This window comes from Amblyraja radiata, chromosome X (assembly GCF_010909765.2).
Source record: "Amblyraja radiata isolate CabotCenter1 chromosome X, sAmbRad1.1.pri, whole genome shotgun sequence".
Lineage (NCBI taxonomy): Eukaryota > Metazoa > Chordata > Chondrichthyes > Rajiformes > Rajidae > Amblyraja > Amblyraja radiata.
The window spans coordinates 8,590,908-8,871,173 of NC_045999.1; the positions used below are offsets into that span (position 1 = coordinate 8,590,908).

A 280,266-nucleotide genomic window follows, 5' to 3' on the forward strand; every position below is an offset into this window, starting at 1 on the left:
CAGCATCTTAATAGAAGAGATTATTTTGAAAATGCTTCAAATTCAGAAATGCCAGCAGAATCTGAAGAACTGCTAATGGCGTCATGAGAAAGGTTACATTTTGATATGCCTGCCTTTCTTCCGAATATGGTTTAAGATGACATAACAATACTTTCCTTTTATTCATCTCCAATTAAATTTTATCAGTATCTGCCTCATGGTACCAGTGGAGATAGCTCATGCTACTGCCGAAGAGAGTGAACCGACGAGCCTGTTCCTAACCTGTACTGAAAAGGTCAGCTGATAGTATGAATTAATGTGAGTATAATGAAAGAATGTAAATTTATGTTTGACAATGACATTTTAAAAAAATGATGCTCGAAACTTTGAGACTATTAGCATTCGAAGCCTAGAGAAAAACAATGTTCATTAACTTGCTGTTATCCAACAAGAGATATCAGTTAGCATTCAGTGACAACACTGTTGCTTTTAAGATGAAAGGTTGAGGATTCAAGTACCACCATGAGAATTGCAGGCATAATTTAGCTGCGAGGATACTTTATCTTGGACGAGATAGTAAATCAGCCGTGTATCTTTCTTTACCACAAATGTCTCTGATTCACTACAGCAATGCTGGTTTGCTTCATCCTATCAGAGATATTCTCATTATCCATCCCTCCACCCTCTCTGCCAACTTAAAACTAACTTGTTTTCTCACTTTGCAAGTTCTGAGTGTGGACCTCTGACGAAATAGTAACCCATTTTCTCTTTGCATAGATGTTGCCCGACTTCCTGAGTCTTTCCTGCATCTTGTATTTTTAATACCATAATTCAGGCTCCATCCATCTTTTCTGGCGGACTCCACACGATGCCATTTATAGAATTAGTCTGGACAAAATGCATACTTCCATTAATCCACCTGCAATATTTGATCATTTGACTCCTTAAGGGCCTGTCCCACTTATGCGACCTTTACAGGCAACTGCTCGCACACGGGATACGTCGCTGAAATTTTCAACGTTGAAAATTCAGCGGCGACCAGAAAGACGCTACGACTCTTTGGAGACCGCTCACGTCCATACAGGCGACCCCTGGCGACATGTCACGGGTAACCTCTCACGACCATAGGAGACCTCTCACGACCATACAGCCTGTACAGCAAAGTACAGAGCCCTTTGCCACAATTTGGATGGATTGAGAAGCAGCAAGTTACCATTGGAATCATAGAGTTGTACAACAAAGAAATAGGTTATTTGGCCCACCAACTCCATGCCATCTTGCCCTTTTTTACTAATGCCACTTGTCTGCATTAAGTGGCTATTTAAGTGCCTGTCAAAATGACTCTGAAACATGGTGATTGTATCTGACTTCACTTTACTAACAAGTTTCAGAAATCAACCATTCTCTGTATTTGTATGGACATTGAATGAAATAAAAGAGCATGGCCTTTAGTGGCCTAATCGTCCAGTTAGGCTTGTTTCTGACACCCATTGCACACGACAGATCAAATACAGCCTCTATTGTACATTCTCTACTACAAAGCTTTCTCAGGCAACCTTTTTTTAAGTCAAGTGAAGTCAAGTCAAATGTATTATTGTATGCATAGGTACAGTGACGTACAGTAGTATGAAAATCTTCCGTACAGCAAAATTATTGGTGCCTAAACCAAGACAGCAGACAAAAATAAAATGACACCTACATTTCAAAAGACAGAGAAAAGAAAAAGAATTTGCAATTGCATGACATCATTGCAAAGTACAGATAAACGTTACTCCCTGTACACCCACGACTGTGCAGACATGTACAAATCTTATTCAATTTTCAAATTCGCTGACGGCACCACCGTTGTGGGCCGGATATCAAATAATGATGAGACGGAGTACAGGATGGAGATCGAGAACCTCGTGTCCTGATGTGGAGACTACAACCTTTCTCTCAACGTCAGCAAGACAAAGGAGATAGTGATCAACTTCAGGAAGCCGAGCGGTGCACACACCCCAGTTTGCAATGATGGTGCCAAAGTAGATATGGTTGAAAACTTCTAATGCCTCTGAGTCAATATCGCCAGCAACTTCTCCTGGACCAGCAATGACCAAGAACGCTCACCAATGCCTCTACTTTCTTAGAAGGTTTAAGAAGTTTGACAACTACAACTCTCACCAACTTCTACAGATTCACCGTAGAAAGCATTTCATTAGGATGCATCCATCCAGCTCCATCCAGGACCGCAAGAAATTGCAGCGAATTGTGGCCGCAGCCCCCGACCATCACACAAACCAACCTCCCTTCTATCGATTCCATTTATACTTCACGCTGCCTCGGCAAGGCCAGCAGCATAATCCAGGAAGAGTCGCACCCTGGCCACTCCCTCTTCTCCCCTCTCCCATCAGGCAAAAGGTATAGAAGTGTGAAAACACACACCACCAGATTCAGGGACAGTTTCTTCCCAGCTGTTATCAGGCAACTGAATCATCCTACCACAACCAGTGAACAGTGCTGAACTAGTTTCTAACTCTTTGATGTCCCTCAGACTATCGTTGCCCAGACTTTGCTGGTTTTACCTTGCACGGAATGTTATTCCCTTATCATGTATCTATACACTGTAAATTGATTGATTGTAATCATGTGTTGTCTTTCCGCTGACTGGTTAGCACGCAACAAAAAGCTTTTCACTGTACCTTGGTACACGTGACAATAAACTAAACTGAAACTGAAACAAGTTCATGGTAGTGCAAGCAATGGCCCGTAGTGTCCTGTTGCTAAGATAGGATTAGAGTTGTGCAAAAGTAGACACAAATGCTGGAGAAACTCAGCAGGTGAGGCAGCATCTATGGAGCGAAGGAATAGGTGATGTTTCGGGTCGAGACCCTTCTTCAAATAAAGAGTCAATTCTAGTAAATTAAGGTGGCATTTCTGTCAAATGTGTACCTGTGGAAAAGGCAAAGTATAAAAACCAGTTAACGCAAGAGATGTTTATGCGTCATGTGCATGAATGGATTGTGTCGTTGATGTAAAATCGAAAATAGAACAGCGTAGCTATTTAACGTACAATTAACCTTGTTATCAGTCAGACTTGTAACTGACATTTCAGGCTGCTTCCTGCCACGTTGCATCAGTAAACTTTGTAAATTACCTTAATTAACCTTAATCGATCAGAAGCATGACTGCTTTATTAATGGCACTTGTTTTCTTCTTGCCTCATCTAATACCACCATGTACCACTGTCTAAAGACCCTGTCCCACTTTCCCGAGTTACTCACAAACTCTCCCGAGTATTTATTGCCTATCCCTAACTATGCTCGAGATGGTATTGATGAGCTATTTCTTGGACCATCACAATATTCTGCTTAAGGTATACCTAAAATCCTGTTTAAGAAGGAACTGCAGATGCTGGAAAATCGAAGGTACACAATAAAGCTGGAGAAACTCAGCGGGTGCAGCAGCATCTATGGAGCGAAGGAAATAGGCAATGTTTCAGGCCAAAACCCTTATACCTAAAATCCTGTTGGGTGTGGGACTACAGGATTTATCCACTGTAAGGATACAAGAATAGTATCCTTACATTTTTTTCTGGTCAGGATGATGTGCAACTTAGAAACATAGAAACATAGAAATTAGGTGCAGGAGTAGGCCATTCGGCCCTTCGAGCCTGCACCGCCATTCAATATGATCATGGCTGATCATCCAACTCAGTATCCCGTACCTGCCTTCTCTCCATACCCTCTGATCCCCTTAGCCACAAGGGCCACATCTAACTCCCTCTTAAATATAGCCAATGAACTGGCCTCGACTACCCTCTGTGGCAGAGAGTTCCAGAGATTCACCACTCTCTGTGTGAAAAAAGTTCTTCTCATCTCGGTTTTAAAGGATTTCCCCCTTATCCTTAAGCTGTGACCCCTTGTCCTGGACTTCCCCAACATCGGGAGCAATCTTCCTGCATCTAGCCTGTCCAACCCCTTAAGAATTTTGTAAGTTTCTATAAGATCCCCTCTCAATCTCCTAAATTCTAGAGAGTATAAACCAAGTCTATCCAGTCTTTCTTCATAAGACAGTCCTGACATCCCAGGAATCAGTCTGGTGAACCTTCTCTGCACTCCCTCTATGGCAATAATGTCCTTCCTCAGATTTGGAGACCAAAACTGTACGCAATACTCCAGGTGTGGTCTCACCAAGACCCTGTACAACTGCAGTAGAACCTCCCTGCTCCTATACTCAAATCCTTTTGCTATGAACTTGGAGAAGGATTTACTGTCAACGGCTTTCCCATATTCCTGTGGCCTTGCCCGTGGTTGTAGAGGTTACTGAGTTGAGAGATTGGGACGAAGTAGGCTTGGCAGTGTGGATTGAAGGTGGTATATTCCACAGGCATGAAGTGCAAGAGATGGCCAGGGTGTCGATCGAGCAGGGTCCTTCGTCTCGGACGGTGATTAGCTTTGTAACTGCTGCAGGAGCTGCAAATGGAGAGTATTCTATCATGCTTCTGACTGACCCCTCCCTGCCTCTTGGAGAGGTGTCAGGTGGATTCAGTTGTGTTTCTGTCAAAGATGATCTCTATGATGCTCATGGTGGGATACTTGGGGATGACAAGTCCATTGAATGTAAAGAGTGGGTGGTTAGTTTCCCGTTTGAGCTAATCTTAGCATGACATTGTGGCAAGAATGCTACTTGCCTCATCCCAACCAATGCCCAGTATTGTCCACGTCCTGCTGCATGCTGGCATGAAATGCTTCATTTTCGTAGGTGTTGCAAATAATGTGAGCACTGTGCAATCAGGAGTAAGCATTCCCATCTCGGACTTAATGCTTGGATAAATGTCATTGATCTTGCATCTAAAGATGATTGATCTCAAGAAACATTCCCGAAATATCCCAAAGCTGGAACAATTAATAAAAGAAATACAAGTAGGAAAAGGCTAATTAACCCGTGTACATGTTCCACCATTCAAAACAAGATGTGGTTACCTTAACATTATTTATTTCGTGATTCCTCTTATATACAGAGATCTATCTAACTCAGTGTTGAATGCAACCAATAACTGATATTCCACAACCATCGGGAGTACTGAATCCCAAACATTCACCACCCTCTCAATGTAGCCATTTTGCCGCATTTCAGTCCTAAATAGCCTTTCTCATAACAGCCTTATCTGCAACACAGATTATAGCGCCTGTCCCACTTGGGTCGCATTTGCGCGTAATTTATGTGTCATCATTACGCATCACGACGCACGACGCGCGCATGGTGCTTGGTGACGTAGGCAATGACGCGCGGTCGCGTGCGGCGCCCCAGGATTTTGGTAAGTAAATAACACCCAGTGGGACAGGCCCTATAATCTGTGTTGCAGATTCCTTAGCTGGCAAGACATGCTCCCAACATCTAACCTGTCAAGTACCTTTCAATGAGGTTGCCTCTCAGTCTTCTAAACTCTGGAGAGTAGAGGCCTGGCCCACACGATCTCTCCATACAGCCGGGGGAAACCAACCTAATGAATCTCCATTTCAGTCCTCGATTACAAGTATGACCTCTTTGCAGGCAAGAAACCAAAATTATAAATAAGACTCCAACTGTGGCCTCACTATAATGAATTGTAATAAAACATCTTGCTTTCATTAATAAATTCCATTTTCTTTAGTAATTGCTAACTGCACCCGCATATTAGAATCAAGTGACTTGTGGATAAGGATAGTTCCAAATCTCTCACCATTTAAACCTACTTGGCATTTCAATATTTTCCACCAAAACGGATAACCTCACATTTTCAGCTCAGCTTCTTTATATCCCCCTCTTGAAGCCTCTTTGCATTCACAGACTCACTTGGAAACTCCATCTGCTTACTTCAGACAAGTTCTTAATGTGGATTATGGATAGTTGGGCACTGATCCCCGTGGAGCCCCACCAGTCACGGTCTACCAAGGTGAGATGGACTCTTTGTTTTTATCTGTAACCAACTCCATACGCTATAACCTGAGCCAATTTGGGATTCAACTCACCACTTACCCTTAGAGCTCATGAGCTGCAAATTTTTGGTTAGGTTAATAGACAATAGACAAAAGGTGCAGGAGTGGGCCATTCGGCCCTTCGAGCCAGCAGCGCCATTCACTGTGATCATGGTGAATCATCCACAATCAGTACCCCGTTCCTGCATTCTCCCCATGGCCCTTGACTCCGCTATCTTTAAGTGCTCGATCTAAATCTCTCTTGAAAGCTTCCAGTGAATCGGCTTCCACTGCCTTCTAAGGCTGAGATTTCCATAGATTCACAACTCTCTGTGTGAAAAAGTGCTTCCTCTAAATATTATTCCCTTACCATGTATCTGTACACTGTGAATGGCTCGATTGTAACGGGTTTCCGCTGACTGATTAACACGTGACAAAACCTTTCCACTGTACCTCGGTACACGTGACAATAAACTAAACTGAACCAAACTAAAGAAAAAATTAAGTAATGTTAAAGTTAAGTTCAAGATGAATGTGCAAATCTTCCTTTCTGACCTAGTTTTCATTTCCAGCATCCTCTGCTATTTGGAGGAAGGAACTGCAGATGCTGGTAAAACCGAAGATAGACACAAAATGCCGGAGTAACTCAGCGGGACAAGCTGAAGAAGGGTCTCGACCCGAAACCTCACCCATTCCTTCTGTCCAGAGATGCTGCCTGACCCGTTGAGTTACTCCGGCATTTGTGTCTATCCTTTGCTATTTATTTTATTGCTTCGGTTTTGACACTGAGGGTCCTGATACTGGGCACTGGGAAACATTGGTATCTAAATGGCTCCGACAGGTGATTATAGAATGTAGTTAGCACATATATCTTTTGTTTGTCACTGGCTTATTTGTCTTTTAATAGGATCACTGCATCAAATGGAGTCAGAGAGAGAATCTTATTGAGTTTGTAGTGTGAGGGTGACCTCCAGGGTTCAATTCTCAAGCAATTACTTATCTAATCAGTTTCAGCGAATGGATAGTAATAGGTAGAATTAGTCTGGGCAGGAAGGAGAGGGGAGGGGGAACAGGAAGAGACAGCAAGGTTAAGGGCAATGTAAGTACTTTGTGCAGATCTGCCAATGTGAATCAATGCAACCTTCCAATAAAAGAATGTCTTCTAAATGTCATTCATAATCACGGACCTTTATCACGCGGTAACAGGGTTACAAATGCACACATCCCTTCAGGGACCCAGCTACCACAAGTCAACAACTAATGCAATAACATCAAGCAACCACCTCAAGTAAAGAAGATGAGAAAGGAGGAAATGCTAAAAATAATGTCCATGTCAATAATGGCAAAAAAAAAATATTTCCTTGGAACCAACATTTATTTGACAAATGTTTAATAATCAATGCTGGTGCACTCTTGGTGTTTTTTTTGTCAATACCTGAACATAGTTGTCTAAAGAGTAAATGCAGTGACCTTTTCACCCAGCCCGATAAATCAATGCTTGCTGCAAACCATATCACAACAATGTCATGAGTGGGCACGTTATATCCTGATAAAAGCTTCAAGATGTTTTTGGAAGAGGGACAAAAAGGAAATCCCTCTATTGCCTGAAGGGCAAGAAGCTGTTGAGAAGGGCAATGAAGCAACAGTGGAAGAATGTGTTGAAAGAATACCAGGAACTAGGCACCCAGAACATCAAGTAAAAAAGCCTCAGAACATACAATATGTTATCATTCAGAAGATAGACACAAAATGCTGGAGTAACTCAGCGGGACAGGCAGCATCGCTGGAGTGAAGGAATGGATGGCGTTTCAGGTCGAGACCCTTCTTTAGGCCCAAAACGTCTCCCATTCCTTCTCTCCAGAGATGCTGCCTGTCCCGTTGAGTTACTCCAGCATTTTGTGTCCATCTCCGGTCTAAACCAGCATCTGCAGTTCCTTCCTACACATATGTAATCATTCACATCCAGTCAAGATTGGCAAAAACCTTACCCACACACAACAGTGCTTTGTTCTAAACAGATCCATCACTCATCCAACAACAATATTATCCAGTCAAATCTGTCAAAGCATTAATTTGCTGCACCACACCTACACACAGTCATAATCATACCTTATTAGCCAAGTATGTTTTGCAACATACGAGGAATTTGATTTGCCATTCAGTCGTACTAACAAAAAGCAACAGAATGCACAAAATACATTTTAACATAAACATCCACCACAGTGACTCCTCCACATTCCTCACTGTGATGGAAGGCGAAAAAAAGTTCAATCTCTTCCCTTCTTTGCCCTCCAGCAGTCGGGGGCCTCGAACCTTCCGTTGACGGGACGATTTTACTCCCGTAGCCAGTGGTGGGCCGCCTCGTCGGGGCGATCAAGCTCCTGCATCGAGGGGGGGGGGGGGAGAATCTCAGCTCCCCCATGCCGGGCGATCTGGCCCCAGGCCGGGGCAAGTCGAACGTCGTGCGGTTTTGGAGCTTCCCGACTGTCTCTCCCGAGACTGCGACGTCCTTGATGTTAAACTCCGCAGGCCGCGGTTGGAGCGTGGATTCCAGGCAACGAATCGGCTCCGATGGTAAGTCCACACTCCGCAGTGGGGCTCCAAGTCAGTCGTGAGCAGGGCCTCCAGCTCCACGATGTTAGGCCGCGGAGCGATCGGAGTTACAACCCGCAAAACAATTGCATCTCTGGCAAGGTAAGATATTGAAAAAAGTTTCCACTGCCCCCCCCCCCCCACACAAAACAAACCAGGGAACATTAACACAAACTTTTTAAACACACTAAAAATAACAAAAAAAAGACAAAAAGGATAGACAGACTGTAGGCGAGGCTGCCATCGAAGCGCTACCCGGTGGAAGTACTTATCACTGTACAAAACTCCTATCTGCATTCTCATTGTCGAACCTGTTTGGGTCTCTTTGTGTCACCAGCCAGTTTATCAATCATCTCTCAGATTTTTATATATCAGAAGAGACTACGGAATGCAAGGAGGTGGATTAGGTATTTTAGTGGTCTGATAAACGACTCCTGGAGTTTTCAACAAAACTTTATTCGAAAGTTCAAATTGCAGCATACAGGTTTAACAGACACGTCTGGCCACATCGGTGGTCAGCACTGAATTAACTCGCACAGGGAAAAAAGCGCCCGAAAACAACAGCCCCTCCCGAGTCACGTGACCGCGGCTTCCGAATGCCGGGTTCGATATCTGCGTGCGCTAGCAGGCGCCGCTATAGTATCATCATTAGCTACCTCAATAATCTTTGCACTGCTGTTTACCATTGAGTCTGTGGCATCTGCTTCAGTAATAGGCAGCATCCTTTCTCTCTAGTGAGTGAACTGATGGGCACTGGCATGCCTGGCCATTCTGTGGCTACTGGTGAATGTGTACCATCTGGTCTTGCAGGAGGCTCCTTTGATGCCCCAACCAAAACCAAAAATCATAAACCATAATTATTTTCAAACCAATGCCATCTAAGACGAGCACACATAGTCATGTCTGTTACATTCATGTTGGGTAGCCAAGCTCTAAATAAAATACTGAACGTGGGTGCTGTTCTTCATAATTGTTAGCCAGATGTAGTCAACTCTGACTTGAATCCCAGTACTTACAATTTTTTGATATCGAACACAAATTCAATAGATATAGTCAAGGTCTGTTAGATTTGGGTCAGGCAGCTGGGCTCTAAGTAATGTACACATCAATGCCGTTAATTTACTGCTGCCAAACCCAAATCTAACAGGACTTGACTATATCTATGGAGTGCTGACGGTCTAATCTAAAATGCATGCAGGAACCCAACACATATCCAATAGGTGTAGGAAGGAACTGCAGATACTGGTTTAAACCAAAGATAGACACATAATGCTGGAGTAACTCAGTGGGACAAGCAGCATCTCTGGAGTGAAGGAATGGGTGAAGTTTCGGGTCGAGACCCTTCTTCAGTCTGAAGTCAGGGGAGAGGGAGATGAGGAAATGTAAGATGTGAAAACAGGACAAGGGGGATGGAGATCAAGGAAGATGTAGAATAGATCATTGTTAGCTGGGAGAAGGTAACAACAAAGCAAACAGAGATAAAATGTCGTCGGAGACAGTCGGACTGGTCAGAGAACTGGGAAGGGGGAAGGATGGAGAGAGAGGGAAAGCAAGGGTTACTTGAAGTTAAAGAAGTCAATGTTAATACCGCTGAGGTGTAAGCGGCCCAAACGAAATATGAGGTGCTGTTCCTCCAATTTGCACTGGGCCTCACTCTGACAATGGAGGAGGCCCAGGACAGGAAGGTCAGTGTGGGAATGGGAGGAGGAGTTAAAGTGTTTAGCAACCGGGAGATTAGGTAGGTTTAGGCGGACTGAGCGGAGGTGTTCAGCGAAATGGTCTCGCCGATATATTGGAGTCTACACTTGGAGCAGCAGATTTAGTAGATGAGGTTGGAGGAGCTGTAAGTGAATCTCTGCCTCACCTGAAAAGACTGAGGGGGTCTTTGGACGGAGTTGAGGGGGGAGGTGTAGGGACCTACAGTATATCCAATAGGGCTTGGTGATGAAACATAATCATATACGATACTCACTCTTCCAGTTATTGAATGATAACAGAGCGATGTCCTGAGCGGGCACCATTAATTTCTGATGAAACTACAGTAGCTGTAACACTACATTGTGAATTCTGATTATTTTACTCGTTACACTACCTGTTGTACTTGTATATGGCTTGATAATACTGAATTATAACATTGTGAATCCACGGCCTGCGGAGCTTCTAACTGCGGGCGTTAATCGAGGGGCGCTTTCCATCGCGGAGCCTGGGATCCCTTGCCCGCGATCGCCAGAGGAAGTGCTCCAATCGCCATCCTGCTGCCTGTACCATCGTGAAGCCGCGGTCTCCGGTTAGAAAGTGGCCGATTCGGAAACTCCAAGTCGTGGAGTGCGTGCTCCGATCCATCCCAACGTCAGAGTTTCAATCATCCCCACGAGAGGGCTTGTACATCGGGCCGTCCGCAGCAGTGACTACAGAGGGTTCATGGCCCCGACTACGGGTGAACAAAGGAGGAAGATTAACTGAACGTTATTGCCTTCCATCACGGTGAAGAGTGTTGATTCCACTGTGGTGGATGTTTACATTAAATTCTATCGTGTATTGTGTTCTCTTTGATTGTATGGCTGGCTGGTAACTCATCTCACTGTACCTTAATTGGTGCATGTGATAATCAATGTGAACTTGAACTTGAAACCTGAACTTGAATGAACTGAATAGCATCCAAAGTTTTTCACTGTATCGTGGTCCAATGACAATAATAAATCAATACCAATTTGAGCTATAATACAGTGCTGCAAAAATGAGGAAACACTTATAAACAGATATTACTGAATTGGTACTGATTATTATTGGTAATTATATTCCGAGGCATATAGATGTTAAGGAAAGTTGAATGGGGAAATTTAAAATCAGAAGAATTACAAGTGGTTTCATAATTAGAGAATATTGATTTAAGGCAATTGTCAAAAGAACCAGCAGATAGATGATGATGATGAAAAAAGTCATGCAAAAAGTTAGAACTGGAATGAACTGCCTGAATGAATATTGATAGCAAATTTAGTGAAAACTTTAACAAAAATTTAAGGTACACACTTAAAAAGAAACAAAAATACAGAGCTATGTAGAAAGAATAGGGGTCAAAAGGCTGTACAAACTGCCAGCAAATAGTTTGATAAGTCAAGTGAGCTTTTCCATGCCAAATTATTTTATGTGAGCAATTCCTAAGCAATTAATCTGTTGGAAAGCTGACAGAATCTGATGCAACAAAGATTTTAGCTAATTTGTTGATGTCAACCAAGAATAAAATTGGACGCGATAATGAATGTGTCCATAGTTTTTAATTCCATCAAGTTAAGGCTCAAATCCTCCACTGCAGAATCACAACCTCCTGTAATCAGAGTCATTGCTGAACTGATGGTACCTTCATCTTAATGGTGCATCGATGATAGACATTTATAAACAAGGAGATTTTCATTGTGATTTTACATACAGGCACTGTGGAGCAAAATGTCAGTGAGTAATCTTCGCATCTGTCTGTGGTAACTTTGGCAAAGGATAGCCTGGGGAGAAGGCTCGGAGAAAAATACTCCAGTCATCATGCTCGAACAGATAATGACTTAGACATTATGTAAACGGCTAAAGGGCTTGTCCCACTGTACGAGCTAATTCAAGAGTTCTGCCGAGTTTCCCCGATTCGAACTTGGAGAATTACGGTAATAGCCGCTTGTAGGTACTCGGGGCTCTCGTGGACATTTTTCAACATGTTGAAAAATCTTCACAAGTCTTCACGAGCTTACCGCGTATCCTGAGTACCTGCCGTTAGCGTTACGAGCCGCTAAGAGACGTCCCGAGCTCAGACGCACCCGCGACGTACATTCTACGTGCTTACCACGAGTTTGATTTTTTTTTTAACTTGGGAGAGCTCTTGAATTACCTCGTACAGTAGGACAGGCCCTTTAAGCTATAAAGTGGCAATCTGCAGGGAATGCACTCTATAAGACAATCTGCACTTGCCCAGATGAGTACAACTCCAACAACTGTTGACAAGATCAACTCAATTCAGTACAAAACAGCCGACTCGATTAGCACATGCATCCCTCAACTTAAATGTTCATTCACTTCACCATGAATACACAGTGGCTGCAATGTGTACCAGCATATGAATGGTACAGCAGTCACTTGGCCAGGTATTCAACCTAGAAGGAAAGGAACAAGAGGCACGTTGAAGAACCACCACGTAAAGGACATACCTTTAGAAAGTTGAGGAGGAATTTCTTTACCAGAGGGTGGTGAATCTGTGGAATTCATTGCCATGGACAGCGGTGGAGGCCAAGTCATTGGGTATTTTTAAAATGGAGATTGACATGTTCTTGATTTAGTAAGGGTGTCAAAGGTTACAGGGAGAAGGCAGGAGAATGGGATGGATTGGGATAGGCAGATCATCCATGATTGAATGGCAGAGTAGATGCGATGGGCTGAATGGTCTAATTCTGCTCCTATGACCTATGAACCCTCCAAATCGCACATTCCTGACCAGGAAATATAACAATGACCCTTCATCATCTGTGCATCTAAATCGTGTAACTGGCCCAACCTAAGAGCACAGTGTGTGTGACTTCACCAGAAGGAGTGCAGTGAACCCTGCCAGCGCAGCAGCAATTAGGAATAGGCATTTAAGGGTGGTCAATAAATGCTGGACATGCCAGAAATGCCCACATCCCTACAAATGAACAGATAAAAAAATAACCCCAAATCAATCAAAAAAATCGGTTAATTTTGTTATGTCTTAAGTTCCTTTAGATTGTCCACTGACTGACTCACCAAACCCTATGGAGGACAGATCTTGTAAAATATTTAATAGCTCTTTGGCAACTCATTTTATATCCCAACCAGTTTTTAGTTCCATAAAAGTCAGCAGGGAGTGATGTAAAACCAGTTGGCAATTTGCCATCACCTGCTTTACATCACTGTCCAAAGTCAACATTTACCCGATGGTTTCGGGAAACAGCTAGAAATGAATGTGTTTCTTTCTCTTTCAGATTTTTTATAAATTGCCAATTTTATATAGATCACAATATTAAGAGAGTAACTTAATAGTGAAATGTTTGAAATGTTCACATAAATAGACTTTAAGGCATAGGTAATGTTAGATCTATGTATTAAAAAAAAATGAAGAAGACGGCAGATTCAGGTTACTGGATGAGATGTGGTTCAATAACAAATAAACATCTGCACAAAATGTTAGCCTTTAGAATTGGCACAGTGGTGCAGTAGTAGAGTAGCTGCCTTACAGCACCGAAGGCCCTGGTTTGATCTTGACTACGGGTGCTGTCTGTGTGGAGTTTGCAGGTTCTCCCCGTGACCACGTGGGTTTTCTCCAGGTGCTCTAGTTTCCTCCACATTCCAAAGATGTGCAGGTTTGTTGGTTAATTGGTTTCTGTAAATTGTCCCTAGTGTGTAGAACTGGTATAGGGGTGATTGTGGTTGGCGTGGATTAAGTGGATGAAAGGGCCTGTTCCCACGTTGTATCTGTAAACTAAACTAAATCTTAATGGGGACCGTTTTTCTTCTGATGAAAGAATCTGAACTTGAACTTGGAAACCTTCTTCATGGATGCAGCCCAGCCCGACCTACTGAGTGTTTGGACAAAATTATGTTTTTTTCAGTTTTGCTTCTTCGTGATTCCAAACAGTTACAGGTAAATTAGTTTGCGGTTACACAAACGAGTATCATAATAATAATAATAATAATAATAATAATAAACTTTATTACGTACTCGAGGTCCAGACAAGGCCAACATTACATAAAAATGCATTGCATATTAAAAAATATCATAAAGTACATATAAAATCTTAGTATATCACATAAAAGCATCATGAATTATATATTTTAAAAAAACACAATACAGCAATTAAAATCCAGATTAAAAGAATGATCAATGTCCTACAATGAGACAACGATACCAGTGTCTCCACAGCTGGGATTCGTAGCGTGTAGTGCTAACCCTTATGTTTGACAAGGCCACAATAATTACATTTTTAGTCATTTATCCTGCAAATGAATTTATACATATGATTTCTTAGGATAGCTTCTAAAGTACTGACTCCTGCAGCCACAAACATGTTACTAGCACTACACCATCTAGGTTGCCTTACCAGTGTTCTCATGGCATCGTTATATGCCACCTTTAGTCTCTGCATACTTGTCTTTCCATAGTTCGACCACAGGTGCGCAGTGTAGAGTGGTGCGGTGTTTCATCTTAGCTTGCCAAAGATTATTAAACTTTATAGCTCTTCAATAGCTCATTAACGAAGAAAGATGAACGAATGGGTCGACTGGGCTTGTATTCATTGGAATTTAGGATGAGAGGGGATCTTATAGAAACATATATAATTCTTAAAGGATTGGACAGGCTAGAAGCAGGAAAAATGGTCCCGATGTTGGGGGAGTCCAGAATCATCGTCTATATCTCTCGTTTCCCTTATCCCTAACCAGTCTGAAGAAGGGGCTCGACCCAAAACCTCACCCATTCCTTCTCTCCAGAGATGCTGCCTGAGTTACTCCAGCTCTTTGTGTCTATCTTCGTCTTAAAGTGATGATGTTAACATTATAACGTGTTCCAAATTACCAAATCCCTGTACATTCAGAATATTCAAATAATGTGAATAGTGAAAGTCAAAGTACATTGTGCCTTTTCAATAAAAAATACTTGTTGAGGGTGGATTTTTGATGGTGCTTTTCTTGTTTGGATTTTCAAAGCTGGAAATCTGAATTCATTTTTTCTATGCCTGTTCATTTGAACACTTTCACAGGTAATTAGTGACGTTGATACATCCATTTGTCGTTCGCTGAAACTAAAATAAATCTTTCTCATGACACTTCTTGCCATTAGCAACAGTAGCTGTGTTTGTACATCAAACGTATTCATTTTACTGTATAGGAAGGAACTGCAGATGCTGGTTTAAACCAAAGATAGACACAAAAAGCTGGAGTAGGTAAGGTCACCTATTCCTTTTCTCCAAAGATGCTGTCTGACCCGCTCAGTTACTCCAGTTTTTTGTGTCTGTCTTTTGTATTAATTTTACTTTTGCCTTCCTTTTGTTATTTCCAGGAAACCTTTCACTTTTGTTTAGTTTAATTTAATATATAAATGCACATGTACCCAGGTGCAGTGAAAATCTTTTATGTTGCGTGCTACCTGATCAGCGAAGAGGCTGTACATGATTCCAGTCAAGTCGTCCACAGTGTAGGTACAGGATAAAGGAATAATGTTTAATGCAAGATAAAGTGCAGTAAAGTCAGATTAAATATAGTCCAACAGTGTCCAATGAGGTAGATGGTAGGTCAGGACTGCTCTCTAGTTGGTGATAGGATGGTTCAGTTGTCCGATGACAGTTGGAACAAAACTGTCCCTGAATCTGGAGGTGTGCGTTTTCACATTTCTGTACCTCTAGACTGATGGGAGAGGGGAGAAGACCAGAGTGAGACTCATTCTTGATTATGCTGGAGCCCTTGCCACGGCAGTATGAAGTGTACATGGAGGAGGTGGAAGGGAGGTTGGTCTGCATGATGGTCTGGGCTACGTCCATAACTCTGCAATTTCTTGTGGTTTTGGATGGAACTGTTCCCAAACCATGCTGTGAAGCATCGCTATAAAATGCTTTCTACGGCGCATCTGTAGAAGTTGGTGAGAGTTGTTGAACTTCCCAAGCCTTCTGCAGAAATAGGGGTGTTGTTATGCTTTCTTGGCCATTGCTTTGATATGGTAGGTCCAGGACAAGTTGCTGATGATATTTACTCCTAAGAACCTGAAGCTTTCAACCACCATCATCAAAAATGGCTTGGATGCACAAAATGGGCTGGGCAATCCTGAAGCACTAAGTCTGCGAGTGAGCCAGTGTTAGGGATACAACATTATCCTCACCAACCTATCCGTGGGAAAAGCATAGGATTGGTAAAAATGTGCTTCTGTAGATAAAAGAATCACATCACGGATACCTCAATAATATGTAGCACAATGTACAATAATGTTTTATTATTAATGTTTAATGTTTTATGTATCATTCCTAACTGTCACTGTATGTCATGTTGTCACTTGTGGGCGGAGCACCAAGATATATTCCTTGTATGTGAATACTTGGCCAATAAACGTTGTGCATTCATTCAAATAGACTCAGAATAAATCTCGTAGCTCAGAACTGGGTGTGTCTACCGTCAGAAGCATCAATAGTGTAATTCACCACAGTCTGTAACCTCAGGCCCAGCATATCTCTCACTCTGCTATTACCATCTAACAAGGGTATCAACACTGCTTCAATAATGAGAAAGGTCTCCAAGAACAGCACCACAATGATGTAATGTTAACCCAGTGATGCTGCCACACAAGACTACTTGTATGCCAAGTAAAAACAGCAGTCAATAGATAAAGCAAGGGCGATTTCACAAGGTAGACAAAAGTGCTGGAGAAACTCAGCGGGTGCAGCAGCATCTATGGAGCGAAGGAAATAGGCAACGTTTTGGGCCGAAATCCTTCTTAAGATTTTTCAGAAGATTTCACAAGCACTGGTTCAAATCGTACCTCTGTAGTTTTCCAAATATCATGAAACGTGAACAATTAAATAGTTAATAAGTGAAAGAGACTGCCAAGAGCAACTAATACATTTAATTGTCATTGTGCCCAGAATGTGATCACTAAAGAATTTGTAGTATGTTCAGTGAAATGAAGAATAAATAATCCTTCTTGACTTCCACAAGATCTTGACCGTCATAGAAACCATTCTCCAACCAAATGAGATCATGAAATGGCTGACAGCACCATATATAACACAGCTATGGGACCAGACAACATCCCAGCTGTGGTACTGAAAATCTGTGCTCCAAAACGAGTTGCATGTCTGGCAAAGCTGTTCCAGTGCAGTTACAATGCTGGAGCCCACACAAGAATGTAGAACATTGTGCAGGAATTGTTCTGTTCACTAAAAACACAACAAATCCAACCATGCCAATTGTCCCATACCAGCCCATTCCTATTCATCAGCAAAGTGGTGAAACCTCCGGTCCCCAGTGCTATCAAACAATATACATTGTCAACAAAATCCTGTGCATTCCGAATGACCGGGCTCATCTGGACTAACCTGGATAAGTGTCTCAAAAACACCTCAACATTCATTCAGGACAAAGCAGCCCACGTAATTGGCACCACATCCACTTAGCTAAGTTTAGTTTGGAGATACAGTGGGCAAAAAGGTCATTCGCCCCACCGAGTCCACGCTGACCAACGACCTCCGTACACTAGCACTATCCTATACACTACAGACAATTTTCAACATTTACGTCATAAGGGCCTGTCCCACTGTACGAGCTAATTCAAGAGCTGTCCCGAGTTTATTAAAAAAATTAAACTCGTGGTAAGCACGTAGAATGTCGTCTCTTAGTGGTTCGTAACGCTAACGGCAGGTACTCGGGAAACGCGGTAAGCTCGTGAAGACTCGTGAAGATTTTTCAACATGTTGAAAAATGTCCACCAGAGCCCCGTGTACCTATGAGCAGCTATTATCATAATTCTCTGAGTTCGAATCAGGGGAAACTCAGGAGAACTCTTGAATTAGCTCTTACAGTGGGACAGGCCCTTGAGGAGTGTGGTAGGAAACCTGAATACCCAGGGAATACCCACTAAAACTAAACTAAAGGTTCAGCAAGCCGTTCAGACGTCAGACATATGTTGGTTTAAATCACAACCAAATTTGAGTATAAAATTGCGTTATTTAGTCAATGTTTGAACAAGATTTTTTGAAATTATGCCCGACGTATTCTGTGGGGCTTTGGTCTAATAGAAAGAATGCAATTGGCTTTTTACCCAAGGAAGAATTCAATTGATTTGGAAGTAATAAAATATAGGTTAATGTGTCCAAAGGCTGCCAATGAGGAGTAAGATTGGTATTTAAAAATATGCAAAGTGACCTCTGAAAGAAAAATAAGATTCAGAAGGATGTTGAAAGAATAAGTACTATTTCCAGCCACATTCGTTCTGGAATAAAGAGAAATGTCCTTATCAGATATTTATAATCTTTAGAATTTGTGCTGGAGGGCTGGCATTGAATATACACAGGGCACAGATCAATAAATCTATGGACATCAACTTATAATGGGGAAGTGTATAAAAAGTGGATGAAGCACAGAATCAGCCATAACAGTGGCTCCTGCCTCTACTTCTTGTGATTCAAGAACTCGAGATGGAACTTCTGGAGGCTTAGCTTTAATTGCTCTGATAGTAATTAATCCAAAATATATCAAATGGATCTTTCCCCCTGAGTTTACATCAGGATATTGCATTTCTTAGTGGAGGTCCCTTGACCAACTCGGCCAACCATTGCTGCACTTTCAAAATGGTGCAAGGGAAACACTTATTCAAATATGTGGAAGAAGTCAGCTGCCAAGAGAAAATAATGCTTTTCATGTTATTTCAGTATTGATATTTATTTTTAAGTGTATGTGTGCATTTCAATTGTTTAACTTCAAAGCAAAATAGTTTAATGCTTTTAACGTTACTTTTTAAATAGCACCCCAATGAATTGTGAATGTCAGCTTATGACCCCCCTTTTTCAGTCAATATATCAAAACATGAATTGAGATGGGGATGTCTCTTGTTTTCAAAGCCTTTCTGTGAATATAGCCAGCTCCCAAAACACAACCCACATCCAGGGACCACAATGGAAGAAACAGCATGGCTCCTGGGCATGCCAGCAGTGATCTTGGGTCAATGGCCTATTTGGTATAAATAAAACAGGTCGGAATTCACTTAAAAATTAAATTGATGTTATCTTACAGTAGAAGTAAACCAATGACAGGATTATTTACATGTTTCATCCATTATAAAATGTAACCTTTATTATAGTGACAGGTTTAATACATTTATTTAATAATTAGCCTGTGTATGGAATTAGGCTTCTTCAATCATTTGTACTCAGGGCTTGTTTGGGCGAAGGAAAATTGAGCACCATTCTCTCAGCAGTCAGATTAAGATAAAGTGACTTTCCAAATATTAATGTGATTCATCCCTTTAACCCTTTCTCTGCTGAGAAAACGCCTCCTCTTCTAGATTTATAAAGTTTGTTTCTAATTCTGAATGGATGGAGCGAGAGGCTGATTCTAAAATGTAAATGCAAAAGGGTTTGTATTGCAATAAACCCTTAAAGAGTTGTGTCTCAAAATGGCCCACCAGCAAATTAAAAATGGAGACACGGTATAGATGAAGGGCCCCAACTGCAACTGGCCAGGGTGTCAGCTTGGCCCGATGGCAAGTGGGCCCCTGATGAAGTGTGCCCCCTATATTAAGTGGGCCCCTGATGAAGGGGGACCCTATATCAAGTGGGCCCCTGATGAAGTGGGCCCCCTTTGTCTCCTGGCAACCAATATTTTTAGACCCAGTTCGCTACTGACCGCAAACATCAACTATTTCCCTCCGTAGTTGCCGCCTGACCCGCTGAGTTCACCAGCAGCTTGTTTATTGCATGCAGTCAATGAAAATGATACTGAACATTGAAACTTTAAAAAAAAATAAGAGCTTTAATGAATTCAGATTTATAGTGCTGTTGGGGTTTAGTATATTCAAATTATATAGTGCATGAAAAACATGATTGAAGGGCGAAGGAGAAATGATTTGATATATTTCAACTGCATATTGAATGGGAAAGTATTTAATATATTGAAGCCAGATGGAAAATATAAATTGATTTGAAATGCTGTGATTAAACAATGAAGGTGATCATTTGACGCTCTAATATGATTTGTGAATTCGAACATTTAATAGTGATATATATACTCTGCTGATTTATGTCAAATATCTACGGGAGAGTTGATAGGGTGAATGCACTATGTCTTTTATCCAGAGTAAGGGAATCAAGAGGACATGGGTTTAAGATGAGATTGGAAAGATTTAGTAGGAATCTGAGCGGCATCTTTCTCACACAGAGGGTGGAGGGTATTTTGAACAAGCTGCCAGAGGAGGTAGTTGAGGTAAGTACTATAACATTAAAAAGACATTTGGACAGGTACAAAAATAGAAAAGTTTTAGCGAGGTAAGGGCCAAGCACGGGATGGTGGTCCTAGCATATATAGGGCTGGCATGGGCAAGTTGGGCTGAGGGGCCTGTTTCCATTCTGTATGACTCAATGGGGCCTGCCTGGTGTGTGGAGGATAGAACATCCAACAGGCCCGTCAACAATGCAACAATAGAAATGAGAAAGAATATTCAGCTTACATTATACATAGAAAACATAATTGGGACCCACAGAGAGCACCAAACAAACAGTTTAAGTGTATTATTTATACATTTCAAAACAGATACCTCACCCACATCCCTGTTTAGAGTTTGCTAGACAATTCAAGAATCACAAAATGGCACATGAAATAGAATTTCGTTAATTTAATCAAAGCTGTCAGAACCAGAAAAATCTGATTTTGTCCTTACTTCATTTGAAATAAAGCCAGCAAGGTTACTTGTCTTTGGAAGTGTCAGTATAGAAGTTAATCGCAAGCATGAAGGCACAGAAGTTTTTTGCAACTTGGACCAGCTGCACAAATTCATTAGTTGAAAAACTCATGCCATAAAATCAAAGTTGACACAAAATAAATACACAGAGAAATTACCTTTGCTCTTATCCAAAGAGGTAGAACTAAAGCAAAGGACATGTGGAACTAGTCAGTGCATTATTGTGTCCTTTGCAGCATTAATGAAACATGTCACCTCTTCATCCACCATATTACAAGACCAAATTAGCATCTGTCCACACAGATTATGCAAGCCTTTGGAGCTTTCAGTTCACCACCATGAAGAATCGACGTACTTTTTAAATAACCTAATTGACTGAGATGTCAGGGAGATAACAGTCATCCATGGAGCCTAGGTCTCAGCCAATGCACAACAGACAGGAAGACTTAATTTGGTCATACAATCTTCAACGGTCAGGTAAAAGGCTGACAATAGGTTCATTCATTCAATGCTGCTAAGCATTTCTGGTGTCTCATAGATGTTCTTCAGTAAGCATGCCAGGTGGATTCACCATGGCCTTCAATGCAACAACACAGCCTTTGAGAAAATTGACAATAAGGGTCAATTGAGGAAAAAGCAATTTGCAGATCAAGACCTCAGCCCGGCACTAACTCATGATCTATTTACAACAATAAGGTGTCTATGTACAACATAAACACACTGAGGTGAGAAAAAACTTTTTCACCCAGAGAGTTGTGAATTTGTGGAATTCCCTGCCACAGAGGGCAGTGGAGGCCAAGTCACTGGATGGATTTAAGAGAGAGTTAGATAGAGCTCTAGGGGCTAGTGGAATCAATGGATATGGGGAGAAGACAGGCACGGGTTATGATAGGGGACGATCAGCCATGATCACAATGAATGGCGGTGCTGGCTCGAAGGGCCGAATGGCCTCCTCCTGCACCTATTCTCTATGTTTCTATGTTTCTATAATCCCTGAGACATATGCTTCTGAGACCTGGACTACCTAGAACAGGCATTTCAAGGCACTGGAATGATATTAGTAACATGGTCTCCACAAAACTCTCCAAATTCACTGGATGGGTAGGTGAACTAACATCTGTGTCCTCTCAAAGCCCAACTTCCCCAACACTGAGGCATTATTATTAATAATAAATTTTATTTATGGGCGCCTTTCAAGAGTCTCAAGGACACCTTACAAAAATTTAGCAAGTAGAGGAAAAACATGCAAGCGGAATGAAATAAATAGTAGAGACATGACTAGTACACAAATTAAAGACAGAATTAAATTCAAAACACAATATGAGGCAATTCAAGCACAGATGAAAAGGGAGGGGGACGTGGGGCTAAGGATAGGCAGAGGTGAAGAGATGGGTCTTGAGGCTGGACTGGAAGATGGTGAGGGACACGGAATTGCGGATCAGTTGGGGGAGGGAGTTCCAGAGCCTGGGAGCTGCCCTGGAGAAGGCTCTGTCCCCAAAACTGCGGAGGTTGGATTTGTGAAATTATTGGCATCAGTCAGCTATATAGGCAGGCCGCATTCTTTGCACATCCAACACCAGATCCCTAACTAGCCCCTTTATTTCAACCTCTGTTTTGGAAAGAGATTTACAAACACACAAAGTCAAAAGTCAAGTCAAGAGAGTTTTATTGTCATGTGTCCCAGATAGGACAATGAAATTCTTGCTTGCTGCAGCACAAAATAATATGTAAACGTAATACAGAACAGGAGATAAAAGTTCAGTGTGTCTATATACCATAGATATACACAATAAATAAACAGGTAAAGTGCAATAGCAATAATAGACTGTTATAGTTCAGAGCTTGTTTGATGTTGTATTTAGTAGCCTGATGACTGTGGGGAAGTAGCTGTTTCTGAACCTGGATGTTCCAGATTTCAAGCTCCTGTACCTTCTTCCCAATGGCAACGGAGAGATGAGTGTGTGGCCAGGCTGGTGTGGGTCTTTGATGATGTTGGCAGCCTTTTTGAGGCAGTGACTGTGATAGATCCCTTCGATGAAATGCAACATCTTTATTGACATCAGGGAACTTGGGCCCATAGCGATTCAAGATGACATCAAGGATTTCAAGACCATACATCAGGAATGTGTTTAAGAAGGAACTGCAGAAGCTGGAAAATCGAAGGTACACAAAAATGCTGGAGAAACTCAGCGGGTGCAGCAGCATCTATGGAGCGAAGGAAATAGGCAATGTTTCGGGCCGAAACGTTGCCTATTCCCTTCGCTCCATAGATGCTGCTGCACCCGCTGAGTTTCTCCAGCATTTTTGTGTACCATACATCAGGAACACATACAAACCCTGTATAAACGTTTTTAAAAAAAGAACACACTACTGACAAACTTCATCCACATGCCTGCCCCATCAGGCATTGCCCACCCCATCTGTGGAAGGATCTGCAGATCTCATTTTGGCCTCATTAGCTACCTCAGATAACATAAACTCTAACGGAAAACAAGTCATCCATCATCCCAAAGGTCAAGACCAACGGAACTGTCTCCACGAGAAGGTAAGTGAGTAAGTAAGTTTATTGGCCAAGTATTCACATACAATGAATTTGCCTTGGTGCTCCGCCCGCAAGTAACAACATGACATACAGTGACAGTTACGAATGACTCAGAAGACACTAAGCATTAATAATAATAAAACATTAATGATAAAACACCATTGATCAAGCATGTGAACCAACAAAATTAGAGTAAGAGAATTAGACTACTGTCGCATGGAGTCAACAAGCTTTTATCTCTGTCAATGCCTAGCATCTTTTTAATAGGAACAAATTGCATTTATATAATGCCTTCAATGTAGTAAAACATCTTAACAGGAGAATAGCAGACAGATAAGAATTGACCTAACTATATAAGATCTCAAAGGAGCTGACCAAAAGATTGGTCAAATTGGTTTTATGTACAGAGGTAATAGATGCAAGAGAGGTAAATTAATAAGGATATTGAGGAAGGAAATTCCAGGGGATGGCACTGTTGCCAATGGTGGGTGATAACAATTAGTGTTGCACAGGAAGGTGGGTCTGCAGGAACACAGAGATCCTCGAGGCTTGGGATAAATACAACAAAAGTAACTTCACACAAAAGTTTGCAATGCCAAAACTGAAAAGGCTCGATGACAGCTTTTCAGTGAAAATTACTTACAACTGAAGACTTGCAGCACATCCATTATAATGCTCTTTATTTCTCATTCTTGTTTTTAATTCATTTACATTTTACAAAAGATTTACGTACGTAGTTTCTGCAAAGTTTGGTTGTAATTTAATATAGTTATAAGGGATTCAATTTCTCTGAAGTGTCTGACGCATGCATGATATACTACAGCTATTTTTAAATTGATGTTACGGGTTTTCACCTATTGTTAAAAGTGAAGCATTCTCACGATCTGTGGTCACGACTATGAAGTAATAGCTGCAAGGAATTAAATGGTAATAAACGTAGTGGGAAGCATCAGGGCAGCACTCAATTCTGAAGTCGTAAAAGCATCTGTGAGACCATTTGCTAATACTTTAATGTAACAGAGAGTTACATTAATAAAGCATCTTAAGGATATCCCAAACTACTCCGAAGCAAATGAAGTACTTCTTGAAAGAAGGTAGACAAAAATGCTGGATAAACACAGTGGGTGCGGCAGCATCTATGGAGCGAAGGAATAGGTGACGTCACCATTGTATTCAAAGACCTGTGGTAACTAATTTGCACACGGCAAGGCTACACCAACCATAATGTGACAAAAGCCTGTTGATCTAATTTGGTGTAGGAAGGAACTGTAGATGCTGGTTTACACTGAAGGTGGACACAAAATGCTGGAATAACTCAGCGGGGCAGGCAGCATCTTTGGAAAAAAGGAATAAATAGGTGACTTTTCAGGTCAAGACCCTTCTTCAGATGAAGAGTCAGGGGATAGGGTAACTAGAGGTATGAAAAGATACAGAACAGATCAGAGGTGGCACCGATGACTAAAGAGCCCACAATGGTTGTGGTTAAGGCGTAAATGTTGGTAAACATTGCAAGTGTTTTAATATTTAGTTTGAGAAGGAAAAGAGTTCTTGATTTAAATAGTCAATCTCTTCAGATTCAGATTCAGATCCAACTTTAATTGTCATTGTCAGTGTACAGTACAGAGACAACGAAATGCAGTTAGCATCTCCCTGGAAGAGCGACATAGAATATGATTTCAATAAATAAATCTAGTTACATGTATACAGACATAGTGTTTTTCCTGTGGGAGGAGTGTCCGGGGGGGGGGGGGGGGGGGGGGATTGGCAGTCACCGAGGTACATTGTTGAGTAGTGTGACAGCCGCAGGGAAGAAACTGTTCCTGGACCTGCTGGTCCGGCAACGGAGAGACCTGTAGCGCCTCCCGGATGGTAGGAGGGTAAACAGTCCATGGTTGGGGTGAGAGCAGTCCTTGGCGATGCTGAGCGCCTTCCGCAGACAACGCTTGCTTTGGACAGACTCAATGGAGGGGAGCGAGGAACTGGTGATGCGTTGGGCAATTTTCACCACCCTCTGCAGTGCTTTCCGGTCGGAGACAGAGCAGTTGCCATACCATACTGTGATACAGTTGGTAACGATGCTCTCGATGGTGCAGCGGTAGAAGTTCACCAGGATCTGAGGAGACAGATGGACCTTCTTCAGTCTCCTCAGGAAGAAGAGACGCTGGTGAGCCTTCTTGACCAGAGTTGAGGTATTGTGGGTCCAAGAGAGGTCATCGGAGATGTTGACCCCCAGGAACCTGAAGCTGGAAACACGTTCCACCTCTGTCCCGTTGATGTGGATGGGGGTGTGCGTGCCGCCCCTAGACTTCCTGAAGTCTACAATGAGCTCCTTGGTCTTCTTGGTCTTCTTCTTCATGCATATGGCGTGCATGTTGTATGACAGCCTAAAGTTGTATGACAACTTGATCTTTTTGATCTTATTTGATTGTGCACGCCGGGTTGATTGTATTCGTCGAAACAGGCTGAAGGTTGCAATCTCCCACCCCAGTCAATCTCTAAGTGAGTAATACAGTAACTTCTGATTTTGTGTCCAGATTTTGGATGTACAAACTTAAAAGACATTCGGATTTAGGGCAGACAAAAGTGCTGGAGAAACTCAGAGGGTGCAGCAGCATCTATGGAGCGAAGAAAATAGGCAACGTTTCGGGCCGAAACCCTTCTTCAGACTGAATTTAGATTTAGATTTATAATTCAGATTTAGGGCCATCAGTGCCGTAAAGTGAGTTGCATCTGCTCAATATTAAACAAAGGCTGGCTTCAGGTAGCATACAACCAATGTGAATGCTACATAACTCATTCATCATGAATGTGTATGTGTAGAACTCCAAATGTTGATTTCCAAATACAAGGAACATTTTCTAAATTAGCAACGGACAAAACATCCTTTCAGCATGAAATGTCGTCGTTCATTTTCATTAACCACAGTATAAACATAATATCTTCAAACAGGTTTTCAAAATGCATTCACAGAGGTGATGTTTATGAGATATTCTGTAGCTGTACTGTGGCGACATTTTGCAAGCAGTAGAACAGGTCAGGGTCAAATATAGCAGCTTACTCCGAGCGGACAGGACATCAGACTCCGGTAAGACCAGAGGTGGGGGTCTGTGCATTTATGTAAATAAAGCATGGTGCACGGACTCCACCATCATCGAGAGTCACTGCTCAGCTAACCTTGAGTTCCTCTTGGTTAGATGCAGACCGTTCTATCTGCCCAGAGAGTTCACCTCCACTGTTGTGACTGCAGCCTATATCCCTCCTGATGCTAATGCCAAGCTTGCAATGAAAGAGCTGCATACTTCCATTAGCAAACAACAGACGCACAACCCCGAGGCAGCCTTCATTGTTGCGGGTGACTTCAATCACTCTAACCTGAAGACTGTACTCCCCAAATTCCACCAACATGTCTCCTTCCCCACTAGAGTAGACAAGACACTGGACAAAGTCTACACCAACATGGCTGAAGCTTACAAAGCCATCCCCCTCCCCCACCTTGGTCAGTCTGATCACGTCTCATTGTTCCTGCTCCCTAAGTACTCCCCACTCATCAGACGGGTTAAACCAACTGTGAGGACAGTTAAAGTCTGGTCAGAGGAAGCGGACTTCACACTTCAGCAGTGTTTTGGAAACACTGACTGGAAGGCGTTTGCAGCCCAGGCCACCCTTGACTCCCACACGGACATTGATTCCTACACATCCTCTGTTCTGGACTTTATAAACTCCACCATCAATAGTGTCACCTCCCTCAAACAGGTGACCATATTCCCGAATCAGAAGCCATGGATGAACAGCGAGGTCAGGCTACTGCTGAAAGCACGGGACACCGCTTTCAGGTCAGGCGATGCTCGAGCCTACAGTTCAGCCAGGGCTAACCTGAAGAGGGGCATCAAGAAGGCCAAGCACTGCCATAAGCTCAGGATTGAGGAGCACTTCAACAACAACTCCGACCCCCGACGCATGTGGCAAGGCATCCAGGCCATCACGGACTACAGACCCTCCAACACCACCCCCACATCCAGCGACGCCTCCTTCCTTGAGGAGCTTAACCACTTCTATGGCCGCTTCGACAGGGACAATCTAGAGACAGCCATCAAGGCTGTGCTACCTGCCGATCACCAACCCCTCACACTCACCCCCTACGACGTATTTGTGGCACTGAGTAGGACTAATGCACGTAAAGCTGCTGGCCCTGACGGCATCCCCGGGCGCGTGCTCAGGGCCTGTGCTGCGCAGCTGACAGACGTCTGGACTGACATCTTCAACCTGTCACTTGCCCAAGCAGTTGTCCCCACGTGCCTTAAAACCACCTCCATCGTGCCAGTGCCAAAACACTCCACTGCGGCAAGCCTCAACGACTTCCGCCCAGTTGCACTTACCCCCATCATCACCAAGTGCTTCGAGAGGCTGGTCATGGCACACCTCAAAAGCTGCCTACCCCCCACACTGGATCCCTATCAGTTTGCCTACCGCAAGAACAGGAGTACGGAGGATGCCATCTCAACGGCACTTCACTCCGCCCTCTCCCACCTCGACAACAGAGACACTTACGTAAGAATGCTGTTCATCGATTACAGCTCAGCATTCAACACCATTATACCATCAAAACTGATCACCAAACTCGGTAACCTGGGCATCGACCCCTCCCTCTGCAACTGGATACTGGACTTTCTAACCAACAGACCCCAGTCTGTTAGGTTAGACAAGCACACCTCTTCAACCCTCACCCTGAACACCGGCGTTCCACAGGGCTGTGTGCTGAGCCCCCTCCTCTACTCCCTCTTCACCTATGACTGCACACCTGTACATGGTACTAACACCATCATCAAGTATGCAGATGATACAACGGTGATTGGCCTCATCAGCAACAACGATGAGTCGGCCTACAGGGAGGAGGTCCAGCACTTAGCAGCATGGTGCGCTGACAACAACCTGGCCCTTAACTCCAAGAAGACCAAGGAGCTCATTGTAGACTTCAGGAAGTCCAGGGGCGGCACGCACACCCCCATCCACATTAACGGGACGGAGGTGGAACGTGTTTCTAGCTTCAGGTTCCTGGGAGTCAACATCTCCGATGACCTCTCTTGGACCCACAATACCTCAACTCTGATCAAGAAGGCTCACCAGCGTCTCTTCTTCCTGAGGAGACTGAAGAAGGTCCATCTGTCTCCTCAGATCCTGGTGAACTTCTACCGCTGCACCATCGAGAGCATCCTTACCAACTGCATCACAGTATGGTATGGCAACTGCTCTGTCTCCGACCGGAAGGCATTGCAGAGGGTGGTGAAAATTGCCCAACGCATCACCGGTTCCTCGCTCCCCTCCATTGAGTCTGTCCAAAGCAAGCGTTATCTGCGGAGGGCGCTCAGCATCGCCAAGGACTGCTCTCACCCCAACCATGGACTGTTTACCCTCCTACCATCCGGGAGGCGCTACAGGTCTCTCCGTTGCCGAACCAGCAGGTCCAGGAACAGCTTCTTCCCGGCGGCTGTCACTCTACTCAACAACGTACCTCGGTGACTGCCCATCGCCCCCCCACCCCCCGGACACTTATTATCACTTATTATTATTTATTTAAATCATTTGCTATGTCGCTCTTCCAGGGAGATGCTAAATGCATTTCGTTGTCTCTGTATTGTACACTGACAATGACAATTAAAATTGAATCTGAATCTGAATCTGAATCTGATTTGTACTTCTACAGTTAAAAGAAACAGCACAAATCAGTAGCAGACTGATTGTCCATTTAAATGGATTAGGGCTATTGTGATCTACCGACGGCAACAGAGTTACTGATGGCAAGGGAAACAACATCCTCAACCTTGTGGTAGATCACACATACGGTGATTACAGTGCCTGAAAATGCCGGGAGTGGCCTCCATTGTCCCCGGAAATGTGGTTAGCGGGACAGCCTACAAGTAAGATTGTTATATTTTCAAAGACCTTACATAAATATGCCAAAGATGATTTCCCTTTCATAAAAACAGGCTGACTATAGTTTAAAAAAAAGACACAAAGCGCTGGAGTAACTCAACGAGTCAAGCTACCCTAGAGAACATGGATAGGCGATGTTTCAAGTCGTCATCCAGAGAATTTGTCATCCTTAAATCTCAACAGCTTACCTTGTACCATATCTATAATAACGTTAGGTACACAAAAATGCTGGAGAAACTCAGCGGGTGCAGCAGCATCTATGGAGCGAAGGAAATAGGCAACGTTTCGGGACGAAATGTTGCCTATTTCCTTCGCTCCATAGATGCTGCTGCACCCGCTGAGTTTCTCCAGCATTTTTGTCTACCTTCGATTTTCCAGCATCTGCAGTTCCTTCTTAAACACTATAAAATGTTAACTGATTCCTCCCTTCATTTTTGCTTCTTCATTTCCTGTTAATTGTGGGATGCTTCCAATGTCTTCCATTTTGAATGCAGACACAAAGGTTTGTCAGTCTAAACCTTTTGACTGGTTCACTTTCCTTACTTTCTTTATCAAGTTGAGTTTATTGTCATAAGCACAAATGCAGTGAGGTACAGGTGCAATGAATATTGTGCTTGAGCAACTTCACAGGCACATAGATTCAGACAAACTTGTAGTAGGCCTACAAACTTGTAGTAGCCCCCTCGGTCATGACTGACCATGGGTGATACATCCTAATTTGCAGGTGATGCGTGGTCGGATGCAAGCCTGGGTGATCGATGTCATATGGAGGACAGGCTGTTGCCCATGCAGCACGTCCCCCCTCTCCACGTCGCTGATCGATCCAAAGGAACAGCACGGCCGTTACAGTTTGACACCAGTGCCATCGCAGGAGCTGCCAGAGCGAGGTTGTAGACAACGACGAACTGCCTTAAAGCCTCCAACTCCGGATTTTCTTGAGGTTTACTCCTGGAGCCTTTTCCATGACTGGATATGGTCACAAGGCAGTAGAGGTTTTAAATCAGAGTTTTCCCTCTCCTAGGTACACAAAAATGCTGGAGAAACTCAGCGGGTGCAGCAGCATCTATGGAGCAAAGGAAATAGGCAATGTTTCGGCCCGAAACCCTTCTTCCCTCTCCTAGATGGACTGCCTTCCCAGGCTGACGAGCCCCATCTGCCCGAGACTCGTGGGGGCGGGAGCGTCTACCTTCCCATGCAGGTCTACAACACCTGCCCACTGCCCAAACACACATATTCAAATTATATATAAATTATACAAAGTTTCTAAAAGAAAGACAGTGCAAAAAAAATATTGGCGCAAAACAAAATGACAAAACAGTAGCTATCCCCTAAGAAAGATACTTCTACAAAGTACAAGTAATATTACAATTCTAATGTTTACAGGATAAACTTTGTGACAACCTTTCATTGGGACAAGACATTCCACGTTTACCATTGAGGTACATAGTATGGATGCATTTAAAGTTAGCAAAATGAGTACATTAGAGGGAATATAATATATTGATGTGGTGGAAGGAAACAAACAGGGCAAGTGAAAACAGGGTTCTGCAGAGGGTAAACATATGAATGTTCTATGCTATACAATCTATATAAAAAAAGAACAAAGTACTCCTAAAGTCTCTCCTCAGCATATTAATAACTGAGTACATATCACTTCATGCAAAATCTGGGCTGACATGTCACTGTAGTACTGGGGATGCTGCATTATCGTAAGTGCCACTTAGATTAGATTTTAAATGCATCTTTGGAAATGAACAGCATATTCCTCCTTTATGTCTTGGATAATAGAATTTATACAAAAACAGTAATTTCTTTCACACATGGCTGTTAACTCAGTGGTGTAAACAGGCTCATTTGATCCTCACGATCTTTAACTGACATTTAGCAAATCCTAACACAGGATGAACTTCAGAAAATAGCAGCTGAGTTGCAGAGAAAAGAAAAGTGGAATATTTACTTTCATTCATTGAGTTACTTTGCAGAAGTCATTTTTTATTATCTTCATTCCTGCAAAAACTAAGCAAGCACTTCTCATATTTGTTTAACATATTTAAAGCATGCCTATGAGGAATTTTATCTTAGCTTCTATGTTTTCCTTCTCGGTGCACATTCCTTCGTGCTAGGTAGTTCATTGCTCCAATCCAAGGTTTGGTTTGGTTTACTCAGTTTTGGTTGGGTCTCGGATTGGGTGCGTAGACTCCAAACCCAAGAGTAGCCAGAAGGTGGGAGAGGCCAAGATGGAGGCCAGTGAACTTTGAAATGGCCGAGACCAGACACCCCAAAAGTGAAAGCAGTTTGGATGACCTAGCACATTACAATAAATATTGTAGAATCTGTTATATGACATGAAGTTTCAGTTTAAATTTTATTACAGGATTATTTACACATAGACAAGCCATGAGAGAACATTTTCATATATTATCAAAGTCTGTTGATGGTAACTAAGATAGTACAAGACACAGCAATAGATGATATTTCAAACAATATCGTGGTCTTTCCTTTGTATTAAATTCCATCTCTTCTACTTCTTGCATATGGCGTGCACAGCCTAAAGTTGGAGGACAACTTGTTCTATTTGATCTTGATTGTGCACGCCGGGTTGATTGCATTCGTCGAAACAGGGCGGACCACGTGAAGGTTGCAATCTCCCACCCCATTAAATTACATGATACCCCAATTTAATAAAAATCTATCCATCTCGGTCTTAATGCTGTCTTTAGAGGAAGTTGTGGTGTTTAAAATTCCAGCCTTATTTAAAGAAAATAATATTCAGGTTTGGAACAATCATATAAATTAGATACCAGAGGATGATCGATGAGTTACAAATGCAAAATAATGAATTGCCAGCATTTGTGCACCAGATGAATAGATTATGATAGCACAATTTGTAGGAGAGAGTGAGATATCACTTGACATGTGGCTTTTTTTTCCCCCAAGCAAGAGAAATAATGACCCGTCAAATTGCTGTTACAATCATAAAATTTACAAACTCTGAGTAACCCTTGTGGACAAATTATGTCACCTTAAAGTAATCATCAGCTGATTTCCAAACACCGAGGGCGGCCTCTGTCAAGTCTTAATCGCTCGGCATAAAGTTCACACTATTGGATTTTTTTTTAAATGACCGAGTCACATCTCTCAACAAACAAGATGTTGTAATGTTTTCTGTTTTGTTTTCAGTTTTGTTTTCAGTTTTGTATTCTTATAAATTTCACTTTTGAGGAAATTATTGCATCTTTTCACTAACTATATGCACTTTTATATGCAGCTACAAAAAGCACTCATTGCAATTAACAATAAGCTTTGAACTATCATTATAAACTTTTTATATGTACATAGTGTATTTATAAAACTATCGTATTTACTTTATATTCTTCCTAGGAAGAGGCGAGGCAGGAGCTAGCATGCAACAGATGAATCCAGGGGTTGATGAGTGATGGCCACCCATCCCTTTCTCTCTCTGTCTCTGCTGCATCTGCTCCCAAGATGAAGCTTTCCACTCCGGGACATCTGTAATGTCCTCCTGGTTCAGGAAGCATGGCCTTCCCACCAGTGTGGTTGGTGGAGCCCTGTAGATTGATGGATCCAGTCCCAGAAATTGGCTGGTTCAGAAGGTCAAGAGACCTGGACTTTGAAGCATGTTGGCAAGCTGGATCTAAAATTAGCTTGGTGTAGGAGGCAGAGGGTAAAGGTGCATGGAATATTTTCTGACTGGAAGTCTATAACAAGTGGCGTACTACAGGGATCAGTGCTCAGACCATTGTTGTTTGTCAAATATATATAAATGACTTGGACGAAATATATGCAGATGACACTAAAATTGGGGGAAGTCATAAACAGATCGCCTGAAAATACTGCAGAACAAAGATCAGTGGAAAAGTTGGGCAGAGGGATAGCAAATAGAATTTAATCCAGAAAAGTCTGTGGTAATACATTTGGGCAAGTTGAATTGCAGAACACATAAAGTAAATAGCAGGGAACTTGGGAGCATCAATGTACCTGTCGACAAGTCCATAGATCCCAGAAAATGGCAACTCAGATGCATTGGGGCATACGGATAAGATAAATAAATCTCTCAGGGCAGGGAAGTCTAGAACTAGAGGACACACATTTAAGGTGAGAGGGGAAAAAACTTAATCTATATGGAACAAACTGCCAGAGGAAGTTGGTAGAGCCGGATACAATTAAAGATTTAAAAGACATTTGGACAGGTACTTGGATAGGAGAGATATAGAGGGATTTGTGCCAAATACAGACAAATAGGATTAGTGAAGATAGATATCACAGTCACCATCGATGAAGAGTGTCCAGAGGAATTAAATAAGGTGTTTGGTTCATAAACAGGTCATCATGTCCAGCTATTCCATGTGGCTGGGCAGAATGCTCCTTGAATGGATATACATGCTCCATTTATGCTCCATTCAAACTCCGTTCTCTCTTTCACCAGCCAACCCTATTAACAAACAAGGAATGGGAAAGGTGAATGCACAGGAGAAGCTATGTGAATGCTGGACCTGAAAGCAACTTTCAACCACTTTTATATATTAAAAGAAAACATTGGTTTTAATTTGAATTATTGAATTGAATTGGGAAAGGTGAATGCACAGGAGAAACCTAAACAGTCAGTACAGTAATGTAAATCTAGGGCACATCAGAAGATATCAAAAACTATATATTATGTATTGATATACTCCAACTATGCTAAACTAGCAAGGTATTACAGACAAAAAGTTCAGAATTGAAATTGAATTCAAAATTGCTGACTAATTTACACTAAAAGCCATTTAAAAAAATCCAACTACATGAATAGTTAATTTACAGATGATGAATACACTCAATTTAATCAATTTTACATTGTTTGCTGAATGACATTTGAGTTAATGTCAAAAATAATGGTGCGATTATTCATTACCTTAAAAGTTTGCTATCAGAATATTTGCATTCCTGTGACCTTCCAAATATAAAGATTATTTTATTTCTGTGCATTATTTGCATTGTTACAATTTAATATGATTAATTTCAGCTCCGAAACAAACGCCCCAAAGATATGTGGTTCAAATAAAACATAATATCCAAATTCTACATTGGATCTTCTATTAGGTAAGTGACAAGACTGGAAAATGAATACCAAAAGATGCAACTTTAATTAGATTTCTATAACCAGTGCAACACGCAAGAACTGTACTTACAAAGGCAATGTTAGTGGTCAAATGCAAATTGAATCCATATTCTACTGTCCTCATGGTAATAACTGAAATATTCCAGAGCATTTCTGAGCTTTTCTCTTATCATTCTCACATCTGAATGGATGACTTAGTAGAATGGATGACTTAATAGCATTTCTGATACGCGGCACGATGACTCCGCGGTAGAGTTGCTGCCTTCCAGAGCTTGCAGCACCGGAGACCTGAGTTCAATCCCGACTATGGGTGCTGTCTGCACGGAGTTTGTACGTTCTCCCCGTGACCTGTGTGGGTTTTCTCCGAGATCTTCGGTTTCTTCCCACACTCCAAAGACGTACACGTTTGTAGGTTGACACAAAATGCTGTCGTAACTCAGCGGGTGAGGCAGCGTCTCTGGAGAGAAGTAATGGGCGACGTTTCGGGTCGAGACCCTTCTTCACATTGCCTATTCCTTCTATCCAGAGATGCTGCCTCACCCGCTGAGTTACGCCTGCATTTTGTGTCTAGCTTTGATTATAACCAGCATCTGCAGTTCTTTCTTACACAGGTTTGTAGGTTAATTGGCTGGGTGTGCGTGTAAAATTGTCCCTGGTGTGTGTAGGACAGTTTTAGCGTGCGGGGATCGCTGGTCGGCGCGGAGTCGGTGGGCTGACGGGCCTGTTTCCGCGCTGTATCTTTAAAATAAAAACTAAAGTTCCACTCTGATCAATGACAAATTCTTTTTATTTTGCATTGTAAAAAAATATTTGTGTTGTTTCCGGAGTCAGCAGGTTTTGGGTTTGAGTCCCATTCCAGAGATTGATTGATTGATACAGCGTTGAAACAGGCCCAAGCCAAAACCAACCATCGATCATCCGTTAATACTAGTCGTATCTTATCCCACTTTCTCATCCACTCCCTTCACGCTAGGGGGAATTTACAGATGTCAATTAACCTACTATTGTACTGTCAAATGAAAAATATCAACAATGAGCTACCTGAAATTGTTTTTTTTTAAATTTTAGATAAGAATCAACAGTATATCAATCCAAAGAAATTAACGAGAACACTTACCATGTTTTAATGTTTGGGGTTTTTTCAAATGAATTAAAGGTTATACGAATGCCATATTGTGGATAACGTGCAAATAGAGAATGGTTTCTGAGAGATTCATGTATAAACATAACCTCTAATAATACTGTGTATAGCTTCCTACATTAAAAAGTACTTGATTGAACAGAAAATATTTGAGTGTCCTAAAAGGGATGTGAATGCTACTTAATAAATTTCAGCCTTTTTCTTCAGCGTCTTCTTATGGGTCCTTCATCAACACGAGAAACATTGTCAGGAATATATTTTATTCATTGTAGGATGAAGCAAACACCAGAGAAGTGTTGCTCGATTTAAGGTCTTGGATAAAGTGAACATTCATAAAATAGAAGAAATGTTATCTGAACCCTAGTAAATTATAGCCGTATGTTGGCCGTTGATGGGCATTTAGCCCAATGATCATTCAAATCTACACTCTGCCATCATATCATCCACATGGAAATATGTAATGTAACGCTGACAAGTGAAAGTTGTTACATTTTCAAAAGTTAAACCACAAAGGGCTTACACAGTAAATGGTAGAGTCCTGGAGAGTGTTGTAAAACCGGATCCTAACCGGAGGAGGCGCTGTCCTGAACGGCTGCCTGTCCTGCAGCTGTCCGTTTTCTTCCCTTCTTTTTTATTATTTTTAGTTTGTTAAGTGTACAGTCAGGGGGTCTAAATCTTCTATGTGTGGGGGGTGGTGGGGGGGAAGGGGGAAACTGTTTTTCTAAGTCCCTACCTGGTCGGAGGGGTTGCCTTCCTCCGAGCAGCGGGTCCTGGAGCGACGTTTCCCTGAGGGGACCTGGCCAGAACATCGGCGTTGGCGGCAGCGCAGAACATCGGCTTTGGCGGCGGCGCAGCGCTGGAGCGCTGTCATGGAGCGGGCGGTTCCTGGGTCGCCGCGCTGGGACTCCAGTATGCTTGGTACCGCCGAGGAAAACATCGTGGAGCCGCGGTTCTGCGGAGCGGCCAGCTGCGACGTTGAACTTACATCTCGCCGAGATCACCAGTGTGCGGAGCTCCGTCTGGCGTGGTCTGATGGCTTGGAAGCCGCAGGCTCCGGTGGGAAGGCGGCCGTTCCTGGCACCCCAAGCCGCTGGGGGTTCTCCCGACGCCGGAGTACCATCATCCGGCGAGAACATCGGGCACCGTGGCGGCGACTGTGGAGGTCTCAATAGGCCCGACTTCCGACTTTGGGTGGACAAGAGGATGGGGACTGGACTTTGTGCCTTCCCCCACAGTGGGAATCACTGTGGGGGGATGTTTTTATGTTTTGGTGTTGAATTTCTTCATGAATACTGTGTTGTATTTTTATTAGTGTGCTGCAAGGACATCAGAATTTCCCCTGAATAAGGGGATTAATAAAGTCTATCAATCAATCAATCAAAACAGATCCATGGGTGCTGGGTAAATAGTTCCCTGAAAGTGGTAACACAGATAGACAGGTTAGTTAAGAAGGCATTTGGCATACTTGTCAGTCAGGGCACTGAGTACAGGAGTTGATACATCATGTTACAACCAAACTCCAGCACCAGAGGACAGGATCGATCCTGGGTCCCTGTCACTGTGAGGCAGTAGCTCTACCAGCTGCATCACTGTGCCACTAGTTTTTTTAAATATATGTTTCAATGATTTAGATGAAGAGAGCAAATCTATACAGGTTGAAGGATAATATAAAAATAGATGGCAATATGAGCTCTGTGGAGAAATTTGAAAGGGATAGACACGTTGTCACTGTACAAGGACATGACAGATGGAATATAATGTTGATGTGAAATGATCCACTTTTGTAGAAATATAGAAGAGCTGAGTGTTTCTTTAACTGATGAAAGCTTGAAAGATGTTGGTGTGTAGAGGAACTTCTGTGTTCAGCACATGCATATTAACAGAATCAAGATTTGTAGAGTTGGTGTTGGTACGTGTGGCTGAGTGAAAGATCCATCAATTATCTCTTTGAAGGTAGAACAGATACAAGGGGGTGAATAGTTATGCCCCTGTCCCACTTAGGAAACCTGAACAGGAACCTCTGGAGACTTTGCGCCCCACCCAAGGTTTCCGTGTGGTTCCCGGAGGTTGCAGGTGGTTGCCGGAGGTTGCAGGTAGTGGAAGCAGGTAGGGAGACTGACAAAAACCTCCGGGAACCGCACGGAAACCTTGGGTGGGGCGCAAAGTCTCCAGAGGTTTCCGTTCAGGTTTCCTAAGTGGAACAGGGGCATCACTCCTGCTTCTAGTTTTTAAGTTCTTTTATTTATTTATTTTTTTATTTATATTTATTAGAAGTAAGTACAGTAATGTGGCACCAAGGTGCCTAATATATATTGGCATGTTACATTTTATGTACAGCTTCATTTTTTTTTTATAAGAGAGAAAGAGAGAATAGATAATAAAAAATAGAAAAACGTGTGATGTATGGTGTGTGAAAAGGAAACGGGAAAGAGAGAAAGTGAGAAAAAAAAAAGAAGGAAAAAAACAAGGAGCGAGAAAGAGAAAGAGTAGAAAGTAGGAGATTATAGGAGATAGGTATTTATATTCTTGACCATCCTTCACCCAGTCCTGAAACAATTGGTTTTTACGATTTTGTTGCACCATATGCTTCCGAGAAGTCGATAAATGGAGACCAACTTGTTAAGAATTGGTCTGGTTTATCTGTTAGGACTAGTTCTAAGTAATTAGTTTTTAAGTTCTAAGTAAATATCTCTGACTCCAGAACTAATTTCAGGAACCAAAAACTGAAATGCAGCATATCTGACTAACGCTGCCAGCTAAGCTCAGCGAGAATGCTACAAATGATTCAGCTTACATTAGAACAGGAAAACGAAACAAGTCTTTCTTATATTTTTGGCAATAGATTGCAAATTGTGTTAAAGTACGGGACCGCACTTGTCCCTTATTTGACTGCTACTACTTCGGTCGAGGAAACTGTCGGGTCGGAGCCCCGCCTCACCCGTCCCGACGTAGTGCAGCCTATGGAGTGCAGCAGCAGCAGCGCCTCGACCGTGGCCCCATCTGTCCGACCTTCGGATCTTCGCTTACCGCCGACACCACCACCCCTCCTTCTCATGGCCGATCATCGGTTCTTGAGTTGGATGGGGTGGCAGACTTTGCGGGCAACATTGCGTGGGCCAAATCTCCTCAGCTGGCCTACCGGCTGGGCTTTGTGTGCAGTCCAGCACCCGGGCCAACTCATCATTCACCCAGCCACGGCCGAGTCGGTCACCGAATTGCCTTCTGGAATTTGTCCCTTATTTTGACCTTTTGCCCTTATTTGGGAATGAGAAAGTTGGCAACCCTATCTACCATCACCCCAATCAGCATGTGACAGGTACCTACCACACTCTATGTAAAAATACATGCCCTGTGCATCTCTTTTAAACCTACCCCCTCTCATCTTAAAGCTATGATCTTCAGTATTTGACATTTCCATCCCGGGAAAAAAGCTTTAAATGTCTACCCTATCTATGCCTCGTATAATTTTGTAAACTTCCACTAGATCTTCTTTCATCCTCTGATGTTCCAGAGCAAACTATTTAAGTTTGTCCAACTTCTCCTTATAGCCAACAAATCTAATCCAGATATCATTCTGGTAAACCTCGTCTGCACCCTCCCCAACGCCTCCATATCCTTCTTGTAATACAGAGACCAGCCCTACGCACAACACTCCAACTGTTGTCACTCCACTGGATCCTCGACTTCCTGACCAACAGACCCCAATCAGTGGGATGGGAGATTGCAACCTTCACGTGGTCCGCCCTGTTTCGACAAATGCAATCAACCCGGCGTGCACAATCAAATAAGCTCAAATAAAACAAGTTGTCCTACAACTTTAGGCTGTGCACGCCATATGCAAGAAGAAGAAGACCTCAATCAGTGAGTATCGGTGACAAATCATCCTCCACGATAATCCTCAACATGGGGCTCCACAAGGATACGTTCTCAGCCCCCTTCTTCACTCCTTGCACACCCAAGACTGAGCAGCCATGTACAAACCTAATTCAATTTCCAAATTCGCTGACAACACCACCATTGGCGGACAGATGTCAAATAATGAGGAGACGGAGTACAGGAAGGAGATTGAGTAACTCGTGTCTTAATGTCAGCAAGACAAAGGAAATAGTGATCGACTTCAGAAAGCAAAGTGGTACACATACCCCAGTTTGCATTGATGGTGCCAAAGTAGAGATGGTCGAAAACTTAAAATCCTAGGAGTCAATATCACCAACACCTTCTCCTGGACCACTCATATTGAAGCAACGACCAACACGGCACACTAATGCCTCTACTTCCTTAGAAGGCTTAGGAAGTTTGGCATGTCCTCTACAACTCTCACCTACTTCTACAGATTCACCATAGAAAGCATTTCATCAGGATGCATCACAGCTTGGTTTGGGAACAGCTCCATCCAAGAAATTGCAGCGAATTGTGGACGCAGCCCCGGCCATTACACAAACCAATCTCCCTTTTATTGACTCATTTTTATACCTCATGCTGCCTCGGCAAGGCCAGCAGCATAATCATAACGAGTCACACCCTCTTCTCCTCCATCCCATCAGGAAAAAGGTATAGAAGTGTGAAAACGCACACCACCAGATTCAGGGACAGTTTCGTCCCAGCTGTTATCAGGCAACTGAATCATCCCACCACCACCAGAGAGCAGTGCTGAACTACTATCTCTTTGATGACCCTCAGACTATCATTGATCAGACTTTGCTGGCTTTACCTTGCACTAAACGTTATTCCCTTATCATGTATCTGTACACTGTAACTAGATCGATTGTAATCATGTTACATGATGTAATGGTGGCGGCACAGTGGCTCCGCGATATAGTTGGTAGAGGGTTGCTGGTTGGTGCAGACTCGGTGGGCCAAAGGGCCTGTTTCCGCGCTGGATCTCTAAACTAAAATGTATTGTCTTTCTGCTGACTGGTTAGTTTGCAACAAAAGCTTTTCACTGTACCTTGGTACACGTTTATCTTTATCTACTGTGTGACCACTTTCAGAGAGTTAAGGGCTAGGACTTCAAGATTTCTCTGTATATAAACGCTGCTCACAGTCATGCCATCAATTGTATACTTTCCTCTTGCATTCAAAGTGCAACACCTCAAATTTACCTAGATTAAACTCCATCTGCTACTTCTCCGCCCATATCGGCAACTGGCTCTATCTTTTGACAGTTGACTTTTTCGTTGAATTTTAGGGGAAAGTACTAAACTGGTGTAGGGTAAATTACAACATTATTAAACATGAGCTACGGAGAGTTAATTTGAAGCAGCTGTTATGGGATAAGTCCACATCTTACATATGTGAATCATTTAAAGGCAAGCAGATCAAAGTTCAAGACCAGCATGTTCCAATAAAGGAGAAGGAATGTTTGCTTTGTTTTCAAACTTACTAATCAACTCATCTACATTTTAATCTGGAGAAGGGTCTTGACCCGAAACGTCACCCATCCCTTCTCTCCAAAGATGCTGCCTGTCCCGCTGAGTTACTCCAGCATTTTGTGTCTACCTTCGATTTAAACCAACATCTGCAGTTCTTTCTTTTACATTTTAATCCTAATCATTTATGTATATCACAAACAACAGATATCCCAGCAGCAATCCCTGCAGAACACCAGTGGTCACAGATCTCCAGCCAGAATATCATCCTTCCACAACTACCATCTATGGGTAAAGCAGTTCAGAATCCAACCCATCATTATCCAAGGTTCCCTTACTGTGCTCTCCTTGTCCCTGGTCCTTACTAGAACTACCGGTCCTGAAATCAAATTAGCTTATTAAAACGATTCACACGTCTGATGTGGACTTACCCAATAACAGCTGCTGCAAATTAACTCTCTCTAGCAGCTGCCCAATAATGTTGCAATTTACTCTACCCCATTTTAGTACTATCCCCAAGGTCCAAACTTATTCTTAATTATCTTACAACTTTGAGGCATTGTGATTACTGTCCCCAAAACGTTCTCCCACTGAAATGCCGGTCACATGGCCAAGCTCTTTCCATAAGACCATATAATTTCCCAATAAAGTATGACCCCTCCTCTGGTTGGACTATTCACATACTATTTCAAGAAGCCCTCTTGGATATACCTAACAAATTCTGCCCTGTCTAAGCCACTTGCACTCAGCAAGTCCTATTCAATATTAGGAAAGTTAAAGTCACCTACTACGACAACTCTGTTGCTTTTACATTTGTTTCATAATCTGAGTACATATCTGTTCCTCTATCTGGCTATTGGGAGACCTATAGTACAATCCCATCAAAGTGATTGCATCCATCTTATTTTTAAGCTCTGCCCATATTGGCTTAGTGGGTGATCCTGCCAGTAAAGCTGTGACATTCTCCTTGAATTGGAATGTAACTCCTCCAACTCTTTTACCTCCCTCTCTATCACACCTGAAACACAAAACACAGGAACATTGAGCCTCCACTCCTGCTCCTCTCATAACCAAGTCGCTGTAAAGCTCGTATTCGATATAAACCTGGGTGTGTGTTTAAACAGTCGTGATGAAAGATGTCATAAATCAATGAAGTATCATTGTCATTAATTCTAATCAGTAGAAACTCCTACTCTCGTTATCCTTCAATCTATATTCTCTTTCATGAAGCTCAATAAACAATTAGTCTGTTTTGGCACCCAGCTCCTGTTTATAATCTCAAGATCCAATTATAATGAACTGAATCTGTATTGCAATAAAAGCACTGTATCAAGTTGTGCAATAGCAACCCATAACTATTATAACCAGAACAAGTATTGCCATTGTTCAGCCACATATATTAGTGCAATTAGTAATAGCATAGTAACCAATAAAATTACTGAGATTAGCAACTATATTGCAACAAGGAAAAAACAAGGGTCAATAATTGCACTGTGACCAGTGCCACCACAATCAACCAATAATAGTACTGCAACAATATAGTCGCCAATACCTGTTTTGCAAAAATAGTAAAGCAACTAGTAACCGATCTTTGCTAGTAACAGCACTGCAATGGCCCACCTACTGACTTGCGGCGGAGAGGCATGCACTGCGGACGGTCTCCACAGAGGCACAGATGTGGCACTGGCCGTGGCAAAGCGATGGCAGGATGACGTTTGACACACGAGCGAGTGAACGAACTGCAACAAGTAAAAACATTGCAGATAGTCATTCTAATGCAACATAAAAATGCTGCAAACATCTGTAACAACACTGCAACCAGTAACAATGTATCATCCCAGTACCACATTTGCAACTAGTAATTGGCTTGCACCTAATAATGTAGGTTAATTGCTCGCTGTAAATTACCCCTAGTGTGTAGGGAGTGGATGGAAAAGTGGGATAATAGAACGAGCATGGTGGTCGATGGTGTGGACTCGTTGGGCCAAAGGGCCTGTTTCCATGCTGTATCTCAGATTAACAAAACTAAACTAATAAGATATTGCTGAGGAAAACCACAAGGCATATTATTGGGCAGTACTGTGTGGCAAAAACATTTGGAAGAATGCCACTTATTGTAGTATTTTATAAAATACTCCCTCAAGAAATGCAGGTGAATTATTCATGAATTGATTTGTAAAATTCTGCCAAGCCCCAAGTGGCTGATGCATTTACCCAAACACTAATTTAGTTGGTGGCAGATTAATCATTGCCCATGAAGCACTTTGATAGAAGTTTGGAGACTATGACAACATGGTAACAAGACCAGCTTTTTGTAAAACATTTATTAAATAAGTGGCTGCAATACCATGAAGTGCCTGTTAGGAGTGACATTGAGCTTCCAATCACTCAAAGAAATAAGGCTGGAATACAGTTGATCTCAAACTTCATATCAATGGATCAATATTAATTTTGTTGTCCTATATTTCATTTCCTTTCTGACACTAGGTTCTTTTCCAATATATGTACCATGATCTATTCCTGTTATAATAAATAAAGGAGCGGTTTGCGGTGAATTATGGACGCAGTCCAGACCAAAGATCCTATAGCGGATGACCACTCCTGCTAAATGCAATGGGCTGACGTGTAGTACGCAACGGAACGGAACGTGGGCCTTTTTTTCATCCATTTCCGTAACCGGACCCGACCCAACTCGCAGTGTAATCAACGTTGCGGGGGAACAGTTTGTGTTAATAAATTTAAATTCAGAAAATGAGGAGTAGATTTTTACCAAATAACTTTTATTTTTACAAGGATGTTTCCGTAACCGGCTTCCGTCTCCGCACTATTATCCAATGGGATCTTTGGTGCGGAGACGGAAGCCGGTTACGGAAATGGGGCCTTAAATTGCCCACGAATCTGCCCATGACCGTACTACTTCTTTTTCGTCGAGTGGACCATCTTGCTCGCTATAGGATCTATGGTCCAGACCACCACACAAAGCACCTCCCTTCTATTGACTCCATTTACACCTCACGCTGCCTCTGCAAAGCCAGCAGCATCATCGAGGACGAGTCACACCCTGGCCACTCCCTCTTCTCTATTCTCCCATCAGGGAAAGGGTATAGAAGTGTGAAAACGCACACCTCCAGATTCAGGGACAGTTTCTTCCCAGTTGTTATCAGACAAAGCGCAGTGCTGAACTGCTATCTACCTTTTTGGTGACCCTCGGTCTATCCTTGATCGGACTTTGCTGGCTTCACCTTGCACGAAACCTATTCCCTTATCATGTATTTATACACTGCAATGGCTCGACTGCAATCATGTATTGTGTTCCACTGTCTGGATAGCACGCAACAAAAGCTTTTCACTGTACCTCGGTACACGTGACAATAAACTAAACTGAACTGAAAGTAAGTATGGTATGTGATTTATTATAAGTCAATGTGTGATCTAATTTCTTCCCATCCTTTAGAATGACCCTGACCCTGTACTTTACTGGCAACTCATAAGTTACTCAGAATTTGTTGCACACGGCATTATACAAGCAGCATGATGCACAATGCCATTACATGATTACGCCAGATCACTGGACTTCTGATTCAATTGATTTTATTCTGTTAGTCCAAGATAATCAAGTGTACAATTGTTGGTCTCATTGTGACTTGCTGCAACTTGTAACGACTTGCTGGTGCATTATCGTCAGCAGCTGTGATCATCATCATCTTCATCATCCCACTTAGGAAACCTGAACGGAAACCTTTGGAGACTTTGCACCCCACCCAAGGTTTCCGTGCGCTTCCCGGAGGTTCCTGGAGGTTTTTGTCAGTCTCCCTAATGGTTGAAAGTGGTTTCCACTTCTTCTATGTTCTGGCGATTATTTCAAAAAATTCAAAACTGGCCGCGACTAAAAATAGGTTGCTGTTTTAAAAATCGGTAATTATTTAGTCGAAGCCGGTTGCGATGCTAGTTGAAGGTGGTTGCCGGAGGTTGCAGGCAGTGGAAAGTAATGACCCTGTCCCACTTAGGAAACCTGAACGGAAACCTCTGGAGACTTTGCGCCCCACGCAAGGTTTCCGTGCGGTTCCCGGAGGTTCCCGGAGGTTTTTGTCAATCTCCCTAATGGTCAAAGGTGGTTTCTGCTTCTTCTATGTTCCGGCGATTATTACAAAAAATTCAAAACCGGCCGTGACTAAAAATAGGTTGCCGTTTTAAAAATCGGTAATTATTTAGTCAAAGCCCGTTGCGATGCTAGTTGAAGGTGGTTGCCGGAGGTTGCAGGTGGTTGCTGGAGGTTGCAGGCAGTGGAAGGTAAGACAAAAACCTCCGGGAACCGCACGGAAACCTTGGGTGGGGTGCAAAGTCTCCAGAGGTTTCCGTTCAGGTTTCCTAAGTGGGACAGGGGCATTACAATGCTATGTACGATGTGATCGCAACTTCTACTGAAGTGTGGATGGCCGTTGGCTCGCTAGGAGGGGTATGCACAATCAAACAAGATCAAATAGAACAAGTTGTCCTACAACATTATGCTGTGCACGCCCCACGCAAGAAGAAGAAGGCTCACTAGGAGCTCATCCGCCCTTTGACAGGTCTTGTTTTTGGTCCTGCTGAGGGTCCACAGCCCCCTCCTCACCTGGCAAACCAGGTGGGGGAGACGGTTTAGGTGCCGACTATCTGACCATGGAGCAGGTAGCACGGGATTATTACCCCCGACCTGACAATGAGGTGTGATCATATAACCTCTGATCATATAACACTTTTTCCACACTTGGATTTAACTACAAAAGAAACAGGAATTATTTTTAGTGTCACTTAGGGAACTGTAGAAAGATTTAAAAAAAAAGATGATGATTTATATTTATGGACAGCTTTCTCTTCCAGGAAATGTATAACAATATGATATTTTTTATGGCATACAGACACTAGTTTTTATTTCCAAAATAGGCTGAAGGGCCTATTTCCCTGTTGCATGACTCTACAACGCTGTTGCAGGCTTTTAATGTGCATGTCTCTGAGTTATTATTGTTAGCCTCTGAATCTATAGTACAATAATATAAACATGTTGATATGTCTTGGAAATGTAGAGAAAATAGCCTTGTTACAACTTGGCGCTGACCAAACTCCAAAGAATGCCAACAATAGATCTTATTTAACAAGCTTTACTGTGACAGATGGAATGTTGGGTGAAAGGCTGGGAGCTCATAAGGACCAAAGCAATGAATTTATTTATAGGAAGAAAGTGCATAATGGCAAATGTATTCATCTGCTTTATATGTAATATAAAGTAGAAAATGCTGGAAATATTTCAGGAGATTAGGCAGTAACTGGAAAAAGAAATAGAGTTAACCTTTTCAGATCGATCATTCCAAGTTCAATAATGTCCACTAGATCAACTGGGACCCATTGGGTCCCTGTCACACGGGAGGCCTGGTCCCCCAACGCAGGCCGTTCCCCTTATTCCAGCACTCACCCACAGCCAACAGCTGATAACTGCGCAGGGGCTGCTCATTTTGCCTGATTCAGCCTCCCTCATTTTTAAACTTTAAAAAAAAACTAGACCAAGGGGGACCCGTTGGGTCCCATCCCCACAACGCGCAGTTGCGGAAGGGGGGGGGGGGCTGAGCGTCACACACACACTGTGGAGGGGGATGAGAGAGGGGGGAAGGGGGTGGAGGAGAGGGGGAGACGGGGGAGAGGGAGGGGAGAAGAGGAGGGGGGGAGGGAAGTGGGGGAGGGGGAGAGTGGGAGGGGGAGGGGAGCAGGGGGGAGGTGAGAGAGAGGAGGGAAGGGGGAAAGAGTGGGGAGTGGGGAGAGGCGGGAGTGGGGGGGAAGGGAGGGGCAGGGAGGTGGAGGGGGAGACGGGGTGTGAGGCAGGGAAGGGGGTGAGAGGCGTGGAGGGGGATAGGGGAGGGAGGGTGAGTGTGGAGGGGAAGAGGGGGGAGTGCGGGAGGGCTGGAGGGGGGAGGAGTAGAGAGAGGAGGGGAGAGAGAGGGGGAAGGGGGAGAGAGTGGGGAGTGGGGAGAAAGGGGAGTGGGGGGGAAGCAAGAGTAGAGGGGAGAGAGGAGGGGGGAGAGAGGAGGGGGGAGAGAGGAGGTGTGGAGAGAGGAGGTGGGGAGAGAGCACTTGCTAGGGTGAGCGGAATTCATTGTACTTGGATAGCAACAATGTTGCGACCAGGGCTATGCACAGTGAAAAAGCTGGGGGGTTTTCCAAGTTTCTGCACATTTGTGAACATTTTCATAAATAACTCGGGAAATAATGCATCAAATTTTCAGATGAGATGATTTTTGACATCATGGCGTAAATCTCTATCGGAATATGTAAACATGTCACCGTTAGCGCGTGTTTTTGAGGCGATATGAAACGCAGACGAACATACAAATACACAAATAAATACACACACATCCAAGATCAGAATTTTATAAGTATACTAGACCCAGTGCAGACCCGTTGGGTCTGTTCCCCCAACGTGCGGTTGTGGGGGGGATGCGGCATGCAACGTCACACACACTAACTATCCCCCCCCCCCCCCGCACTAACGCTAATTACCCCCCTTGATATGTTAATATTATTTATTTGCTCCTTTTACCCCATAACCACCCTATCTACTGACGCATAGCCCCCAACTTGCAGTCACATCTAGAGAGGGGGGGGGGGCGGTTAGAGATTGAGGGCAGAGAGAGAAGGGGCAGAGACAGAGAGAGACACAGAGACACAGGGAGAGGGGCAAGAGGGATAGGGGGGTGGAGAGGAGGAGAAGAGGGAGGGTGGGTGAGGGGGGAAAGGTGGGGGAGGAGAGAGAGAGTGAGAGAGTGAGGGGGAGAGAGAGGGGGTGCTGAGAGGGGGGTGAGAGGGAGAGGTGGGGAGCAGGGAGGGGGAGGGAGGGGGGAGGGTGGAGGGAAGAGGGTAGGGGGTGTGGAAGGGAGGGGGTTTAGGGCAGAGAGGGAGGGAGAAAAAGAGAGAGAGAGAGAGAGAGGGGGGAGAGGGGGAGGGGGGAAGGAGAGAGGGGGGAGGAGAGAGGGGGGAGAGAGAGGGTGTGCTGAGAAGGGGGTGAGGGGAGGGGAGGGGGAGAGGTGGGGAGCAGGGAGGGGGAGGGAAGGGGTAGGGGTGTGTGGAGGGGAGGGGTTTAGGGGAGGGACGGTGGGGGAGGGGATGGAGGGGAGGAGTGGGAGAAAAAGAGGGGAGAGGAGAGGAGGGGAGGAGAGGGGGGAGAGGAGAGGGGTGCAGAGGAGAGGGGGAGAGGAGAGGGGTTGGAGAGGAGAGGGGGGGAGAGGAGAGGGGGGGAGAGGAGAGGAGAGGGGGGAGAGGAGAGGGGGGGAGAGAGGAGAGAGGAGAGGGGGGGAGAGAGGAGAGGGGGGAGAGAGAGGAGAGGGGGAGAGAGAGGGGGGGGAGAGGGGGGGAGGGGGGAGGAGAGGGGGGGTGGGAGAGGGTGGGAGAGGAGAGGGAGAGGAGAGGGAGAGGAGAGGGAGAGGAGAGGAGAGGGAGGAGAGGGGGGGGTGATTGAGGCACACCACTTCCTGGTTTTATAGTCCCTCCCCCTCCCTCCAGCAGGGGCAGCAGAGAGAATGGGGAATTTTGTAAAAACATTAATATCTCTGTCATTTTTCATCGACGGGAAAAATCCTCGGCACACATGTGGCGGTGGGGGGCTCTGAGCGAGGTGGCCAAAAATGACGGCCATAGGTGGCGGCGTTCTCTCGGAAATCGCAGCACAGAAGGCCAAAACTGGTCAAGAACAGACTTTTAGTAATATAGATAGACTAGACTAAGTGGGACCCGTTGGGCCCCATGTTCACAGGGGAGAGCTGGTCCCCCGATGCAATATTCCACCTCTCCACCAATTCCAATATTGGTGGCCAGTGGGGGGGCTTTCTGGAGCGCTGGTATGGGTTCTTGGGGTGGCAGCTCAGTCCCTCAAGCCTGATTTGCTGGAAGCTCACTCACGGCTGGTAGGCTGGCAGTTGACTCATGGCTATTCCTTCAAATTCCATTTCAAGCAGGGTGCAAGGCCAGCAAATTCAAATCCATTTCCCTACCATTTCAAGCAGGGTGCAAGGCCACCAAATTCAAGTGCAGTTTCTTACCACTTTGAGCAGGGTGCAAGGCCACCAAATTCAAGTGCAGTTTCCTACCACTTCAAGCTGGATCCAAGGCCACTAAATTCAAATGCAGCTTCATGCAGTTTCATGCAGGGTGAAAACATCAGAAAACCACACAAAACACCAAACTCACAGTTCAGTAGCCATTCAGTGTGTTCAGTTGATTCACAGCTCAGATAGAGTTGTGACCTCTCCCTCCCCCTTCATGCAGAGACTGAGCCACACCCACATTTCCGGGTTTTATAACCCCTATCCCTCCGGAAAAGGTGTGGCCTGCATGGCGTGATTGATAGGAGAGAGATTCTCAACATTTTTTAAACACTACTAACACTTTTATTTTTCATTGATGGGAAGAATTATTTGCACCTGCTGAGCAGAGGGGGACTGAGTAAGGTGGCCAAAAATCACAGCCGTAAGTGGTAGCGTTTTATCTAAAATCAATATACAGTGCAAACAGGAAGTAAGTGCATTTGCAGTAGTGCCTTTTAACATCAAGCCAAAGCATCCAAGCCACCATTTGCAGAAAGTAGTGCCTTTCAACTTCAAGCCAAAGCACCCAAGCCGCAATTTGCAGTAAGTAGTGCCTTTCAACTTCAAGCCAAAGCACCCAAGCCACCATTTTCAGTAAGTAGTGCCTTTCAACTTCAAGCCAAAGCACCCAAGCCACCATTTGCAGTAAGTAGTGCCTTTGAACTTTGCCAAAGCACCCAAACAACCATTTGCTGCCAGTGCCTTTTTACTTCAAACAAACCATATTTTCATTTCCAAACTACATTAAGGGGATTCACAGTTGAGTAGACATGTGTTCAGTGTTATTCAGAGCTCAGAGAGACGTGCCCCTTTGGTTTCATCCATCTTGCAGAGACTGAGTGAGGCACACCACATTGTGGTGTTATAGTCCCCCCCCCTCCCTCCAACAGGAAGTAGTGCCTTTCAACTTCAAGCCAAAGCATCCAAGCCACCATTTACAGTAAGTAGTGCCTTTCAACGACAATCCAAAGCACCTGCCACCATTTGCAGTAAGTAGTGCCTTTTAACTTCAAGCCAAAACACCCAAGCCATCATTTGCAGTAAGTAGTGCCTTTCAACGTCAAGCCAAAGCTCCCAAGCCACCATTTGCAGTAAGAAGTGCCCTTCAACTTCAAGCCAAATCACCCAAGTCGTCATTTGCAGTAAATAGTGTCTTTCAACTTCAAGCCAAAGCACCCAAACCACCATTTGAGATAAGCAGTGCCTTTTAACTTCAAGCCAAATCACCCAAGCCACCATTTGCAGTAAGTAGTGCCTTTCAACTTTGAGCCAAAGCTCCCAAGCCACCATTTGCAGTAAGTAGTGCCTTTCAACTTCAAGCCAAGGCTCCCAAGCCACCATTTGCAGTAAGTAGTGCATTTCAACTTCAAGCCAAAGCACCCGCCTCCATTTTCAGTAATTATTGCATTTCACCTTCAAGCCAAAGCACCCAAGCCAACATTTGCAGTCAGTAGTGCCTTTCAGCTTCAAGCCAAAGCGCCCAAGCCTCCATTTGCAGTAAGAAGTGCCTTTCAACTTCAAGCCAAAGCACCCTAGCCACCATTTGCAGTAAGTAGTGCCTTTCAACTTCAAGCCAAAGCACCAGCCACCATTTGCAATAAGTAGTGCCTTTTAACTTCAAGCCAAGGCACCCAAGCCACCATTTGCAGTAAGTAGTGCCTTTTAACATCAAGCCAAAGTATCCAAGCCACCATTTGCAGTAAGTAGTGCCTTTCAACTTAAAGCCAAAGCTCCCTAGCCACCATTTGCAGTAAGTAGTGCCTTTCAACTACATGCCACCATTTGCAGTAAGTAGTGTCTTTCAACCTAAAGCCAAAGCACCCAAGCCACCAGTTGCAGTAAGTAGTTGCAGTAAGTAGTTCCTTTCAACTTCAAGCCAAAGCACCCAAGCCACCATTTACAGTAAGTAGTGCCTTTCAACTTCAAGCCAAGGCACCCAAGCCACCATTTGCAGTAAGTAGTGCCTTTCAACCTAAAGCCAAATCACCCGTCCTCATTTGCAATAAGTAGTGCCTTTCAACTGCAAGCCAAATCACCCGTCCTCATTTGCAATAAGTAGTGCCTTTCAACTTCAAGCCAAAGCACCCAAGCCACCATTTGCAGTAAGTAGTGCCTTTCAACTTCATGCCACCATTTGCAGTAAGTAGTGCCTTTCAACCTAAAGCCAAAGCACCCAAGCCACCATTTGCAGTAAGTAGTGCCTTTCAACTTCAAGCCAAAGCACCCAAGCCACCCTTTGCAGTAAGTAGTGCCTTTCAACTTCAAACCAAAGCACCCAAGCCACCATTTGCAGTAAGTAGTGCCTTTCAACCTAAATCCAAAGCACCCAAGCCACCATTTGCAGTAAGTAGTGCTTTCAACTTCAAGCCAAAGCACCCAAGCCACCATTTGCAGTAAGTAGCGCCTTTCAACTTGAGCCAAATCACCCAAGCCACCATTTGCAGTAAGTAGTGCCTTTCAACTTCAAGCCAAAGCACCCAAGCCACCATTTGCAGTATGTAGTGCCTTTCAACTTCAAGCCAAAACACCCAAGACACTATGTGCAGTAAGTAGTTCCTTTCAACTTCAAGCAAAGCACTCAAGCCACCATTTGCAGTAAGTAGTGCCTTTCAACTTCAAGCCAAAGCACCCAAACAACCATTTGCAGACAGTGCCTTTTTACTTCAAACAAACCATATTTTCATTTTCAAACCACATTAAGGGGACTCACAGTTGTGTAGACATTTGTTCAGTGTTATTCAGAGCTCAGAGAGACTTGACCCTTGGCTTCATCCATCTTGCATAGACTGAATGAGGCACACCACTTCTTGGTTTTATAGACTCTCCCCCTACCTCCAGCAGGGGCAGCAGAGAGAATGGTGAATTTTTTTTAAAACATTAATATCTCTCTGATTTGTCATAGATGGGAAAAATCCTCTGCACCCGTAAGGCGGAGGGGGGCTCTGAGCGAGGTGGCCAAAAATGACGGCCGTAGGTGGCGGCGTTCTGTCGGAAATCGCAGCACAGTGGGCCAAAAGCGGTTAAGATCAGAGTTTTTGTAATATTTACATTTTCAAACCACATTAAGAGGACTCACAGTTGTGTAGACATTTGTTCAGTGTTATTCAGAGCTCAGAGAGACGTGGCCCTTGGCTTCATCCATCTTGCATAGACTGAATGAGGCACAGCACTTCCTGGTTTTATAGACTCTCCCCCTCCCTCCAGCAGGGGCAGCATAGAGAATAGTGAAATTTTTTAAAACATTAATATCTCTCTGATTTGTCATCGATGGGGAAAATCCTCCGCACCCGTAAGGCGGAGGGGGGCTCTGAGCGAGGTGGCCAAAAATGACGGCCGTAGGTGGCGGCGTTCTGTCGGAAATCGCAGCACAGTGGGCCAAAAGTGGTCAAGATCAAAGTTTTAGTAATATAGATAGATAGATAGATTGGAACTTTCTCCAGATGTTGCCTGATCCGCTGAATGTTTCCAGCATTTTCTGTTTTATTTCAGACTTCAAAAATCTGCAGAATTTAGATATTGCCCAGATAGACACAAAATGCTGGAGTAACTCAGCGGGACAGGCAGCACCTCTGGAGAGAAGGAATGGTTGACATTTCGGGTCGAGACCCTTCTCTAGACTGATATCAGGGGAGTAGGCGGTACAGAGATAAAATGTAGTCGGAGACAGTAAGACTGGTCGGAGAACTGGGAAGGGGAAGCGGATGGAGAGAGAGGGAAAGTAAGGGCTACTTGAAGTGAGATAAGTCAATGTTCATACCACTGTGGTATAAGCTGCCCAAGCCTGGAACAGTGAATGTTCGACGTACCCTACAAAGAGGCAGACAGACATACCTGGGGCCCATGCGAATACCCATAGCCACGCCTTGGATTTGGAGGAAGTGGGAGGAGTCGAAGGAGGGTTTTCCAAACTACTTTGAGTGGCACTGTGGTATAGCGGTAGAGCTACTGCCTTACAGCGTATGAGCCCCGGATTCGATCCTGATTACAGGTGCTTGCCTATATGGCATTTGTACATTCTCCCCGTAACCGCGTGGGTTTTCTCCGAGATCTTCGGTTTCCTCCCACACTCCAAAGACGTCCAGGTTTGTCGGTTAATTGGCTTTGTACAAATGTAATTTGCCCCTAGTGTGTGTAGGATTGTGCTAGTGTGCAAGGATTGCTGGTTTGATGCGGACTTGGTGGGCCTGTTTTGTGCTGTATCTCTAATCTAAAGAAAAAAACTCTACAGCAGTAGATTGTTCGCATTTTTCAATCTGGGTATTCATAGAAACATAGAAACATAGAAAATAGGTGCAGGAGTAGGTCATTCGGCCCTTCGAGCCTGCACCGCCATTCGATATGATCATGGCTGATCATCCAACTCATTATCCCATCCCTGCCTTCTCTCCATACCCCCTGATCCCTTTAGCCACAAGGGCCACATCTAACTCCCTCTTAAATATAGCCAATGAACTGGCCTCAACTACCTTCTGTGGCAGAGAATTCCACAGATTCACCACTCTCTGTGTAAAAAATGATTTTCTCATCTCGGCCCTAAAAGACTTCCCTCTTATCCTTAAACTGTGACCCCAAGTTCTGGACTTCCCCAACATCGGGAATAATCTTCCTGCATCTAGCCTGCCCAACCCCTTAAGAATTTTGTAAGTTTCTATATTCAGAAGCTTCACAACAAGCATTTGAAATGAATCAACAAAGCAACGTCTGTCACGTGATATGCATACTTTGTAACCAGTCACTAAACCAATTGCTGGACCTCAAGGCAGATATTTCCATAGATCTTTGGTATAAATCCAGACTGAATCAATACTTTAAAATCTGTATTCCATATTGAGAAATTAGTTGATAACAAATCTAGGGCAAGAAAACACCACAATGCTTATGTGTAGACACAATGAAATCCACAGTGTCACATGTCTCATGTTATAAAAATTTTTTTTTTTAAATATTTAAAACACACACATTTGCGATGCAACTATTTTAAAAATAAACTTTAGTGTTTATTTGCCAAATTCCCATCACACTGCAAACCCAAGGGTAGCATTTATATTTCTGTGAGTGTTTATTTTGTTTCATGTATAAGGTACTGTTTCACTGTGTAACCCAGAAGCAGCAGAAGGCATAATGCTGCCAACACAAACTAAAAACTGAACAGCGAGCTCGGAATTTGTGTACATAATCAGTCTGGCACTACAGTGCAGTTGTGAGACGATTCTGCATCATCAAAGATACTGTCTTTTAGTTGAGAGTTTAAACAGAGGCTCAATAGCGCCCAGCAAGTAAAAACATTTCCCAGGAAAACCTGCGAAGAAAAATAAGATATATCTTCCAGGTGTTTTGGTGAAATTTAGCCCTTAATTAAAAGCACAAATCTGGTACTTATCCCATTGCTGTTTGAAAGCCCTAGCTGTCCAGAAATTAACTAACATGTTTCATTAACTAACATCTAACTCCATCTTGCTATATTTAAGAGGGAGTTAGATGTGGTCCTTGTGGCTAAAGGGATCAGGGGGTATGGAGAGAAGGCAGGTACAGGATACTGAGTTGGATGATCAGCCATGATCATATTGAATGGCGGTGCAGGCTCGAAGGGCCGAATGGCCTACTCCTGCACCTATTTTCTATGTTCCATGTTTCTATGTTTCCTGATGTTTCCTGAGTACATATATGAACAAGCAAATTATCTATTTTCTTCGTCATATGAATTATAAATATTGGCCTGGATGCCAGCAATAACCTTTCTACACTCCATGAGATCTTTACACTTTCCTGCAAGAACAGGGGGTGCCTGGGGTGAACTGCACGCAACAAACGTGAACATTTAATAGTCACATTGTAAATCCCCAGGAGCAGATAAGCACAAACTAATCCATAAAATTAATAGATTAAAACAGAAATTTTGGAGTGCTCTACTGACATGTTTACTTTTAAATAGTATGAGGTGAATATGCCTTGACATAAGATTATAATGTTGCCTAATTAGACAGGATGGATAAAACAACTGAAAGATAAACAAAATATGCACTTGTGTATTCATTCTCTCCAGGTGAATTTCCCAATGTTGATTAAAGTCATTTGCAAATGTCTAACTTTTCCGGTCGTGATATTAATACAATTTGTCCAACACGTAATTCTGTTTCCATCACAGGACCTCAGTATATGTGACGATAATAAACCTACACCTATCCTTCACACTCAAGGTTAGGATTGAACCTGCAGTAGGTCTCTGGAGCGATCAGGTAGTGTATGCACATTCTGTCTGTGATCCTGTGATTTTCTGGCTGGTCTAAATTTTTCCCACATCCTAAAGACAAGTAGACAGGTTAACTGACCACTTCATGTTAATACTTGTTACAAGATAATGGCAAAAAGAATCAAAGAAACATTGTGAGAGCGAACAAATTGCAGGGGTTCAAGGGGAAAAAAGGGGGGGGGGCTAGGGTTGACTAATGGGACTGCTCCCCTACTTAAAGCCTTTTATTGCAATTTATCAGCCTGCATCACTATAATTTAGCAAAACTAACCTACCCACCTTATTTTACCCTACTAATTCAGAGCTCATTCAAGTAATAAGTTGTCTTATTCCTCATCCATATCAGTTAAGGATGAAGTTAAAGTGAACACAGAACAAATTAATTACATTTCTATATCCAGACTTACTTCATTCTTACTTCGTATCGCTGACTTTGCCTTGCTATTTTATTTTAAGTAGTAAGTTATACTCAAAACTGAATTTCAAAGACAGTAAACAGAGGATACTAGGTCTCAGTGTGTTAAATTATGAAAACAGTTTGCCAAGTATATGTTCCTTGTACTGGAAGCAACTTACACCAAACTCTATTGTGCTTATAACAAATATACCTGTTCAAATATGTTTATGCAGTCATGAACATGTTTCCAGAGTTGGGTCACATAAAAACTTTCAATAAAAACAAAATTATAACTTGGCAACTGTTACAAGCTTCCTGCTATGGGTCACCTTTGAATGCATGGTTTCTGTGTCAGCCATTCAGATGAATTGTGAGAACAATTATACCGTGTTGTCCCTTATATAAAAATTGCCGGATTGGAAGCATGAATGGCAATTCCCTAGTTTACAATATGTCCCCAGCTCCCAGCTGACATATTGTAATTGTAATTGTAATTGTTTTTTTATTAGCCAAGAATGAAAACAAAACAAGTGTGGCCCCATCTGGTGGTTAGGCCAGTGATAGATCAAACCCTCGTTAGTAGAACTGGATCGGGCACGTGACTGTGTTTGGCGGGAAGATGACGTCATGAGTCACTGGTGTGCCCAACTGCAACTGCAGGGACTCTGAGTGCTCACTCTCAGCGCGCGAGTGTCTGACTCTGTATCTACCAATAAAGATCACTTTGTTCTCAAACGTGTGTCTCGCTATACAAGTATGTAAATCATACGAGGAATTTGATCTGCCATACATTCATACCAAAGCAACAAAACATGCAACCACATAAATATTTAACATAAACATCCATCACAGTGGCTCCTCCACATTCCTCACTGTGATGGAAGGCAATAAAGTCTTATTTAATTTCCTCCTTTTTCTTCCGCGGTCGGGGGAGTCGAACCATCCGCATAGTCGGCGATCAAAGCTCCCACGTCGGGGTGATCGAAGCTCCTGCAGCTTGGAGCTCCCGAAGCCGGTCCCAAACAAGGGAACGCAAGCTCCATGATGTTAAAGTCCGCAGGCTTCCGTGGTTTGAGTTTCTGAGGTCGATCTCTAGCAAAGGAACCGCCAGCTCCGAGATGTTAAACCTGCATGCTCCCGTGGTTGGAGCTCCCAAGGTCGATCCGCAGCAAGAGGCCGCCAGCGCCACGATGTTAGGCCGCAGTGCAGACGATAAGGAAAAAGTCTCATCCCCATCGAGGAAATAGATAATAAATGTTTCCCCCACCCTCCCTCCACCTCCCACATAATACAAAACTAAAGAAACACTAAAACAACATTTACTGTAACTACAGAAGAGAGAAAGGGATGAGACAGACTGTTGGCGAGGCAGCCATTGTATAATGCCACCCGGCCTCCAAACCACTCTGTCCGGTGACTCCAAAGGACCCAAATTGTTTTTCTTTCCCCCTCCAGCATAACATCCATGACCATCACAGCACAACTCCCAACCATTCTTTCCACCGTACCTCCCTACACCCCACATCCATGCTGGTTCTATCTCCTACCCAACCACTAAACAAGCTCAGTTCATTCTATAAAGTAGAAACAGCGGCACAGTGGCGCAGCAGTAGAGTTGCTGCCTTGCAGCGCTAAATACCCGGGTTTGATCCTGACTATGGGTGCCAATTTTGGGCGGTCAAGGTGGCGCAGCGGTAGAGTTGCTGCCTTACAGCGAATATAGCACCGGCGACCCGGGTTCGGTCACGACTACGGGTGCTGTCTGTACGGAGTTTGTACGCTCTCCCCGTGACCGCATGGGTTTTCTCCGAGATCTTCAGTTTCCTCCCACACTCCAAAGACGTACAGGTTTGTAGGTTAATTGGCTTGGTAAATGTAAAAATTGTCCCCAGTGGGTGTAGGATGGTGGTCTTGTGCGTGGATCGCTGGTTGGCGCGGACCTGGTGGGCTGAAGGGCCTGTTTCTCTAAACTAATCTAAACTAAACGTGCAGGTTTGTAGGTTAATTGGCTTCTGAAGATGGGTGTATAGGATGGAACTTGTGTACGGGGATGCTAGTTGTCAAGGACTCAGTGGATCAAAGGGCCTGTTTCCATGCTGTATCTCTAATCTAAACTAAAAAAAACTGCAGATGCTGGTTTACTAAGGAAAGACACAAAATCCTGTAGTAACTCAGTAGGCCGGGCAGGATCCCTGGAGAACATGTATAGGTGAGGTTTGGGGGGGAACAAAAGGGGAAGCCGGCGTGCTTTGTAACTTTGTCAGCGCTGTAGGTGACTGCTATGTGTATACATTGTATATACAAGCAAAGAATCTCACAGTGCCTAGTCACATGTGACATTAAAGTATTCCTATTCCTCAGACTGATCTCTGAGGAAAGGTCCTGACCCACAAAACTGTCACTTCTCCATGTTCTCCAGGGATCCTGTCTGGCTCGCTGAGTTACTGCAGCAGTTTGTGTTTCTCCATGTTCATTTTACCAACTTTGCCCGATCATCTACCATGACCATTCAACAACACCCACTTGGGTAACACGTGAAAAACAAGGAAATGGAGGATAAATCATCAGAGTGATTTTCATAATATTCTTGTGTAAAAATGTTATCTGTGTAGTTCCCAGTAGCAAAAGCTAGGAAAGTTCACTGCTGCTCGTCACTGTTGCTATGAAGCACGAGAAGGCAATTAAAGCAACTCTCCCTAAAAGGCAGCCACAGAATGACTAGAGTAAAGACTGCATGGAGGTGACTGAAAAAGTAGAGAAGGGTCGAGACATGTTTCCTGAATTTCACCTCCCACATCCAATCCTCCACAATGCCATAGATGCCATGGAGTCCTGTGTGGATGCCATAGAGTCAAACCACACAGGAAAAGGCCCTGTGGTTCAGCCTTCAAATTGATTATCATGTACCCATCTATGCTAATCCTATTCTAACCACATTTTATTTTCCCCCACATCCCCATCAACTTCTTCAGATTCTACCACTCGCCTGTTCACTCGGGACATTTTACAGAGGCGATTTAGCTTTCCAGCCTGTACATTTATGAGATGTGGAAGAAACTGGAACATCCAGAGAAATTTATCCATCGCAAGGAGAACATGCAAACTCCGCACAGGGTTAACTGAGGTCATGAATTGAAAATGGAGCACAGGAGATATGTGACAGCAGCTGTACTAGCCTGGCCACAGTGTCATCCTTTTCTGTCTATACAGATCTTAGTTCTGTGATGTATGGCCACACACCACTGTAAAGCACTTACTTATCATTCTGACAGAGATAACAGCCTGCATCAATGCTGGACATTACATATAACAGCACACCAAGCAATGCTGTTTGAAATGTACCAAGTGATTAGAAATGAAGACTGACAGAAACTGTGGGGCCAATATGTCGCAGCGCCTGTTTTAGTGAATGAAATGCACTAAAATCTAATTTCTATCGGTCCTCATGGAAAAGGGCCCTGTGCACCACAAGACATCATTAGATGAATGCCTGATGAGCGGCAAATGTTAGATGCGCTGCAATGAATCTTGATGGTTGCTTATCAACCTGAAAATACTGCACAATCAAACATATGCAAAATGGCTTTTATGCACAAATCGTGCATAGAAAAGTGCATAAATAGGTCTGATCTCTAGATAACGGCAGATGCAAAGTGTTGGAGTAACTCAGCGGGACAGGTAGCATCTCTGGAGAGATTCCTTCTCTCCAGTGATGGTGTCTGTCCCACTGAATTACTCCAGCTTTTTGTGTCTACCTTCGATTCAAACCAGCATCTGCAGTTATTTCCTACACTCTAGATAATGAATGGTTTCAGGTACAGATTAATAACGACTTATTGAAGCAGATTCAGGGGCTGAATAATAAACTCCTATTTGCTTTGTTAAAGTTAATTCTTAGCCTTGACGTGGGTTTGTCTACATTATTCACTTTTATAAGATATGCTGTCAAGGCCATGGAATCACAAAACATTCTGTTATGTCTCTCATATAATCACCAAGGATGGATGTTATCTTTGCATACTTTAATACGTGTTTAATCACGTGCCAAATAATTTTAAAAGCTCTTAACTATTAACATTAATGGAATTGGAGAGGACAAACCAGCTTTCGTTCACTGAGCTTAAGGATTCATCGCCTTCGGGATGAAGACATTTCTCTTCATCTCTAGCTTGATGGTTGACCCACTATTTTGGGACAGTAACACTTGGTTGCAAACCCAGAGGGTCTTCATCAATGGGATAGTGGTGGAGAGAGTCAAGAACTTCAAATTCCTGGGTGTGCATATCTCTAATGAACTGTCCGGGACTCAGCAGACTGATGCAATCATAAAAAAGGCCCATCAACGCCTCTAGCTCCTCAGAAAATTGAGGAGAATGAATACTTCTATAGGTGTACAGTAGAGAGCATATTGACCGGTTACATCAAGGTCTGGTTCGACAATTCGAGTGACCAGGAACGAAGGAGATGAACACTACCCTGTCCATCACTGGCCTCCCCATCATCGAAGGGATCTACAGGAGTCGCTCAAAAAGGCAGCCAGCATCATCAAAGACCCACACCACCCCAGTCATGCTCTCATTTCATGCCTCCCATCGGGAAAAAGGTATAGGAGCCTGAAAACTGTAACATCCATGTTTAGGGCATGCTTCTTCCCAACAAACCATCACGTTATTAAACACAACAACCTATAAAATAAGCTCCAAACTACATAGACTCGGAGTGGCATTGTTTTTGTCTTTGTACTATTAGTCATCACATCATAGAGCACCGAAACAGGCCCTTTGGTCGAGCCTGCCCATGGCGACCAAGGTGCCCCATCTACACTTGTCCTACTTGCCCTAGTTTGGTGTTTATAGAGTACTATGTTTACATATCTGTTGTCCTGCTGCAAGTAATAATTTCATTATTCCATTTCAGGACACCTTTGATTTTGTATAAATAGACAATACCGCAGACACGCAGGCAGAATCTGTCGAAAGAGAAACAGAAGTAATGGTTCTGTTCAATGACCTGTCAACTAAAAATTTCTATGTTTCAGTGACATCACCTCTCCTAAACTCATAAGAATATAGACTTTATCTGCTTAACCTCTCCTCACAGAATTGACTTCGAAATCAAATCGGTAAACTGTTGCTACACTCCCTCAATTGCAGGCGTATCTTCACTGGATGGAGGAGATCTTAACTTGAACACAATGTTCCAAAAGCAAACTCATCAACATCCTCTTTAATTTAAACAAGACACATTTACTCAAATCCTCTTGCAGTAAAAGTTATCATATTATTTGGCTTCCCTTTTGTTTGCTGCAGCTGCATGTTAACTTCTAATGATGCCCTTAAATAAAACCCTAGGTCCCTCTGAACACCAACATCGTTCAAATTCCCAACATCTAAAAAAAGTTCCACCCTTCCATTCTTTATAGAAAGGTTGCAGCCCTCACATTTTCCCATTTTGCCCATTCATACAATGTTTCTATCTTTCCGAGAAGCCTCTGCATCATTCTCACAGCTTACTGTGCCACCCAATTTTATATTGTCGGAAATACTTTGAGAGATTAAGCAGATAATGATTTACTCCCCTCAACAAAATCATTGATGTTGATTCTGAAGAACTGGAGCCTTGACACTGATACTTATGGCAACATAAATCACAGCCTCCCAGTCTGAAAATTAATTTATTCGAAAGGCAATTTAGAATGGACAATAAAAGCCAGTCTTTTCAGTGGCACCCACAATCTGTAAATGAATACGTTAAAATAAATTCTATCTGAAAATAGCTGCTGAAAACAGATGTTAGGGTAACTGGTTAATAATACTTATTTGCAAGTTGTGGTCAATTATACAAAAGGTAGGATAGAAGTCATTTTGTTTTTTTTAATTAATTTATGGAATATGAATATTGTTGGTTGGGTAAGATATACAATAGTGCCCACCCCTAATTGTTCTTCAGAAGCCAATGGAATGCCACCTTCTTGATCGGCGGCAGTGGTAGTGATGAAGATGTTCCCATGTCACCATTAACTAGGTAGAAGCTGCAAGAAAGGATAGGGGCAGTTTGTTGCCATTCTAGAATGGCGAGTTGTAGATGATAATGTACCAATGCAATTGGTGCCCTTAAGAAAGATAACAAACCTCAGTGAAAATATTCCAGGCGAGATTCAGAGGTTACAACTCTGCCTGCAAAAGTGTCACATCTCATTGACATTTTCAGAGAATCTCAGACTCGGAAGGCATTGGTCCTTGAAAATATATAACTAAAATCTGTGCTCCCAAATATCTTTGGTAATATAATGCCTCCTTAAAATGTTATAAAGGATATAGGGAGATGAAAGAAAAAACATTTTAATGAAGGGCATTATGATAATCAAGAAGTCACTGCCTGTAAGGAAAGTGAATACAGTTAATTGGGCTTTTAAAACAGAATTTAATAGGTTCATGAAAATAATTTGCAGGATTATGCAGGGGTATGAAATAGGTGGATTACTATTCTCGGAACTTAATTACACTCAATGGCCTCCTTCTGTGTCATTACAATTATATTCTTACTGCATAGAGCTCTTCTCCCTGTCTTTTGGTAGCTTAATCTAACTTTTTGTGCCATCCTATATTTCATGTTATAGATTCAGTGGAACTACCAACAAGATGCCCTCCTACCCAAGATAAAGTCATCCCTGTGCACTGAGATATCTTTGCCAAAAAATTTTTAATCACCATAGTTCTCTCCAATCACCTCTAAACCCCAGCAGCTCTCCACAAATCTGCACATTATTGTATTATTTTAAATTTCAAAGACGGTTGGTTCTTTCTGCTCCAAAACACACAGAATTATGTAATTTACTACAAACCGTGTTTTTCAGTTCTAACAGTCAATCGTTTTTACATTGGGATAAGCACCATCAAATACCTATTCTATATTCTTCCCAAATGTACAATTCAAATATTCTGAGTAGTGTGTGGTCCTATCAATGTGCACATTCATGATCAGTAAGAGATCAAATCAGCAACAGCAGTATCAAAACAATAGTGCTACTTGGTACAACATTGAGATCGATACCCTTTATGCCTACCATTTAAACACACGTTGAAATGTCAAATGCTCAGTACTTGCTTTCAGGTTGAAAATAAACCATATAGTCCGTAAATCAGTTTATACAAATAATTTAATTTTGCTCAGCTAAAGGCGATTGAAGAAGCTCAAAAGGGAAAAAAATGGTCCTGGCTACAAATTTTGTTCTTCAGCTGAATTCCGGTTCACTGGCTTAGAAGTTATGTTCTTCTGGTCTTTTGCAAATAATGCAAAGATTAATTCTTATTCAGCAGCATTGTTTTGCATAATTGGCAGAGTTGCATAATTTGGATTTGTGTACTTCAAAAACAGCTGGATATTTACTTTTTTAATTTGTACTGAACTGGTAGATTTTATGATGCCGAACATTATTATTATTTTTTTTAATGTGTTTGTACTCGTTTTTATTCCTTCATTTATCCACCTCATGCAGTTTATTGGCTAAATTGAGAAATGACAATTTCAAGTGACACCTGCAGCTGAATCTTACTTCAGATCAGAACGTCGAAGATTTGACCACACTAGTCCACAAAATGTAGGTTAATGGTGAAAGAGTGCTTCACTAATGGAGATGCTATTTTTAGGTGAGACATTGGATGAAAGTCTCAGCAGATTTTCATTTTAAATTTTAAAGATGCGTTAGCTCAGTTTTGGAAAAAAACAGAGATCTTCTTGCAACACTTGATAATTTTTGTCCTTTAGTCAATATCACTAAAAATATCCAATCATCACTACATTAGATGCGATAGATTTACACAGATTCAATGCACGTTCTGAATGTAGTGAGTGGCAGGTGCCAACTTTTTCGCTGGAGAGTCCAGCAGCAGAACTGAATAATAGTTTGATTATTTGTCTTATTACCATTTTCTTACCGGGTTCATGCTTTTGTACATGCATCTCTTTAGTACATGCTTTTGTTTGTATTCTCATGTCACCATCCTACACAATCACTTCCCTGGACTACATCCAGTCTTTTTTCCTGTATTCCATATTTCTCTCCACTGAAGCCCTTCACCGGACACTACTTAGTTTAATGCACTATTTGTCTCCCCCGTTATTTAATTTATCAGAACTCTAGTTCATAGCATGGTTCATTTGTAATCCATTTCAATGAAACTGTTCCACCTATCTCCAGTAATGATGCCAGTGTCTCATGAATTGAAACTCACCATCTATTCATCTTATTTACCAAGTACCAATTTACAGAGCTTGGGTAACATTGAAAGATTTTCTTTGTGGTTCTGCTTTTTAATTTAATCTTAAACACCTCAAATTCTCTTAGCAGAACCTCTTTCTTAGTCTCGTCTATGTCATTAGTATTTAAGAGCACCAACAACACCTAGATCCTCTTTGTACCACTCCAAGTTTCTCATCAAACTAGAGGAAATGTCCCTTACACATCAAACAGGCATTGAAACATTTATTTTATTGGTACTTCTTTCAAATTAATAAACTGCATTGTTGTTCAAAATGTGGCATCCTCAACTTTAAGGAAACCAAATACAGATTGGATGACCACTTTGCAGAACGGCACTGTTTAATTCATAAGGGTGACCCTAAGTTTCTTTCACTGTATTTTTCCATTCCATATGGCAACTAAGTTCAACGTAAGCTCAAGAAACAGCATTGCAGCTTATGATATATTACATAATTTAGTACTCATCATCAAATTCAATAATTACAGACATTTCAGACCCGTCTCAAATATTCCTCACGTTTGTTCTTTATTTCTCATCTCCCGCTACTACATGTCCTACAGGCATAAATTTACCATTCCTTTTCAACGGGCCACTTGTGGTCTCCATGCTATTGCATTTTCCCTTCTGCTTTTTCTATCCATCTGCCCTATTTCTGCAACTTAAAATATGTTCATCTCTAACTTTTCCTAGTTCTGGTGTAATGCCTGCAACCTGAAACATACATTTTCCATCCAACTCAGTCCATGAATACCCTCTCACATTCCTCCTTTGTTAACCATTTGCCCAATTTTTCTATCATTAGAAAACTTTTTCATCATGCTCTTTACACTCGTCTAAATTATTAACATATTCTACAACAACCAGGTTTTAGGCCTGTGGCAACCCATTGGAAATAGCCTTCAGGTCACAAGAACGCCTGTTGATCATTACCATTTTTTATGCTACAACCAGACCAATTTTGGACCCAATTAGCCAACCTTCTGTGAAGATCATATAATTTTACTTTATTGAGGGTCTATTATATAAAAGGCCTTGCTAAAATGCACATAAACATACTGCCCATATAGGATTTAAGAAGGAACTGCAGATGCTGGAAAATCGAAGGTATACAAAAATGCTGGAGAAACTCAGCGGGTGCAGCAGCATCTATGGAGCGAAGGAAATGGGCAATGTTTCGAGCCGAAACGTTGCCTATTTCCTTCGCTCCATAGATGCTGCTGCACCCGCTGAGTTTCTCCAGCATTTTTATGTACCTGCCCATATAGGAACCACCCTGCTCTCCATTTTATTATCTCCTCAAAAATTTCAGTGAATAGTCAGACAAACGTTCCATAACACATCCCGGTCATTCGTGTACTTTATGTCTTTCAACATGAAGATTTATACTGCCACTTACAATTAAGTTCAATAAACTGCCCACCATCATAGTTGAACCACAGTTGAGGCTGGAGTTAATCAACTGATTATTTTCTCTCTTTTGCAATAATCCAATTGTCTGGTACCACTCTTGTAGCCAGACTGAATTGGAAATGATATTCAGAGCCTCTGCAAGATCTTCCTTACTTTGCCTCCCAACTGCAACACAAAAGGCCTTTTGGCCCATCAGACCCATACAGGCTTCCCACAGGGCAATCCCATCTGTCCCATTCCCTTTATTCCCCTATAACATGCATCTCAATCTCTCTCACATGCCAATCAACCTGTGTCCACCCACCACCCCCACCCCCATCCCCAGATTTTGATTATCTACCCTATCCATACCTCTCAGAATCTTATATATTATTAAGTTATCTCCCAGCCTCCATTGTTTTAAGGGAAAAAGGCCCAACCTTTATAATCTTTCCCCATAATTAAAGTCCTCCAATGCAGGCAACATTCTGGTGAATGTCCTCTACACTCTTTCCCACACAACCACATTCCTCTTATAGTGTGGTGACCAGAATTCCACACAAAAATCCACATGTGCCCTGACAAATGTTTGCAAAGTTGGAAAATAACATCCAAACTCTTATCTACTGTGCCACAACCCATGAAGACACACCCGCCAAATGCCTTCTATGTAATCTTTATTAACCTGTGCTGCCACTTTTGGGAAACTATGGACTTTGACCCCTCAATCTTTCTGTTCATCAACACTCCTTGGTGTCCTACCTTTTAATATATACTAGACCAAGTACGGACCCGTTAGGTCCGATTCCTCCAATGCAAAATTCCACCAAACTGCGCATGAGCGGCTGACGGGCCCGCACTGCGCAGGTGCGACTGCCACATTCAAACTTGTACCGTTGACGGCAGAAATTAAGTTAAAGTTAATAAAGTGAACAAAGGACCCGTGCAGCCGTTTGTAAAATAGAACAAAACTTACCCGTGTACCCGTCGTGTGCCCGTTGTGAGGCCAGGGGAGGCAAATACACGCCAAAAAAATGCCGATCTGGAAATCGGCAAAGGCAACCAAGGTGGGCCAAAAATGGTAGCGCTATCGTGTACCATTTTGGCTGTATTTCGGGCATATATATATTTATATACATACAAGCAAACTAATATACATACATACAAGATGAGAGTTTTAGTTATTTACTAGACCAAGTGCAGACTCGTTGGGTCTGTTTCCCCAACGGCGTTTGCGGGGGGGGGGGGGGGGGTGAGAAGAGGGGAGGGAGGGGAGAGGAGGAGGAGGAAACTGGATAGATTTGGGAGGGAAAGGAGAGCGGGATAGGGGGTGGGAGATGGGGAGAGAGATGTGGGGGAGGGGGGATGGGGAAGATTGGGAGGAGGGAGGGAGGGGGAGAGGGGTGGGGGAGAGAGGGGAAAGAGTGGGGAGGGAGAGTGGAGGGGAAGGGGAGAGAAGTGGAAGAGTGGGGAGGGAGGAGGAGAGGGGTAGGGGGAGTGATGGAAGAGGGACAGAGGGATAGGGGGAAGGGGGTGGGGGGGAGAGGGAAGGGGGTGGGGTAGAGAGGGAAGGGGGGTGGGGGAGAGAGGGATTGGAGAGGGAGAGGGGTGAGGAGAGGGAGAGGGGGAGGAGAGAAGGGGGAGCGAAGTGGAAGAGTGGGGAGGGAGGGAGGGGTAGAGGGGTAGCGGGAGTGGAGGAAGAGAGACGGGGGAGTGGTGGAAGAGGGACAGAGGGGTAGGGGAAGGGGTGGGGGAGAGAGGGGAAGGGAGGGGAAGAGAGAGGGGTGGGGTGGGAGAGGCGTGGGGTAAGGGGATAGAAGTGGAAGAGTGGGGAGGGAGGGGTAGGGGGAGTGGTGAAAGAGGGACAGAGGGGTAGGGGGAAGGGGGTGGTGGTAGAGAGGGAAGGGGGTGGGGGAGAGAGGGATGGGTGGGAGAGGGAGAGGGGTGAGGAGAGGGAAACATAGAAGCATAGAAATTAAGTGCAGGAGTAGGCCATTCGGCCCTTCGAGCCTGCACCACCATTCAATATGATCATGGCTGATCATCCAACTCAGTATCCTGTACCTGCCTTCCCTCCATACCCCCTGATCCCTTTAGCCACAAGGGCCACATCTAACTCCCTCTTAAATATAGCCAATGAACTGGCCTCAACTACCTTCTGTGGCAGAGAGTTCCAGAGACTCACCACTATCTGTGTGAAAAATGTTTTCCTCATCTCAGTACTAAAGGATTTCCCCTTTATCCTTAAACTGTGACCCGCTTGTCCTGGACTTCCCCAACATCGGGAACAATCTTCCTGCATCAGACAAATGCAATTCAGGACTTTTCTCTTCACAAGCAAAGTCAGAATGACGGTTAGTGAAGAATCCGAATAATCGCTGTGCATTCAGATGCTGCGCGCGCCTCCTGCACCAAAGGGGGGGGGGGGGGGGGGAGCGTGTGTCGTCACACACAAAGATCTTGTAGCAGAGAGCTCCGCAAAAAGATCTTTGGTCACATACTAAGCACGCGCCTCCACAAACAGATGAGCGTCTTCTTGAATGGAGAGCGCGTGGCCGCCTCCACAAACATTCACACACACTGAGGACCCGCCCCCACAAAAAATATTTTGTGAGGAAGGGGAGGAGGAGGGTGGAGAGGGAGAGGGGGAGGGGGGGGGAGAAGAGGATGGGGGAGAGAGGTGAAGGGGGGGGGAGAGGGGTTTGGAGCAGGCGTGCATGAGTCGTGAGAAGAGAAAAGGGCAGAGAGAGAGAGAGGCTGGTACAACATCAAAAAAGCTGGATAAACTCAGCGGGTGCAGCAGCATCTATGGACTGAAGGAAAAGGGCAACGTTTTTGGCCGAAACCCTTCTTCCGGGTTTCGGCCAAAAACGTTGACCATTCAATTCGCTCCATAGATGCTGCCGCACCCGCTGAGTTTATCCAGCTTTTTTTATGTCTACCTTCGATTTTCCAGCATCTGTAGTTCCTTCTTAAAGACAGAGACTGTGCACGTTAAGGGAATGAGGAGGGAGAGGGGGAAGAGTGTGGAGGGAGGGGGAGAATGGGATGGGAGGGGGAGAGGTGTGGGGGGAGAGAGGGGAAAGAGTGTGGGGGGGGAGGGGGGGAGAGAAATGGAAGAGTAGGGAGGAAGGGAGGGAGGGGGAGAGGGGTAGCAGGAGTGGTGGAAGAGGGACAGGGGGAGTGGTGGAAGAGGGACAGAGGGGTAGGAGAAGAGGTGGGGGAGAGAGGGGAAGGGAGGGGGAGACAGGGGTGGAGGAGGGAGAGGGGTGGGGTAAGGGGAGAGAAGTGGGAGAGGGAGGGGTAGGGGGAATGGTGGAAGAGGGACAGAGGGGTAGGGGAAGGGGGCGGAGGGAGAGAGGGAAGGGGGTGGGGTAGAGAGGGAAGGGGTGGGGGGGAGAGGGATGGAAGAGGGGTGAGGAGAGGAGAGGGGGAGGAGAGAAGGGGGAGAGAAGTGGAGAGTGGGGAGGGTGGGAGGGGTAGCGGGAGTGGTGGAAGAGGGACGGGGGAGTGGTGGAAGAGGGACAGAGGGGTAGGGGAAGGGGTGGGACAGGGAGGGGAAGAGAGAGGGGTGAGGGAGGGAGAGGAGAGAGTGGGGTAAGGGGAGAGAAGTGGAAGAGTGGCGAGGGAGGGGTAGAGGGACTGGTGGAAGAGGGACAGAGGGGTAGGGGAAGGGGGCGGGGGGAGAGAGGGAAGGGGGTGGGGTTAGAGCGGGAAGGGGGGTGGGGGAGAGAGTGATGGGTGGGAGAGGGAGAGGGGTGAGGAGAGGGAAACATAGAAACATAGAAATTAAGTGCAGGAGTAGGCTATTTGTCCCTTCGAGCCTGCACCACCATTCAATATGATCATGGCTGATCATCCAACTCAGTATCATGTACCTGCCTTCTCTCCATACCCCCTGATCCCTTTAGCCACAGGGGCCACATCTAACTCCTTCTTAAATACAGCCAGTGAACAGGCCTCAACTACCTTCTGTGCCAGTGAATTCCAGAGATTCACCACTCTCTGTGTGAAAAATGTTTTTCTCATCTCGGTCCTAAAAGATTTACCCCTTATCCTTAAACTGTGACCCCTTGTTCTGGACTTCCCCAACATCTGGAACAATCTTCCTGCATCTAGCCGGTCCAACCCCTTAAGAATTTTGTAAGTTTCTATAAGATACCCCCGCAATCTTCTAAAATCTTGCGAGTACAAACCGAGTCTGGGGCTGATTCTATGGGTGTGATGCCAGTTTTTTTTTTAATATTTGGTGGGGGTGGGGGGGGAGGATTTGATTTAAAATGTGTACATAAACACGACGAAATGTAATCAGGAGTTTCTATAAGATCCCCCCCCCAACCTTCTAAAATCTAGCGAGTACAAGCCGAGTCTATCCAGTCTTTATTCATATGAAAGTCCTGACATCCCAGGAATAAGTCTGGTGAACCTTCTCTGTACTCCCTCTATGGCAAAAATGTATTTGAGCATTGGGCATTGTGACATCACACAATGGAATGTTCACCATTGGCTCGGGCTCCTGCAAAGGCATATGTAAATGGATCCACTCCGATTGGACATATGTGAGCATTGGGCATTGTGACATCACACAATGGAACGTTCACCAGGGGCTGGGGCTGCTTCTATGGGTGAGAAGCCAGTTTATTTTTGAAATATTGGGGGGGGGGGGGGGGGGTGAAGGATTTGATTAAAAACGTGTACTTAAACACGACGAAATGTAATGAGGAGCGGATACTTAGAAAGAAAAGTGAAATCTCTACCGAAATGGAAAAGATGTCGGCGATTCTGCGTCTGGTTTCGGAGTTGCAGTTGAATCAAAGGAAGAAATGCAGCCGGCAGCCGTCCATGTAAATGGATCCATTCCGATTGGACATCTGCGGGCATTGGGCATTGTGATTGGACATCTGCGAGCATCGGACATTGTGACATCAAACGATGGGAACTAATCGAAAGGCAGAAAGGCAGCCGGACGGACGGCAGGCACAGACTTTTATAAGATAGATAGATAGATAGATAGATAGATAGATAGATAGATAGATAGATAGATAGATAGATAGATAGATAGATAGATAGATAGATAGATAGATAGATAGATAGATAGAGGTAGATGTCCTACCTTGATGTTGCAAAATCCAACACCACACTTATCAAGATTAAATTCTATCTGCCAATGCTCTGCCAAACTTTCATTTGATTAATATCCTACTGCAGCCTCAGGCAAGCCTTCATTACCCTGCTGACCTTCTTCTTCTTCTTGCGTTTGGCGTGCACAGGAAAGTTGTAGGACAACTTGTTCTATTTGATCTTATTTGATTGTGCACGCCAGGTTGATTGCATTCGTCAAAACAGGGCGGACCACGTGAAGGTTGCAATCTCCTACCCTGCTGACCTTCTTAAATAAAGGAACAACATTAGGTATATTCCCAGTGTTCTGGAATCTCATATTGTGGCTAACGAAGATGCAGAAATCTCTTCCAGGCCCCAAGCACTCTCCTTCCTCTTTTCCCATAACATCATGGGATAGAATACTTTCAAAGATGCTAAACATCTTATAGTTTCCTTTCTTACTGTGCTTATCCCATCAAATATTTTTCACACTTCCTGCTGAACCACAATGTCATCATTGTCCTCTTACTTTGTGAAGGCAGGTGCAATATATTCATTAAAAATATATTCTTACCCTTATCCTCTGTCTACACATAGAGATTACCTTTGTGGTCCCTAATAGGCTGTGCTCTGTCTGCATTTATCCCCTTGTACTCTATATAGTTATGCAACATTTTTGAATGATTGCTTTGATATTCCCTCCCTTATATTATCATGCCTTCTCCTTGCTCTTTGAATTTTAATCATTTTAATTTTAAATTCTTAATTTTACCATAGCACTTCCTTTACTAATTAATCTATTTTCTTTCTGCAGTCTCTCAGTCTGATACAATCTATTATTTTTGCTTTTTCTTACACACTATACAGCTTGTCATCCAGGGGCTCGAGGTGTGACAGATCCACTCTTTATGTTTAGGGCAGCATATTACTCTGGATCTTCTTTCTGAATGCGCTCTACTGCACTGATATTGATATTTGTACATGTCACAAAATATAATAGACTCAGCAAATATAGGCTTAACTGTTCTCACATCCCCTAAAGCTTGAATGTTGTCAGTCTGGGAGAATCTGTAATTTGAAAAGTATCAACTTCCATGAAATCATTGGTATCACAGTATTCTGAAAAACTGATTCCAAACAGTTATGACAGTGATCATATCTCTCATGTACCAGAAAACCACAAAAATATCTGATTGGTGTTTCTCAATATTGTTGTGAAGTGCATGATTTTTAACCTCAAGTAGCTACAAAGCATTTTTACTAACTTTGTTACTTGATCTAATGGTATTTTGACATAATATTTTATAATAGCCTACAAAATTAGTTTCAACCAAAGTTAATATCAGAGATTCAGTATATTCCATCTCTTCTATCATTATTATAGTTTGCTTCATGCTGGGAAGAATATGTATTTTCTGCGGAGCAGATATCTGCTATGGTTGGAGTTGCAGTCATTGTTGCATCTGTTTTGAAGGTCAACTCAGCCACATTTGTGCGTTTTTGTTCTTCCTTTAGGCTCTACTGCCCCTACATGCAGTCTTCGTTTTCCCCAGATTTTTAGGATTTCTTTGTAAAATTTGTGGTTCCATTGCATTCCTATTGTCCTTGTTGATTTTAAGCCACTAATGATTTTACCTTACAGATGTCATTGAAGACACCCAATTGACCCTTCCCCTGAGGTTAATTCCCCATGGAGAACGTCTATGGGAATTATTTTATAATTTACTTGGTGCATACGATCAAGCCATCATGCATTAAAGGCTGAGTGGTGTGAATACGTTGGGACATCATACTTTTTGATTCTCTTTTTCATCGCTTTCGATGTTTCCCTATCATAGAATATCAACAACACAGACTTTGTACACACAGATTTTTGAAAGCTCAGTATGGTGAGGGCTCAGCAACTACTTTCTCCATTACAATAATCTTCTACCAAATAAATGCAAGCCTCAAATCAGTCCAAGAGGTGTATAAGAAAGAACTGCAGATGCTGGTTTACACAAAATGCTGGAGTAACTCAGCGGATCAGGCAGCATCTCTGGAGAAAATAAATAGGTGAAGTTTCAGGTCGAGACCCTTCTTCAAACTTCAGGGAGTGATGAAGGGTCTCGACCTGAAACATCACCTATTCCTTTCCTCCAGAGATGCTGCCTGCCACGCTGAGCTACTCCAACATTTTGTGTCTATCTTCAGTCCATAAGCTGCTGGGGATGTTCTTCTGCATGTGTCATCACATCATTAAAAAGAGAAATCTCTGATGAGGACTATAATTACTTTTGGTTTTACTCTGAATCTGGACAGTTGTGTCTATTTCCATTTTTAATCTGCATGCTGTGACTAAAATGGAACAACTGCATCTATTTTCTAGACTTTTGTTTGCATCTACTGGGCATTTTAGAAATAAGAATTATCCAATAAGAATTAAATTCCCTTATAATCGCATAATACAATGGTATGGAGCTGCTATTTTGCGATTTGTATAGCATCTGTAACCTCTATATTCAACTGATGACTAATTATGGCAATCACACGCCACCAGTGCTTCTTAAATTTTGAGGCACAAAGTAAAGAAACCCCCAGTGGGGGACCAGAACCACCTGATCTTTCAAGTCTGCTACATTTCCTATATGTCTTATTTTAAATTACATAATCACTTCTATATTGTATTTCAAAATATTAGCTTCTGACATAATTCACCAATACTTCCTTCCACAATTTCCCCTGGGGAACTGGTTTCATAGATTTACTATTCATTCATTGAAATAATGTTCCAACAGGTTGGTTTTAAATTTAACCCTTTACAAGGAAGGCTGCAGGAAATTGGGTCATGCCTTATGTTATCTTATGTTATCTTAACACAAGGCATAACCCAATCTCCTGCTACCTGGAACTGCCTATTAGATTACAAAACACTAAAGTCCTGCAGCATGAATGTAGAGAGTTATCTAGCAAACTAAAGAGAAGGATGTCTAAGATTGTATTCTCTTGATCACTTCCAGTGCTATTTGCTAGTAGGTATAGAAATAGGAAGATAAGTTAGATAAATGAGTGGCAAAAGGCTATTGTAGGAGGGAGACCGAAAAGATGTATAGAGCTACAATGAAATATAGAAGGAAATATGTCAGTCCAATGGGCAGGCCCGGCATTGGCATGCAAAATTCGTGTGTGGTTTGGAAGGCTAAATTGCATCCATTTTAATGCAAGAAGGCTGACTGTAAGGCAGAATAACTTAGACCACATGGGGATTGATATTGTTGCGTTGCAGAAGCATGGTTGAAAGAAAGGCCAGATTGGTGTCTCAGTGTTCCAAGGCATAGACGTTTTGGTTGTGATAGGGTGGGAAATAAAACTGTTGGCATTGCAATACTACAATACTGATTAACGGGACCATTACCTGTAGTAATGCCATATACTGAAACTAAAGATGCTGAAGCCAACTTGACATTCACAAAATGCTTCAACATGTGTCAGCTTGTCTTCTCTTTGGCACATCAGATTTTTATGGAGCAAACCCATTGTATTAAAGACACACAGAATTACAGGAGAAATAGATACAGGATCAAATTGGACTCAGTGTTAAACATTTGCCTGCAATGTCTGAAGGAATAAGATCTGTATTTCAAAACTATTTTCAAACTGACATGCAAATTCTCAATTTTCTCATTTTAGCACATTCCTACAAAGGCAAATTAAACTCTCAAAATTTGCAAACTGAGGAATTTAAAGGTCAATTATCACTCTTACTTGAAAAACAGCATTAAATAATTTGTTCTGAACCTGACTGCCCTCCCAAGTTAAATTAAAGATTAACATAGATTTGCTTTTATGGGGCTGAAATGTAACTCAGTGCTGGTTTGCCTTACAATGGGTATAATAGTCCACTAGAAGAACTTTGACGAGCTAAGCATGTTTTTTTGTCATCTCTTATATCTTTAAATTTTCTGTCTTATTGTTAATCTGCAAAATATAATTTTGAGGGATAAAATTTGGCTAATGCAGCTCACAATAACATGTAATCCGACTACTTTACTTTTATTTTCAGTGTTTCTCTTCTTAAGCATGGTAATAAGAACATAAGGAAAAGGAATGGGAGTAAACCACATGGCCCCTCAAGGCTTCTTTACCATTCACTAAGTTCGTGACTGATCGGATCTTTGGTCCAAAGTTCATTTTCTTCTTCAATTACCCTGCAGTCCAAACATCTATCCCAGTCTTGAATACACACAAAGATGGTCACAACGCTGGCCAAGAGAATCCCAAAGTTCCAAAGGCCTATATAGGAAGAAATTCATTCTCATCTCAGTCATAAATAGGTGACTTTATCCTGAAACTATTTCCTCTAGTTCAAGACTCTCCCCCACAGAAAACATATTTACATCAGCTTTAAGACGTAGAGAGGAGGTTTGGGCCCCGCATTTGAGGAAGAATGTGCTAACATTGAGGAGGGTCCAGAGGAGGTTTACGAGAATGACCCGGAGTTGATTGGGTAAACGTATGAGGAACATTTGATGGCTTTGGGCCAATAATTGCTGTGGTTTAGAAGGATGAGGAGGAATCTCATTGAAACCTACCAAATAATGAAAGACCTAGATAGAGTCGATGTCGAGACAATGTTTCCAGTAGTGGACCTGAGGGCATAGTCTCAGAATAAAAGGTGGTACCTTTAGAATGGAGATGAGGAGAAATTTCTGTTGCCAGAGGATGGTTAATTTGTGGAATTCATTGCCACCGATGGCAGTGGAGGACAGGTCATTGGGTATTTTTAAAGCAGAGATGGTAGGTTCTTGGTTAGTAAGGGTGTTAAAGGTTACAGGGAGAAGGCATGAAAATGGGGTTGAGAGGGGATAATAGATCACCCATTATCAAATAGCAGAGTAGACTTGATGGGCGGAATGGCCTAATTCTGCTACAATATCTTAGGATTTGATGGCTTAAAATAATAGGATGCATTAAAAGAAGCAAAATAGCTTTGAGAGGTCCGGAACTCATTGCCTGAAATGGTAGCACAGCCAGAAACCAACATCGCATTAAAAGCTATTTAGATTTGTACCTAAGGAGCAATGACTTAGAACCATGGACCTGGTGCTGAAATCTGGAAATTTTTCTCAAAGTGGGATTTTGTAAAGTTAAAAATGTGAATAACTTAAAATATAAAATCAATCTGAACGAAACTTGATACCCCTCACGACAGGAAAATTGTGAGTAAGGTGGTGCAAAATATGTAGCGCTATCGTGCACCGTTATTGCTGCCAGGACCACGACTAAGTGTTCTATGATGGCAACATGTTGGGTGGAGGACTGTGAGATCCCATTGTGATGTCATAGCTGCAACTGCCAGCACTGAAGTGTTGAAGTGATTATCAAAGCGGATTTAGTAAACTTAAAAATGTGATAATGTGAAATATTACATCAATCTGAACAAAACTTGATACAAATAACCACAGGTCATAGAAACATAGAAACATAGAAATTAGGTGCAGGAGTAGGCCATTCGGCCCTTCGAGCCTGCACCGCCATTCAATATGATCATGGCTGATCATCCAACTCAGTATCCCGTACCTGCCTTCTCTCCATACCCTCTGATCCCCTTAGCCACAAGGGCCACATCTAACTCCCTCTTAAATATAGCCAATGAACTGGCCTCGACTACCCTCTGTGGCAGGGAGTTCCAGAGATTCACCACTCTCTGTGTGAAAAAAGTTCTTCTCATCTCGGTTTTAAAGGATTTCCCCCTTATCCTTAAGCTGTGACCCCTTGTCCTGGACTTCCCCAACATCGGGAGCAATCTTCCTGCATCTAGCCTGTCCAACCCCTTAAGAATTTTGTAAGTTTCTATAAGATCCCCTCTCAATCTCCTAAATTCTAGAGAGTATAAACCAAGTCTATCCAGTCTTTCTTCATAAGACAGTCCTGACATCCCAGGAATCAGTCTGGTGAACCTTCTCTGCACTGCCTCTATGGCAATAATGTCCTTCCTCAGATTTGGAGACCAAAACTGTACGCAATACTCCAGGTGTGGTCTCACCAAGACCCTGTACAACTGCAGTAGAACCTCCCTGCTCCTATACTCAAATCCTTTTGCTATGAAAGCTAACATACCATTCGCTTTCTTCACTGCCTGCTGCACCTGCATGCCCACTTTCAATGACTGGTGTACCATGACACCCAGGTCTCGCTGGATCTCCCCTTTTCCTAGTCGGCCACCATTTAGATAATAGTCTGCTTTCCTGTTTTTGCCACCAAAATGGATAACCTCACATTTATCCACATTATACTGCATCTGCCAAACATTTGCCCACTCACCCAGCCTATCTAAGTCACCTTGCAGTCTCCTAGCATCCTCCTCACAGCTAACACTGCCCCCCAGCTTAGTGTCATCCGCAAACTTGGAGATATTGCCTTCAATTCCCTCATCCAGATCATTAATATATATTGTAAATAGCTGGGGTCCCAGCACTGAGCCTTGCGGTACCCCACTAGTCACTGCCTGCCATTGTGAAAAGGACCCGTTTACTCCTACTCTTTGCTTCCTGTTTGCCAGCCAGTTCTCTATCCACATCAATACTGAACCCCCAATGCCGTGTGCTTTAAGTTTGGAAACTAATCTCTTATGTGGGACCTTGTCGAAAGCCTTCTGGAAGTCCAGATACACCACATCCACTGGTTCTCCCCTATCCACGCTACTAGTTACATCCTCGAAAAATTCTATAAGATTCGTCAGACATGATTTACCTTTTGTAAATCCATGCTGACTTTGTCCAATGATTTCGCCACTTTCCAAATGTGCTGCTATCCCATCTTTAATAACTGACTCTAGTAGTTTCCCCACTACCGATGTTAGACTAACTGGTCTGTAATTCCCCGTTTTCTCTCTCCCTCCCTTCTTAAAAAGTGGGGTTACGTTTGCTACCCACCAATCCTCAGGAACTACTCCAGAATCCAAAGAGTTTTGAAAGATTATTACTAATGCATCCACTATTTCTGGAGCTACTTCCTTAAGTACTCTGGGATGCAGCCTATCTGGCCCTGGGGATTTATCGGCCTTTAATCCATTCAATTTACCCAACACCACTTCCCGGCTAACCTGGATTTCACTCAATTCCTCCAACTCCTTTGACCCGCGGTCCCCTGCTATTTCCGGCAGATTATTTATGTCTTCCTTAGTGAAGACGGAACCAAAGTAGTTATTCAATTGGTCCGCCATATCCTTGTTCCCCATGATCAACTCACCTGTTTCTGACTGCAAGGGACCTACATTTGTTTTAACTAATCTTTCTTTTCACATATCTATAAAAACTTTTGCAGTCAGTTTTTATGTTCCCTGCCAGTTTTCTTTCATAATCTATTTTTCCTTTCCTAATTAAGCCCTTTGTCCTCCTCTGCTGGTCTCTGAATTTCTCCCAGTATGCTGCTTTTTCTGGCTAATTTGTACACATCATCCTTCGCTTTGATACTATCCCTGATTTCCCTTGTTATCCACGGATGCACTACCTTCCCTGATTTATTCTTTTGCCAAACTGGGATGAACAATTTTTGTAGTTCATCCATGCAGTCTTTAAATGTCTTCCATTGCATATCCACCGTCAACCCTTTTAGAATTAATTGCCAGTCAATCTTGGCCAATTCACGTCTCATACCCTCAAAGTTACCTTTCTTTAAGTTCAGAACCATTGTTTCTGAATTAACAATGTCACTCTCCATCCTAATGAAGAACTCAACCATATTATGGTCACTCTTGCCCAAGGGGGCACGTACAACAAGACTGCTAACTAACCCTTCCTCATTACTCAATACCCAGTCTAAAATAGCCTGCTCTCTCGTTGGTTCCTCTACATTTTGATTTAGATAACTATCCCGCATACATTCCAAAAAATCCTCTTCCTCAGCACCCCTGCCAATTTGATTCACCCAATCTATATGTCGATTGAAGTCACCCATTATAACGGTTTTGCCTTTCTCGCACGCATTTCTAATTTCCTGTTTGATACCATCTCCAACTTCACTACTACTGTTAGGTGGCCTGTACACAACACCCACCAGCGTTTTCTGCCCCTTAGTGTTTCGCAGCTCTACCCATACCGATTCCACATCCTGCAAACTAATGTCCTTCCTTTCCATTGCGTTAATCTCCTCTCTAATCAGCAATGCTACCCCACCTCCTTTTCCTTTCTCTCTATCCCTCCTGAATATTGAATATCCCTGGATGTTCAGCTCCCAGCCTTGGTCACCCTGGAGCCATGTCTCCATGATCCCAACTATATCATAGTCATTAATAGCTATCTGCACATTCAACTCATCCACCTTATTACGAATGCTCCTTGCATTGAGACACAAAGCCTTCAGGCTTGTTTTTACAACACTCTTACCCCTTATACAATTTTGTTGAAAAGTGGCCCTTTTTGATTTTTGCCCTGGATTTTCCGGCCTGCCACTTTTACTTTTCACCTTGCTACCTATTGCTTCTACCCTCATTTTACACCCCTCTGTCTCTACGTTCACACATTTAAGAAACCCTTTCCCTTTAACTCCATCCTCCACTAGCCCATTCGACACCCCACCCCCCTTATTCAGTTTAAAACCACCCGTGTAGCAGTGGCAAACCTGCCTGCCAGAATGCTGGTCCCACACCTGTTAAGATGCAATCCGTCCCTTTTGTACAGTTCCCCCTTACCCCAAAACAGATCCCAGTGATCTAAGAATCTAAATCCCTGCCCCGTGCACCAGTTCCTCAGCCACACGTTCAGGTCCCGTATCTCCCTGTTCCTGCTCTCGCCAGCACGAGGAACTGGAAGCAAACCGGAGATAACAACCCTGGAGGTCCTGGAGCTCTCTAAAGTCACGCTGCAGAATATTCATCCCCTTCTTTCCGACATCGTTTGTGCCGACATGCACTACCACTTCCGGATGTTCACCTTCGCCCTTGAGGATTTTCTGCACTCTGTCCGTGACATCCTGGATCCTGGCACCAGGAAGGCAGCACACCATCCTCGCATCCCGTCTGTTGCCACAGAAACCCCTGTCCGTACCTCTCACAATGGAGTCTCCCACTACAATGGCGTTGCCTGCCTTAGGCCTTTTTGGTTTGGGCTCAATAGCCCTATTCGCATCACAAGCCAGTCCGCCGCCCAGTGTAAACACCTCTTCTGTCCCGACAGCTTCTAAGTGGGTGAACCTGTTCACAAGAGGTACAACACCCGGGGACGTTGGCATTCCATGCTTCCCTCCCGTTCTCACTGTCTCCCACCTTCTCTCTTCCAGTACCTTAGGTGTAACAATCGTACTGTAGGACTTGTCGAGGAACGACTCCGTTTCTCGGACGATCCGGAGGTCATCCACTTGCTTCTCCAGTTCCCCAACACGGCCCTTCAGGAGCTCTACCTGGATGCACCTCTCGCATTTGTAGCAGCCAGAGGCACCGGCGGTGTCCTTGACCTCCCACATACTGCAAGCATCGCACTGAATCAGCTTGCCTGACATCTCCTTCTTTCGTCTCCTCTCCGAAGACTCTCGAGCCAAAGGCTCACACTTTTCTCACAGGGCACTTCCCTCACAAGGCCGCTCCCTCACTGCCGCTCGCTAAGAGCAGTCTTGCTTAAATTGACTTATAAATTGCCTGATTTACCAATTTACAAACCAAATTCCTCAGTTTTCAACTGTTTTCCCAGCACTGACTCACTTCTCTCCTCCCACTTGGGCTGGAGCCAATCAGTCGTATCTCTTGCTAAGCTCCTGCTGCTGTTGTTGCTCCCAAAACTACAGCAGTTCTGAGTCAATGGTGAGTAAGGTGATGCAAAAATGTTTGCGCTATTGTGTACCGTTTTGGCGTATATCCTTGAGCTCACCCTATCACAGACATACACGCAAACAAGACAAGACTTTTAGAGATGGATGGATGGATGGATGGATGGATGGATGGATGGATGGATGGATGGATGGATGGATGGATGGATGGATGGATGGATAGATGATTTTGTGCTGACCTATCAAGCCTCTTCAGAATCTTATATGTTTCAATGGGGTCAGTCCTTACTCCAGAGATTATAGACTAACTCTACTCAGTCATTCTCATAAGACTATCTCCTCATCTCTGGAATCAGTACAGTGAACATACAACAAAAATATATCCTTCCTTAAGTTAAGAGATCAAAACTGTACAGGGTACTCAGGGTCTGTACGGTTTCAGTGTATTCTTATCTCATATACTTCACTTGTTGCAGAAGCCAACATTCTATTTGTCCTCTGATTCATTTGTGGTGCCTGCATAATCTCTCTGAACACAGGCATTCATTGGTCTACAACCTTTTAAATAATAACATGCTTTTCAATTTTCTCTACTAAGGTGGGCAACCTCAAGAATCACTTCGTAATATATCACCCCACCAAAACATGGCACCGCTAATCATTTTTGTCATTGGCCCACTACATAAAATCTGTAGTGAGTTTGAAGAGTGACGTTGGATCCAGGAGTTGGATATGCAGGAGAAAAATTAAAATTGGGACAATGTTGGGCAATTGGGTGAGTCTCAGACTGAAAGAAGATTGAAGGATGAAGGCATGATGGATTATTAATAGTTCAATGGTGGGGTGGAGATCTGGCAGACATTTGGGAGCCTGGCAAACAACTGGGGGACTGGGAGAGCATGGACGCCTACAGACTGCTGAGAAACAAGATGCATAAGGGGAGGAACCAACAAGATTGAGTTATATAATATGTCAACATCAGGAAACTATTCCCAATATCAGGGGTAGGTAAAGCTAGAGGGCATTGATTGTAGTAAGAGATTTTGAGTGGATCTGAGGGGGACCTTATTCACCAGAGTGGTAGGTACCTCAAATGCACTACCTGTGAGAATTGTGGAAGCAGAGTTCCCAACAGCATTTAAGAATGGTTAGATGAGTGCTGGAATCATCTAGTCATAAGACTATAGGCCAGGTGCTGAAAGGTGAGACTTGTAATGGAAAGATCCCCACTGGTCGGCATGGACATGATGGGCCAAATGGATTTTTTCCATGCTATATAACTACATGAGGTTTGAAATGCAAATTAAATAATCTTTTCTATGTTATGAATAGCAGTGTCAATGGATGAAAAGTGAATTAAGAACAGAAAAAAAGAGATATGACTCTGACAAGGGTCAATGCAGAGGCCATTTGACAATATTGAAATATGGTGAAAATTTTCCAAGTTTGCCAGAGATAACAAACCTAAAGGTATGACAACGAGGATGATAGCAATCAACTGCAACAGGATATAGACAGACAAGCAAAATAGGTACACAATGTCAGACAGAATTTAATATCAGAGAATTATGAAGTAATGCACTTTAGCAATAGCGATGGGGAGAGATGATATAGATTTAATGACACAGGTCTAAAGAGTATAGTGAAACAGGACAATCTGGCAGTTCAGCTACATAGGTTTATAAAGCAGACAAAACATATTGAAGGATATTGCAAAACATATGGGTTCTTGAGCTGTATAAATCTCATATTTCTTAGGAAAAAATGAAAGGCAATATAGCGCTTCAAATCAATGCCAGTTCTCAGAGTAACCATCAATCCACTTATTACCCCGCAACACATTCTTTCCTAGATGGCCTTCAAGTCCACAATTATTCTCCTACCACTCACATGTTAGCATTCATAGCAAAAGGATTTGAGTATAAGAGCAGGGAGGTTCTACTGCAGTTGTACAGGGTCTTGGTGAGACCACACCTGGAGTATTGCATACAGTTTTGGTCTCCAAATCTGAGGAAGGACATTATTGCCATAGACGGAGTGCAGAGAAGGTTCACCAGACTGATTCCTGGGATGTCAGGACTTTCATATGAGGAAAGACTGGATAGATTCGGCTTGTACTCACTAGAAATTAGGAGATTGAGGGGGGATCTTATAGAAACTTACAAAATTCTTAAGGGGTTGGACAGGCTAGATGCAGGAAGATTGTTCCCGATGTTGGGGAAGTCCAGGACAAGGGGTCACAGCTTAAGGATAGAGGGGAAATCCTTTAGGACCGAGATGATAAAAACATTTTTCACACACAGAGTGGTGAATCTCTGGAACTCTCTGCCACAGAAGGAAGTTGAGGCCAGTTCATTGGCTATATTTAAGAGGAGATGTGGCCCTTGTGGCTAAAGGGATCAGAGGGTATGGAGAGAAGGCAGGTACGGGATACTGAGTTGGATGATCAGCCATGATCATATTGAATGGCGGTGCAGGCTCGAAGGGCCGAATGGCCTACTCCTGCACCTATGTTCTATGTTTCTATACATCGGGCTGATTTACAGAAATCAATTTTGCCATGAGTAGAAAAACAGGTAATTTATGCGCAAGTTTTATAAAACTCTGTTTTAAAAAATATATATAAATACTCGACAGGTCAAGCAGCACCTGCGGAAAGGGAAACAGGGTTAATGTCCCTTCACCAGAACCACTTTAAAAAAATATATATTTAGCTCTGGATTGGTTATAGCAATATATTTTCAGTTCTAAGAGGAATGTTAAAGTCTTTGAGATGGTTCAAAGAGGATTTATCAAAATGTCACATGGATGAAAAAAAGAATTGGAGAACCAGAGCTCTCTGAACAAAAATAAATTGGTGAGATTCAATTGAATTATCTCACCATGACAGTGTGGGTGTCCATTTTCGGGAACTCAAGTTACCTCCCACATCCAACCCAAAAATGACCCATATTTTCCTATGATTTCTGTCCATCAACCAATTCTCAACCACTGCATCGTATAATCTCGGTGTCATGTAAAGTGATTTTAATTAATAGCTTTTTAAATGGCAACCTATTGTGGTCTCAATAAAAAATCAATTAAACAACTGCAGCTTATCCAAAATGCCGCTGCCAGAGTCTTGACCAACACCAAGAAAATGGACCACATTACACCTGTCCTTAAATCTTTGCACTGGCTCCCTGTGTGTAAGAGGATAGATTTTAAAATTCTGTTACTGACCTACAAGGCACTGAATGGTCTAGGTCCAAAATACATCTCTGACCTACTTGTTGTATATGAGGCGCCTAGACGCCTCAGGTCTTCAGGGACAGGTTTACTCTGTGTTCCCAGGGTCAGAACTAAAAAGGCTGAAGCAGCATTCGGTTTTTATGCTCCACACCTGTGGAACAAGCTCCCTGAACACCTGAGGTGTGCACAGACTGTAAGCGCATTTAAATCAGGCCTAAAAACACTGTTGTTTACTATAGCTTTTCCATAACCCGACATGCAGGTAATCTTAACCGTCTAATTTTAACCCTTTTATGTGCTTTTTAAAATCGTTTTATTGTTTCATTGACGTTGTTTTATTATTCATACATTTGTCGTATTGCTTATTTTGCAATTTTTAATTATTGACTATTTTATTTTTTCTTTCCTGTAAAGCACCTTGAATTGCTGTTTGCACGAATGGTGCTATACAAATAAATTTGCCTTTGCCTTTGCCTTTGTGGCCATTGCCACAAACGGCTGTGGAGGCCAAGTTATTGGGTATTGACAGATTCTTGATTAATAAGGGTGTAGAGGGTTATGGGGAGAAGGCAGGAGAACGGTGTTGAAAGGGAAAAATAGATCAGCAAAGATCAAAAGGTGGAGTAGACTCGATGGTGTGAATGGCCTAATCCAGCTCCAACATCTTATGAACATATCACAAGGACATGTTGGAGATGGGAGACAGAGAATGAATAGTAGAAGTGCAGTGAAATAAGGAGTGAGCGAATGGGACTGATGGGATTACTTCCAAGGGAGTCTCACGGACTCAGTGGGCTGAGCAGCCTCCTTTTGTGTCAATGTATCTGATCTTTTATCACAACACCATCTTCCTGTCCCTTCAATCCTTCTTTATTCCTTTATGGGCCTGTCCCACTTAGGCGACTTTTTAGGCGATTGAAGGAGACTATGCAGTCGCCACATGGTTGCCACAAGTTCGCGTTTGGTTTCCGGGGAGTCGCCTTCATGGTCGTGAGGAGTTCCCGCATTCTGGGAACTAGTTTAGGCCTCATTATGGTCGCCACGAATTGTTCAACAAATTAGCGGCGACTAGAATGAAGCCGCCATGGAAAGTAGCGAGAATTCTCGTGCCGTAGATGGGTCGCCAGGAGGTCCTAGTGGGTTGCCAAGGGGTCGAAGGTTCTAGTAGGTTCTCATAGGTTGTAGCCGGTGCCGACCGGTGAATTTCGTTAGCTCATTGGGGAAAAAAACGTAAGCAATAATTTTCAGAACCAAGGATAACCGGCCGGTAATGTTAAATGTCCGCCGAGCTTCACAGCCGTGTATCTCTGGCTCCTTAAAAGTTGGCTCCACCTCTTCTCCCCCCTTCATCCCCCCCTCTCCCCCCCCCCCCGTCCCCTTTGCCGTACACTGTGCTTTAGCCGTCTTAATTACAGCAGCAACCTTCCTGTTCATCGCGGTGTGTGTTTGTATCACCTTGGCTTTGCACCGTATGAATTTCACTCAGACAGCGCTCCCCCCGCTTGCCCTGTCCCCCGCCTGCGTAACGGCCTGGTGAAGGAAGCGATGTGTGTTCCACTCTGACAGTCGCCGTTCCAGTTGCCGGTTTTTCAGGCGACTTCCGGCAACTTGACAGTCGCCGGCAGTCGCCTGAAAACTCGCCTGAGTGGGACAGGCCCATTAGTCTCCAAATATTGACCAACCTCTGTTTTGAATGTGATCATTGACTGAATCTCCAAACAATTCAGTAGATGAGAATTCCATAAATTCACCACCCAGACTGAAGATTCTCATTTCAATCCTAAATGACCTACCACTAATTTTGAGACGGTAACCCCTATGTTTGGAAGAAAACATCGTCCCAGCATCTCCCCTATCTTATGAACTTGGTACATTTCATTAAGATTACATCTCATTCATTTAAACTCTAAACAATGCAGGCATACCCTACATGATCTTTCCTCATGTGGATGACTGGCCACCCTAGGATCAATCAGGCAAATCTTTACTGCATTCCATCTAAAACAAGTATATATGGCATTAGGAAAGACAACATTTGGAGTATGCAATACTGCAGAAGTGGTCTCACTCATGCCCTATATAAGTTTAGCACTCAAATCATCTTACAATAAAGGTCAACGTAACATTTACTTTCCTAATTATCTATTTCATAAGCATATTAGCTTTCAGTGACCTAATTTTGGGCAAGAGCTTTTTGAGATGTGAGGAAAAACATTTTAAGAAAGCAGATGGTAATAAACCAAAGTTCACTACACTTTGGGTTTTGGAAGCAAGAATACTCAATGGTTTCAAAATAAAACTGTATCAGCATTTAATGGAAATTAATTTTCAGACCTTCAAAGCTAGAAATGGTTAATGGAACTGACAATTACTCCATAATGAGACTAGCTGGAGCTTGGATGGGCTGGATGGTCTTCTGAGTCAATTATAATTCAATGCAGCAAAAGTTGGATGATTTCTGGCTTGGGCTTTAAAGCAATAAGTACAATTCATATCATCTACTGCCATCCAACTCTCATTAGCACTTCCCAGAAGGATTTCTTGTTGTTAGTTGGACCCTCAGGATTGAGGATGGCTCGATTCCCCTGCAGTTGTGTGGGTTTTGAGGTGACTAATGAGGTAATTGTGGAATCTGCAGATTCTGACATAGGTGGGTCAGGAGGAGATGCCTGAATAGATGGGTGGGCATTGATGGTGTCTCTTTTTTTTTTTTTTTTTAGATGTTTTTATTAAGGACAGTGCATATTTATAAACATTTGCATGCAATACGCAAGATTATAGCTATAGGCTAATTTCCATCTGTAGTCCCTCTGGTAAACCAGGTTAACACATCACAACACATTCAATCCATAAGAAAAGAATCAAAACAAAACAAAAGACAAACAAAAAACATAACAAAACAGACAATAAAGTTAAAAAGTAACAATAAAAGACTGCCAGATGATTATATTACGGTTGATTATGAATACAGGTTTGATTTTCCAGTAACCATTTTTTGAGTTGTTTTGTAAATGTGGTGATGGTTGGCAGATCCCGTATGAAGCAGGGGATCGCGTTCCAGGTATGCGACGCTCTATAGGAAAATACTGTCTGGCCAAATACACTTTTCTTAAACGGGACAACACAATCACCCCTGGATGCTGCTCTTGTCGACCTATTTATGTTCTTCTTTATAAATTCTTTTAACGGAGGTGGGGCTAGTCCATGGATGATTTTATAAACTAAAATTGAGTCTGAATAATTTATTACATTAATAGTCCATGGAGAGCGGGGAAGTAAATTAACTAAGAACACACCCCTTTCAGTAAACTTCCACAACTGCCATGGCCATAGTATTCTTTTGTGCTATAAAATTACATAAATATGTGGAAAATGGTAAATTTACATGAGTATAGTAGGAGGCACAATGTTACAATAGTGGTAAAATTGAATTTATTGACTGGATCAGCTAGACTTAATTTGCAATACCATGAGTTAATGCACATTTTCAAATATGGAAACGCATTTAACATCCTGGTTTGGATGGTAATAAACAAAAAAGTCAAGTTGCTACAAAGTTACGAACTATTCCCCAATTAACTGGAAGCACATAAGTAGGGAAAGAGTAGGCCATTCAGTCTCTCAATCCTGTTTTGCCATTCATAAGTGTCATAGCTTTGACATTCCTCAAATTCATTTTCCTGCTCATTCCCCATAATACATGATTCCCCTCCTGATTAGAAATATTATCTAACTCAGCCTTAAATAACTTAACTACTCACAATGATGCTTCCCTCTGCCTGCCCACCCCCACCTCACCTAATAGCTCTGCATGAATTACTGAAATCTAGCAGACAGGTGCAGCAGGTGACAGGGCTATGAAATATTATCCCTTATTTCAAGGGAGTTGAAATATAAAAGAATGTAAGCATTTCTACAATGGTACAAGGCACTTGTAAGCCCACTCGATAAAACACAAATGTACTGTTAATTCATTTACGTTATTCTCAAAAGTTTCACAGGAGCGAATTTGTATTCCGTATCCCAAATTTCTTGGTAGTGTTTTGTGAATTCTGTCAGTGCAAATTTCTGTTACATGAACTACTGTAATACAGCTATCACCTGAAACAGTTTGTCCCTAGGGCAACACTCATTTCAGGCTCCCACACTTCAGCATGGGAGTGAAGGCTAGACAAAAAAACTGTAGGATTCTTGAGAAAGGCTCGAGAGGGAATACAGTTTAATGCAAAAAACTGGTAAATTCAAGGTTGACATTACAATACAGAAATCTAAGATTCCGCAAGTGTTTTACGCTCACTAAACAAATTAGGAACTATTTACAAATAATTAAGATTAATCGTACTGTTATTGGTTTTCCAGCACATGTATCAAGAGACAGTGAAACACTTTGTTTTGCGTGTTATCCAGGCAAATCATACCGTGGCAAATCGTAATGGTGGCGGAGCATAGGTTTAAGATCAATGTCCAGAGACCACGAGAGGAAAGAAAACTGCAGGGAAATTGAACCATGGATTAGTCGGATGAAGCTGCAAAATAGAGGCAACCTTCACATTACTGCAGGGGTTGATTGCCGAGAAAAAGGTCCATAATTCCCATTTTCCATGGTGAAGCACATCATCCATCAAGATATACAGCGGAATAGAAAATTGTGCATATTTAGGCTTTTAGGTAGGCACATGAATATGCAAGGATTGGAGGGACATGAATCAGTTGCAGGCAGAGATTTGTTTTATTTGGCATTATAATCGGCACAGATATTGTGGGCCGAAGGGCCTGTTCCTGCCCTGTACCATGTTAAGTTCTGTGTCACATAAATGTTGTGAGAGTGAATTTTATTCCATATCCAAAATATCTGGGTAGTGATGTGTCATCATCGACATGGAATCGCCAGCCCGCAAATTATGATTGATTTCCATTGTCAGAGCACGAAGTTGAGGTGTGTGTGTGTGTGAGTGTGTCTGTCTTTCTGTCTCTATGTCTGTGTATGTATGTCTGAGTGAGACACGAAAAGTTGGAGTAACTCAGCAGGTCAAGCAACATCTCTGGAGAAAAGGAATAGTTGACGTTTTGGGTCGAGACCCTTCTTCAGTCTCAGAGTCAGGGGAAAGGGAAACAAGGTATATTACGGGAAAAAATGAAAAAAGTTTAGTATATATATGTGTATATATATATGTGTGTGTGGGGATATATATGAAATTATATATATATACACACACACATATATATCTATATTACTAAAAGTCTGATCTTGATCACTTACTGTTGTTCTGTATATTGATTTTAGAAAAAACGCTGCCACTTACGGCTGTGATTTTTGGCCATCTTACTCAGTCCCCCTCCGCTGCGCAGGACAAGAGGATTTTTCCCATCGATGAAAAATAAAAGCGTTATTAGTGTTTAACAAATGTTGAGATTCTCTCTCCTGAAGGCCACGCCCCTTCCGGAGGGACTGTAAAACCCGGAAGTGTGGAGATACCTCAGTTCTTTGCAAGATGGGGGAGCGAGAGGTCGCAATTCTCAGTCTGAGCTGTGAATAACACTGAACACATGTCTACTAAACAGTGAGTGGTTTTACTGACCTGTCAGTGCCTTAATGTGGTTTGAAAATGTAGTTTGATAATGCAAAAGTGTGTTTTGGTTTGAAAGTGCTAAAGCTGTGTTGCCTTTGGTTTTGAAAGTGCTAAAGCAAGCTGCGTTGCCTTTGGTTTTGAAAGTGCTAAAGCGAGCTGCCTTGCCTTTGGTTTTGAAAGTGCTAAAACGAGCTGCCTTGCCTTTGGTTTTGAAAGTGCTAAAGCGAGCTGCCTTGCATTTGGTTTTGAAAGTGCTAAAGCGAGCTGCCTTGCCTTTGGTTTTGAAAGTGCTAAAGCGAGCTGCCTTGCCAAATTAGAGCTGCCTGGCCTAATTAGAGCTGCCTTGCCTTCTATATAATTAAACGTCTAATCTTGACCACTTCCTATTTGCGCTTTATATTGATTTTAGAAAAAACACTACCACGTATGGCTGTGATTTTTGGCAATCTTACTCAGTCCCCCTCCGCTCATCAGGTGCCGAGGATTTTTCCCATCGAGGAAGAATAAAAGTTATTAGTGTTTAAAAAATGTTGAGATTCTCTCTCCTGTCAATCACGCCATGAAGGCCACGCCCCTTCTGGTGGGAGGGGGGAGGGACGATAAAACCCGGAAGTGTGGACTTGACTCAGTCTCTGCAAGATGGGCAAGGAAGAGGTCACGACTCACTGTCTTTAGTGGCCTTGCACCCTGCTTGACATGGTATGAAACTACACTTGAATTCGGTGGCCTTGCACCCTGCTTGAAATGGAATTTCAAGGAATAGCCGTGAGTCAACTGCCAGCCCACCGGCCGTGAGTGAGTGAGCTGCCAGCACAACAGGCTTGAGTGACTGAGCCGCCAGCCCAAGAATCCATTCAGCCCACAATGTCCATACTAGCCCATTGGAAACCAGTCCCTTCAGCGCACAACACCCAGGCTAGCGCTCCAGAAAGCCCCCACTGGCCACCAATATTGGAATTGGTGGAGAGGTGGAATATTGCGTTGGGGGACCAGCCCTCCCGTGTGATTCTGGGACCCAACGGGTCCCACTTAATCTAGTATATATTTTTGTGTGTGTGTGTGTGTGTGTGTGTGTGTGTGTGTGTGTGTGTGTGTGTGTGTGTGTGTGTGTGTGTGTGTGTGTGTGTGTGTGTGTGTGTACATATACACACTGAGCTTTTTTTTCTCTCTCATTTATCATATTGTTCACAGTGTACTATGTTTACATATTATGTTGTGAAGCAGCAAGTAAGAATTTCATTGTTCTATCTGGGATATCTCTATAATAATAAAAGTCTTCCTATTGTTTGTGTTTTTGCCCACGATGTGCCTCTGTGTCATTGAAACATTGAAACATTGAAAATAGGTGCAGGAGTAGGCCATTCGGCCCTTCGAGCCTGCACCGCCATTCAATATGATCATGGCTGATCATCCAACTCAGTATCCTGTACCTGCTTTCTCTCCATACCCCCTGATCCCTTTAGCCACAAGGGCCACATCTAACTCCCTCTAACTCTAACTCCCTCCCTCAGATGGCACAATGGGCTAAGTGTTCGGCTGGCAACCGGAAGGTAGCTGGTTCAAATCCCGCTTGGAGTGCATACTGTCGTTGTGTCCTTGGGCAAGACACTTCACCCACCTTTGCCTGTGTGTGTCCTTGGGCAAGACACTTCACCCACCTTTGCCTGTGTGTGTGGATGTAATTATGTGAAGCACTTTGGGGTCAATGCAAGTTGACTAAAAATGTGCTATATAAATAAAGAAATTTAATTTAATTTAAAATTCTTAAATATTGCCAATGAACTGGCCTCAACTACATTCTGTGGCAGAGAATTCCAGAGATTCACCACTCTCTGTGTAAAAAATGATTTTCTCATCTCAGTCCTAAAAGATTTCCCCTTTATCCTTAAACTGTGACCCCTTGTCCTGGACTTCCCCGACATCGGGAACAATCTTCCTGCATTTAGCCTGTCCAACCCCTTAAGAATTTTGTAAGTTTCTATAAGATCCCCCCTCAATCTTCTAAATTCTAGCGAGTACAAGCCGAGTCTATCCAGTCTTTCTTCATATGAAAGTCCTGACATCCCAGGAATCAGTCTGGTGAACCTTCTCTGTACTCCCTCTATGGCAAGAATGAAAACAGTGTGACAGGTGGCAAGATTCAAGATTCAAGAGAGTTTATTGTCACGTGTCCCAGATAGGACAATTAAATTCCTGTGTTGCTCCAGCACAACAGAATATGGCAGGCATGAATGCATCATTCATAACAGATCAGTGTGTCCATATACCATTGTATAAATATATACACACACATGCATAGAAGGAACGACCCTTCTTATCGACCTGAAACGTCACCCATTCCTTATCTCCAGAGATGCTGCCCGCCCCGCCGAGCCACTCCAGCACTTTGCGTCCACACTCGGTGCAAACAAGGAATGTCAATTTGGTTTTCCTATCTTATTCCAAACGAGAGGCCACAGCCTTCCCATTCTCACACATCCTACTCACATTTTTCCCCATGGTGGCGATAAACATCTTCCCGTCACATTGCCACCTATATTTCCAAAGTTATTAATCCTTGAAAATTTAAAAACAGCCCCAAAAACTCACCCAATATGGAAAAAACGATCCAAATGACATCACAATGCACTCACAAGGCAGGACGGGACACTCCGGGAGGGAGTGGCACTCCAGCTTTCGTGATGAATGAGGAGTGGCGGCAGCTACGGATACCCTACGGCCACCCGGTACCAGGTGGGGAGGGGGTGCCGCGGGCCAAGCCCGGGGACTGGGCCTGGGATGGAGCCAAGCCTGGTGCTGGAGCTGGAGTGAGAGCCGAGCCCGGGCTTGGGATGGGGCCATGACCGGGGCCATGAAAGAAGCTGCCGCTGGAACCAAGGACGAGCCTGGGTCCGGGGTCAGGGACGAGTCCAGAGATGAAGTTGGGGCCTGGACTGGAGCCCAGGCGGTGGCCATGCTGATGGTTGGAGTTTGCAGCCAGGGTCGGAACGAGTACGAGAACCTGGCTGTTCCTGACACTGCTCTACGACCAGGGTAGGTGTTGGGGTAGGTAATGGGAGGAGGATGAGTGAAATGAGGAGGAGGAGGGAGATGGGGTTGTAGCTGGAGACGGTGGTCTGTGGAGGAGGGAGATGGGGTGGGGAGTGGGGTGGAGGAGGGAGATGGGGTAGGGAAAGATCCTGGGGAGGTGAGGAGGGAGGATTGAGGGAGAGGAGGGTAGTTGCCATGTCTACACTCCCTCTCTCGCCTCCTCCCTCTTAATCCTCCCTCCCGCTCTCTAACCATCTACCCTCACTCCCACCCTCTCTTCCCCCCTCCATTGCCCTCTCCACCCTCCCTCCCCCCACTCTACCCCTCTCCCTCTCTACCCTCCCTCTCTACTCCCCTCCCTCTCTACACCTCCCCCTCCCTCTCTACACCTCCCCCTCCCTCTCTACCCCCTCCCCATCCCTCTCTACCGCCCTCCCTCTCTGCCGCCCTCCCTCACTGCCGCCCTCCCTCTCTGCCCCCCTCCCTCTCTACACCTCCCCCTCCCTCTCTACCCCCTCCCCATCCCTCTCTACCGCCCTCCCTCTCTGCCGCCCTCCCTCACTGCCGCCCTCCCTCTCTGCCCCCCTCCCTCTCTACCTGCCCTCGCTCTCTATCACCCCTCCCTCTCTCGGGATTAAAGAAGGTGAAGAGGAGGGACTGCTGGGGGATGAGAAGAAATGAGCCGCGCCTGTGCAGTTGGGGGCTATGCGTGAGTGGTGCAATATTGCGTTGGGGAACGGATTGCGTTGGGGGAACGGGTGAGTGGTGGAATCTTGCGTTGGCGGAGCAGACCCAACGGGTCTGCACTTGGTCAAGTATGACAATAAAACTCTTGACCCTTATATAAGTGTATGTATGTGTGTGTGTGTGTATATATATATATATATATATATATGTGTGTGTGTGTGTGTGTGTATATATATACACATATACACACACACATATGTATATATATGCTTTATATATTATACATATATTTTATATATATATATATATATAAGTACTCTGTAACCAATATAATAAACGAAAATGAGTTCTATATGTTTTGTTTTCGTTTATTACATTTTTTAGAGAGTTAGTGAACCATATTATGTATGCAGATGATCTTGTGGTCTTTAGTCCATCTAGCGCTGGTCTCCAGCAGATCCTTACTATATGTTCTGTGTATGGTGTGGAACATGACATTAAATATAATGCGAGTAAGAGTGCTGTTATGATCTGTAGAACCAAAGAGGATAAATGTCTAAAATATCCTGATTTTAAATTGTCTGACAATAATCTTAGTGTCTGTAATAAGGTAAAATATCTAGGGCATATTATTACAGAACAAATGACGGATGATGAGGATATTTATAGGCAACGACACATGCTGTATGTACAGGCGAATATTCTCTTGCGTAAATTTGGTGCGTGTGCAGATGTGGTGAAGGTGTCGCTATTTAGAGCATACTGCACACCACTCTACACTACGCACCTGTGGTCGAACTATGGAAAGACAAGTATGCAGAGACTAAAGGTGGCATATAACAATGCCATGAGAACACTGCTAAGGCAACCTAGATGGTGTAGTGCCAGTAATATATTTGTGGCTGCAGGAGTCAGTACTTTAGAAGCTATCCTAAGACATCACATGCATAAATTCATTTGCAGGATAAATGACTCTAAAAATGTGCTTATTGTGGCCTTGTCAAACATAAGGGTTAGCACTACACGCTACGAATCCCAGCTGTGGAGACACTGGTATCGTTGACTCGTTGTAGGACATTGATCATTCTTTAAATCTTTTTAGCTTATGTATTGTGTTTTTAAAAAATATATAAATTATGATTTTTATAAGTGATATACCAAGATTTTATATGTATTTTATGATATTTAATATGCAATGCATTTTTAATGTAATGTTGCCCCTTGTCTGGACCTTGAGTCCGTAATAAAGTTTATTATTATTATTATTATTACTAAGTTAGCATATTCTGTTGTGCAGCTGCAAGTATGTCATTGTTCTGTTTGGAATCTATGTCAATAAAACACTCTGTCTGTTAACAACTCTCTGCAGCGCTTTGGGGCTTTAAAACCACGTCAAATGCAGGTCAGTGAGGAAAAGATAGACTGTAGGGGGAAAAGACATCCAGCCGCGACTCAGATGATCTATATACAAATGGATATATTTGTGTGTGTGTGTGTGTGTAATATCTATATATACACACACATATCGTGCGAGGTGCGCTTTCTATCAACGGACGAACCTGGTCAGCTGTCGCTGTCGCCATCGGGCGTCGAGGCGCCGGGCGAGCTCCCCCTCTTCCCCCCCCCTTCCTCCTACTTCATGGTGCCGCGCAGGCGCAGGTTGGGGTCTGGCGCCGACAAACCGCCGTTGAGCCGCGCGAGACGGCCCCGCCCCCCACGCCAGGGACGCCAGGACGCGCGCGCGGTGGGGGCGGGGGGCGTGTGCGAATGCGCGTGCCCGTGCCCGAGCCCCGAGTCCGCGTGCCCGAGCGCGGCCGTTCGGCGCTGGAAGGCAGAGGCTTTGGGAATGCTGGTTCGGACGGAGCCACGTGACCCGCTGCTGCCACGGTCGAGAGACGGGATGTAAATGGTAACTTGTGAGCGAGCGAGTGTGCGTGCGTGTGTGGTGGAGTGGAGGGCAGGGCACAGTGAGTGTGAGCTGGTGTGTCAGCAGTGGTAGGAGGCCCCGAGTGAGGTTGAGGAGGTTGCGGCTACACAGCGGCAAACAATGGGCCTTGCTCTCGGCTCGGGTCACAACCCCTATGTGTGTGTATGTATGTCTCAGTCTATCTGTCTCCCTTCACAGGCCTCTTGTTTAAATCTTGTTTTTCTCTGGGAGATCGGGCATATCTTTCTGTGGTGTGCAAGTTTCAGAGTGCCTGCTTGACAGTTTCATGGCTGCCTCTTTACTTTATCATAGTGACTCCATGATTAATTTCTGAAGCTTCCAGATTATTTGCATTCGTATTTTGTGCCTTTTAATTTTCCTTCTGCACGCCTTAGTCATTGAAGGGGAAGATTTTAATTTAGTCGTTATATGTATCCCTAAAACCGAAGAATTGTAATTTGTCTCATTTTTCTGTGTTAAAAAAAAGGCGAGTTACACCTATAATTTTCACTTTACAGGAATTGATGACTTATTATATTATATTTACCTATTGTTTACATCAGTGATTCTATTTTGTCATTAGATATAAAAGGTTAATTCTTAACCTGAATTATAAGTACATGTCTATAGTGTACTTATGATTTGTTGCATATCATTTTCAATATATAGTGATTGTCAAAATATTTTTGTCGTGGATGGTTTGAAAGTTTGTTGTTACATGTCATTGTGCAAGAACGCAAGATAACTAAACAGTGGGAATGTTCTGCTGGATTTGCATTTTCAAATAAATCAAATAATGAGAATCATTAAAAAATATGGCCAAAAAGGGAGTTAAATACAATGGGTTTCGGCCCGAAACGTCGCCTATTTCCTTCGCTCCATAGATGCTGCTGCACCCGCTGAGTTTCCCCAGCAATTGTGTGTACCTTCGATATTCCAGCATCTGCAGTTCCCTTTTGAACAGTTAAATACAATGCCTCTTCATCCACAATGAAATGGGTGGGGGGGGGGGGGGGGGGGGGGGAGAAGAAGAGCGTGCTGGAAACTCTTAATAGTTGTCAGATTATGTGGAAAGAGCATGCAATTCTTGGTCAGAACTGTCAATGTGTAATGGGCCTAATTGAGCACATTTTAAAGTGTGGACTTTTGAATGTCAACATATATGGATTCATAGCTGAACTGAGAACAAGGTGGTGGATAGTTTATTTAACCAGGATTTTTCATTCCTAATCACAGTGACTTTGTAATTATAGTTGCTAATGTCCTAAAGGCTGGAGAACTTTAGTTAACTTTGTTGTGTTTTGGACAAATGCCAGCTATCATAGCTGTGCCTGGTCCTAATTGTATCCATTCCATGTAAAACATTTCCATCTTATTATTTCATGTTATTCTGTCTTGATTTCTATCTGCTTATTTTGCTAACATTATTTTATTGCCTATGCTTAATCTCCTAGGTTTTCACTTTTGTTTCCATGTTAGCCAGTCATACCCAGACTGTGCATTTAGCATGTTGAAGTGAGGCGTGGTTTGATTGTAACAAAACCAAATCTGTTGTAGTAGCTACTATCTACTTGGCACTTTAAGAAACCTTTGCTCACATCTGTTGATTTTTCCCTTCACCTCATCACTCTTTCCCTCCCCCCCCCCCCCCCCCCAAGGATGTCCACATCCTTATATTGTTGCAGTAAAAAAGCTGAGTGGTATAATCCAGACACAAGAGACTGCAGATGATAGAATCTAGAGTTTCAAAAAAAAAAAACTACTGGAGGAACACAGCAGGTCAGGTTTAGGTTTATCGTTGTCACGTACAGTGAAAGGTACAGTGAAAATCTTTGTTTTGCATGCTATCAAATCAAAGTCAGATAATAATTTACATAAATACAATCAAGGCAAATTCAAGTATAATAGGGAAGGGAAAGACGCTGAGTGCAGAATATAGTTCTAGAATTTACAGATAGAAAAGGTTTTAAAAGTGTTGGCCGATTGTATCAGATAATACTAGATCATCCTCTGGGACCAGCATGCAAAAAGCAAATGTGTGTGTGGTGGGGGGGGGGGGGGGGAATGAATATTTTGTGTCAGGACTGAAGAACGATTCTGACCCAAAACATTTTCTGCGACATTCCCTCACAGAAGCTGCCTGACCCACTGAGTTTCTCCAGGCGTATAATTCAGAGCTAATTTTAAGGTTCGTTTCTGCAGTTCAGCAAGAAAAATATGTGCATTAAGGCTGTAAATCTCACATCACCTGAATGTGCCAAAGTGTATGGCAATCATTAAATTTATGTTGCCTCAGTTTGAAAATCATGTATACAAGACCCATTGAGGAGGCACATAATTTGAGCTACAATTCCACTGCATTGATGGAGCACAGGATTTCAGTTGAAATGCGAGGTGATAAACTGCATTAGAGATTTAAGCAACCCCATGGCACTATTTAAGAAAAGAGAGGGATATTTTCCTGGTCTTCTGGCCAACACTTATCCCTTAACAAACATTAAATCAGATTTATTCCATTTCTTTGTGGAACCTTACTGTACCCAAAAGATAGGAACTCAGCAGGACAGGCAGCATCTCTGGAGAGAAGGAATGGGTGACGTTTCGGGTTGAGACCAGTCTGAAGCAGGGTCTCGACCCGAAACGTCACTCATTCCTCAACTCCAGATATGCTGCCTGTCCCGCTGAGTTACTCCAGCTTTTTGTGTCTATCTTTGGCTTAAACCAGCATCTGCAGTTCCTTCTTAAACACTTACTGTGCCCAAAATTGTCTGCAGCATTCCCTCAGAATACAGCTTTGAATGCCCTTCCAGATCACTCTATTAGTGTTGAAAAAAACTTTAAGGTACCTTGATGCTTTAACCTTTTGAAACATGGTCTTGTATTTAGTTTGTAACCAAACAGTAATTTGGATAATTGATCAAATAATTTATTTTGACTGTTGATTGAAAGGGAAATTGTGGTTAGGATAGTATGAAAATCATGCTCTGATAAATCTACAGTTAAAACGTTATGCAAAGGTTGTGGCCTTCGACTTAGTGAGTAGTTCTCTAACAAATTGAATAGCATTCGATTTAGTCACTGAATATCAGACAAGTTGTTAGTCACTCACTCAATGAGAGAGGTTTTGCAGTTATCATCAAGTGTTCTCGCTCATGGCATACAGGAAGTTTGTGGGTTGAAAGTTCAATTTTTAACTGTTTACTTTGTATTGATGTAGAAATGATTCTAAAAAGCTATTATCCACACAGTACAAAGTAACAAAGATATGAGATTAAGAAGTTCAGTTTAGTACCACATAAACTTGATGTTCATGAGGCACCAAGATGTGATTTGTAAATTAAGGTAAAGTTAGCAAGATAACTATTTTAATGTTGTTAAATGGGATATAATGTGGTGATGTAATATTTATAATCCCTCAACATGCTGAAGTGATTTTTGTTTGTTGGAAGTTTTTATTACAGCATCATTCTTCGTTACCTTCTTCCCAAGTGGCTTTGTCCGTTAATGAAGTGAGTAACTGAATTGTACAGGCCAGGCAAATCCTAAATTTTATCCTTGTAGATTGACTAGAGCAGCAAATTGATAGGGAAAAATCAAATTGGCCAGGGTTCATTACCCACTGACATTATCGGAAGGATGTGGACATAGGCAAGAAAAATATTAGCCCTATTTTTGAGTGATCTGCTAATACTCATCAAACCTTGTGCTTAAATTATACTTTGCTGAGGGGGCAAGATAGTAACTAATTACTATGGAATTAATGCGGCAAGCAATCAATACATTTAGTCGAAATTGGAGGGGGAAAAATGTCCTCCTCTGGTTTTGTCACCTCAATGTATCACAAGAGTGTTTTATTCTGTAATTCTCAACTCGCCAGTTGAACATCACTTACCAGACAGCATTTGGTCTGCCTGTGGAAGTTTGAAGTGTTCAGTCATATGGGTTTTTGTAGCAGAGAGCTGTGATGATGCTCAGCTCTTAGCTTTTCTAGTGATTGTTAGATGGTGAACAAGGTGGGAACCTTCACAAATCTTTTTCCTCTTTGCCCTATGTCAGTGTATGTTAGAAATAAAACCAATCTCTGTGGACAATTTATAAAATATATATTACCTATTGATTTCTTGCAAAAGCAAAATGTTGATCGGCTGATTATTTTTTGAGATGTTTTGAAATGTTGGGTTATCTGCATGCCAAGAGGCACTTCTGAAGGGAAGAGATGGCCCATAATGCCAATGCTGAGAAGGGTCTCGATCCAAAACGTCACCCATTTCTTCTCTCCAGGGATGCTGCCTGTCCCACTGAGTTACTCCGGCATTTTGTGTCTGCCAAGGCTGAGAGTTGTTTAGAGCAAAGCAGACGTGTGAAAATTTGTGTGTCATGATCCAGGATAGATAAAATTTGAATGTAGAAGGAACAATTGACCGAGTTAAAGGAAACGAAAGTGCTAGCAGCTTTCATATAACTGGGCGATTCAATAAGCCAATGAAAACACGAGAAGAAAGTGCAGAACAAGCCTTTTCTAAGATAAAATGTGCCTTGGGCGCTGCAAGTGGGCGTGTAAGCATTTTAAAGCAGCCAGTTGATGTCTCAAAATTGTTATGGTAAACCCATACGTGAAGCAGTAATGAAAAATGAAGCATTCATTTTTGGGGGAACCCATTTTATTAATGTGAAACAAAACTGCAAAATTTCTGTTAAATATTGTTTAAAATTGCAATGGCAGTACAACTTGCATTATAGCAATTATGGCAGAAACTATTCTTGAAAAATTGAATCATAAATGGAGAGTCCACAGGGTCACATATGAATACTGGACATTTGTTAAAAAAAAAGTTTTGTAGTAGAATTGGATTCTTTATAGAATTTATTCCAGCTTTTTATTTTTATTTCCAAATGCAAGCTTGTTCTTTGCACATGCAGTTCATCTTCTTCATGCAGAAATGTGAACTTGTCAAACTCAAATGATCAGCTGCTACTGTTCTTCTAACCCATCTTCTAGAAACATTATAGATGTTATCAATCTACCTTCAACTCCTTCCAATTTTATTTTTGCTCTGCAGGAAGCACAGGCTGCAGCATTGTATTTGCAGACGATTCACAAATGTGGTGAATCTCATAAATCGTTATGCAGATTATGGGCAGCAATTAGGATGGTAATTCCTTTCCTGAGCTAGTTATTTATTTATACAGCTTCCATCCGAAGATAAGTTGAGGGAGAAAAGATACGTTTTCTATCCATCTGACGTACCTAAATATTCCGCCATTGAAAAATTATATATGAATGCATCTTTTGGCTTTTCTGGGAGATTTTTCTGATGTAGAAATGGACATGAGAACATGGAAAGCAGGTGTTTTCCATTTTACTGTAACTTGGATGTGCATGTGTCTTGTTTATTTATTCCAATCTAATGGCTGAAGGAGTAGACAACATTAGAAGATTTTGTTTAAAGAATATTGTGCAAAAGAATTGGGGCGGCACAATGATATTCTTAAAAAAAATGTAATTCTGAAACATTTTTCCAGTCACAAGAGCAGTTAGTCTTTTACCATGGTTTTCATGTGTTTCAGGAAATGGTGGTGGATCAAAAATTCGTATATCTGACCAATTGTGTCAAAACACACTGTTAGTGGAGTCTATTCTACCTTTCCTGTTATGTGATTCTGGAGAATTTTACTTCATGGTAGAGCTGTATTTTTTTTCTCCTGTTAATCTATGTGCTCATTGTTTTCAAGTTTCTCCATGACATTGTGCCACTCTATGTCTATAAGGTCCTGCAAACGTTCGACACTACGGACCACCTCTTGCACTACCATGGACTTGTTTTCTAATTGTGTTTTTGTACTAATGTTGTTTCGCACTGTCTATGGGATAATATATTTTATGTGTGACTATATAATGCTGCTGCAAATGAGACTTTCAATGTACCTGAACCTCACTATACTTGTGCGTATGACGATAAATCCAACTTGACTTGACTTGCTGAATTTAAGGACCCTCATAGCTTGGGATCATGTCCTCAAAGGTACAACCCTCAGTGGCACAAAAATTACCCACATAAACCCCTCAGATTTTTCTTCCCATTTGCCTTTCTTAAACTCCTAAAAATATCACTTTTGGTCATATGACCTAATGCCGTTGTGTGCCTTTAATTTAACAAAATCCTGAGATTTTCCTTTGCTGAAGGTGCTATACAATGCAAGTCAATGGGCGCAGCTGGTAGACCTGCTGCCTTACAACGTCAGAAACCTGGGTTTGATCTTGACCTTGGGTGCTGCCAGTGTGGAGTTTGCATGTTCTCTCTGTGACTGCATGGGGTTCCCCGGGGCGCTGCACTCTCCTACCACATCACAAAGATGTAGGGGTTTGTAGGTTTATTGGCATCTGTAAAATTGCCCCTAGTATGTAGGGAGTGGATGAGAAAGTAGGATAATATATAACTAGTGTGATGGTCTGAGTGGTGGGCCCCCGCCCATGTTGTATCTCTAAACAAAATTGATTCTGGGATTAATTTCAATAAATAGGGATTTGTACAATGACCAAAAAAAAATCAAAAGCAAAAACCTGCAATTGCTGGAAATCTAAAATAAAAATAGAAAATGATGGAAATACTCAGTGGGTCAGACAACATATGTGGAAAAAGAAGCATTAAATGTTTCAGGTCTAGGATCTTCATCAGCTTTGTACAGTATATTTTTGTTATGACTGTGTGTCGTGGGGAAGAGATGCATTAGTAACATCTTCTGAAGGTGCCAGTTTAATGCAACTCATTGGAACCACAGTGCCAGTCCCATGCGTAAGCTACCAATTTCGCAATCGATGCTTCGTTGTGGTAATAGAATCACAGCTGGTTATTGAAGGATGTGTAATAAGGATATAGTTATATTTTCAAAAGGATGATGAGAAAAATTGTCTGGGGCTTCATTAAATAAAGCGAGGCAGAATTTCAAATGTGTTCCGATAATATTAATTTGTGCACTACAGAAGAAATAACCTTCCTATTGCAAGTTATTCTAGAACTGTATACAGTAGAATAACTGTTCTAGTTGACAAATTTGTGGGATTGCTAATCTAACCAATTAAAAGTCATGTAGTAATAGCATCCGAATAAGACTATTGGCGAGGAGAAATGTGTAGAAAGGAACTGCAGATGCTGGTTTAAACCGAAGATAGACGCAAAAAGCTGGAGCAACTCAGTGGGTCAGGCAGCATCTCTGGAGAAAAGCAATAGGTGACGTTTCGGATTGAGACCCTTCAGTCTGAAGAAGGGTCTCAAACATCACCTATTCCTTTTCCCCCGAGATGCTGTCTGACCAGTTGAGTTACTCCAGCTTTTTGTCTATTGGTTAGGAGAGCTGAGCTAGCATTAGCCTTTATTGACCTTTGTACCTCTGGAGATTAATTGTTACCAATAATTCGTGGGTGAAAATAAATGGTTGGGGAGATTTGTTTGTGATTTTCTTTAACGCAACTGCCTTACGGTGTCAAGGAAGAAATAACATGAAGAAAAAATGAACGGCAAATGCTGATTTACAAAAAAAATCACAAGTGTTGGAGTAACTCCACAGGTCAGGCAGCATCTCTGGAGAACATGAATAGGAGATATTTTAGGTCGGAACCCTTTTGCAGAAATAATATGGAGTATATGAGAGAATTAATTTGAAATGTGTTGCTATTTTGTTGAATACAATTGAGCGGTAGTGGGGGGAGATACATTATAACCACATTGATGTCTATAGATATTTAATGGGATGAAAGTTAATTGGGTTTTATCCCATTTCTGATGAATATGAAAATGCAGCCATTGCTATTTAAGCTGAAAATTTGTTATTTTCTAGGATTATTCTGTGCCCAATAATTAATGTTTGGCTTGAAGAAAATTGAGAAAATTTTGCAAAAGAGAATCTTTGAAAATAAGTTATTTCCCATAGGAAAGGCACAACTGGGTCACACTGCTACCTTCGGTGTCAAAATATCTAGGTTTGATTCTTAATGGGAAAAGCTTACAAAGTGTATACACACAGCTGTATTTAGAATCGGGACATTCTGGGCATCTGGTGTAGGAGAGTACACAATGAATTAGCTGTTCTTTGAGTATCTCATGTGAAGTATGGGGATCCAGTTGTATGGTTTATGGGTGAGGCACAGTCCCAGACTACTTTTGCAGGTAGCCTAAATTTTGCTTCCAACATATTTATAAATGAAAAACCATCTTCAGTATTCCTAAATGAGGAAAATCATTTTATATTGATTGAAAGTGACCTAATGTGACATTTGTCATTTTGAATACTGCCTGCTGCCAGTTATCTGTCTGTGCCTGAATTTCTGAGGGGAAAAAAAGAAGAAAGCTTTTCTATTAACAACGAGTTATGTCAAATATTGGTAAGCACATTAGATGTATAAGACTAGGTGGAGCAGTCATCAATGCATGTAGCAAAATAACACAACTTAGCCAGTTTAGGATTTATTTGCCGGCATGCATACCATGTGGGGTGCTCTGGTTTTTTTCCCATACCCCAAATACATATGTGTTGATAGTTAATTAGTCACTATAAATTGCCCCCAGTGTGCAGATGAGTGGTAGAATCTGGAGTTTATTGATAAGAAAGTGGAGGAATATAAAGTGGGATCAATGTAGGATTTGTGTAAACAGATAATTGATGGTCAACAACGATTTGGTCAGTTGAAGGGCTTGTTTCCATCATGTATGCCTCTATAAACCATAGATTGAAGCAAATTAGTCAAATAGAATTGGCAATCCTTCCCAGGCATGTGTGCTGCAGAGGAGGAACTTAAGTACTGAATGATGCACATACATTATTTCTACTGATCTTTGTGTCATTTGAGGTAGACTAATCCTATTTAGTTTAGCAATGCAGCATGGAAATAGGCCCTTCGGCCCATAGTGTCCACACCACCCATCAATCACCCATTTATGCTAGTTTTATGTTATCCCACTTTCACTTCCACTCATTGCATATCAGGGGCAATTTACAGTAGCCAACTAACCTACAATCTTTAGGATGTGGGAGGAAATCAGAGCAGCTGGTGGAAAGCCAAGCGGTAACAGAGAACATGCATGTAGAAATGGCAAAGAGGCAGGAAGACTTGCATTTATGTAGCACGTTTCACATTCCTTTCAGGTAATTTACAGTCAACATTATTTTTGAAGTTATGTCACTTCTGTAGTGTAACTTTACAAAAAGGTCGATAACTGGGTAACCTGTTTGTAGTGTTAATCATTGTCATAAATGGGGTTATGGATCTTCTGCATCTACCTGCAAATGCAGGTGAGGTGCTATTTTAATTACTCATACAAAAGAGTGCACTTCAGTCGGCATTAATTACACAACTTCCTCAATATAATGTGTAGGAAAGAACTGCAGATGCTGGTTTAAATTGAAGGTAGACACAAAATGCTGGAGGAACTCAGCGGAACAGGCAGCATCGCCGGAGAGTCGAGTGTTTTATTGTCATATGTCCCAGATAGAACAGTGAAATTCTTACTTGCTACAGCACAACAGAATATGTAAACATAGTACACTGTAAACAATATGATAAAAGAGAGAGAAAAAAAAAGTTCAGTGTGTATATGTACAGATACTCTCACACACACGGACACGTATGTGCGCGGACACGCATGTGCGCACACACACACACACATATATATATATATAAAAAACAATAGTAGTGCAATAATAATAATAGTCTATTGTAGTTCAGAGCTTATTTGAGGTTGTAGTGTTTAATAGCCTGATGGCAGTAGGGAAGAAGCTGTTCCTGAACCTGTGGTGCAGGCTCGAAGGGCCGAATGGCCTACTCCTGCACCTATTTTCTATTTTCTATGTATTTTCTATGGACGTTACAGTTTTCAGGCTCCTGTACCTTCATCCTGATGGCGAGGGCAGAAGGAACGGCGATGTTTCAGTCTGCTGAAGGGTCTCGACCCAAAACATCGCCTGTTCCTTCTCTCTTAAGATGCTGCCTATCCCGTTGAGTTGCTCCAGCTTTTTGTGTCTACCTTCCTCAATATCATTTTCAGTTGAACCTTTGGTTGTTGGAGAGAAGCAGGCACATGTTTACCAGTGCCCTGAGGTTGATATTTGTTCCTTGACCAGGACTACCAAGGCAGTGACATTTTCATTGTTGCTTTATGGGAGCTTGCGCTACATATATGAGACTGTATTGCAACAATGAATATACTCTGTGATATCTGAAGGGTAAAAGTGGTTAAGCAGTCATGCATGTGTCTGCAGCACTCCTGATCTCCATTTGACTTGTGTTCTCTTGCCATTCAACTAAGCTATAGTCTGTCAAGCTCATGTTGTGTTCAATTGCCCAATACAAACAAGTTGTGTTCAATGCCCATAACCAAGTTAATTTTTGTACTGGCCATTAGCACTTCTCAGTACTGGAGTGGAAGTAGGTCATGGAAAGTTCACAAAATGCTGGAGTAACGTAGCAGGTTCAGCAGCATGCACATGGATGGCTGACGTTTCAGGTCGGGACTCTTCTTCCTGACTCAAAGTCACCCATCCACGTTCTCCAGGGATGCTGCCTGACATGCTGAGTTACTCCAGCATTTTATGTCTTTCCTTGGTAAACCAGCATCTTCGGTTCCTTGTTTCTAGAAGTAAGTCATAATTGAAAATGCAGGTCTGTCAAAGAAGAGGAATTTACATCTGCAGGCTGTGTTCCAATGTTTTCTGAAAGATTCTAAAGCCCTAATATGACTCTAGGCATGGGGGGGTGAGGGATCCTTCCATCTTCATCATGAGTTAGGGATTGCCAAGATGACTGATTTATTGAGAAGCTAAGCTAACGATCTGCAAATGGCAATGGATTTTTGAGGCAGTTTCCATGTCAACCAGCACTACAGTTACTGCAATTATCGGGATGTTTCTTTGTGGAGAGGCATGATATTTACTGTTTTTTATGGCAAAACTCAATGCTACAGTGAATAAAAATACATGAACCATAAAGGAACTATACCACTGATTTAGATCCAAGCTGCAAGGAAGGGGAAAGAACGGGATTCGAACCTTGTTCCTTGTTATGCCCCTGTCCCACTTAGGAAACCTGAACGGAAACCTCTAGAGACTTTACGCCCCACGCAAGGTTTCCGTGTGGTTCCCAGAGGTTGCAGGTGGTTGCCAGAGTTTGCAGGTAGTGGAAGCGGGTAGGGAGACTGACAAAAAACTTCCGGGAACCGCACGGAAACCTTGGGTGGGGCACAAAGTCTCCAGAGGTTTCCGTTCAGGTTTCCTAAGTGGGACGGGGCATTATTGAACTATAATGTGATCCATCTATTTATTTATTTATTTATTCTTTCTTTCTTCACATTAATTAAAGCATTACATTTGAACTTCTGATACCTGACTGAATTTTAAAATACCTCTGCATAAAATAGTGTGTGTGTGTGTGTGTGTGTGTGTGTGTTACATTCATGGCTTTTGCACAGCGTAGTTGTATGTATGAACAGAAAAGGAGAGCTGGTCTATATCTGCTTGACAAGGTCACAGATTTTGTTCTGTTGTCCCCTGAGGCAGGTTTTCCAAGACTACTGTGCAGGCAGCACCAGCAGAGTCAAATTAAACTGTCTTTTGTTTAGTCATACTGAGAGGTCTATTCTATATGTTACCTTTATTTTTAAAAGTGCACATTCACATCTGTGTCATAAGAATAAATTTTTTTTTTCATTTGCATGTTATGAATTTCTTGGTATTTTTAGGTGTGATCAGCTACTTTACCATATCAATTCAAATTCATAGTGGTATCACTGGGAAGTTGGTGTTTAATTAGAAAGATGTGGTTTGTAGATTGCTTTATGGTCCAGAGCAACAGGACATTATATAGGTGTATCACCTCTTCATAACCAATGCTTGTGTAACACTCTTAACTGAACAAGCCTTGAGAAAGAACTAAAGTTTGCGTTTTGGAAACATTTGTGAAATAAATGATTATGATTTAGCTTGGGGCATGAGCTATGTGTCACCTATGTTATAACAGAGACAAATTAATGTCAAATGATGCTAGTTGATGATCCAGATGGCTGTTTTTTACTCCAAATCAAGAGAACGTACATCTCGAGCTAATAGATTTCTGGTGTAATGTCAGACTGTGCAAATGGTATCTCTCAAATTATTTTAAAAGTCTAACTATTGTAAGTCAATAGATGCATGAAGTGATTAGGAATTGGAGGTTACCATACACACCATCATACCTGTCCCACCCTTTTAGTGAAACTTTGATAGAGTAAAATAAATGTAAAATGGTAGGGGGAAGAGAATAGAGAAAGAATGAAAATGGGGAGCCAACGATAACAAAAAATGAAAGGGGCTCAGAAAGGTTTGATAATGTGCATTGGGTTTATTGCATTGCATTAGGATTTTTTTGCATTAGGGACAAATGTCCGCAATATAACTCATTAAACACATTTTGGTAATAATCAGTCATTTCTAGACATATGAAACATTTTAAGCTTTAAAATGTAACTGGTAATGGGGAAGATGTCTACCAATATGTTGATAAATCTTTATTCCTGTTTTTAATCCTGTATTAAGTAAGTCTATGTAAGCAGCTTTAATGATTATCTAGATGGCTCTTGAGGTTTGATGCTGATTGTATTTTCACTGTTTCCTGGGACTGGGCACCCAAGCATGTTATAGCATGAGATGTAGAAACATTGGTAAGACCTGTTCTCTCATCGGGTTTAAAACTCTGATATTGTTTTCACACAATAGAAATGCGGACTTTGTCTCTTACTGTGTGTAGATTTACTCAGTGAAGCTTTATTTCTGAGAACTTCATTATTCAACAACTCTTGGAACCTTTCTATGCAACCCACAATATACCACAAATAGAGATTTGAAGACTTTAAAACATCGCTGCGGGTAATTTGATCAGAGAATTTGGAACCTGTACTAATATGTGCGAAAGTATGTCATACAGTTTATTATAATTTTTAGAGCAACTAACGCAAGTAGCTGAAATGTGCAGTGTTTTGCATTTTGGAGCAGTTACTCAATGATTCTGTGTTCTTTTGTGTAAGCATATATGTAACAGGAATTTCTTTGTTTTTGGCATGTATGAGCAATGAAACATTCTACTTTAAGGCTTTGTTCAGCCTGTTGGGTATTCAGCAACAGATTTGGGCTTCTAAAAATTATTTTTGCTTTTTTCTGTTCCCATTTTGGAGTCATCTTTTCCCGAGGGTTTTTCTTCTTGCCTTGCTTGGTGCCACAGTAAACAGGAACTTGAGGTCTACCTGGCCCACATCAACCATCTTGGGAGTGAAGTAACCTCTTTAGGGACTGTCAGTAATCTGGTGTTCTCAGGAGAATACAGAGAGCACAAATTGGCTTTCTTTCTCCCCTCTGAGCATGCCAAACAAAATTTGAGCATTTGTGCTCAAATATGAGTGTGTAAATGGTCAAATTACATTCAAAATATATACTGAAATTACTACCTGAATTATCTTTTCAAATTCCATGTCATTACTCTTTTGAAAAATTCTACTTGGTGCCCATTAAATTATGGATTTTCTTATTGCTGCAATTGAATAAAAAGTGCAAGATGAGTGCTCATTGATTATCACAAGAAATTCAGGCTCCAAAACAGAATGTTTCAGTTCCTCAGTCTTACTGGATGTGTTATTAAATTGTTTCCTGTAACCTGTTATAGATTGGTTACCGTGGTGTTGCAGCTTTCTACTATTGTGATTTGAAGGGAAACTGGGAGAACATGAACCTAATTTTGTTGTTCTTATTAGTACACAGATGTTATCAATGGTAGCAATAGAGGTCTAATGGAGGCAGCGTTTCAGAATTGTACAAAATCTCACAAATATCTGGTTACCCAGGTGTAACCAACATGCAAAGTATAATTGAAGGGTGCATATGGTTATTATAGACATTTTTAATTCCAGTTATTACAGCTGTGCTTCCCCATAACACATGTTCAGTGAAACCTTTCCAAGGTAATTTCATTATTGACAGAATAAATTCCAATTAATTATGCATTTTAAATTTGGCCATTTGACTAACTTGAAGAGTAAGGCTAGGGAATCCTAGCTCTGTGATTTACCAGTATTATTCAAAGAATAAAGACACGAGACTGCAGATACTAGACTCTTGAGCAAAAAAAACCCAAATTGCTGTAGGAACTTGGTGTTCCAGGCAGCATCTGTGCAGGCAAATGGACTGACAACGCTTTGGTTCAGCATCTTTATTTGGACTGATGGAGTAGAGGGAAGAAAGCTGGTCTAGAGAGGTGAGGGGAAGGGGTGGGCAAGAACTGGCAAGTAATAGGAAAGAACTGCAGATGTTGGTTTAAATCGAAGATGGACACAAAATGCTGGAGTAAGTCAGCGGGACAGGAGCATCTCTGGAGAGAAGGAATAGGTGACGTTTCGGATCTAGACCCTTCAGACTGAAGAAGTGTCTCTACCCGAAACGTCACCCATTCCTTCTCTCCAGAGATGCTGTCTGTCCTGCTGACTTATTCCAGCATTTTGTGTCTATCTTACTGGTAGGTGATAGATGAATTCAGGTGTTTGGTAGATTAGTCAAGTGGGGGAAAGATGAGTGTAGAGGCTCGAGGTGAAGTGGAGACAAGGGTGCAAATGTGGAATCTGATAAGGGACTTCCCCTCAACTCTATCAGTCTGGAGAGGATCCCAATCTGAAATGTGTCTGTCCATGTCCCTCCTTTTAAGCACTTGATTCGTTCTTTCATTTCAACATTGCATTACATTTTAGGGATTAACTGATTACATAAATGCAGGATGTTGCTATGTTATTATGGGATCGGTACTGGCAATCGCACACATAGCTGACTGTATCAAAGGATGTAGCTAACTTAAATGTCACTTCAAGGTTGCTCAAAGATTGATTGTCACATTATCTTCAGTTTAGGGTATACATTATGTTTTGCAACCTCTGATCTCTAAGATGTCATTTTCAGCTTTTAGTTTGTTAGGCAAATGTATCTAAGCTAAGAGAAGTTGCCGTAATTATTTCCCCAATGGAGTTACTTTTGCCAAAATGTGCCATTGCTCTCTATTGCATGATTCTTGCACGATATAATATTTGATTATAGTTCTATTTCAAAACATGAGGAAACCTTGCATCACAGTGTTCAGATACCATTGAATCGCTGCAATTCATGATAAGTAGTAGGTGAGTCTCTTCATCTTAAAGTTATCAGCTGAGAGGTAAAAATGAGCTCTTCTTGACATGGCATTTCTGATTAAGTGTTTATGTTACGAAAGATCTTTGAGAATGGGAAAATTGCTTGCTGAATGTTTGTTTTTTAAATCTCAAATCAAATTTTCAAACTTAATTTCAACAAATATTACTATAATAATCTCCACTGGGATATTGATCTCTCCCAAGTAGGCCTGCTCTAATGACATCACAACAGTTTGCCTCCATTGTAGATAGAGAATGTTGATTCTGTGGAATCATGCAATGAAGACAGCACAATGGTAAACCCCACTAAGGCTCAGTGAAAATAATAGAGTAAGATAGCAGTCAACATCTGCAGGGATGCTGTGGAAAGACATTTAATCCGTTAAATTAGGGACGTATTTTTGATGAGTAATTAAAATACCATAAACATTATGGAAGTAAAAAATATAGTTGTGCAAGTAACGTACAATAACATAATTCTCATTACTTGCATAATTTATTCTACTCTGAACTGCATGACCAATTAATTTATATGCTTGTATTCACTCTCAAACATTCATTATTTGCTATATAACCATCTGCATCCTTCAGTTATCTGTTGCTTTGTGTTTACACCTGGGTATTCGCTGTCTTGTGAGTAAACCAGATAAATCATTCATTTCGATCACAACTTGGAAGTAACTCCCAAATATCCATACTTATACAGTTTGAGTTGATGGTGTTTTTTTTCTTTCTCTTTAATGGGCAAGAGATTCCATTGTGAAGGAACAGGAAAATAACATGTTGATAATTTCACAACCAGACGAGACTGAGGATAAAAAAATCTTCCCAGACTAACATTTGGAGTCCTCCCCGAAGTATATTTCGATGAACGTAATCCCAAATTGTTAGTTTAATGGGCATGGATTATAATTAAAAAATGAAAGTTCTAGAACATTTTATTCGGAGCGGTTAAAATCAAGAATTCTAGTAGATGATAGAAACACCAATGTTTCATTTCAGTTGTATTTCAAATATTTTTTGGTTAAATGCAAGGGAATGACATTGAGCACACATGGAAATGCCTCATGCTGACTAAATGCCTAAAATAATACAGGCTTTATTTACCAGAGTTTCCTCAGTGGCAGATGCCCATAAAAAGTAAATCAAAAATATTAATTTATTCAAATAATGTGAATGGACTATTCATCATTGTTTTGACATGACTAGTGTAGGCACTGCCAAATAAAGCTTAATGACCTTCAGAGGCTGGGTGTTCTGGAGCAAGTGATTTGTTTCCACTCACTAATGCCTGTTTGCCATGCACAAGCCACTAAATTAGAAGTGTAATGGAATACTTTTTACTACCTGGATGAATGCAACTCCAACAATATACAAGGAACATAACTCCATCCAGGGCACAAGCAGTCTTTCATCATCCACCAAAGTAAACGTTCATTCCTAGGATACTCAGACTGCATTTACAGAACCCACACCAAGAAGGACTTAGATAGCAGGTGCATGGGAGTACCACCACCTGCGGTCTCCCCTCCAAGTCATTTTTTTTTTCTTGATGTGGAAATATCACTGTTCCTTCATCACTGAAATCCAGGGTTAAAATCCGGGAAAGGCCACAAAGTGGGTCAGGCAGCATGTCTGAAGAACATGGATAGGTGACATTTCAGATTGGCACCCTCAATCCAGGAATACCCTACCTAACAACCTTGTGGAAATATCTTCAGAAGGACTGTAAGGGTTCACCACCAGTCAGAGATGATCAATAAATCTGAGTTTTATTAGTAACACCATATTGTTGTAAAATGAATAACTAAAATTGTGAACTTGTGGCCAATAGTTACACTCATCATTTAACACATAATTTTATATATATATATATATATTAATGTTTTTATTTTCAATTTACTTGGAGAAAAGCATTTTGCAAAATAATTCCAAGAGTAACATTGAAATTGAAGCTGAGGCAAAGACTCCCATCTCTAACTGGGTTGTCTTTCTCATTCATCGGGTGATGCAAACACTGCAACAACAGAGCTACACTGCCATTGTTCCCAACACATCTGCAAATTAATCACATGTGAAAGTTATAACTAGCCAAGAACAAAAGATTGAGCTTGCAATCACTCTGTGGTTTTTTTCCAGTCATCTGTTGTAGTATTTTCCAAGTAGCCTAATTTGCAAGTAAAAAACAATTTCTCTGAAATGAATGCCCCCAAGGTGAAAGTGATTTTTCTGCAACCCCACCTTTTCTTCTCTGCCGTTTATGGAACTGAAAGAGATCTTTGTCTTTCATGTTTGAATACTGCACATGCAGCAACCAGCTACACCAAGGAAGCATAAAGCAACAGTATTTTTACTGCGATATAATATCCCCCCCCATCGTGCTGGATAGCAGTGAAGTAGTGGATATAGCAAACTGAGAGGAAACTATGGTAACTTTGGTTACTGTGGTAACTTTAGTTGCAGGCTTGTGCCATATTTCTGGAGATGATTTCTTATGGTCTGGCGTAAAGTAGGGTAAAGCATTCCTATCAGATATTTTGGACAAATTTACAATAGTTTTGTCAATTTGGGTGAAGCTGAGTTTTTAAAACTATAAACTTAAGGTAAACTTGTGAATTTACACAAGACATGTTTTGTTTTGTGTGATGCAGGATTAATGTATCCTAAATTAACTATTTAATGAATGGATTTGAAATATATTGATTGAGATCTTAAATCATGTTGAATTGTGAGCTGTAAGTTGCTGAATCACTTGCACATCTTTTTTTTTTTTCTTTGCTCCCAATACATGTTCCATTTATGTTTGGATTTAGGTGCAGGGAGAACGTGCAAACTCTATGTAGACAGCAGTAGAGGTCAAGATTGAACCCCAATGATTGGAGCTGAGTGTCAAAAAAAAGAAATTCATTCGTTTAGAGATACAGCACAGAAACAGGCCCTTCGGCCCACTGAGTTCGTGCCAACCAGTGACCCCGCACCCTAACACTATCCTACACACACACACACATTATGGACAATTTACAATTATACCAAGCCAATTAACCTACAAACCGGTATGTCTTTAGAATGTGGAAGGAAACTGGAGCTCCCGGAGCAAACCCATGCAGGTCATGCAGAGAACGTATTAACACCATATAGACAGTACCCGTAGTCAGGATCGAACCCGGGTCTCTGGCGCGGCAAGGCAGCAACTCTACCGCTGTGCCACCCAAATTTGGGCCAACAAAAATGTATTCATAATTCATGGCAATCGTTAACAATGTGTAATCATGAATATCTATGAAAATTGGAATTGTATGGAAAGACATCCTTGCAACGCATGGTGAGTCGCATCAAAGTATGGAGCTAAATCGCTGGCAAATAAGTTGACATACTAAATTCATTGTAAAAAATTTGACACTTCCCACACATTTTCTTACTACAATTGGTACTCTATTGATGCATAAAATACATAAGCAGGTATTGCACCATGGTCTTAAACATTTAAGAAAGAACTACAGATGCTGGAAAAATTGAAGGTAGACAAAAATGCTGGAGAAAATCAGCGGGTGAGGCAGCATCTGTGGAGCGAAGGAAAAGATGGCGTTTCGGGTTGAGACCCTTGGAGTGTAAACCACCCAAGCGAAATTTGGGTAGATTACACCCCAGCGGCATGAACATTGACTTCTCCAATTTCAGATAGTCCTTGCTTTCTCCCTCTTTCCCCTCCCATTCCCAGCTGTCTCCGCCTCTTCCTTCCTTTTTCCCGCCCTCCCCCACATCGGTCTGAAGAAGGGTCTCGACCCGAAACGTCACCTATTCCTTCGCTCCATAGATGCTGCCTCATCCGCTGAGTTTCTCCAGAATTTTTATCTACCTATGGTCTTAAACATGATTACTCGTGACCTAGTTGCAAAAAAGTGATGTTCATTTTAAGCACTTTGCTAACTGGCTCATTTAGTTGTAATTTAAAAAAAAAAAGAAGACTGCTCATTTACTGGTTTGTTTGGGAGCTGGGAATCCCATCTGTTTTCTTAGTACTGTCTAGGGAGTAAATACACCACATAGTTCAAACAGAGGTTCTGTGGTGGGCATGGATTTCACCTGCAGGCAAACAGCACGCCCCCACTGTAACCAAATGTGGCAGTCAGCTTGCATAAAACAAGCTGTCGACAACAGTGGAGAGATAATTACTTGTTAGTCTGTTTTGACAATGTCAGCTTGGAAATTTAAAAAATTGGTCAGAGCAAATGAATGCTGCTCCCTTTGAAGAGTCGCGTGGATTTTTGTGATACGAGCCTCAATTTAGGATTGAAGCTCAGAAACAGCAGTAATGACAATCGAACACTCACTACTCCACAGAAGCACCAACAAGAGATTATCTGTGCATCGCTGGGCTGGAACTAAGAGGCCTCAGATCTGACAAGTCAAGTTGAGACTTGCGGAGAAAATCATGAGTGCTATTCCCTGCCACTCAAATCATGACTTTCTGAATATGTGATAAAATAGGAGTAAACCCTTTAAATAGAAAATAAAAGATTAAACTGAATTTGCTGTACCACTAATTAGAATAGAGAGTACTAAAGTGAAATAATGATAATTTAATTCTTATAATCAGTGCACATTGATTTGGTGGTAAGTTAGGAATTGAAATAAAGGTGTAAAGTATTTAGGAGGGAACCAGATCATGGGTACAGTTTTTTTTTTTATGAATCTTTGGAAAAGAGTCCTAATTAACTTTTGTGTGCTTTGGGCTATTTTTGTTAGCACCAGATTACAGTGGTCATGTTACTGACAAAAATAATTCTCATGCATTTCAAATTCGATAATAGCTCAGCGTATCACCTGTCCAGCGCATCTGCCCTATTTTCTATATATGATTTATCGACCAATGTGTCACTGACGTTTATTCAACCTTTTTCAACCTTTTTGTCAATTCTTGCCAGTACACTACAGGTGCACAACCTTTTATCCGAAAGCCTTGTGACCAGACACTTTTCGTAATTCGGAATTTGTCGGTCTTCGGAATGGAATTTTTTTAGCGTAGATTTTAATGGCTGGCTCAGTGGTAGAGTGCTCGGCTCATATCCGCAAGGTCGCGAGTTTGCGCCTTGATCCCGGCAGTAAACTCGGTCGCGAGTTTGAGTCTTCAATGTAGTTTTTTCTTGCAGAATAAATGTTTGTATGAAATGCAGTGTAGGAGAGGTGTATTTTTTTAATAGTTTTTAGTGAGTCCTGTTTTTTGTTTGTTGGGGATATGGACTTTTTAATGTGGGGGGGTAGGTCTCAACTTTATTTCTAGGTCCCTACCTGGTCGGTGAGGCAGCTTCTTCTCCGGGCTGCCCGTCGATCCGTCCTCGTGGCCTACCTGCGGGCTTGGAGCGCCGTTTCCTGGCGGGAACCGCCCAGCACCTCGGCCTCGGCGGCGGCACAGCATCGGAGCGCTGGAGCAGAGCGGAGTGGAGCGGGCGATCCCTTGCCTGGGGCGACGCGCTGGAGCTCTGGCGAGCTGGACCGCCGAGAGCAACAACTCCGGGCTGCGGGTTTGCGGAGCGTAGAGGCGGCGCCGACTTCAACAACGGGAGCCTGGGAGCTCCAAACCGGCGCGGCCTTGTCGGCTTCGGCAGCCGCGGGCTCCAACCAGGAAGCGGCCGTTCCAAGTGGCCCAGCCGCCGAGAGGACTCTCCGGACGCCGGGGCAAGACCATCCGGTGAGAACGGCCAGGAACATCGGGCCTCCGTAGAGGCAACTGCGGTGGCCTCAATAGGCCTGACTTTGGGGTGAACATGGGGTGGGGACTGGACATTGTGCCTTCCTCCACAGTGCTATCCACTGTGGGGGGATGATTTTTTTTGTCTAATTGTAGTCTTGTAGGTCTGTGTCCAAGATGGCTGCCGTGAAGAGAGAGTGAACGCTGGCGCGCTTTGGCTGCCGCTGCTCCCTCTTCACACTGTGTTTTTGATTTTCTGTTTTTGGATTGAATCCTGTTTTTAATTTGTGTCTCTGTGATGTCCTTATTGTTATATTCCGATTATATGTTTACTATGTAAGGTGTCCTTGAGATTTTGTATGAAAGGCGCCCATTAAATATAAAATTTATTATTATTATTATTACTGACTGTGTGGGCAGTACTTTGGAAGTGATTGCCCACCAGTCTAAAAAGCCGCTGTGTCTCCCTGTCCCTGGGATAGCAGGGGGCGATCAAACAGCACAATACCCCCCTCCCCCTCCAGAGGATACCGCTCCCCGATGGGCCGCTACGGTGACAAGTGGCAGTTTGCCCACAGCCCGAGCTGCGCCCCCTCATCCGCCACCCCAAGAACAAGACGTACCTTGCACACCATCAGCTTCTGCCCCTATGTGTTCCTCTGGAGTTGGAGCGGGGCTGGGCTGGAGTTGCTGCTGGCTGTGGGTCTCTGGGATCTCCGTGCTTGCAGTGGGCCTGGGGGTCGATGTCCCGTTGGTCCTGACGTCTCCGGCCACCCCCCTGGACTGGAGCTGAGACTGGAAACTGTACCGCCCTTGCCCCCTCCCTCTGCAACAACAAACAACCCCACTCTCCTGCAAGGGCGGTACAGTTCCCGGAGGATGGCAGGTGGCCGGAGACGTCAAGACCAACAGGAACCCGCTCCCCGATGGGCCCCTACGACGCCCCGAGCTGCGCCCCGTCATCCGCAACCCAGGTTCCTCTGTAGTTGGAGCTGGGCTGGGCTGCTGTTGGCTGTGGGTCTCTGGGATCTCCGTGCTTGCAGTGGGCCTGGGGGTCGGTGTCCCGATGAGGGGGCGCAGCTCGGGGAACGGCTTCTGGTGGTCCTGACGTCTCCGGCCAGTTTACAGTTTTCCTCTGAAGTTGGAACGGGGCTGGGCTGCTGCTGGCTGTGGGTCTCTGGGATCTCCGTGCTTGCAGTGGGCCTGGGGGTCGGTGTCCCGATGGTCCTGACGTCTCCGGTGACTGGCACGGTCCTGCTGCAATCGCCGACTTGAAGACAGTGCAAAGCCCCCGCGCCGGTGCAGAGGGGAGGGAAGGGGTCACACACATGGCCGGGAAGCAGAAGGGTGTAGGTGGGGTGAAACTGAAGCGAGCGACAATCTGCTGCTGCCTGCCCCGCTGAGTTAAAAAGTTCCCACGCAAGACTCACGAAACACTGTATCGTGAGTCTACCGTGGGAACTTTTTAACTCAGCGGGCAGGCAGCAGCATATTGTCAATTATTAACCCTCCCGCGCAATATACCCTCACCTTCTCTTTTATGAATGGGGATTTAGTTCCCCTTTCTTCGAGGACCGACCGGAGGTTCCGCTGTCACCTCTGCGGGCCGTCCTCGGTGAACGTTTTCAAGGACCTTTCTTCAAGGACCGAAAAAATGGCCGCTATTCGGAGGTTTTCGTTATTTGGATCTTCGGATAAAAGGTTGTGCACCTGTATAAGCAAATTCAGATAAGGTAATAAAAAGGAAAAATTAACAACTCGCCATAATTCTAAATATTACAGAAATAGTGAGAACATTAGTCCGAACCTTGCAATTATAATGAATGAAGCAGGGGAACTGAATTAATTGAAAGAACTTCCAGGACAAGCAATTGAATGGGGCTGAATTAGCAAGATAGCTCAATATTGGAATCATTGTCAGCAGGTTCACTGTCTGTTGTTTTAGGTGTTTCCACATTTAGAGTATTGTTTTCAGTTCTGGGCACTATGTTATAGGAAATGTTGTCAAGCTGCAACGGGTACAGAGAAGATTTACGAGGATGTTGCCAGGACTAGAGGGTCTGAGTTGTAGGGAGAGGTTGAGTAGGCTGGGACTCTATTCCCTGGAGCACAGGAGGATGAGGGGTGATCTTATAGAGGTGTATAACATCATGAGAGGAATAGATCAAGTAGATGCACAGAGTCTCTTGCCCAGAGTAGGGGGATTGAGGACCAGATGACATAGGTTTAAGGTGAAGGGGAAAAGATTTAAGAGGAATCTGAGGGGTAACCTTTTCACACAAAGGGTGGTTGGTGTATGGAACAAGCTGCCCGAGGAGATAGTTGAGGCTGGGACTATCCCAACTTTTAAGAAGCAGTTAGACAGGTGCTTGGATAGGACAGGTTTGGAAGGATTTGGACAAGACGCAGACAGGTGGGACTAGTGTAGCTGCGACATGTTGGCCAGTGTGGGCAAGTGGGGCCGAAGGGCCTGTTTCCAAACTATCACTATGACTAAGTAAGAAACAAGTTAGTTTTAGGTGGCAAAGAGAATGGGAGTGGGATGCACAAAAGTAATATTTTTGAACGGGTGAGGCCAAGCTTGTCTTGGGGTAAACTGTTGATGAACGGAACTCAGAGAAAAAGAACACAAACAAAGGGAAAAGTAAAAGCTGTGAAATTCAGAGCTGCCAGAAATGCCAAGCAGGTCTGGCTGATTTTGCTGTAGATCATCCATCTTTAAAACTGACTCTGCTTTGTCTACTCTGCTATTGCTTTTGTCCTTCCCTTCCTGCCCACATCACCTCTGCTGCTTATATGCAACTTTTCTCTGAGACTGTGGGCCGAGCATCAAAAATGTGTCTAGAAATCAACTTTCGTGACCCATATCACCCATATATATATATATATATAAAATAATATAATGAATATAATTGTGAGGGTTTTTTTTTTTAATGAGAATGCTGCAGAGGTCCGGCTCCTGAACCAGCCTAATTAATGGGTGAGTGCAGTTCCTGTGGGTTCCCCCGTTTACTGAACCCCACTGACTACCAGTATGCAGAGTGGGGATTATTACGGCCATAGTGGGACTGGGGCAGTGCCAGGCTGGGGGAAGGCGAAGGCATCTTCCACTGACAGATAAATGCCTAACCCTAACGCCCCCCTTCCAGAGCTGCCCATGACTAGAGCTGGAGCCGCTTTGGGACCGGCTGCGGGCTCCGTATGTGTGGCCCTGCAGCGCATCCACCTCGGCCAGCGTGCCCTTCTGGCGGTGATGATGGTGATGAAGCAGCACTGGCCCAACTATGGTGGCCGCCTTCAGCACCACCATAGCGCCAGCTCCGTCAGACCTCCTAGTCGCTTGCTGCAACATCGGCCTACCGACAGCCCGACCGACCACTCGCAGCACCCACCGGAGGCCCAGCCCAACGCTCACCACCCACTGGAGACCCAGCCCGACAAATCGCTCTCACCACCCACCGGAGGCCCGACAGCCCCGACCGATCCACCAGAGCATCCATCGGCCTACCGACAAGCCCGACCGACACTGACCTTGACATTGACCGACTGACTGACCTACTGACTGACCCTAATCCTAACCCTAGCTCTACATTTGTTATTTGTCATTTTTATTTAACAGTTCACATCATAACTTTATAAAGATAAATCAATTGTAAAACAAAATGATCAGCAAGGTTACCTTTATTCCTTGGAAACCTTGCTATTGTTTTGATGTAATGAGGAGGCAGCCATGATCCCAGGGTTCTTGCTGCCTAGCGACCATAAAACAAAGCGCGGGATTGGTCAATTACTACTCAGAAAATTTGAGGTTTTTCTCATATTTCTTAAAAATGTGCAGGTTTTGGTCTTGACGAGTTTCAGGCATGATTTATATAATATTTTTACACAATATGTTAAAAATTCAGGTAGTTCCGTGAGTTGGGTCACGACCTGAACGAAAAAGCTCCTCGGCCCACAACCTATCTTCTTTACAGATCTGTTGAAGTGTTGTTGACTTAAACATGATCTTTTCTTGCCACTGATACTGAGAGACTAATGCCCCTGTCCCACTTAGTAAACCTGAACGGAAATCTCTGGAGACTTTGCGCCCCACCCAAGGTTTCCGTGCGGTTCCTGGAGGTTTTTGTCAGTCTCCCTACCTGCTTCCACTACCTGCAACCTCCTGCAACCTCCGGGAACCGCACGGAAACCTTGGGTGGGGCACAAAGTCTCCAGAGGTTTCCGTTCAGGATTCCTAAGTGGGACAAGGGCATTAGGTTCCAACAATTTTTATTCTTATTTCAGATTTCTGGCACCCGCATTGTTGTGATTTTCATTAACTTGCATAAGGACGTAAACTTCTTGAAAACAGAAATACTTCACTACAATGGTCTCTAATTGAGCTTTGAATGAGTGGCCCATAGAACGTTAAACAGAGCTTTAATTTGGGAGGAATGTCAACTACATTCCAAGCCATAGATTCTTATATGAGAAATAAAACAGGAATTCAGCTATTTTTTAACTACCTGAGGAAGCAGCCAGGACAAGAAAAGGGAAGCGTTATGAGGGACCTTTAGAGCTGATCCTTTATTTTTAAATCACTGGAGATTGATATTATTGTTAGTTTGCATTAGTTGTTGGATTTCAGGCTTTACAGGTCTGTATTATCATTTCTAACATTGACATTTTCAACTGGGCAAAATCAGACTGGATTACTTGGAAGTGATTATCATCTTAAACAGTGGACTCTGACCCAGTTTATTTTTCTTAAGAAGATTTGTGTTTTCATATGATAAACTTATTTGTAGAAACATGGAATTTTCCATTAGACAGGCCAAGTCAGCTTTGAACTGGTGAGTAGAAAATCAATGGTACATATTCTGAGGACAAGAAAAAGGTTCTAAAACCTTTAAAAGTATTACTTGTTAGGATAGATTCTCAACAGGACTGTTTCCGTGCAGACTTTAATGGCATGTCTGACTTATACTCTGGTACATTCCAAAGTTGTGTAATATTTTTAAAAGGTTAATGGTTCACGTGGTGTGTAATTTAAAGGCTGAAAATGTGGGAGTGACCTGTACAAAAATGTAGGGTGTAATTTGGATTCTTCTCCTAAAGAACAAATCTTTCCTAAGAAAAAAAATATCCCCGCAGGCAATCCCACAAGCTTGGCTATGAATGTGGTCTTAGTTTTGGGAAATGCAGACAACAGAATTGCCAACTTGAAAACCACTACTCAATGTATTGGAAAGTGTGCTCTCGTTATATTTGTTTTATTAAAGTACCACTGTATATAAGCTGGATTGGTCTTTTATTGGCCATTAAGTGCTTTACTTCATAGTCTTAAAGTGTATCACTTTCTGCTGGGCATATTAGAGGATGATTGCAGAAATCTCATGTCAAGTTATTTAAAGCAACCTTCTTTGTATTCAGTTGCAAAAGGTCAGCAATTTTATTATTACATCTAAAATCTGACTCTTAGTTCTGTGAATTGAGTCACTTTCATAGTCTGGAATTAACAAGGAGGGTTCGAACCATAGTCCAATCTTCTTGCAGTGTTTTCACTTCTCATTGTGAAATGTATAGGAAGTGTTTCTTCCTGCTCAATTTAACATCCACGAGCAGCTCTCATGTTAGTTTGCATTAAGATATATCTTATTGTTTCTGTTTCCATTTAAATGTCATGGGATCGTTGACTCTGTTTGTGTGTGTTCCTGGAGATTTTCTCATTTAATTGCCTCTCTCGAATCTCTTGAATCACCTTGGCCCTTCCAGGTGCAGTACCTCTCCAGGTGTGGAGTGAGCAGGCTTTGTGCTTGATTGTGGCAGTTAAGTGGTGTTGACCCAATCTCCCTTTTTTTTGGCTGGACGAATAAATAAATAAATAAATAAATAGATAGATAATTGGGTGATGATAAATGTTCATTTACTGTTTGTTTTGTTTCCAGGTTGTTAACACCAGTTACCCAGCAATTAATCCCCAATTACTGGAGTTTCCAGTAATTGGGGACTAATTGCCAGGTTATTTCCAGTCTCAGCTGATAGAATCCTTGTTGTGTCCCAAACTAGGCAATTGAGTCAATGTGGATTCCCAGCCTGAAAGTATATTTAGGGTTTATATATAAGTACTGATGAGGGATGGAGTAGGATGAAGGGCTTTTGATTTCTGGCATTGTGGCTATTTCCAGGGACCTTTCTACAAATCGGAAAGGTTGCACCCCAGCAGCACAGGAACATTATCCCCACAGAGGTTTGCCAGTGCTGTTGGGAGAATTTAAACTAGCTTGGCAGGGGGATGGGAATAAAAGGAAATTTAAGAAGGAAAGTTGGAAAATAAAGATTAGAAAACTGGAAAGCAAAATAAATAGGCAGTGGAAACAAAAACAAGTAGTAAATTAGGTTGGAGTATATAAAAATGAGGAAAAATAAGGCAATGTACTTAATTGTGTACGGCATTGCAATAAGGTAGATAAATTAACAGCACAAATAAAATGTAAATGCAATAGTAAAACACAAAGTGCTGGAGTAACTCAACGGGCCAGGCAGCATCTGTGGAGGGAATCGATAGAGGATTTGGATCTACTTTTCTCTAATAGAAATTGTGTAAGGAAAAATTAAATAAAGGCAAAAGAATCAACAAATTTTGTCAAGGGTTTGGCAGTACATTAAATCTCTTTGTGGACATTTTGTTGGGAATTCATCCCCTCTGCAATGTGGAGATGTAGTGTATTCATTAAGTACAACATAATTAAAAAATAGATGCAGATATGGATAAATAGAAAAAGCATGAAGTACTATCATCTACATATATAGGATCGACAAAATAAATGATCAGTTATAGGTGAAGGACAAATTTGTAGAATATAGTTCTGAAAACCATTGTGTATATGATGTTGAGGATCCAGCTAAGGAAAAGCTTATTGTTGAATTGAGTATTGTACACTAAGGGGATTGATTAATAGTCTTGTTTTAAAGACACTTTTAGGGAAAATTCCACATAGGATGGTGGAATTTTACATTGAGTTTGATGTGGTTTAATACAAAACTGGGCTCTCAAATCGAAATAAAGGGATTTATGAAGTTATGAGCAGTGGGATGGCTGACAAGCCACATTAGAAAGCTTGATGATGGATATGCAATGGCTATCATTCAAATAAATGATTTATATAATTCCTCTAAAGCATCAAAACCCAAGAAATGTGATTTGTTTTTGAATGCCAGGAGAAAATAAAGGAAGAGGCTTATAGTATTGCTAGGAATAGCAGTAGGCCTAAAATTGTGTGTTTTAGAACTATCAAATGAGAACTAAGAAATTAAAAAAAAAGAAAGATGGAATGGGATGGTAAGCTGTCAAAGTACAAAGCAGATTATAGTCAAGTCAAGTCACATTTATTTATATAGCACATTTAAAAAACAACTCTTGTTGGCCAAAGTGCTTTACATTTGTTACAAGAATAGTACAAACAAACTACATACACATATACATATAGCCCTCGCTCAGTGGACGTCAGGAAAGGCTTGGGAGTATAGATAAATTATTAGTCTTGACTTAAAGGAGTCGATGGAGGGGGCAGTTCTGATGGGAAGGACTTTCTATAGGTGTAAATGTAGATCATAAATCATCACCAAGGGCATCAACAAAGATTTTTTTTTTAAACCCCAAGAAACCAAGAATTTGGCAAGATTGAGGAACTGAAGTAATTTGTTAGAATTGAAAAGCAAGTATCGGAGAAGTTAGTGACATTTGATAAGCATTGCATTCCAAGGACTAATTATCTAGATCTCAGAGGCAACCACAGAGATAGTGAATATATTTCTTATCTCTTACAAAATGTTTACATTTTCTGGAATGGTCATTCTATATTAGATAATAGCAAATGCGACCCTACCTTTGAAGGAAGAAGAGAGAAATGGGTTCTACCTCCCAGTTCATTGAATATGTTGGCCTTCATTCTGAAAGCATTTCACCATATAAGTCGTCTTCTGTTTTACAGGGCCGTGGTGAGACTGGAGCTAGAGTATGGTGTGGAGTTTTGGTATATTTGAGAAAGAAAATATAGAGGAAGTAAAATGAAGATTTACTGGGACTGGTTAGAAACATAGGAAATAGGTGCAGGAGGAGGCCAATTGGTCCTTCGATCCAGCGCCACCATTCATTGTGATCATGGCTGATCATTCACAATCGGTAACTCGTGCTTGCCTTCTCCCCGTATCCCTTGATTCCACTAGCCCCTAGAGCTCTATCTAACTCTCTTTTAAATTCATCCAGTGAATTGGCCTCTACTGCCTACTGTGGCAGAGAATTCCACAAATTCACAGCTCTCTGGGTGAAAATGTTTTTTCTCATCTCAATTTTAAATGGCCTCCCCTTTATTCTTAGACTGTGGCCCCTGGTTCCAGACTCCCCCAACATTGGGAACATTTGTCCTGCATCTAGCTTGTCCAGTCCTTTTATAATTTTATATGGTTCAATAAGATCTCCTCTCATCCTTCTGAATTCCAGTGAATACAAGCCCAGTCTTTCCAATCTTTCCTCATATGACAGTCCCGCCATCCCAGGGATTAATCTCGGGGGTTAACCTACGCTGCACTGCCTCAATAGCAAGGATGTCCTTCCTAAAATTAGGAGACTAAAACTGCACACAATACTCCAGATGTGGTCTCACCAGGGCCCTGTACAACTGCAGAAGGACCTCTTTACTCCTTTACTCAAATCCTCTCGTTGTGATTAGCTTTCTCCACTGCCTGCATGTTTACTTTCAGTAGGTACACAAAAATGCTGGAGAAACTCAGCGGGTGCAGTAGCATCTATGGAGTGAAGGAAATAGGTGACGTTTCGGGCCGAAACCCTTCTTCAGACTGATGGGGGGTGGGGGGGAGAAAGAAGGAAAAAGGGAGGAGGAGGAGCCCGAGGGCGGGGGGATGGGAGGGGACAGCTCGAGGGTTAAGGAAGGGGAGGAGACAGCAAGGGCTAGCAAAATTGGGAGAATTCAATGTTTATGCCATCCAGACGCAAGCAACCTAGGCGGAATATGAGGTGCTGTTCCTCAGAGGAACAGCACCTCATATTCCACCTGGGTTGCTTGCGTCCGGATGGCATGAACATTGAATTCTCCCAAATTTGCTGAGGAACAGCACCTCATATTCCGCCTGGGTTGCTTGCGTCTGAATAGCATGAACATTGAATTCTCCCAATTTTGCTAGCCCTTGCTGTCTCCTCCCCTTCCTTAACCCTCGAGCTGTCTTCTCCCATCCTCCCGCCCTCGGGCTCCTCCTCCTCCCTTTTTCCTTCTTTCTCCCCCCCACTCCCCATCAGTCTGAAGAAGGGTTTCGGCCCGAAACGTCACCTATTTCCTTCGCTCCATAGATGCTGCTGCACCCGCTGAGTTTCTCCAGCATTTTTGTGTACCTTCGATCTTCCAGCATCTGCAGTTCCTTCTTGAACACAACAACTGTTTACTTTCAGTGACTGGTGTACAAGGACAACCAGGTCTTGTTGCACTTCCCTTTTTCCTAATCTGACACCATTGAGATAATAATCTGCCTCCTTGTTCTTGCTGCCAAAGGGGATAACCTCACATTTATCTACATTATACTGCATCTGCCCATTCACTCAACCTGTCCAAGTCACCCTGTAACCTCCGAGCATCCCCTTTGCAGTTCACACTGCCACCCCGCTTTGTGTCATCTGCAAATTTGCGAGTGTTACTTTTAATCCCATCATCTAAATCATTGCGGCCCCAGCACCGAGCCTTGCGGCACTTCACTCGCTATTGCCTGCCATTCTGACACTGACCCGTTTGTGCCTACTCTTCGTTTTCTGACTGCCAACCAATTCTCTATCCATGTCAATACCCTACCCCCAATACTATGTGCTCTCATTTTGCCCACTAATCTCCTTGGGACCTTATCAAAGGCTTTCTGGGTCCAGATACACTACATCCACTCGCTCTCCTTCATCCATTTTACTTGCCACATCCTCAAAAAATTCCAGTAGATTATTCAAGCAGGATTTCCCCATCATAAATCCATGCTGACTAGGATCAATCATTTTACTGCTATCCAAATGCACCATTATAACTTCTTTAATAATTGACTCCAGCATCTTCCCCACCACCGATGTCAGGCTAACTGCTCTATAATTCCCCATTTTCTCTTTCGCTCTTTTCTTGAAAAATGGGATAACATTAGCTACCCTCCAATCCACAGACTAATCCTGAATCTATAGAACATTGGCAAATGATCACCAATGCGTCCACAATTTCTAGAGCCACCTCCTTGAGTACCCTGGGATGCAGACCATCAGGCACTGGGGATATATCAGCCTTCAGTCCCATCAGTCTACCCAATACTATTTCTCGTCTAATGCAAATTTATTTCAGTTCCTCTGTCTCCCTAGATCCTCTGTCCTCTAGTGCATCTAGGAGATTGTTTGTGTCTTCCTCAGTGAAGACAGAACCAAAGTACCTGTTCAACTCTTCTGCCATTTCCTTGTTCCCCATAATAATTTCACCTGTTTCTGCCTTCACGGGACCCACATATGCCTTTACTGATCTTTTTCTCTTAACATACCTAAAGAAGCTTTTACTATCCTTCTTTACATTCTTGGCCAGCTTACCCTCGTACATGATCTGTTCACCCTGTATTGCCCTTTTCGTTACCTTCTGTTGTCCTTTGAACGTTTCCCAATCCTCAGGCTTCCTGCTACTCTTTGCTGTGTTATACACCTTTTCTTTTAGATTTATTCAATCCTTAACTTCCCTTGTCAGCCATGGTTGCCTCTTAATCCCCTTAGAATCGTTCTTCCTCGTTGGAATGAAGTAATCCTGCATCTTCTGGGTTATGCCCAGAAATTCCTGCCATTGCTGTTCCACCGTCATTCCTGCTAGGATCCTTTTCCAGTCGACCTTGGCCAGCTCCTCTCTCATGCCTTCATAGTCCCCTTTGTTCAATTGCAACACTGACACTTCTGATTTAAGCTTCTCCCTCTCAAATTGCAGATTAAAACTTATCATATTATGGTCACTACTTACTAGTGGTTCCTTTACCTTGAGTTCTTGGAATGCAACTTTGCGTTTTGTAAGATATTGAGTAAGCTAGGTCTGTGTTCTCTAGAATTTAGAAGGGATGACCTAATTGAATTTTTTACAGAATAGGTGCAGGAAGGATTTTCCCCTGGTTGAAGAGTCTAGAGCTAAAGCCCTCAAGATCAGAATAAAGGACAGAACATTTGGGTAGGAAGGAGCTTCAAATGCTGGTTTACACCAATGATAGACACACAATGCTGGTGTAGCTCAGCGGGACAGGCAGCATCTCGTTTGAAAACATTTCGGACCCAGTTGAGAAATTGAGATTTCTGTATACTATTGGATATAGGCTAGTGTGGGAAAATGGACCTTGGGTAAAGGACCATCCCTGATCTTCTGAATGATTCGATGGTCTATTCCAGCTCTGAATAAATTCTGAATAACATAAACTCACTCACCTCAGTAAATTATTGTATCTTATAAGTTCCATGTGTTTTGGCTTGGGACATGTTTCACATTTTATATTTTCAATGAAGTGCTGGGTGGCCTTGTAAAAGCAGCATCTTTCTGGATGTTTTTGAAACTGCGCAGCTACTCCCTATTAACAGATGTTGGGAGGCATATTTGGCAGTCCAGACATCCTCACTCACAATGTTAGGATGTTTTGCTCACTGCTTTTTCTCAGTAAGATATGATAAATATGCCCTTCGATAAGTAGGTCTCCATGGAGTCTCCATGTTCCTTTGTTTCATGTCTTAGATATTCTGCATAAGGCATCATTTGGCACAAACTTAAGGATATATTTGGGTTTAAAAGAGAGAGCATGCTCTGACTATAGTAGCCTGTTATTCAAATATTGTGGAGTGCTAATCAATTTTGTGGAGAGCTAATCAATTTTGTGGGGATTATCCCAAAATTCATTCAACAAGATGTAAATGAAACATTTTATGTTTTTAGTTTAGAGATACAGCAGAGAAACAGGCCCTTCAGCCCACCGAGTCCGCGCCGACCAATGACCACCCATTCACTAAAGATAGACTCTGGAGTAACAGTGGGACAAGCGGCATCTTTGGAGAGAAGATATGGGTGATGTTTCGGGCACCCATACACTAGTTCTATCCTGCACACCAGGGTCAATTTGCAGATGCCAATTAACCTACAAACCTACACGCCTTTGGAATGTGAGAGGAAGCCGAAGCACCCGGAGGTTAATTGGCTTGGTAAATGTAAAAATTGTCCCTAGTGTGTGTAGGACAGTGTTAATATGTGGGGGTCGGTGCGGACCCGGTGGGCCGAAGGGCCTGTTTCCGCGCTGTATCACTGAACTAAACTAAACGCTACCGCTGTGCCACCATGCCACTAATATTGCTCATGTTACTACTATCCAGACAGCACCTGCGCTCGTAATTTATCAAATTAATGGCTGTTTTAGTTGAGATGACTCCATGGTAGGGTGACGACCTTAAAAAAAATTGCTTTCTAACCCAATACTTGAAAGTGTTAAATGAACATTAATTCAAGCCAACATTGGCTAACTAGCCCTTGTGTAACAACAGTTGAACTATGCCTGCACTTGGTATATGCTTCATATCTCCTATGGCTGTGGTTACGTTTTCTCAATCTATTTAATTCAAGACTGTGCCCTGGGGAAGAAAGTGTACGCTCCATAGGGAACAAGAAGGAATTCTCCATGTGGATTTGCCTGTAATTTGTTTTTAACATTAAAATAGGATGGGTGGCACTTGTCTGACCAACTGCAATGTTGTGTCGCTTTCATCCTTATTTGCCAGTTGGGAAAATGATGAGAGAATGTAAATGATGCAAGCCATTATCAGTATTCTAGCTATAAATAGCAAATGCTGGAAACACTCAGCAAGTAATGTGGTCGAGAGGAAAAATCTAGCGTATATTTTTTAAGTCAAAGACTTCATCAGAATGGGATTTGAGATTGCACCCTGATGTTGTGTTTATGCCTTGAATGTGGAGAGGTAACATCTGTGCGTTGTGATTGTTATGGATAATGCTGGGATCTAAAAATGTTAACAATCCTTTTATTAAATATACAAACAAAATGTATTAACCAAATAATACACTGGTATTGTTTGCAGTGAATCGAAGGAAATCAAAACTCGGGCACTATATAATATGTAGCTCGTCCAAAGCTGTTCGGAGTTGGTAGTTTATGAGCCGCTGTAAATACTGAAGGCCGTCATTGAAGTTAATGTTTCATTCCAGTGTTAATTCAACGAAGCGATGAATCCGTTAGGGTTTGTTGCTGAGTGGCCTATACCAGACTGCAGGAGTACATACTGACGGACTCGCTGAATTGAAGCTTGGTGCAGCCAACATCAAGGCTCTGTGGGGAAGGATCACAGTCTAGGGCAGGGGTCGGCAACGTTGCTCTGCATAGGGGCCAGGACGTATGTCTGTGAGCGGATGGCGGGCCACATCTGTCACGTGTACACATGGATCCCGCCCAGGATGGCAGGCATTAAATCACGTGTTCACATAGATCCCGCCCCTTCGAGGATGCCACCTTCAGGCTCACAGACATACGTCCTGGCCCCTATGCAGAACAAAGTTGCCGACCCCTGCCCTCCACTGGCCCCTAGTTACGGGCGCTCACGAACATGGCGTACCTACGGACCATTGCCTTGGCTCTTTCCTGAAGGCGGTGGCTGAAATACTCACACTCACTTGCCCCCGGCCTTTTGACAACCCCGATCCCGACAGTGAAGCCCAGACACAGAAGGTGCGCGGCCGTGCCGGCGACTTTGCGCCGGATGCGGTACAGCCAGAGTTCAGCACCGGCTGTATTCCAATTCCATTTAAAGCCAGCGCAGGCCTCCTTGCGTCACCACGCCTGCTGCCCCGGGCCTAGGAGGTACCGGAGATGATGGAAGTCTACGGGCCGGATAATTACGGGTAAAAAAATACGCCTGCGGGTCGTATGATTTCGGGTTACGGGCGCATTCGGCCCGGGGGCCGTAGGTTGCCAACCACTGGTCTAGGGCCTTTCTGCTGCTGCACATTGTGGGGCAGTCCAGTAGGGGAAACCCCTCAAACAAGGGAAGGGACATCAGCCCATGGGGTTGCACGAGTGGCAAGGGTATTGTTATGTTTAATGATAGGTGCAAACACGACTGAGTATGACGCTAATGGACATATGGACACTAAGAATGTCTGAAGAGTTTCTGCAACGTTTTTGTTTTGTATATATTTATTCTGAATAAAGTTAAATTTTGCTTTTCACATTGGAATGCTCAAACCAAGGGTCCTTCAGCCTGTTCTTGGATTGGTGTTGGGGGAGAGTTCTTCAATTTAGTACAGTATACTGTTAAATGATCTGGTCCTGGCAGAGGTCTCCTTTGACCTGGCAGCCAGCCTTTTGAAATCAGTAAGTTTTCTGTGACTACATTTGGCCACAAAATATTTGCATCTGGATCTGGCCTCCATCCACTCAACTAACCTCAATATAAATGTCCCTTTCTCACATTCATTGCTGAATGTTTCCCTCTCTGTTTTGGCTTTCTTATTAAAATGTACCTCATGTTTGTTTGTTCAGTTTCTCTTTCACATTTGTTTAATCCCTAGGTAAAGACAGCAGCCAATATGTTACTGGTTTGAAGTAGATTGCAGGAGGAGAGACCATAGAAATTAGAGAGAAACTGGATTCTAGTTTCATTCGAGGAAGAAATTAGGGATTGCTTAGTTTGTACGTTTAGCATGGATTTAACATGAAGTGGGAATTATATGGCATTCCGTGTCTGGTCCTGCATTTGCAAATTTGTTTGACGGTGGTGTCCAAAATGGTGGGTAGGGATAGATCTATGATCTAGGGCCTTTTAGCTGGAACAATAAAATGGATCATGATACATTGCGAAAGGATATGTGGAATTCTCTGCCAATCTGTGGAATTCTCTGCCACAGAAGGTAGTTGAGATTGGCTATATTTAAGAGGGAGTTAGATGTGGCCCTTGGAATATTTCTCCAAACCAGGTTGATAAGCAAACTAGGGAGGGACCTACAGGTGGTGATATTCTCATATACCAGTTGAACTTGTTCTCTCTGGTGGTAGATGTCACAGGTTTGAGTGATGCTGTTAAAGTAGCCAAATGATAACCATACATTCCCGAGTGGATATTGATGCGTAATATTCTTCCAATTTAAAAAAAACCCCTACAATAACTCCTGCACAAGCAAGGTGAATAATGTGCCAATATTTTTGATATTTGTGTATATTGAATTTATTATGTAAAGATAAGTAAGCGAGTAAAGAGCACCTTTTTCCCCATTTAGTTTTGCTGGTGCTTCTGGAACATAGAGCATATAACAGTACAGTACAGGAACAGGTCCTTCAGCCAATGTCTGCACTGACCATGATGCCAATCTAAACTATACAAGAATCTTCCGCATTGGTGACACTTGGACTATGCTTGATCGGACTTTGCTGGCTTTACCTTGCACTAAATGTTATTTCTGCGAATTTTGGGCTTGTGGTGGGTTTGAATGATTTGAAAGGTGCCTGTTGCTGAGACATTGCTGCAGTTTGGTTATAGCGGCAAAGTCGCCATCTTAGAGGACAAAATCCATTATTTAAAAAAATGAAGGGTTTCGGCCCGAAACGTTGCCTATTTCCTTCGCTCCATAGATGCTGCTGCACCCGCTGAGTTTCTCCAGCACTTTTGTCTACCTTCGATTTTCCAGCATCTGCAATTCCTTCTTAAAATCCATTGGAACAGGTTGTGCAAACTTTGAATGGTGTAAAGATTTATAATGGAAGTTGTACGAGTATCAGCTGTGAGATCAAGAATGTATAAATGCATAGATTAGAGTCATAGTCATAAAAGTGGAAATGGGCCCTTTGGCCCAACTTGCCCCATCTGCACTAGTCCCACCTGCCCTGCGCATGGCATAAACCATCTCAAAACATATCCATGTACCATGTAAACATGTTCCCGATGTTGGGGGAGTCCAGATCCAGGGGCCACGGTTTAAGAATAAAGGGTAGGCCATTTAGAACGGAGATGAGGAAAAACTTTTTTACCCAGAGAGTTGTGAACCTGTGGAATTCTCTGCCTCAGAGGCAGTGGAGGACAATTCTCTGGATGCTTTCAAGTTGAAGAGTTAGATACTCTTAAAGATAGCGGAGTCAGAGGATATAGCGAGAAGGCAGGAACAGGGTACTGAATGTGGATAATCAGCCATGATCACAGTGAATGGTGGTGCTGGCTCGAAGGGCCTGCACCTATTGTCTAACTGTCTCTTAAATGTTATGTATCTCTCAACTACCTCCTCCTAGCAGTGTGTTCCATATACCCACAACCCTTGATTAGTTAAATATTTAGTTGTGGTCAAGTAATCTTCAATTTGTATAAACTTTAATGAAGATGGAGGAAAGGCAGACTAGAACGAATATTTTTTGTGAAGTCTTGGAACCGAGAAGGAAATGGCCAATTTGATTTAATAGCAGCCTAACTGTGCATAATGCAAAATTAACTGCAGTAAAAAATGATCACATTCAGAGGTATGTTTAGAAGGAAGTAATATAAACAGTTATTAAGATAGTAGACATTGGAATGTCTGTCTTCTATTAGATAAGATAGATATTTCACAGTAAACCAACCAAGTCGACTAAATGACGAAATGAGAGCAGAATTGTGAGTTATATCAGCAAAAAAAACTGATATGGAATTAGTTAATACCTTTTGGGTGAGGGAACTATTTTCCACAAAATCCGTTGATGACAAAAGGGATCTATAGCATGAAACAGAAGGAAAACGTATACATAAACATACAATGTAGTGCAGATCCTGGTGATGGAGAAAGATTACAAAATAGTGTCAAAGTAGTAAGACCCTCAGAAAATAGATGGCACAGTAGAGGTAGAGCAGGTGCCTCACGGCAGCAGAGACCTGGTCACTGGTGCTGCGCTTGCAGAGTTTACACGTTCTCCCTGTGACCATGTGTGTTTTCTCCAGCTGCTCCGGTTTCCTCCCACATTCCAAAGACGTACAGGTTTGTAGGTTAATTGGCCTCTAGAAATTGCCCCTAGTGTGTTTGCAAAAAAGAGGGTTAATTCAGATTCAGATTCAACTTCAATTGTCATTGTCAGTGTACAGTACAGAGACAACGAAATGCAGTTAGCATCTCCCTGGAAGAGCGACATAGAATATGATTTCGATAAATAAATCTATTTACATGTATACAGACATAGTGTTTTTCCTGTGGGAGGAGTGTCCGGGGGTGGGGGGAGGGGGGTGATTGGCAGTCACCGAGGTACATTGTTGAGTAGTGTGACAGCCGCAGGGAAGAAGCTGTTCCTGGACCTGCTGGTCCGGCAACGGAGAAACCTGTAGCGCCTCCCGGATGGTAGGAGGGTAAACAGTCCATGGTTGGGGTGAGAGCAGTCCTTGGCGATACTGAGCGCCCTCCGCAGACAACGCTTGCTTTGGGCAGACTCAATGGAGGGGAGCGAGGAACTGGTGATGCGTTGGGCAATTTTCACCACCCTCTGCAGTGCTTTCCGGTCGGAGACAGAGCAGTTGCCATACCATACTGTGATACAGTTGGTAACGATGCTCTCGATGGTGCAGCGGTAGAAGTTCACCGTAATTTAGAACTAGGTTGTGAATTTGTGGAATTCCCTGCCACAGAGGCCAAATCACTGGATGGATTTAAGAGAGAGTTAGATAGAGCTCTCTGGGCGAGTGGAATCAAGGGATATGGGGAGAAGGCAGGCACGGGTTATTGATTGGGGACGATCAGCTATGATCACAATGAATGGCGGTGCTGGCTCGAAGGGCCTAATGGCCTCCTCCTGCACCTATTTTCTATGTTTCTATCTATGTTTACAGGTGATCGATAGTCAGCGTGGACTCTGGTCCGAAGAACCTGTTTCCACTCTGTATCTGTATCTTTAAACTAAAACTAAAAGGAGTGTGAAAGAAACTTGCATGGAATATCAAAACTCAGTAAAGATTGCTATATTCACAAAGAAACAATATGGACCCCGTGAAAATTGATGAGAATAAATGAAACAAAAGAAACATTTTACACCAGATTTTAATACAAAAGGAAAGGGTTAACATGCAGGATATTCTGAGGGAACAATATTGAATCGGAGATGAGGACTTGGCAGAATTCATGTAAATAATATCAGTGAGTGAAAATGGTGCTGAAGGATGTAAAATCCCTGAAAATAATTATGGTTTCTAATCTAAGAATTCAAAGAAAGTGCAGTAATGCCAATGTTGCATTTGCTGTAAGTTAACACATGCATATCTCGTATGTGTATGTGACAAATAAACTTGACTTGACTTGACTTGACATACGAGTCAACAGTGGGTGTGACCATATGATGAACATTTGACGGCACTCTACGAAAACTATTTTGATTTGGGGGAAACTCCTTTTACTGAGTGGCAAAAACCTGAGTTTGTCACTGCTATCTAACAAAGGTAATAAATGGAAACCAGGGGAGTAGAGATCAATTAAACTAATCTGCTGAAATAAATTCCATGTGTCCATAATTAAAGACTGATGGAACACCGTGATCGTTTTCAATGAATGAAGGAAAGCCAACATTGAAAAGATGGGTCATGCCAGATGAGTTTTGGCTAATTTTTTAAGAATTAACTGAAATAGCAAATAAGGGAATAACTGTTGATTATATTTGAAGATTTAATTTCGTTTATTGTCATGTGTACCGAGGTACAGTGAAGAGCTTTTGTTGCGTGCTAACCAGTCAGCGGAAAGACAATACATGATTACAATCGAGCCATCCACGGCATACAGTTACATGATGAATGGAATAAAGTGAATAGTGTTTAGTGCAAGGTAAAGTCCGATTGAAGATAGTCCGTGGGTCCCAATGAGGTAGATAGCAGCCGAGGACTGCTCTCTAGTTGTTGATAAGACGGTTCAGTTGCTTGATAATAGCTGGGAAGAAACTGTCCCTGAATCTTGAGATGTGCATTTTCACACTTCCATGCCTCTTGCCTGATAGGAGTGGGGAGAAGAGGGAGTGACTCATCCATGATTATGCTGGTGGCCTTGCTGAGGCAGCATGAGGTGTCAATGGAAGGGAGTTTGGTTTGTGTGATGATCTCTACTGCGCTCACAATTCTCTGCAATTTCTTGCGGTCTTGGATGGAAACGTTCCCAAACCATGCTGTGATGCATCCAGATCAAATGCTTTCTACAGCACATCTGGGTGAAGTCCTTAACGATCGTTGACATTTGCGGTATCTTAATGTGGAATTGAAGTCGTATTAGCAACCTGATTTGTAGAATTGGGGGTGACAGTTGAGACAATGAATCCAATTAACAACATGTAACTACTGATACATGACCTTGAACTATTTGCCTTATTTATTAATGACACATTATGGAATGGACATCCAAGTTTGATAACAGCACTAGCATAACGATAATAGGTGTAATGAGCAATTTTGTATGGGCAAATATGAAGTCTACCACTTTGGGCACAGATAGAACAGTATTTTCTAAATTACGAATCACCAAAGATGCAAAGTTTCTTGAATTACCACAAAATAGTTGATTAAAATGTCCTGGGCATGTAGAAAAAATGATAAAGAGAAGAACTGGATGTCAATTGGAATGTAGACAAAAGTGCTGGAGAAACTCAGCGGGTGCAGCAGCATCTATGGAGCGAAGGAAATAGGCAACGTTTCGGGCCGAAACCCTTCTTCAGACTGATGTAGGGTGGGGAGAAGAGAAGAAAAAGGAAGAGGAGGAGCCCGAGGGCTGAGGGAGAGCTGAGAGGGGGAGGAGACAGCAAGGGCTACCGGAAATTGGGAATCAATGTTTATGCCGCTAGGGTGCAGACTGCCCAAGCAGAATATGAGGTGCTGCTCCTCCAATTTCCGGTGGTGCTCACTCTGAATGCATTGGGATAGGTGGGGGACGGTTATTCAATCTGTCGTTAGACCATGTGAGTTATAGAATGATTTGATAGAAGTATTCAAAATATAAGGGGCCAAATTTGAAAAAAAAAATAGATTACATAAATCTGAAATAAAAATAGAAAATGCTGGAAGCAGTCAGCTAGTCAGGCCACATCTGGACAAAAACATTTTACATTGTAGGTCCAAAATCTATCATCAGCACTGAGAAAGAAAGATTTTTAAAACATCTTTTTAAAGATACATGGGTGAACTGTTTTGATGGATAAAGGGAGATTCTTCCCATAGATTGGTAGTCTGGGACATGGAACTATATTCTAAAAATTAAAGCCAAGCATTTTGGAAGTGAAATTTAGAAACACTCAGGTGATGATAGACGTTTAGAATGTCTCTTTGCAAATGGCAATTAATGTTAGAATAACTGCTAATTTTAAATCTCTGATTAATGGACTGTTGTTGTCCAGAATTGTTGAGGGATATGGGGCAAATTTGTGTCACAGTTGAGCTGCGATCATATTAAACTCCAGAACAAACTCAAGGGACCGAATAACTTAGTCTTGTTGCTGTGCTCATGGAGGGAAAATCTACTTTGAAGATATCATGGTCACCATGTTATAGGAAAGATGTTGTCAAGCTGGAAAGGGTGCAGAGAAGATTCACGAGGGTGTTGCCAGCACTCAAGGGCCTAATCTGCAGGGAGAGGTTGAGCACGCTAGGACATTATTCCTTGGTGCGCAGGAGAGTGAGGGGTAATTTTATACAGGTGTTCAAGATCATGAGAGGAATAGAATGCACAGAATAGGGGAAATCAAGAACAAGACGACATAGATTTAAGGGAGGGAAGAAAGATTTAATATGAATTTAAGAGGTGACATTTTGGCACAAAGGGTGGAGGGTAAATGGAACAAACTGCTGGAGGAGGTAGTTGGGGCTGGTGCTGTCATAACATTTAAGAGACATTTGAACATGTGCGTGGATAGATTTAGAGTGTTATGGGCCAATCACGGGCAGGTGGGTTTAGTATAGATATGACATGTTGGTCGGTGTGGGCAATTTGGGCCGAAGCACATGTTTCCACAGTGTATGACTCTGACTCTATCACTGAAAAATGAACCAACGGTAGTTTTCTCCACTGAGGTGATTCCTAGGAAATGTATGATTGGGTTTTAAATTGAATAAGACATGGGGGTGATCAGATGTGGCACAAATCAATGCTCTGAGTGTAAACATACATATGAGCTTCAGATAAACTGTAAAAAGAAATTACTGTAATGTCAGTCAGTTTTTCAAACTATATTACAGGTGAGTGACTTTATTGTAGAGGCAAGGAACTGTAGATGCTGGTGTACAAAACAAAATAAGCAAAGTGCTGGAGTAACTCAGCATCCCTGGTGAACATGGATAGGCAAAATCTCAGGTCAGAATTCTTCCCCAGGATTGAGTCTGGGAAAGGGTCCCAACCTGAGCCATCACCTATCCATGTTCTCCAGAGATGCTGCCTGACCTGCTGAGTTACTCCAGCACTTTGTGTATTTTGTTTTCGAAAAGTAACATGGATGAGGATCTCTGGATATGCATATACCCTGCAATGTTGCCGGTCTGTTTTGTTTTATCCTTTGAATTTCTGTTCAAGGATGTTTAGATATTTAGAACTGTCCTTCTGCAGGGGGTGGTTTTGGCTGGAATGAATTACCTTCTGTGTATAAATCATGTGGGTTTTTAAGAAATCTTCGCCCAGGAAGGGAAAACACTAAATTATAGTAAATTCTAGAAATACGGAGCAGGTCATTGAACATAAAACCATACCGCACTGGAGCAGGCTCTTGCCAATCTCTATGTCAGCCATGTTGCTGCTTCAAACTTGTCCAATCTTGCCTGCACATGGACCATTTTCATCATTCCCCACCTTTTATAGAAACATAGAAACGTAGAAAATAGGTGCAGGAGGAGGTCATTCGGCCCTTCGAGCCAGCACCGCCATTCATTATGATCATGGCTGATCGTCCCCTATCAATAACCTGTGCCTGCCTTCTCCCCATATCCCTTGACTCCACTAGCCCCTAGAGCTCTATCTAACTCTCTCTTAAATCCATCCAGTGACTTGGCCTCCACTGCCCTCTGTGGCAGGGAATTCCATAAATTCACAACTCTGGGTGAAAGAGTTTTTTCTCACCTCAGTCTTAAATGACCTCCCCTTTATTCTAAGACTGTGGCCCCTGGTTCTGGACTCGCTCACCATTGGGAACATTTTTCCTGCATCTAGCTTGTCCAGTTCTTTTATAATTTTATATATTTCTATAAGATTTTACCCTCATCCTTCTTGTGCTTCACGCGCTTGTCTAAATGTTAGATTTTTAATAATTAAATATTTTAATGTCTATTGCATTTTTAAATTTAAACTGAAGCCTGCTTACCAAAATGGATGTTTGTAGTACACAGTATTGGGTTTGATTTCACTCTGCTGTGAGGATGGAAAATTGACCTGTTGTTTACCTTAAGTTGCAGGCAACCAAGCTGATTCAAACCTATCAGAGTAGGAACTTGATTCTTCTAAGTTACGTCAGATGTTCTTTTGTGTTAGATACAGAAGAGTTGAAGTTGAGAGGAAGGTGGTTAAAGTAGACCTTGGAACTAGAGCTGTTGGATAGAGATCCAAGAACAAAACGTGCTTGATGATGATGATCAGAGGGCACTCGCAACAGGTTATAACCAAGAGCAGCCAGAGACTCGAACTGAGTCACTCATCTCCCATACACCAAACAACTTCCAAAATCCAAAGAAAAAGATTTTGATGTTTTTCCATACCATATCGGTTCCAGTTGGTCAAACTGGGGTGCAAGTAATGTGGATTAGTATTCCAATGATGGCTGTCAAGGAGGGTTATAAGGGATTGCTGATTCTGTTTCCTTTGATCTTATTTGAGTTGATCATATATACAAGCTGACCCAGGTAACAAACAGCTTACAGTGGGTGGCATAGTAGCGCAGCTGGTAGAGCTGCTATTTCACATCCCTGGAGAACATGGATAGGATGTCAGAGATCCATTCCTGACCTCGGGGTGCTGTCTGTGTGGAGTTTGCACGTTCTCCCTCTGTCCGCATAGCTTTCCTCTGAATGCATCCAGTTTCCTTCCACATCCCAAAGACATGCAGATTTGGATGTTAATTGGCCTCTGTAAATTGCCCCAGTGTGTAGGGAGTAGATGAGAGAGTGGGATAACATAGCACTAGTTTATACAGATGATCGGTGGTCGGCATGGACTCAGTGGACCGAAGGGTCTGTTTCCATGCTGTATCTCTTTAAAAAAAACGAAACTTTGCAGGTGCTCGCAACTCAGTCTTGTCAGGAAGTACACAGATATCACCAGTAACCATACCTCCATAGTATGGCAATAAATGGCATCAAAAGCCATGCAAGAATGTTAAGAAAGAACAGTTACTCTGTGAATGAGAGGGGAATCTAGTTCTGACATTTGAGAATTAAGAGTATTTAATTGTGAAATGTACAAGGGAATAATGAAATCCATACTTGCAGCAGCAGAATAGGCCTGTACCACAATTCACATCATTTTGAGTGAACATAAATTGAATGAATTAATAACCCCAGTACTAGCCCTGGTTAATTTATAGGGACTAACATGTGTATGAATGCCAGACATTTCAATTTAATAATATTATGGGAGCTCATTCATATGTAATGGTGTCCATAAATTAGGCATTCAGAACACAGGGTTGACCTGAAATATTTTGAGCAGAAAATTAAGGTGGCTGAATTTATTTGTGCTAAAGAACAATATAAAGCTGTATCTGGTGATGTAGAAATTAGCTATGTTGGGTTGTTTCAACAGGCATCATATTCACCAAGTACGACAGCATAAATACTTGCTACATGCATAATTATACTCTTTGATGTCTTATGACTTCCTGATTATTACCAGCCATCTAGCTTGTATTAATATTAAAGAATCAATTTGAGCCTCTACTTTCTTATGTAATATTTTTGTGTGTGGGTGGTTCAGTGTGTTATGTTGCTGTGTGAAAGACTTGCAAGGAGCAGGCTTTCTGAACACTCATAATGTTCACAAACCATTATTTCCAATTAAATGCAAGTTGAATACCATATAGAAGTAAAGGGGAAATACCTTTGGCTCAATTTGCACCTATTTCCAAACAGTCTGGTTAATTTGAAGCCGTTGAGCAATAAATATTACGATGGCAGATAAAATAGGGATTAAAGTGGCTTAATCCCTATCACGAAACCATTGTTGAGACGGGGAGTCGTATGGGGAGGAGACGGAAGGAGGCTGGTTTACTTGATGAACAGGGCTACAATTTCTTGCCATTTTGGAAGAGCAATTGCCATATCAAATGAGATGCATCTGGATAGAATGCTTTCTATGGTGGCATTGGTGAAGTTGGTTAGATTTATTGGAGATTTGCAAAACCCTTAGGGTTCTGAGGAATTTGAGGCATTGGTGTGTTTATTTTGGCCCTCGTGTCAATGTTGTTGGTCCATGACAAATTACGTTTGATATTTACACCCAGGAACTTGAAACTCTACAGCATCTCCACCTCCACACCATTGATAAAGACTAGGGGTGTACTTCACCAAGCTTCTTGAGGTCAATTGCCAGGTGCTTCATTTTGCTGACATTAGGGAAGAGGCTTTAAATAACAGTTCAGACCCAAAATTTTATGAAACCTATAACAACCCTTCCCCGTGTCCCACCTAGACCTAGATTCCCACTCATTTCTCCCAATCTACGTTCTACGCAATCTACGTTTCATTCTCTGGCTTCACAATTTGCAACTTTTTGCAATCCTTTTGTCGCTCACTTTTTTTCCATCTCTGGCCTTTGTTACAACCATCTATCTGCATATCCGCCCCGCCCCCCCCCCCCCCCCCCTCACCTGTGTTGACCTATTGCCTGCCACGCTTTGTCCTGCCCTTCCTTCTCCTCCAGCTTTCTTCCCGCTCCCTCACAATCAGTCTGAAGAAGGGTCCGTCCCAAATTGTCACGTTCTGTAGGAATGCTTCCTGACCCACTGAGTTACTCCAGCACATTGTGCCCTTTTCTTGGTTTTCTTTGGTATTGGGGTGATAGTGGTCTTCTAAAAGCAAGTGAGAACGTCACAGTGGAATGAAGTGTGTTTAAAAATGCCTGAATTCCCCTGTTAGCTAGTTTGTGCTGGTTCTGATAATCGGATCCTAGGTTCTTTTCTAAAACCAGTGCTGAAAGTGAAGTTGTTAAATTTTCTGAAGAATGAGCACTTCATGTTCATAAACCGACCTCATGCTGCCTTCATTTTTGCCAGTGTTTACGGCTGTAAGTTGCTATGTTAATATTTGTGTCAACTGTCACAAGGTAACTGCAGATTTTGACCAAGAGCAAATGAGCAATTGGTCTTTCAGCTCTATTGGGCTGACTGACTTCCTCCTTGAATTTCAGGTTATTTCCTTTAGTTTGAACTTTAACTGGAAAGTTATAAAATATAGTTTTGTGTTACCATTGTTGCCGAGTTTTCCTGTGAAATACTCCAGCAAGAGAGGTTATTTTACAGTTCTTTCCCACTGGGACATAATGAACTGTGTAAGAAGTTTGCAGTGATAAATAATATGTTCTTCAAATAATATGTTCTTCAAATGTGAAGTTTAGTTTCAAGATACAGAACAGAAACAGGACTTTTGGCCCACCAGGTCTGTGCTGACTAGCAATCCCTGCACACTAACACTATCCTACACACACTAGGGACAATTTACAATTATATCAAGCCAATTCATCTATAAACCTGTACGTCTTTAGAGTGGAACAAAACCGGAGATCCCGGAGAAAACCCACGCAGGTCACGGGGAGGACGTGCAAATTTTGCACAGATAAGCACCCGTAGTCGGGATCGAACCTGGCTCTCTGGCGCAGTAATGGGCCTGTCCCACTTTTTCGGCGATTTTATTTCGGTGACTGCCGGCACCCGTCATAATTGCAGCAGGTCGCCGAAAATTTTGAACATGTTGAAAATCCAGCTGCGACCAGAAAAGGGTACGACTCCTTGGCGACTACTCACACCCATGCAGGCGCGTACAGGGACATGCCCATAAAGCAGCAACTTTACCGCTGCGCCACCTTGCCGCCCACAAAGTTCTACACAAAATGAAAATAGCTGGCCTCTAGTCCTCTAATCAGTCTGAAGCAGCATAGGAGAATGCTTAACCACAGCCTGAAATAGTACAAAAGTATTGCACACCTGGTAATTTTGTGTACAAATGCTGACTTCAGATAATTAACACCCAAGGCACAACGCCAGGTGCAATAGAAATTATCGGTATAAACATGTTACGCAGTCTGAATTTTTTTAAATAATTTTTTTTTTAAATTTGAATTAACCAAGAATAGTTATTTAACAGCGGAAGTAGAATTAGTTGATTATATAATAAAAATAATACAATTCATTGTTTCTAGACTGCCCATGGGACAGAAGTGATTGGTTGGCAGTCATATCACTGGAGCTGACATGCAGAAAAGTGGCTGAGTTCGAGGAGTTGTAGAGCATCTGGAACAAAGAGAACATTTGTAAGTTAATCTTGTATTCTTTCTCATTGGTTAAAGAAATTCAATTAAGTGTCATCTTGATTTGTAACACTAATTCCTTTGAGTTCAAAGGTTCAAACCATGGCTCAGGGCATGAGGCTATAAAGTAAGATGGCATTTTGATGCAATGTAGAGGGGATGTCAGAAACACTATTAACTTGATGTAAAATCACAGCGAGGACCTGTTTGCTTGCGCGGAGATCCAATGACACCATTCAAAGATCCTCCATTTCCTGCCCAACATTGCAACCAATCCACCAAACAAGACTAGATTGATTTAAGCGACCCTGTTACTCTCTGAAGAACCTTGCTGCCACAATCTTGATGCTGCTTTTTTTTTAAAGGAGTAATTTATTGGTTGGTAAGTGCTGTGTGAAGCCATAAAGATGTGTTGTGTGTGTATGTTATAAAAACATTAATTATTCACTTCAAGTAATCATTTTAAGATTGTTGAACCTGTGTACTTTTCCCCCTGCTCCCTGTGTGTACAAACAGAAATACCATGGTTTCCTGTTTCGGAATTTAGTTGGCCTTGCCTTTCCTTTTGTGTCATGTTAATCTGTTTTCTTTTCAGACTTTCTTCCCCTTTCACTCCCCTATTCTTCCATTTTCTTTTATTAATTATTCCCTCAACATTCCCACAGATGGTAATTGAAACATTGACACCAAGCATGTTGCAAGCCAACTTTTATTTCAGAAACTTAGTTGCTATTCCCCATGATTATGGTGATTTTCTTGGAATATGCAATCAAAGTGCCCTTACACAGTGTGATGAAAGTGCAATGCTTTACATTTTCACTTTAAGCATAATGATTGGAGATTTTTTCTTGTAAAACATTACATTTGTTTGCCATATATGCTTTATTTATTTTACAAATGCGCTGTCTTTAGTCTTCTTAGAATCTGTGGAATTCATTGCCACAGACGGCTGTGGAGGCCAAGTCTTTGGGAATCTAGAAATCAGAGATTGACACATTCCTGATTAGCAAGGGTGTCATAGGTTGAGGGGAGAAGGCAGGAAAATGGGGTTGAGAGGGAAAGATTGATCAGCCATGAATGAATGATGGCGTAGACTCGATGGGCTGAATGGCTTAATTCTGCTGCTATGACATGAACTTATGTAATTTTTCCAGGAAATATAAATCACAATGGTTGAGAATCACTCGTCTCATATTAGATATTGCTTGTACCATGAAGATATTCTGGAAAAAACAACCCATCAGCTGTATTCCAAATGTAAAAAAAAAGAAACTGCAAATGCTGGAAAAGTCCTGATCCAAAATGTCGCCTATCCATGTTCTCCAAAGATGCTGTCTGACTGGCTAAGTTACTCCAGCACTTGTTGTCCTTTTAGTTGTATTCCAAACATTGTGTTCAGTATTTGGATATACTCAACATTATCTGGTGTGAATTTCCTAATCAATTTGGGAAACTTGAAGGGAGGTTTGTTGATATTGTAATTCACATCTAAGCCTTTTTTTTGTGAGGTGTGAATACTGATAACAACATTGGTTAGACATCTTGAAGAGTTTGTGTAGGAAGGAACTGCAGAAGCAGGTTTAAACCGAAGATGGACCCAAAAAGCTGTAGTAACTCAGCGGGACATGCAGCATCTCTGGAGAGAAGGAATGGGTGACGTTTCGTGTCGAGACCCTTCTTCAGACTGAGCATTTTGTGTCTATCTTGGAAGTGTTTGCGAGCTGAACTTTCCAAGTGAGAAAGAGCAGAATTAGCATTGGTGAAGTAACCACTGTTAATTCTAGCAGATCTTCAGCTATGTGCATGTTAATTTGGTTACCTTTCATGATGCAATCAATTTACACTCCATTTATTTTACGTTTTATCTCTTTTCCGCGCCTTTCTGTTCAAAATTACAACAGAAATATTAGTGCTTGAGCAGTTTGTCAGCTGTATAGAATGGAACTGCAGATGCTGGTTTAAATCGAAGATAGACACAAAATGCTGGAGTAACTCAGTGGGACAGGCAGCATCTCTGGAGAAGGAATGGGTGACGTTTCGGAAGGGCCTTGACTCGAAACCTCACTCATTCCTTCTCTCCAGAGATACTGCCTGTCCACTGTGTATGTTAGATTATCTTCCTTTCATGACTGGTCAGAGACTAATGTGTCAGCATTGCTGCTTATTACAGTGACCCGCTAGTCATGAAATTATTCTCTGTCTTTTCTAACCTTTTAAGATTGTGTGAAGTAAAGTATGGTGCAAGTAAATATTAAATTACAAATGAACTCCTGAAAGGCTGATGCAAAGCAACACTTAGTAACTGTTTTTCACAAGTCCTGAACATGCGTTGTGATGAAATGAAGTGATTTTGTTAACTGATTGGAAGCTGAACACTTACTCCTGTGTTCAAACTTCAAAAGCCATTCCCCTCATATCTGGTATTTCAACAAGGGCTTGTGCACTATCAGAACAGTGACTGTTCTATGGTTGAGGCTTGAAACCATGGCTATATCTACATCTACATCTACATACACGGATGGGTGAAAAATATCTGACGGTACTATTTTAAAAAGAGCATAGGTGTTTTCCTGATATCTTGACAAATATCACCACAAAATGATTGTCTCCCTGCAGTTTGTGCATGTTTCTGCTCTACAAATTGGCAATACAAGATGGATTATAAAATGTTCAAGAAGGAACTGCAAATGCTGGAAAATCGAAGGTACACAAAAATGCTGGAGAAACTCAGCGGGTGCAGCAGCATCTATGGAGCGAAGGAGATAGGTAACCCCGAAGGGTTTCGGCCCGAAACGTTACCTATCTCCTTCGCTCCATAGATGCTGCTGCACCCGCTGAGTTTCTCCAGCATTTTTGTGTACCATGGATTATAAAATGTTCTTCAGCTATAAAAACAAATGTCGCATTCTGAGGCTATGAATGTGTTGATATAAATGGAAGAAAGGCTTAACACTGAGGATGCTCTGAGTTAAATATAAAGTGCTGGGAACAATCTGGGAAAAGCAGTTCAACTGAGAGATTCATATTGACCAGAACCTGCCATATTTGACTAATAATTCTGAAGTTTGGCTGATCCTAAGAACACAAGGAGATCATAGAACTGCTCTTTATAAATTTTAACTTGGTTTTAAAATTTGGTTTTGATATAAGTGGCCATAAAGCCATTGAATACTGTTGAAAATTTACTCTGTGCTATTATACTAATTGGAGTGGGGAAGCATCTACTCTTTGTGTGGCTTATATGGAACTCTCCGAGCTAACAAGGATCTATTCTACATTTGCCTTGAGCTCCATCCCCTTCAATGTCTCATTCTCACATCTTGCACTTCCTTATCTCTGTATCTCCCCCTCCCCTGACTCTCGCTCTGAAGAAGGGTCTCGACCCGAAATGTCATCCATTCCTTCTCTCCAGAGATGCTGCCTGTCCAGCTGAGTTACTCCAGCATATTGTGTCTGTCTATAGTCCACTGACACGATTGACACAATTAACCTCTACAATGACAATGAAATGCCAGCATGACTAAAGATACCTGGCCTGATACCTGTTGAGACCTCTGTGTTCGACTGAGTTGTAGAAGTTTGTTATTTGAAAAGCAAGTATTTGCATTGTTATTCATGCTCATAAAAGTGAATAGATTTGTCGCTTGGGAACTAACTCTCTAATGTGTACATGTTCAAATTCAAAATTAACCATTGTTTGATGTGTGATACATCATGCAAATTTAAGATGAATACAAGGTTGATTCAATGCAGTGAATGGGAGGAGTATGTCATCTTCTATTGCAAGCTTAATTGTCATTTCATAAATTTGTTTAAAAGGGAGTTTGATATTTGAGAAAGATGAATGTAAAACGATATGTGGCAAAGATATCACATGTGGGTGGTAATAGTTTGCAATGATCTAGACATAAAAACATAGGTGCAGACTTGATGGTTGCATGACGTTTTTAATGTTCTATAAAATTATTAATTTGGACCCGGGCATTATTTGCTGCTTTCTTGTAGCAATTTGTTGTTTTCTTTGTAACATGGTAAATGGATCCATTATTTGCTCACATGAAAATTCTGGGTTTTTTTGTATTCGGAGTGTCATTGGATTCAAAATGTGAGCTATACTTCCGATGTTTAAAAGAAAATCAGTTGTATTGAAAGAGGGGATTAAACGAAAATATCAGTCAATCATAATTTGTATTTATTTTGCGGGTAATTTTGAGTTCCTGAATGTCTATTTTTGATTTTCTAGTAACAAGTATTTAATTTGATGTTTGTGGCAAATCGTATGCATTCCCTCCTTTTAGATAAGTGTAATTTTTAGTTAGAAATATGTTGTCAACAGACGCATATCGGTGAGTTACTGGAAATAATTTATTTGAGCGGTATATCTTGCACTCTGTTGTCTGTGCCTGTGAGTATTGCTGCACTGCTGTTTGAATGCAAGGTTCCACATGCTTTTGCTGAAGAAACCTAGGAGTGGTTAAGATGTGGAACAAAGGGCAAGTGTTCCCAAAGTTGAGCCTGAAGAAACCGCAATGAGCGAGTGACTCAACATTTTTTTTAAATATATAATTCTCCTCTATCCCTCTGGTATTTGCTAAAGGATATGTTTTGACATTTAAAAAAAAAGCTAGCTGTTCCAGTTTTTGAAACCAGTTTATAGCAGTGTTTATGCTGGTTTGAGATCTGGCCTTTCTCTGAGGACAGAGGTTGGTTTATTGATGAGCTGAAACTCGTTCCTATGCACATTTGAGACAGGATTCCCTCAGATCTGGGACCTTTAATGACACGCACCAAGTAGCCTGACATCAGATTATCGAGCCTGAACATGTCGCATGCAGGCACCTGGTGCTTGAGAGTGTACATGCTGCAGCTAGCAGTGCATGTGTAGCGCAAGGAGTCGTCAGCAACAATGAGAATCCAACGCAGCTTTCAGTCACTCTGCCCTTCTATCTTTGCTCACATAAGCATCAACAGTATATAATGTTGATCAAATGTACATGAGAAAGCTGCCAAAAGAAATGTGAATCATTCTCCAAGAAACTGTTCAGTTACATGACAGTTTAGTTTAGAGATACTGCGCGGAAATAGGCCCTTCGGCCCGCCGGGTCTGCAACAATCAGCGCTCCCCGCACATAAACACTATCCTACACACTCTAGGAACAAATTTTACATTTTACCAAGCCAATTAACTGACAAACCTGTACGCCTTTGAAGTATGGGAGGAAACTGAAGATCTCGGAGAAAACCCACGTGGTCACAGGGAGAACGTACAAACTCCCTATAGACAGCACCCGTAGTCTGGATCGAACTCTGGTCTCTGGCGCTGTAAGGCAATAACTACCGCTGCGCCACCGTGCGGCCCTTGTTTATTGGGCGTGCACTCTGTGCCTGTGAGTATTGCTGCACTGCTGTTTGAATGCAAGGTTTACGTAGGCTATGTTGTACAGTTGCTTTTTTTTCCCTTAGTCCTGCAGCACTTGTCATAGCTTTTGCACTTGTCATAGCTTTTTTGCAGTAATCCAGAAATGTGCGAAACAAAATACAAGAACAGTGTTGCACATTGAGAAATTTTGCACACATTCATAAGAAAACTGGAGGAGGAGGAAAGCTGGGTCAGCATGGACAATACCCTGCTTTCACTGCTGGCTATCACTTTCCTGTTTATTTTAATTATGATCATATTGACATTGTAACTGGCGCATGCACTGGCAGAGGCTGACATTTGAAGCGTATTACATAATATTAGGTAAGAAATGACATGTTAGGGGCAAAATGCAGGAACATTTATAGGCCCTGTCCTTGTAGTTTAGTTTAGAAATACAGCGCGGAAACCAGCCCTTCGGCCCACTGAGTCCGCGCCGACCAGTGATCCCCACACACTAGCACTATCCCAAGATATGGTGAAGAGGAGCTAATTAACCTACAAACCTGTACGTCTTTAGAGTGTGGGGAAAAAACGGAGCTCTCAGGGAAAGCACACTCCATACAGACAGCACCCGTAGTCAGGATCAAACCTGGGTCTCTGGCGCTGTAAGGCAGCAACTCCACTGCTGCGCCACCGTTCTGCCCCAGCTTGTAGCTTGGTGTTGGTAAAATCCATTGTAAAATCAGTCAAAGAATACTATGGGGCAATGGGAAATGTGTCATTGTTTGAAATGTGGTTAATTATAATATGGTTTTGTGCTGTCATTTTGTGAGCTCGAGCAAAAAAGGGGTGCTTTGTGTTGTTGGTGGTCAGGAATAGTTTGTACAATGGTTACAGTCTTCTGCAGATTCTTGATGGAAGTGAAGATGAAAAAGACAGAAGAGATACACTCAGCATTTGGCCTACCTGAAGCTCATTGGAACAGAAGCACACAGTTATTGGAAACTCAGCAGTTTTGTGCATCTAACCAAAATCTCTTCATACCTCAGGGGAGAATGTGGCTGTGAACAGATTGCTTATACACAGCATAAACAGTATTTCACTTTGAGATTTGCTATAAATATACTGGTGACTTGTCATCATATGGCTTTAGGTATCCTTCCTTTTAAAGCTCTCACAGTAAATCTTGTGACAGACCACCTCGAAGATAGAATCGCTGCAGGCTATTGCAATTTGTTATCAGCACATTTTACAAATTTGCAGTATGGCAGAATTTAGATATATTGCCAAACGGGTTTTTTGGTGATAATGCCGCCCTTTTCTCATATTGCTGTATGGTTCGACCCAACCTCATTGGCTCAGTCCGTCCACATTTGAATTTAATTGGCAGCTCAATGGGGGAAGATAATTAAATATATCGTTTACCGTGAGATGTGTGTTTAGTCTACTTTGAGACCGTTTTCAAATTATTCTACCAAACAGATGGTCTTAACCTTAGTCCTTGATTATGTTGGCAACAAGAGAGACTATGGTCATGTCCACCCACCCAAAACCATTGCATTTCAAACACTCCTACTGCCTATAAACAACAGTAAAGATACTTAACTTGGAAAATATGGTGCCTGCATAATTTAAGTTTTGAGCAAAGTGATCGAAGTATCTTTTGAAATTTCAGACCCAAGTTTTAATGTTTCAGTACGATTTTTTAAATGTAAAATCCTAGGATTACATAACAAAGCAGAACAAAACTAAATGAAAAGGTTTAATAATACAAGCTTGTTTTTCCCTTCCCCTGAACTGAAGGTGGATCTTTGATCCAAAATATTAATACTTAGTAATATTAAGAATTGGTCACTGAAAGTAATCATGCAGGTACAACAGGCAGTGAAGAAAGCTAGTGGCATGTTGGCCTTCATAACGAGAGGAGTTGAGTATAGGAGCAAAGCGGTCCTTCTACAGTTGTACAGCACACTGGTGAGACCACACCTGGAATATTGTGTGCAGTTTTGGTCTCCTAATTTGAGGAAGGACATTCTTGCTATTGAGGGAGTGCAGAGTAGGTTCATCAGGGTAATTTCTGGAATGGAGGGACTATCATATGATGAAAGAATGGAGCGACTGGACTTGTATTCACTGGAGTTTAGAAGAATGAGAGGGTATCATAGAAACATACAAAATTATTAAGTGATTAGACACACTAGATGCAGGAAACATGTTCCCGATGTTGGGGGAGTCCAGAGCCAGGGGCCACAGTTGAAGAATAATGGGTAGGCCATTTAGAACTGAGAGGAGGAAAAACTTTTTCACACAGTTGTGAATTTGTGTAATTCTCTGCCTCAGAAAGCAGTGGAGGCCAATTCACTGGATGCATTCAAAAGAGAGTTAGATAAAGCTCTTAGGGATAGCAGAATATAGGGATATGGGGATCAGTCTGCAGAAGGGTCACGACCCAAAACGTCACCCACTCCTTCTCTCCAGAGATGCTCCCCTCTAACTTCAAGTAACCCTTGCATCCTGTCTCTCTCTCTGTCCCTCCCCACCCTTGTCGTCGTACAAGTTTCTTGTCGTCCTGTTGAGTTCCACTGTCTGTATAACTCGTTATCACCAACCCCACAGCCAACAATGGACCATTGTGGGCTCCATCATTCCTTGCTTTTTACATTGCTTTTTACATATCTTTCATTCATTTGTTCTATATCTCTATACACCACTGTCTATATCTCTTGTTTCCCTTACCCCTGACTCTCAGTCTGAGGAAGAGTCTTAACCAAAAACATCACCTATTCCCTTTTCTCCAGAGATGCTGTCTGCCCCGCTGAGTTACTCCAGCGTTTTGTGTCTATAATTTACTATATACCTTCCGCTTACATTTGACTTTCCAAAGTGCAACACCTCGCACTTATCTGTTTTGAACTCCCATCTGCCATTTCTCCATCTATACATCCATCTGCTACTTGCTACTTACCAGGCTGTAACCAAATGTGTTGTCTTGCTGCATTTCAGGTATGTATGCATCACTACCCTGCAGTCATCGGATAACATCCTCACCTGATGTTATGACAAAGCAAATGACATCAATGAAGTAGTTTGAAGATAATTGTGCGAGTTAAAATCGTGGCATGTACAACTTAATCTAGTAGCAACACATCATGTTCACTGAGCACAGCACAAATGATTTCCACATCATGTAACTTGGTTTTATTTGCTTTCTCCGGGAATAAAATGAGCTAGAAAGCATCTTTTGTATTCATTGCTACCTCTTGTAGTCCTCGGGACATATTGCCAGGCACGAGCGCTAATGGAATCAGCACTAAAAGGAGTTATTGTAGCATTACTTACAAAGAACCATTACTGGTAGCGCTGCTATGCCAGGGATCTGTTTGAGACTCACCCCTCTGCTGGCACGCGGCAATGAAGTGATGAATGAGACCTGGCTCAGTGTGAGTGAGCCACCAAGCCAGTGACATTAGCTACCTTTTAGGCTTTAGAGATACAGTATGGAAACAGATCCACCAGGGACACTTTGCAATTTTACCCACGCCAATTAACCTACAAATGTGTACGTCTTTGGAGTGTGGGAGGAAACCGGAGAAAACCCAAGCGGTCACAGGGAGAACATACAAACTCCGTACAGACAGCACCTGTAGTTAGGATTGAACCCGGGTCTCTGACGATGTAAGTTGGTAATGCTAACTCTGCACCACTGTGTGCCTGTTAGGGCTGGTGGTGTTGGGTAGGCTGGGGTGAGTGTTGTGGCTGCTCAGCACTGAGATGTGGAGCTTGGGAAAGCAATCTACCTGGCATAGGGATTGTAGACTTTTGCCAGGAACCTGCAGCAACTGCTCTGCATTGCCAGACTGCCTATATCCTAGAGCCTCTCTCTGCGATGGATGTGATGGAAGCTGTTACCTCCCTCTTAGCATAGCTCCCCACAGCCTCAAAATTACCTATGGTAACTTGCCCAATTATTAACTAGCTGTCTGTTAGGTTGTATTTAGTTAGATCCCATGAGATATGGCATGGTGAAAGCAGGATTGATGATCCCGCCCTGGCTTTTGTATGCAGCCGAATTGGATGGGTGTAATGTGGGAGAAATGTTTTGATGTAGTGGTTTGGTACATCTGAGTGAGTTGCTGCATCATCTCAGGGTGATTAAGGGGGTAACAATTTCTCAGATCTCACAGGTGAAACTGGGTAAAGATAACAGATAACAGTACTGTAAATTCATGGCTACCAATCCTGATCATTTGTCTATGAAGTAAAGTTACTTCCGCAAAATGCCGGACCGGGAACCCGCCGGATTTTCGGCGGATCACAGAACCGGGAGGGAGCTGTTGCAGACGGCAGACGCGAGGAGCAAGGGTCAGTAGGAGGGTGTATCAGGGTAATGCCTCCAGTGCCTCAAGATCGGCAGCAGGAGTCACCTCCAGGACACAAAGATGGCCTGGCTAGGAGAGGGCCAATCCGGTCGAAGGCGATGGAGGAAGCCCCTGCAAGAGCCTGGGGCTTACCAGGATCGTAAACTGCTCCAGTAAACTGCTCCAGTGGACCGAGTGCACGGGCTGGCCGGACTGTGGAAATGGCGCCAAAGCATGTCACTGCCTGCATGTGTGAATATGCAAAATAATGTCACTGTGCAGTTGCCTACATGACAAATAAAGCACCGTTGAACCGTTAAAATGATGGCATTGAACTTCTGTTGCTGGATCATTAGTTTGGGCAAGTAGATTACTAGCTCAGTAATGGAACCACTGAACCACTGTTTCCTTGATGTCCTGAAAATATGCACCCTGATAAACACCAAGAGCACAAATATTATTGGTGTGTGACTGTTTAAGAAATCACAGATGTGCTAGACATTTTAACAAGCAGACCATTCTCTTGGGTGGTAAATTGCCAAGAGTGCCCATCTGGTTCAAATCGATGGGCTGTGCCTGTTCAGAGGATTGGCTCAACTTCTCCTTGGCAGCTGTGATTTGTCTGTTCTGGAAACCAGCTCAACCTTAAAGAGGACACCCGGTGTGTCCTCACAGAAAACTCGAGCTGTTCATTTATTTTGAAAACGAACTTGCTTAGCTTATGTCTTTACTAATTAAACAACCTCTCCATGAGGGCGGCATTGGGGCGCACTGGTAGAGTTGCTGCCTTGCGGCGCCGGAGACGCAGGTTCGATCTTGACTATGGGTGTCGTCTGTACGGAATTTGTACGTTCCCACTGTGAACGTGCGGGTTTTCTCCGGTTTGCTCCCACACTACAAAGACATACAGGTTTGTAGGATAATTAGCTTCTGTAAATTGTAAATTGTCCCTAGTGTGTAAGATAGTTCTAGTGTATGGAGTGATCACTGGTCGGTGTGGGCTCGGTGGGCCGAAGGACCTGTTTACACGCTGTATCTCCAAAGTCTAAAGTATGATGAACAACCAATTAATACGCTTAATGTAGGTACATAAATGCTTGGTCTTCCTGAATTTGATATGAACACATTGTAATTGATTGACCAATGATTTCATCAGTTTAAAGTTTTGAGTTGCAGCAGAAGCTATCTGCTTCTCTACAATCAAATAATATTAAACGTGCAAAACCTTCAGAATGCTAATTTAAGATTATCTGCTTCACTCCAGGTAACATCTTTGAAGAATCAATGTTCAAAACTGTACCTTCGATTAAAGCTATGATGTAGCTTGGGTCTGTGTAATGTCTGCAGCATATACAATCTCCCAAAACACTCTGCAACTTGACATCAAGCCACATAAAGTGTTGGGAGAGATGAGCCAAATACTGGTCAAATGCAGATTGTCGGTGTATCCAAGCATACTAATCATTACCAGGATGTGTAGGAAAGAACGGCAGATGCTGGTTTACAACGAACTTAGGCACAAAATGCCTGACTAACTCACTGGATCAGGCAGAATCTCTGGCGAAAAAGAATAGGTGACGTTTGAAGAAGGATCTCGACCCTGAAACGTTCTCTATTCCTTTTCTCCAGAGATGCTGCCTGACCTGCTGAGTTACTCTAGCATTTTATGTCTAATCATTATCGGATTTACTTGGTTCTTGAATAGAGGGCTTTAGGAAGCAGTTGTCCTTCAGGGTTGCGTGCCAGCATGAAATATGTTGAAAAGGTTGCCGCCCGGTACCATGGTGTATCTTGACTTAAGGTGGCCAAATACCTGTCATTGATTTCTTCAAGGATGTCAAATTATTGGGGAATTGTTGTATAGGAAGCCACAGACTCAACATGGTTTGTGCTTTTAAAGAAAAATGGAAACAATCAGAGTGCCTTTCTTTCCTTTGATATGCCATCGGACGTAAACTCAAGCTAAGAATGTTCTTATTATTCATCCACCAGAACAAACCAAAGGCGATTGCAATTTTTTAATTAGAAGATGTGCCATTTTATTCTCCAGTGAAGAGAAATGTGGCAGCTCCCAGTTGTCGGCTATTATTTTAGATTTTTGAATGCTTCCTGCAATTTTTTTTGCCCTGTGAAGCATGACTCATTAAATAGATTCACTGTAACACCCAACATATTTCTGCAGAAAAATGAGACCTGGATTTGTACTAAATGCATGTTCACTGGTTACTTAAGAAACGGTGAAGCATTTAACAATCAATTAACTGCTGTGTGCGAGACCTACCTGGGAACACCTCAGTTTTTCATTCCTTTTCTGGAGATGAAATCTGAAAGCATATCACTCATTCATGTTCCTGCAAGTGTGATGATAAGGATCCTTTCTTTGGCATGTGGAGTGATCTAGAATAGTTGCACTGAATTTTACAATCAGAAGTGTAAAGCATTCAATCAAACTTCCAAAGTATTTGACAGTCATAGAATCATACAGCACAGAAACAGGCCCACCAGCCCAATGTGCTCAGACTCTGAACATTTCCTGATCAGTGTACCCATCTAAATATCTTTTAAATATTATTTATAATACCAACCTCAACTACCTCCTCGGGCAGCTCGTTCCATGTACCCACAATCCTCTGTGGAAAAAGTTGCCTCTCGGGTTCCTATTAAATCTTTCCGCTCTCACCGTAAACCTATGTCCTCAGGTTCTTTATTTCCCTAATCTAAGTAAACGACTCTGTGCATCTACTCTGTATCTATTTCCCTCATTATCTTTTACACCTCTGTAAGATCACCCCTCATCCTACTGCATTCCAAAGAATAAAGTCCTAGCCTGCCCAACCTCTCCTCTCCCTATAGCTCACGCTCTCCAGTCCTGACAACATCCTCGTAAGTTATCTCTGCACTCTCTCCAGCTTAATAACATCTTTCCTATGAAAGGCACAAAATGCTGGAGGAACTCAATGGGTCAGGCAGCATCCCTGGAACATCCCCAGATGTTCTGACCCAAAATATGTTCTCTGTTCCATGTGCTCCAAATCCATATCCATGTTCCCCAAAGATGCTGCCTGACCCACTGGGTTACTGCTCCCTTTTGTATCTTTCTTTGGTATAAACCAGCATCTGCAGTTCCTTGTTGTAACATCTTTCCTAAATCAGGGTGACCAAAACAGACATTACTCCAAATGTGGCCTCACAAACATCTTGTACAAAGAACACATTGGAATTGTTGACTATTTTACCTGTCTAAGTTCATTCAGTTTGGTCTTCAGTAGATTTAATCAAAGCATTGAAGTATTAAAGAATATCCGGGCCACTGGTTTTCTGCGCTGAAAACTTGTGCACCGAGTGATTATGCAAATAATATTCCCTTGAGGTGCAACAACTTGAAAAATCTGTAATCTGTCTGAACAGCTGCATTAATAGAAGGATAGCATTTCACAAATATAAGCCTGAGAATTTGTCAAGAATATGTTTATAGAATATGATGTTCATAAGTTATAGGAGTAGAATTGAGCCATTCAGCCCCACGAGTCTACTGCACAATTCGATCACGACTGATCTATCTTTCTCTTTCAACCTCATTCTCCTGGCTTCTCCCCATAACTCTTGACACCCTTAATTCAAGTTCACAGTTATAGTCACATGCTCCGATTGGCACGGTGAAATTTGAATCACCATACAGCCATACGAATAAAAAGAACACAATACACAATAGAATTTAACATAAACATCCACCACAGTGGAATCAACATTTCTCATTGTGATGGAAGGGAATAAAGTTCAGTCACTCCTCCTCCTTTTGCTCACCCGTGGTGGTCGGGGCCGAGAACCCTCCGCAGTCAGTGCTACGGATGGCCCGATGTACAGACCCTCTCGCCGGGATGATCGGAACACACTCTGCAGCTTGGAGTTCCTGAATCGGCCTGCGCTCCAAGGAATAACGACCTTTATTAATCAAGAATGATAGAAAGCAATTGAATCCGCAAATCATAAGTTTAAAATCCTCATTCTCTCTTTGTGAAGTTATTGGCAAACCAATCGTTAGCACACCATTGTCTGTCAGCACATAACTCGTCAGCAGTTTGTACAGTTATATTCAACACCAATATAATCTTGGCTGGTTTCACTTGCACTAGCCAATCAACTACAAAAAATGATGGAGAGAGTAAGAATCTATTAACCGTTCATTTTTTTGCCTTTCATGTCTCCTAATCTCCCAAGTGTAAACATCGATATGTTTACATTGTGTTCCCATTCATACCATGCCTCACCTCATTCATTTATCATTCTGTTTATATATGACATCAAATAAAAACATTCGGACACACAGCATTTGCTTAGTAAATTAATCAAATTCCTGACTCCAACAGAGCATTTCACTTGGGTAGACACAAAATGCTGGAGTAACTCAGCGGGTGAGGCAGCATCTATGGAGAGAAGGAATAGGTGACGTTTCGGGTCGAGACCCTTCTTCAGTCTGATTTAACCTTCGATTTAACCAGCATCTGCAGTTCTTTCTTAAACGGAGCATTTCACTTGACCTTTCTCCGAATTACGTGTGGAAGAATGACTCAACATGCAGCATGCATTGATGTTGGCTAACACATCATGCAGCACGAGTGTCTGGGTGTTAGGTGAAGGCTGAGCCTGACTCTTTGTGATTTTAATTTCTTCAAGCACCCACTTGAGCATCGAGAGCTGCTGGAGCAGTTGGGAGCTGTGTGGAAAGTTGTTGTGGAAAATGGGAGGGTTACTTAATAGAGTCATACAGTGTGCAAAAGGGCCCTTCGGCCCAACTTTCCCACACCGCCCAACATGCCCCATCTACACTCGTCCCACCTGCTTGCTTTTGACCCATATTCCTTTAAACCTGTCCTAACCATGTACATGTCCAACTTTTACTTAAACGTTGCAATAGTACCTGCCTCAACTACCTATTCCGGCAGCTCGTTCCTAACACCCACCACCCTTTGTGTAAAAAGAAAGTTACCCCTCAGGTTCCTAATAAATCCATGTCCTCTGGTTCCGAATTCCCCTGCTCAATCTCTCCGTAAAGCTTAGGCCCTTGAGTCCTGACAACATCCTCGTAAATCTCTGTACCCTTTCCTGCTTGAAATATGAAGCTGTTTAACGTTGTACCAGATGTTTGCTTGGTCAAAATGATCATTCACATGGGGGGAAATGAACTTATTACCAAATGATTTCATGGAAATTCTAACAAGGAATTGCAGGTGCTAGTTTATACCATTATATAGTATATACTATATATAGTTTAGACCTGTGTCTTTTGATGGAAATTCTATCCTGTCCAGTTGTCAAAAGAGTACACCTTGAAATCGATTTGAATCCCTAACTCAAATGATATAGATGCAGAAATACTAAAGGGCCTGCCCCACGAGCATGCGACTCCATGCGGCAAGCGCGACCTAACGTGGTCGCTTGAGCTGTACGGCCTCTCGGGCGGTCCCACTTCGTTCGCCGGAGTCGTATGGAGTTGCGCGGAGCTGGTCCCGACATCGCGTGCGGCTCCGAAAAACTGACCGTGTTCAAAAATTCCACGCGGAAACGGCCTGCTGACCCGCAGCCGCCTCGACGGCGTACGTCACGCGCGAACTTCCCGCGGACTTCGCTCGAACTTCATGTCACTCACTCGACCTCCGCACGGCCCCTGCTTCTGGTTTGGTCGCGCTTGCCACATGCAGTCGCATGCTCGTGGGACATGCCCTTTAGGTTGCGCTTGCCGCATGGAGTCGCATGCTCGTGGGACAGGCCCTTAAGTCAATTTAAAAAAAAAGGACTTGGGCTTCGTCCCACCCCCATCTTTTTTCCAACTTTCTCCTCTTCTGCAATCAATCTGAAGCAGGATCCCAATGTGAAGTGTTGCTTATCCATGTCCTCCACGGATGCCCGCTGAGTTGCTCCAGCACATTGTGTTCCATGCAGGATGCTGGCATCTGCAAATAAATGATTTGTTTTTGATAAAAGCAATAATTTGAATTCACTCCAACAAAACATTCTTGTAATTGATAACATTCTCATATTAACTTACTTACCCCTGCCCCTATCCTTTGGAGGTAGCTGAGATTTGATTCCCCCCCTCCCCTTACTCCCTCCATCCCCTTCTTTATTTTCACATATAAATGGTTGGCAATCACCCATTAAGCACAAAGAGAAGGGGATGTGATAAGGTATCCATCTTCTGAATCTAGATCCTCTTCATTCCAAATTCTTCAGAGAAAGGAAACAGCACCTCAGTATTATCTAAGAGATTCCTCTCAGAACCATGTACTCCTTGCTGAGATCACCTCTCATTCGTCTAAACTCCAGCAAGCATAAGCCATAATCTCAAGGGAAAATTCATTCATCCCAAGAAAATGTCTAACTTAAACCACCTTCGGGCAAGTATATTCTGCTGATATGTGTAGTGTTCTAGTTCAGACACTATATTGCCAACTTACAAAATTTGGAAGCAGAATACCAGATTGTGCCGTTGGATTACTTTTATATGCATCCCACAGTCTGGAAATGAGTTCCAGAAGAAGTAGTGTTTGGCATTTATTTTACTTAACAACTGCAGTTGCATCTTAGGTCTTTGCCGTAATGGATTGAGGATAAAACTATCTAACTATGCACTTGGAGTTCTGTTTTAAAGAAATATGATAGTAAATAAAAGTTAACAAATCCCGCCGTGCAAAGCAGATCAAGTCCTCGCTATCTATCCACAGAAGAAACGCCTTTCTGAAAAGCCCTTAAAATACTTCCAAAAATGCAGGCTGAATTAATGGAAAAAGTGGCTTTTTTTGTGTGGGTGTTTTCTTAAAAATGGATGCTCACCCACTTCCTGAGAAATTTTGTTTTCAACATTGTTTCCATTCAACTATTTACTGTGTGATGCCTGTAAATTTCAGTTTGGCTGCCTAATAGGTCACGTATACCTGAAATTTAATCTTCAATCAAGTTTTCTATACAAACCTGTAACTGCAATCTAAATAAAAAAGAACTGAGCTCTAACCAAACTGTTTACTGGACTTCGGACAGTTTGGGGGGAAAGCACTGTCCTGCTAAGCAGTAAAATATTAGAAGGTGTTTATATTTTTACTAGAAGTCCTGAGTGATTTGATATCACTTTGGTATCTGGAACCTCTATTTAAAAAGAAAATCAAAAATTGCTGGATTAACTGATCAGGTACAATTGCATCTTACAATTGGTCTTGATTGTGGAAAGCTAAAACCTGGTTTTAATTACTGCCCGTGGCTTGAAGTCAATATTGACGTTAGCTTTGATTAGTAGCCTGCTGGTCTTCACTATCTTGGCTTGGTTAAAAATAGATCATCTGAGTGAATGACACTACAGTCTGCATTATACCTCTCAGGAGCTACTCTCTTGGAGAAAATAATTTGTATGGGTAATATAAGCAGAAATTAATGTTATCTTTTGTTAAAATGTTTTTTGAAAATGCTGATTAAAAATAATATAAATTCAGTAAGGAGGAACCGGCATGGGGGAACCGCAGTAAAGAGGGGGGGAAGGACCTGGTGTATCGATTTTTTTCCATGGCGACCTTTTTTTACTCACGGGCATTTTTCAACATGTTGAAAAATACGCTGAGACCTAGCTGAGGCCTCGAGTACGCGGGGACTACTCTCGAGCATGAAGGAGAGTTACAAAGACCTCCTACGACCTCATGTCGACCATGCTGTGAGTCTGAGTTGAGGGCAAACTCGCCAGAACTCACGGATTAGGTCGCCCAAGTGGGACAGGCCCTTAACTATAAAGAATTTCTGGTAAAAGTAAATCATGTGTTTTATTAATTTTATAGGACTGGAATCATAAATGAGCACACAGCTGAATTGTCCACACTATGGGTAAAATATGTGTAAGTAATTGCTGGTTTTGTGCAGGGCCGGAGCAGGTAGCAATCATTTTTGTGCCTGATGTTGTGTCTGTTGATTTGTGTCTGTTTTAAGGGCCTGTCCCAATTTCACGTCCTAATTCACCACCTCTGCCAAGTTTGCCCTTGACTCATACTCGCAGCATGGGCGTCACGAGGTTGTAGGAGGTCATAGGCAGGTCGTGATGCTAGTCGTAGGTGCTCGTGGCATCAAGTAGGTCGGAGCGTTTTTCTAGCCTGATGAAAAATGGCCACGAGTAAAAAAGGTTGTGAATTAGGTCGTGAAAGTGGGACAGGCCTTTTAATCTGTTCAACAATTGATATCTTTGGATGTAGTGAAAGGGAGTTATTGAAATGGGAAATAATGAGATGATACTGAAAACCCTGTGTTTTCTCAAGGATTACAGGCATCCAGGAATGCAGCTCTCTGTCTTTGGATGATGGTTAGGGGTATCTGTAAATTTCTGAGTGTATATACTGTAGCAAATTCATGGAGGTCCAGTCATCTTTGTCTTGTTTTATTCAATTCAAAATATCAGTGAGAATTCCTCCTTGGATCTACTTGAGCTTTAACAGTGTACGATTTAGTGTCAAGAAGGTGAGGAATTGCCAGAGACAATTCTTCAAGATCCACGGGTGTGAATTTGGATTAGTAAACAATGGTGGTTGTAGTTGTTAGATATGCACACTTGAAATGTTTGAAAAATGTTACATGGAGTATGATTTGCAATAATAAATAGGTGAGAGATATACAAAATCATCAGAGGAATAGATCACGTAAACTCACAGTATTTTGCCTAGAGTAGGAGAATCGAGAATCGGAGGTTAAGGTGTGGGGGGAAAGATTTAATGAGAACCTGAGGGGTAACGTTTTGTACACAAAGGGTGGTGCGTGTATGGAACGAGCTTCCAGAGGAGGTAGTTGAGGCAGGTACTATGGCTACGTTTAAGAAACATTTAGACAGGTACATGGATATGGTAGGTTTAGAGGGATATGGGCCAAAATCAGGCAGGTGCGACATGTTGGTCAGTGTGGGCAAGTTGGACCGAAGAGCCTGTTTCCACCCTGTATAACTATGACTTTATGAGAGGCACTCTATAACATAACTACACTTCAGTTATATTGAGCATTGGCGTGACCACAATAGCGTATTATGCACTGTAATGACCTCTTTATTTGCGGAATAATTTAATGCATTGGAAACAGTTCAGAGGAGATTTGCCAAATGGGATAGGTTGTGGATTGCTATAGCATTTCAAAGCTGAGCAGTGATGTAGTGTTGTGTACTATCTCAAGTAAAAGTATATTCCACTGTCATCTGTAACTTCATGACCTGTAGTTTCCCTTATTGTATCGTGAAGCTGAGGTGCTGACCCAGGATCAAGGAGGAATGTTGAAGGGAATGTCAGGAACACCACAACGTGCAACTAACAATGCAGTCCCAACCCAGCCCAGCGCAGCACAGCTGCAGCACAGAACTAAGTGCTAAACATCAGAATAACCGAACGAGGTAGAGTTAAGAATACATGGCAGCACTTCTGGGAATGGGGTGTAAAAGAGGTGTTTGGTTCAGGAGTCAGACTGCAGTGGGAAGAATCTGTTCTTGGAGCTGGAATCAGACGCCCAAGCCAAGTTATGTTTTAACTGTGTAAAGGCATTGGGATTGGGTTTATTGGTTACACATCTAGCTTGTGTTTGATACCGTACGTATGTACATTGAGTCTGAAGAAGGGTTTCGGCTCGAAACCTCGCCTATTTCCTTCGCTCCATAGATGCTGCTGCACCCGCTGAGTTTCCCCAGCAATTTTGTGTACCTTCGATATTCCAGCATCTGCAGTTCCCTTTTGATAGCTTGTGTATTTGTTGACCTGTAGATAGCTTATATGAAGTCATACCTGAATATGAAGTTAGTTATTGTCCTATAGCATTAGTGTGCACAGGTAGTTTAGAAACTACTTTGGCATTGGGCTTGGTTTCCTTGGTTGAGTGCTTATCCTGGTGTTATATCGCAAGTACTTTGTGTTTTAACAGTTATTCAGTAATGTGATTTAGGTTTTCTTCTGAAATGCATCTAGATTAGTGAGTTTTATTTTGAGCTACTTTTACATTGTCGTTCATTTACTTTGGATTAGAAACATAGAAACATAGGTGTAGGCCATCACCCCTCCCCCCCCCCCCCCCCCCCCCCCCCCCATTTAGCTCTTAGATAGGCCCTAAGAGCTAAATCTAACTTGAAAATATCCAGTGAATTGGCCTCCACTGCCTTCAGTGGCAGAGAATTCCAAATTCACAACTGAGTGAAAAGGTTTTTCCTCATCTCAGTCTTAACTGGCCCTATCCCTTTATGCTTAAACTGTAACCCGTGGTTCTGGAATTCAGGTTCTGATGGTACCCATTATTCAAATTGCATCCACCCCATTCACTCCAGGTAAGAATTGTCGATGATGTTGTCATGAACTTATGATCCTGTTATTTGCGTAAGCTAAGCAATTGAATGCAGGAAGTAGTTCCAGGATCTTAATTAAGTAGGCATTATGTTCAAAATGGGCAAAGACAATCTAATCCAATTTTAATAATTGCCATTCATATAATAGGTTAATTTGTCTACAAAATAATGTTCACTATCTGTTACAAAGCATATATATTCTTCAGTAGATTTTGTAGAAATGGTACACTGCTTAGTTCTGCAGTTTGGATAGCTGAAGAAGGGTCTCGACCTGAAATGTCACCCATTCCTTCTCTCCAGAGATGCTATCTGGCCCGCTGAGTTACTGCAGCTTTTTGTGTCATGTTTGGATTATGAGTTTGTTCATCCCTCAGAGATATAACTGTATTGGAGGGTGAGAAATTCTAGGAATAATGTAGGTAACCTATAGCCTTTTAAATTCTGTCATGGGACATGAACATTACTGGTATGGTCAGTGTTTATTAATATTCCATAAGAAATCATAAGTAATCCGTTTTGATCTGCCTTCTTGACTTACTATGGTTTCTTTGGAAGGTGCGCTGACGCTTTCTCTGCTGTTTGTATTCCGGGATTTTGAAAACAACATATTTTTAACCTTTATTTACTCACTACTTTTTACACTTTATACCGATGATTTGGACAAAGGCAGCAAAGAAGGTATGATTAACGAGTTTGTTGATGACACAAAGATAGGTTGGAAACTAAGTTCTGAATAAGGAGGCAACAAAGAGATACAAATTGTCTAATGACCCTGTCCCACGATGCAAGTTCATTCCAAGAGCTCTCCCGAGTTTAAAAAAAAATCAAACTCGTGGTAAGCACGGAAAATGAACGTAGCGGGTACATCGGAGCTCGGAGACGTCTCATAACGGCTCGTAACGCTAACGGCAGGTACTCGGGAAGACTCGCTAACGGCAGGTAAGCTCGGGAAGACTCGTGAAAATTTTTCAACATGTTGAAAAATGTCCGCGAGAGCTCAGAGTACCGACGAGCGGCCATTACCGTAAATCTCCGAGTTCGAATCAGGGCAAACTCGGGAGAACTCTTTGAATGAACTCGTACAGTGGGACAGGGCTTTAAGTGTAAAGAATCGGGCAATTGGAATATAATGGAGGGATTGTCCATTTGGTAAGAAAAATAAAAAGAAAGCATTAAATAATGAGTGAGTTAATTTAGTTTATTGTCACGTGTACCGAGGTACAGTGAAAAGCTTTTGTTGCGTGCTAACCAGTCAGCGGAATGACAATACATGATTACAATTGAGCAGTCTACAGTGTACAGATAATTGCAGAGCTCTAATACAGAGTTCTGGGTGTTCTATGCATGATTGCAGAGGGCTAGTATGCAAGTAAAGGAAGTAATTAGGAAAAGCTGACGCTTTGTTAGTTATTGGGAGGAGAAGTGAATGTAAAGTAGGGAGGTTACGCTTCAGTTATATTGAGCATTGTTGTGATCACAATAGCGTATTATGCACTGTAATGACCTTTTATTTGCGGAATAATTTAATGCATTGGAAACAGTTCAGAGGAAATTTACTAAATGAATGACCGGCTGAGAAACAGTTGTACAGGTTAGACTTGTATCATCCTCTGGATTTTAGAAGCTTTAGGTGACTTGATTGAATCACAAGATCCTCTGGGATCTTCATGGGGTGAATGTAGATAAGATGTTTCTTTTTGAGGGAATATCTAGAACTAGGATTTATTATTTGAAAACTAGGATTTGCCTGATTAGGCTAGAAATTAGGTAAAATAATGTTTTTGAGGATCAAGAGTATTTGGAGTTTCTACGCTGTAAGATCGACTATGATATTCGTTAAAATAGAAATTAGTCAAATTAGACAATATTATTTAATGGCAGGGCAAGCTGCAGGGTCTGAGTGGCTTACTCCTGCTTCTGATTCCAATGTTCACATTTCTTAATTAGAAAGGTGTACAATTTGGAGTGGTGCTTTATCAAATTCTGCAGAAAAAAAGCAGCAATTGGATTTCAGTCAAAAGGAGAGACAACAAGGGCTGCAAGATGAAGACAGGAGTGTATGGAATTGAGGGGGTGTAACTGAGATGCCAGGTATCACCGTTGAGCCCTCTGGAGATGTTGTGGGCTTATCAATGAAACTGAAAGAGTTAGTTATTAATTGATTGTTGTCATTTTTAAGCTTTCCTTTTTCAAAACGTCAAAGAAGGAGGGTGCCCACCTGATGACCCCGATGACGTACCTACCCTACCTTTCACCATTCCAATCCCACTGCAAATAGCAAGAGGGCCGACTTATTACAGGGATTGAAACATCAAGCCCTATTAGCTCTACTATGCCACCTTTTACCTTTGTCTTCTGGTAGCCAGAGATCATGGAGCTCAAAGATACTGTTAAAGAAACCTTGGTGAATCGCTGCAGTGCGTTTTGTCGGTGATACCCCCTGGAATTATGGTGATGACGTAACAAATGAATGGTCAACATGCTGAACGGTGTGTTAATCAAACAGAATGTTTTGCCTCAGATACTCACAAGCTGCATGAGTGCTCCTGGTCTTGGGGTTAACCATGCAAGTGGAGAGTATTTTCTCACACTATCGATGTGTCTCATTGATTGTTGAACGGCTTCAGAAACTCAGAGGTCGGTCAGAGGATGATTTTCATGTGACAGCAACCTATTAATATGAAATATGACGTTTATCAAAATCTTGGCATAGTATGAGGATGATAATTGAAACAAACGCATGGTGAGGAAAGAACTGACTTCATCCAGTGAGTCAAGGAAAGATTATTTGATTTACAGGAAAATGAACTGATTAAAGGTTTCAAATTTAACATCCAAAGTGGTATATTTGCCAGACTAATATTCCTGCCACTTGCAGAAACTAGTGGCCAACTGCAGATATCCAATGTTATGTTTTGGATGATCGGATGTACTGTAGAAAGGATCATTGAATATAAAAATGTACAGTGCAAGAACAAGCCTTTCGACCCATAGTGGCTGTGCCGATCATGCTGCCAAGACCTGCACATAATTCATGTCCTGCATATCCATACGCCTACCCAAAAGTCTCTTAAATGCCACTATCGTATCTGTCATCCACCACTCCTGGCAGCACATTCCAGGCACTCATTACCTCCTGTGTAATTTTTAAAAAGTTACACCATATCGCACGATCATGTATCTGTACAATAATGTATTGGTACACTGTGAATGGCTTGACTGTAATCATGTATTGTCTTTCCGCCGACTGGTTAGCACGCAACAAAAGCTTTTCACTGTATCTCTGTACATGTGACAATAAACTAACTAAACACATCTCCTTTAAACTTTGCTCCTCTCACCTTAAAGCTACTGTATGTCCGCTAATATTTGATTTTCCCATCTTGGGGGGAAAAGGCTGACTGTCTACTCTACCTATGCCTCTCATAACTTTACATACTAACATGCATTCGTTCAAGATGCATCTTAGCTTGGTTTGACATCAGCTTTGCTGAAAAGCGCAAGAAATTGCACAGAGTTGTGGGTGCAGCCTAGTCCATCCCACAATACAGCCTCGATCTACACTTCATGCTGCCTCGGCAAAGAAACCAACATAATCAAAGATGTTTTACATCCTGATCATTCCCTCTTCTCCCATCAGGCCGTAGATACAATAGATTGGAAGCACGTACCACAAGATTCAGGAACAGCTTCTTCCCTGTTGTAAACAAACTACTGAATGTTCAGCTCAGAAGCAAACAATGTAGACCCTGTCGCCCAACCTTACTCATTGTGACCCTTGCACTATTTTTATCTGTACTTTCTCCATAACATTATAATGATGCAACACTATATTCTGTACTCTGGTATTTTTCTCTTTGCACAACCTGTTGTATTTGTAGCTTGAATGTACTTGAGTATCGTACTTCACTGGAGAGCGTTACTCACAGGTTTTTACTGTTGTTCAGTACATGCAACAGTAATAAATCTATGCCAACACCACAAAGCAAGTTGGCAAGCAAGGACTGTGCCACTGTTGACAGAAAGCAAGACCCTGCTCATAACACACACACACACACACACACACATAGTGGTTGTACTGTCAAAGGACTTTTCCACTATTTCTAAAAGTCAATAAACCCCCCCCCCCCCCTCATCCTAAACTCCAACGAGCACAGATCCGGTGCCATCAAACACTCCTCATTCGTTAAACCAGTCATCTCCGGGATCATTCTCGTAAACCTCTGGACCCTCTCCCACACCAGCACATCTCTCCTCATATGTGGGACAAAAAACTGCTCACAATACTCCAAAGGCAGTCTGAACAGTGGCTTATAAAGCCTCTGCAATACGGTGCATTCAGAAAATATTCAGACCCCTACACTTTTTCCATATTGTTACGTTACAGCCTTATTCTAAAATGGATTTATTTATTTTTTATCATCAATCTACACACAATATCCCATACTAAATAAGCAAACACAGGTGTTTAGAAACTTTTGCAAAGTAATTAAAAAGAAATAACTGGATTACACAAGTATTCAGACCCTTTACTCAATACTTTGTAGAGGCACCTTTGGCAGCGATTACAGCCTCAAGTTTTCTTGAGTATGACGCTACAAGCTTGGCACACCTGTATTTGGGTAATTTCTCCCATTCTTCTCTGCAGATCCTCTCAAGCTCTGTCAGGTTGGATGGGGAGCGTCGATCCTGACTAATCTCCCAGTTCCTGCTGCAGAAAAACCATCTACACACCATGATACTGCCACCACCTTGTTTCACCGTAGGTATGGTATTGGCCAGGTGATGAGCGGTGCCTGGTTTCCTCCAGACGTGACGCTTAGCATTCAGGCTAAAGAGTTCAATCTTGGTTTCGTCAGTCCAGAGAATCTTGTTTTTCATGGTCTGAGAGTCCTTTAGGTTCCTTTGTGCAAACTCCAAGCGGGCTGTCATGTGCCTTTTACTGAGGAGTGACTACCGTCCAGCCATTCTACCATAAAGGCCTGATTGGTGGAGTGCTGCAGATATAGTTGTCCTTCTGGAAGGATCTCCCATCTCAACAGAGGAACTCTGGAGCTCTGTAAGAGTGACCATCGGGTTCTTGGTCACCTCCCTGACGAAGGCCCTTCTCCTCCAATTGCTCAGTTTGGCCTGGCGGGCAGCTCTATGAAGAGTCCAGGTGGTTCCAAAGTTCTTCCGTTTGAGAATGACGGAGGCCACTGTGCTCTTAGGGACCGGCAATGTTGCAAAAAATGTTTTATACTCTTCCCCAGATCTGTGTCTCGACACAATCCTACCTCGGAGGTCTACGGACAATTCCTTTGTCTTCATAGCTTGGTTTTTGCTCTGACATGCACTGTCAGCTGTGTGGCCTTATATAGACAGGTGTGTGCCTTTCTAAATCATGACCAATCAATTTAATTTACCACTGGTGGACTCCAATCAAGTTGTAGAAACATCTCAAAGATAATCAATGGAAACAGGATGAACCTAAATTCAATTTTGAGCGTCATAGAAAAGTGTCTGAATACTTATGTAAATGTGATATTTCAGTTATTTCTTTTTAATTACTTGGCAAAAATTTCTAAACACCTTTCGCTTCTTCATTCTGGGGTATTGTGTGGAGATTGATGATAAAAAAAAAGAATTTAAAAATAAGGATGTAACGTAACAAAATGTGGAAAAAGTGAAGGGATCTGAATACTTTCTGAATGCACTGTACATCCCTGCTTTTATATTCTAGTCCTCACGAAAATGAGTGTTCCAGAACACACGAGTTCTCTGGCGATTCTGTACATAAAGGCCAGCCATTTAATTATCAATCAAAACCAACTGGCCCAGTAACTCCAACCTGTGAAGTTTGCCAAGTGTTGAATTACGTTAAAGTATTTCTATTTCAACCATACAAAATGTTGGTGAGACTGCACTTGGATATTGTGTGCAGTTCTGGTCACCCTTAATGGATGTCATTAAGCTGATAATGGTGCAGAAAAGATTGGTGGGGGCCCAGGACTGAGTAGTAATGAGAGCCTGGAACTTTTTTCCCCTGGATAGTAGGAGGTTGAGGGGTGATATATGAAATCATGTGGGACATAGAAACAAAAAGATGAATGGTCGCAGTCTTTTTTTCAGTGTAAAGATCTGAAATGCAAGGGTATAGATTTAGTGTGAGGGAAAGCATTTAAAAGGGTGATGGGCATATGGGGTGACCTATAGAGGAAACTGTAGAGGCAGATACAATACAGCATTTAAAAATCATTTAGACAGATGCAAAATAAAGATTTAGAGAGAAACACAGGTTAATTGAACTAGCTCAGGCAGCCATCTTGGTCGGAATGGACAAGATGGGTGGAAGGGCCTGTTTCCATGCTCTATAACTCTGACTGATAGCAACCAATCACAACCCCAATTTCCTTCAAGATTATCTTGATGTACTTCACAATCTAATGAATTGTGCAACTATTTTATATTAAACCAAATGGTTCCCAGTTGCAACATGTTCCATGATTATAACAGTTATACTGGTATAACTGTATATGAATGGAAACAGGATGAACCTAAGCTCAATTTTGAGTGTCATGGAAAAGGGTCTGAATACTTGAATCTGTACGGGTGCCAGGGGTTATGGGGAGAGGGCAGGAGAATGGGGTTGAGAGGGAAAGATAGATCAGCCACGATTGAATGGTGCAGTAGACTTGATGGGCCGAATGGCCTACTTCTGCTCCTAGAACTTATGAACACCATGACAGCGACTTATAGTTGCCATCATGTTAATGATTATTACAACACAATTCCAATTGTTCTTGCACGCCCTGAAATGAAAACTATTTACAAAGGTTGCCTGGCAATGTGTCACTGTCCTGCTAAATGAATGGCCAGACAACTAAGTAAATGTATTACCAAGTTAGGCACCACAAGTAACAGAACTGGTTGAAAATCATTCATTTGACTGTTTTATCATCCCATCTGTTGCCCATCTGTTGATACTTCCTCACTGCACTGTATCACCAGCCATAATCTCCGGTTTTATGGGAATCAGGCATTTCAAACCTCATGCATAAAATTATTTTTTTAATTTCCTGTTTTCCAATTAAAAAGCAGTGCGGCTGTTAATTTACCATGCCATTTTCATTTCCAATGTTAAAATATGAATAGGCATTTTATTAAACTTGCATTCCTGGTTTGTTGTAATGCCAAGGGGTCATCCTGACCATGACATTTACTCTGCATTCCCAATTAATTTTGCAGCAACTCCGATTGCCAAAACCCATCAGAATGTGTTAAAATAATAAATCATAATTAGATGCATCTAATGAGTATAAACAAAAGCAACAATGAACTTGGGAATAAAGACTGGTTCTATTGAAAGGATAAATTGCACATTTTCTCCACCATTAACTTTGAAGGTGCATGTTTTTGTGTGCCTATTTTGATTTATTTCTAGTTTAGTTCAGATATACAGTGAGTGCGAAAACAGGCCCTTCGGTCCACCGAGTCCGCGCCGACCAACGATCCCTGCACATTAACACTATCCTACACACATCAGAGATGATTTACATTTATACCAAGCCAATTAACCTACGAACCTGTACGTCTTTGGTGCGTGAGAGGAAACCGGAGTGTGAAGACAAATGTCATAATCTATAGGGTTTGATGGGAATATTGGAAGAATAAAATATGGCGAGTGTCATTTTAGTGCAAAAGGGGTGTTTCATTGGCATAGTCTCATTGGGCCGCAGGGGATGTTTCAATTTTGTATCACTCTGATTCTAATATTAAGCTGATTCATGTTTGGTCATGGTTAAGAAGGAACTGCAGATGCTGGAAAAATCGAAAGTAGACAAAAAATGCTGGAGAAACACAGCGGGTGAGGCAGCATCTGTGGAGAAATGGACTGGGCGACGTTTCGGGTCGGGACCCTTCTTCAGACTGATGTCGGGGGGGGTGCGGAAAAAAGAAAGGAAGAGGTGGAGACAGTAGGATATGTGGGAGAGCTGGGAAAGGGGAGGGGAAGGAGGGAGAAAGCAAGGACTACCTTAAATTAGAGAAGTCAATGTTCATACCGCTGGGATGTAAACTACCCAAGCGAAGTGTTGTTCCTCCAATTTACGCTGGGCCTCACTCTGGCAATGGAGGAGGCCCAGGACAGAAATGTCAGATTCAGAATGGGAAGGGGAGTTGAAGTGCTGGGCAACCGAGAGATCAGGTGTTGAGCGGAGGTGTTGGGCGAAGCAGTCGCTGAGCCTACGCTTGGTCTCGCCGATGTAGAGAAGGTGACACCTACGGCAGCGGATGCAGTAGATGAGGAGGAGGTGCAGGTGAACTTCTGCCTCACCTGGAAAGACTGTTTGGGTCCTTGGATGGAGTTGAGGGAGGAGGTAAAGCAACAAGTGTAGCATTTCCTACGGTTGCAGGGGAAAGTACCAGGGGAGGGGGAGGTCTGGGTGGGAAGGGGCGAATTGACCAGGGAGTTACGGAGGGAACGGTCTCTACGGAAAGCAGAAAAGGGAGGAGATGGGAAGATGTGGCCAGTGGTATGATCTGGCTGGAGGTGGCAAAATTGTCGGAGTTTGATCATGATATCTGTTCTCAACTTTTCATTTTACGGTGTGAATCTACCTCAGGCAGTAACTTGATTTCTACTATGAGCAAAATCTTTGGTTCATTCTTAATTTTACAGCAAATCTCGACATGATAATAGGGATTATAAATGCCCTGTTAACAGCATACATCACACCTTACACTGTGCCAGCAAATGACCAATATATCACTTTATTCAGTCTCCTCCAGATGGATTAAAAAAAAAATTGTAGTTGGATTTATTTCTAATTTCATTAGCTTCCCTCTTCTGTAGACATATGCATATGCACACGCCCACATGCACACGCCCACATGCACACAGACACACACACACACACACACACACACACATATACCTCCTAGTTAGTAAGTCTTACAATTACCTACTAGTTGGTAGTATGCTGCTAGAGTAATTTTAATGCCCATTCATTTCACAGCGCATCCTACAAATGGATGTCCGATATTAATTTGAGATTTAAAAAACACTAAACCGCGGTTAATTAATCATGGATTTCAGTTTTTATTTTTACTTTTGTTCTGTGTGGATTTGATTCTCATTTCTCCCATGTTGTTATTCTTAGTCTTGTGGCCAACAGCAATGTGGCTATGACTATGTCGCCTGCAATGTTGTTCTGTTGCAGTTTGTGGCTACAAGGTTGAACAGAGGGAAACACAAAGTCAGGTAGCCTAATATCCTTTTAGATAATGGAAATCAGTTATTGTCAATTTTTCAAACCACTGAAATCTGTTAGATGTTCCAAAGAATTGTTCTTCAATGCATCCAGATAAAAGTTGAATATATAGAGCTGATTAGAAATTGTTTATACAATGCTAGCATGGTAATTAGTGACCTGAGGAAATTCACTGCAGCGTTATTATACATAATATGAACCAAGCCACCTGAGATATTAGGGCAGATGATAAAGGAAGGCCTTAAAGAAGGAACAAGGTTTAGGGAGGGGCTACTAGTGCTTGGAGTTATGAAGCTGAAAGTGAAACTGTGGTTAAAAAGTTTAAATTTGGGATGCTTGAGGTTAGAATCGGGGAAGTGCATGCATTTCACTGGAAGATATTAGAGAACAATGGGTGAGGCACAGAGAGATTTGAAAACTCTGAGGAGAATTTTAATTAGGAGCTCCTATGGGTCACGAGGCACTTTGGTGAGTGCAGTTTAGTTTAGTTTATTATTGTTATGTGTACTGAGGTACAGTGAAAAGCTTTTGTTTGCGTGCTATCCAGTCAAGTAGAAGACTATTCATGGATACAATCAAGCCACCCAAGGATAAAGGGTGCAACATCTGTGCAAGATAAAGTCCAATAGAGATAGTTCAAAGGTCTCCAAAGAAGTAGATGGGAAGTCAGAACTGCACTCTAGCTGATGAGAGGACCATTCAGTTGCCTGTTAATATCTGGGAAGAAACTATCCCTGAATCTGGTGGCCTTGTCGAGGCAATGTGAAGTGTAGATTGCTGGTTGGTTTGTGTGATAGTCTGGGCTACAACCCCAACCCTCTGCAATTTAATGTGGTCTTGGATGGAGATGTTCCCAAACTATGCATCCTGATAAAAGGCTTTCTGCAGCACATCTGTAGATGTTGGTGAGGGTTGTAGGGGGTATGCTGAACGTCCTAAGCCTTTGAAGGAAGTAGAGGCGTTGGTGTGCTTACATGGCCACAATTTTTGAATGGAAAGAGAAGAACCAGCTGGGTTTGCATTGGCTTCCAGTTCAAGCGGGGAAATCAAGAGTCGGTGGAATATGCTTCTATACTAACCAGGGCTGGTGCAGCGACATCAGCATACTGTCTAACTTGTGTTCTCCTAATCTGGAATCATTTTTTATAAATTGCAAACCCTTTTATTCTCCGAGGGAATTTACCTCTTTTATTCTCGCTGGAGTTGACATCCCCTCCCAAGCCTGCGTACGTGAGGCACAAACACAACTCACTGACCAGGTAATGAGAGTAGAGAGTGACTTCCCGGACTCCATGCTCATTGTTTTAGACAATAGACAATAAACAATAGGTGCAGGAGTAGGCCATTTGGCCCATCGAGCCAGCACCACCATTCAATGTGATCATGGCTGATCAACCCCAATCAGTACCCTGTTCCTGCCTTCTCCCCATATCCCCTGACTCCGCTATTTTTAAGAGCCCTATCTAGCTCTCTCTTTAAAGCATCCAGAGAACCCGCCTCCACCGCCCTCTGAGGTGGAGAATTCCACAGATTCACCACTCTCTGTGAGAAAAAGTGTTTCCTCGTCTCAGTTCTAAATGGCTTACTCCTTATTCTTATTAAGGGGGATTTTAACAAGGCTAACCTCAGCCGAGAGCTTCCAAAATACAGACATCATGTTACCTGCCCCACCAGAGGGGAGAGAACACTCGATCATAGGTATACTACAATCAGGAATGCATATCGCTCTGTTCCCCGTGCGGCTCTGGGACTCTTGATCATTGTTTAGTTCGTCTTATTCTGACCTACAGGCAGAAACTAAAATCTGCTAAGCCTGTGATCAGAACAATAAAAAAAGTGGACAAGCAAGGGCATTGAAAACCTAAAGTCCTGCTTTGCACTGATTGGAATGTGTTCATAGAAACATAGAAAATAGATGCAGGAGGAGGCCATTTGGCCCTTCGAGCCTGCACCGCTATTCATTGTGATCATGGCTGATCATCCACAATCAGTAACCCGTGCCTGCCTCCCCCCCCCCCCCCATATCCCTTGATTCCGCTAGCCTCTAGAGCTCTATCTAACTCTTTTAAATTCATTCAGTGAATTGGCCTCTACTGCCTTCTGTGGCAGAGAATTCCACAAATTCTTTATGCTTCAGGGAAGCAACCACAAGCCTTGATGAATATACAGACACTGACATCATATGTCAGCTTTTGTGAGGACCGTTACATTCCCACTAGGACCCGGATCAGGTTCAACAACAAGCCCTGGATTACAGCAGAACTCAGACAGCTCCGCCAGTCTAAAAATGAGGCCTACACGAGCGATGTCACAGACCTCGACAGGCAGGCCAAGTACAAGCTGAGAAGAGGAATCAGAGCTGCCAAGGAAATGTACTCTGAGAAGTTGAGGGTAGACAGAAATGCTGGAGAAACTCAGCGGGTGAGGCAGCATCTACAGAGCGAAGGAAATAGGCGACTTTTCGGATCGAGACCCTCCTTCAGACTGATGTGGGGGTGGGGGGGGCGGGAAGAAGAAAGGAAGAGGCGGAGACAGTGGGCTGTGGGAGAGCTGGGAAGGGGAAAGAAGGAGAAAGCAGGGACTACCTGAAATTGGAGGAGTCAATGTTCATACCGTTGGGGTGTAAACTACCCAAGCGAAATATGAGGTGCTGCTCCTCCAATTTACGGTGGGCCTCACTCTGGCCATGGAGGAGGCCCAGGACAGAAAAGTCAGATTGGGATTTGGAATGGGAGGGGGAGTTGAAGTGCTGAGCCACCGGGAGATCAGGTTGGTTATTGCGAACCGAGCGGAGGTGTTGGACGAAGCATTCGTCAAGCCTACACTTGGTCTCACCGATGTAGAGCAGCTGACACCTAGAACAGCGAATGCAATAGATGAGGTTGGAGGAGGTGCAGGTGAACCTCTGCTGTATTTGGAAAGACTGCTTGGGTCCTTGGATGGAGTCAAGGGGGGAGGTAAAGCGACAAGTGTAGCATTTCCTGCGGTTGCAAGGGAAAGTACCAGGGGAGGGGGTGGTTTGGGTGGGAAGGGACGAAATGGCCAGAGAGTTACGGAGGGAGTGGTCTCTGCGGAAAGCAGACAGGGGAAGGTGGGAAGATGCGGCCAGTGGTGGGATCCCGTTGGAGGTGGGGAAAATGTCGGAGGATTATTTGTTGTATTCCGGCACGACTCACGTCGCAGCGGTCTCTGCAGTCCGTCTGTCTTTTTATTATTTTCTGTCTCGTTTCAATGTAGTTTTTATTTTATTTGTTTTGACGGGGTATGTGTGTGGGGGGTGGGGGGGGGGGGGGGATGGGGAAACTTTAAAATCTTTCCCCTGCACGGGAGACCCGACCTTTTCTTTGTCGGGTCTCCGTTGTCGTTGGGGCTGCAACGTGGAGCGGCCTCTAGCAGGAACGACCTGGGGCTCCAGTCGCGGAGCTGCGGACTTACGTACCATCACGAAGCTGGCCGAGTCCGGAGCGGGTGGAGTGGTGGTGGCGCGCTGCTGTGATCCGACCCCCGGAGATTCGAAGGCTCCAACTGCAGGTCTGGCAGACAGGACCACCGGGAGCCCGCGGGTCCCTGCTGGGAGACCGCTTTTCGGGGCTTCCGCAACGGTGACTTCACCCGCCCGAGTTGCGGGATTGAAGATTACCTGGAGCGGGGCCTTACATCACCGCCCCGCGCGGCTTGGAATGGCTGCGGGACTTTGCTAGCGCCCGCCGGGGGCTCCAACAACAAGACCCGGAGCGTGGCCTTGCATCACCCGGCGTGGCTTTAATGGTCGCGGGACAATTACCATCGCCCGCCGGGGGCTTTGACTCTGACATCGGGGGGGAGAGGGGAGTGCAGGGGAGAGATACGTTTTTGCCTTCCATCACAGCAAGGAGGAGATGCGCTGGGATGGATGTCTGTGTAAATTGTGTTGTGTCTTGGGTCTTTTTCTTTTTGTATGTATGACTGCAGAAATAACATTTCATTTGGACCTCAATGAGGTTCAAATGACAAATAAAATTGTATTGTATTGTATTGTATGTGACAGCTGGTAGGGTGGAAGGTGAGGACAAGGGGGACTCTGCCCTTGTTACGAGGGGAGAGGGGGGGAGGAGTGAGAGCAGAGTTACAGGGTATAGAAGAGACCCTGGTGAGAGCCTCATGTATAGTAGAAGAGGGGAACCCCCGTTTCCTAAAGAATGAGGACATCTCCGATGCCCTGATGTGAACATTTCATCCTGGGTGCAGAAGCGGCGTAGACAGAGGAATTGGGAGTAGGGGGTGGAGTCCTTACAGGAAGCTGGGTGGGAAGAAGTGTAGTCTAGATAGCCATGGGAGTCAGTGGGTTTATAGTGGATGTTGGTCAGTAGTCTGTCACCTGCGATGGAGATAGTGAGTTCTAGATACGGTAGGGAGATGTCGGAAATGGTCCAGGTGTATTTGAGTGCCGGATGGAAGTTAGTGGTGAAATGGATGAAGTCAGTGAGTTGTGTGTGGGTGCAGGAGGTAGCACCAATGCAGTCGTCGATGTAGCGGAGGTAGAGTTCGGGGATAGGGCCATGGTACGCCTCGAACAAGGATTGTTCGACGTACCCTACAAAGAGGCAGGCATAGCTTGGGCCCATGCGTGTGCCCGTAGCTACGCCTTGGATTTGGAGGAAATGGGACGAGTTAAACAAAGTTGTTAAGGGCAAGGACCAGCTCTGCTAGGCGGAGGAGAGTATCAGGAGATGGGGATTGGTTGGTTCTGCTGAGAAGTTGAGGAGCAAGTTCTCAGCTAATGACTCTTCTTCCGTGTGGAAGAGCTTGCAAGAAATCACCAGCTACAAGAGGAAACCCCCTCCCCTTCCGCTCCTTGGACAATCGTCAGCTGACCAACGACCTGAACGAGTTCTACTGCAGGTTCACGATAAACAGAAACATAACCCTGGTGCCCCCTCCCTCCATCCCCCACCCACTCCTCCACAATCACCGCTTCACACCCACTTACAGCCTGACTCCAGTCTGCAAAGACTGGGCCCTTGTCCACTACCCAACCCCTCCTGCTGCCCAACATGAGTCTGGCCACTTCTCCATCACTAACAATAGCAATTGAAGAGGTGGAAAAGCTATTCAGGAGAAAGAAAAGCCAGAAATCTCCAGGTCCGGACAATGTTTCCCCCTCCTACCCTCAAGCTGTGTCGAACAACTGACACCAGTCTACACTTCCTGCAAACCTGCACTGTCCCTGCCTGCTTCAAAGTCTCCACTATTGTCCCCATACCCAAAAAGCCAAGGATTACTGGTCTTAATGACTACAGGCCTGTCACACTGACCTCTGTAATCATGAAGACCCTTGAAAGACTTGTGCTGGCCCACCTGAAAAAGATTACAAACCCCCTGCTGGACCCCCTGCAGTTTGCATACTGGGCCAATTGATCAGTGGATGACGCAGTCAACCTAAGCCTACACTTCATCCTCCAGCACCTAGACCGCCAGGGGATCTATGCAAGGATTTTGTTTGTGGATTTTAGCTCTGCATTCAACACCATTGTGCCAGAGCTACTACACTCCAAACTCTCCCAGTTGACTGTGCCTGAACCCCTCTGTCAGTGGATCATCAACTTCCTGACAGACAGGAAGCAGCATGTGAGGCTGGGAAAGCACATCTCGGACCCGCAGACCCTCAGCATAGGAGTACCGCAAGGCTGTGTACTCTCCCCTCCCCTTTACTCTCTCTACACCAACGACTGCACCTCCACAAGCTTCTGTCAAGCTTCTTAAGTTTGCGGATGACACAACCCTGACTGGACTGATCCAGGATGGGGAGGATTCTGCCGACAGACAGGAAGTGACACAGCTGGCGTCCTGATGTCATCGCAACAACCTGGAGCTCAATGCTCTTAAGACGGTGGAATTGATTGCAGACTTTAGGAGAGCTCCCCCTCCCCTCCCCTCACTCACCATCAACAACACCACAGTCACATCTGTGGAGTCATTTAAGTTCCTTGGATTCATCATCTCCCCAGTCAAAAAGGCACAACAGAGGATGTACTTCCTGCGGCAGCTGAGAAAACACAATCTGCCACAGGCAATGATGGTCCAGTGTTATACTGCCATCATAGAATCTGTCCTCACCTTCTCCATCATGGTTTGATTTGGCACAGCCACCAAGCAGGACATCCGGAGGCTGCAGCGCATCATTCGATCAGCCGAGAAGGTTGATGGCTGCAACCTTCCCCCCCCCCCATCGCCGAACTGTACACTGCAAGGCCCAGGAAGCGAGCAGGTAAGATCATCTCTGACCCCTCTCACCCTGGCCACAAACTCTTTGAATCACTTCCCTCTGGAAGGCGACTCCGAACTGTCAAAGCCGCCGCAGCGAAACATAAAAACAGCTCTTTTTCCACGAGCAGTAGCTCTACTCAATAACCAAAATCTGTAGCCTCCTTTTGCTCTGGCATTTTATTTCATTCTTCACATGTTTAAATTCTCTTTTTTGTTTTAATTGTCTACTGTATATTGTGTTGTTAATTACGAGAAAACTCCTTGGCAAATTCCTTGTATGTATACATATTTGGCTAATAAAATGTATTCAATTCCATTCAATTCAAGAGTAGCAAAGACATGAGTGAGGGCTTCAGCAGTAGGCCAGTTGATGCAGCATTGGCATTGAACGATGATCCAGAGGTTGAAATGTGCTAGTTTAGATGCAGGCTGACCTTAGCAGTGAACTTAAGCATTCTTCATCCACTTGCATACAGTAAGCCCTTGTATTCTAAAGACACGTTTTTAAACTCTATTCCTAAAATTATTTGTAAATGATGTATGATTTATTTACAAAAAGCTTCTGCATAAGATAGCGTCGTGTATGGCACAGACATTGTGGGCTGAAGGGCCTGTTCCTGTGCTGTACTTCGGTATGTTCTACATTAAAAACGTATATAGCAGAGAACGGCATAGGTTGCAGTTATTATTTTGTTTAACACGACCAGTTTGGCTCAGGAATAGTGACAGAATTAGTGAGTTTCTCTTCAAATATTAATCTTGCATCTTTCAAAGGTTGATGCCCACTTAAGTAATTTCTCCTGAAAATTATATTTGGATGTGTCAGACTGGAGGGATGTTTTAGTTTAGTTTATTGTCATGTGAACCGAGAAACAGTGAAAAGCTTTTTGCTGTATGATATCCAGTCAGCAGAAAGACTATACATGACTATACAGAAGGCCACCCCCCTCCTCCTACTCTTCATCAATGGAGAGGTGGTTGAGAGGGTCACCTCCTTTAAGTTCCTCGGGACCACCATACATCAATCCCTATCATGGGAGCTCAACACCAGTCTCATAATCAGTAAGTGCCACCAGCGACTCTACTTCCTGCGGCAGCTCAAAAAATTCAGGGTCAGTCGACTAGCCATGACCCACTTCTATAGGTCTACCATAGAAAGCATACTCACATTCTCCATGCTTGTCTGGTATGGTCACACAACCTCGCAGGATAAGATTCGGCTGGAGAGAATAGTGCGCCGAGCTTCTAAGATCATCGGTTGCAGCAGACTTCCCTCAGTGACATCACTTTACTCAACAAGACTCACCAGAAAGGCCAAAACAATCATAGCAGACCACTTTCACCCGGCACATTACCTCTTTAATCTCCTCCCATCAGGAAGGAGATATAGAAGCATTAAAAGTAAGACATCTCGCTTCAGAGACAGCACCTACCTCCAAGCCATCAGATATTTGAATTTGCACTAATCACTTTGCACTTTCTTTTGCACTTGCACTTACGCTTAACATGACGCTGCTGGGTACTGTCCTTCCTGTATATATTGTCCTTCGTACGGTATTGTCTGTATTAATTATTGTGGTGTATGTGGTGGTTGTATTGTACTGTATTGTATCTGTCTGAGAGCGAACCAAGACACATTCCTATCAACTTGTTGACATGGCAATAAACTTCTTGAATCTTGAATGCAATCGAGCTGTCCGCAGTGTACAGATACAGAGTAAAAGGAATAACGCATGTATGTTCACACAAAAGGACTGTCTCTCAAAAGCTGCTGCCTTCCTTCATGCATATTTAATATACAAGGAACTCCCCACCCACCCAGCCAATGCTACAGCCATTTGACTAATGGAAATTCCCCTTTACAGGATTCACAAATCACTTGCCAAAAATATGAGACATTAATCAAATTTGCGACCTAGGAATTTATCTGGGGATAAAAGATAAATGGACAGATTTTTCAACTCGTGTTTCTTAACACATGGACAGATAACACACTCATATTGGGGAAATTTGCTGCATGAACGGTATTACAGATCCAGTACGGATCGCAGACCCTTCCCCGCTCCCAATAACATGAGTATCACCTGTAAAAAAAATTGGGGAAGGGGAAACTCATAATGGTGTTCTGTAAATTACATTGTCATTGTCTTTGAAAGTAGGGATATCGCTTTTGCTCCCTTCTTAACCAGAACCTTAAACTTTGCCCAAAATGCTTTTTGTTCTCTTCCTCCAAAAAGAATTTGTACATTGCCAGAGTTGCAATCAGGCATTTTGCCAATTGTTTATATTGGAGACGTTTGAGAGATTGGAATGACTGCACATATTCCCAGACTTCACATTAACAACAATTAATCTGCATTTACTGTAAATTTAAAATATTTTGATACAATTATCAAACCAACAAAAATGCACGTATATGTGTGTCATGCTGGCATCATTCCTGCATGTGGGTTTTATATAGGAAGTCTTCGCTGTAAGCAGGATTACTGCGTTTTCAGAAAAGTAAAATTTGACGGTAGAAACTTTGCATATTTAACTGGTATTTTCTTTCCTAAGGACAAAATATTTGAGGATCAATATCAAATTGATGATTCTGGCATGCATAGCGAATTGGTTTTGTATTCTTATTAAGTTAGTACATTAATCGCACGAGAGTTTATTTTCTTTAATCTGTACTTCAGTTAAAAAAAATGTACATCAGTAAGAGTATTGGGCTTCAGATCTGAGAATATTTTTTCACAACTAATTGTAGAGACATGAGAGGAATCTGGAGGGGGAAAAAAAAACTGCTGGAAGAACCCAGCAGGTTTCAAGCAATATCTGTGGAGACGAAAGGAATGGTTAACGTTTCAGATAGAGTTCTTGCACCAGCACTGAGAGACAAGAGGGAAAATGGCCGATATATAGAAGTGAGATGGAGGGATGAGACAAAGGCTGCCTGGTAAACGATAGGTGAAAGCAGATTTTGGGGAGGGTGTGGGTGGATTGAGGGGGAGGAAATGATAGGCAGATAGGGATTAGCAGCAGGGGTAATGTTGAGATAAAGGGTGGAAACATACGAATAGAAGAAAAGAATGGCCAGGTATTGGAGGAGAAGGGTGGTGACCAAGACTGAAGAAGGGTCTCGACCCAAAACGTCACCCTTTCCTTCTCTCCAGAGATGCTGCCTGTCCCACTGAGTTACTCCAGCATTTTGTGTCTATCTTTGGTGACAAAGACTGTTAGGTGATGGATGGAACGAGACAAAGGAGGGATAATGGGCAGATGGAACCAGATCTAACTATGTGATTAACATCATATCTTTTGGCTTTCCTTTAAGGTCTATCGAAGTCGCCAGTCATGGGTGACATGAAGACTCCAGATTTTGATGATCTTCTTGCTGCTTTTGACATTCCTGATCCAGATCTCGATGCCAAGGAGGCTATCCAGTCAAGCAGTGAGGAATCCGAAGCTCATCTGAAACAAGCAGGGATGGGTATAGACGAGCTGTCTATCCATCAAGCCATACCTGACGTTCCAGTGGTGAGTGTCATTGTTAAGAACACCAGTCGACAAGAATCCTTTGAATCTATTACGGAGAAGGATGGCCATCAGCTCGGACCAAATCTGCTTCAAAATGGGTTTCGAAATGCTGACATTACCTCTGATTCCAATAGCTACAACAAAATGGTCAATGACTTCATCAATGGAGATACTTCCAGAAACTACTCGAGTAAATTTGACACACCAAGGTCAGAAGCCCTACCGACATTCAGTCAGTTTAGTCCCATTTCTAGCCCGGAGCCTGAAGAAGCCATGCCAAATGCTGGAATTATGGATAATATTAAACCAGACAAAGGGCCTTACCTTGGTTCTGTCGGTTTGTATATTTCTACCAATAGTTCACTGATGAACAATTCAAGGGAACAGCCTGAACAAGATGTGACTGAGCTGAGCATGTTTGATGAATACTCCAAAAAGCGAGAGAAAGCAAATGAGATTAGAAACTGTAAAATGAATGAAGTCTCATTGGGACAAAAGGTGAATTCAACAGCGACATCTGAAGAAGAGCAAGAGAACAAGGACTTTGACAAAAGCAGTAATTTGTTTGACAACTTGGAGTCTTCATGTAACCTGCATAATAATAGTATGGAAGAGCCAAAGACTCTTGTCAGTGCTCCGGAATTGAGCATGTGCTCTTCTGTGCCCTCTCGTCAACGTCTAAAGTCAGCGCATTCAAAACTCACCTCTTGCTTAGCAGCCTTGGTAGCTCTTAATCCCAAAAAAATATCAGAGTTCCCAAAGGAGGAACATAAGGAGAATTCTAAAGAATCGTTGTTGGGTTTGAAGGAGAGTGTCCGAGGCAGTCCCAAAATGGCAAAGTCGCCAAAGAGTCCGAGAAGTCCCATGGAAGGAGTAAAGAAAATGGTGGGCAAGCAATCGGATAGCCCAAGGAGTGTATCCAGTGACTACAGCGGCAAAGGGTCTCCATATGTTGCAACGGGCTCGCCGCCGGCCATCCCGAAAGTACGGATCAAAACCATTAAAACATCTTCCGGTGAAATTACCAGGACTGTGACCAGGATAATGCCAGACTCTGAACAGAGCGAGTCGAGGAGTTCACCTGAACAGTCGGTGACTGAAATGGCTTTAAGTGAGGAATTGAGCTTAAGATCTAGCCCTCTGGCCCATGCTTCATTAGCGATGGAAAATGTAAAGAGGCCATTGTTATACAATAACATGGCTAATGCTGTCACCGCACCACCTAATACATCTGTCAGGGGGACTCCTCCCCTGATGTACGATGAAAACGTAAATGGCAACAGCAGCTTCAAAGCATTAGGTATAGCAAATATATCACCCGAGAGTGCGAGCAGTGCTATGTTGAAGGCAGCCAGCGTGGCCCAACTGCAGAAGCAGCTCGGGGCAAAGCAGCCGGCAAATCTCCCCACCATGAATCTCCTGCCGAAAGCCGTTCACTTGGCAAGCCTCAACTTGGTTCCACACAGCGTTGCTGCCACTGCCACAGTCAGGTCTACTTTGCGACAGAGTAACCACAAGATTGCAACTCAGGTGGTCACAGTGCCGCTGGTACAGCAAATCAAGAACGTGGGCCCACAGAATGATGAGTCTCCTAGTTCCGCTCAGAACGTTGTGGTTGAAGCTTTTAACAAGCTGTTAAACGGTACTAACCCTGTGCCAATCTACGCTCCAAACCTTAAGCCACCAGCACACAGTAATGTGTCCATGCCAGCTCGTGGCTATCGCTGTTTAGAATGTGGCGATGCGTTTGCTCTGGAAAAGAGTCTATCACAGCACTATGAGCGGCGAAGTGTTCACATTGAGATGATGTGCAGCCACTGTTCCAAAGTTATTGTCTTCTTCAACAAATGCAGCTTGTTGCTGCATGCGCGGGAACACAAGGGCAAAGGTGCTGTAATGCAGTGCTCGCAGTTACAAATGAAGCCTATCCCATCCGACCAAATGTTTTCAACTACCCCAGTAACCTCTTCTGTGACGTCAGTTACTCTTGCCCAAGAGGAGACCTCTGGTGGTGGCCAGGACGATGGGAACTTGACAGTAATTGGAATGGGTAGCTCAGCTTTCAGTCATCCTGCAATGCCGCTGCACTGCGACTCACTCAGATTAATACGTCATGGGTTAAAATGTCTCGAATGCGATCAACAGTTCCAGGATTGTGCGAATCTTGCAGGTCACTACCAGCAGGTTACAGAAGATGCAGAAACACTGGTGAGTACATTCAAATAACATTGGGGTTGCCGTGACTTATTCAAGATGGAACCTTTGTATTGAAATGTATCAATATTTATAGTATACAGTGCCCTCAATAATGTTTGGGACGAAGACCAACCATTTATTTATTTCCCTCTGTACTCCACACTGAGATTTATAATTTAAAAAATCACATGTGGTTAAAGTGCACATTATCAGATTTTAATAAAGGCCATTTTCATACATTTTGGTTTCACCATGTAGAAATTACAGCAGTGTTTATACATGTGCACTTTAACCACATGTGATTTTTTTTTTTTTAATTACAAATCTCAAATTGTGGAGTACAGAGGCAAATAAATAAATGATGGGTCTTCGTCCCAAACATTATGGAGGGCACTGTAACTTGCCTTGCATCAGTCATAACTAAATGTAAAATTATTTATAATCTGTCCAGCGTCAGAGGAGGAATCGACCTCTGCTTCAGTCTTGGTACAACCTTGCGACTTTTTCAACTTTTCATACCAGACAGCTGTTGATTTCTGTGAGGTTGTGCCTCGTGCCTAAAATACGAGTTTCAATATGTTCATAAGCTATAGGGGAGGAATTAGGCCATTCGACCCATCAAGTCTACTCCACCATTCACTCGTGGCAAACATTCTTGTATCTACTCTGGTGCATTACATTTTTAGACTTGGGATCATTCCAATTTATGTCAAGTAATGTAGTAGTAACCTGCAACTGGCACTAATGTAGAATTAATTGTATACAACATTGACTCGGTGGAAGGAGTCAATGGGTGATAGTGTTTTCAGTTTGGATACCTGTGAGCTGTTATATATGTTGACAATTTTGGATGAGAAAGAGATGGCATGATTAGTCATTTGCAGGTGGCACCAAAACTGGTGGTTTGGTGTTCAATAAAGAAGGTTGACTACGTTGTAACAGGATCTAGATCAACAGGAAAAGCAGGTAGACAATAGACAATAGGTGCAGGAGTAGGCCATTCGGCCCTTCGAGCCAGCACCGCCATTCAATGTGATCATGGCTGATCATCCCCAATCAGTACCCCGTTCCTGCCTTCTCCCATATCCCCTGACTCTGCTATCTTTAAGAGCCCCATCTAGCTCTCTCTTGAAAGTATCCAAAGAACCGGCCTCCACCGCCCTCTGAGGCAGAGAACTCCACAGACTAGATAGAGGTAGAGAAGGCAAATGAAATTTAACTTGCACATGTACAAAGTGATGCATATTGGGGAGTTCAACCATGCAGGACATGCACTGTAAATGATATGGCCCTGGGGAATATTGTGGAACAGGGAGACCTACGGGTACAGATATACGGTTCCCTGAAAGTGGCTTCACGAGTAGACAAGGTGGTGATGAGGTCCAATTTGAGGTCCACACTTGCATTCATCAGACAGCGCATTAAGTGCAAGTGTTGGTCATTTATGTTATAGCTGTACTCGATGTTGATGAGACAGCACCTGCAATATTGTGCGTAGCTCTGGTCACCACACAAGAGGAAGGATGTGATTAAGCTGGAAAGGTTGCAGGAAAGACTCACAAGGATGTTAGCAGGTTCAGAGGCCTTGCATTGTAAGGAGAGATCTGATAGGCAAGGCTGTCTTCCTTGGAGCGAAGGAGGCTGAGGGGTGATTTACAGAGGTTTATAAATTCATGTGGGACATAGATAAGGTGGATGGACACGGTCTATTTTCCAGGATGGGGAAATCTAAAACCAAAGGGCATAGCTTTAAGGTGAGAGGGGAAAGATTTAAAGGGCAGGTTTTTCCACACTGAACATAATAGATACATGGAACAAGCTGCCAGAGGAAGTGGTGGAGGTGGGTGCAATTACAACACTTAAAAGGCATTGCGGAGGTTCATGTCCAGGAAAGGCACCAAACGCAGGCAAACGTGACCAGCTCAGTCAGACATACTTGTGGTCATTGATGGGTTTGGCCGAAGAGCCTGTTTCCATGCACCATAACTCTGGCACTAATTGCTTTATAGCAGATTAAATCCTTATGATCTACAGATGGAGATTTTTATACCATCATTATACGCTAGATTTCAACCAATATTCCAAAATGTCACTATTCTCCAGTTACTCCAGCTTTTTGTGTGTATCTTCCACAGGTTAAATGCCGATATCTAAATCTAATTAATCCACATCATTTCAGAGGAATATGTGGTGTCTTCTGCCACTTCTGGTATGATAGGACTCGTGTTTTCAAAATGTTCCTCAAATATTTTACCTCTCCTCATGACCTTTCTCAGCCACACATTATCTCTGGGCTAAAGTGTTGACTCGAATAAGTATTTGATCCATGTGATTACAAGGAACTGCAGACCCTGGTTTATACCAAAGATGGACACAAAATGCTGGAGTAACTCAGTGGGTCAGGCAGCATCCCTGGGGAACATGGATAGGCGACATTTTGGGTCGGAGCCCCTCGTCAAACGCCTGTCCATTTTCTCCAGGGATGGTGCCTGACTCACTGAGTTACTGCGACATTTTATGTCTATCTTAAGCATTTCTTCCAGTAAGCTTTCCTGGAATCAGTTGTGCACAATCAAATACATTAGTCAGATCTAAAACATCTCCCTTGGCTTTGGGCTTTCTTGCTTACTAACCCTACCAAGCTGGTTCTCCGTATAACCCCGGCGTTATCTCCTGCCAAACAGTCCCATTACTTTCTTCCTTGTCAGTGACTGTAATTCAAAAGTACGGACGGTGGTGAACGGTCAAAAGAGCTGTTGGCAGTAACTCCGCTGGCAAATGCCACTCCTGCAGCTTCTGGACTTTTGCACTGTTTTCAGACTAAGGGGTTGCCCAATTGTAACAGACGTGAGGGAATTCTTTCTGAAGGTTGTGACTCCTTTTGAAATATATTCTCCTCGGTGATAGACTCACTAAATATATTCAAGGTCAAGATGAGTAGGTGTTTAGTATTTCGGCATGTTGAAGGATGAATGTAATAGACAGGAAAATGGAACTGAGGTCACCATCAAGCAACCATAATGTTTATTGAATGCTAGAACACATTTGCAGGGGTCTCCAGTATATTCTTGTGCCAATTTTTCACGTTAGATGATGTGCAGCTCTTCTTGGGAGCAAAGGATCGATGCAAAGGTATAGAAACATCGGTGCAGGAGTAGGCCATTCAGCCCTTCAAGCCAGCACCGCCATTCAATACGATCATGGCTGATCATCTAAAATCAGTACCCAATTCCTGCTTTCCCCCATATCCCTTGATTCATTTAGTCCTAGAGCTAAATATAACTCTCTCTTGAAAACATCCAGTGAAATGGCCTCCACTGCCTTCTGTGGCAGAGAATTCCACAGATTCACAACTCTCTTGGTGAAAAAATGTTTCCTCATCTCAGCCCTAAATAGCCTATCCCTTATTCTTAAACTGTGACCCCTGGTTCTGGACTCCCCCAACATTGGTTACTTTCAGTAACCGATGTACAATATCTCGTTGCACCTCCCCTTTTCCTAATCTGACACCATTCAGCTAATAATGGGATGCAGACCATCAGGCCCTGGGGATTTATCTGCCTTCAGTCCCAACAGTTTACCAAACACTATTTCCTGACTAATGTCGATTGCTCTGAGATGCTGGCTGCCTTTTCGAGGCGGCGACTTTTGCAGAGCCCATCGATGGTGGGGACGTCAGTACCAGTGATGGACTGGGCAGTTTTTACCACTTTTTACAACCTTCTTTGTTCCTGGCTGTTCGAGTTGCCAAACCAGGCAATTGGAGTTGCAGCCAGTCAATATGCTGTAGAAGTTCAAGAGAGTATTTGTGGACACTCCGAATCTCCTCGATCTTCTAAGGAAGTAGAAGAGTTGTTGGGCTTTCATTATGATCGCATCAATGTGCCGGGACCAGGACAGATCTTCTGAGATAAGCATGCCCAGGAGTTTAAAGCTTTTGTCATTCTCCACCACCGTCCCGTCAATGAAGACTGGTTTGTGGTTCCTTGTCCTTCCTCTTCCAAAGTCCACAATCAGTTCCTTGGTCTCACGGACATTGAGAGAAAGGATGTTGTTCTGGCATCATTTGGTTAGTCGATCGGTCTCCCTCCTGTATCTGATCATTGTCATCTGTAATTTGTCTAACAACGGTTGGTTATTATGTCAATTGCCAGCAAAATATTTTCATAAATTCCGACCTGCCATCATTCTCACTGTAGCTCTAAATCACAATGAGTACAGGTCCACCACCGATTATGACAATAGACAATAGGTGCAGGAGTAGGCCATTTGGCCCTTCGAGCTAGCACTGCCATTCAATGTGATCATGGCTGATCATCCCCAATCAGTACCCCGTTCCTGCCTTCTCCCCATATTCCCTCTCAGCTATTTTTAAGAGCCCTATCTAGCTCTCTCTTGAAAGAATCCAGAGAACCTGCCTCCACCGCCCTCTGAGGCAGAGAATTCCACAGACTCAACACTCTCTATGAGAAAACGTATTTCCTCGTCCCCGTTCCACCCTTCGTTCCAGAGCCTTACCATATTATCCGTTTTGCCGAACCAACAGAGGTCAGGGCTTTGTGAGTGCCGAGACATCCACCTGTAAAGTCAGCCACGAAAGTCGGCAATGGGAACAGATCTGCCGGCTCCAGGGCTGGTCAGAGTACCAGAGCCTCGGCCACAGGTGGCAAATTTGAACCACTAATCAGCTTCTGACATATCCCTCAAATCCCCAAGTATATCAGTGTCTAGAATATCCCTCAAATCCCTAAATATATCCCTCCGATCCCCAAGTAGTTCTTCCCCATCAAGGCACATAATTAGTTCAGAATATTCAAAAGCAATTTTCAGGCAAAGAAGATCTGATAAATGTGGTTTACGAATTATGGACAAACCAGTACAGACGGAGACTGGTGGGATGAATGGGAATGGATTTGCTGGTTGCTGCGGGGTTTCAGGCATCTTCTGTCAGATGGCAGCAAGGCATGCGCTGCTTTCACTCCCCTCTCTCCACCCCCTCCCCCGAGCCGCCACTATGGGGCTGGGCCGAGCCAGGCAGAGATGGGAAGCACTGGGCAGGCAGACGTGCTCACCCACTGTCTCAGTGGGACTGCTCTTCCCGTGCTGCTCACTCTCCTGTCACAGCTGGTTGTGATCCTCTCCCACACACTGTTTATTCATTTATGACTTGGAACAATTCGTGTTGTGAACAGTTCTCAGAAATGGAGCCCTGTTTCAAACCAGGGATTGGCTGCATTTTGTTTGGCATCTTTCTATTAACATAGTGCAAAATTCGTTTTTACAATAGGAGCGTCTTTTCAGTAAATCAGAATAAGAAAATCAATATCTTGATTTGTCTGCATGTATGTGTGTGTGTATATACATATCAAGATATATATTTGGTGTGTGTACATGCATATATATGGTGTGTGTGTGTGTGTGTATATATATTATATATATATACGCACGCACGCACACACACATATTTTCTCCAGAAATGCTGCCTGACCAGTTGAGTTACTCCAGCATTTTGTGTCTATATATATATATATATATATATATATATCTTGATTGTAGATCTTGTGTGGATGCTTACAATTGACATAATTCATGTTAATACGCTGTTACTTACATTCTCACTAAAAAAATTCACACACAGATATGAATAAATACACTGCAACATTGAATGTAAGGAAAATACATTTCTTTTTTTTAAATTATTTTTATTAGAAGCAATTGTACAAGGATAAAACATTCGGCATCTAAAATTATACAATTATTGTACCGCATCATTTTTAACCATAACCTGAAAATGAGAAAAAAAGAAAAGAGAGAGAACAAGAGAGGGAAAAAGTGAGAAGTGAAAAGATAACTCGAAAAAGCACATAGAAAAGACCCCGAGACTACCAAAGTAGCGTGGTCGAAAATGAGTAGAGATAAAAGAGAAAAAAAAAGACAAAAGTAAAGTGGAGATATACCTGCCCCTCGTCCCCCCCCGGCCACTTCACCCAACCCAGAATCGGATTTAAATTTAGATTTGTGTTGTGCCATACTATCCTTGTAAGAATTCGGTGAAGGGTGTCCATGTCTTGAAAAATTGATCTGGTTTTTCTGCCAAGACAAGCCTAATATTTTCCAAATGTAGTGTCTCGGACATGTTTGTAATCCACATCTTCACTGTGAAAATAAAGTTCTCTTGAATAAATAGAGTACTTGGTTAGGCCTGAAAGAAGGATGCTCCCATACATTTTACTTATGATATACAAGAATCTTTAGCACCGAGTGAACGCTAGTTCAATGGTAACCTAAATCAGCGCAAACGTTTCCTAAACCTATACATTGGGTCTGATTAGTGGATGCAGCTTGGTTTCCCTCATCTGCACAATAATAGTTTATTTGGAACCAAGTAAGATGATTTGTGAAAATTACTTGTAAAAAAGATTGAATTGGCTGTTGGTGGTAGAGGTGGTTGAAGCAGGTACAGTGACAATGTTTGAAGATACACCTGGAAGGTTCAGGTGTATCAGAAAAGATTCAGAGGGGTATGGGCCAAATGCAGGCAAATGGGATTGGCACAGATAGGCATCTTGTTCAGCATGGAGGGATTGGGTCGAAGAGGCTGATTCTGTGCAAGAGAGGTAGATAACCTCAGGAAGGGTGCAGAACATAATGGCCCATTGTTGGCTGGGGAAGATGTGCTAACGAGAGGGATACAAGGATGCGAACAGTGGAACTAGTAGGATGACTATGGTGGGGGAGAGGAAGGGAAGAGAATGCAGGAGTTACTTGAAATGAGAGAAATCAACGTTCATACTGTTGGGTTGTAAGCTGCCCAAGTGAAAAATTGGGTGCTGATCCTCCAATTTGCGTGTAGCCTCACACTTACAGTGAAGGACTGAAAGGTCAGTGTGGGAATGGGTTGATAACCACAGGAAGGATGGATTCCGTAATGACCGGGGAAGACCACAGGAATGGTAATATGACTATGTGATATGACAATGAAGAAATGGCATGTATTTTTGCAATATTTTAAACTCTGCATTTCTTTGCTTCTCTTTTTTTCTCTCCAAGACGTGTCGTATCTGCCAGATGATGCTGCCCAATAAATGTAGCTATGCTGCTCACCTCCGTATTCATACACACAAGTCCCCTTACTGCTGTCCGGAGTGCGGTGCAGTGTGTCGTTCAGCTTATTTCCAGACTCACGTCAAGGAGAACTGCCTACACTATGCACGGACAGTAGCGTATAGGTCAGTATGAAAAGGATTTTCAGAAATTGCTTTTCTGAAAAATAGCATTCAAATTACTACTCTAAAGCAATAAATACTTCAAAAATAGAAATATTAAGAAATTAAAGACAGTTTTACTCCCTGCAGATAGATTTTGCTAGTAATGCTCCAAGAAAATTGGCACGGTGCGATAGAGTTGCTTCCTTACAGCACCAGAGACCCAGGTTCAACCCTAACGACGGGTGCTGTTCGCCCCGTGACCACGTGGGTTTTACCCAGGGTGCTCCGGTTTCCTCCCACACTCCAAAAATATATAGGTTTGTAGGGTAATCGGCTTCCATAAAAATTGTCCCTAGTGTGTCGGATATTGCAAGTGTATGGGGATCGCTGGTCGGCAGTGGGCTGAAGGGCCTGTTTCCGTGCTGTATCTCTACACTAAATCTAAAATGCTAGCTCTAAAAGCTTTTTGCTGTACCTCGGTACACGCGTCGATAATAATCTTACACGCTATTTCCAATATTTTTTTTTTGTTTTACCTTGGAGATATAAATGTTGCAGTGCACTAAAAGTGTTGGAAAATTTGCTTTTCTGCTTTCTAGTACACTTTAGAACTTACATCGCTGATGTAAAACAATAATACACTGGGGAAAAAACAGTGGAAGAGGTAGCATTTGCCTCAACTAATGTGTTATAGCCAAGAATATTGCCCAAATCATCACTACATTAAGTGATACTCCTTTTATCAGTGATTGGCAGATGTGAGGTGAAAGTTAGTTGGTGTTTTGGGATCATCAGGCTCTGAATATCATTTATTTAAACAAGCAGAGAAGTGTGGCATAGTGTTAAAATAGGAACAGCACAATGGTGCAGCTAAATAGAGCTGCCGCCTCATGCAGTGGCGGACTGGGTCTAAAAATATTGGTTGCCAGGAGACAAAGGGGGCCCACTTCATCAGGAGCCCACTTGCCATCGGGCAAGCTGACACCCTGGCCAGTCCGCCACTGGCCTCATAAATTCAACAACCTGGGTTCGATCCTGACCTCTGGTCCTCTCTGTGTGGAATTTGCATGTTCTCCCTGTGACCCCAAGATTGCGCAATGGAGATAAATTGGCCACTGTAAATTGTCCTTAGTGTGCAGGTAAGGGTTAAAATCTGGGGGAGTTGATGGGAACTTGGGGGAAGAATAAAATGGGAACAGTGTAGGAACAGTGTGAATGGACATTGGTGGGCTGAAGGGCCTGTTTCCATGTTATATGATTCTAAATAGAATATTACTCACTGCTAATTCTTGGATGTGGATTACACAAACTGTTAGATATTCTAGGAATTTTGCATATTCATGTAGTTGGAATCCTTATGAGCTCAATTATAATTTCCAGCTGTTTCCTCATGGCAAAGAGGTTCACCTGAAAGGGGTAATTTGGCCAAATATTCTTGACTCCTGCAATCATAGCAGACCTTTGAAAGGTGTTCAAAAGCCTTACATGGTGTTTTCAATAGTGCCATGGTGGCAACAAGGGAGACATTGTACTAGATTCTGATTATTCCACGATGTGGCAATAACCATTATAGTGAAATTAGTTTTATTTTGTTTGAATTTATGTTTAAGAAATATTTGTTCCTTTTAGATTTTCCTCCTTATTTTGCCTGTTTATTTTTTATAATCATTATATATTTTTCTCCTGAAGACCGTGTGGATTTCTCCACCCATATTCCAAAGACGTGCGGGTTTGTAGGTTAATTGGCTTCTGTAAATTGTCCCTAGTGTGTAGGATAGAAGGTGATCACTGGTTGGCGTGAACTTGGAGGGCCGGAGGGCCTGTTTCCACGCTGTATCTCTCTAAACTCTATTTGAGTACGAGCCATTCTTATGATGTGTGGCTAAGCTGGGCTTCAAAGAGCAGAGGGGTGAAAAGCATCTGTTAGTGCCATCTATTTACCAATGAAAAGTTAGGGTTTTTTTTTAAACTTGAAATGGTCACAATGATTTGTACTGTTTCTTACATTTAGCTCTTTCTCCTTTGCACAGATGTACGCATTGTGGGGGCATCTTCAGCGATACAAACACAATCAAGACGCACATCCAAGTTTCCCACTCTGAATCTTTCCACAAATGCACAATTTGTCCGATGGCCTTCAAGTCTGCCCAGAGCGCCAGCTCCCATTACAGTTCTCAGCATCCTTTAACTAAACATCCGCCACCTGAGTAAGTTCAAGATACTTGCATGAGCTTATCTGGATTAATAATAGGCTCAAATGGAAATACAAACTAGGAACTGCAGGTGCTGGTTTACACCGAAGATAGACACAAAATGCTGCAGTAACTCTAAGCCTAGACAGGCTACATCCCATTCCTTCTATCCACAAATGCTGCCTATCCCACTGAGTTACTCCAGCATTTTGTGTCTATCTTCTATATTGTTTGCTTAATGCTTCAATGGATAATTTAAGGACACGCAATATTTGAACGGGATGGTCTAATTTAGCTATCAATTTATAAATCAATCATTCACCCAGTGTAACACAAATGCCAACATCTGACGACTTCATTGTGAGGTGTGTTGCTCTCTGTGGATCTGGTTTCATGATGGAATTGCTTCACTCTAATCAATTATTTGATGTAAATGCAACCACAATTGTGATTTTTCTGCTTTCTCCTAAGGTTTTCTTTCTAAGTTAATTGCACAATCAATTTGAAGGATTTGTGTTTTCTAGATAATTTATCCATCGCTTTCTCTTGGACGTCAAAGCATGAAGAATAAGCCATGTTTTTAAGTGGCTAATAATGTCCACGAGCTGCATCTTAATTGCTCCTGGCCCTCAACTGAGCGTATCGACATAACCTGTTTAATCACACCAATTAATTACATGAAATAATTTACAATAGACAATCAACGATCAACACATCTTTGCGATGTGGAATAAAACTGGAGCATGCGGGGGCATGCAAGCTCCACACAGTCAGCACCTAAGTCGGGATCAAACTCGGGTGCCTGGATGTGTAGGAAGGAACTGCAGATGCTATTTCAGTGTCAAAAGTCTGCGTCTGTCCACCATAAATAGAGATGCTGCCTGATCCGCTGAGTTTCTCCAGCTTTCCGTGTCTATCTCGGGTGCTTGGAGCTTTTAGGAGGGCATCTGTAGTCACTTTCCATTGGAAAAAAAAAGGTTCTATTTTAACAGCTTTTCTGTTCTTCATACTAAAGTGAACAACCGTGCATTTATCATTGTAAACCATTTATTAAATTGTTACCCTTGACCTACCATGTGTCTTTGCAGACTCTGCTCTCCTCACAGCTTGTTTTCCCATCTATCTTCCTAGCATCAGCAAATTTGGCTACTGTACTTTCTATTTTCATCTACATTATTTACATAGATAGTTAATAGTCAAACACTTATCCCTATTGTACCCCAGATGGTTAACCTCAAAATGAACTATCTGGCCTGACTGTGCTTTCTGTTAGTCCGACCTCTATGATGCTGCTGATATAGTAGATTGAATGTCATGAGCACTTGCCTCATACAGTAACCTTTTATGTAAAGTTTTTATCACATGCCGTTTGGAAATCCCAGTATATTACATAAACAGCTTTCCCTTACCCATCCTGCTTAATACATCCTCGGAGATCTCTAACAAATACGTTGGATACAATTTCTCTTCCATAGAGCAATTAAACTGCTTAGTTGACTTACAATTTTCCAAAGCCATTCATTTCTCATCGCTGTCAAGCTTGCTTCCTTCTTGAATAGGAATGTTTAAGCCACAATTTACTTCATGCATTTAATCAATAATTATAATTAGAAACACAATGAAATGTGTTTCATTTCAAATATCTTTGGCATCATAATGCCCCTGTCCCGCTTAGGAAACCTGAACGGAAACCTCTGGAGACTTTGCACCCCACCTAAGGTTTCTGTGCGGTTCCCAGAGGTTTTTGTCAGTCTCCCTACCTGCTTCCACTACCTGCAACCTCCGGCAACCACCCGCAACCTCCGAGAACCGCACGGAAACCTTGGGTGGGGCGCAAAGTCTCCAGAGGTTTCCGTTCAGGTTTCCTAAGTGGGACAGGGGCATTAGGCAGCAACTCTACCGCTGCCCCACCGTGCCACCCGGTCTCATATACAAGTTATTAATTTTTGTGTTTGGTCTTTTAAACTAATCAACAGACCTGAGTTGGACGATCAGCCATGATCATATTGAATAGCGATGCAGGCTCGAAGGGCCGAATGGCCTACTCCTGCACCTATTTTCTATGTTTCTATGTTTTTCTGTCCCTGATTTAATGTGGACTCAACCATGCTGATGCACCTTGTTTCTTTGCCCCACTGTTTATTTATCTATCCTGCACTATCATTGGATCTTCTACAGACACGGGGTTGTATAATTGTGGATGCAATGCTTTCTTCGGCACCCTTTGACCAGCCGGTATATAAAGCAAGTTTTGAGCTGGAGTGGCTAGGAAAATATTTGATTAATCAGCTGCCTCAGTTAAGTTTGCCCCCTCGTATTTACTGATGAGGAAGAATTCTACTGAAGGTTACACTGGTGGTGCAGCGGTAAAGTTGCTGCCTTACAGCACCAGAAATCCAGGTTCGATCCTGACTACGGGTGCTTATCTATACGGAGTTCGTACGTTCATCCCATGACCACATGGCTTTTCCCCAGGTGCTCCAATTTCCAGTCCACTCCAAAGATGTACAGATTTATAGGTTAATTTGGCTTTGGTAAAAATTATAAATTGTCCCTAGTGTGTAGGATAATCTTGGTGCACGGGGATCGTTGGTCAGCATGGACTCAGTGGGCCTGCTTCCGCGCTGTACCTCTAAACTAAAATGTTTTGTTTTCCATTACTAAATTTTCAAGTAATGAATATATCCCCTTGTCTCTCGTAACATCTGATGCTAAAGATAAATATCTGATTAATGGGAAAAAATGTTAATTTCCTAGTTGATGAAAATCCAAAATTTCATCGGTCTTATTATTTTTCTACTCTTTCACGTAACTTTTCAATGTGTTTTATTGCAAATTTTGTGAGCTGCCATATTTTAAAGCCAGTTAAAAAACAGTCACATTCACTGGAAGAGTTTAGAAATTTGATAGTGAACTCTTAACAGATTGCTGGGCACTTTTGCATGCCAAGAATCGATCAATCCAATTGCTTGATGCACCAACAGGGGTTCAAAGAACACCCAAGTTATCAGTCTTTCAGTCTGAGGAAGCGATCCGACCTGAAACGTCACCCTTCCCTTTTTCTCCAGAGCTGCTGCCTGACACGCTGAGTTACTCCAGCACTTTGTGTCTATCTTCAGTATAAAGCAGCATCTGCTGTTCCTTCCTTCACACAAGTTAATAAACCTGGCAAGAAAAATCAAACACATTCCTTGCTGCCTAATGATTCCATGGCCACTTTTCCATGGGTGAATTAGTGGGAAAATAGTAATTTTTGTAAATGCAACACATCACAGCAGCGGTTATCATCATCATTTAGGTGATTATCTCTCACTAATTTACATTGAACTGAATATTAACTCTTTCACTGCTCTCTAGAGAGCTAAGGAGTTGGAGTTTTTAATAAAAAACAGAAATTAAAGAAAATGTGAGTTAGAAGAGAGCGGAGAAGTTATGTTGTTGGCAAGTGACCAAACAGGTTTGATCACTGGCCAATTGAAATGTTAGTGTTGCCTGACTGACAAATTTTCCAGTTATTAAATGGCACTTTTATTAATACCACAATATATTTTATTAAGATTAATATAAGAAATGCTGTATAGGCAGGTAAGTTTAAATGCAGAGCGGGAAATAGGGCCCCGATGTGTGGGAGCTGTGAATGGGGAGAGAACACAGCAAACATGCCTGGTGAACCTCATGCCGAATCACTAGTGTGTCCACATTTTTGGAGAGTGGATTGTCAAGAGTTTTTACATAAACGTTAGTTTATCTTTTCCTTGAATCTTCTTCTTTTACCACATATTCAAGTGCACGTTAACATTTCTTGAGCCCGAGGGTGGCGAATCTGTGGAATTCCTTGCCACAGATGGCTGTGGAGGCCAAGTCATTGGGTGTTTTTAAAGTGAAGATTCATTGATAGGTTCTTGATTAGGAAGAGCGTCAAAGGTTACGGGGAGTAGGCAGGAGAATGGGGTTGAGAGGGCAAAATAGATCAGCCTTGATTGAACAATGGAGTAGACTTGATGGGCCAATGAACTAATTGTGCTCCTATGTCTTATGGTTTTATTTTTATTTTCAATTTATTTGCCAAACTTGGTAGAAGTATGATGGGGGACGGGAATCAGACACATCTCTGGAAGAAGGCTAACAAATAGCAAAGATGTAGTCGGGAATGATATAAGTAAGGACATTTAGAAGTGCACATCAGGGAGGTAAGACAATATTGTGGTAAAATTTTAACCTACACATAGACTGGGCCTATCAAATTAATCTACATTACGTAGAGGATGAATTCCAGCTTTCTTCCCCCCCCCCCCCCCCCACTATAATCAGTCTGAAGAAAGGTCTGACCCAAAACTTCACCTTTCTATGTTCTCCAGAGATGCTGCCTGACCCGCTGAGTTACTCCAGCACTTTGTGTCCGTTTTTTATAAACCAGCATCAGCAGTACCTTGTGTCTGCAACTATAAACGTCACCCCCTCCTCTCCAGAGATGTTGCCTGTTCTGCTGAGTTACTCCAGCTTTTTGTGCCTATCTTCGGTTTAAACCAGCATCTGCAGTTCAAGTTTACAGTTATTGTCACATGCACCAATTGGTACAGTGAAATTTGAGTTACCATACAGCCATACGAATAAAAAAAGAACACAACACACGATAGAATTTAACATGGACATCCCCCCACACAGCAGAACCAACGTTTCCCACTGTGAGGGAAGTCATCTTCCTCTTTGTTCATCGGTGGTCGGGGCCTCCCGAGCCCTCTGCAGTCGCTGCTACGGATGGCCCGATGTTCAGGCCCTCGCGCCGGGATGATCGAAACTCCGACGTCGGAACGGAAGAACATTCTCAGCGGCTTAGAGTTCCGAATCAGCCACTTCGTCCTTCCTACTCCTAAAATATCTGTGTTGGATTTCTGGATCAATCTGTTGAAAAGCAGCTTATTTTCAGTTCTTTTACAGGACAAGAAGAAAGTGCAAAGCAATAATCTTGTATAAGTAGTTCCCCCATAATGTCACTGGGGTTAGACTTGGAAATGTAATACGGTGTTACTTGGCCTCATACTTTTGGCTATGGTATCATTACTTTTAATTAGATAACAGATTTAAAGTTCTTCAAAGTGTTTTTAACAAAGTATTAAAGTTCTCTGTCTTGGACAACAGCTCCATTTGCTTTGAAATCCTTTAAAGAATTTATCATCTTGTAATTACATTTATTGTTAAGTTGTAATCACTAGCGGAATGCTAATATCAAATATTTCTCATTTTGCAGAGTTATTTTCAAGTGCTCAATGTGTGAAACTGTATTCAACCAGCAAGCCTTGCTACGCAATCACTTCGAGCAGCACAAAAACGAATTAAGAATGTGTGTTTACAAGTGTCCAGTGTGCAAACTGGTGTACCTGCACAAACAGTTGATGATGGAACACTTCAAGGTAAGTCCAGTGGTTTTGCCTTTACTTGTGGCTTTCAACCAAATCGAGATTATCAACAGCCCAGATGAAGCCCAAAGCATCGGCTGTCCATTTCCCTCTACCAGTGGCGCAGTGGTAGAGTTGCTGCCTTACAGCTCCACAGACTCGAGTTCGACCCTGGCTTTAGCTCCTGACTCCAGTATCTGCACTCTCTCGTGTCTCCATCTTATCCGCAGACCTTATGGTTTGTGATGTATATGTGATAATGAGAGAAGGAAAATAATGAAGGTACAGGCATGTTGTTGCTTCTACTAATTTTGAGAATACCTTGTGAATTATAAGAGAGCTTCAGTTCGTTAAAGAGTAACCTGCAACCCAACAGTGATCAGTTCAAGTTCAAGTTTATTGTCATGTGTCCCTGATAGGACAATGAAATTCTTGCTTTGCTTCAGCACACAGAACATAATAGGCATTGACTACAAAACACATTTGTACGTTGTTCTTTTCTGCATGTGTAGATGCCACTAGCGCAATTAGAACTCTTATTTTATTGAAAGTGATAAACTGATAAATAAATAATAACAAATAATGGGTTATTAATGTTCAGAGTTTTGTCCGAGCCAGGTTTAATAGCCTGATGGCTGTGGGGAAGTAGCTATTCCTGAACCTGGTCGTTGCAGTCTTCAGGCTCCTGTACCTTCTACCTGAAGGTAACAGGGAGATGAGTGTGTGGCCAGGATGGTGTGGGTCTTTGATATTACTGCCAGCCTTTTTGAGGCAGCGACTTCGATAAATCCCCTCGATGGAAGGAAGGTCAGAGCCGATGATGGACTGGGCAGTGTTTACTACTTTTTGTGGTCTCTCCAGGGCGGTCAAGTTGCCGAACCAAGCCACAATGCAACCGGTCAGCATGCTCTCTACTGTGCACCTGTAGAAGTTGGATCAGGAAGGCATTTATGAGCAGTCATTAATATAACAGCTTTTTGAGAAGTGGCAGGATGTTCAATATTTTGAGGGAAGATTGGATGATAGTTCGTTGTAAAATTGAATTAGAAGTATTTTTTCATTTATTTCTCAAGATATGTCTTTTGCTCACTAGCGTGGCCTGCTGAACCTTTTCAGAGTTGACTACATTGCCGTGATTCTGGAGTCTGTGATGCTTTACTCACCTCATCAATCTATGTGCAGTTGGCACATTAGCCACACATATATTTACCAAAAGCAGAAGGTAGACAAAAATGCTGGAGAAACTCAGCGAGTGAGGCAGCATCTATGGAGCGAAGGAATAGGTGACATTTTGGGTCGAGACCCTTTTTCAGTCTGAAGAAGGTCCTTTAATTTAGTTTAGAGATACAGAGTTGAAACAGGACCGTCAGCTCCCCGAGTCCACGCCGACCATCAATCACCTGTAAACCAGCATCTACCACAACCAGAGAGCTGTGCTGAACTATTATCCACCTCATTGGTGACCCTCGGACTATCCTTGGTCGGACTTTGCTGGCTTTACCTTCCACTAAACGCTATTCCCTTATCATGTATCGATACACTAGAAGTGGATTATAATCATGTGTTGTCTTTTTGTTGACTGGGTAGCACGCAACAAAAGCTTTTCACCGTACCTCAGTACACGTGACAATAATCTAAACTGAAATGGAGCAGTTCATTGTTTCTACAAATACACGAGGTCTAACATAAAGATGTGGAGAAAAGGAGAGAGTGGGTTGCTCTTTCAAAACCTGAATGCCAGAACTTTGAGAGAGGAGGTTGTTTGCCCTTGAATCTGCTTTAGAGTTTAGAGATGCAGTGTGGAACTGGCCCTTCAGCCCACCGAATCCCCGCCCACTATCGATCACCCATACACTATTCTATGTTGTGCCACAGTAAACAGGAAGGACGTACAAACTCTGCACAGACAGCACCCAAGGTCAGGATCGAACCCTGGTCTCCAGCATTGTGAGGCAGCAATTCTACTACTGTGCCACTGCTGCCTTCCTTTTTATTAAATTTCACTCTGGCCACGATTTCCTGTCTCTATAACATTATCAGCCACACGTGCAATGTGGGCGTCATGAGCAACCATGCTTTGGCCCTCGGCTCTGGAATTCCTTCTGATCCTTATCCTCTCAGCAAGGTCCCAGTTCCCATGAAAATTAACATCATTGTGTGCAACAAGGCTGCCCACTTTGTGCATGGGTTTGCCAACGTTACAAAGAATCATGCTTCTACTTGCATTTGCATTCCCTCCCCCACCCAGCATTTGAAATAGCACAAATGCGGAATAGTGCAACTTCTCGCACACATCCTACCTTATTTCGCACATTAATGGAATCATGTATGCAATTCTTTGATGACTTTTTCCATATTTGCCACCACTCTTTTCAGGTGTGAAACTCTCCCAAGTGATGACAACAACAGTGTCGTTAAATTCATCATCGAACAAAGAACAGAATAGAGCTGTACAGCGCAGGAACGGGCCCTTCGCCCCACAATGTTTATGCCAAACATGATGCCAAGTTAAATTGAGCTCATCTACCTGTACATGATCCATACATATATCCCTTGCACTTCCATGTGCCTATTTAAAAGCCTCTTAAACATCACTATCATATCTGCCTCCACACCATCCCTTACAATACGTTCCAGGCCCCCACCATTCTCTGTGGGTTGACATGGTAGATACCGGATTGTCTAGAACAGGGGGGTTGCAATCTCAGAATAAGAAAAACACAAAGCTTTGTGACTCTGGCATTCCGGGCTCTGGGGTCTGAAGGCTAAATTGCCAACAAGACGCTTGATTGTCTCTCTTCTTGCAGCTGAAACCCTCAAATCCACGTACTGTTCTAGTAAACCTCCTCTGTGCACACGCCAAAGCCTCCACATCCTTCCTGTACTAGGGCGACCAGAACTGCACGCAATACTCCAAATGCGCCCGAAACAAAGTCTTGTAGAGCTACATCAGTGAGGACTTTCAACCACATTCTCTGATGAAAATCACAGATTATTGTGCGCTCATGAAAGAAACGGTTTTTACAACCTCGATAGTTCAGAAACCATGCCCACATTGGCAAATTACTCCAAAACTATATTCATAACCGTTATGCTAGATGACAGCTTATTCTAGACTGCTCACCTCAAGACACTTCCTGCAGTTATTTAAGGCTCTGGTGATACGATAGCTGGAATATTGTGTACAAGTTGTCTTTCTCTAGTTTAACAGAGGATATACGTGATAGAGGGAGTAAATGGTTTACCGGATTCCTGTAATTAAGGCCAGTTTTATGATTATCCTATGAAGGGAATTAAGCAGACAGGATCAATGCTCTCCGGAATTTAATCAATTTGTGTGTCGGCAGACAAGAACATAAGAAACTAGAAGCTTACACCATGCTGCTTTAGGGGGACCTGCTCTGATTTAGTTTAGAAATGCAGCATGGAAACAGTGATCCCCGCACACACACACTATCCTACACACACTAGGGACAATTTACATTTATACCAAGCCAATTAACCTACAAATCTGTGCATCTTTGGAGTGTGGGAGAACACCGAAGATCGCAGAGAAAGCCACGCGGTCACGGAGAACGTACAAACTCCATACAGACAAGCACCCGTAGTCGGAATCAAACCCAGGTCTCTGGTGTTGCAGCAACTCTACCGCTGCGCCACCATACCACCCTATTCAAGAAGATATTCAAGAAGATCTGCTTGTGGCTTCATTCTACCATTCCACTGCAAATGCTCTTAAAGATGTGCTCACTTTGAAGACGTTCTGGAGTTCTGTGAGTCCCTCTCACTGTTGTCCCTTTCGTCATTTCAACTGCTACTCAACAACGTACTAACCAAGACCTGGTACAAAAATTATTTTTAGATTTGACAAGATAGATACTGGATTGTCTAGAATGAACAGTCGCAGTCTCTGAATAAGAAAAACCCTAAACGTTTGTGAGTCTCTGGCATTTCAAGCTCAAGTTGTGAAGACTAAGTTGTCGACAGAGATTGACAGATTTTTTGGATAATAAGGTTCAAGGGATACGGGTTAGTGCAAGAAGTGGCACTGAGGTAAAAGATTATGTCTGATCTTCATGAATGTCACAGCTACTGCCTTACAGTGCCAGAGATCCGGGTTCGATCCACGCTACGGGTGCTGTTCTGTATGGAGTTCGTATGTTCTCCCCGTGACCTGTGCGGGTTTTCGCCGAGATATTCAGTTTCTCGGGTTTCACTCCAAAGACGTACATGTTTGTAGGTTAATTGGCATGGTGTAAATGTAAAGAAATTGTTGTGTGTGTGTGTGTGTGTGTTATTGTTAATGTGCAGGGATCGTTGGACGGTGCAGACTCAGTGGCTGTTTCCACCCTGTATCTCTCAACTAAAGTGATTTTGAAGCATCAGCATTTGTCACCTGTAATTGGGAATATACTTACCATTATGTAAAGGAACCCCACAGTCGTGGGTTGCTAGTGATAATATGGACTGCTCTCTAATGCCAGACTTCATAAAATAACCCGATAGTCCATGTGACATTATAGCATGCATCCTAGCTTGCTATCATGCATCTAGGCTTTGTATGATTGATGAAGATTATCTGAAGAATTTTCAAGGATCACATGAGAATGGGACTTTATACAGCCGCATCAGATTACAGGAAGATGCGAGTGGTATTCATCTTGTGCTCTGTACAAACATTCTAATGCATGGACTAAAATTCTGCCCTGTGCCTACCATCAGTTAAATTAAATAGCTTCACTCTGCAGGATCTGAAATAATAGAGCTTTTGTAAATGTCCTAATTTAAAATTTGTTCAGTAGACATTTCATACTGCTTAAAATAGTTATTGCAACATATTAGTTTCTATGCATTACTGTCAGATAACATAAAATACAATTTTAACTGATATCGAGGAAGTAATTTGTGTGGGTAATCTCCAACATGAGAGACCGAGAGCTGCAAAAGTGTTCCCACTACAGTCAATAGATTGAAAATCATTGGTTTAAAGATAGCATTCGAAATAAGAATAGCTTACTATTGATCTTATAAAAGATATCTCGTGTCAGAAGAAGGGTCTCGACCTGAAACGTCACCCATTCCTTCTCTCCAGAGATGCTACCTGTCCCTTTGAATTACTCCAGCTTTTTGTGTCTATCTGATGTAGTGTTTTTCATATTCCTCCAATCTGTCTGCATAGAGCTGGAACTGCTTTATCAGTTTGTGCAGCAGTTGCTACTAAATACTTTCAGAGTACTGTTTGAGTAATTGTAACAATCCTTTATCTTTACAATAGGATGTTCACAATGTTGTGGAAACCACTGAAAAGTCTCCAGGCTCCAGTTCTCCACCCAGGGCCAGGTCTTGTGGCCAGACAGCAGAGGCTTCCACCACACGCGTAGCTGCTAATGGCTTAAACAACGGCAAAAAGGATGAGGCTCCACTGCTGAAGTCCGAGAGGCGGTCGAAAGTGAAGACACAGGGCTGGACGTGTGGTGAATGTCTCCAGTGGTTTGCGGAACGAGACCTCTATGTATCCCACATGAAGCGAAGTCATGGAAAGGTAAACGCCATTTTATTAATTAACTCCAGTTTGAATTGACGATCATTTTTATGGAATTACATAAAATTTGCAGATAGGCAGAACAAATCCAACCAATCTATACTGATAGAAACATAGAAAATAGGTGGAGGCGGAGGCCATTCGGCCCTTCGAGCCAGCACCGCCATTCTTGTGATCACGGCTGATCGTCCCCTATCAATAACCCGTGCCTGCCTTATCCCCATATCCCTTGACTCCACTAGCCCCTAGAGCTCTATCTAACTCTCTCTTAAATCCATCCAGTGACTTGGCCTCCACTGCCCTCTGTGGCAGGGAATTCCATAAATTCACAGCTCTCTGGGTGAAAAAGATTTTTCTCACCTCAGTCTTAAATGACCTCCCTTTTATTCCAAGACTGTGGCCTCTGGTTCTGGACTTGCCCAACATTGCTACTATTCCTCTCACATCACCTTTTTATTCTAACTGTGTATAACCTATTCCTTTTCCCTTGGTGCACTTGCTTTCCTGCTTTGTGATCACATCTATATTATTTATACCAATAACTTCAGCGGCAAATGTTATTCACACCGCTCTATGAACAAAGGATTTGCAAGAATTCCTTATTGATCGTTATCTTAAATTTACGATACCTGGTTTTGGACTCCTCCATGAGAGAAATTACCATCTACTTGTCTACCATATCAAATAATATTCTATAATTTTAACATTTTGATTATGTTTACCCCCTCAACTATAACAAATATCCCAAGTCTGGTCTTACCTGACGGTTATAGATAATGACATATAGACTGGCAACTAGTGGTACTTACAGTGCCCTCCATAATGTTTGGGACAAAGACCCATCGTTTATTTATTTGCCTCTGTACTCCACAATTGGAGATTTGTAATAGAAAGAATCACATGTGATTAAAGTGCACATTGTCAGATTTTATTAAAGGCCATTTTTATACATACCAAAATGTATACAAATGGCCTTTAATAATGTATAGATTTGATACGTCAGAGGATTCTCTTGAACTATAGGTGTACAGTAGAGAGCATATTGACTGGTTGCCCCACGGCCTGGTTTGGCATCTTGAATGCCGAGGAACTAAGAGGACTGCAAAATGTTGTGAACACTGCCCAGTTCATCACGGGTTCTGACCTCCCCACCATCAAAGGGATTTACCGGAATCGCTGCCTCAAAAAGGCAGCCAGCATCATCAGAGACCCACACCACCCTGTCCACACACACATTTCACCCCTGCCATCAGGAAGCAGGTACAGGAGCCTGAAAACTGTAATGTCCAGATTCAGGAACAGCTTCATCCCTACGGCCATTAGGCTATTAATCACTACAACCTCAAATAAGCTCTGAACTCCATAGACTAATATTGTTATTATTGCACTATTATTGTTTATTTGTTCATTTGTATGTGTATGTATGCACACACTGAACTTTTTCATTTATTATATTGTTTACAGTGTACTATGTTTACATATTCTGTTGTGCTGCAGCAAGTAAGAATGTAATTGTTCTATCTGGGACATATGGCAATAAAACACTCTTGACCAAAGATCCTATAGCGAGCAAGATAGATCACTCGACGAAAAAGACGTAGTACGGTCATGGGCAGATTCGTGGGTAATTTAAGGCCCCATTTCCGTAACCGGCTTCCGTCTCCGCACCAAAGATCCCATTGGATAATAGTGCGGAGACGGAAGCCGGTTACGGAAGCATCCTCGTAAAAATAAAAGTTATTTGGTAAAAATCTTCTCCTCATTTTCAGAATTTTAATTTATTAACACAAACTGTTCCCCCGCAACGTTGATTACACTGCGGGTCGGGTTGGGTTCCTGAAATGGATGGAAAAAAGTCCCACATCCCGTTCCGTACTACACGTCAATCCATTGCATTTAGCAGGAGTGGTCTATCTTGCTCCACTATAGGATCTTTGCTCTTGACTCTCTTGAGCCGGGCCTACTGGTGGGTCCTCCGTCATCGGTCCACGGCAGGCAAACCTCAGTCCCCTTGACGACGGCAGCGAGTTGGCCCCTGCTTGATAGGCAACATCTCTGGAGAAAACAGAGTTGTGGCAGAGGGCCAAATCTCAACACTCCTCCAACACTTTGTCTGCTTCTTTGACAACTGTATTGGTGCTACCTCCTACACTCTTGTCCATTTCATCATCATCTTTGCTATAAAAGGAAGAAGTGGTCTCGACCCGAAACGTCACCTATACCTTTTCTCCGGAGATGCTGTCTGACCAGCTTTTTGTGTCAATCCACTGTTACTGTTATTTCCATTGGAGCAATTTATTTTTTAATCAAGCCGTTTTGTGTCACAATCTTCACCACCACAAACTTGTTTGGACTAGTTCCTTTGGTTACACAATTAGGCAAATTCAGGGATAATGGTAATGCAATGTTTTGTCTTTTATGGCTTTCTGCCAGCTTGAAGGGCTGCTGATTTATTAGCCTGTCAAGGAGATTTTTCTTTCACAAAGAAAAAGATTATGTGAACTGGTAGCTTTTGTGTGCTTGGTTTTTCTGTCCTTCCAGCATTCCCTGAAGAAATTAAAGCTTTGTCTAGACTCCTCTAAAGCTTCATTACCGTGTAAATCCTTCAAACGGCAGGCACACTGCCTTGTAATTGTAGATTAATTAAGCAAATACGGAGATTTTGGTTTGAACAAACTTCTTTTGCTTTTTTTAAATTTGTTTATTCAAGGTGGAGCAATATTGAATTTGCTTTTGTCATTCCTTCTGTTAAAAATCCAAATCAAAAGCTGCCCAAAACAAATGATTTTATTTTGGCATCCATGTTAAGAAAGCGATTGTCCCTTATTCATTAACTTCCATTTGTTTCAATATTAGGTTTTAGAAATAAGCTTATCAGTGTTATGAAAGAGTCATTCGCCTCGATTTCTTATTTACATTTCAGTATTTACCAATTTTATCTCTTATTTCTTATTACTATCCCTTATCATATATCTGTCAACTGTGAATGACACGATTGTAATCATGTATTGTCCTTCCGCTGAGTGGTTAGCACGCAATAAAAGATTTTCACTGTTCCTCGGTACACGTGATAAACTAATATTAAACTAAAGGTAGACAAAATTGCTGGAGAAACTCAGCGGGTGCAGCAGCATCTATGGAGCGAAGGAAATAGGCAACGGTTTTCGGGCCGAATGCCTTCTTCAGACTAAACTAAACTAAATTATTTCTTCATTGGTGATTTATCCTGGCATGCAGATGTGTGGGTTTTAGGAAATTCCATGGTTGCTGGAGACTACAGATGCTCTCTGTAGATGTTGGTGGGCAGTCCAGTTCCATGAGAATTAATTTTGTGCTAGAATTTAGAAAGTTGTATTTATTCATTTTTAGGATCTGGGTGTTGTGGTCAAGGCCAGCATGTCTTGCCCATCCCAAATTGCCTTTGAGTGTTGTCCCGAACAGAAGAGTTTGGAGCTGGGGGTTGGAGTCTTAGAATGAAGGATGGACCAGTTGGGACCAAGGAGAGGGGGAGAAGTCGCTTCATTGTATCATTGTAATCAAGATCATTGTAATTCTCTACACCAGAGATCCCGTATCTGAGTTCATTCAGAACAACGATAGATTTCTGAATGTCAAGGGAACCAAGAGATGTGGGAAGAGTGCAAGAAAAAGGCTTTGTGATAGAAGATCAGACAGAAAAGGTTCTGACTGTCCACCACATCTATGCCTCTCATATTTTTATATACTTCTATAAATCTTCCCTCAACCTCTGATGTTCCGGAAAAAACAATCCAAGTCCCCTGCAACCTCTCCCTGTAGCTGAAACACTAACCCAAGCAACATTTCCTCATGGTAAAGTTCCTGTACACCCTCTCCAAGGATCTGCATCTGTCCTGTAATGTGGCAACCAGAGCTGCCTATAGAGTTGCATCATGGATAGAAAAGTTTAGTTTATTATTGTCACGTGTACCAAGGTACAGTGCAAAGCTGGTGTTTGCATGCTATCCATTCTATCAAAAGACTATACATGAATATAATCAAGCTGTTCATGGAGCACATTAAAGGTGTACAGAAGTATATTAATTTATCAAAGGCATAGATAGGGTAGAGAGTCAGAACTTGATACTTTCTGATAGACAGTCAGAACCTTTTTCCACAGGATGGAAATGTCAACATCTAGAGACGTTGGCTTTTAGGTGAGAGGGGCAAAGTTTAATGGAGAGGTGCGGTGCGGTGCAAGTTTTCTTTTCCACTGAGTGGTGGGTGCCTGGAATGCTGCCTGGGGTGGTGATGGAGGAATATAGATAAGCAGGGAATAGAGGAATACGGTTCATGTACAGACAGAGATTAGTTTAACCTGGCATTATGTTCGCACAGAAATTGTGGGCTCAAGGGCCTGTTGCGATGGCACCAGGACGCCAGCTATGACACTTCCTGTCTGTAGGCAGATTCCTCCCCATCCTGGATCAGTCCAATCAGGGTTGTGTCGTCCGCAAACTTGAGAAGCTTGACAGAGGTGTCTGTGGAGGTGCAGTCGTTGGTGTAGAGAGAGTAGAGGAGAGGGGAGAGTACGCAGCCTTGCGGTGCTCCTATGCTGAGTGTTTGCCGGCCCGAGATGTGCTTTCCCAGCCTCACATGCTGCTTCCTGTCTGTCAGGAAGCTAGTGATCCACCGACAGAGGGGTTCAGGCACAGTCAACTCGGAAAGTTTGGAGTGTAGTAGCTCTGGCACAATGGTGTTGAATGCAGAGCTAAAATCAACAAACAGGATCCTCGCATAGGTCCCCTGGTGGTCTAGGTGCTGTAGGATGAAGTGCAGGCCCAGGTTGACTGCATCATCCACAGATCTATTGGCCGGATATGCAAACTGCACAGGTTCCAGCAGGGGGATCGTGAAATTTTTCTAACTCTCTAAATCTAACTCTCTCTCTCTCTCTCCAGTCGCTCACCTGGGGCATTGTCTTCAGATCCATAACCTAGGTAAGATTAGTCCCATCAAATATTTAAGGTGAAGCAATAATTATTTATTTTTAAACCACTTTTCAACAGTCAATGAAGAGGTATCCATGTCGACAATGTGATCGTTCTTACAACGCCACACACTGCCTGCGGCGACATGTTCGAGTGAATCATGACGGAGTCAAGAGAACTTACACCTGTTGGTAAGCATTGCATCAGACTTTGTGAATGTGCCTAACTTGATCAAATCACCAAGTGAGTCTCGACCCGAAACGTCACCCATTCCTTCTCTCCAGTTGATGCTATCTGTCCTGCTGATTTACTCCAGCTTTCTGTGTCTATCTTTGGTTTAAACCAGCATCTGCAGTTCCTTCTTACACAAAATAATTTGTTTCATTTGCAATTGCCCCACCCATTCACCTCAGAGCCCTTAAAGGCTAATAAATTGTAATATAGTCATTGGTAGCAGCTAATTTCCTTAGTTTAGTTTTAGTTTAGTTCAGAGATACGTCGCAGAAACAGGCCCTTTCGCCCACCAAGTCCACGATGACCATCCTTCACCCATACACTGCTATTCTACACGCTAGGGACTATTTACAGAAGCCAATTAACCTACAAACCTGCATTTTGAATGTGGGAGGAAACCGGAGCTCCCAGAGAAAATCCTTGCGGAAGAATGTACAGACAGCACCCGTAGTCAGGATCGAACCCGGGTCTCTTGACACTGTAAGACAGCAATTCTACCGCTGCCTTTTCCGCACAATGCCACGAATACAAATAGAAATATCTCATCCAAAATACTTCTGATTGTGTCCCATTCATCCATTGCGACATTGTCTCCTGGTGTGGTTCAACTTAGTCATGCAACATGGAACCTGCCACTTTGGCCCAACTTGCCCATGCCGACCAAGATATATCAACTGTTTAAAGCAAATACATATTTTTAATCTGGAGGGTGTACCAGATGCAGTGAACCAATACACAAACAAAAAAAGCACGTGGAGAAATTATAATTCTCAAAATGCTCTGCTAGCTTGTTAGCATCTCTAAAGGGCAATGTCAGCTGTCTGAAGATCAGCAGGGTGGAACTTTGCTTTTACATAAGCAGTACTGCGAAATATTCAAAACATATATCCATCATCCAACTCCGCATCCAACGCATCATCCTCTGACATTGCCATCACCTCCAACATGATTTCTCCACTAGACACATCGTCAAATCTTCCCATCTCCACCCTTTTCCACCTTCTGCAGACTCCCGTTCCTTCCACAACTCCTTGGTTCACTCATCCCTTCCCACCCAAACCACCCCCTTCCCAGGTACTTTCCCTCAGGAGGTAACCTCAGGAGATGAAACTCCAGGGAACATACCAGTCCTTCCAGGTGAGACAGAGATTCACGTGCACCTCCTCCTACCTCATCTACTGCAACCTGTGTTCCTGATGTGGCCTCCTGAGCATCGGCAAGACCAGGTGTAGACTCGGCTACTGTTTTTCGCTAAACACTTGCGTTTGGTCCGCCAATGCCTTCTGGATTTCCCGGTTGCTAACCATTTTAACTTCACTTCCCATTCCCATATCGACCTTTCTATCCTGCTTCTCCTCCATTGCCGTGTGAGGCCATACACAAACCGTTGGAACAGCACTTCTTATTCCACTTATTAACCCTTTTTTTCCCCCACCCCTTCACTGTGCCCCACCTTGACTCGCACCTATTTCTCCCCCCTCCCTCCCTTTCACCTACATTCCTTCCTCTAGCTTCACAATTCACAACTCTTCAATCCTTTTGTCTCGCACCTTCTATCTTTTCATCTCTAGCCTTTGTCCAACCATCTGCCTATCAACCTGCTCACCCCTTCACCTGTGGGCACCTGCCAAGATTTGTATTGTTCCTCCTCTCTTCTAGCTTTCTTCCCCCCCCCCCCCCCATCCACAATTATTCTGAAGAATGGTACTGACCCAAATAGTCACTTATCCATGTCCTCCAGAGATGATTCCTGGCTTGCTGAGTTACCCCAGCACTTTTGTGCCTGTTTTTTTACAAAAATAGTTCCTATTGCTGAACACCAGAGGGCCATTCGAAGGGCCGAATGGCCTACTCCTGCACCTAATTTCTATGTTTCTATCTCCTTGCTGCGTGCTACAGGGAAAATCACAGCAAGGTTGTCCTCTACTGCATCCTCCCACTGGCCTGGGAGCTGCTTCTCAAATCACACTCAGTCTGAAGGAGGGTTCCGACCCAAAACGTCACCCATCCTTTTTCTCCACAGATGGCTGCCTGCCCGCTGAGTTACTCCAGCATTTTGTGTCTTATCAGAGGCAGGACTAAGCCTGGAGAGTGATGGGTGGATACAGGTGGGGGGTTGCTAGGCAGATGGTTGGTCAAAGGCCAGAGATGAAACGACAGAGGTTTTTGTAAACCAGCATTGCTGTTCCTTGTTTTCAAGACCACTATGTATTCAAGTTCAGTGTTTGCTGCTAACTACTAAGAAAACATCTAACCTATATTGGAAAAATGACGGAGAGCACTTACCACAAGCACAATTCATTTATTGAATTTGAATATGAAGTAGGAACATTTCTCAAAAACTGATAATTATGTCAGAAATGTTTCAGAAATGTGGTTGTATAGAGGAGCGGGAATAGCAGCCAGGCTGTCATTTAGTTAAATTGCATAGCGCCAACCTCTTTTCTTGGTATCCTCACAAAACCGCACTTTCCCTGAGAGTTTGTACCATATGTAACGCTCAAGCTTGCTGAGGTTTTGAAGATGACTTGTGACAAGATTGAACAAATAGGTAAACCTCAGCTTCCTCCGCTGCACAGTGGGAGATGAGAGTCTGTGTCAGTTGGTAGAAGTAACCAGTACAGCAGTAACAAGCTTTCACAGTTCTACATCTTGTACAGATAGGGATCACAGTAAATTATGTGAACTGATTGTCACTCTGAAAAAGTCGTTGAGGATTTTAAAGAAATGTTATGCACTCGAGTCATCAGTTATCATGTGAGATGCAGAAGCAGTGATGTGAAGTCGTGAACTGGTTTTAGAAAAAGCCTGATATTAATTGGGATAAAGACAAAATGCTGGAGTAACTCAGCAGGACAGGCAACATCTCTCGGTGGAAGGAATGGGTGACGTTTCGGGTCGAGACCCTTCTTCAGACTGAGTTGGGGGAGGGGGAGACACAGAGATAAGGGACGGTAAGGTGTGAAAATGAGACATCAAAAGAAATGGAGATCAAGCAACATGTAGAATAGATCTTTGTTGGCTAGAAGAAGGTGACAACAAAGCAAACAGAGATAAAATGTAAATTGGGTCCTCAAATCCATCCAAGGACCCCGACAGTCATTTCAAGTGTGGCAGGGGTTCGCTTGCACCTCCAACCTCATCTACTGTATCTGCTGTTCCAGGTGTAGACTCCAATATATCGTTGAGACCAAGCACAGGCTCGGCGATCGTTTTGCTGAACACCTCCGCTCATTCCACCTAAACCTACCTGAAACACTTTTAACTCCCCTTCCCATTCCCATACTGAACTTTCTGTTCTGGGCCTCCTCCATTGTCAGAGTGAGGCCCAGCGTAAATTGGAGGAACAGCATCTCATATTTTGCTTGGGCAACTTACACCCCAGCGGTATGAACACTGACTTCTCTAACTTCAAGTAACCCTTGTTTTCCCTCTCTCTCTCCATCCCCTCCCCTTCCCAGTTCTCCGACCAGTCTTACTGTCTCCGACTACACTTTATCTCTGTTTACCTTCTCCCAACTAACAATGATCTGTTCTACATTCTCCTTGATTCTCATTCCCTTTGTCCTGTTTTCACACCTTACACTTCCTTATCTATAGACTTCCTTATCTATGTACCTTCCACTCCTCTAACATCAGTCTGAAGAAGGGTCTCGACCCGAACATCACCCATTCCTTCTCTCCAGAGATGCTGCCTTTCCGACTGAGTTACTCCAGCATTCTGTGTCTATCTTCGATTTAAACAAGCATCTGCAGTTCTTTCCTACACATCAATATTCATAGAGCTGGAGTGTAAGCTGCCGGTTCAGTAATACATCTAGTCGTTCAAGTCAGATTGAAACTGATAAAAATCTGCATGAAATTGCAAGTTATGCACAAATAACGTTCTGGTAATTACGGTATCAACTTTTTGATTGTTCAGTTCTAAGAACCAATTGCGATGATTTGGAGTAGTTGAAATAAATATAATATGGCTGAATCATCAACTTATTCAAGACAACTTAAATATTTGAAAGGTGGGATTTTTCCCATTTCTTTCATGATGCTTTAACCAAAAGCAGTTAATTTGCAAGTGGACTGTGCAGTTTCAAGACACCAGCAATTATGCATGACCCTTCCAGCAATAATGACCTGTCTTAATATGGCTCCTTCAACGTAATATTCCAGGTGCATCAGAGGGGTATTGTCAAGAAAACGTAGATACTGCTGTTAATGACGTCGTAGGCCAGATAACCAAGTGGCTTTCAAACAGGTCTTAAGGATCATCTGAACATAGGAAATTCAACCAAGGTTTATAAAGAAATTGGGTTAGTGTTAGGTCCTTGATACCATAGGGCCTTGACTACTGAAAGCCTTAGCAGAGCTGCCAAGTAGTACGGACTTTCAGTATTTTGTACGGAAATGGGATAAGAATACTGATGTATGATTTTGTGTTGTTAAATATGGATTTTAAATACGGAGTTCAGTTCAGTTTGAAGAAAGGTCTCAACCAGAAATGTCACCCATTCCATCTCTCCAGAGTCGCTGCCTGTCCCGCTTCAGGTTTAAACAGAGCGCCGACAGTTTAACGCGTGGGAATTTAAACGAAAAGCTGTCGGCTGGAGCGCTGTGGGTTGTAAATATAGAGCTACCAGCTGGAGCGCTATGGGCTTTAAACATAGCACTATGGCCACAGCGCTATGCGTCACAGACTGTTCAGGAAAATTCTTGTATAACAATGAGTCTTTCGAATTCTCTTTGAGCCTTTGATTATTTTTCAGGCGGTGGTAGAATTCTGGATAAGCCTAGTGGTGAAAGGTTACCAGTAGGATTGCAGTTACATTGGGATTGTCCTTGATTTTACAGAACGGTGGGTGGGCTCAAGGGGCAGAGAGGGAGGAGGGAGGGAGAGAGGGAGAATGAGAGAGGGGAAGGGAGGGAATAAGAGGGAGCGAATTAGAGAAGGAGGGAGAAAAGGAAACAGAGGGAGGAAGAGAGAGGGACGGTGGGAGGGAAAGGGGAGGGAGAGAACGAGGGAGGGAGAGAGAGGGAGGGGGAGAGAGAGGGAGGGGGAGGGAGAGGAAGGGGGAGAGAGAGGAAGGAGGGGGAGCGAGGGAGGGAGAGGGAGGCTTCCAAAATGGCTTCTACATCATCATCTGGAGCTAAAAGCAGGAAGCAGCCGTTCAAACAGTAGTATGCAAAGTGATGGCAATGAATGAACTGTCAAGTAAGGTGCATAGAAGAAATGTGAATAAGGACTTTAAAATCAAGGGTCTCCTAACTAGGAGACGATGTAAGTCAGCACATTTGGTTAATCACTGAACAAAACTGTTTGAAACAGGACATGAACGGTAGCATTTTGGGTGACTTCTTTCAAGTTCACAAAGGTTCAGCCAGAGACTCCGTCCTCACCTTTGTTGTCCCAAGCTGTCTACTCCAGCACAAGCCCAGCTGAAGGTTTTAAGCAAGCTGAGGCATTGCTGTAAGATAAAATCAGGTAGATTTGGCAGAGAAATTATAAAAACAGCCAAAACAAAGTATGTAGGAAGGAACTGCAGGTGCTGGCTTATACCGAAGATGGACACAAAGTGCTGGAGTAACTCAGGAAGTGTCTGAGAGCTGGCTCCAGGCCTCAACCTGGTGGAGGTCAGCTCGCCAGACTACCACAGCACCTCCATTGTCAGCGGGTTTGGTGATAGTCGGGATTGATGTAAAGTGAGTGGAGGGCTGAAGATGCTGCCTGACCCGCAGAATTAGTCCAAAATTCAACTACGGGTCAATGCAACTCCAAGCTTCAAACAGCAGATTCAGTGTTAAACCCGTCAGGGAGAAAGTGTAGAGCTTGGTTGAGGAACAGAGATTGGGGTGGAGTCGGAGGAATTGGCTATGGTGTTCCTAATAGTTATTTGGAAGACCAAGTGGTGTGTGTTCTTTATTTTTAAAAGGGATACTATTTGTGCCTGGGCCAAAAACTACTTGTCAGCATTTAGTTCATGAGTGTTAGATCGAGCTTGGAGCTTCCCTGATCTGACGTAGGTAAACACACTCATAATATGGTGGACATTCATGCTTTTTTTTTTTTTTATTATTTTTATTAGAAGCAATTGTACAAGAATAAAACATTCGGCATGTAAAAATTATGCAATTATTGTACAGCTTCAATTTTGTCCTTTTAACCTGAAAATGAAAGAAAAGAAGAAAGAAAGAAAAAGAGGGAAGAAGTGAAAAGTGAAAAGATAGGACCCGTAGACTACTAAAGTAGTGTGGCCAAAGAGTGAATAAAGTTATAAAAGAGGAAAAAGCGGAAAAAAAGAAAAAAGTGGAGATATACCTGCCCCTCATCGTCCCCCCGCCCACCTCACGCAACCCATAATTGGATTTAAATCCAAATTTGTGTTGCGCCATACTATCCTTGTAAAAATTCGGTAAAGGGTGTCCATGTCTGGAAAAATTGGTCTGGTTTTTCTGCCAAGACAAGCCTGATATTTTCCAAATGTAGTGTCTCGGACATGTTAGTAATCCACATCATTAGAGATGGGACTGATGTGTGTTTCCAAAATTTAAGTATTAGTTTTTACTCCGTTATCAGGCCATAGTTAAGGAAACACCTTTGAAATGATGTTAGCTCAGAACAGGCTTCTGAGCTACACCTGCACATTCATGCATAGGTGTAGATTCTTCCAGGGCAATAATCTGGGTGTGCCAAACAAAAATATATTTTGGGAAAGATATTTCAATTAGTCCTTGCTTTCTCCCTCTTTCCCCTCCCCTTCCCAGCTCTCGCATAGCCCACTGTCTCCGCCTCTTCCTTTCTTCTTCCCGCCCCCTTCCCACCCCCACATCGGTCTGAAGGACGGTCTCGACCCAAAACATATTCCTTCGCTCCATAGATGCTGCCTCACCTGCTGAGTTTCTCCAGCATTTTTGTCTACCTTTGGGAAAGAGAGGTGCTTTGCCACCTAGTGGCATATCCTGTAATTTTTAACAATCAACTATTCTAGTTCAAAGCTTTATGTTCAGATCTTTTCCTTCTCTATTCTTTTGCCATACAACGACCAATAACAAAACCAACATTTCTAACACAGATTAATTGTTCCCCAACTTCACCATGTTATAGCAAAGGTGTTGTCAAGTGCAGAGAAGATTCATGAGGATGTTGCCAGGACTCGAGGGCCTGAGCTATAGGGAGAGGGGGAGCAGGCTAGGAATTTATACCTTGGAGTGCAGGAGGAAGAAGGGTGATGTTATCGAGTTGTACAAAATAATGAGAGCAATAGATCAGGTAAATGATCAGGTCCGAGAACACTGATGCAATTATCAAGAAAGCACAACAGCGCCTCGACTTCCTGAGAAGATTACAGAGAGTCGGTTTGTCAAGGAGGACTCTCTCTAACTTCTACAGGTGCACAGTAGAGAGCATGCTGACCGGTTGCATCGTGGCTTGGTTCGGCAACTTGAGCGCCCTGGAGAGGAAGAGACTACAAAAAGTAGTAAACACTGCCCAGTCCATCATCGGCTCTGACCTTCCTTCCATCGAGGGGATTTATCACAGTCGCTGCCTCAAAAAGGCTGGCAGTATCATCAAAGACCCACACTCATCTCCCTGCTACCTTCAGGTAGAAGGTACAGGAGCCTGAAGACTACAACGACCAGGTTCAGGAATAGCTACGTCCCCACAACCATCAGGCTATTAAACCTGGCTCGGACAAATCTCTGAACATGAATAACCCATTAACTGTTTTTTGCACTTTATCAGTTTATTTATTCATGTGTTTTGTAGTCAATGCCTACTATGTTCTGTTGTGCTGAAGCAAAGCAAGAATTTCATTGTCCTATCAGGGACACATGACAATAAACTCACTTGAACTTGAACTTGAAATGCACCAAGTTTTTTACCTAGAGATGGGGAATCGAAAATCAGAGGATATAGGTTTACGGTGAGGGTGGAAATATTTAATAGGGACCTGAGGGGTAATTTTTTTGCACAAAAGGAGGTTGGTGTAGGGAACGAGCTGCCGGAGGAGGTAGTTGAGGCTGGGACTATCCCAACATTTAAGCAACAGCTGGACAGATATATGGATAGGACAGGTTTGGAGGGATATGGACTAAATGCTGGTAGGTGGGACTAGTGTAGCTGGGACATGTTGGCCGGTGTGGGCAAGTTGGGCCCAAAGGCCTGTTTCCACATTGTATCACCCTATGACTCTGTAACTAGTGGGACTGGTGTAGACGGTGTATGTTGGTTGGCATGGGCAAGTTGGGTCGAAGGGCCTGTATCCCTGCTGTATAACTCTTTGACTAAATAATCACTGATTGTGGGATCTTGTTGAGTGCATATTGGCTGCCAAGCTGTCTGATGTTACAATGGTGACTAACCTTAAAGTCTGCTTCTTGGACACTACCTCTAAATCAAGAACGACTTCCTTCCATTTCATGTCTGTGGTTTCTGAGGTGGCCGATGAGTCAAGTGTGTTTTATTGGCAAATGTCCAGAAAGGGAACAATAAAATCCTCATACAGCAGCACAACAAACATGTAAGCATAGTACTTGGTGGACACCAAAATAAACTACAAAAAGAAGTTTGATGTATAATCAAGGTAGTTTGTAGATCGGAGTTTAGTTGCAGTCAGTAGCGTTCAATAGCCTGAGGGTTGTTGGGAAGATGCTGCTCCTGAACCTGGACCTTAGTTTTCAGGCTCCTCCTGTACCTTCTTCCCGATGGCAGGAATGTAATGAGAGACTGGCCAGGGTGGTGTGGGTCTCTGATGATGCTGGCTGCCTTTTTGAGTTACCAAATGTGCAGGAAGGAACTGCAGATGCTGGTTTAAACCGAAGATAGACACAAATATGAGGGAAGAAGATTAGACTTTATTGCCTTCCATCACTGTGAGGAATGTGGGGAATCCTATGTGGTGGATGTTTATGTTAACTTTTATGTGTGTCTTGTTGCTTTTTTTTTTTAGTATGGCTGTATGGTAATACAAATATTACTGCACCTTAATTGGTACACATGACAATAAAAGACCTTTGAAATAGCTGGAGTAACTCAGTGGGACAGACAGCATCTCTGGAGAGAAGGAATGGGTGACGTTTCGGGTCGAGACCCATCTTCAGACGTTTCACCCGTTCCTTCTGTCCAGAGATGCTGCCTGTCCGGCAGTGTTTCTCGAGCTTTTTGTGTCTATCTACTACATATACCATCTACATACTGCACTGCAGTTGTTCTTTAATCTGCTCTGGTACTAACTCACAAACTGCATTGTCTACTATCAAGAAGGATAGGAGCAATAGATACATAGGAACACCACCACTTGCAGGTCTCCCTCCAAGCAATGTATTGCAGGTACTTCACTGCTGAGCCTAAACCCTAGAACTCCCTCCCCAACAGCAGTGTGGCAGAACCTTCATCAGAGGGACTGTTAGTGGTTCAAGAAGTAGATGACCACTATCATCTTAAGGTGGACAATAAATGTGCAAAATGAACCAGGACAGGCAATAAATCCTTGATCCTTAAATGAAAACTTTACAAATACAATTCGTATTGCTCCATGCAGAGGGATCTCCTTATTGCTGTGTGCTACAAGATAAATCACCACTAGGTTGTCCTCCACATTCTCTTCCCAGTGATTAGGGAGCTGCTTCCCAAATCGCACTCAGTCTGAAGAAGGGTTTCAACACGAAATGTCGCCCATCCTTTTTTCTCCAGAGATGCTGAATTATTCCGGTACTCATTGTCTGTCCCAAACCACACCATTGGTCCCATCCATGAGAGGCACAAGGAACAAGATGCCACTGCCCAGAACATATCCTCTTGGAAATGGGTCAACAAGGTGGGCTGTGGAATGAAAGAGCAGCAGACATTCCTTATCAAATGTATTTTTTAAACCTCTTTGTGCTCAGCTAAAGGAAGAAACGTATCCATGAAAAAAAAATGTTGAACTAATCTGTAATTGTTGATTGCCGTGGTTATCTTCCCATTTAACAAATAGATAAACTGTACTGACGTGACAAGAACAGTTTACAAGAGCATCAGTTTTTGGTATTTCACGGATTTTGTATCATTTCCAGGTACTGCACAGATGAAAAGCACTTTTTTGCCAAGCGCTTCATGCTGGAAAAACACATCAACCTAATGCATGGGATCCGAAACCCAGACTTCAGCCAGATGCAGAAATCTGCAAACACAAACTCAGATGCCAAAGTGGTGAGACTTCCTTCCTCATGTGTTATTTTACAATGGGCATCGAAGGTAATCCTGGAGCTAACTACACCTGCATCTCATGAAGGCGCAGTGGTAGAGTTGCTGCCTTACAGCATCAGAGATCCGGGTTGAATCTGGTGCTTGTCTGTACAAAGTTTGTACTTTCTCCCCATGACCAGCATGTGCCCTCTCTGGGGTCTATAGTTTCCTCCCAACCTCCAAAAACATACAGATTAGTAGGGTACACAAAAAAGCTGGAGAAACTCAGCGGGTGCAGCAGCATCTATGGAGCAAAGGAAATAGGCAACGTTACGGCCCGAAACGTTGCCTATTTCCTTCGCTCCATAGATGCTGCTGCACCCGCTGAGTTTCTCCAGCTTTTTTGTGTACCTTCGATTTTCCAGCATCTGCAGTTCCTTCTGAAGTAGACAGGAGCTGACAATAAAGGATAGCTGTATTGGTGGTGCCTACATCAGAATGTAAATTGGGTATAGAATATAATAAAGAATATAATGAACTACAGAATATAATAAAGGGCCACACAGTGGTGCAGCTGGTAGAGTTGCTCACAGCGCTAGAGACCCAGATTTGTTCCAGACCTGTGTGTGGAGTTTGCACGTTCTCCCTGTGACTGCGAGGTTTCCTCCGGGTGTTTCGCTATCCTCCTACATCCCAAAGATGTGCGGATTTGTAGGTTAATTGGCTTCTGTAAATTGCCTCTAACATGTCGGGAGTGGATGAGAAAGTGGGATGACATAATAATAATAATAATGGATGGGATTTATATAGCGCCTTTCTAATACTCAAGGCGCTTTACATCGCATTATTCATTCACTCCTCAGTCACACTCGGTGGTGGTAAGCTACTTCTGTAGCCACAGCTGCCCTGGGGCAGACTGACGGAAGCGTGGCTGCCAATCTGCGCCTACGGCCCCTCCGACCACCACCAATCACTCACACACATTCACACACACACATAGAACTAGTCTGAATGGGTGATCGATGATCGGAGTGGACTCGGTCGACCGAAGGGCCTGTTTCCATACTGTATCTCTAAACAAAACTAAATAACAAAGTAGTCGAAATGTGTAGGAAGAACCGCAGATGCAGGTTTACACCAAAGATAGACAAAATGCTGGTGAAACTCAGCGAGACAGGCAGCATCTCTAGAGAAGGAATGGATGACGTTTCGGGTTGAGACCCTTCTTCAGAAGTGTCACCCATTTTTTCTCTCCAGAGACGCTGCCCGTCCTGTTGAGTTACTCCAGCATTTTGTGTCTTATCTTCTAAATGAATAGGCAAGGTTTGCAGTCCATGTCTGCTTCTGGATGCCAGTCTTGTGATTGCTAATTGTCATTTCCTTTTCGAGGAGGACTTGCCTGGCAAGCGCGTGGCCAGTGACACAGAAGCAGCCGGGCAGCCTAACTCTCACACCATCGCATCACTTCCCAAGAAGCTGAAGGTCGCAGTGTTCAAACAGTACAGATGTTCCAAGTGTGGTTACATGACCAAGAGCAAAGCCGATTTCCAGGGACACATACCTCAGCACAAGACCGATGGTTCAACCTTCCAGTGCTCGCAGTGCGGTCTCTGTTTCACGTCTGCACTCTCCCTGAACAGGCACCTCTTCATCGTCCACAAGTTCAAAGAAACCGAGACGCTGCAAGCAGGCGTGGTTCGTGAAAACGGGCAAGGCGCGCACAGTAGGGAGTCGAACACTACGTCAGAGGAAGATGTTGATCTCCAGTGCCACGTTTGCAAGGAAATACTTCACAGTGAAACAGCTTTGAGCGTGCATGTTCGGACTCACGGAATGAGGATCATATTATCCAAGCAGAATGGAGGGTCAGAACGGTGATTCCGTCAGTGCAGAGGAGAGATACGTCAAGTCTCCAAATCTTCTTCATCCAGGACAGATGTGCAGTGATAAGCCTGGTTCACAGATACATAGCATAGCAACGTATCAACAAGTAAAGGAAAGTGGTCCTCATTCAAAGCTGACCAGTAGGATTCTCTCTGCCCATGACAGCGGAACAAGTGTTGCTTCTGGATCCCTCGTCCTGGTTTTTATTGTTTCTTGTTGTTGTCGAAAGATTAGTTTTTATACTTTGTACAACCCAATGCACAATAGAACTTCACAGGGAAAGCAAGCCAAGCATGCTCTCCGCGGCCTCCACCTCCCAGTGCCCTCAAACGTCTGTGACTATTTGTTCCACGTAACTTTGCATGCCAGTCTCAAGCCCAGCTTTCAGTTAAACTCTCCACAGGCTTGTGTAGCTCACAGTCCATAATGTCACAAAATACAAAGCACGTCTCACTGCTTCTGTCCCGGGCAATATGAGGCCAGAGTTGGGTGTTAGAATGTCAGTGCCCCCCTCTTCAAAAGCTGTTTTAGTGGCTCAAAGTGAATGGTTCCCTTCCTTATTAAACGTTGACGTTTGACGTGCATGCAATGAGGATTCACAATGTAATGTAGGTCCGTTTAAATATCCTCATCTACCCCCTCCCTTATTTAAAAGTAAATAGAGAGATTATACTATGAAGGAATGTCTGCAAGCATTGGCAGTGCCCCTTTCTCATCATTTGTTGTGCCATTGTTCATTGATTGTCTTCATTTTATTTTGTGGCTTTTTATCGATCTCCTTGCCCGTCAACCAAGCACCCAAGTGTTTTCGACACGTGTCTTCATCTGCCTGTTACAGTTTGATCCTTTCTCCACGAGCAGATTAATAATCACCCTGCACACTGTGTCAGACAGTTGCTTGTAGAAAGTTTACGTTGGAATCGCAGGCCTAAGTCTCGTTACTTTTTAAATCCAGTACAACAATGTTGTGAATGTAATGCAGAGTCATTGCTCAAAAATGTGACCGTTTCCGGTTTGTGCAGTAATCTGAGGTTGGTTCTGATAAACCCCATAATTTATCAAGACTGCATCCCTAACAAAATGCATATCCAAGGTACAGGACCTCTTACCATCGTCTGTGTGGTAACTCCCCCTCATTCCTGAGGGCTGCATGCAGGGGTGAAATTTTTTCTGAGCATTGCTTACATTTTTCCTGTTTCACCGCCTCTAAGTTGGAGACAGACCACTCCACAGTCTTTCTGCACTTCTTAGCCAGAGTCCTGAAGTTTCTTCTCTACCTTCCCACAGTGTCCTTCAATAAACCTGATATTTATCTACACTCATACATTTTAGGACATCTAGCATCTCTGCAGCTATAATATGGAACTATTATCAAGACACCTAGACATGGACTTTCCGCAGTTCCCAAGTCTTCATGACTTTCTCCATGGTACAAAACAGCGGAGAAATATTAATTGAGTATTTCACCATCTTCCTGTGGCTCCAGACATAGATGACCACCCTGGTTTCTGAGGCGTCCTATTTTCTCCCTGATTACCCTTTTCCCTCAATATACTTATAACATTCTTTGAATCTCCTTAATCTTATCTGCCAAAAGTTTCGGTTCTCCTGATTTCATTCTTATATATGGTCCTCAATCCCCAAGGCTCCCCAAGGGATACATTTGATCCCAGATGCCTGCACCAGCCCTATGCCTTCCTTTTCCTGACCTGAGCCTTAATCTCCCGCACTAGGTGCGGCACGGTGGCGCAGCGGTAGACTTGCTGCCTTACAGCGCTTGCATCACCGGAGACTCGGGTTCGATCCCGACTACAGGTGCTGTCTGTACGGAGTTTGTACGTTCTCCCCGTGACCGTGTGAGGTTTCTCTGAGATCTTCGGTTTCCTCCCACACTCCAAAGAGTAACATGTTTGTAGCTTAATTGGCTTGGGTTTGTGTACTTGGTACAAGTGTAAACTGTCCCTAGTGCGTGTAGACTTGTGTTAATGTGCGGGGATCGCTGGTCAGTGAGGACTCGGCAAGCCGATGGGCCTGTTTTCGCAATTTATCTATAAACTAAACTAAACTAAATCAGCTAAGGTTCTGTACTCGTGCCCATCGTGGCCTTTCTCTAACAGGAATATTCAGACCTTAAATCCCTCTATCTCACTTTTATAAAAGTGAGAAACTTTAAAAGTGTGAAAGTTGATTGGACTAGGTCGTTTCTCAGCAAAGGGACTTTGGGAAATGGGATGGCTTTTAAGTTTCTGTCCAATTTAGTACATTATGGACCAGCCTTGTCCTTTTCCATAACTATTTTAAAACAAATAGAAATATGGATGTCGGTCCCAAAGTCCTTGGCCACTGTCATCTCAGTCACTTGCCCAGCCCTATTTCCTAAGAGTAGGACGTGCTTTACCCTCTTTCTTGTAGAGCCATCTATACATTACTGAAGAAAACATTCCTGAACATGCTTGACAAATTCCATCCCATCTAAGCCCCTTGGCACGATGGAAGTCCCGGTTTATAATAGGAATACTAATGTACCCCACTACAATCTGCAATCTCCCAGCATATTTCTTCCTCTAATTCCCGTTGACTATTTGGGGGCCAACAGCACCCTCCCAACAAAATGATCATCCCCTTTATATTTCTCAGCTCAATCATATAGCCTCACTTAACAATCCCTCACTACTGCTGTGATGTTCTCCTTAATTTAAACATTGAACAATACATCACAGGCATGGGCTCTTCAGCCCGCATTGTTTGTGTCGAATATGATGCCAAGTTGAACTGACATCTGCCTGTACATGATCCGTATCACTTTATTCCTTGCACTCCAATGCGCCTATCTAAAAGCCTCTTAAACCCACTATTGTATCTGCCACCACCACTATCCCTGGCAGTACGGTCCAAGCCTCCACCACTCTCTGTGTAAAAAAAAACTTGCCCCACGCATCTCCATTAAACTTCTCCCCTCTCACCTTATAGCTACGCCCTCTAGTGTTCTATATTTTCACCCTGGGGGGAAAAAGGATTCTGGCTGTCAACCTTACCTACCCCTCATTCTTTTATATACTTCCATGAGATCTCCCCTCCACCTCCACCTCCAACTTTCCAGAAAAACCATTCCCACATTTATCCAACCTCTCCTTGCAGATGACTCCTATATTGAATTCCAGCCTTCTACCTGTCTCAGTTCTGTATTGGATCTCTTCCCCCGACTAATCTATCTTAAACTCTCCCTGATACCACTTGCACACATACCCCCCCCCCCCCCCCCCCCCAGGATATTGGTCCCCTTCTCGTTCAAGAGCAACCCATCCCTCCAGTACAGGTCACCTCTATCCCAGAGGAAATCCCAATGGTCCAAAATTCTGAATCACTGCCTCCTGCATTAACTCCTCATCTGGCCTATCCTCCTCTTCCCACTCTCACTGGCATATGACACTGGGAATAATCCAAAGATTACTACCCTTGATATCCTTTGAGTCCCTGTATTCACTCTGCAGGACACATCTCCTTTCCGAACCATTCTCCCTCTGCATCCACTCTGAGATATCCTTGACCCAAGCACCATCATGGAGTCCTGTTTGTGGCCACTGAATCTCTTATCACTCCCCCAAATTAATAAGTCTTTATCAATATTGCTCTGCCTGACCTCACCCTTCCCTGCTTTGTCTCAGAGCCAGTTTGGTGCCACAGATCTGACCGCTGTAGTTGCTGCTTTCGCCTGAACGTCATCCCCGCCAACAATATCCAAAAGGGTGTTGGAAGGAACAGCAGATGGTGGTTTAACTCAGCGGGGCAGGCAGCATCTCTGGAGAGAAGGAATGGGTGACATTTTGGGTCGAGACTCTTCTTCAGAAGGGTGTACTAGTTTTCAAGGGGACTGGCCATGGGGGATTCCTGCATTCTTTGTGTTTACTCCCTTTTCCTTTCCTGGTGGTCACCCATCTTCTTTCTCTTTGCACCTTGGGCATGACCACCTCACTAAAACTCTTACCCCTGATCTCAGCATCCCAGGCAATCCTCAGTACATCCATCTCCCACTCCAGTGCCTTCATACGGCTCATCATGAGCTGTAGCTGGGCGCACTTCCCACAGGCTGGGACAATGGAAGCTCCCACATCCTGCAGGAGGTGCATCCCTCTGCCCTATCCGCCGTGTTCACTGCACTAAGACAAAAGAGGAAGAGGTGTGGGGGAAAAAAAGAGACTTTGTCTTAACTTTTGCCTCAGCTCAACCTCCTAGCTGAAGTCTCTCGAGCCAAAGCCTCAGCACATACCCTCAATCACCTCTCCTATAATTCTATCGAGATAAGGGAAAAGTCATTCAACACAGACCAGACATGATTGAAGGGAGGAGCATTCTCCAAGGGCCTAATTCTACTCCTATGACTTATGCAGTTTGTCACTCAGCAACTGATAGGGAGAAACTTTGAGCCATTGCTATTCCCTGTTAATTTGGAAGAGCTGTATGTTCTCAACTCACTGGGTGACCTAAAGCACCACCTGGGCATTGGGAGGCAGATGATCGAAGGATAGAAACTCTGCTGTATAGTATTTCCACCCCAAAGTACAATTTTTCAAGAAGACAGACAACCTTTTGAAACCTAAATCACAGTGATAGAGCATGGAAACAGGTCCTTCCGCCTAACCTGCCCACACCGGCCAACATGTCCCATCTACACTTTCCCACCTGCCCGCATTTGGCTCATATCCCTCCAAACCTGTCCTATTCATGTACCCGTCTAACTGTTTCTTAAATGTTGGGATAATCCCAGCTTCAAATACCTCCTCTGGAATCTTGTTCCATACGCCCAATGCCCTTTGTGTGAAAAAGTTGCCCCTCGGATTCCTATTAAACTTTTCCCCTTCACCTTAAACTTATGTCCTCTGGTCTTTGATTCAATTACTCTGGGCAAGAGACTCTGTGTATCTACCCAATCTATTCCTCTCATGATTTTATACAGACCTATAAGATCAACCCTCATCCTCCTGCGCTCTAAGGAATATTCCCAGCCTACTCAACCTCTCCCTATAGCTCAAACCCTCTATTCCTGCAACATCCTTGTTAATCATTTTCTAAAGCTGCCCAAATGGTCCACAATTAGGCAAAGAAACTGGGGAAAAGCTTTTAAATCTAATTGTAACTCTTAGACATTAGTTTGTTGAAATAGGAAAGATCTCAAGTTCTTAATTAATTGAGGGGAACAGGTTTGTGATAGTTTCTGGCCTGAAATTAGCAGACTACCTTGAAACGACACAGGTGAAGTCACGAGAAACTGATAAGCCTCCAGAATTTTAATCACAATTTTTTTAATATATTATGTCAATCAAATGTGATTTTTGGTAATACAATTGCCCTGAACTCTAATTTAAAATGGAAATTCTGTTAGTCTTGCCATTCTGGCCTGGAGGAGGTTTACCTGCTTGGTATCAGGAGGAGTTGATCTGCGGAGTGTGCACTGGTTCTTTCATTGCGTCCTCTGCACAGTACACATGCTGATCAGAATTAATGTTGGTGTAGGAAGGAACTGCAGATGCTGGTTTACACACAAAATAGACACAAAATGCTGGAGTAAACTCAGTGGGTCAGGCAGCATCTCTGGACAATGGGTGATGTTTCTGGTCGAGTCCCTGCTTCAGACTGAAGTCCAAAGACTGAAGCAGGGTCTCGACCGGCAACATCACCTATTCTTTATCTCCACAGATGCTGCCTGACCCTCTGAGTTACTCCAGTATTTTGTATCTCGAGTTCATATTGGGATTGTAAATGGCTCTCTTCTGAGATACCAGAATGCAGAGGACCAAATAAGATAACAAGTGGTCAAAGTCAATTGGATCTGATGAATCACTAAGTTCTTAGTTAAGATGAAATACAAGGAGATGTTGGTTTATACAAAAAAAGACACAAGGTGCTGGAGTAACTCAACGGGTCAGGCAGCATCTCTGGACAGCATGGATAGGTGACGTTTCAGGTCAGGACCCTTCTGATTGTGGTGGGGGTTGCCAGGCATTGATCAGCCCCCCACCACTCTCCCAGCTATCTCCCCTACCCCCACCACAATCAGCCTGAAGTAGGGTCCTGACCCAAAACGTCACCTATCCATGTTCTCCAGAGATGCTTCCTGACCTGTTTAGTTATTCCAGCACTTTGTGTCATTTTGTTGTAAGATGCAAAATAGCAGTTTTCCAAGGACCAACAGAATTTTCAAACCGATAATCCTGAATAAGATTTTCCACATCTTCAAAAGACAAAGTACAAGACAAAATTGCACTTCTCTTTTAAATATGAGAGAAATTACTGAAATCATGACGTAGATTTTTTTGAAATTATTAAATTGAAAATTATTAAATCATTAAATTATTAAATTGAAAATCTTGGAGCCGAGCTAGATTTTCAACCAGATCTCGTAATTTGGGAAAAAATCAAGCACAAATCGTGGGTGCTCATTTTACACTGAAATTAAATTATAATGTCTGACTCTGGTACTGGTTACCAGAAACTAGTGTGGGTTTCTAATATTATGAACTAGCCAAACATCTGATAACCACCGAACCATTCCTTTTAGTTCAATCTTCAAACCCCAACACATTTCAGGATGAGACGAGATTTCAGATGCAGGGTGTTTTAGTAAATTGTGCAAATCCATTTGTGGAGATAGTTCAGATGTTTCTCCTTGCTGAGTGGAAAATGTGGACCGGAGCCCAGACAAGTACAAGGAAACTGAACCTTGGGCGAGGTTACACGCAATGGGTCATACTGGGGTACCTAACCAGTCATAGAGTGATGCCATGTGAAAACAGGCCCTTCAGCCCAACTTGCCCACACCAGCCAACATGTCCCAGCTACACTAGTCCCACCTGTCAGCATTTGGTCCACATCCCTCCAAACCTGTCTTATCCATGTACCTGTCTAATTGCTTCTTAAACGTCGGGATAGTCCCTGCTTCAACTACCTCCTCTGGCAGCTTGTTCCATACATCCACCACCCTTTGTGTGGAAAAAGTCACCCCTCAGATTCCTATTAAATCTTTTCCCCTTCACCGTAAACCTATGTCCTCTGGTCCTCGATTCCCCTACTCTGGGCAAAAGAGACTCTGTAAGCATCTACCCGATCTATTCCTCTCATGCTCTTATACACCTCTATAAGATCACCCCCTCATCCTCTTGTGCTCCAAAGAATAGAGTCCCAGCCTACTCAACCTCTGCCTACAGCTCAGACCCTCTAGTCCTGTCAACATCCTCGTAAATCTTCTCCATACCTTTTCCAGCCTGACAACATCTTTCCTCTATAACACGGTGCTCAGAACTGAACACAGTACTCTAAATTTCATCTTTCCCCTCTCACCATCCTCTCCTTCCCCGGTTACAGTTAACATCCACACGTGGGCTTTGCTTGTCTGGAAAGCTTTTTAACAAGTAGTTTTCCTGTCAGACCAGGTTGTGCATTGGTTTGTTTGTTTGTTTGTTTCCGTCTCTCTGCGCCCATTGTGAAAGTGGAGGTGGTGACTTTGCCCTTCCCTTGCTGTAAATCACTTCCGATTGCAGCCGATTAATGGGAGCATCTCTCTCCCCATTTTGGGGGTTGGGCGACACATTCCCTTTCTGTCCACTCATTCCTGTTACGCAGACATTGTCGAATGTATGAGATTGAATTGCAGCCGACGCCAACGTTTCTCTTCGTGAACGGGCAGTGCCGTGAAAAGGATGCTCGTTTATCTGGTTTATGCACTGCCATTCCCTCTGGTATCAATGTGAATGGCACTAAAGTAGTTTACAGGAGGACCAAATAAAGTATTTTAAAATATTTTTTTTTTTAAACTGGTGTAATTCCCTGCATAAATGACCACTGTACTGTATCTTAAGTTTTATAAAGTTAATTCCTTTAAAGAAAAATGTATCTCCCATATTACTCAATTTTATAAATTACTTTGGAGATTTATATTTAATTGTAGTCATATTGACTAAAGTTTTCGCATACTTTCTATTTAAGTGCTGTACTACCTTATACTGTCTTGTTCAAGTGATCTGTGATATATTACACTTCAAGGGGATATTCCAGACTCCAAGCAAAACTATATTGAGACACATCTGTTCCTCTCCTCCTTCCCAGGTTTTCCTGTCACACGGCACCCTCTGCTCATGAGCGATGCCTTACCTGGTCCAAAGAGATTGTTAGCTTGTGTTTACTGTGCAGATGATATTTAGTAAACCTCTATCAATCCAGAGAAGCTGAATCTTCCTTCATTGGAGTCTGGAGTTTACCACTTAATATTTTTGAGCCAGAATTTAGCTCTATTATTCACTGATAACAGTCAAAATAATTTAAAATATTTATCTGGAATTCTGCTCTGTTCACTTCCTTATTTCAGTGTCTTGATACAATATATATATGAACATTTGTACTTTTTGATAAATGTGTATAGTAAGTAGTGTGTAGAGAGACGTTTTGCAAGGTATCCCATATAGTTTGCTAAAGGTAGTTCTACATGTTATCAGGGATTTTCCCCGCCCCAAGCCATCACCCCTCTATTTAATCTGCATCCGTCTCTGTGCCTTCTTATTATGTTCACTTACAGTGCCCTCCATAATGTTTGGGACAAAGACCCGTTGTTTATTTATTTGCCTCTGTACTCCACAATTTGAGATTTGTAATTTAAAAAATCACCTATGGTTAAAGTTCACATTGTCAGATTTTATTAAAGGGTATTTTTATACATTTTGGTTTCACCATGTAGGAATTACAGCTGTGTTTATACATTGTCCCCCCATTTCAGGGCACCATAATGTTTGGGACACGTGACTTCACGGGCGTTTGGAATTGCACAGGTGTGTTTAATTGCCTCCTTAATGCAGGTATAAGAGAGCTCTCAGCACCTAGTCTTTCCTCCAGTCTTTCCATCACCCGTGGAAACTTTTATTGCTGTTTATCAACATGAGGACCAAAGTTGTGCCAATGAAAGTCAAATAAACCATTATGAGACTGAGAAACAAGAATAAAACTTTTAGAGACATCAGCCAAACCTTAGGCTTACCAGAATCAACTGTTTGGAACAAAAGAAGAAAGAGAGCACTGGTGAGCTTACTAATCACAACGGAACTGGCAGGCCAAAGAAGACCTCCACAGCTGATGACAGAAGAATTCTCTCTATAATAAAGAAAAATCCCCAAACACCTCATCTGTGAAACACGGTGGAGGGGGTGTTATGGCCTGGGCATGTATGGTACTGGCTCACTTATCTTCATTGATGATACAACTGCTGATGGTACTAGCATAATGAATTCTGAAGTGTATAGACACATCCTATCTGCTCAAGTTCAAACAAATGCCTCAAAACTCATTGGCCGGTGGTTTATTCTACAGCAAGACAATGATCCCAAATATACTGCTAAAGCAACAAAGGGATTTTCCCCGCCCCAAGCCATCACCCCTCTATTTAATCTGCATCTGCAAGGAGTTTTTCAAAGCTAAAAAATTGTCAATTCTTGAGTGGCCATGTTAATCACCCGATTTGAACGCAATTAAGCCTTTGATATGCTGAAGAGGAAAACTGAAGGGGACTAGCCCCCAAAACAAGCATAAGCTAAAGATGGCTGCAATACAGGCCTGGCAGAACATCACCAGAGAAGACACCCAGCAACTGGTGATGTCCATGAATCACAGACTTCAAGCAGTCATTGCATGCAAAGGATATGTAACAAAATACTAAACATGACTACTTTCATTTACATTACATTGCTGTGTCCCAAACATTATGGTGCCCTGAAATGGGGGGGGGGGGGGGGGGGGACGGGACTATGTATAAACACTGCTGTAATTTCTACATGGTGAAACCAAAATGTATAAAAATGGCCTTTATTAAAATCTGACAATGAGCACTTTAACCAATAGTGATTTTTTTAATTACTAATCTCAAATTGTGGAGAAGAGAGGCAAATAAATAAATGATGGGTCTTTGTCCCAAACATCATGGAAGGGACTGTAAAAATATTTCAAATAAAAGCAACAAAATGAATTGAACAGCCTCTCCTTTACAGTCATCTCTACATTGCTATAAATATGTCCTCTACAAATATTTACGTCGTATGTTCAGCAATTATCCTGTGGCAGTTTTCTCGGTATGTCAGAGGGAGCTCTGTTTTATACGGCTCAGAACATTTCATCAAATAAAACAGAATATTATACTTCTGTAAAATGTCTCCCCTTAATGCTGAGAAGACTAATAATCTCTTCAGTAAATATTTAAGTTGGAAATTATGGTATGGTGGGATTGGAGAGAGACTTGAGAAGATGTGGGCCACTATTGATTACAGCTGGCTGAAGAGTTTCTTACTGACTGCAACGTTCAGTCTTGACCAACACCACTGCATTTTTTTTTCTAAGTTAATGCTTTCAAATAGCAAATTGTTTGTCTAAAGTACTTTGTTAAATCTGCACAATAGCTTTAATTAATTTGGATTTGCTACTAGTACTTTGATTTCTGCATTCCTCCAATCTCAGCATCTTCTGCCTCTTCCACTTCCCAACAACATCCTAACCTCAGTAACTCGTTATCCAAACCTCTCCATTTCTTTCCTTTGCAGACGTTCCTCGGAATCCATCTTTTTGACCAAGTGTTTGATCACAAGTAAAATATCATTGAATCATCTAATCAAATTCTTTGTACGTATCAGTACAGAATATCCTCATTATAGCAGACCAATAGGGGAGGAAAGGTGCAGGTTTAAACCAAAGGTAAACAAGAAAAGGTGGAGTAACTCAGCGGGTTACTCTGGAGAAAAAGCAATAGGTCACGTTTCAGGTTGAGACCCTTCTTCAGACTGAGAGTCAGGTGAAAGGGAAGCGAGAGATAAAGACGGTGATATGGAGAGATATAGAACAAATGAATGAAAGATATGTAAAAAAAGTAATAATGATAAAGGAAACAGCTGTGGGCTAGGTGAAAATGAGTTACAGACAATGAGACGCAACAGGACGACTTTGAAGCTGGTACGACTTGGGTGCTGGCGGATGGGGGGGGGGATAGAGAGAGAGGAGATGCAATGGTTACTTAAAGTTAGAGCAATCAATATTCATTACCACTTGATTGTAAGCTGCCCAAGCAAAATATAAGATGCTGTTCCTCCAATTTGCGTTTGGCCTCACTGACAATGGAGGGGGCCCAGGACAGAAAGGTTAGTGTGTGAATGGGGACGGGAATTAAAGTGTTTGGTAACCGGAGCCGTTGTAACCAAGTAAGGGGGTAAATATGTACAGTAATGGAAAAACTTCCAATAAACATACACTAAACATGAGGCACTACAAACAGGAATGGTCACAAAATATACAATACTTTAAACATTAAATACATTTAAAAAAGTTACCATATTGCAATTTTACTTTGAACTCAGTGGAACTCAGTTCCCGATATGATGAGCAACACCCTGGTTACAACAGATTTTGTTCGCTATAACCAAATCCGTATTAAAGAGGGTAGGTTATATTAATATCTGGTTAAATATATTTCTGGAAGGACCTTGGAAAGTTTTTCTATGGTTAAGTAAGTAAATTTAAATTATTGAACAATTTTGATAACTGAAAATGCATTCTAATATCTCAGTTTTCTAAATACAGTGGATGGTATTGCAGAGCAATGTGCTGGTTTTCCCAGTTGTCACATTCCGAGCAATTCCAATTACCCTACCTTTCGGAACAAGATATTGAAGGAAGTCATGAAGAAATGCCTGACTGATTGATTCTACATCAACTGCGATGGTAGGTTTTGCTGGCTCTCTGTATTCGCTAGACATTATTTTTATTTCTAAATAAAATGGACGTTTCATGGAAGGCAGATGGAGTACTGCAGAAATTTAGCCAACATATGCTGAGAGAATGGAGCAGCTGGGCTTGTACACTCTGGAGTTTCGAAGGATGAGAGGCTATCTCATTGAAACATATAAGATTGTTAAGGGTTTGGACACGCTAGAGGCAGGAAACATCTTCCCGATGTTGGGGGAGTCCAGAACCAGGGGCCACAGTTTAAGAATAAGGGTAAGCCATTTAGAACGGAGACGAGGAAACACTTTTTCTCACGGAGAGTGGTGAGTGTGGAATTCTCTGCCTCAGAGGGCGGTGGAGGCAGGTTCTCTGGATGCTTTCAAGAGAGAGCTAGATAGGGCTCTTAAAAATTGCGGAGTCAGGGGATATGGGGAAAAAGCAGGAACGGGGTACTGATTGAGGATGAACAGCCACGATCACTTTGAATGGTGGTGCTGGCTCGAAGGGCCGAATGGCCTACTCCTGCACCTATTGTCTATTGTCTAACAGTATTCAATGAAGGAACCAGTCATAAGGTAACAGGGGTGACACGGTTGTGCAGCTGGTAGAGCTGCTGTCTCACAACGCCAGAGACCCGAGTTCGATCCTGACTAAGGAGGCTGTCTGTGCGGAGTTTGCACATTCTCACTGTGACCGCGTGTGTTTACTCCGGGCGCTCGGGTTTCCTCCCACATCCCAAAGACGTGCGGGTTTGTAGGTGAATTGGCCCTCAGTAAATTGCCCCTATTGTGTTGGGAATGGATGAGAAAGAGGGATAACATAGAACTAGTGTGAACGAGTGATCGATGGTCAACATAGACTCGGTGAGCCAAAGGGCTTGTTTCCATGCTATATTTTTCAATCGATCAGGTGAGCTGCAGAGTTACACTGCAATGGGGTGTAATTTGAATCCAATATTGAATGTATTGTCTACTATCAGTAAAATGATCCCTTTTAGGACCAGTTTTAAGTCCCCACCCATATTGAATAGCTCAAGGCATAGCTTGTCAAACTTGTCTCGAGTAAGCTTGTTCAAAATGCCATTTAGTTAATGGTGTCATTTGAATCCAGTATTGCATGTATACAGGTGTGCTCATTTAAATACAGCTCTGATTATTTTCTCAGTCGGATTAAAATCCAGTTTACATATTGTATGAATATTTCATCTCTGCAGATTATATAAAATCAGGAGGTCATGCCCCCTTGGTTGATAAGTTATGCCCAACCCATTATAAATCTACTCTCAAGGCCACACTTGAATTATATACCCACGATACAATTGTCATTTGATCAGTGCGTCAGTTTCAAGAAAGGTCTATATCCTGGTTATTAGCATTATAAAGAATTTGTGATCCATGCAGACCTGACCACAGAATGAAATGTTCAAGTTCAAGTTCAAGTTCAAATGAGTTTATTGTCATGTGTCCCTGTATAGGACAATGAAATTCTTGCTTTGCTTAAGCACACAGAAAATAGTAGGCATTTACTACAAAACAGATAAATGTGTCCATATACCATGATATAAATATATACACACATGAATAAATAAACTGGTAGTGCAAATAACAGAAAGTGGTTGCTAATAATCAGAGTTTTGTCCGAGCCAGGTTTAATAACCTGATGGCTGAGGGGAAGTAGCTATTCCTGAACCTGGTTGTTGCAGTCTTCAGGCTCCTGTACCTTCTACCTGAAGGTAGCAGGGAGATCAGTGTGTGGCCAGGATGGTGTGGGTCTTTGATGATACTGCCAGCCTTTTTGAGGCAGCGACTGCGATAAATCCCCTCGATGGAAGGAAGGTCAGAGCCGATGATGGACTGGGCAGTGTTTACTACTTTTTGTAATCTTTTCCTCTCCAGGGCGCTCAAATTTCCGAACCAAGCCACGATGCAACCGGTCAGTATGCTCTCGACTGTGCACCTGTAGAAGTTAGAGAGAGTCTTCCTTGACAATCCGACTCTCCGTAATCTTCTCAGGAAGTAGAGGCGCTGATGAGCTTTTTTGATAATTGCGTTAGTGTTCTCGGACCAGGAAAGATCTTCAGAGATGTGCACCCCCAGGAATTTGAAGTTCTTGACCCTTTCAACCATCGACCCGTTGATATAAATGGGGCTGTGGGTCCCCCTCCTACTCCTTCCAAAGTCCACAATCAGTTCCTTGGTTTTGCTGGTGTTCAGGGCCAGGTTATTGCGCTGGCACCATATGGACAGTTGCTCGATCTCTCTTCTGTACTCTGACTCATCCCCATCAGTGATACGCCCCACGTTCCTCGTTTCCTCGTTTATCAGGTTCTTGATACTTTATACCTATTGGCAACAAGCAATCTGCCAAACTTCACGTCACAGGAGCTCAGCTTTTATCAATCAAACCATAGAGGGAGTACAGAGAAGGTTCACCAGACTGATTCCTGGGATGGCAGGACTTTCATATGAAGAAAGACTGGATAGACTCGGCTTGTACTCGCTAGAATTTAGAAGATTGAGGGGGGATCTTATAGAAACTTACAAAATTCTTAAGGGGTTGGACAGGCTAGATGCAGGAAGATTGTTCCCGATGTTGGGGAAGTCCAGAACAAGGGGTCACAGTTTAAGGATAAGGGGGAAATCTTGTAGGACCGAGATGAGAAAAACATTTTTCTCACAGAGAGTGGTAAATCTGTGGAATTCTCTGCCACAGAAGGTAGTCGATGCCAGTTCATTGGCTATATTTAAGAGGGAGTTAGATGTGACCCTTGTGGCTAAAGGGATCAGGGGGTATGGAGAGAAGGCAGGTATGGGATACTGAGTTGGATGATCAGCCATGATCATATTGAATGGCGGTGCAGGCTTGAAGGGCTGAATGGCCTACTCCTGCACTTATTTTCTATGTTTCTATGTAAACTCCTTTTATTCAATGATGAGCAATTTCTAATCTTGATGGCTTTGATTGAAGTGTCCTCTGACTTACAAATTGGTTAATTCTTCCAAAAATTATATCTGTCCATATCTATGGGAATGGCACATAATATGTGCAGCGGTAGAGTTGCTGCCTTACAGCGCCAGACACCCGGGTTCAAGAGTCAAGAGTGTTTTATTGCCATATGTCCCAGATAGAACAATGAAATTCTTACTTGCTGCAGCACAGCAGAATATGTAAACATAATAAATAATATAACAAAACTCAAAAAAACAAACAACAGTGCAATAATAATAATAATAATAGTCTATTGTAGTTCATAGCTTATGAGGTTGTAGTGTTTAATAGCCTGATGGTTGTAGGGAAGAAGCTGTTCCTGAACCTGGACGTTACAGTTCTCAGGCTCCTGTACCTTCTTCCAGATGGCAGTGGTGAGATGAGTGTGTGGCCAGGATGGTGTGGGTCTCTGATGATGTTGGCTGTCTTTTTGAGGCCAATCTATCCTTCGATGGTGGGATGGTGAGCAGTGGTCACCATCCCACCATCGATGGATTGGGCAGTGGTCACAACTTTTTGCAGTCTTTTCCGCTCCAGGACGCTCAGGCTGCTGAACCAGACCACAATGCAACCAGGCAGAATGCTCTCTACTGTGCACCTCTAGAAGTTCAAGAGAATCCTTTTTGACATACTGAATGTCCGTAATCTTCTCAGGAAGTAGAGGCGCTGATGTGCTTTCTTTGTAATTGCATTAGTGTGCTGGGTCCAGGAAAGGTCGTCAGAAATATGCACGCCCAGGAATTTGAAGTTTTTGACTCTCTCCACGATCGTCCCATCGATGTAAACAGGATTGTGGGTCCTCAACCTTCCTCTGCCAAAGTCCACAATCAGTCTGAAGAAGGGTTTCGGCCCGAAAAGTCGCCTATTTCCTTCGCTCCATAGATGCTGCTGCACCCGCTGAGTTTCTCCAGCTTTTTTGTGTATCTTCCACAATCAGTTCTTTGGTTTTGCTGATATTGAGAGAGAGAGAGAGAGAGAGAGAGAGAGACACACACACACACACACACACACACACACACACACACAGTCATTCCACTTGTGCTCTGATGGCAAGAGACAGCGCCCCCACATGGTCCAGGACTTTCTTACCACTCAAAAAAAAATTAATCATGTAATTAACGACCCTACCAGAGCGAGTGTCGGTGTGGTCACTGCCGAACCTGACGTCATCCCTGGTGTCACAAATAGAAATGATCATAAAACTTGGTCAAGTGCCGAGAGGGAGAGTAAGAGAGAGCGAGAGGGAGGACAGTAGACAGAAACGGAGGTTTTACAGAGGGAATGCCCGGGAACTGGTCTGGCTGCCAAGGAATATTAGAGATGTACAAGAGGGGAGAACTGGATGTGCAGAGATCTAAATTGAAGCTTATTTCTTTGCAAGCTAGTTCTGACATCTGATGTTATCAGCACTTATTATAATTTTTCACCTAAAGGTCACATTGAGTTTTTTATGCTTCTTATTGTCGTGTACCAAGATGCAGTGGAAAAACTTTATTATGTTTTCTATCCAAACAAAACATGCCGTACTTGAGTACAATCAAACATTACATAGGTACAACATATAGTGCGAAAGGGAAAGGAACTGAGGGCAGATTATAGCGTTAAAGCTACAGAGAAAGTGCCGACAAAAAAAAGTGCAGGGGCCACAATGAGGTAGGTTGGGAGATCGGGAATATATCTGCAGCATATGAAAGGTCTGTTCAAGAGCTGATTACACAGCAGGGAAGAAGCTGCCTTTACCAATATCATTTACTTATTTGGAAAAGCAGGATCCCTTGTGCAATGTAATCACCAGTACTTTAAAGCCTCTTTAGAAATAATTCTAGGAACCTTCTACATCCACTGAGAGATCAAAAATGAAATCTCAGTGCAGCGTCTCATTCTCTAACAATGCAGGACTAACCACAGCTGTGATGTATCTACTTGGATTATGTGCTCAGGACTTGGAATGGCACTTGAATCTGCGATATTCGAAGTGAGAGTAACAGCTCTGAGCCAAATCTGAGACACAGATTTGTCTACCACAGTGATGGTACAATGATAGACTCAAAATGCTGGAGTAACTCAGCGGGACAGGCAGCATCTCTCGATAGAAGGAATGGGTGACATTTCAGGTTGAGATCTTCGGACCCTGATACAATAGTTCTTTATGATCACACACACCGAGGCAAGGCGAAACATTTTTTGCATACAGTTCAGTAAATTATTACAATGCATTAGGGCAATCCCATATTAAGTAAAAAAGTGTATAGAAACAGTTCACTGCGACCATGTGCATGAAACATGGAAACAGAAAATAGGTTCAGGAGTCAGCCCTTCGAACCAGCACTGCCATTCACTGTGATCATGGCTGATCAGTACCCCATTCCTGCTTTTTCCCCCAAATCCCTTGCCCTTTGTTCTTGCATCCACTGATGACTGATGACACTCTCCACCCTCCTCTCTGGTCCGCGGGGCCTTGCAAAAACTTGCAGGGTCTGAAGAAGGGTCTCGTCCCGAAACGTCACCCATTCCTTCTCTCCAGTGGTGCTGCCTGTCCCGCTGAGTTACTGCAGCATTTTGTGTCTATCTTTGCAGCTCCCCTCTTCAGGCTCTGTCATATTTCAACTGTCGTGGGGCTGCAGTCAAAAGCTGAACCATATTCTGGGAAAACCAGTGCCATTAGGCACAGCGGAGGGACAATTAGACGAGAGTTGTGCTGACAGAGTATGTAAGGTCATATAAAAATTGTCATTTCAAACAGCTGTAACAAAAATGTGTCTGCTGCTGCCCTCTAGGATGCAAGCAGTGTATGACAGAAGAAATGAAAGAGGGTACCTGAGAAAAGGACATGGGTTGAGAGGAATATGGATCAAATGGGACTAGCTTAGATGGGGCATCTTGGACCGCATGGCCGACATGCCTGTTTCCATGCTGAACCACTATGAAAGGAGACACAAGGAACTCATGTTTACGAAGGAACTCCAGATGCTGGAAAATCGAAGGTAGACAAAAATGCTGGAGAAACTCAGCGGGTGAGGCAGCATCTATGGAGCGAAGGAAATAGGCAACGTTTCGGATCGAAACCCTTCCTCAGACTGATGTGAGGGTGGGGGGGAAGAAAGGAAGAGGTGGAGCCAGAGGGCTGAGGGAGAGCTGAGAAGGGGAGGAGAAAGTAAGGACTACCTGAAATTAGAGAAGTCAATGTTCATACCGCTGGGGTGTAAACTGCCCAAGCCAAATATGAGGTGCTGCTCCTCCAATTTACAGTGGTCCTCACTCTGGCCATGGAGGAAGTCCAGGACAGAAAGGTCGGATTCGGAATGGGAGGGGGAGTTGAAGTGCTGAGCCACCGGGAGATCAGGTTGGTTATTGCGAACCGAGCGGAGGTGTTGGGCGAAGCGATCGCCAAGCCTACGCTTGGTCTCACCGATGTAGAGCAGCTGACATCTAGAGCAGCGGATGCAATAGATGAGGTTGGAGGAGGTGCAGGTGAACCTCACAAGGAACTCATCGTCATCATCATCGATGGTCACTCGAAACGAGTATGACTGTCCTCTCATGGAGGACGCCTGTGCGTGACTTTGTTTAACGTGGGGAGACTGGTGCACAGACAGCCACCCCACCCACGGTCCTTGACAGATCTGGGTCAGGGTCCAGTGGCATGGAGTCCAAGACGACCGGAGACCCTTTTCTGCTGCAGCCTTCATCTGCCTTCCCAGCCATTGTGACACTCCACTAAAGTCAGCCATCATCCTCCGCCTGTTCCACCGTTGAGGTCTTGGTTGGATTGCTCTTTGTCAGGGACCTCCCCCTCGACCTTACTGCCATGGGTGGCCCTACCAGGAGCAAAGCTTCAGACGGCATCGCTCTCAGGATCTCAGGACCACACATGCTCCTCCACCACGACAAGATGACAATCTACTGCAGATAACATCAGATGTCAGAACTAGCTTGCAAAGAAAAAAGCTTCAAGAAGAGTATCGCAAATTCCATCAGTTACATCTCCTTAAGTCTATGCAGTAAGATTGTGGCTGATCTTATCTTAAACTCATTATCAGATTCCCCCACACCTGATATCCTTTGACTTCCTCGTAGTGTTCCTTATAGAAACATATACAATTCTTAAGGGATTGGACAGGCAAAATGTGGGAACATTTCCAATTTGCTACCATTCACCCTTTGATAATTAAGATGATACATCGTTCTCTTAGAGTCTTTTTTTCCTCGCTAAAAATACATAGTTAAGATTTATGAACTAAATCTCTGCCTCTGCTGATTTCCCATCTCATCCATTCCTTGGTCTATTTTAGCCACTTATCCTCATTCCAGTGTAATTTCCTTTGAGTTTAGTGTTGCAGCTTCTACCCCAAGATTCTCACCTGAATTTAAAATCCTCTGACAGGTAAAGGTAACACTCGTTCACCATGTTAACGACATTGTACAATAACTCAACACACTTTGTACAGGTGACTTCTGGCAGTCTGCATTACCCTGGGACCACCCTCATGTATTCACCCAATACTTCCACACCATCTTCGTGGCGATGGTATGTTCATGTTATAGAAGCAGAATTCGGCCATTCAGCCCATCGAGTCCACTCCGCCATTCAATCATGGCTGATCTATCTATCCATCTCAACCCCATTCTCCTGTCTTCTCCCCATAATCTCTGAAAACCCTCGCTAATCAAGACTCTATCAGTCTTCGTTATAAAAATACCCAATGACTTGGCCTCCCCAGCCGTTTGTGGCAATGAATTCCACAGATTCACCATCTTCTGACTAAAGAGATTCCTCCTCATCTCCTTTAAAAATGCACATCCTTTTATTCTGAGGCTGCTCCCTCTGGTCTTGGACTCTCCCACTAGTGGAAACATCCACTCTATCCAGGTCTTTCACTAGTCGGTAAGTTTCAATTACGTACCACCTCATCCTTCTAAACTCCAGCGACTACAGATCGCTGCCTCAAAAAGGCTGACAGCATCATCAAGGACCCACATCATCCTGGCCACTCACTCATCTCTCCGCTGCCTTCAGGTAGAAGGTACAGGAGCCTGAAATCTGCAACAACCAGGTTCAGGAATAGCTGCTTCCCCACAACCATCAGACTAATAAACTCAACTCAAACAAAATCTGAACTTTAATTAGCCTACTGCACTTTATCTGCTTATTTATGTGTGTGTATATATATACTAGACTAAGTGGGACCCGTTGGGTCCCATGTTCACACGGGAGGGCTGGTCCCCCGACACAATATTCCACCTTTCCACCAACTCCAATATTGGTGGCCAGTGCGGGGGCTTTCTGGAGTGCTGGTATGGGTTCTTGCGGTGGCAGCCTGATCTGCTGGCAGCTCACTCACGGCTGGTGGGCTGGCAGTTGACTCATGACTATTCCTTGAAATTCCATTTCAAGCAGGGTGCAAGGCCACCAAATTCAAATCCATGTTCCTACCATTTCAAGCAGGGTGCAAGGCCACCAAATTCAAGTGCAGTTTCCAACCATTTCAAGCCGGGTGCAAGGCCACCAAATTCAAGTGCAGTTTCATACCACTTCAAGCAGGATCCAAGGCCACCAAATTCAAGTGCAGTTTCATACCACTTCAAGCTGGATCCAAGGCCACCAAATTCAGTGCAGTTTCATACCACTTCGGCAGGATGCAAGGCCGCCAAATTCAAGTGCAGTTTCATTCCACTTCAAGCAGGGTGCAAGGCCGCCAAATTCAAATGCAGCTTCATACCATTTCATGCAGGGTGAAACCACCATAAAACCACACAAAACACCAAACCCACAGTTCATTAGACATTCAGTGTGTTCAGTTGATTCACAGCTCAGACAGAGTCATGACCTCTCCCTCCCCCATCATGCAGAGACTGAGCCACACCCACACTTCCGGGTTTTATAACCCCTCCCCCTCCCACCGTAAAAGGTGTGGCTTTCAGGGCGTGATTGACAGGAGAGAGATTCTCAACATTTTTTAAACACTAAAAACACTTTTATTTTTCATTGATGGGAAGAATTCTCTGCACCTGCTCAGCGGAGGGGGGACTGAGTAAGATGGCCAAAAATCACGGCCGTAAGTGGTAGCGTTTTATCTAAAATCAATATACAGTGCAAACAGGAAGTAAGTGCATTTGCAGTAGTGCCTTTTAACTTCAAGCCAAAGCACCCAAGCCGCCATTTGCAGTAAGTAGTGCCTTTCAACTTCAAGCCAAAGCACCCAGGCCACCATTTGCAGTAAGTAGTGCCTTTCAACCTCAAGCCAAAGCACCCAAGCCACCATTTGCAGTAAGTAATGCCTTTCAACTTCATGCCACCATTTGCAGTAAGTAGTGCCTTTCAACTTCAAGCCAAATCACCCAAGCCACCATTTGCAGTAAGAAGTGCCTTTCAACCTCAAGCCAAAGCGCCCAAGCCACCATTTGCAGTAAGTAGTGCCTTTCAACTTCAAGCCAAAGCACCCAAACAACCATTTGCAGGCAGTGCCCTTTTACTTCAAACAAACCATATTTTCATTTTCAAAACACATTAAGGGTACTCACAGTTGTGTAGACATTTGTTCAGTGTTATTCAGAGCTCAGAGAGACGTGACCCTTGGCTTCATCCATCTTGCAGATACTGAGTGAGGCACACCACTTCCTGGTTTTCTAGCCCCTCCCCCTCCCTCCAGCAGGTGCAGCAGAGAGAATGGTGATTTTTTTAAACTTCAAGCCAAAGCTCCCAAGCCACCATTTGCAGTAAGTAGTGCCTTTCAACTTTAAACCAAAGCTCCCAAGCCACCATTTGCAGTAAATAGTGCATTTCAACTTCAAGCCAAAGCACCCAAGCCACCATTTGCAGTAAGTAGTGCCTTTCAACTTCAAGCCAAAGAACCCAAGCCACCATTTGCAGTAAGTAGTGCCTTTCAACTTCATGCCACCATTTGCAGTAAGTAGTGCCTTTCAACTTCAAGCCAAAGCACCCAAGCCACCATTTACAGGCAGTGCCTTTTTACTTCAAACAAACCATATTTTCATTTTCAAACCACATTAAGGGTACTCACAGTTGTGTGGACATTTGTTCAGTGTTATTCAGAGCTCAGAGAGACGTGACCCTTGACTTCATCCATCTTGCAGAGACTGAGTGAGGCACACCACTTCCTGGTTTTATAGTCCCTCCCCCTCCCTCCAGCAGGGGCAGCAGAGAGAATGGTGATTTAAAAAAAAACATTAATATCTCTCTGATTTGTCATCGATGGGAAAAATCCTCCGCACCCGTAAGGCGGAGGGGGGCTCTGAGCGAGGTGGCCAAAAATGACGGCTGTAGGTGGCGGCGTTCTGTCGGAAATCGCAGCACAGTGGGCCAAAAGCGGTCAAGATCAGAGATTTAGTAATATAGATATTCAATTGTATATGGACACACTGATCAGTTCTGTATTTATTTATGCCTGCAATATTCTGTTGTGCTGAAGCAAAGCAAGAATTTCATTGTCCTATCTGGGGCACATGACAATAAACTCTCTTGAATCTTGAATTTCATTCATCAATGCCTCATCACGTTTTCTTTAGCAAAGCCCAGAAAGCTGACAGGAACATTATGTTCCAGTCTGAAGAAGGGACTCGCCCTGAAACGTCACCCATTCCTTCTCTCCAGAGATGCTGCCTGTCCCGCAGAGTTATTGGGGCACCACCTCATTCATGATTAGATCTTTAATAGGGTGAGGTCAATATTATAGTGATGGTTGGAGAAGATTTGTTGTCTCCTTTGAAACGGAGTAAGTTTGTCATGGAGGGTGGGTTGGTTTCAGTTCAGTTTAGTTTATTGTCACGTGTACCGAGGTACAATGAAAAGCTTACAATGAAAAGGCAAGGTAGATAAAAATGCTGGAGAAACTCAGCGGGTGAGGCAGCATCTTTGGAGCGAAGGAATAGGTGACCCGAAACGTCGCCTATTCCCTTCGCTCCAAAGATGCTGCCTCACCCGCTGAGTTTCTCCAGCATTTTTATCTACCTTCGATTCTTCCAGCATCTGCAGTTCCTTCTTAAACAGTGAAAAGGCAGGTCGATACCCAACAGAGTGCTCTGAGATGGAACTAATGCTGGCCTTGGCTTGGCACCTTGAGAAGGTAAAAACCAGACAGAAAACCAAGGCAACCATTAAGGCCCAGTGCTGAAACAACTTGCTGTTTACTACTTGACTGGCTCTGCCTTCCTGAGGGAACACAATATCTGCTGCTTGCCGTGTGTCTGTTCTGTTGTGTTCCTCTGCAGTAATTCGCTAACAAGTATTTCTTTATCAACAATAAAACTGCTTGACCTTGGGGATACTTAAAATCCCACACAGATTGCGTGCGTTGCTGCGAGCTCTGTAATCGCCACGCTCAGCTGCACGGTAGAGAAGTTGAAATTAGTCGCAGGGACCAGATCAGCAGTTCCCAACATTTTTCGCCCTGTTTAACTCTGGCAACTTTATTAGCACGTAGCAATGTTATTTCACTTATTTATGAACAACTCATAGAAACATAAAAAATAGGTGCAGGAGTAGGCCATTCGGCCCTTCGAGCCTGCACCACCATTCAATATGATCATGGCTGATCATCTAACTCAGTATCCCGTACCTGCCTTTTCTCCATACCCCCTGATCCCTTTAGCCACAAGGGCCACATCTAACTCCCTCTTAAATATAGCCAATGAACTGGCCTCAACTACCTTCTGTGGCAGAGAATTCCAGAGATTCACCACTCTCTGTGTGAAAAATGTTTTTCTCGTCTCGGTCCTAAAGGATTTCCCCTCTATCCTTAAGCTGTGACCCCTTGTCCTGGACTTCCCCAACATCGGGAACAGATAATGATGAACAGATACCAGTATACCAGAACCAAACACAGTCAGTCAATGAGAAAAAAATATGTACAAATCCAGAATCAACAAATTTACCCCCTGGGTAGGCGAAATTTACCCCAGGTTGGGAACCCTTGGACTAGAGAAGCTAGAGAATGCGTGGGAACCAGGTCTGAGGACATAAGGTGGTTGCAGAAGAAGCAGATTGAGATAGGGGATTCCAAACATTGTGAGGGTGAAGAACATTGTGAAAATCCAGATGACCAGCTGCAGGGGAGCTGAGGAATAAGATAGACAGTAAAAGCTGGAGTCACTCAGCGGATCAGACAGCATCTCTGGAGAAAAGGAATAGGTGACTATTCAGGTCGAGACCCTTCTTCAGACTCGGTCCTGACCCAAAAACATCACCCTGTTCCTTTTCTCCAGAGATGCTGTCTGACCCTGATGAGTTACTCCAGCTTTTTGTGTCCATCTTCAGTTTAAAAGCAGCATCTGCAGTTCCTTGCTACACACACAATTTTAGGAATAACATGTGCAAACTTCATCCCCTTACGGTACAAATTAGCAACATCAGGTGCTTGTACTATCTGTGCAAACATTTCCCACACCAAGAATACTGTTCCATTTTCCAACGAGACTCAAAATCATTGTTGCCATATTTTACTCTGGCTAAATTCAGTCTTCAACTGTATGATTCCAGGGACAAAGCAGGAGAGGGCATCCTATTTTTTAAGTCATAGGGCAGTGAGTTTGAGTGTAGTTTATTGTCACATGTACCGAGTTTTTTGTTGCGTGCTAACCAGTCAGCGGAAAGACAATACATGATTACAATCAAGCCATCCATAGTGTACAGATACAGGTTAAAAGGAATAACTTGAATAACATTTAGTGCAGACAATGTCCAGTAAAGTCCGATCAAAGATAGTCTGATGGTCTCCAATGAGGTAGATAGTAGCTCAGGACTGTTCTCTAGTTGTTGATAAGATGGTTCAGTTGCCTGATAACAGCTGGGAAGAAACTGTCCCTGAATCTGGAGGTGCGCGTTTTCACACTTCTATATCTTTTGCCTGATGGGAGAGGGGAGGAGAGGGTGTGACTTGTCCTTGATCCAAGAGACATTTATTGTCACAGGCACCAATTGGTACAGTGAAATTTGGGGTCACCATACAGCCATCGGAATAAAAAAAGAGCACAACACACGATAGACTTTAACATAAACACCCCCACACAGCGGAATCAAAGTTTCCCACTGTGAGGGAAGGCAGCAAAGTTCAGTCATCTTCCTCTTTGATGTTCAACTGTGGTCGGGGCCTCCCGAGCCCCCCGCAGTCGCCTCTACGGGAGGCCCGATGTTCAGGCCTTCTTGCCGGGATGATGGAACTCCGACGTCGGAACGGAAGAACATCCTCAGCGGCTTGGACCTCCGAATCGGCCACTTCCTACCGGAGACTGCGGCTCCCGAAGTCCACAGGCCGAGCTGGGTGGAGATTCAACACTGGCGGCCCTCGGCAAAGGGATCCCAGGGCTCCGCGATGTTGAAGTCAGCGCTGCCCGCGGCTGAGAGCTCCGCAAACCACAGCTCCGCGATGTTGAAGCAGCAGGCCCAACACTCCGGAGCTTCAAACGGCGATCCAGGTAAGACATCGCCCGCTCCGCGATAGTAAATTAGTGGTGCGCCGCGGCTGAGGCTCTGGTCGGTCTCCGGCAGGAAAGGCCGCGCCAATCCATTTGGTAGGCCGTGAGGGGGGTGGGGCGAGGACGCAACTCGGAGAATAGTCGCATTCTCACCAGGAAGTGACTGAGAAACAGTTTCCCCCTTACCCTACCCACCTCCCACATAAAAATACTAGGAAATACTCCAACACATACTTTTTAAACAGACAAAAATAAAAAAATAGATGGAAAAACAGACAGACTGTAGGCAGAGGCTGCCATCATGCGGCGCCCCTAGTGGCTGGTGAGAGATCTCATCTTAAAGCCCTCCCAACAGTGCAGCACTCTTCAATGCTGTGCCCATGTTTGAATGACAGGAAAGGAGCTGGTTTTGATGTAAACCAGCATCTGCAATTCCTTCCTACACAGTTATAAAGCTCTCCCTGTTTTACGGGCAGAACTGCGGGGCCATGCCAATGCTCTGCACCATACCACTGCATCTCAGAGCACTTCAACCCAGCAAGAGGAATAGATCAGGTAGATGCACAGAGTCTTTTGCCCAAAGTAGGTGAATCGAGGACCAGAGGACATAGGTTCAAGGTGAAGGGGAAAAGATTTAATAGGAATCTGAGGGGTAACTTTTTCACACAAAGGGTGGTGGGTGTATGGGACAAGCTGCCAGAGGGGGTAGTTGAGCCAGGGACTATCCCGCCATTTAAGAAACAATTAGATGGGTGCATGGATAGCACAGGTTTGGGGGAATATGGACCAAATGCAGGCAGGTGGGACTTGTCGAGTTGGGGCGTGTTAGCCAGTATGGGCAAGTTGGGCTGAAGGGCTTGTATCCACACCGTATCACTCTATGACTCAATGACTATCAGATAACCCCTGCCTGTCTGGGCCAAGGATGGTATGGGTAATGGGGCCGTGCCTGAAACATCCAAGCCAATGCTATTTTAGCAAAGAAAAAACACAAACTGCTGGAGTAACACAGTGGATCAGGCAGCATCACTGGAGAACATGGATATGTGACGTTTTGGGTTGGGACTCTTCTTCTGTCCTGACTCCAAGCGTCACCTATCCAATGTGTAGGAAAGAACTGCAGATGCTGGTTTAAGGCGAAGGTAGACACAAAAAGCTGGAGTAACTCAGTGGGACAGGCAGCATCTCTGGAGAGAAGGAATGGGTAATGTTTCGGGACTTGATCTGAAGAATCACCTATCCAATGTTCTCCAGAGATAGTGCCTGACCCGCTATTACTCCAGCACTTTGTGTCTTTCCTTGCTCAATCAGCATCTGGAGTTCTTTGTTTCTACATCCTTTCTTATTTTAGCGAACATAGTATTACTCTTCCAATTCCAATAAGGGCCATACTTGGAGTCCATGCCGACCATCGATCGCCCGCCCATTCACACTAGTTCGATGTTATCCCACTTTCTCATCCACTCCCTACACACCAGGGGCAATTTACAGAGGCCCAGTTAACCTACGAACCTGGACATCTTTGGGATGTAGGAGAAAACTGGAACACCCGGAGGAAACCCACGTGGCCACAGGGAGAACATGTAAACTCCACACAGACAGCTGTCATGATTGAACCTGGATCTCTGACGCTCTGAGGCAGCAACTCTATCATTGTATCACTGTGCCGACCTTGTTACTTTGTCTGTGTAATATGTTTTTTGTTAATTACAAGACAGTGGAACGTACCCAACAATGCACACTGTACCAGTAGAGAAAGCATTATACTGAAGGGTAGAAAGGAACAGTTAACTGCAATAGGAGAATTTTGATATTGAAGCTGGAGTAACTCAGCAAGTCAGGCAGCATCTCTGGTGTTAAAGAATAGGTAGCGTTTTGAATCCGACTCCTTCTTCCAATCCGAAGCATTATTTCTTCTATATAAAGCACTTTGGTTTCAACGCGAGTTGATTTAAACGTGCTATATAAATAAAATTTACTTACTGACTTACTGACTTACTTACTATTCTTTTTCTGCACAGCTGCTGCCTGATCCGCTGAGATACTCCAGCATTTTGTGTCTATCTTCAGTATAAACCAACATCTACAGTTCCTTCCTACACAAAATAGATATTGAGCTCTGCGGGCTGCAATGTGTCTGGATGAGCGATGAGGTGTTCGTTCCTCAGGCTTGCATTGGTAGAGGAGGCCACACACACATTGAGGTCAGTGCGAGAGTGGGATGGTGAATAAAAGTGAAGGGTAACAAGGAAGCTCAGGATTATTCCCTTGGGCTGAACTCGGTCACCAAGGCGATCGCTCACACTGAGCTTTGTTTCTCCAATGTAGACTAGTCTGCGCAGCAAACACCAAATGTGTTTCATTAGAATGGAAGAAGTATACACGAGTCACAGCTTCATCTTGCCAATGGTGGCGCAGCGGTAGAGTTGCTGCCTTACAGCGAATGCAGTGCCGGAGACCCGGGTTAAATCCCGACCACCGGTGCTGTCTCGTCGGAGTTTGCACGTTCTCCCCGTGACCTGCGTGGGTTTTCTCCGAGATCTTCGGTTTCCTCCCACACTCCAAAGACGTACAGGTTTGTAGGTTAATTGGCTTGGTGTGTGTGTAAATTGTCCCTAGTGTGTGGAGGATAATGTTAATGTGCAGGGATCGCTGGTCGGCGCGGACTTGGTAGGCCGAAGGCGCTGTTTCCGCACTGTATCACTAAACTAAACTAAGTAGCATGACAGCCTTGCTTTCACGAGTGGGGGAGTCTAGAACCTTAGGGCACAACCTCAGAGGATGGGAGGAATTTCATTAGCCAGAAAATGGTGAATGTGTGGAATTCATTGCCACAGCCGACTGTGGAGGCCAAGTCATTGGGTATTTTTAAAGCGGAGATTTTGACAGGTTCTTCATTAGTAAGAGCGCCAAGGGTACAGGAAGAAGGCAGTAAGATTGGGGTTGAGAAGGAAAAATAGATCGGCCATGTTCGAATGTCGGAGCTGACTCGATGGGCCGAATGGCCTAATTCTGTTCCTTTGACTTGCGTGTGCTTCATTGATGAACTGAAACTTGAATTGCGATGTTAAGAACCTTTAGATGGTTTGTTACAGATTAGATTTGTGTAGAGTGCTAGATTTACTAATTTAACCAAAATATGCAACATAAAAAGGATAAACATTCTACATTAGTGAAAATAGCAACTAAGTATCCTCTTCATCCACAACTTTTGCCTCATAGAGCATAGTCACCACAGCATAAGAAGACTGAAGTCTGAAGTGGAAAAGCAAGGAACTACAGCTACTGCTTAACACACAAGTGCTGGACTAATTCAGCAGGTCAGGCAGCATCTCTGGAGAACATGGATGGGTCATGTTACGGGTTGGAACCCTTCTTCAGACTAATTGTGTCTGAAGTTTAGTTAATAAAAATAATAATTTTAGCTTATTATTGTCATGTGTACTGAGGTGCAGTGAAAAGCTGTTGTTTGCAGTTAAAGAAAATACTATACACGATTATGATCAATCCGCCCATATTACACAGACAATAATGCAGGCAGTTGACTTCATTACAATGGCCATCATCATAGACTTGTCACTTTAGAACCGCATAGTGTTTTAGTTCAATTCAATGATACTTTATTGTCACATGTACCTAAGTGCAGTGAAATTCATTGTTTTTCCATACCATCCCGTAAAATCACACAGCAGACCTCAACTAGGCCAGGGCCGGCCTTAGGAGGTGCGGGGCCCAATTGGGAACAATTGGTCCAATTGGCTTAAGTCCGGCCTTGACCTAGGCCGTACACAAAGAGCCGCCACTTTTCTGGCGCCGACAAGTTCTTGGTACTGGCTTATCGTCTCGCAGCGACAAACCAGGCCTGCCGCCGCACGTGACCGCAGGCAGCCTGCCGGGTCCCTCTATATTCTCGGCCGCCCTCCCTCCTCCTTATAGAGACCTATCTTTATAAGGTCATAAGTGATAGGAGTAGAATTAGGCCATTCAGCCCATCAAGTCTATGCCATTCGTTCATGGCTGATCTATCTCTCCCTCCTAACCTCATTATCCTGCGTTCTCCCCATAACCCCTGACACCCGTACTAATCAAAAAGCTATCTATCTCTGCCTTAAAAATATCCATTGACTTGGCCTTCACAGCCTTCTGCGGCAAAGAATTCCACAGATTCGCCACCCTCTAAAGAAAATGCTCCTCATCTCCTTTCTAAAAGAATGGCCTTTAATTCTGATGCTGTGCCCTCTGATCCCAGACTCTCCCACGAGTGGAAACATTGTCTCCACATCCACTCTATCCAGGTCTTTCACAAGTTCTTTCAGTAAGTTTCAATGAGGTTCGTCCTCATTCTTCCAAACTCCAGAACTAAGTACAGGCCCAGTGCCGTCAAACACTCATCATAATTTAACCCAATCATCCCCTTATCCCCAATCAAGCTGTTATCAGGTAACTGAACCATCCTACCACAACTAGAGAGCAGTCCTGAGCTACCATCTCCCTCATTGGAGACCCTCGGACTATCATGTATCTGTACACTGTGGATAGCTCGATTGTAATCATGTATTGTCTTTCTGCTGACTGGTTGGCACGCAACAAAAGCTTTTCATGTGACAATAAATAAGCTAAACTGTGTAGGAAGGAACTACAGATGCTGGTTTAAACCGAAGGTAGACACAAAAAGCTGGACTAACTCAGCCGGGCAGACAACATCTTTGGAGAAATGAAATATGTGACTTTTTGGGTCGAGACCCTTCTTCAGTCCGACAGATAGACACAAAAAGCTGGAATAACTCTGCGGGTCGGGTAGCATCTCAGCAGAAAAGGAAAAGGTGACATTTCAGACTGAAGAAGGGTCTCAACCTGAAACATCACCAATTCCTTTCCCTCAGAGATGCTGCCTGACCTCCTGGAGTTACCCCAGCTTTTTTGTGTCCCAACTAAACTGTTCCCAGTGCATATATCAATCAATCAATCAATCAATCAATCAACCTTTATTGTCATGTTGCAAGCAACAGTGTACAGTGCAAAATGAAAAGACGTTTCCCAGGGAATAGCGGAGCATCGCACATGAAATTTAAAACATTTCACCCATAATAACACTAAAAACATCCAGTCCCTGATGGAACAGTATAAATAGTTAAAAGCAGGTAAAAACACAATGTTAAAATATAATAACCCAATCATAAAAATGTCCGGGGCAGCTGATGGTTGGCACGCAACAAAAGCTTTTCATGTGACAATAAATAAGCTAAACTGTGTAGGAAGGAACTACAGATGCTGGTTTAATAATAATAATAATAATAATGGATGGGATTTATATAGCGCCTTTCTAATACTCAAGGCGCTTTACATCGCATTATTCATTCACTCCTCAGTCACACTCGGTGGTGGTAAGCTACTTCTGTAGCCACAGCTGCCCTGGGGCAGACTGACGGAAGCGTGGCTGCCAATCTGCGCCTACGGCCCCTCCGACCACCACCAATCACTCACACACATTCACACACATTCACACACAGGCAAAGGTGGGTGAAGTGTCTTGCCCAAGGACACAACGACAGTATGCACTCGAAGCGGGATTCGAACCGGCTACCTTCCGGTTGCCAGCCGAACACTTAGCTCATTGTGCCATCTGTCGTCCCAAACCGTTTAAACCGAAGGTAGACACAAAAAGCTGGACTAACTCAGCTGGGCAGACAACATCTCTGGAGAAATGAAATATGTGACTTTTTGGGTCGAGACCCTTCTTCAGTCCGACAGATAGACACAAAAAGCTGGAATAACTCTGCGGGTCGGGTAGCATCTCAGCAGAAAAGGAATAGGTGACATTTCAGACTGAAGAAGGATCTCAACCTGAAACATCACCAATTCCTTTCCCCCAGAGATGCTGCCTGACCTCCTGGATATGACAATAATTTTAAAAAAAGAAATTAAAGAAAATTGAACTTTATTCTTAATTTTTTTTGGAAATATGCAGAAAATTAAAAATGGTGCAAAGATGTTAATGCTGCTGGGTGCTGTATTGAGCAGTGTGTGTGAGTGCTTGTAGATAGCAGGGAGGGGGTGGGTGGGGGGAGCTGGGCTCTGAGCCAGTGCTCTGCTCTGGTCAACCTGGCGTTGTCTCATTGGAGGGGCGGCCCGCCGGCCAGGAGGGGGCGTGCCGGCGGCGGCCCAGGGTGCAGCGCGCGCGGCCCGGAGCCCATAAAGCGGCGGGCGGGCGGCAGCCAACTTCCGGTGCGGGCGGGCGGGCCGAGTGGCGGGAGGTCCCGCATGTCCGTGTAGTCGGCGGCCCGGGGGCAGCACGGACACACACACACACACAGAGATTATAGAGAGGCAGCGGTGACGGCGCCATGATGACGCTCGATTTCCTCAACGATGTGCGGCGCATGAATAAGCGGCAGGTGGGTGATGGCGGCGGCAGCGCGACCCTCCATGGAGGCCGCCATTCCCCGCTTGTGCCTCCCCCCAGAATCTCCTCCCCCCCCTCTCACATCCCCTTCCACGTGTCTCTCTCCTCCCCCGCCTCACACTCATCCCCCCCCTCACACACACACACACACTCTTCCCCACACACACACACACTCTCACACACACTCACTCTCACACCCTCCCCCCACACTCACACACACACTCATCCCCCCCACACACACTCACTCTTCCCCACACACACTCACTCTCACACACACTCGCTCACACACTCATCCCCCACACACTCACTCACTCTTCCCCACACACTCTCTCACACACTCACTCTCACACCCTCCCCCCCACACACACTCACTCACACACATCTCGCTCACACACTCACTCACACACACACTCATCCCCCCCACACACACTCACTCACTCTTCCCCACACACACACACATCCCCACTCACTCTCACTCACACACACACACTCATCCCCCCACACTCACTCACTCTTCCCCACACACACACATCCCCACACACACTCACTCTCACACACACTCGCTCACACACTCATCCCCACACACACTCACTCTCACACACACACTCATCCCCCCCCCACACACACTCACAAACCTCCCCACACACTCACTCTCACACCCTTCCCCCCCCCCATACATCCCCTCACCTCACACACACTCACTCGCACACACACTCACTCGCACACACACTCACTCACACACACTCGCTCACACACTCATCCCCCCCCACACACACACACTCACTTTCACACACTCACACCCCCCACACACACTCACAAACCTCCCCACACACTCACTCTCACGTCCTTCCCCCCCACACATCCCCTCACCTCACACACACACTCATCTCGCTCGCACACTCATCCCCCCCACACACACTCGCTCTCACACCCTCCCCCCCACACACACTCATCCCCCCCTCACACACACTCTCACACTCACCCCCCCCCACACACACTCACCCCCCCCCACACACTCACACACACTCATCCCCCCCTCACACACACACTCATCCCCCCTCACACACACTCACCCCCACATACAATTTCTGCTCCAATCCCTTGTGATCACACAGTGTGTCCCTCTGCCAACCACACACTTTCTCTCTCCCACACTGTCACCCCTTTCCCCTCCCTCACAGCGTGTCACTCTCCCAACCACCTTTCCCTAGTGTTCCTCTCCCCTCATTGTGCCCCCCTCTCCCTCTGCAATATGTTCCACCCCATCTATGTCCCTCTCCCTATGGCTTGTCCATCTTTCCCTCCCCCACAGTGTCCCCCCCTCTACAGTGTATCCCTCTCCCCACCCCCTCTACCAGAGTGTCCCATCCACACAGTGTGTCCATTACCCCCCCCCCCCCCTCCTCCACAATGTGTTCCCACACTGTATCCTTTTCCCCACCCACCACATAGTGTGTCCCTATCGCCCCCAGCACAATGTATCCCTCTCCCCCCACCTCCACAGTGTGTCTCCCCCTCCCCTGGGGTTAAAATGGAAGAAGGGTGTACTTGTGACTGTGTCATTGGAGCCTTAGGGAAGCGGTGTGCCTGGCCCATGAGGTTTATCTTGGGATTGGGCGACTCCATATGGAAAGTCATTTGGAAAGGGACGGTGCCTTTAATCAGTGTAGAAATAGCCTGGTGTTTACATTTGAGAACATAATCACAGGAGTCACAGCTAATGTGTGATTAGCCCGCTGGACAGTTTATGCCACGTAGTTTTCTGATCCACGGTTTAAAAAAATATCATAACCAGTAATGTACTCTTCGAGCCTGCTCCACCACTGGATCCTCTGTAGGCCTTGAAGTTACTTTCTCCCTGTACCCCTCACTATTACAGTTTAACTATCTGCCCGTCTCTGCCTTGAGTATATTCAACAGCTCCTCTTCCACAGGTCTCTGCGGTAAAGAGTTCCAAAAATTTGCAATCTTTGGCCAATGTATTTCTGCGCGTCCGTTTGAAACGCATGGCTCCTTATTTTGCCACTGTTCCTAGGAGCCTCAATGAGGGGAAAGGTCCTCTTAGACCTTGTTTCATTACACTAGAGTGAGCATAAGATCTAATTATTCAATCTTTCTATGTATATCAACCCCTCAGTGCTAGGAATTAACCAAGTAATCCTCTGTTATCTCCAATGCAAGCATGATGTTCCTTAAATATGGAGCAGTATCAAAGATCCTATAGCGGAGCAAGATAGATCACTCCTGCTAAATGCAATGGGATGACGTGTAGTACGGAACGGAACGTGGGCCTTTTTTTCATCCATTTCAGTAACCCGACCCACAGTGTAATCAACGTTGCGGGGGAACAGTTTGTGTTAATAAATTAAAATTCTAAAAATGAGGTGAAGATTTTTACCAAATAACCTTTATTTTTACGAGGATGTTTCCGTCTCCGCACTAGTATCTTTGCTCCGCTATGGGATCTTTGGTGCGGAGACGGAAGCCGGTTACGGAAATTAGGCCGAAAATTACCCATGAATCTGCCCATGCCCATGATCGTCGAGTGATCTATCTTGTTTGCTATAGGATCTTTGGTAACACTATCAAAACTTTTAAACTCCACAAACCTTGCGATAAAGTCCAATATTCCATGCCCCTTCCTAATTGCTTGCTCTACCTACATGCTAACTTTTTTGGCCATGCTACTCTTGCCACAGATACCTTCTTACTAGCAACATTTTAGTATTTTCATCAAATAATACTTTTCCCATTCCTCCTCCTTATTTCCAGCTTGTATAAACTTTACACTTTCCTACGTTGCTGTCAGTGTGCCAGATTCTTTCACTCACTTAACCAATCTCTAATTCCTTTGCAGGCTGTTTGTATTCTTTGCAAATTCTGCTAATCTATCTGTCGTATTGTTGGTAAATTTGGCTATAATACACTCAGCCTCTTCATCTGAGCTATTAATATAGATTATAAATAGTTCAAATAATCCCCTAACCATTTAATAAACTCTGCAGTCATATTTGGCCAACGAATATTTTTTTTTTCAATCTTTCAACAATTTCCCAGCTGGGTTGATTTTTTTACTTGCAATCTTTTAGAATATATCAAATACTTTTTAAGTCTAAATAAATAATATCAGCAATAATAAATAGACATTTTATTGTCATATAATGTAGTTTCTTCAAATTTCAATCAAGTTCTTATAGCACAACCCTCCCTTAACAAATCCATGCTGGTTTAACAAGTTAATTGAATACATTTGTTTCAATTGCAATCATCATAATTTCCTGGCAAATCACGTTAATTGATGTTTAATTATCAGGTTCTATCCTCCCGCCATTTTCAAATGACAGAAATGACGTGCATTTATTTTTCAGTCGAAGGAAACATTTTTGAATCGAGAAACTTGTACAACGGCAATGACATTATTGAACTATTCTCACCTACTTTGCTTAAAACTATGAGATGGAATATGTGTAGTCTGAGGACATTGCCGTTTCTATCTCTGTTTTTGTGTAGTCTCATACACGGAATCAGTATTGTCTGAAGAAGGGTCTCGACCCAAAACATCACCTATTCCTTTTCTTCAGAGATGCTGTCTGACCCGCTGAGTTACTCTGGCTTTTGGTGTCTCTTAGTTTTTTTTGAGGAGCCTTTCTTGTCCTAGAGTCAAAGAGTGCTACAGTTTGGAAACAAGCCCAACGTGTCCCAGCTACACTTGTCACACCTGCCTGTGCTTGGTCCATATCCCTCCAAACCTGTCCTACCCATGAATCTGTCAAACAGTCTCTTAAACGTTCGGGTAGTCCCTGCCTGAACGACCTCCTCTGGCAGCTTGTTCCATACACCCACCACCCTCTGTGTGAAAACATCCTCTGCTGTTTCCTTAAGTTCATATGACTCGGCTCTATTCACTACTCTAGACTTTTATAATATTCCTATGCTTTTGTTTTCATGCTCCTTTGCTACCTGTTCTGCTGCTATTTGTTCTCGATGGGATCGGCACTAGTATTTGCATTTTGCACTGTAGCTTTATTCTCTTATCTCTGATCATCAGCGGCTTTCCTGGCAACCACAACACTTGTTGCTCTGCTATTATAGGCAGATCCTGCACAGCAGTAAGCCTTTATTTGAGCAGCTTCCACTGAAGCACTGCCATTTTGTTCACTAGTCAGCTTCCCAGTTTACCCTGTGCCGACGTTCACCACACAGAAGTCAGCAGTGGTTAGATCTGGAAACTTATACGCTGCTTTTCATTTCTTTCTTTCAAGCTCATTCAATGAATATTCATGCACCCTTTAGGCTGTTGATTAGTTCTGTTTCATTGGTCAATACCAAACTTAATGTAGACACAAGAAACTGCAGGTTCTGTAATCTTGTACAAAAGTGCTGGAGGAACTCGGCGGGTCAGGCCAGCATCTGTTGAGGGAAAGCACAAGCGACGTTTCAGGGCGAGTCTCTTCCAGCTAGCCCTTTCGTCTTTTCGTCACTTATATCCATAAATTAGCGGCTTGTTCTTCTGAGATGTGAATTTACTTTTAAAATAGCGTGAGGGTTAATTGTCGGAAAAATCTTGCATTCTTGCTGAAGTGAAGTTTACAGTTTAGTTCAGCTATTGCAGAAGCTATCTTCTGTCCACGTGATTCAATGCAACATGCATGTGAACTTTGAGGGAACTACACTTGTAATTTATTGATGTTATGATCTCTTTTTCCGGTGTCATGTTCCTATTACGCTGGATATTTTCACATCCAATTCTCAAAGTTATTTGTATAAAGTCTAAGAAGGAACTGCAGATGCTGAAAATCGAAGGGAGATAAAATCTGTCTGAAGAAGGTGTCTCGACCCGAAACGTCACCTATTCCATCACTCCATAGATGCTGCCTCACCTGCTGAGTTTCTCCAGCATTTTTATCTACCTTTTGTGTAAAGTCTGATGTATGGCTCATTCCTTCCCAAGGGCAGACTTGTTCACAAAACTCATTCTTTCTTCACTCTTTTTGCCTTCGCCCTCATCACTTTCTCATCGACAAACTCTCCTAGTTACACTTTCATTTGTCAGATACACGTCTCTTTATCCCAAGTTGACCACTTGATCCCATTGTTGCTTGTATGTTATAGGCTCACACAGCATGGAAACGTGCCCCATGGCCCATCGAATACCCATTTACACTATTCCCATTTTATTCTTGCCACATTCCCACCAGCTCCCTCCCGACCACATCGTGCTCCCTACCAGGGTGTAAATTTGGATGAACATACCAACACCAGGGTTTGGGATGTGGGAGGAAACCGGAACACCTGGACGAAACGCACACAATCATGGGTCGGCATGATGGCGCAGAGGTAGAGTTGCTGCCTCACAGCGCCAGAGACCCAGGTTCGGTCCTGACTACAGGTGCTGTCTGTACGGGGTTTGCACGTTCTCCCTGTGAACGCGTGGGTTTTCACCAGGTGCTCCAGTTTCCTCCCACACTCCAAAGATGTATAGGTTTGCCGGTTAATTGGCTTTGGTAAAAACGGTAAAATATCCCTTGTGTGTGCGATAGTGCAAGTGTACGGGGATCGCTGGACGGTGCAGACTCAGTGGGCCGAAGTGCCTGTTTCAGCACTCTACCTGTAAAAAACGAAAACATAAGGAGAACTTGCAAATTCTAGAGGAGCGCAGTTGAACCTGGCCGTTACTGTTTGTGTTTATCTGTAGCTGTGAGGCAGCTGTTCTAATAGCTGTGCCGCTATATCCGAGGTACAGATGGTTAGACCGTTGATTTCAAAATCCACTGACCAAGCAATGCATGAAGATGTGTGGCGGAGAGCGAGAAAATTAGAACAGATCATACCGAGCACACCTTGGAGTCAGCTAGGCTTACTGTGGAGGGATTATGCATTTCAGCAGCTATCTAGTGCTATAGAAATTGGCCATGGTAACTTAGAACACTCTTTAGACCATTTGCTAAGGCCAGCAGAAAATGGTGGACATACAAATATGTAAATGATTTCTTGATGTGATTTCAACTGTGTTATGTCCATGGCAAGTTACATTGCAGTTGGCATTGTTTATCATTGAAGCAAGCATGCCTGTGGTGCCTTCGTTATATGGACTGTCTAGATAAGGCTGCGATCTTCCACACCTCAATAAGTGACAGGCAGCTAGCTGCTTTAATCTTGCATGCATGCTGGATGTCAAATGCTAGATTGGGCGGTCATGGTGGCGCTGCGGTAGAGTTGCTGCCTTAAAGCGAATGCAGTGCCGGAGACCTGGGTTCAATCCCGACTACGGGTGCTGTCTGTAAGGTGTTTGTACGTTCTCCCCTTGACCTGCGTGGGTTTTCTCCGAGATCTTCGGTTTCCTCCCACACTCCAAAGATGCACAGGTTTGTAAGTTAATTGGCTTGGCAAATGTAAGAAGTGTCCCTAGTGGGTGTATGATAGTGTTAATGTGCGTGGATCGGTGGGCAGCGCGGACCTGGTGATCTCTAAACTAAACTAAAAGCTAGATGTTTAGATCGGGCTAGAGTTTGCTGTGGAAATTTATAACATCGGCTGTGAATTTCCATCTACCTCCCATTTGCTTGCGTCTCCCAACTCCACGTCTCCCCTTACCCCACCCGGCAGCATCTTGCACCCCTCCCTCCCTCCTCGACCTACCTTGCTCACTCCTTCCCTCCCTCCCATTCTGCCGGCTCACTTCCCTCTCCACTTTAAATCCTGAGGTAGCGTTCTCAACCTGAAACTTTGTCAATTCCCATCAACCCACTCCACCTGTGGAGTTCCTCCAACAGTTTACATCTACATGGCCAAGAATCCACCTGCAGGTAGATACAAAAAGCTGGGGTACCTCAGCGGGATAGGCAGCATCTCTGGAGAGAAGGAATGGGTGGAGTTTCGGGAAGTGCTGCCTAACTCACTGCGTTACTTCAGCACAATGTGCCCCTTTTCAGACCCTTCTGCAGTCTGGATCTCTGACCCGAAATGTCATCTGTCCATTCCTTCCACTCTAAATTTAATTTTGGAGCACTTAAATATTTTAGGGGGTTATTCCCCATTTCTGGATATTTGCTTCCCTGCACTAGTTTTAGCAATGTTACAAAATTTTGAGATTTTAAAAATCAAGTCTGCAATTTATCCCATCAGATAAAGCATAAAAAGAAGTTTAATTTGACACCTAATTCACTTTCATATCTCAAGTATTAAAAAATTTATGGCCATTTTCATACTCGGAAATTAGCATCTTGATTAGCATCTTGTTCCCTATTGATTTTCTATGGACATAACAAAAAAGCTATGATCGTGGACAGTCAAAAGCCCATAACTTTCTTAAAAATTAAGAGAACTGAATGAAATTTTCAGTTATCATAGATTGAAGCATTCTGAAACAAATATAAAACAATCTTCCTTGGATGACCTGAAATTAAAGCATATAATTAGTTAGTTACCCAATTGTAGCTAATTCCAAACTTCAATTACTAGATCTAAACATCTATCCATTTCTTAAGAAAAGATTAACATTTTTAAATAGCCTAAGTGTCCAAATAATATTCACAAAGAATTCACAATAAAACATGATTTTAAAATCTCATTTACATTAATTTATAGGCCAAATGGAAGGAATTTAGTGTTCAATTGCTGTAAATTAATGGCCATTTAAATCAGCTTTCGAGTGGGATCCTGTGGAACGTGCTGGTTTAGAACGTTCACATTGCGGTAGATTTGTGCCCCAAATGCCCAGAAAAATACTGCAGGGTTTAATGGGGCCCCAAATTAGCTACTCGCAACATAAAACTTTGTATAAAGGGATCTTAAGAAGCCCTTTTTAATGTAAAAATAAACAACCTACCTTCCGTTGTCCCCTGTATGAGATCCGACCCGTTGTCGGTGGTCGCGGGTTTAGAGGTTAATTTTTAACTTACTATAATAATTAAATAAACCCGTAAAATGTAAAAATAGCTCCAGCGAGCGAAACTCGAAGCGATTTTTCGTCAGCAACTTAGTAGGCTGAACAAGCTCGATTTGAACAGCCTAGGGAAAATCGTGTTTTAAACCCGCCCCCCTCTAAACGGCGCCATAATCGCACACACGGGCTGGGACAGATCTTCAGCGACGCTTAAGGTAGGTTTTGCAACATACCGATCCCACTTCATTTCTCTCCATAATCACACCTCTGCTACAGCCACTGTCACTCAAGGCGTTCCCCAAGGCTCTGTTCTCGGTCCCCTCCTCTTCATCATCTACATCCTCCCCCTTGGTCATATACTCCGTCACTTCAAACTGGACTTCCATTGCTATGCTGATGACACCCAGATCTATCTCAGCACCAAGTCCCCCCACCACCACCCTCTCTCCCATATCAACTCCTGACTGTCAGCCATCAAATCTTGGATGCAACTCAACTTCCTTAAATTAAACAGTAACAAAACAGAATTTCTCCTCATTGGCTCCAAATCAACACTTACCAAAATTAACAACCCCACTCTCACTATTGACGGCACCACTGTCTCCCCATTTCCTCAGGCCCGCAACCTTGGCGTGATCTTTGACTCAACCCTCTCCCTTGAGCCTCACATCCGCCATGTTGTCAAAACATCATTTTTTCACCTCCGCAACATTGCCAAAATCAGACTCTCTCTCACACCCCCCGCTGCTGAAAGACTCATCCATGCCATCATCTCCTCCCGACTGGACTACTGTAACTCTTCTCTTTGGCATTAATTCCAGCAACACCAACCGACTCCAACTGGTCCATAATGCAGCCGCCCGACTCATTACCCACACCAAACCCTGGCACCACATCACCCCAGTCCTCAAAGAACTTCACTGGCTTCCCATTTCCCACCGGATCATCTACAAAATCCTGGTCCTCACCTACAAAGCCCTCAACCACTTGGCCACCCCTTATTTCACTGACCTCCTTTCCCCCTACCAACCCTTGCGGTCCCTCAGATCCATTTCAACTGGTCTGGTCTCTCCATTCTGAAATCCAACCTCTGCATATTTGGAGACAGCCTTCTCCAGGGCAGCTCCCAGGCTCTGGAACTCCCTCCCACAATTGATCCGAACTTCTGAGTCCCTCGCCATCTTCCAGTCCCGCCTCAAGACCCATCTCTTCACCTCTGCATACCCTTAGTCCCATGTCCCCCTCCCCTTTGCATCTCTGTCTTACTGCTCTATTTTGTTTTGTTCTTGACTCGCCATGTAAAGCGACTTTGAGTCCTTGAAAAGCGCTATACAAATAAAATGTATTATTATTATTATTACTAGTTTGTGATAGTGGCTTCTTAACTTGAACCAATGATGGCCTGTGGGTAGAATGAATAATTGGACAAGCACTTGAGTAGAGACTAAGAGTTTGGTTTTCACTGGAGGTGTGAGACCCAGTTTAGAGATACAGCATGGAAACAGGCCCTTCGGTCCACCGTGACTGTGCTGTCCAGCAATCACCTGTACACTAGTTCAATCCTACACACTGGGGACAATGTACAGGAGACAATTAACCTACAGACCTGCATTGCTTTGGAATGTGGGAGGAAACTGGAGCAGCCGGAGAAAACCCACGCGGTCTCAGAGAATGTACAAACTCTGTACAGTCAGCACCCGAGGTCAGGATCGAACCCTGATCTCTGACGCTGTAGGACAACAACTCTACCGCTGTGCCACTGTGCTCCCCACCTGTGCATATAAAATACATTGCTTGTTCTCTGTAAATGGATTCAATCAAAGATCCTATAGCAAACAAGATAGATCACTCGACGAAAAAGACGTCGTATGGTCATGGGCAGATTCATGGGTAGTTTTCGGCCCCATTTCCGTAACCGGCTTCTGTCTCCACACCAATGATCCCATAGCGGAGCAAAGATACTAGTGCAGAGACGGAAACCTGTTACAGAAACATCCACGTAAAAATAAAAGTTCTTTGTTAAAAATTTCATTTTCAGAATTATAATTTATTATAACACAAATTTTTAACGCAACGTTTATTACACTGCGAGTCGGGTCGGGTTACTGAAATGAATGAAACAAAGGCCCACGTTCCGCTCCATTGCATACTACACGTCAACCCATTGCATTTAGAAGGAGTGGTCTATCTTGCTCCTCCATAGGATCTTTGGATACAATGATGGACTTGCATACATTTTCACTGAAGTCTTGGCCTGAATTTGCACATTGTTTTCTTTCAGCTGTACTATCAGGTGTTGAATTTTGGCATGATCGTGTCATCTGCACTGATGATATGGAAGGGACTGATGGTTCTCACAGGGAGTGAGAGTCCAATCGTAGTTGTACTCAGGTAAGAGAAAAGTCTTTAATACATTTATTATTTTTGTTGACTTTTCAGACACGTATTGTTAAAGGGATATGCAAAATGCTGGAGGAACTGAGTGGGACAGGCAGTATCTCTGGAGAGAAGGAATGGGTGACGTTTCGGGTCGAGACTCTTCTTCAGATTGTTAAAGGGATGTTCTCTTTCCTTTCCCCCACCCGCTCTCCCTCGCCCATCACCATCCAAAGCCATTGCCTTTGGTTGAAATGATCCTGCATGATTAAAGAGTGTCCGAGGGCCTCCAATGAGGTAGTTGGTAGAACAGAACGGTTCTCTAGATGGTGGTAGGATGGTTTGGTTGCCTGATAATAGCTGGGGGGAAACTGTCCATCAATCTGGAAGTGTGACTTTGCACTTCTGTACTTCTTGCCTGTTGGTAGTGAGTAGCAGAGGGAGAGACTGGTCCTTGATTGTACTGGTGGCTTTGCCGAGGCAGCGTGAAGTGTGAAAGGAGTCAATGAAAGGGAGGTAGACACAAAATGTGGGAGTAACTCAGCGGGACAGGCAGCATCTCTGGAGAAAAGGAATGGGTGTCTTTCCGGTCGAGACGCTTCTTCAGACAAAGGGGATGTTGGTTTGCGTGATTTGTGCTGCGTCCACAGCACTGCAGTTTCTTGCGTTCTTGGCTGGAGCTAAAATGATTTAATCTGGCACTTCTGCTCCCTTTTCAACAGCACAACAATGTATGTGGTGATAAATCAAATTTGATGATAAATCAAAATGTTGAGTATACGGTTATTAAATAATAATATTTTATTGTCATTGCACATAAGTGCAACGAGATTTGGGTATGCAGCTTCCATCCGATGTCATAACTTAAATAACTAATAAAATTTAGATTTAGATACCCCGAGAACATGGTTTGTAAAAAGAACATTAAAACAGTAAAACAGTCAAAAAGTGGGAGGATTGCACTCTATTCATGATGTGGATGTGATTCTTGTTTTTTAATGAATTCTCCACGTCCCCAACTTGTATTCATGTGCTGCATTCGTTGAATGTGTTTCAATCTAAAGAGTTTGGCTGGCTGTGAGCATGTACACTGAAACAAAAGGCTTCTGGTGCAATGAAGATTATCTAGTGCATAAACATACTTAGATCAGAAGGAGTCTGAGATAAGTCTCTGAGGGGAAAAAACAGTGGATATAAAAATTCTGGAGTAATCACAGAAGGTTGTGCTCATTTGTAGGTAGGACAGTGTCTGGGAATAGAGAACTAAAATTGATATTCCAAGCCTATTAAATAATAATAATAATGGATGGGATTTATATAGCGCCTTTCTAATACTCAAGGCGCTTTACATCGCATTATTCATTCACTCCTCAGTCACACTCGGTGGTGGTAAGCTACTTCTGTAGCCACAGCTGCCCTGGGGCAGACTGACGGTAGCGTGGCTGCCAATCTGCGCCTACGGCCCCTCCGACCACCACCAATCACTCACACACATTCACACACAGGCAAAGGTGGGTGAAGTGTCTTGCCCAAGGACACAACGACAGTATGCACTCCAAGCGGGATTCGAACCGGCTACCTTCCGGTTGCCAGCCGAACACTTAGCCCATTGCGTCATCTGTCGTATTAAAGGGGGTCAGCAGTCTATATTGTTAAGTTTCTCTCCACAGTCGCTGTCTGGCTTGAATATTTTCAATAATTAAATATATTTAATTCACCAAATAAAATCCTGAGAGGAATAGATTGGGTAGATGCACAGAGTCCCTTGTGGTGAATCGAGGACCAGAAGACATCGGTTTAAGGTGAAGGGGTAAAGATATGTTGGGAATCTGAGGGTTAACCTTTTCACACAAAGGGTGGTGGATGTATGGAACAAGCTGCCAGAGGGGGTAGTTGAGGCTGGGACTATCCCAACATTTAAGAAACAGTTAGGTTCATGGATAAGCCAGGTTTGGAGGGATACAGGCCAAACGCATGCAGGTGGGACAAGTGCAGCTAGGACGTGTTGGCACATTGGACTGAAGGGCCTGTTTCCACACTGTATCACTCTATAACTGAACGACTTGCATGGAAAGTATTTTCCTTTCAAAAAGGAACAAATCATATTTGAATATGCTGCAGTTCAAAGTTGACTGAGTTGTAGAATTTGATCCTGGTCAAGTTTATTGTCATATGCACAAGTGTGGCGAGCAAGGTGTAGGTAGGTACGGTGACATTACAGGCCCCTTTCGATACTCCTTGTTTGTACACCCACCACTGTGCAGCCAAATACAAATCCAACTCAATTTACAAATTCACTGACAACACCACCATAGTGAGCCAGATACCAAATAATGATGAGACGGAGTACATGAAGGAGATAGCGAACCTTACCTGATGTCAAGACAACCTTTCCATCAATGTCAGCAAGACAAAGGAGATAATGAAGCGATACACATATCCCAGTATAAAATGACGATGCGCAGGTCAAGATGGTTGAAAGCTTCAAGTTCCAAGGAGTAAATATCACCAGCAACTAGTCCTGCACTAGCCATATCGAAGCAACGCCTCTCTTCCTGCACCTGGTGGTGTGGGACCTCAAGCTTGTGTACCTTCCTGCCCAGCAGTAGAAGCGAGAAGAGGGGTTCGCCCGTATGGATGAAGTCCCTGATGATTGATGCTGATGTCTTGAGGCAGCACCTCATATAGATGCTTAAAGTGGTGGGCAGGGTTGTGCCCATTATGAACTGGGGTGACTTTACCACTCTGCAGCCTCTTGCATTCCTCTGGGTTCGAATTGCCAGGCCGTGATGCAAACAGCCGGGATAATTTACAGCCTGAGAATTTGAAGCTGCTATTTCTTCCCACTACCAGCCCTCCAATGGAAACTGGTGTAGTCTTCCGAATTCCTCCTTCGGAGTCAGCGGTTACTTCCTTGGTTTTGTTCTTTTTTTTTTGTTTAGTTTAGAGATACAGTTTGGAAACAGGCCATTCGACCCACCGAGTCCGTGCAGACCAGCGATCCCCGCTCACTAACGCTAACCTACACACACTAGGGACAATTTACAATTGTACCAAGCCAGTTAACCTACACACCTGTACGTCTTTGGAGTGTGGGAGGAAACCGAAGATCCCGGGGATAACCCATGGGGAGAACGTGCAAACTCCATACAGACAGCACCCGTGGTCAGGATCTAACCCGGGTCCCTGGCGCTGTAAGGCTGCACCTCTACCGCCGTGCCATCGTGCCGCTATCAAATGTTGATGTTGAGCGAGAGATTGCTGTTGCAGCGCCATCTAACCCGGTGGTCTCCTTCTGTTATGTGCGCTGTGCGGTGCAAGGTGCCGTCTTTGAATCGCGAATGGACCTATGCTTGGCTCATAGGTGGAAAAAGAATAAAGCAACTTTAATTGTAAACCAAAGGTTTTGGCCATTGTATGTCAGTGGTGTCTGCTGGACATGAGTCATCTGGTTGTGGTGCAGGTGACAATCATGAAAGGAACTGGTGAATAATCAACTCTGAACAAGATACGAGAGGGATGATGGCACTTGTTCCTTTTAAACTAAGATGATGGTGGAGGTAGAATAACTGGGTGCAGGTCACAGGTCCACCACTGGATTTTCCGGCTGCCGTGGTTCCAGGGCCTTTTTGGATTGTCAGTTTTGCTAGACCAACGGAGGTCACGTCTCTGGGAGGAGTCGAGCGGTATCGGAGCAGGTCCCCGAGGAGCCGAAAGACCGGCCTGTGAAGTCGGCTATGGGAAGGGATCTGCCGGCTCCGGCCAGGCCGTAGTTCCAGAGCCCCGGCCACAGGTGGCAAATACGATCGGCCACGGAAGTCCCAATGAGGTCGAGATCGGCCGCATCACCCGGCCTAGGCACCACATTTTTTGGGGGACATCCGGGGTGGGGGGTTTCAAATGCGTTGATGTAATTTTATAAAGGAGGTGCTGGACCACCAGTTGCCGGATAATCGGTGGTGAACCTGTAATTGTAACAGTGCTCTGAAATATGGCTTTCTCTTCTAATATTCTTTCCGTTTACTTCAGTGGGAGCATGGAACCAGCGTTCCATCGGGGGGACCTGCTATTCCTGACAAACCGCGTGGAAGATCCTATCAGAGTCGGCGAAATCGTTGTCTTCAGGATTGAAGGGCGAGAAATTCCAATTGTGCACAGAGTGCTGAAGATTCACGAGAAGTAAGTGGCCCTGAGCCAGAGAACCGTAAACTGAGCCTAAAGTTGGAAACGTAGAAAATATGTGCAGGGGTAGGCCATCGTGCCGATATGATATGATCATGGCTAATCCTAAATCAGTACCCCGTTCCTGCTTTCTCCCCATATCCCTTGATTCCGTTAGCCCTAAGAGCTAAATCGAATAGCCCTGTCCCACGGTACGAGTTCATTCCAAGAGCTCTCCCGAGTTTTAAAAAAATCAAACTCGTAATAAGCACGGAGAATGAACGTAGCGGGTATGTCGGAGCTCGGGGACGTCTCTTAGCGCTAACGGCAGATACTCGGAAAGACTCGCTAATGGCAGGTAAGCACAGGAAGACTCGTGAAGATTTTTTAACACGATGTAAAATGTCCACAAGAGCCCCGAGTACCGACGAGCGGCCATTACCGTAAATCTCTGAGTTCGAATCAGGGCAAACTCGGGGGAACTCTTGGAATGAACTCGTACCGTGGGACAGGGGTTTAACTCTCTTGAAAACATCCAGTGAATTGGCCAGTTGCTCACGTTATCCCTTTTCTGTATGTGTTTCCCTGTGGTGGGGTGTGACCCTTGTTTCCTTTTTATCCCGCCCCACTGGCGGATGGCATAAATGCTGATTTTAAAATGCTTTGGCCATTTCCCCCTTCAAATATCCCACCCTATCCCGAAAGGGTTGTGGCGAGAAGTGTTGAATATATTGCTCCAGTTTGAATTGCTAATCAACACTGCATTAGATCATGAAGTTCTTTTTGTTTTGTTTTTTCCTGCTTATAACTTGCTGTTCTTTCCCCTGTCAAAACCCCAATCTAATTATAGAATAAAAATTATATGAATAAAAAATTAGTTTTTTTAATTACAAGTCCTTTCTAATTGTACTGGACTCCAATCTGTCCTCTTGTTCAGCCCATCCTTTCACTGTGCCAGCCTCGCTTGACTCATGCTTGCCCTGAGCCTCCTTTATCCCCCCTTGTAAGATGTGTTGAACCACACACTGTCCCATTAGCAAATGTCAACTTTTATTTAATTCTGCATTGGGTTCTTTGGTCCAATGAAGGTTGCTATATCTTTACTTTAATGCATGTACTTTAAAGATACAGCATGGAAACATGCCCTCTGCCCACCATGTCCGCACTAATCATTGATCACCCATTGACTAGTTCTATGTTATCCCACTTTTGCATCGCACACATTAGGGGCAATTTCCAGAAGCTAATTAATCTATAAACCCGCACGTCTGATGAGTGTGGAGGGAAACCGGAGCACCCGGAGAAATCCCACGTGGTCGCTGGGAGAGCGTACAAACGCCGTACAGACAGCACCCATAGTCAGGATCAAAGCTGGGTCTCTGGCACTGTGAGGCGCAGCTCAACCGTTGCACCACTGTGGTCAGCAAGGGGAATTTGGTCCGCGTTGCCTATTTCCATGCTGTATGACTCTATGTAACTGGAAGCAGTTGGCGCAGTTTGTCAATTTTAATATTTGCGCATTCATTAATCATGCTCTCCAGCCTCTGCTCAATGTGTAGACCTGATGCTAAAGGAATGATTGCTTTGCTGCAGAGAAAGCGGAGACATCAAGTTCCTGACAAAGGGTGACAACAATGCTGTGGATGACAGAGGCCTCTATCGCCAGGGACAACATTGGCTCGAGAAGAAAGATGTTGTGGGAAGAGCTCGTGGGTGAGTTGCCTATTTTGTTTCACATCTGTATTCTTCAGCTGGGAGGGCTCGCCAAGATTTAAGAAGTGAAGGATGTATGTTGAAGGATGAAAATGTTATCTTCTGAAATAGAGCAGGAAAAGAAGGCAAATGAAAGATGCCCGGCCATCAACACAAGTCAGGACCAGGCTGAAGCTCAGAAGTAAAGAATCGGAGAGCAGGAGAAAAGATTAGCGGCAAAGGGCATCGGTAAATACTCATCTGGGATTTGAACAAGAAGTGTAAAGAAGGTGGAGCTGAGCAGAGGTTTAGTTTAGAGTAGAGATACAGCGCGGAAACAGGCCCTTCGGCCCACCGAGTCTGCGCCGTCCAGCGATCCCCGCACACTAGGGACAATTTAAAAATCCGCCCGTCTTTGGAGTGTAGAGCACCCGGGGAAACCCCACGTGGAGAATGTAAAACTCCGTACAGACAGCACCCATAGTCAGGATCGAACCCAGGTCTATGGTGCTGTAAGGCAGCGAGTCTACTGCTGTGTCACAGTGCCGCCTAGATATATATTTTCTTGAAGGCTGCGATACTCTGGGTACATGGCTTTTCACCGAGGAGGAAGATTATGCTGGTAGCTCAACAGGGGAGCATGTATGGGGAGGGGGGGCACGCACCTTGTTGGAGTAACCTAGCGGGTTAGTCAAGTATCATGTTCTCCAGAGATGCTGCCTGAATAGATGAGTTACAACAGTGCTTTGGGCAGTTTTGTTTGTAAACCTGCATCTACAGTTTCTTGTTTCGACATGTGTTTGAGTTTGGAGGAACTCAGCGGGTCATGCGGCATCTCTGCGCAAACGTGGATCGCCGACGTTTCGGTTCAGATGACGAATGGTCCTGATCTGAAATGTTGTCTCTAAATGTTCACCATTAGTATGTACAGACTACAGCAGCACTAAATTTTACAGCCCTAAGTTATAGGAGCAGAAGTAGGTAATTTGGCCCATCAAGTCGACTCTGCTATTCAATGGTGGCTGATCTATTTCCCTTTCAACCCCATAACCCTTGACACTCGTACTGATCAAGAATCTATCTATCTCTGCCTTAAAAATATCCAGCCTTCCTAATTGCCCCGTTCAGAATCAGTGAACAAGTGCATTTAGAAAGATGATCTTTCTATACTTTGTCCAATGTCAGACGATAAATTATAAATTTTAAGCAGTGCACAGTTTCTATGACCAAAGCATAGGATAGGTGCATTAATATACATGGCTGAAGTGTGAAATAGTTTTGTTTAGTGGTACATGGTGATGGGTAAATGTTTTTGCATTAACATCTTTCCAACCTCCATAGCACAAATGCCAGATATATTTTGCTGCTATTGCTATTGGCAGCCTGTTATCAATTATGTAATGCAAATGCTTTACTGTACATGCTGGTGACAGTGCCAGTGGCTGGTGATTTATTTTTGGCCCTGTTTGAGAGCTGAAAGTTTGTGCAGATTAACAGCTCTGTTTTTACACTTGTAACTTGTTCCAATTTTGTCCAACGTTCTTGAACCTAAGATACCGGACGGAGCCTCTCTCCCTAAATGTGTGACAGCTCTTGTATTCGTTTCATGAGAACGGAAGGAGTTGTCTAACGTCCTGAGCTCTGTATTACAAATCATTCTGATGCTACCTAATTTAAGGGTGGCACAGTGACGCAGCTGGTAGAACTGCTGCCTCACAGCGCCAGAGACCCAGGTTAGATCCTGACCTCGGGTGCTGCCTGCGTGGCATTTGCACGTTCTCCCTGTGACCGCGTGTGATTCCTCCGGATGCTCCCATTTCCTCCCACAACCCAAAGACGTACGAGTTTGTGAGTTAATTGGCCTTTGTAAATTGCTCCTGGTGTGTAAGGAGTGGGTTAGAAATTGGGATAACATACAACTAGTGTGAATGTGTGATCTATGGCTGGAGTGTGCTCGATGGGCCGAAGAGCCTGTTTTAGGCTCTATTTCTGAATTTAAACTAATTTAATATGCAAGATAGACACAAAATGCTGGAGTCAGGCAGAAAATGGATAAATGACGCTTTAAGAACATGCCTTACTGGTGTCAGTTGCCCAACATCCAAACACGCTATTTTGGTAAATCATAAAATAATCTTGTCTTTTCTAGCTTTAAGAGAGAGAGAGAATTCAGAATTGTGCCATGTATAAAATAGACAAAAAAGCTGGAGAAACTCAGCGGGTGGGGCAGCATCTATGGAGGAAAGGAACTAGGCGACGTTTAGAATCTGTCTTCTATTTGAAGAAAGGTCTTGACCCGAAACGTCACCTATTTCCTTCGCTCCATAGATGCTGCCTCACCCACTGAGTTTCTCCAGTATTTTTGTCTACCTTCGATTTTCCAGCATCTATAGTTCTTTCTTAATCATAAACAAACCATGTTTTGACTTGTTGGTAAATGCTGTTTCTGCAGCATTCTCACATTTATTCCCACCTTGAGGAGAGATCCATATTTTTTCTCCCCCAACAAAACTATGATCATAATCAACGTTGGATTTTGAAGGCTATATTAGTGTGAAGTTGTATCCTAGAAACCAGGGTACAACTGCACGCTGATGATCGATGGCCACTCTCATGCATAATGATTAGCACTAAACTCCAACATTTATGAAATGAAAACGGGAAATATTCTGGTACAGATTGTATTCTCAGTTGAAGCAGTCATAGAGCTATATACATCTTAGGGTGGTGCAGCGCCAGAGACCCAGATCCAATCCTGTCTACGGGTGCTGTCTGTACGGAGTTTGTAAGTTCTCACCGTGACCTGCGAAGGTTTTCTCCGAGATCTTCGGTTTCCCCACACACGTACAGGTTTGTAGGTTAATTGGCTTGGTAGAAATGTCAACTTGTTCCTAGTGTGTATAGGGTAGTGTTGATGTGCAGGGATTGCTGGCCGGTGCAGACTCGGTGGGCCGAAGGGCGTGTTCCACGTTGTATCTCTAAACTAAACACGTAAAACAGGCCTTTCGGCCCACCTTGTCTATGCTGACCAAATTATCATGGTAGGCTAGATCCATTTGTCTGCACCGGCCCATATTCCTCTAAACCCTTCCCGTACAAATTCCTTTTAAAACTCATGATTGTATCCGCTTCCATACGTACGGACTCCCCTCCAAGAAAAAATGTTGCCGCCGAGGCCCCTCTTAAATCTCTCCCTTTTCATCTTAAGCCTGTGCCCTCTAATTTTTTGAACGCTCTATCCTGAGAACAAAGACTGAGAGTTCACTTTATCCGTTATTCACTTTCACCCTCGTAATTTTGCACCTGTCAATAATAAGGTCACTCTCAGCCTCCTGCCCTCCAAAGAAAAAAGTCCCAGCCAAAGGAAAAAACCCTCGGAAGAAGAAAGCTTGAAGAGAGATGTGGACTGCAGTAAATTACAATATGATGGTTGGATTTGGCTCCGTCTGATACTGTGTTACTCCAGCACTATGTATTTTTGTACACACCCAGCATCTGTACTTCCTTGTTTCTCCATTGATGAATCAAGTTATCATTCTGTACGCTGCATCTCTCCTATTAATAATTAAATGATTACAATTGGATGTATTTACATTTTGACTTCGACATTACAAATTTGTTCATGACCTTAACACATTTGATCTTGTTTTTTCCAGGTTTGTCCCTTACATTGGCATAGTGACCATTCTTATGAATGACTACCCCAAATTTAAGGTAACCTTAATTGAGTGGTGTTTCTGGTGCTTATGTTTAGAGACTGTGTGTGTGTGTGTGTGTTTTTTTTTGCTTTATTTAACGGTGTGTTGACCTGTTCCCCAGTACGCAGTGCTCGTTTTGCTGGGACTGTTTGTGCTGGTCCATCGAGAGTAAAAGACGGAAGGACATCGTCTGAGGAGAGCAGTGGAGTTTCACACTCGGGGCCAAATGTTCCAGGTGACCAATAGTCGTGCGATCCTGCAGCTATTCCCAGGGACTCCTGCTTCCTGACAGATGTCGATTCGGTGTTTTTAATGAAGATCTGTGCCGTAGAACCGTTGAATGATGGACAGAAAGATGCCATCTACCGTGCAAACGCTTTTGGATTCTGCATCTTAAATTTCTAGTGCAAAGTGATCATTGGCTTATCTGGCAGAGAGGAGGAAGTGGGGGGGGGGGGGGGTATAGTCGGCAGTGGGCGGTTTTAAACCCAGGGTTGCAATTCCTAGCTTGGACCTTGTGTGGTTTGCAGTAGATGTTTCGGTATAGATTGAAAGTGTTCCATCTTGCAGTCAAAATATGTAGGAAGGAACTGCAGATGCTGGTTTAAACCGAAGGTTGACGCAAGAAGCTGGAGTAACTCAGCTGGTCAGATTGCATCTCTGGAGAAAAGGAAGAGGTGAAATTTCCATCGAGTGTGAAGAAAGCTGAAAAGTCACCCATTCCTTCTCTCCCGCGATCCTGCCTGACCTGCTGAGTTGCTCCAGCTTTTTTTGTGTCTATTTTCTGTCCTGCAGTGTTGTGTGTTGGCTTTCTGCTGACAGACATCACAAGCACATCTCCTCCCCTCAGTGCCAGCTTTATGGTTCAGACACTGGCCAGAGGGCCGTTCTCCCTGTGATTGAGTTTGCCCGTACTGCCCCCTGCACCTCACCAGTGAATCCCAGTCTACCCCAGCGATCCCAACTGCAGTGTATACAGGAGCTGACACTTGTAAATCCACAAAGATAGTTAAAACCAGGGCCAAGCATATAGCACAGCCAGGAGTTTTATATAATCTTTGGTAAGAATGAAAATGCCCAGATTCTCAGCTTTAATTACAGGCCACCATTTTGAGATGAATTCCAGAATCTAAAGTGTATCAATTTTGGACAATTGTGTATTCTTGTACACAATTGCCTTGTTACATAGATAGTACAATTGGGAATCTTATCATTGTGTGATTAAAATCAACATGTGAAATGGCAGCAGGTGGAACCATATCTGTGCAAAGAAAGCCATTAATGTTTCAGATCCAACGTTCTTCGTTGCTGCTTGGATGAAGAAAACGGGTTAGTTTGGGTGGGACTGTTAACTGCTCTGCTTGCCATAGATGCTGCCTGACCGGCTGAGTGCAGCGTTTTTTTTAAATTTCGGGTCTCCAGTACCTGCAGGCTTTATTTTGATTTTCATCTTCTCTTTCCAGTCTTACTGGATGGAATGATGGCAAACTGCTGGTGTTTTTTAAAATTTGCATTTAGGACAGATTTTTGGCAATCTCTTGAGCTGAAGACAATTGATTTACAATATATTGCACAATATGGGCAATACCCTGCTGGGAATCTTAATATATCTGAACACAAGAAATAGGAGCAGGAAGATGTATGCCATCCAGCTCTTTACACCTGCCCTGCCATCCATCAGAGTCTAATATCACAGCAGCATTTTCCATCACTACATCCTTAGATTTCTCCCCTGATATCTAAGAAATCTCTTGGCCTCTTTCTTGACTACACTCAGTAACTGAGCACTGGAGGGTAGAGAATCCCAAAGATTTGTCCCCATGTGACTGAAGCAATGCCCGCCTCTGATCAATCTGAAATGGCCGTCCCTGTATTCGGTAACAGTGTCCCCTGGCCCGAGATGACTCAACCAGGGAAACTACCTCCTTGCATCTAGCTAGTCACACCCTTGTGTATGTGTGTGTGTGTGTGTGTGTGTGGGGGGGGGCAAGGATCAATAAGACCACTTTTCCCAAACTCTAGAGACTACAATCCCAATCTCCTCATGTTGTTACTGGGACCTGTTGAGTGTTAACTACCATTTGCTTTTCTCCACGCTTTTCATCACATTTATTTGAGGAGGGGGCTGCATACAATTAGATTACTTTGTGCTGAGAACCTGGCAGATACTCATAATTGAGTGTTAAGGATTATACAGATGAACCCTGCCACATACTCTTGCTTCGTCCAGTAAAGATATATCTTCAAATATTAATATGGCTCTCTGCAGCTGCTTGTTAACTGATAATAGGCAATATGATCAGTGCTTATCTCTCAGTTTAAACACCTTGCGTCATTTATGGACATTTTTTGTATTTTTGTGCTTCAAACTGCACAAAATCTCTGCTCATCAATTCTTCTTTTGGACTTGCTCTCTCTGCACCAACTTTTCGAGCCTGCCCTGCCATTTTATTTTATACAACAAACTGAATTTGATTTGTGCACATCCTCGACATTTCCTTGCAACCGGCAAAATCAAAAATTCTTTGGTAACTAATCTGACTGGAAAATAAAAGTGTTTGCTGTTTTTAATTTGCAGTTGAATTACACAACACTGAATCTGACTTTGTTGTGCTGTCATTGAGATTGCCAGCGTGATATTTTGGAAGCAGAGTTCCTTGTATTCATGATGATTCCAGTTTACTTTGTACGGCTATACTGTGAGAAACTGTGGCCCTGTTCCCTCAAGAAGTCACTTCTCAAGAATCTTGTTGGGGTCGGTGAGTTGGGGGGAAATCAGTGCATCAATAAAACCATTTCTGTAATTTGCAGTTTTGTGTATTCCTTATTGAGTGTTGTAAACGTCACCAGCTACCTCCCTTTTGGTGGTGATAAACTGTTCCTTGATCTCTACGCCATCATCCCATCATGATCACACACAGGCAGGGGAGTTGTTTAAACTGACATCATGTTCGCTAGAATTTAGAAGATTGAGGGGGGGATCTTATAGAAACTTACAAGATTCTTAAGGGGTTGGACAGGCTAGATGCAGGAAGATTATTCCTGATGTTGGGGAAGTCCAGAACAAGGGGTCACAATTTAAGGATAAGAGGGAAGTCTTTTAGGACTGAGATGAGAAAATTATTTTTTACACACAGAGAGTGGTGAATCTGTGGAATTCTCTGCCACAGAAGGTAGTTGAGGCCAGTTCATTGGCTATATTTAAGAGGGAGTTAGATGTGGCCCTTGTGGCTAAAGGGATCAGGGGGTATGGAGGGATGGGATAATGAGTTGGATGATCAGCCATGATCATATTGAATGGCGGTGCAGGCTCGAATGGCCGAATGGCCTACTCCTGCACCTATGTTTCTATGTACGGCACAGACAGTTATGGGCTGTATGGCTGTACTTTCAAAGGTGAAAGTCTGCACTTAACTCTTCAAAGATGCTGTCAAGCTGGAAATGGTGCAGGTAAGATTTACGAGGATGTTTAGTTCAGTTTAGAGATATAGTGCGGAAACAGGCCCTTCGGCCCACCGAGTCCACACCGACCAACGATTCCTGCACACTTACACTACCCCCCCCCCCCCCCCCCACACACTATAACAACTATACCACGCCAATTAACCTACAATCCTGGGTACACAAAATTGCTGGAGGAACTCAGCGGGTGCAGCAGCATCTATGGAGCGAAGGAAATAGGCGACGTTTCGGGCCGAAACCCTTCTTCAGTACGTCTTTGTGGTGTGGGAGGAAACCGGAGATCACGAAGAAAATGCACGCAGGTCACGGGGAGAACCTGTACAAAGCACTGTTCAGACAAGCACCCATAGTCAGGGTCGAACCTGGATCTCTGGTGCTGTAGGTGCAGCAACTCTACCGCTAGGAGTGTCTGAGGATGAGGTGTGATCCTATAGAAGTGTATAAAATCATGAGAAGAATAGATAAGGTAAACACACAAAGTCTCGCCCAGAGTTGAGGATTTGAGAACCAGAGGACATAGGTTTAAGGTGTGAGAGGGAAGATTTGATAGGAACCTGAGGGGTAACGTGAAGTTTAAGAAACGTTTGGATAGGTACATGGATAGTATGAGTTTAGAGGGCTCTGGGCCAAGCACAGGTGGGTGGGGCTAGTATAGATGGGACATGTTGGTCGGTGCGAGGGAAGTTGGGCCGAAGGGCCTGCTTCTACGCAGGACTACGTCTGAAAGTTACTCGGTTCAGTTTATAAAGACATCACTGAACAGAATGTTGGGGGGGGGGGGAATCCTCACAAGTGCCACGAGATGATGTCTGAAGAAGGGTCTCGACCCGAAACGTCAGCCATTCCTTCTGTCCTGTTCGCGTGTACTATTGATACAGCTCCAATGAAATCGAGACACAAGGAATTGCACACAGTCTTAGAATAAAGGGGAAGCCATTTAGGAATGAGGTGAGAAAAAACCTTTTCACCCAGAGAGTTGTGAATTTGTGGAATTCCCTGCCACAGAGGGCAGTGGAGGCCAAGTCACTGGATGGATTTAAGAGAGAGTTAGATGGAGTTCTTGGGGCTAGTGGAGTCAAGGGATATGGGGAGAAGGCAGGCACGGGTTATTGATTGGGAACGATCAGTCATGATCACAATGAATGGCGGTGCTGGCTCGAAGGGCCGAATGGCCTCCTCCTGCACCTATTTTCTATGCAGATGCTGGAATCTTGCGTAGAACACAACGCTGGAATACCTCAGTGGGTCAGTCTGAAGAAGGGTCCCGCACCGAAACATTGCCTGCCTGTCTCTTCCACACTCGCGCCTGACCAGCTGAGTATCTCCAGCGCTTTGTGTTCTATTCAAATTCAAACTCTGTGGTTGAGGCGTTCCCAATTTTATCAATCACCATCACATACGATTTTAATTCTCCATAATCCACAATAGTTTCACCGTGCTTATCAATTTCTTTTCTAGCTTGGTTCTTCCAACTGAGCTTCAAGGTCCCTGTTGTAATGTGGAGATTTTTGTGAAATCCCACTCGTTCTGTTTCCACGTTTTACCGCTTTGGAAAGTGGAATTTACCCCAAAAAATCAGCTGACATGTATAGTGTAGGTTGCAGAACACCGAACAACAGCATTTTAGTTTTATTTGTGTTCATTTAGCGAATGTTGGTCTATATATATTTTCTCTAGATCCTAGGTACTCAGTTTTCAAATGCAAATGTGAACTGGGTTTGTGTTTTTTACTGAACCTTTGTCTAGTTTATGTATCATAAGTGCTGGGCATTCATCTCTGCGACCTCAGTCTATGGAGGAACAATTTGGATCTGCAAGTCTAAAATCTACTACGATTGCACAGGTGGGTTTTGAAAAAATTAAACCACGATGTGTAAACTATACATATTCTAGATGCCCCGGGACGCATCCTCGGTGATGTGATCTGGGGTCATCGGGTGTTTGGGGTCTCACAACATCAGACACCCTCGCCCTGGCGACCCAGCCGGGGTTGATCAGGCCCCGACTTGCGTCCCAGCAGCAACCGCCCACGGATCAGCCATCTTAGTAACCCTCGGGGGTTGGGAGACTCTAGTGCGTGGAGGGACTGGGCTCTGTGGGGTGAATCCTGGCCGGGCTCCTCCTGCATCTCACCAGGTTCAAGGCCTGTGCGCTGCACCTCTTTCTCCATCTCCGAGCATTTCATTCTCGCCTGATGGATTTTTACGGATTAGGCCTTTCCGTAGCTGTCGAATGAAACTGTATGAAACTAAGGATGTGTTTGTTGGTGACTTAGCTGTTAACGTGCAGGTTTTCAGACACTGAGTATGAAAAGCTTCCTGAAAAGGCACAGTGTCATTTGGCACCAGTGTCTACTCTTTGTCTCCGCCAAGAGTGCCTTTCATTTACAAACATGCCAGTGGCCCCAACACTGCGAAAATTGGGAGAACCCGACACTTCATCTCTAATTTCTCAAATGGTAATTAGTTTTTCTTTAGATACAGGAATTTGAAATTGTTGCCATCGTAATTTTAGAGGGGTGTGATTGTGATAAATCTTCACCTTTTCTTAGCTCAATATATGTTATGTTTCATGTTGTGATAATAATAATAATAATAATAATAATAATATATTTTATTGTCATTGCACATCAGTGCAACGAGATTTGGTATGCAGCTTCCAACCGATGTCAAAAAAATAAATAAAAAATAAAGAAATAGAGATTTTAAAAACACTTTTAAAACAATCTTGTTTGAATGATACAGCATGAAACCGGACAATTGGCCCTCCAAGTCCATGCTGACCATCAATCACCTATTTTCACTTATGTTTAGTTTAGTGATACAGCGTGGAAGACGGGCCCTTCGGCCCATCAAATCCGTGCCAAGCAACGATCACCAGAACATGATTCTGTGTTATCCCAGTTTTGCATCCTACACACTAGGAACAATTTACAGAAGCCAATTAACCTATAAACCTTTACGTCCTTGGATTGTAGTAGGAAACTGGAACACCCGGAGAAAACCTACCCAATTTTCTTCCAAGCTTAGAATTTAGAACAGTGACCAACTTAACTGAGTATCTAGCCCGTAAACAGATTGAGGCATGTTAAACAGGACACTTATCAAATAGCATTCATCTCCACTTTTTCTCACAGAGAGTGGCGAGTCTGTGGAATTCTCTGCCTCAGAGGGCGGTGGAGGCGGGTTCTCTGGATGCTTTCAAGAGAGAGCTAGATAGGGCTCTAAAAATAGCGGAGTCAGGAGATATGGGGAGAAGGCAGGAACGGGGTACTGATTGGGGATGATCAGCCATGATCACATTGAATGGCGGTGCTGTCTCGAAGGGCCGAATGGCCTACTCCTGCACCTATTGTCTATTGTACATGTCACATGTAATAGCCGTGCAGATTTCAAATGAGAGAGGTTTATGGAGCTTCTTTGATGAGATAGTCTGAGGGATTAAATACAAAGCAACTGTTTGCCCAGCTACACACAGTGTATCTTAAACGTTGGGATAGCCCCTGCCACAACCACCTCCTCTGGCAGCTTGTTCCATACACTCACCATCTTTGTGTGAAATCGGGTAAAGGAGAAGATAAATGATCTGCGGGGTTAAATGAAAGGATTGTCGGTTCAAGAATTCAAATTAAAATGAAGCCTCGTGAAGGTTTTTACACGGGTGGCGCAGCGGTAGAGTTGCTGCCTCACAGCGCTAGAGACCCGGGTTCGATCCTGACTATGGGTGCTGTCTGTACGGAGTTTGTACGTTCTCCCTGTGACCTGCGTGGGTTTTCACCGGGTGCTCTGGTTTCCTCCCCGCACCCCAAAGACGTACAGGTTTGTAGGTTAATTAGCTTCAGTTAAAATTGTAAATTGTCCCGAGTGTGTGTAGGATTAGTGTTAGTGTACAGGGATCGCTGGTCGGCATGGTCTCGGTGGGCCGAAGGGCCTGTTTCCGCGCTGTATCTCTTAAAGTAAAGTCTAAATAAAACCAAGGATTCATTTTCTTTCACAGACCTATCTGAAAATAAGCGTACAGAGGTCAGGATGATCGCAGAGTGTGGAGGGCGAGAGGTGTTTGAAGAAATATATGTAATTACATGCAATTGGCTTTCTGAGCAGCGTTTCTAACATAAAGTCGCGCTATATATAGATAATGTGCGGAGAGAGAGAGGGGACGAGGGGGCCTCACTGGCAAGATAACTGGAATGGAATTCAAAACACACTGCAGATATTGGAAATCTGAAATGGGAACAGAAACTAAACACAAAATGCTGGAGTATTAACCGCTGTCCCACTTAGGAGACCTATACAGCAACCAAAAAAAAAATCAAGGTTGAGGTGACCTGCAACCACCTACCACCTCGCACGCATATGTTGAAAACCTTCCTCGACTATGAAGAAAACCGGCTTCTACTCGACCTTTAGGTCTCCTAAGTGGGACAGGGGTCAGCGGCTCAGGCAGCATCTCCAGAGAGAAGGAATGGGTGACGTTTCGGAT

General features: G+C 43.2%; 2 protein-coding genes and 1 long non-coding RNA gene across 4 annotated transcripts; 2 read left to right on the forward strand and 1 right to left on the reverse strand.

Moving 5' to 3' along the window:
• The first annotated feature begins 94,601 nt into the window (after window positions 1-94,601).
• Window positions 94,602-221,622, forward strand: znf592 (zinc finger protein 592). 2 transcript variants are annotated; one of them, XM_033015011.1, is made up of 10 exons: window positions 94,602-94,715; window positions 142,001-142,111; window positions 180,981-183,391; window positions 190,430-190,608; window positions 192,618-192,794; window positions 198,028-198,190; window positions 203,451-203,717; window positions 208,745-208,857; window positions 218,948-219,083; window positions 220,449-221,622. In XM_033015011.1, the coding sequence occupies exons 3-10, from the start codon at window positions 181,001-181,003 to the stop codon at window positions 220,935-220,937; spliced, it is 3,915 nt and encodes a 1,304-aa protein (XP_032870902.1). In that variant the 5' UTR covers window positions 94,602-94,715; window positions 142,001-142,111; window positions 180,981-181,000; the 3' UTR covers window positions 220,938-221,622. The 2 variants fall into 2 exon arrangements, with proteins under 2 accessions (XP_032870902.1, XP_032870903.1); XM_033015012.1 differs by having other exon boundaries at window positions 220,452-221,622.
• Window positions 221,623-236,695: 15,073 nt separating this feature from the next.
• sec11a (SEC11 homolog A, signal peptidase complex subunit) lies at window positions 236,696-275,130 on the forward strand. Its single transcript, XM_033015013.1, has 8 exons — window positions 236,696-236,702; window positions 252,439-252,502; window positions 262,677-262,786; window positions 266,801-266,950; window positions 268,526-268,645; window positions 272,281-272,338; window positions 272,444-274,278; window positions 274,324-275,130. Exons 2-7 carry the CDS (start codon window positions 252,452-252,454, stop codon window positions 272,492-272,494), a joined length of 540 nt encoding a protein of 179 aa, XP_032870904.1. The 5' UTR covers window positions 236,696-236,702; window positions 252,439-252,451; the 3' UTR covers window positions 272,495-274,278; window positions 274,324-275,130.
• On the reverse strand, window positions 249,772-249,925 carry LOC116968292. Its single transcript, XR_004410449.1, has 2 exons — window positions 249,885-249,925; window positions 249,772-249,806 (listed from the first exon to the last, which is right to left on the reverse strand). It is a non-coding gene; the product is annotated as an uncharacterized LOC116968292 (long non-coding RNA).
• Window positions 275,131-280,266: the final 5,136 nt, after the last annotated feature.

What these genes read in the sequence shown, in the direction of transcription:
- znf592 (XM_033015011.1), top strand. Translation starts at nt 181,001, where the DNA reads ATGGGTGACATGAAGACTCCAGATTTTGATGATCTTCTTGCTGCTTTT. An exon ending in GCACGGACAGTAGCGTATAG is followed by an intron (nt 190,609 to 192,617) that starts GTCAGTATGAAA and finishes TCCTTTGCACAG; the next exon opens with ATGTACGCATTGTGGGGGCA. An exon ending in AAGAGAACTTACACCTGTTG is followed by an intron (nt 208,858 to 218,947) that starts GTAAGCATTGCA and finishes TATCATTTCCAG; the next exon opens with GTACTGCACAGATGAAAAGC.
- sec11a (XM_033015013.1), top strand. Translation starts at nt 252,452, where the DNA reads ATGATGACGCTCGATTTCCTCAACGATGTGCGGCGCATGAATAAGCGG. An exon ending in GGCGCATGAATAAGCGGCAG is followed by an intron (nt 252,503 to 262,676) that starts GTGGGTGATGGC and finishes GTTTTCTTTCAG; the next exon opens with CTGTACTATCAGGTGTTGAA. An exon ending in GTTGTGGGAAGAGCTCGTGG is followed by an intron (nt 268,646 to 272,280) that starts GTGAGTTGCCTA and finishes TGTTTTTTCCAG; the next exon opens with GTTTGTCCCTTACATTGGCA.